Source organism: Homo sapiens, chromosome 8 (genome assembly GCF_000001405.40).
Source record: "Homo sapiens chromosome 8, GRCh38.p14 Primary Assembly".
In the NCBI taxonomy this organism is placed as follows: domain Eukaryota; kingdom Metazoa; phylum Chordata; class Mammalia; order Primates; family Hominidae; genus Homo; species Homo sapiens.
Window position 1 is genome coordinate 60,145,367 of NC_000008.11, and position 288,358 is coordinate 60,433,724.

The 288,358-nt window shown below is 40.2% G+C and overlaps 1 protein-coding gene, 2 long non-coding RNA genes and 1 pseudogene across 16 annotated transcripts, besides 8 other annotated features; 1 reads left to right on the forward strand and 3 right to left on the reverse strand.

Moving 5' to 3' along the window:
- Window positions 40,046–136,034, reverse strand: CA8 (carbonic anhydrase 8). Of its 5 annotated transcripts, NR_135821.2 has the most exons (10): window positions 135,682–136,034; window positions 134,323–134,514; window positions 120,559–120,683; window positions 86,918–87,013; window positions 81,507–81,569; window positions 79,171–79,219; window positions 77,283–77,395; window positions 76,942–76,991; window positions 63,384–63,553; window positions 40,046–44,619 (listed from the first exon to the last, which is right to left on the reverse strand). NR_135821.2 is itself a non-coding variant. In NM_004056.6 (9 exons), the coding sequence occupies exons 1-8, from the start codon at window positions 135,779–135,781 to the stop codon at window positions 63,419–63,421; spliced, it is 873 nt and encodes a 290-aa protein (NP_004047.3). In that variant the 5' UTR covers window positions 135,782–136,034; the 3' UTR covers window positions 40,046–44,619; window positions 63,384–63,418. The 5 variants fall into 5 exon arrangements, 4 of the variants coding, with proteins under 4 accessions (NP_004047.3, NP_001308768.1, NP_001308767.1 ...); NM_004056.6 differs by lacking the exon at window positions 76,942–76,991; NM_001321838.2 differs by lacking the exon at window positions 40,046–44,619 and having other exon boundaries at window positions 60,657–63,553.
- Window positions 135,510–136,016: an enhancer, noted in NCBI's record as "H3K4me1 hESC enhancer chr8:61193435-61193941 (GRCh37/hg19 assembly coordinates)". NCBI's record gives its function as "activates a minimal SCP1, AML or CMV promoter by ChIP-STARR-seq in naive H9 embryonic stem cells {active_cell/tissue: H9 hESC(naive)}" and the evidence as "EXISTENCE:reporter gene assay evidence [ECO:0000049][PMID:30033119]".
- Window positions 136,009–136,217: a silencer, noted in NCBI's record as "fragment chr8:61193934-61194142 (GRCh37/hg19 assembly coordinates)". NCBI's record gives its function as "represses an EF-1alpha promoter that drives an FKBP-Casp9 reporter gene in an ReSE screen in K562 erythroleukemia cells {active_cell/tissue: K562}" and the evidence as "EXISTENCE:reporter gene assay evidence [ECO:0000049][PMID:32094911]".
- Window positions 139,494–140,140: a transcriptional cis regulatory region, noted in NCBI's record as "candidate enhancer chr8.1767 targeted for multiplex CRISPR interference". NCBI's record gives its function as "positively regulates CA8 gene expression with high confidence in K562 cells {active_cell/tissue: K562}" and the evidence as "EXISTENCE:mutant phenotype evidence [ECO:0000015][PMID:30612741]".
- LOC105375864 (uncharacterized) lies at window positions 139,599–218,721 on the reverse strand. Of its 10 annotated transcripts, XR_001745925.1 has the most exons (7): window positions 193,214–193,812; window positions 191,835–191,999; window positions 187,573–187,637; window positions 179,736–179,802; window positions 177,147–177,292; window positions 153,971–154,047; window positions 139,599–139,766 (listed from the first exon to the last, which is right to left on the reverse strand). It is a non-coding gene; the product is annotated as an uncharacterized LOC105375864 (long non-coding RNA). The 10 variants fall into 10 exon arrangements; XR_928940.2 differs by lacking the exons at window positions 139,599–139,766; window positions 153,971–154,047 and adding an exon at window positions 205,191–205,638 and having other exon boundaries at window positions 176,660–177,292; window positions 193,214–193,309; XR_928938.2 differs by lacking the exons at window positions 139,599–139,766; window positions 153,971–154,047 and adding an exon at window positions 205,191–205,211 and having other exon boundaries at window positions 176,660–177,292; window positions 193,214–193,387.
- Window positions 180,699–180,814: a transcriptional cis regulatory region, noted in NCBI's record as "candidate enhancer chr8.1768 targeted for multiplex CRISPR interference". NCBI's record gives its function as "positively regulates CA8 gene expression in K562 cells {active_cell/tissue: K562}" and the evidence as "EXISTENCE:mutant phenotype evidence [ECO:0000015][PMID:30612741]".
- Window positions 184,790–185,498: a transcriptional cis regulatory region, noted in NCBI's record as "candidate enhancer chr8.1769 targeted for multiplex CRISPR interference". NCBI's record gives its function as "positively regulates CA8 gene expression with high confidence in K562 cells {active_cell/tissue: K562}" and the evidence as "EXISTENCE:mutant phenotype evidence [ECO:0000015][PMID:30612741]".
- Window positions 228,800–229,046: a silencer, noted in NCBI's record as "fragment chr8:61286725-61286971 (GRCh37/hg19 assembly coordinates)". NCBI's record gives its function as "represses an EF-1alpha promoter that drives an FKBP-Casp9 reporter gene in an ReSE screen in phorbol 12-myristate 13-acetate-treated (for megakaryocytic differentiation) K562 erythroleukemia cells {active_cell/tissue: K562(+PMA)}" and the evidence as "EXISTENCE:reporter gene assay evidence [ECO:0000049][PMID:32094911]".
- On the forward strand, window positions 241,835–242,826 carry PDCL3P1 (PDCL3 pseudogene 1; annotated as a pseudogene).
- Window positions 242,827–256,804: 13,978 nt separating this feature from the next.
- On the reverse strand, window positions 256,805–268,452 carry LINC01301 (long intergenic non-protein coding RNA 1301). The gene is made up of 3 exons (NR_103854.1): window positions 268,190–268,452; window positions 262,989–263,131; window positions 256,805–259,883 (listed from the first exon to the last, which is right to left on the reverse strand). It is a non-coding gene; the product is annotated as a long intergenic non-protein coding RNA 1301 (long non-coding RNA).
- Window positions 267,422–267,491: an enhancer, noted in NCBI's record as "active region_27421". NCBI's record gives its function as "activates an Ori minimal core promoter by ATAC-STARR-seq in GM12878 lymphoblastoid cells {active_cell/tissue: GM12878}" and the evidence as "EXISTENCE:reporter gene assay evidence [ECO:0000049][PMID:35858748]".
- Window positions 267,502–267,611: an enhancer, noted in NCBI's record as "active region_27422". NCBI's record gives its function as "activates an Ori minimal core promoter by ATAC-STARR-seq in GM12878 lymphoblastoid cells {active_cell/tissue: GM12878}" and the evidence as "EXISTENCE:reporter gene assay evidence [ECO:0000049][PMID:35858748]".
- Window positions 268,453–288,358: the final 19,906 nt, after the last annotated feature.

A 288,358-nucleotide genomic window follows, 5' to 3' on the forward strand; every position in this document is an offset into this window, starting at 1 on the left:
TTGGAAAGCAATTTGACAGTATATATTAAAATTATAAATGCTTATACGCTCAGACCCAGAAATTCCTAATATCAATATCATTATTTACTTTCGATGCACAGTGGCAAGAAGGCAGGTACAGAAACATTCACTGCTGCATTGTTTGTAGTGGCAAAAAATTTAAAACTATGCACACATTCATGAATAGAGCAATTGTTACACAAATTAACCTATATGATAGTATATGTACACCATATGTATGAAATATAGAATATTATAGTTTTTAAAGTGAGGCAGATACGAGCTAACATAGATCTCTAAGATGTTGCTGAGGGAGTAAAAAAGCAAGCTATAAATCAACAAGTTTATGGTGACACTTTAAAAAATAAACAGAAAAAATTGCTAACAATGTTATATGTTTTATTGGGAACCCCAAAATAAATGTAATACACAGGAAGTAATATAGGAGATGCACACCAGCTTGATGGTAAATCTTGGGAGTGGCAGGGCTGGATGAGCATTCTAGTCCGAGAAGAACCCAGCCTAAGGGTGCTGATAAAGCTTTAGCCACCTGCTCTCCCTTGGCTGTGTCTGCTGATTTCTGGGGAGTAAATACACCAACTGTAGATGATTTAATGGCTCATAAAATACCTAAAATTTTAACAACTGTCTTTTCCAAGCCATACAAGCAGACTCCAGCACTTCAGTGACTGTAGTCTTACTCCTGTTTTTAAAACTTGTGTAGTTAGAAATTATTTTTAAACTTAAAAAAATATTTTATCTGAATGATTCTGGAGTACTCCAGAGGCAGAAATTTCCCAAATTGTATTAAAATCTTGAAATGCCACTAAGGGCTTCTGGTGTCACTTAAAATGTCTGTGTCAGCAATTGCAGTTCCAGGATCCCGCATAGTACATGCTGTCTTTCTGAAAATAGATATAAATAAACTTAAAATAATTTTAAACAAATACTTTATCTACTTTGTCAGCATTGGCTTCATGATCCAGCTGAATGAAGGGAGAGATTAATGGAGGATGTTTGTATTAGTTCTCTCTTCCATTTCTGCTGCAACGAATGACCACAAACTTAGCGGCTTAAAACAAGCAAATGCATTATCTTACAGTTCTGTAATTCACAAGTCCAAAAGGGTATCACTGGGCTGAAATCGAGGTGTCAGCTGGGCTGCATTCCTTTCTGGAAGTTCCAGAGTAGAATCCACTGCCTTGCCTTTCCCAGCTTCGAGAATGCACCCCCATTCCTTGACTGTGGCCTGCTTCCTCCATCCTCAGAGCCACATTAGTAAATGGACCACAGATGGCCCACTGTATCTATGCTATGCTGACTGGGACTAGGATTGGGCAATGGAGTTCTTTGGCCAAGGAAGTGTTGAAGCCTGTGCATCTCCTGCCTGTTAACTATTGTCTAACACACTAGAAAGAAGGAATACTTTGTCCAGACTTAAGTACCAAAGGCATTACAGTGACAATAACAATGGATCCTACAAAGGCAAATGTTATACAACAAAAGCTCTAATGGCACTAAGTGAGAAATTAGTGATGTGTTTATGAAAAAACTGAGGGGAACAGATATAATTAAAGGATCCCAAATTCTTTCAGTACCAATATGATGAATACACATTGACATGTATAGATAATAGGTAGGATACAGGAAGGTTAATCAAGTCAGAAGGAAAACAAAGGACTAATATTATTCCTTCCACATAGAGAAGGAACTTGGCTCTATTGTGGGGTGGGGGGAGGGGGGAGGGATAGCATTAGGAGGTATACCTAATGCTAAATGATGAGTTAATGGGTGCAGCACACCAACATGGCACATGTATACATATGTAACAAACCTGCACGTGTGCACCTGTACCCTAAAACTTAAAGTATAATAAAAAAAAATACTATCTTGTGTTTCATTGCTATAGATACAATAATAAAATCTAAGCCAATGGATGAGGATCTTTTGTATCTTATATAGTTGGCTAATAGTCCGGCTAAAGTACTCAAAAGAGTTTCAAGTTTGTGAGTTATAGAATTTGTAAGTGAGGAACAGATCATGAACCCAGGAGTTGAGTTTCTCATGGTGTTAAGGCTCAGCTGCCTGACATAGCATCTGGAATCCGGACCCAAGGCTCTAGATCTGGCTCTAGCTGGAAACTTCACTGGACCTTAGGGAGTCAGAGAGCTTCCGAGGCGTAATGAAGTATAATCACAGCCCCCTGGTTAGATGGCTTAGACAGATACCTCCTTCTTTCATTCCTCCTCTTTTTTATACCCCTGTGACCTTTCCAGGGATTCTTGTTTCATGAAAAGACAAAAGTATTAAAATGATCTGAAATAAAAACTTTACAGAAGACAAAAACTCTTTAAATTTTTGAGAACACTAATAAAAATAATGACTATTTCTGTTTCCAAAAAACACCGAAGTGAGAAATTACTACTCTGTTCTACCAACAAGAAAATACAATCAAAGGAAAGCTAAATTACTTTCTCCCCAAAGTAGGCCAAAATACAGGGCATTTTAATGTATGCATGAAGGAAAAAAACATTCCTACATCTACTCTTTCCTTTTTGTTTTATTTTGTTTCAATACAGAGTCATTATGAGGAGGAGCTGGTATGATAAAGAGGTATGGAGTAGAAAGGAAGATAATAGATTCAAAATAATTTTAATTCCCTCATGTATATATACTCTGCTCTTATATTTAAAGCTTGGATATGATTTTGTCCCCTGTGGAAAAAAGAGAAATATATCTGATGATCCATTTATAAAGACACAATATTTGTTCTTATGTTTCAAAACAAATAAATTTTAAGTAAACTCATATATATACTACTGATTTGTGTAATATTATATTTCTAATTCTGGAAGCACTTGGAAAAATAGCAAAATTCAAAGCCTCTTTTTCCCCAAAGGAATGAGGTTACAATCAGAAGCATAACTCTAAAATGCTCATGGTTAGATGTAATAAAGCTGAAGAAAGAGTTAGAATAGAATAGGATGCTAGACTGGCAAGAAATGGGAGTGAGAAGGAAAGAGGAATTTTTATGACTTACTTCAATTCGGCTTTATCTTTTTATTGGAATGAATATTGAATTTAAGAAGGAGCAATTACCAGCAGCTCTTAGAAAAGGTATGAGTTCAATGCTTGATGATTAATAAACTTAAATTATTTCAAAGTAACTTCCAAAAGTTATTTCTTTTATCTAGAGCTTTCCATGGTATCAGGCAGGCAGATATTGGAGAGATTCTCTAGGGGACTACATCACTGTGATCAAAATCTCTCTAATTCTATAAGATTCCATCGATATAATCAGGACAAATTACAGAGTAATATCTGTATGGCCGTATTTTGCAAAATTATTATTACTGTCCCATTAGTTTCACTGTCAATTATCTTCTAAAGTAGTGGGAACAAATAAAAATCACATATAAACTTTTTTAAAAAAGACATGGTTTTTAAACTCAGACATATAGATACATTTACTAACTAATTAAAACTAAAAGCCATGTGACTCAGAGTGTTAAATATGGAATATTTTTAAAGTGTTTGCAGTATACAAGGAGCTTAAAAGAGAAACCAGAATGTTAATTAAATCCATTTTAATCAAATATGCAAAAAACAGAAATATTAATGTTTTGTTTTAAGGTAGCTATTAGAACAAGTTAGCTTCCCCAAGTTAAGGAATGTGATGATATAAATAGATAGATTAAGGCAATCTACACATAGATTTCTCAACAATACAATAGAATCTCATTAATTTGTAGCTCACTAATCAACTCACATAGATTCTACAGTATTTTATTAGAAGGCATAAAGCTATTCAAGAGAGGATTATATCATCTGCAGTCTCAGATTATTCCTATAATTTCAATGTCCAACAGGGTCAGAGATAACCAAGCACACAAGGAAACAAGATCTTATGAACAAGGATTTGGAGAAATAACAGAAAACAGAAATAAACCCACAGGAATTCTAGATGGTGAAATTATTGAACAGCCTGTGGAACAACTATTATATTTGAGGAAATAAAAACCAAGCTTAAAATTATCAGCAGTGAGATAGAAACTATTAAGAAGTGAAATACATGATTTGGAGAAGATCCAAATAGAAATTATACAACTAAAAAAATTCAATAACTAATATTAAAAACTCAGTGAAAGGGTTTAGCAGATTATACCCAGCTGAAAAGAGAGTTAATGAACCAGAAGACACGTTAGAAGAAATTAGCTGAATAAAACATGGAGAACCAAAAAGATAACAATTTGTTTAAATATAGAACATATATACAGTAAGAAGGTCTATCACATGCTTAATTAGAAACCCAGAAGGAGAGAACAAAGAGAATGAAACAGAGGCAATATTAGGATAAACAATGGCTAAACATTTTCTAGAAATGATGAAGGATATCAATTTCTATATTTGTGAAACCTAATGAATACTGAGCAGAAAAATGTAAAAAGAAATACACACTTATAGTGAAACTGCAGTAAATTTTTTTAAATGTACAATTTTAAAGAGAATCAGTGAATAAAGGTTAGGTTTACTTTAAATGACACAAAAAAATAAAGACTCTCATCTCGCTTTTATTGGTCTGAAAAAGTCTTCATTTTGCCATTATTTTTGAAAAATGTTTTGCTAGGTATAGAGTTTAGCACTGGTTCTTAAGGGGACAATGCTTTCATCAAGGGACACAATAAGATGTCACTGAAATTTCCACCTAGTCATTCTGGTCTTCTTAAGCCTCTGAACCAATAGATTTTCTTTAAAGTTTTAGTCTGTTGGCCGGAGTGATTGATCCCAATTACCAGACAAAACTGGATTGCTACTATAAAATGGAGACAAAGAGAACTGTAGTATCCAGGGGACCCTTGGTAATGCCCTTTAGCACTTCCATACTAATATTCCACGCCCAATAGTAAAAGTTATTTTAAAATTACAATAAAATGCAAAATGACTGAGGTCTCACACCATTCAGGAATGAATGCTTAGTAACCTTCCCCAGGTAAAGAGCCTAAAGTAACTGAGGTTCTGAATGAAAGCAAGGAAAATATTTAGGACAAGCACTTGAAGAAGGATGTCACAGATATTAACTACAACCTCATGATCCATTACAGAGATGAGGACTGTATTAGCTTGGCATATTTTCTCTTTGTTATGTGCATCATATGCTTGTTGGTATAACCTAGCCACCTTCCTTTTTCTTCCCATTTTTATTTCATATAGAAATTATTAGAAGTTAACTTTAACTTTTACCTTTAGGTAACAAAATATTCAATGGGTCTGTGACTGAATTTGAGGAGGAATTAATGTGGTCAGCATTGGATACAATGACTACTGGGACTGTGTTTCTTCTTTTTGGGAAATAGCTACTTACAGCTTCCTGTTGTCTGTAGAGTTCTCTTCACTTCTTACTAACCAATTCCCCGTTACAATGAATAATTCTTTGTGTTAAATTTTCCTGGTCAAATTGTGGTGTGGCTTCTTCTTTTAACTGGACCCTGACTGAAATACTTTGCTTTTCTTTATTCTTATTTCTCTTGGTGATTTTGTTGATTTTCTTGGATCTTAAAATATTTTTTTCTGTACAACTCACTCTTTCTCCTCTAACTCTGAGACTCTTATTAAATATATGTTAGACTGCTTGACATTATACTATAAATCACAGAGATTTTGTTCACTTTTCTTACTTTTTACCTCTATGCACTTCATTTGGAATAATTTCTATTATTTTGTCTTCAAGTTCATTGCTCTTTTATTCTGTTGTGTCTGTTAATCTTATTCAGTTCATTTTCCTTTGTGGATGTTGCATTTTTCATCTCTCAATGTTGCATTTGGTTCTTTATCAGGTCTAGCATTTTTCTTATCATGTCCATGTTTTCTTTCATATCCTTCAACATATTTGTTATTTTAGGATCCTTGTCTCCTTAATTCCTTCATCTCTGTCTTTTCTGGCTCTTTTTTTTTTTTTTTTTTTGAGACAGAGTCTCACTCTGTCACCCAGGCTGGAGCGCAATGGCGCCATCTCGGCTCACTGCAGCTTCCGCCTCCTGGGTTCAAGCGATTCTCCTGCCTCAGCCTCCCAAGTAGCTGTAGCTGGGACTACAGGCCCACACCACCACACCCAGCTATTTTTTTGTATTTTTAGCAGAGACGGGGTTTCACCATGTTGACCAGGCTGGTCTTGAACTCCTAACCTCAGGTGATCCACCCGCCTTGGACTCCCAAAGTGTTGAGATTACAAGCATGAGTCACTGCACCTGGCCTTTTCTGGTTCTTTTATATGATTCGACTTTCATCCTGATCATTGAGAAAATTTTCCTTCTTATTTGCAAGCAGAGTTATTTTTATCATTTATTGGCCTTTGTGAATTTTATGTGATTAAGTGTAAAGCTCAGTTGTTCACTTTTAATGTGTATTTGGCATTGTTATGGCACTTTTACTAGCACATCATATTGACCCATTCAAGGCTTACCGTTAAGCTTTATCAGAGTAGGTCCAAAGCCAACTTCAGTCTAGGGCTAACTTAGTCCTGTAGATAGCCCACATAGCACTAGATTTCTCCACTCGGTATAGCAAGAATGTTAACCATCCCCAGTCTTATTGTGTCCAGAATTGGTGGGTTCTTAGTCTCACTGACTTCAAGAATGAAGCCGCGGACCCCCACAGTGAGTGTCACAGTTCTCAAAGGCGGTGTGTCCAGAGTTTGTTCCTTCTGATGTTCAGATGTGTTCGCAGTTTCTTTCTTCTGGTGGGTTCGTGGTCTCACTGGCTCAAGAGTGAAGCTGCAGATCTTAGCGGTGAGTGTTACAGCTCTTAAGGTGGCATGTCTGGAGTTGATCGTTCCTCCCAGGTGGTTGGTGGTCTCGCTGGCTTCAGGAGTGAAGCTGCAGACCTTTGCAGTGAGTGTTACAGCTCATAAAAGCAGTGTGGACCCAAAGAGTGAACAGCAGCAAGCTTTATTGCAAAGAGCGAAACAACAAAGATTCCACAGTGTGGAAACGTACCCAAGAGAGTTGCCACTGCTGGCTCGGGCAGCCTGCTTTTATTCTCTTATCTGGCCCCACCCACATCCTGCTGATTGGTCCATTTTACAGAGAGCCGATTGGTCTGTTTTACAGAGAGCTGATTGGTCCGTTTTGACAGGGTGCTGATTGGTGCATTTATAATCCCTGAGCTAGACACAAAAGTTCTCCATGTCCCCACTAGATTAGCTAGATACAGAGTGTCAATTGGTGTATTTATAAACCCGAAGCTAGACACAGAGTGCTGATTGGTGCATTTACAAATCTTGAGCTAGACACAGAGTGCCGATTGGTGCATTCACAATCCCTTAGCTAGACATAAAGATTCTCCAAGTCCCCAGCAGATTAACTAGATACAGAGTGCTGATTGGTGCATTCACAAACGCTGAGCTACACACAGGGTGCTGATTGGTGTGTTTACAAACCTTGAGCTAGATACAGAGTGCCAATTGGTGTATTTACAGTCCCTTAGCTAGACATAAAGATTCTCCAAGTCCCCACCAGACTCAGGCGCCCAGCTGGCTTCACCCAGTGGATCCCACACCAGGGCCAGAGGTGGAGCTGCCTTCCAGTCCCAGGCCATGCGCCCGCACTCCTCAGCCCTTGGGTGGTCAATGGGACTGGACACCGTGGAGCAGGAGGCGGCACTTGTCGGGGAGGCTCGGGCTGCGCAGGAGCCCAAGGGGGGGGACAGGGTGGGAGGGTAAGGGAGATCAGGGAGGAGGGGACAGAGGAGGGGGGAAGGGGGGTGCGGGGGAGGGCAGGGGTACACGGGGGGCTGCTAAGGCCTGGTGAGAAATCAAGCTCAGCTGCTGCTGGCCCAGGTGCTAAGCCCCTCACTGCCCGGGGCTTGCCGCCACCTGGCTGCTCTGAGTGCTGGCCCGCAGAGCCCACGCCCACCCGGAACTCGCACTGGCCTGCAAGCGCCCCATGCAGCCCCAGTTCCCGCGTGCACCTCTCCCTCCACACCTCCCCACAAGCTGAGGGAGCCAGCTCCAGCCTTGGCCAGCCCAGAAAGGGGCTCCCACAGTGCAGCGGTGGGCTGAAGGGCTCCTCAAGCATGGCAAGAGTGGGCGCCAAGGCCGAGGAGGTGCCGAGAGCCAGCCAGGGCTGCGAGGACTGCGAGGGCTGCCAGCACGCTGTCACATTTCACTATGTGAGTTCTGGGAATTGTTTGGCTTGCTACTTTGTAGTAGTGTTTCCCCTAGCCTGAAAAGGTTTATCCCCTGTGTGTGCAGATGAATATTTAGCCAAAGACTAAAAGGGGACCATCTGCAGATATCTAGAACTTTCTGTCTCTGCAACTGTCTGTCCCTCCCCTCTGGTACTCTGGCCACAAATAGTGACTGCTTCTGCCTCCCCAAACTACAACTTCTGTCTCTACAAGTCACAAACCCACTGACTCCATTTGGATTCTCCCTGTGCAGCAAAGTGGAAACTGCCTCTCAGTGGTAAACTGGGGCAATTATACTGCCCACTCCATTGTTTTGTTTCTCTCAGAGATCACATTCCCTAGGTTTTCTAGGTTTTATGGAAGGAAAGCCATTTCCAAAGCATTTCTTCCTTTGTTGGCAGAAGTGGAAGTATTGCAATATCTTTTTCTAATGTTTTCTTAGTAATTAATAGTGCAAGTGTTCTCTATGTTTAAAACTATTTAAACAGCATATACCAACAAGTATTTCTTTCCAAGACTGTAATAGCCACAAATAATTGTTTTCATTTTAGCAAAGCATCTCTTCAAGAGATATTAACAGTACACTGTTATTTGTGCAAATGTATTCTTTGGAATTAATATGTCTGACTTTCTTTTCAAATATCCTAGTAGAAGGCTTTGTGTTCGTTCACCCAACCACTGCCTTTCTAAATAGCATTAACTTTTATGTCTGAAACTTCAATCAGTGTATTTGCTACCTGTTGAAGTTCTGGAAGGAAAAAGAGATAGAAAAAAGGAAATTGATGTTTGACTGTGGCAAAATGTGAGGATTTCCCTGCAGATTTCATATGTGTATAATAATAGCTAACTTTACTGATAGGAACATAGGGGTACTTGGCCAAAGTCTCATAACTAATGAGAGGCCATTGTGATTCTGACTGCAAGTTCAAATCCTTCAAGCCACTATACTGCCTATACTGACCACCCTAAATGTCATTGCAATGACATTTAGCACCTACAACAGGAATAGAAAAGTAAATTCTTTGTTTTCACTGCCTCACCTACTTCATTGACTGATGATTGACCCTCAGAGTCATACAATGGGGAGAGCAGCTCACATGCACTGAAATACCATCTTGCTACTGGTGAGATCTGTGTGGACTCATGCATAACTCAGTTTCCTCTTCACACACTAGATATAGACAGAGCACTGAAATTTAAAAGTTAAGTAGAGATACAAATATAAATACCTTGCTTATTTGTGTCTGAGAGTTTTAATCCAATCAAATTCTATGACAAAAACTGAGGCATCCAAGGCTTTCTCCCCCCTCCCTACCCTGTCACTCGTCACTATTACCCCTTTTGCTCCTTCAAATATTTGCTTAACTACCTGGCTACCATCATAAAATATTCAATGAGAGGTCTGACACATGGTGGAATGAATGTGTGTTGTATGCAGTAGGCTGCCTGCTGTCCCCATTTAGGAAGTAATTAGGAAATCTTATCTGCCATGGTCTGGATGGTCAGGTGTTAAAGATTAGCAATTCTGTTTCCAAATGACAATACATTACTTGTCACTTCTTGAATCAAAGTCATTCATATCAGCCTGATAGTTGACATTTTAAAGAATAGATCTTTCTCTGTGATTTTTTCCATCAGATTTATTTCTGCTATTTTTGAGGAAAGCGTCACAGGAAAGCAATATGTATGTGTATCTTCTGAATAACCATTCCGGTGAAGGCTGTAATGGAATGGGATGTGAGCTATGAGTAGACCCATTGTGGGAGGGGTTGGGGGACACATGGAAGAGTAGGGGGAATTGAGGGGAAAGACCGCAAAAGAAACTTTGAAAACTTAGCAAAACAAAACACCATCAATGCCAAAACACTGAAGAGAATTTTAGCATCAATATAACACTACCACAGAAGGAATTCTAAAATTTTTTTTTTTTTTTTTTTTTTGAGACGGAGTCTCGCTCTGTCGCCCAGGCTGGAGTGCAGTGGCGGGATCTCGGCTCACTGCAAGCTCCGCCTCCCGGGTTCACGCCATTCTCCTGCCTCAGCCTCCCAAGTAGCTGGGACTACAGGCGCCCGCCACTACGCCCGGCTAATTTTTTGTAAGGAATTCTAAAATTTTAACATTGTGTCATAATCTTTCCTATAATACAAAATTTTGAAATACTGTATATGGTAGGAAAATTTTCATACAAGGGCAAAGATGTATATCATGACATGTTTGGATGGAGGCAATGTAAATGACCTCAATTAAGGAATAAACAAATTGTGGCAATAAAATACTGAGATTCTCTGAAGGAAGCAGACTGCTCCTACAGGACCCAGGAGGCACCCCCAAAACTGTGAGTGCCCCAACTGAGGAAGTGGGAAAGGGAGACCCTCCTTTCCCGAACACACACCCCCACTGGAGAAGCTGAAGGTCTGTTTGTGGGAGAAGTTTCCGACTTTACCTGGAGCTGAGTCAATTTGGAGAGCTGAGCTAAATACAGGGGTAAAGAAAGCAGCAGAAAGCTCGCTGGGAGCTCACTGGGTCCCCTAGCAGACCATTCCTGCTTGGTACCACACAGATCTAAGAGGAGAGGAGCTGGGGGTGAAACTCCACAGTAAGAAGGAAATCTATAGCTGAACACTGTAACAATTTGAACAGGTTAAGAAGCCTCCTAGCCAGAACTCCACAGACTCCATAGGCGGGGGAAGAACCAAGCCCTTTTCTTTCACAGCTGGGAGGTGGGTAGCCTGGGGCAGGTTTTCAAGGCCATATCACTCTCCACCTGGAAACGGTCTGGGGGCTGTTGGGAGGGGCACAGTGAGAGTGAGACCAGCCCTTCTGTTTGCATGAGAGCTGGTTGAGGCCTGTGACTGCCAGCTTTCCCCCACTTCCCTGCATGACCCAGCAGAGGCAGCCATAATCCTCCTAGGTACACAACTCCAGTGGCCTGGGAATCTCACTCCCATCCCCCACAGCAGCCACAGCAGGACCCGCCCAAGAAGCGCTCAGACACATCTAGCCCCACCCCCACCTGATGGTCCTTCCCTATCCACCCTGGTAGCAGAAGAAAAAGGGCATATAATCCTGGGAGTTCTAGGGCCCCGCCCACCACCAGTTCCTCCCTAAGCTAACACAACTGATGCTTTCTGGAAAGCGTCACCTCCTGGCAGGAGGCCAGCCAGCACCAGCACAAAAACAGAATATTAAACCACCAAACCAACAAAGCTAAGTACCTTCATGGAGTCCATTGCCCTCCCCCCACCACCCCCATCACCTCCACCAGAACAAGTGCTGGTATCCATGACTGAGAGACCCATAGATGGTTCACATCACAAGACTGTGCAGACAACCCCCAGTACCAGCCCAGAGCCGGGTAGACTTGCTGGGTGGCTAGACCCAGAAGAGAGACAACAATCACTACAGTTCGGCTCACAAGAAGCCACATCCATAGGAAAAGGGGGAGAGTACTATATAAGAGGGAACACTCTGTGGGAAAAAATAATCTGAACAACAGCCTTCAACCCTAGACCTTCCCTCTGACAGAGCCTACCCAAATGAGAAGGACCCAGAAAATCAACCCTAGTAATAGGCTAAAACAAGGCTCTTCAGTACCCCCCAAAAATCACACGAGTTCACCAGCAATAGATCCAAACCAAGAAGAAATCCCCAATTTACCTGAAAAAGAATTCAGGAGGTTAGTTATTAAGCTAATCAGGGAGGGACCAGAGAAAGGAGATGCCCAATGCAAGGAAATCCAAAATATTATACAGGAAGTGATGGGAGAAATATTAAAGGAAATAGATAGCTTAAAGAAAAAACAATAATTCAGGAAACTTTGGACACACTTTTAGAAATGCAAATGCTCTGGAAAGTCTCAGCAATAGGATTGAACAAGTAGAAGAAAGAAATTCAGAGCTCAAAGACAAGGTCTTCAACCCAATCCAACAAAGACAAAGAAAAAAGAATAAGAAAATATGAACAAAGCCTCCAAGAAGTCTGGGATTATGTTAAATGACCAAGCCTAAAAATAATCGGTGTTCCCGAGGAAGGAGCAAATTCTAAAAGTTTAGAAATCATATTTGGACGAATGATCAAGGAAAACTTCCTGGCCTTGCTAGAGACCTAGACATGCAAATACAAATACAAGAAGCACAAAGAACACCCAGGAAATTCATCACAAACCACGTCATCAACCACATTGTCATCAGATTATCCAAAGTTAAGACAAAGGAAAGGATCTTAAGAGCTGTGAGACAGAAACACCAGGAAACATGTAAAGGAAACCTATCAGATTAATAACAGATTTCTCAGCAGAAACCCTACAAGCTAGAAGGGATTGGTGTCTTATCTTCAGGCTTCTCAAACAAAACAATTTATTAGCCAAGAATTTTGTATCCAGAAAAACAAAGCATCATATATGAAGGGAAGATACAGTCTTTTTCAGACAAATGCTGAGAGAATTTGCCATTACCAAACCACCACTATAAGAACTGCTAAAAGGAACTCTAAATCTTGAAACAAATCCTGGAAACATGTCAAAACAGAACGTCTTTAAAGTATAAATCACACAGGAGCCAAAAAACAAAAATACAAGTTAAAAAGCAAAAACAAAAAACAGAACCAAACTACCCAGGCAACAAAGAGCACAATGAAAGCAATAGTACCTCACATTTCAATACTAACATTGAATGTAAATGGCCTGAATGCTCCACTTAAAAGATACAGAATCACAGAATGGATAAGAACTCACCAACCAACTATCTTCTGCCTTCAGGAGACTCACCTAGAACATAAGGACTCACATAAACTTAAAGTAAAGGTGTGGGAAAAGGCATTCATGCAAATGGACACCAAAAGCAAGCAGGGGTAGCTATTCTTATATCAAACAAAACAAACTTTGAAGCAAAAGCAGTTAAAAGAGACAAAGAGGGACAGTATATAATGGTAAAAGCCTTGTCCAACAGGAAAATATCACAATTCCAAACATATATGCACCTAACACTGGAGCTCCCAAATTTATAAAACAATTACTAGTAGACCTAAGAAATGAGATAGATAGCAACACACTAATAGTGGGGGACTTCAATATTCCACTGACAGCACTAGACAAGTCATCAAGACAGGAAGTCATCAAGACAGGAAGTCATCAAGACAGGAAGTCAACAAAGATTCAATGGATTTAAAATATACCTTGGAACAAATGGACTTAACAGATACATACAGAACATTTCACCCAACAACTGCAGAATACACATTCTGTTCAACAGCATATCTCCAAGAAATGGAGATATGATAAGCCATAAAACACACAATAAATTTAAGAAAATTGAAATTATGTCAAGCACTCTCTCAGACCACAGTGGAATAAAATTGGAAATCAACTCCAAAAAGAACCTTCAAAACCATGCAAATACATGGAAATTAAATAACCTGCCCCTGAATGAGCTCTGGGTCAAAAATGAAATCAAGATGGAAATTTAAAAATTCTTCGAACTTGATGACAACAGTAACACAACCTATCACAAACCTCTGGGATAAAGCAAACGCAGTGCTAAGAGGAAAGTTTATTGCCCTAAATGCCTATATCAAAAAGACTGAAAGAGCACAAACTGACATTCTAAGGTCACACGTCAAGGAACTAGAGAAATAAGAACAAACCAAACCCAAACCCAGCAGAAAAAAGGAAAGAATCAAGATCAGAGCAGAACTAAATGAAATTGAAATAAACAAACAAAAAATACAAAAGACAAATGAAACAAAAAGCTGGTTCTTTGAAAAGATACAGTTGATAGACCATTGGCAAGATTGACCAAGAAAAGATGAGCGAAAATCCAAATAACCTCACTAAGAAACAAAACAGGAGATATTACAATTGACACCACTAAAATACAAAAGATCATTCAAGGCTACTATGAAAACCTTTACACACACAAACTAGAAAACCTAGCAGAGATTGATAAATTCCTGGAAAAATACAACCCTCCTAGCTTAAATCAGGAAGAATTAGATACCCTGAACAGGCCAGTAACAAGCAGTGAGATTGAAATGGTAATTAAAAAATTACCAACCAAAAAAGTCCAGGACCAGGCAGATTCACAGCAGAATTCTACCAGACATTCAAAGAACTGGTACCAATCCTTTTGACACTGTTCCACAAGATAGAGAAATAACCCTCCCTAATTCATTCTACGAAGCCAGCATCACCCTAATACCAAAACCAGGAAAGGACGTAACCAGAAAATAAAATTACAGACTGATGTCCTTGATGAATATAGATGCTAAAATCCTTAACAAAATACTAGCTAACCAAATCCAACAACATATCAAAAAGATAATCCACCATGATCAAGTGGGTTTCATACCAGGGATGCAGGGATGGTTTAACACAGGCAAGTCAATAAATGTGATACACCACATAAACAGAATGAAAAACAAAAGTCACATGATCATTTCAATAGATGCAGAAAAAGCACTCAACAAAATCCAGCATCGCTTTATGATTAAAACTCTCACAAAATCAGCCTACAAGGGACATACCTTAATGTAATAAAAGCCATCTATGACGAACCCATAGCCAACATAATACTGAATGGGGAAAAGTTGAAAGCAGTCCCTCTGAGAACTGGAATGAGACAAAGATGCCCATTCTTCGTCACCATAGTACTGGAAGTCCCAGTGAGAGCAATCAGACAAGAGAAAGAAATAAAGGGCATCCAAATCGGTAAAAAAGAAGTCAAATTGTCACTGTTTGCTGATGATATGATTGTTTACCTTAAAAACCCTAAGGAGTCCCCAAGAAAGCTCCTAGAAGTGATAAAAGAATTCAACAGGAGGAAGCAGCCAAGATGGCTGAATACGAACAGCTCTGGTCTACAGCTCCCAGCAAGAGTGATGCAGAAGACAGGTGACTTCTGCATTTCCATCTGAGGTACTGGGTTCATCTCACTAGGGAGTGCCAGACAGTGGGTGCAGGACAGTGGGTGCAGCAGACTGTGCACAAGCCGAAGCAGGGCGAGGCATTGCCTCACTTGGGAAGCACAAGGGGTCAGGGAGTTCCCTTTCCTAGTCAAAGAAAGGGGTGACAGACGGCACCTGGAAAATCAGCTCACTCCCCGCCTAATACTGTGCTTTTCCAATGGGCTTAAAAAACGTCGCACCAGGAGACTATATCCCACACCTGGCTCAGAGGGTCCTACGCCCACGGAGTCTCCCTTATTGCTAGCACAGCAGTCTGAGATCAAACTGCAAGGCAGCAGTGAGACTGGGGGAGGGGCGCCCGCCATTGCCCAGGCTTGCTTAGGTAAACAAAGCAGCCAGGAAGCTCAAACTGGGTGGAGCCCACCACAGCTCAAGGAGGCCTGCCTGCCTCTGTAGGCTCCACCTCTGGGGGCAGGGCACAGACAAACAAAAAGACAGCAGTAACCTCTGCAGACTTAAATGTCCCTGTCTGACAGCTTTGAAGAGAGCAATGGTTCTCCCAGCACACAGCTGGAGATCTGAGAACGGGCAGACTGCCTCCTCAAGTGGGTCCCTGACCCCTGACTCCCGAGCAGCCTAACTGGGAGGCACCCCCCAGTAGGGGCAGACTGACAACTCACATGGCCGGGTACTCCTCTGAGACAAAATTTCTAGAGGAAAGATCAGACAGCAGCATTCGCGGTTCATGAAAATCCGCTGTTCTGCAGCCACCGCTGCTGTTACCCAGGCAAACAGGGTCTGGAGTGGACCTGTAGCAAACTCCAACAGACCTGCAGCTGAAGGTCCTGTCTGTTAGAAGGAAAACTAACAAACAGAAAGGACATCCACACCAAAAACCCATCTGTACATCACCATCATCAAAGACCAAAAGTAGATAAAACCACAAAGATGCGGAAAAAACAGAGCAGAAAAACTGGAAACTCTAAAAAGCACAGCGCCTCTCCTCCTCCAAAGGGATGCAGTTCCTCAACAGCAACGGAACAAAGCTGGACGGAGAATGACTTTGACAAGTTCAAAGAAGAAGGCTTCAGACGATCAAACTACTCTGAGCTACGGGAGGAAATTCAAACCAAAGGCAAAGAAGTTGAAAACTTTGAAAAAAATTTAGAAGAATATATAACTAGAATAACCAATACAGAGAAGTGCTTAAAGGAGCTGATAGAGCTGAAAGCCAAGGCTTGAGAACTATGTGAAGAATGCAGAAGCCTCAGGAGCCGATGCAATCAACTGGAAGAAAGGGTATCAGTGATGGAAGATGAAATGAATGAAATGAAGCGAGAAGGGAAGTTTAGAGAAAAAAGAATAAAAAGAAATGAACAAAGCCTCCAAGAAATATGGGACTATGTGAAAAGACCAAATCTACGTCTGATTGGTGTACCTGAAAGTGACGGGGAGAGTGGAACCAAGTTGGAAAACACTCTGCAGGATATTATCCAGGAGAACTTCCCCAATCTAGCAAGGCAGGCCAACATTCAGATTCAGGAAATACAGAGAATGCCACAAAGATACTCCTTGAGAAGAGCAACACCAAGACACATAATTGTCAGATTCACCAAAGTTGAAATGAAGGAAAAAATGTTAAGGGCAGCCAGAGAGAAAGGTCAGGTTACCCACAAAGGGAAGCCCGTCAGACTAACAGCGGATCTCTCGGCAGAAACTCTACAAGCCAGAAGATAGTGGGGGGCAATATTCAACATTCTTAAAGAAAAGAATTTTCAACCCAGAATTTCATATCCAGCCAAACTAAGCTTCAGAAGTGAAGGAGAAATAAAATCCTTTACAGACAAGCAAATGCTGAGAGATTTTGTCACCACCAGGCCTGCCCTAAAAGAGCTCCTGAAGGAAGCACTAAACATGGAAAGGAACAATCGGTACCAGCCACTGCAAAATCATGCCAAATTGTAAAGACCGTCGAGGCTAGGAAGAAACTGCATCAACTAGCGAGCAAAGTAACCAGCTAACATCAAAATGACAGGCTCAAATTCACACATAATAATATTAACTTTAAATGTAAATGGACTAAATGCTCCAATTAAAAGACACAGACTGGCAAATTGGATAAAGAGTCAAGACCCATCAGTGTGCTGCATTCAGGAAACCCATCTCTCGTGCAGAGACACACATAGGCTCAAAATAAAAGGATGGAGGAAGATCTACCAAGCAAATGGAAAACAAAAAAAGGCAGGGGTTGCCATCCTAGTCTCTGATAAAACAGACTTTAAACCAACAAAGATCAAAAGAGACAAAGAAGGCCATTACATAATGGTAAAGGGATCAATTCAACAAGAAGAGCTAACTATCCTAAATATATATGCACCCAATACAGGAGTATCCAGTTTCATAAAGCAAGTCCTGAGTGACCTACAAAGAGACTTAGACTCCCACACAATAATAATGGGAGATTTTAACATCCCACTGTCAACATTAGACAGATCAACGAGACAGAAAGTTAACAAGGATACCCAGGAATTGAACTCAGCTCTGTACCAAGTGGACCTAATAGACATCTACAGAACTCTCCACCCAAAATCAACAGAATATACATTTTTTTCAGCACTGCACCACACCTATTCCAAAATTGACCACATAGTTGGAAGTAAAGCTCTCCTCAGCAAATGTAAAAGAACAGAAATTATAACAAACTGTCTCTCAGACCACAGTGCAATCAAACTAGAACTCAGGATTCAGAAACTCACTCAAAACCGCTCAACTACATGGAAACTGAACAACCTGCTCCTGAATGACTACTGGGTACATAACGAAATGAAGGCAGAAATAAAGATGTTCTTTGAAACCAACGAGAACAAACACACAACATACCAGAATCTCTGGGACACATTCACAGCAGTGTGTAGAGGGAAATTTATAGAACTAAATGCCCACAAGAGAAAGCAGGAAAGATCCAAAAAGGACACCTTAACATCACAATTAAAAGAACTAGAAAAGCAAGAGCAGACACATTCAAAAGCTAGCAGAAGGCAAGAAATAACTAAAATCAGAGCAGAACTGAAGGAAATAGAGACACAAAAAACCCTTCAAAAAATTAATGAATCCAGGAGCTGGTTTTTTGAAAGGATCAACAAAATTGATAGACCGCTAACAAGACTAATAAAGAAGAATAGAGAGAAGAATCAAATAGATGCAGTAAAAAATGATAAAGGGGCTATCACCACCGATCCCACAGAAATACAAACTACCATCAGAGAATACTACAAACACCTCTATGCAAATAAACTAGAAAATCTAGAAGAAATGGATAAATTCCTCAACACATACACCCTCCCAAGACTAAACCAGGAAGAAGTTGAATCTCTAAATAGACCAATAACAGGCTCTGAAATTGTGGCAATAATCAATAGCTTACTAATAAAAAAGAGTCCAGGACCAGATGGATTCACAGCCGAATTCTACCAGAGGTACAAGGAGGAATTGTACTATTCCTTCTGAAACTATTCCAATCAATAGAAAAAGAGGGAATCCTCCCTAACTCATTTTATGAGGCCTGCATCATCCTGATACCAAAGCCTGGCAGAGACACAACCAAAAAAGAGAATTTTAGACCAATATCCTTGATGAACATTGATGCAAAAATCCTCAATAAAATACTGGCAAACCAAATCCAGCAGCATATCGAAAAGCTTATCCACCATGATCAAGTGGGCTTCATCCCTGGGATGCAAGGCTGATTCAATATATCCAAATCAATAAATGGAATCCAGCATATAAACAGAACCAAAGACAAAAACCACATGATTATCTCAATACACGCAGAAAAGGCCTTTGACAAAATTCAACAATGCTTCATGCTAAAAACTCTCAATAAATTAGGTATTGATGGGACGTATCTCAAAATAATAAGAGTTATCTATGACAAACCCACAGCCAATATCATACTGAATGGGCAAAAACTGGAAGCATTCCCTTTGAAAACTGGCACAAGACAGGGATGCCCTCTCTCACCACTCCTATTCAACATAGTGTTGGAAGTTCTGGCCAGGGCAATTAGGCAGGAGAAGGAAATAAAGGGTATTCAATTAGGAAAAGAGGAAGTCAAATTGTCCCTGTTTGCAGATGACATGATTGTATATCTAGAAAACCCCATTGTCTCAGCCCAAAATCTCCTTAAGCTGATAAGCAACTTCAGCAAAGTCTCAGGATACAAAATCAATGTACAAAAATCACAAGCATTCTTATACACCAATAACAGACAGAGAGCCAAATCATGAGTGAACTCCATTCACAATTGCTTCAAAGAGAATAAAATACCTAGGAATCCAACTTACAAGGGACATGAAGGACCTCTTCAAGGAGAACTACAAACCACTGCTCAATGAAATAAAAGAGGATACAAAGAAATGGAAGAACATTCCATTCTCATGGGTAGGAAGAATCAATATCATGAAAATGGCCATACTGCCCAAGGTAATTTACAGATTCAATGCCATCCCCATCAAGCTACCAATGACTTTCTTCACAGAATTGGAAAAAACTACTTTAAAGTTCATATGGAACCAAAAAAGAGCCTGCATTGCAAAGTCAATCCTAAGCCAAAAGAACAAAGCTGGAGGCCTCACACTACCTGACTTCAAACTATACTACAGGGCTACAGTAACCAAAACAGCATGGTACTGGCACCAAAACAGAGATATAGATCAATGGGACAGAACAGAGCCCTCAGAAATAACGCCGCATATCTACAACTATCTGATCTTTGACAAACCTGAGAAAAATAAGCAATGGGGAAAGGATTCCCTATTTAATAAATGGTGCTGGGAAAACTGGCTAGCCATATGTAGAAAGCTGAAACTGGATCCCTTCCTTACACCTTATACAAAAATTAATTCAAGATGGATTAAAGACTTAAACATTAGACCTAAAGCCATAAAAACCCTAGAAGAAAACCTAGGCATTACCATTCAGGACATAGGCATGGGCAAGGACTTCATGTCCAAAACACCAAAAGCAATGGCCACAAAAGACAAAATTGACAAATGGGATCTAATTAAACTAAAGAGCTTCTGCACAGCAAAAAGAAACTACCATCAGAGTGAACAGGCAACCTACAAAATGGGAGAAAATTTTCGCAACCTACTCATCTGACAAAGGGCTAATATCCAGAATCTACAATGAACTCAAACAAATTTACAAGAAAAAAACAAACAACCCCATCAAAAAGTGGGCGAAGGACATGAGCAGACACTTCTCAAAAGAAGACATTTATGCAGCCAAAAAACACATGAAAAAATGCTCACCATCACTGGCCATCAGAGAAATGCAAATCAAAACCACACTGAGGTACCATCTCACACCAGTTAGAATGGCAATCTTTAAAAAGTCAGGAAACAACAGGTGCTGGAGAGGATGTGGAGAAATAGGAACAGTTTTACACTGCTGGTGGGACTGTAAACTAGTTCAACCATTGTGGAAGTCAGTGTGGCGATTCCTCAGGGATCTAGAACTAGAAATACCATTTGACCCAGCCATCCCATTACTGGGTATACACCCAAAGGACTATAAATCTCGCTGCTATAAAGACACATGCACACGTATGTTTATTGTGGCAGTATTCACAATAGCAAAGACTTGGAACCAACCCAAATGTCCAACAACGATAGACTGGATTAAGAAAATGTGGCACATACATACCATGGAATACTATGCAGCCATAAAAAATGATGAGTTTATGTCCTTTGTAGGGACATGGATGAAATTGGAAATCATCATTCTCAGTAAACTATTGCAAGAACAAAAAAACCAAACACCGCATATTCTTACTCATAGGTGGAAATTGAACAATGAGAACACATGGACACAGGAAGGGGAACATCACACTCTGGGGACTGTTGTGGGGTGGGGGGAGGGGGGAGGGATATCATTAGGAGATATACCTAATGCTAAATGACTAGTTAATGGGTGCAGCACACCAGCATGGCACATGTATACATATGTAACTAACCTGCACATTGTGCACATGTACCCTAAAACTTAAAGTATAATAATAATAAAATTAAATTAAATTAAAAAAAAAGAATTCAACAAAGTTTCCAGATACAAGATTAATGTACATAAATCAGTGGCCCTTCTATACACCAACAGCGACCAAGCAGAGAATCAAATAAATAACTCAACACCTTTTACAATAGCTGCAAAGAAGTAAAATAAAATACTTAGGAATATACCTAACCAAGGAGGTGAAAGACCTCTACAAGGAAACCTACAAAACACTGCTAAAAGAAATCATAAACGACACAAACAAATGGAAACACATCCCTTGTTCATGGGTGGGTAGAATGAATATTGTGGAAATGACCATACGGCCAAAAGCAATCTACAAATTCAATGCAATCCCCATCAAAATACCACCATCCTTCTTCACAGAATTAGAAAAAAAAAATTCTAAAATTCATATGGAACCAAAACAGAGCCCACATAGCCAAAGCAAGACTAAGCAAAAAGAATAAATCTGGAGGCATCACACTACCTGATTTCAAACTATGCTATAAGGCCATAGTCACCAAAACAGCCTGGTACTGGCACAAAAATAGGCACATAGACCGATGAAACAGAATAAAGAACCCAGAAATAAACCCAAATACTTACAGCCAACTGATCTTCGACAAAGCAAACAAAACATAAAGTGGGGAAAGGACACCCTTTTCAAAAATGGTGCTGGGATCACTGATAAGCCACATGTAGGAGAATGAAATTGGATCCTCATCTCTCACCTTGTACAAAAATCAACTCAAGATGGATTAAGGACTTAAACCTAAGACCTGAAAGTATAAAAATTCTAGAAGATAACATTTGAAAAACCCTTCTAGACATTGGCTTAGGCAAGGATTTCATGACCAAGAACCCACATGCAATTAAAACAAAGAAAAATAGCTGGGACCTAATTAAACTAAAGAGCTTTTGCACAGCAAAAGGGGCAGTCAGCAGAGTAAACAGAGAACCCACACAGTGGGAGAAAGTCTTCACAATCTACACATCCGACAAAAAACTAATATCCGGAATCTACAACAAACTCAAACAAATCAGTAAGAAAAAAAACAATTCCATCAAAAAGTGGGCTAAGGACATAAATAGACAATTCCCTAAAGAAGATATACAAATGACCAACAAACATATGAAAAAATGCTCAACATCACTAATGATCAGGAAATTGCAAATCAAAACCACAATGCAATACCACGTCACTCCTGCAGAATGGCCATAATCAAAAAATCAAAAACCAGTAGATGCTGGTGTGGATGCAGTGAACAGGGAGCACTTCTACACTGCTGGTGGGAATGTAAACTAGTACAACTGCTATGGAAAACAGTGTGGAGATTCCTTAAAGAACCAAAAGTACAACTACCATTTGATCCAGCAATCCCACTACCAGGTGTCTACCCAGAGGAAAAGAAGTAATTATTCAGAAAAGATATTTGCACATGCATGTTTATAGCAGCACGATTCACAATTGCAAAATCATGGAAGCAACCCAAATGTCCATCAATCAACAAGTGGATAAAGGAACTGTGGTATATATATATATATGAGGGAATACTGTGCAGCCATAAAAAGGAATGAATTAACAGCATTTGCAGTAACCTGGATGAGCTGGAGACCATTATTCTAAGTAAAGTAACTCAGGAATGGAAAGCCGAACATCATATGTTCTCACTGATAAGTGGGAGCTAAGCTATGAGAATGCAAAGGCATAAGAATGATGTAATGGACTTTAGAAACTTGGGGGGAAGAGTGGGAGGGGGGCGAGGGATAGAAGACTACTCATATGCTGCAGTGTATGCTGCTTGGGTGATGGATGCATGAAAATTTCACCAGTCACCACTAAAGAACTTACTCGTGTAACCAAATACCACCTGTACCCCAATAACTTATGGAAAAATAAAAAATATAAATATAAATAAAAAAGCAAACTTTATCTAAAATAAAATAAAATACTGCGTAACACATATAGATATTGAAAACTAATATTGGGTGAATAAGGCAAGATAAAATGACAAATATAATAAGAAATAATTGAATAAAAACATACAAAGCAATAATATGTATTCACATATCTATACATTTAAATGAACTGGAAAGCTGCACACTATAGGAGTTGGCTCTGAAAAATGGATTGGGGGATGCAACTGGTAACGGTTAAAGAAGACTTTAGTTTTTTGTTACGTTTCACATCTTTAACAACAGGTTAAACAAATATGACAATTTTTTTATAGTCATTAACTCTTCATGTTGGAAAAATAAGTGTTCTTAATTTACTATTATTATTATTTTAACTTTCTGTAAATTTTAAATCTATTAAATTTATTATTCAAAATAAAGAAAAAATAAAATGGGCTCAAACACAGAGCTTAGCAGCAACTTTCAGTAGTTTGTCTAAACTGGTAACGAAGACAGGATAGTGGGATGAGGACTGGATTTGAGTTGAGTAAATGTGACCTTATATGATCTACCTCTCCAGCTGTGGCCAGGAGGGATTGCTGTGTGTTGTGCACCCTGGAAGCTGTAGAGGCGAAGCTCTTACACATCCGTATATATGTATAACAAATGTATGGCATACTGAGATATATGAACCACTAAGGAGAACCTCAGCTGAAGGAATACAAGTTTATTTATTTTTAAATCTCAGTAGCATGGGATGGAGGCACTCACACAATTTATATACCTGAACAAAGTTCTTTGAAAAAAAAAAAAAAAAAAGAAGCCATGGGAAGAGGCAATGGCCAACTATTTTCTTCAGTCTATTTTTTTTGGTATTAACTAATAGAGACTTTGAACATACAAAATAGCGAACCTCACTTAGAAAGAAAGGTGAGAAGGAAAAAAGAGAAAATAAGGACTTAAAAAGATATTAAAATAATCAGAGCAAATAAACAGGGAAAAATCCTTTTAACAATATTAACTTTTTAGAGATCTTTTGAAGTTTAAAAAAATCTACATGATATTATTTATATATTTATCACCCATTGATTAAAAAAACTGCAAAAAAGTGAGATATTTATAAATGAGTTTTATTTAGTTATTGAAATTTTTATGTAGTTATTGAAAGAAAGAAATATATACATATTTGAAAAATAATGTAGCATACAATGTGTGTATATATATATATGGCATTATTTAGTTAGTTTATAGGTAATATTTGAAATATCTCTGATTCTGTGAACCCTTTATAATAATCTGTGGACCCACCCTCCTCCCATCAGGTTATGGCAAAATAGAGAATTTTTGACTTTGGGTGTAAGATGACTAGAATAAATGGAAAAACAATAACCCTACAGAAATTGGTAGCATAAGTTCAGAAAAGTCTTCTAAAGACATAAAAATAGATAAAGCTTATTTCCAAATGCTAAGTGGTAGAGCAAGGACTCAGATTAATCTGTTTGGATCAAAAACTTGCACTTTTTCTACTGAACGTACCACTTGCTTTTTGAACACTACATTCTCCACGCAATGCTAGGATGAGTAAAACAGGTTGAAGCCAAGCTCAACACAAGCCCTAAAGCAAAGATTTAAACTTTAGTTAAATCAGCCGATGCATTATGTTGGTAGAGGGTTATTTTTCATTATTCCAAGCAACATCTTTCTGGTAGTATGAGGGGAAGCAACCTAGTGCATTTAATGTGGCAACCTGGCAATGAGCAGGGGGCAATGCTAAGCGCACAATATTCTTATCTGTCTTGCTGTCTCTGCATTGGTGGATGCCTCTGTCATGGATCCTGAGGCCGTCTATAAAATCTCCCCTCCCATTTTGCCAAATTTATTTATTTTCATGCTTTTAACCACCTCAGCCAATAATTCACCTAGCTTTCATGCTTACCTTTCATGAAGTGTTTTTATTTCTTAATAACATATTAAATTGACGCTTACTATTCTAGAAGGGAGTTCAATTTGAGATACATGATATTTTTGCTGCTCCCTTAATTTTGAAGAATGCACATTCTGGAAAGGAGAAATACAGAAATAGAACACCAAGAAAAGATAGTTTCCCTACATTTTGGTTAATTTTATGTTCACTCTTAGTCTTTTTTCAAACAGTATGGTTTGTTAAGGTCCTGATGATATGAATTCTTTCTGAAACAGTCATAACTTTGGATACATTTATATTACTGAGGCAGATTATTTACATTTATATATGTATACGTGTATGTATTGCATTTTTTCTTGCTCCCCTTACTCTCTGTATGATACTATTTTCTCAAAAGTGATATAAAATTGGAGACTCCATTCATATTCAAATATACACAGTTTAAAATGTGGATTCAAGAAATTATCACGCTCATGGGTTCTATTTTCTAGGGACAAGTGAATGAATAAAACTGGGTTGAGTTAAATATATGCGGACATGATAACTGTATCAGAAGAAAATTTGAAGGTTAGATATACATACACACACATATATACACACAACATATATATGTATATATATGTTGATGTATTATTATATTGGTAGAAGGTGGTTTTCATTATCCCAACCAAGATCCTTGCTAACTCCTCATTTCAGGAAGCTTCAGCAAAATTCCTGGATTTGCCTAGTTTGGGTCATGTGCCCATCCCAAACTAATCACTATGGCCACTTGGCCACTATGTATATAGAGTATTTAGATTGCCTTGCCTGAGCCATATCATGAAGGAGGTACTCTATGATTCAAATATCCCCTCCAAAATCCACATTGAAATGTAATTGCCATGGTGGTGGTATTAAAAGGTGGGATATTTAAGAGATGAATAGGCCATAAGGGTTCTGCCTTCATGAAGGAATTAGTGTTGTTATCACAAAAGTGCATTAGTTATCCTGGGAGTGAGCTCATTATAAAAGCAAGTTTGGCCCCCTCTTGCTCTCAAGCTGTCACAATCTCTTGCCCCTCTGCCTTCTTCCATAGGATAATGCAGCATGAAGGCCCTAGCCAGATGCTGACCCCTTGATATTGGACTTCCCAGGCTCCAGAACCATGAAAACTAAATTTCTTTTTTTTATAAACTAACCATTCTGTGGCACTCTGTTCTGGCAACACAAAGCAGACTAAGACAAATACACACATTTTAGAGATAAGGTCTCACTCTGTCACCTAGGCTGGAGTGCAGTGGCATAATCATAACTCACTGCAGCCTTGAACTTCTGGGCTCGAGTGATCCTCCCATCTCAGACTCCCAAATAGCTTGAACTATAAGCATGTGCCACCATGCCCAGCTAATTGTTTTTATTTTTGTAGAAACAGAGTCTTGCTATGGGAGCTCTCAGCCTCCCACAGCACTGGCATTACAGGTGTGAGCCATCACACCTGGCCACAAGGTAAGATATTAACAATCTTGCTAAGTTCCAAACACAAAATTCCATAGCCACAAGGAAGCTGAACACTTGAGTTCACAGCACATAAATATTTGCTGAAAAAATAAACTTGAGCCTGTGTTCTGAATCCCAAAACCCATGCTCTTTCTGCTACATGTGCAGCCTCCCCATTTGAGCAAAATGTTAAACTACCCCAAAATTCTCAAAGTGAATGGGATTTACCAGGTGGATTGACATAAAACATTAAAACATAAAATGATAATTCTTATAAGAGCAATGTTCCATGATACTTCCCTATTGTCAGACGCTTTCTATTACTCTTGGTTGTAAGGATTTAGTAATTGATATCGCTAATACTTTGAAAATGAAGCATTTTCTGTGCACTCAGCCCACCAACATCAGAGACAGTTTAGCTCAATAAGAATGATAGAATAGGCTGCCTTAAGAGATGAGGAACAGGACCATTATGCTGCTACTATTTCAGTGTCTTTCATCTATTGTGTTTCATCTCCTCTCGTTCCTCAGATTCTATCCTATAAGGATTCTTGATTTGAATTAGTGAGAAAAGTAGTGGATAGTGTATGTAAAATATTTTTAAAATCTGTTTTATCTTTTTAAAGTCAAAATGACTTTTACTTTCCCTTCAAAGTGAAAAAGAGAGAGAAATCTGAAAAGTATCAAGCACAGATGGAGACATTTGCATTTATGCTCTGACAATAAGGTATTTTTCTAGTGTCAACAAATGGAGAGCTTTATTTTAAATGTTGCCAGGTTCTGCCTCAGCTCCATTTTTCCATCCCGCCCAACTACAAAAAGTAAAGAAGGCCAGACACTCTTTTCATTCTTAAAAAAATAATGTAGGATTCCTGGGGAAAGACTGAGGCATCTTTTCTGGCTTTGAGGTAAGTGTGTGACTTTCATTAACATTAATGGGAGTTCTTCCCACTGAAAGAACAGACTCCATGTTTTTAAACGCTTGAGTAAAGATTCACACAAAGCTGGAAAAAAAGCTTTTTTGTTTTACGCAGCTATGACCACTGCTGCAGTACTAGGATTATGAATCACAGTAGGCTGTCCTTTTAAGACAGTTCATCCATCCAGTCATTTCAGAATGCTTGTGAAGAAAAAGATGGCATGACAAAGCAGGGCAATGTACCAGACATGGTTTATCTCTTCAACACGAAAGGAGAAGGCTTTCAGGCAACCCTCTCGTTACAACCTTTTTTGTAAAAAGGCTAAGCTAATTGAAAAACTACTTGGGGCTCTATCTTTTCTCGGATAGGTTCAAAGTAAAAGAATAATAATAGTATTGCTCTTGGCATTTGCAAAGACTGAAGAAAACTCACCGAAACATGTAGACACAACAAACTAATCCTGGCAATTTTTTACTCTGAATTTGACACATAAACAGAATAACATTTTTATGTTCACTTCCAAATAAGAAAAAATATAACTTCATAAATTTTAAGTAAAATAATTATGGAACAGGAAGAAATATTTTTAAAGATCTAATGAATCATCTAAATTGTCTTTCAAAGTTCCGTCTGTAGCTAAAGATATGAAGAGAAGAAATGATTGAAATTAATTCTGAAGACAAATCCCCATCAAAATGAGAAATAGCGCGCTAGCTTACATTAAATGAAAAATCACTCATGTGGCATAAAACAGATAGAATAAATCAATTTTTTAAGAAGAATACAAGTATTCAATAGGAGTGCTGTTTTAAAAACGAAGGAGAGGGTTGAAGACTGCAACACTGACGAGGCAGCGGGTGGGCCGGGGCAGTGCACAGGGAGGGCTTGCTAACTCTCGTGGGCTTGCCCTGAGTCTCGCGAGTGCCAGCATTGCCCCGCCCTTGGATGGGCTCCTGCTTTCCAGCGTCTCACCGTCCCACTGTCCTACCGTCCCAGTGTCCCAGCGCTTCTATTAAACCAGCTGCTCTCGCCAGCTTGCCTCGTGCCGCCCCCTCCCCTTTGCCCTCCAAATGCATTTCTCCAAAGTCCTCTTAAATTTGTCTCACACTGCATGGATAAGACTGCATGGGCCTGGAGAAAATGGAGCCATACACGGTTACAGCATGCCAGGAAGAGCTGAGGACGGCCCTGGGTGGGGCAGCTGACCCATGCAGCCTCTTAGAGAATGCTTAGAAACCAGAAATAAGCTCAGAAACTAACAGGACAACCACACATCCGTTAGGTTTTATCAAGAAGACACTCCCATCCTGAGTCTATGACCTGAACAGCTGTGTTGTTAGCAAGTTGGAAAGAAAAAGGGTGCCACGGCTTTAGGATCATATTAAAGGCCATGAAGCCGCTGAGTACTTTCCATATCACAAGCATTTGTACCATGAAATCATGGATTCAGCAATGACTGCTGAGAAAAGATGGGAAAATGTACACAAAGAGACAGGTCATAGTTTACATTTCCACAAAATAAGTAAATTTGTATTTAGTTGTTACTGAGGTTTGTTTGTGTCTGGTAATAAGTTCAGAATCTTTTATCTCATTAGGAAATCTATCAGGCAACAAAGGTGTATGGGGGAACCATATGCTGTGGGAATTACCGAAGAGATCAAAAGCACAGTGCTGGAGGTGCTTAAGCACTACCTGAGAGAATCAGACATGGTCATAAAGTTTTCAAAGGACAATTTACAAGCAAGGTATTTGAAGATAAGAAGATGTTTTTCTATTTTTTGGAGCCTAAAGAGAAATGAAAAAAATTGCAAGTAACTAAATAACTCCCCCAAAAAAGTAAGCTGAGAATCAGCAGCTTACTCACGTCTGGACTTATCTGTTAGAGGAGTGACTTAGAAGAAAGGCTTGGGATGAGGGGAATGAGGCAGCCTCATACACAGCTCTCAGCCCTGGAAGTGAAGCAGGCACCGTCCTACCTTGTCTGTTTCTTCCATTTCGCTTCCACCTGCCCACACACCTCTGGGAGTTAGGATTGCCTGCCTTCCGCTTTTCTCCATTGCAGTCCACCATGAATAATGTGTGGGGCTAACCTCCAGAAAACATCAATTCTGTTAAAATTCTGCCAGGTCTTCTCTACTTTTATTTGAGGTTAAATGTCAGGGTCTTATTTATCCTCAAATATCTCCAGTGTCTATTATAATGTCTGCTACTTAAGTGCTCAGTCTTTAACTTGTAAAATGGATCCATTATCTTCTATAGGTAGGTGAAGGTCCAGTTTCATAATTTAGTTCTCAAAGCACTCAGTTTGATTCCTTCATCCTGTCTTTTATTATCACCTCTGTCCACCTTCTTGTATATATTTAGATTCAGTCCATCCACCAACTCTCTGTTGGGTTTCCTGTCTCCCCCTCACACCTTTCCTCCAGCTACTCTACACACCTGAATCCCTTCTCCTCACCTGCCTTCTCCAACCCTAAAGTCATATGTCACCTTCCCTGATCACCTCAGCATATTCTTTGTTCTTTTTTGAACCCACGCGTGTGCCATCCACTCACATAATTCAGAGTACAAGATACTCTGAATTATAATTAGGTGTGTGTAGGGCAAGGATTGCATTTTCCTTAGCCCCAATGCAGTAATTACACATAATAAGAATTCAATAAGCATTTGTTGAATAAATACATGACAGCATAGCATCCTTTCCCCCTCGCTGCCAGGAAAGAAATATCACAATGTTAGCAATCATGTGTAACTTACAACAATAGAAAAGGAAGAAGAGAGACAAGTCAGATGGGGGAGCTTAATGACTGCACTTGGCTTTACCCATTTTTCCATACCATCCACAGCCATCCCTCACATACCCTTCTCTGTCCAACAGCCCCTACACTGGTGGATACAGACACCTGCTCACCAGACATAAAATACACATCACGATATGCAACATATTAAAGACAACAACAAAGTTTATGGCAAGCACTAAGTGAAATCATCCTAATGGGGTTTTCTGATCCCAAGCAGCCTGCAAATCGGATTTTATTCTATTTTTTGCCTCTAAGTGAGCTCGCCATCATTCCAGGAGGCATCTCAGTAAGCAATAATGCTTACATGCTTGCATTTAGGGACACCTGATAGTGGCACTATTCTTCAGAAATCTCGGAATTTCTAAAAAAGGACAATGCATTGATTCAATGAATTCTTAAAAATGCTTCTTCAGGAATTGTTTCAATTATTATATGGGGACATTTGTCGAGGATTTCTGATGGGTTGAAATTGAAAGGCAAAGAATACATTGCTACCAAAAAAATTGCACTGGTCCTGACTGGAGGCTGGGTATGGAAATAAATGGAAGGTGTACACTGAGAGAACATCAATGGTGACTAAATTGGGGTTTTATGGCATAAGTGAATAAAGGAACATAAAATAAGGCAATAGTTCAATAGAGTGGTATTAATTAGGAATGTGGGGGAATAGAATTAAAGGGACTACTGTTAACTCACACTTATGTTCTGGATCACCTCCCACAAACCTACATCCTGTCCAAGAAAGGACTGCCCATTGTGTAAGTGAATGAGAGTTTTAGTCCCTGAGTGACCCTCAAGTCTCCTTGTCACTTAATTCTGTACTCGATGTGCCGCTAGAAGAACCCTGCCCATTTCCTAACTATGCAATTCAATCATACAGTAATTGTTGATTTTTTAAGCAGTGAAAGAACCTTGTCTAAAATCTAGTTTAAATAAAACTGTTAGCATTTTAATATATTAATACTAGAACTAGATCAAATTCATTACTCTATCGTTTATATGAATCAAAAGACCATTTATTTATCTGCTTGAGATTCTCTTGCTAGAGTGTTGTTACATAGCTATGAAATGATTCCAAACACTAACATCGCTTCGTGAATGATGTATGTTTTTCTGTAATAAGAACTTGGAGTGTATTCCTTCCTCCCTTTGAAAATGTGACCTCTTATCAGATCCCATATGTGAGAACTTGGAGTGAACTCCCCCTTCTCTTCAGGACTATGACTTCAGACCTTATCAGACACCACATATGAGTTATTGACCCTGAACCACTAATTAGACTTCACTTTCCCCAGAAGTCTGCTTCTATTCTAATTGAGTAACTTGACTTTATAAAGTTTGGAGCCCATACCTATGTGGTTAATGCACCTCATCTATCCAGTGTATTCCAGGTGAGGTTTCTTCATGTTATTCTCCCCCTCTTTAAGCATTATGAACCTAAGAAAAAAGTTTCTCTTTGACCAGATACCATGTGATTCATGAAATCATATCATACCTTGGTCATCTCCCTATTTTCACCATACAGACCAAATGTTTTCAGGCAGAAACTGTGGAAGGCTCTGTTAATGTCATATATTTGTTTGGCGGCTGAAGGGCTGCTGAAAATCTGGCTGTATGGGTTGAAGAGGTTTTTTGCACACACCAAGATGAAGCAAGTGGTCCGTGCATTGTCTTTGTTTGCCTTTGCAGCTCCACTATTATATATAAACAACAACAACAACAACAAATTTATAAAGGTAGATGGGCAATTGAGGAGCTTCCTTTCATTCAGCCATCTGGCCCTAAGAGATGCCTCTTTACTGTGGGCAATGAACAGGCCACAGATGAGGTCTAAATGCTAACTCTACTTGGAAGTAAAAGCAATGAGTGTTGATATTTGGTGAATATAGGAACAACTCCATTTATCTACACAGTGTTTTCAATTCCTTATCTAAGTGTGTCATGGAAACTAAATATTCTTTCTATTCCCATTAAAGATAGGAAAAGCTAGGAATTCTTAACCTAATAAATGTTTTCAACTTTGAAATTTGGGGGTACACATGCAGGTTTGTTACATGAGTATACTGCATGATGCTGAGGTTTGGGGTACAAATGATCCTGTCACCTAGGTGGTGAGCACAGTACCCAATAGGAAGTTTTTCAGCCATTGTCCCCCTTCCTGCCTCCCCCTTCTTGTAGTCCCCAGTGTCTTTTGTTCCCATCTTTATGTCTGTGTATATCCAGTCTTGAGCTGCTGCTTATAAGTGAGACATGCAGTATTTGGTTTTCTATTTCTGCATCGATTTTCATAAGATAATGAACCCCAGCTGCATCCATGTTTCTGCAAAGAACATCAGTTCATTCTTTTTTACTTAGCCCAGTAATTCTGTAACACATACAACACTTGGAATTAATTGATTAAAAAAGAAAGCCCACATCACCCACCCCGATTTAATGTTATTGCATAGGAAGTCTAGTGTGTTGTGAGGAAATGTGGGAGATTATTCCAGTCAGATCCAAGCAGAAAATGACTCTTTCTAATCAAACAGGTGATAAGTGTTTCATCATCTATCATTACATTGTAAAGAAGGCTGGTGTCACTGTAGAGAAAGAAGCTGCTATAGAGAACAGTGATGCAGCCACAGGACAGAGAGAGGCAGAGAGTAGGGCCTCCTGCAGCCATTTTCATCAACAAGTCCATGAGGCACCATCACCTCACAGAACATTCTGGAGGAAAGACATCTCCTGGAGAAATCTCTTGAAAAAGACTCAGGACTTCAAGACTGCACTTTGGGGCAAGTACATAAAAAGAGACCGAAGAATTATCTGTGATGAAAAAGACATTATCACGAGGAAAAATCAGAAGAATTGGCTTGGAAGAGAACAATCTGCAGCACAAGGAAGGGCGCCAGAGGAGGTGCATGTGTTCTCCTTGTCACGTGGCTCAGGGCCAGTGACACGACCTTCGTGAGGAAGAGCTGCAGATGTGCATCCAAACCCACTGCATCTTCTTTACAGTTTGTTGTGTGTAAATAATAGATATGACTTCCTTTACCAGCTTGTGCATCAAAAGAGGTCACACAGCTTTTACTTTTTTTAAATGAAGCACTTGTACCTCCACATATCCTTTTTAAATTTAAGAGACAGAGTCACTCTGTTACCCATGCTGAAGTGCAGTGGTTCCATCATAGCTCACTGGAGTCTCAAACTTTGCTCAAGTGATCCCCCCCACCTCATCCTCACGAGTAGCTAGGACTACAGGCATGTGCCACCATACCCAACTAATTTTATTTTATGTAGAGATGGAGTCTCCCTGTGCTGCCCAGGCTGGTCTCAAACTCCTGGCCTCAAGTGATCCTCCTGCCTCCGTCTCCCAAAGTGCTGGATTATAGGTGTGGGCCAATGTGCCTGGCACCCATACTCTTATTAATAGGAGGCCTAAGCATCCTCTTGGGGAGAGAGACTCCCCAAGCTGTCCCCAGTCCCCTCTCCTGCCCCAGAGAACCTGCCCCTTCCTTGGAATCAATTAATTCCAAGGGTGAGTGCATTGCTTTGTCATGCCTTTCCCACATAGCGAACTCCCAAGGTTTTACTCATCCTTCATGAATTATTTCATCTTCCTTCAAGAATTCTGATGTCCAGCACCTATTTTAGGTTGATCCTTCCTAAGCAATGCAGTTACTTTTGATGCCTAGTGTGCAGAAAGAAAAAAAAGGGGTGAGAGGCACCTCAGGTGTCTCTGCCTTGAAGAGTGTGATATTCCTCTCCTGGTACCTGAGCATGTATCAATACAGGCATAGGCTGCAGACAGCGATCCATGACTGTCTGTGCAGAGGGCTCCTGTGGAGCCGATGGGCCCTGGAATGATTATCCTTCCAAAAAGAAAAAGTGAGTGAGAAAGAAGAGAAGCAAGACAGTGGTTGTATCAGTGGGACCTTGGGCAGTTTGCTCCAGCAGCCCAGGGCTCTTAGCCACTGGCATGTGGCAGTGCTTCCTCTGTCTCTGAACATGTGGGCCTGCCAACAATCACTAGGAAAGCACAGAACCACAAGGCTGGTCCCTTCCATTCTCATGACAGAATTAATAGAGGTCATGGAAGGTGAGGTAACGAAAGCACCACAAAGTTCCTCACTCTTTAGGCCCTACTTAAGGTCATGAGTTTTTCATGTTTGCTGTTTTGTCATGTTACTATTGAAGATCAGAGAAAACCCACATTTTGGTGTTCTGACTGAAGAATGAGAAGCTGTAACTGGATGTCATCCTTGTCAATCATCTTGGATAGGAAATGAGATCTGGGAAGATAAAAGGGATCAGGCCCTTTGGTGCAGCGGAGCCTGGGATGCTGATAGGCTAAACACAGAAGTATGTAGGTTGTAAAGTTTCCAGGAAGAGTGCAGAATGGGTTGCCGAGCCTAGGTCATCCAGGTAGCCTACCCACTTAAAGTCTATCAACCTCATGAGGGTAGAGATTACATCGGTCCCATTCATCCCTGTTACTCTTTCCTAGCACAGTGCCTGGAACTTGAAAAAATGCTCAATAAACAGTTGTGGAATCAGTATTTTTGTAAACTACTAAAGCATAACTGTAGGATAAAAGGGCTTTCCTAATGTTTTAGATATTCCTATGGGTGATGGAGTAATAATAGCAAACACTTATGCAAATATATTCCCATGAGTACTAAAATACAAACATCTTAAGATTCATGTCTTGAAGTTAAAGATGAAGAAACTGAGGCCCAATAAATTAAGTACATTGCCCAAGGCACACGTTGCTGGGAGGACTCAGAGCCAGGATTTAATACAAGGAGTCTGGCTCCAGTCTATGCCCTGAACCTCTATATTGCCTGCCCATAGGACCATATGACACAATGTAACCACATGACTGCATTACTTGGAGTTAGTCACAAAACTGTGTCCAGAGAACAGTGTTACAAATATCAACTGGATTCATCTAAAGTACTGACCTGTGTCTTCCCCAGTTGTTACTCCACTGGGGATCTGGCTGCCTTGGAATCCTCTACTCCTTTTGTGACATCTCTCGTCACTCTTGCCGCTTTCATTTCTGCACCTACCCCAGGCACATTCTCTTGTAATACATCGGCTCCTGCTTAGAGTCACTCTATGCCCTCCACTTGGTTGTGCTGAGGCACCACTTTCACATTTCAGCCGGAGGAGATGTGCCACAGCTTCCTGTTACTGATTTTCCTGCCTCTCAAGGTGATGGGGGAACTGGTGATGCTGGGGGATATTTGTTTTGTTTTTTGTTTTTTTTTACCAGTATTTTGCAAGTCATAGGAAAGATCCTAAATGAATTCAAAATCTAAATAATTGTTCTTTGACCACAGACACACTTAACACACTTTTCTTTCTGGTCAAAAGAAGTAGAAGATTTCCTTTGGCTAAATTGGAGTACAGAATTAAGAAATCCTTATATCTATTAGAGAAATGCAAATCAAAACCACAATGAGATAACCATCTCACACCAGTCAGAATGGCTATTATTAAAAAGTCAAAAAACAACAGATACTGACGAGGTTGTGGAGAAAAAGGAATGCTTTTTCACTGTTGGTGGGAGTGTGCTTTAACCGTTGTGGAAGACAGTGTGGCGATCCCTCAAAGATCTAGAGGTAGAAATACCATTTGACCCAGCAATTCCATTACTGGGTATATACCCAAAGGAATATAAATCATTCTATTATAATGGTACATGTATGTATATGTATGTTCTTTGCAGCACTATTCACAATAGCAAAGACATGGAATCAACCTAAATGCCCATCAATGGTAGACTGGATAAAGAAAATGTGGTACATATACACCATGGAGTATTATGCAGCCATAGAAAGGAACAAGATCATGTCCTTTGCAGGGACACAGATGGAGTTGGAAGCCATTATCCTCAGCAAACTAACACAGGAACAGAAAACCAAACACCACGTTCTTACAAGTTGGAGCTAAAGGATAAGAACACATGGGCACAATGGCAGGGAACAACACACACTGGGGCCTGTGGGCAGGTGGGAGAACATCAGGAAGAATAGCTAAAGGATGCAGGGCTTTATACCTAGGTGATGGGATGTTCTGTGCAGCAAGACACCATGGCACACATTTACCTATGTAACAAACCTGCACATCCTGCACATCTACCCCTGAACTTAAAAGTTGAAGAAAAGAAACCCTGATCAATTCTGTCATCTTATCTGGCCGGTTTTTAAAAGACAATTTAGAAAGAAAGAAAGAAAAAAACATTACTGGCTCAAACATTGTCTGTCTCCTTTGAACTCATTTCTACAGTATGATTTGATAATAAGCATGTATTTGACAAATACAAATGCATGTGATGGTAAACATAAGTAAGGCCTCCCAGGGTGGCACTGAAAATATGTGTTCTCTTGCCAAAGATGTGTAAGTTAGCAATGGACTTAACAGCTTTCTCAGGGAGGCTCTGATACAGAGGAACACAAGGCTGGAGCCCGAGGGTCAGAACTACATTGAGAAATAGCAGGTGTAATCAATATCCATGAAATGCTTCAAATACATAGTTTTGTGCAAGCACTAACAGTAATAACATTCCTAACCTAGGTGACATGTACTGTTCCTTGGGAGTTAACTGCTCACCTGCTACTCATCTCTCCAGCAGAGTGACACTTAGACATTACCTTATACTTGTATAAATAAGAAAGTCAGCCAGGGGTGGTGGCTCACACCTGTAATCCCAGCAATTTGGAAGACTGGGGAGGGAGGATTGCTTGAGGCTAGGAGTTCAAGACCAGCCTGGGCAACATAGCAAGACCCCATTTCTAAAAAGAACTTTTAAAATGTAGCCAGGTGTGGCAACACATGCCTATAGTCCCAGCCACTCAAGAAGCTAACATGAAGAATCTCTTGAACCCAGGAGTTAAAGGCTACAGTGAGCTATGATCATACCACTACACTGCAGAGTGGGAGACAAAGCAAGATACTAATTCTAAAAATAAAAATTTTTTAAAAGAGAAAAGAATCTCCTTGTGCACTAGAAGCATTAATTCCTCTTCCTGGGAAGACCAATTTACCCACAAGAACTGTGCTCACATTTCCTTTCTGTGGACTCAGAAAATAATCTTTGGAATTACAGGCTTCATACTTACTTCCTCCCTGTCCTTCTTAAACTTCTTCCTGTTTCTGAGTATGTACGAGGCTGAGCTTGGCTATCATGACTACTGAGCCTAAGAGCGGAGGCAGTTCCCTTTCTGCAAAACCATCATAAGAGACTTCACTAGACTTGAGTGTGATTTTTTAGAGTTCCAAATATTTTTCTTGAGTATCTGGAACTATTTCATATGAAGATAATTTCCATAAGTGAGTAAAAAAATGAAAAAGAAATCATGTATATTATAGTTTCATATTAAGAGATTATTTCATTCAAGTGAGATTTGTTCAAAAAGCATTAGCAAGAAAATTTATTTAATATGACTAAAATTGCAAGGGGTCAGCTTTCATCCCGGTCTTGTGCTATAATACAATAGATTTCCTGTATGCCATAAAGAAGTATCTTCATGTTATAATAGATAAAATGTTTTCATGCAATGTATAGACTTCCATCTGCATTTTTGAAAAGTCCCTTTGGGCCAGAGTCTATTATATTTTCACAGGAAAATTCCTATTGAGGCTGACTGAATTCCAGAATAATTTGAAAGCAATTAAAGTCCATCAAAGGAATGGCAATACAGTTATCCTGGAAATGAATCAGATCCAAAAAGTGTAAAACAAGCCAGTCTAGATCTTTGGAGCAGCTCTAAGAATTTTCTTAAGTTTTACTGACTCACTACAGCCACTGTTCCAGTGCAGGAAAAAGTTGTGTCACAGGCTCCGCTCAAGTTTCAGAAATGGAAAAATTTCTTCAAATTCAATAACATCATTTCCAAATGGGCATTCTGTATAACCTGAAGTGTAAAACCTCTAGTATGCTTTATCAAAACTTGATCTAAATCTGATATAGCACAAGATTTCCAATTAAAAACCTTTGCTTCTGTGTTGTTGTTTCCTAAAAGTGTTTGAAGGTTCAGTCACGTCTCACCACCTCACATCCTCAGTGAGTGCCAGGTAAGAGCTTCATACAAAAGCGCTACAGGAAAACGGCTCCACACAAAGCAAGGAAACATAAAAAAAAGAAAAGACTATTTCCTTGTACATATCCTTAGAGCTGCATTACATCATTGGTGGATAATGCCTCATCTTCTTCATAATTCTTTACGACCCAAGATTATAAACTATATTTAATAGCCTGCTTTTCATCAATCAATATTTGCTATATTCATATGTTTTAATAGAAACAAGTGGACAGCATTCTAAGGAAAATGAGGTTTTTCTAGATGTCTATTTTATAACTGTGCCATGTTGGAGTTGTTTGTGAAGACTTAAAAATCATTAATTGGAGCACTCTAATTAATTCTTTAGTTAAAATATAGAAATAAAATTTCAGAGTAATTAACTCAATAAGTTAATGACTAATATTAGGTTATGTCAACTTCATTTTCATATTAAGAAACATTCCCTTTTAAACTTTAAGCTATCAAAAAGCATGAGCCCACCCTTAATTATAATATGATACAAAATTTTGAGAAATATGCTTACTTGAGAAAATTCCAAAAAAGGACTGATAGCCTGACATTTTGAGTAACGTACTATCTTAAATGACAGAAAACTACATCCAGGATAGCTGTGTGAGGATCTCCACAGACTTGCTCCCCAGTGAAGAAAACTGTGGCAATTAAAGTAAATAAATAAATAGGTGTCTGAAAACTGTCCTAAGGGTATATAGCAAATGGAGAAACATTTACTCAAGAAAATCTACTAAATCTCAGTAGGAAAAGTGAGAGTATTTGATTTGAAATTTGAGCCACAAATTCGCTGCCTCCCTTCTTCTACCCCAGCTTAGTATGATTAAAACTCCACTCTTTGGGAAATATGATCAAGAAGATGGGTCTCCCTCTTCCCTCAGCTCCCAGCCAAGGGATACTAATGGGTTGCAAGAGGCTAAATCTCTTGGGGCTGTGACCCAGAGGTCATGAGCCCTTTTCCTTTACCCAATCCCCACTAACAGAGCAGAAGTTCTATCTCTAATCCTGCAAAAGGGCCCAAATATAATTGAATCAGATGTGGAGCAATTTATGCCCCACGGCATTGCCAAAAACAATAGAATAATTAGCTAGCAATTAGTGGAACCTAACAGGTAGTTGTAATACCAATGGAAGCAAAGAGCTAGGCAGAGAAATCAAGGAAAGACACAGAGAGAGCCCTACTAACTTACTGTCATCCCAGAGTGACTGTGTACATGCCCAGGGCAGTGCTCTCTGAGAAACCACATTATAGGGTTCACACTACAAGAGTAACAGACTTAATTAAAATAGTACAGCCGCTGGGTGCGGTGGCTCACGCCTGCAATCCCAGCACTTTGGGAGGCCGAGGTGGGTGGATCACGAGGTCAGGAGTTCAAGACCAGTCTGGCCAACATGGTGAAACCATGTCTCTACTAAAAATACAAAAATATTAGCTGGGCGCGATGGCAGGCACCTGTAATGCCAGCTACTTGGGAGGCTGAGGCAGGAGAAAACCCAGGTAGAGGAGGTTGCAGTGAGCTGAGATCCTGCCACTGCACTCCAGCCTGGGCAACAAAGTGAGACTCCATCTCAAAAATGAATAAATAAATAAATAAATAAATAAATAAATAAAATAAAATAGTACAGCCAAGTCACTGAACAAATAAACAATCAAAAACAACAAAAGCCCCAGAGGGGTGGTGTAAGATGGGGCAAAAATGAACAGAAGATCAGAGAAATATGAGACTCTATTAAGTGCATTAATACATGCATAATGGGAGTACCAGAAGAAAAGGAGAGAGAAAAAGAAGTGGAAATGAATAGTCAAGGAAATAATGGCTCAAACATCCCAAATTTAATATTTTTCTTAAAAAAAATCATTCATCTACATACCCAAGAAGCTCAACAAATTCCAAGCAGAATAAATACAGACTCACACCCAGATACATCATAGTACGAAATCTGGGGCAGGGGGGAAACCATTTGTTTTTGAAAGCAGAAACAGAAAAACGATTTGTCTTGTAGAAGGAAACCTCATTAAGCTTTATAGCTGGCATCTCAGCAGATGCTGAGAAAACAAAAACAGAAACAGAAACTTTTCACCAGGAGTTTTATATTTAGCAAAACTATCTCAAAGAAGGTAAAATAAAGATAGCCCATATAAACAAAAACTAAAGATTTGTCCCTATCAGATTTGCCTTATATAAAAATATATTAAAAAAAGGACTTCTGCCTGGAATGAAGTGACCCCAGATACTAATTTGAATCCATTCCAAAAAAAAAAGGGCACTGGTAAATGTAATTATGTAATTATGAAAGACAGTATAAATGCATTTCTTCCTTCTCTTAAAGAGCAATTGTATAAAATATCATGTAATTATGCTTTAGACCCAGAACATATACAAATGTGACATATTTGACAATGACAACACAAAGGAGGTAAATAAGAACAAAGTAGTACTGGAGTAAGAAATCACACCAGATGGTGACTCAAATTTACAAGACAAAATGAACATAACCAGAAATGGTAAATTAAAAGCTTACTAGAAGAAACTCTATAAATATAATTTGTTCTCAAGTCTCTGCTTGCTTAATATACATACAATTACAGGAAAAATATAACAATGTATTGTTGGGCTTACAGCATGTATAGATGTAATATGTATAACAATAATAGCACAAAAAGGGAGAAGAGAGTTCAGAGCTATTTAGTAGTAACTAAATAACTCACTGTAATAAAGTTATTATAAATCTGAAATAGATTCTGATAAATTAACAAGTATATGATATGCCCTTTAGCAACCACTGTGAAAATATACTCAAAAAAATGAAAAAAATAATTAAAGCAATTGAAATATACTAGAAAATATTCACCTAATTAAAAAAAAAGTAATAGAGGAGGAATAAAGGAACAACAACAAAAAGATACAAGACATGTGGAAAACAAAAAGTAAAATGGCAGACACAAATCCAACTATATAAACAATAACATTAAGTGCAAATGGGTTAAATAATCCAACCAAAAGGCAGAGAGACTGTCAGACTGGATTTCAAAAAAAAACAAGATCCAACTATAAGTTGGAGACACACTTTAGATTCAAAAATATAAATAAGTTGAAAGTGAAAAGATGAAAAAAGATACATCATACAAATAGCAACTATAAGAAAGCTGGGGCAGCTATATTAATATCTGACAAAGTATATATTAAAATAAAAAAATGTTACTAGAGATAAAGAAGGACAAAAGTCCCAAAATGAATGTAGAAAAAAACTGACAGAATTGAAGGAAGAGATTATTCAACAACAGTCAGAGAATTCAATACACTACTTTCATAATAGACAGAAATAGGCATATCAACAAGGAAATAGAAGACTTGAACAACACAACAGGCCAACACTATAGACCTAACAGCCATCTATCTATAGAACACAGCATCCAACAACAGTACAATACATACTCTTAAGTACACATGGATTATTCTGCAGGATAAACCATATGCTAAGCCAGAAAGCAAACCTCGATAAATTTAAGACTGAGATCATATAAAGTATGTTTTCTGATCACAACAGAAAAAAATTATAAATCAATAACAAATTTGGGAATTCATAAATATGTGGAAATTAAACAATGTACTCCTAAATAACCATTGCATCAAAAAGAAATTAAAAGGCAAAGTATTTTCTAATACCTTGAGATGAATGAAAACAAAAACATGGCATACCAAAACTTATTGGATGCAGCTAAAGCAATGCTCAGAGGAAAATTTATAACTGTTAATGCCTTTATTCAAAAAAGAATTCAAATCAATAACCTAACCTTCCACCTTAAAATACTGGAAAAGACACAAACTAAATACAAAGCAAGCAGAAGTTAGTCTGCTTTCTTACTAATCTTACTATTTTGTAAGATTTGAGCAGAGTTTGATGACATAGAGAATACAAACACAATAGAGAAAACCCCAAAATCCACTTTGGCTCCTTGAAAAAAATCAATAAAATTGACAAGCCTTCAGCTAAACTAACCAACAAAAAAAGAGTAAACTCAAATTATCTTAATTGGCAAACCTTCTGACAACAGTATTACTTTACACACCATCAGGTACGTTAGTTACCATGAATCAGAGGCACTTACATGTGTATAAGCTACATGAAAAATCATTTCACTTTGTTGCCTTATTAAATTGTTTCATAAACAAAATGCACCCTAAATTAAATTTCAAGATCTATGACATTTGTCATTAATTCTCCCCTTTTTCTTTGGGAGATTCCTGCCCCAATTACAGGGTCCATCACATAGGTTTTACTTTCTTTCCTATCACACCATCAAAACAGATTTGAGATTAGTTGTTGTGCTTTCGTTTACTGACAAACTACCTTTCAAATTCATTCCTACAAAAGCGTATTATAAACAGTATTCATATTCTGAATCTGAGGTAACTAACTGTGGAATTAAAGGATTTTCCATATAAAGAATATTATGCCTCCAAACAATGTCACCAATGGACACCATGATCTGAACCAAGTAGTTCATTTCAGTCTTTTACTCAGAAAATATACAGTAAATAAATTCAAATTGCTTCAATATACAGACATAAACACACATACACACACACCTGTGAAGGGTGAAGTCTGAACAACTAGATGTTATCCTGAAAGTCATTTAATTACTATTTGTTATTGTATTTGTTTATTTTGTGTATTTCAGGGAAAGATGAAAGAAGATTGCAAGAAGCATCAGAAGTCTAGTTCAAGAACAATCCCTGACTGTTCAGCACCAACCCGGTCAGGAGTGGAGAGGCTGGTACCTGTGCAGTGTTTTGTTCCAGGAATGCCATATGAATGGCCTCTCATTTATGGAAGGCTTCAGATCTAGTCTTTTGATGTTAATTACAAATAAGGCTGCACGTGTGCAGCCAATGTTTGGCATGTGAGTGGTAACAGTGCTAGATGTAAATATTTTTGTCACAGTTTTGTAACCATGCTTCACCGTTTCCTCATTGTTGGACACTAGGAACTGTTATACACAAGGGAAGTCCAGGACCTCTCTCCGCTTTCAGAGGCACTGCCTGGTGCTGACCCCATGTGATCCAGGGCTACCAACAGATCTCAACCCTTAGCAAGCCTCAACTTTTCCACACATTGCCATAACCCTAGTCCTTTCTCTTGCTGCCCAAGAATACATGATGAACTTTCTTTGCTTGAATTTCAGGGATATCTGGTGTGATTTTCATTTGTATTTAATGCTTCCATTATTACCGTCTCTACTCAACACATCTAAAAACTCTGAACATATACTTATTCCACCTGTCTTCTATTTCTATGACTTAGATATTCTGCATCACAAAATCCCTCCAAACTGGGACTATGTTTTTGAAGTCATTCATTTTACAATTATAACAACAATAACAATAATATTTATTGTTTGCTTTGTGCCAGGTACTCTACTGCTTTACATAAATTATCTCATTCTGTCACATCTAACGGCAACTAAGTATACGCTTACATCTGCTAGTGGCACCTAAAATAAGGATATTGTTGGTCATCTTTAAAGAAATGTCTTAACATACCAAAGTAGTGGAATCAATAGAATAAAATATTTAAGTCTTACAAAGCGTACGACACTAAAGTAATATAGGATACCACTAAATTTATATTTCTATGTATGGAAAGTAAAGCTATTCCTGGTACATGGTGCTGACCTTCTTTTTATCCTATTTCTTACACCTTTCTCAAATTCCTATTAAACCACAGCTTCGAATATGTCAAATAAATAAATTTGATCCATACATTCAGTTAAATCCTTCAACTATGTAGTAATACCTAAAGTGAGTATTATGTTGCTGCATTAATGCCAAAAAATGTTTCCCATGGCAATCCAGCCTAATATTAATTGTGGTATGGGTGCTGAAAAAATAAAATGAGACATAATTTTACTAATCATTCACTTTGCATTTTGAAGCTCTATGCTGTTCTTAATCAAAACTCTTATTTTATTATCAAGAATTACACTAGTTCTAAAATGAGTGAATTTTCTGTTGGAGACAGGAAATGAAGAACTACTAACACCGGGAATGTATTTTTCCTTTCTCAATATTAACACATGATATATATTCATATTAATAACAACTCTGGAAACTAGTTTCATTCCTTCTACACATAAGCAATAAACAGTATGTGCAACTATGAATCCTAGCAGCAGTAATGTGGATATATAATATAGGGTTTCTTTGGAATATACAGCCATTTCTAATATTTCATTTCAGCAAGTGTACAGGCAACCATCACAGATGTCCATCAAAGCTGGATTAGATGAAGACAAACAACGCAGGCTTTGAGGATAAACTGAAGGTGCAGCTCAAAAGTTTCCTTTTCTTATCCAAGGGCATTATAGGACCATTGTCTTCCTCCTTCAGGCAAAAAAAAAAAAAAAATGAATCAATTATGTTACTGATATTCTTCCACAGCAGACTGAAAAGTCTTTTTACAGTACAAGAGATAGTAAAAACTAAAAATTTCATAAGAAAATGTGGAAATTTCAAAAATATCTTTGTGCTCAAGTTTGTTATCTCTGCAATTTTTCCACAAAGTTTACCATAATTTTATTTCTATGGCAGACCTATTAATGCAGGATTTCACAGAAGCAAATACTTTCATCCAAAATAAATAATGCTTGAACTATTTTACAAACAAAAAATATGTATATCATGTCAAATAATAAAAATAAAGCTTTAAGTTCTTGTCATTCATTTCACATATAATAATCACAGATGGATGGTAGCTCAAGAGCACACAGACCCCTTCATTCCTAATTCCCAAATGACTTACAATTCTATTAAATAAATAATAAATGCAGAATATATATATATATATATATATATATATATATATATATATATATGACAATAGTACTTGTTTGAGATAACAAATAATGTGCTTCTCATATAGGAAAACAACATCAGCTAAGATTTTAGTTCAATGATACTGAACTTTTTGATGTTGAACTAGCATTGCTAGCAATGGCAGTGGGAAATTTGCAGTCTTATTAGTTGCCTAAGGTAGGTAATAAATCTCTATTAAAATTTAGAATGCATATACTTTTGGACTTGGAATTCTAGGAACTTATAATAGACATATAATTATCCAATCATACAAAGAGTCTATGTGTAAGGATATTCACTGCAAAAAGAAACTGGAAACAAACTAAATGGCCTCCTTCTGGGCAATGTCCTTTGGAAAAAAAGAAAAAATAATAAAACAAAATAGCCTCCTTTCCTTAATAAATTATATTACTATGCAGTATTTCAGAATTATGCATATATAGTATATATGTATCTGTGGACACACCTGCACACACACACACTATATATATATATATATATACACACACACATTTCTACATATGCATACATATATAAACATAGATACATACAAATATATAGAATGTCTGGAAAAATTTATTAGAAAATATTTATAATGCTGGGTTATGTATTTCCAAACTATATATTTTTTCCTGCTCCCACTCTACCAGGACCAAACTACATTTCAAATATGATAGTCACAATAAAATCTTTTTAAATTTTTTAATCTTTTTAAATTGACAGAAAATATTGTAGATATTTATCATGTCAACAAAATGTTTTAAAATATATACACATTGTGAAATGGCTAAATCGAGCTAATTAGCATGTGTATTACCTCACATAGTTAAAAATATACTTTTAGCACTTTTCAAGAAAGTGATATGAAATTGATTATCAAACTGTAAAATCACACCAATTCAGAGTTAATGGGGCCTAAAGGTCACAATGTATTTATTTTCTGCAAAAGGAAATAACCTGGGGTCCAGTGTTTCCCAAACTATGTTCCATAAAAAACAACAACCTGGTTGAAAAAACGAATCCATGTTAAAAAATACTGTATCAACTCTGTTAAAATATGGTTCTTTAATTCAAAGCCATTTCAGAGGCTCTAATATGCTGATGTGCATTGCAAATCTCCAAAAGGAGGATATTATTACATCCAGGATTCTCCAGATATATGTGAACAGTCACCTCTTGATTTAACACACATTTTGGAGGACCAGTGCGCTGCAGAACTCATTTGGGAGAGGCTGGTCTAGAAGCATGTATCCTAAGTTTATGAAATTTCATTATAAAGAATATATCCAGCCTTCTAAATATTAAGCTACCATGGCCCAAAACATGAAATAAAATATGGGTAGGTAAATACACAGTCATTCTAATCATACGAGGTCAGGTCTCAAGCCAAAGCAGAATTTAACATTTAGTATACATCCACAGTGCAACAGATGCACATACATGTTGGTGTCCTATTCATTTTTGAAGCTCTCAGGGCATGATTCAGGGGGTTCTTGGTAAATGCTGAATGAATTCTAATTTACCTACGTGTAGAATCTGCTGGTGAATTTGCACACTCACTCAGTTAAAATCTCCCTCACATGGGGAAACTCAATACCCTATGCTATTGAGCTTTTCTTACTTATATATTTTTCAAAGAAATGACACCCACCTATGCCAAGATCATATGATGATGATCTTATTAGCTTTACCTGCCTCAAAAATGTACACTTGATCTTGTTTACTGCAAATACCAGATTAACTGAAAAAATGTTTCAATGAAATCACAATCTGGGGTATGGATTTGGAATGAGGGAGAACCAAGTCCAAATCCCAGCTCTTCTATCCAATTTGCTGTAAGATTTTAGGCAATTTACTTGCCCCTTCTGAGACTCAGACAATATCTACTTCTTAGGGAATGTGTGGGACTGTAATGACAGCAGATATCATGTGCTGAGCATAGTACTATAAGTAATAATTTTGGTTGATTTTAAAATCATCTCACTAGCTAAAAATTAAACTACAATACTGTGCTCCAACATAAATGTGAAGTATGGCCCATTATGTTTATGCCATGTGTTGGAAGTTTACTTTTCAGTGTTTTAGAGAAAGTTTTCATAGGATAAAGTAATGCTTGGTCTCATCTGTTCCGTATTCCCAAGCTCCAGCCCAACACCTGACCCAAAGCACTCAGAAAATGTGTGTGTGCATGCATAAATAAGTGCAACAAAATGACAGTAGCAATTGCTAATATTATTTATATCAAAATTATGCATGCATATAAAGGCTTAAAGTTTTTAAATGTTTGTTATGAAACTATCAGTCCCTTGTCCTATGTGTCACCAATTTCCTTCTCCTTAACTCTTTTAGCTGATTATTTTAACACTAGAGAGCTAAATGGCATGATTGTATTGCTACCTTTCAATTTTGTTTCAGTATTATGTATAAATTTTTCCTATGGAGAATGAAGATTTGACCCTCTTTCCTCCTGTCAACATCATGCACACACACACACACACACACACACACACACACACACACCCCACCCCATATGAACCCTTCCCATCTTCCCATCACCCCATCCTCCAAATATGGCTATATAGTAAATCTGGTTGAATCAATTATGCAACTTCTATTATTGTAATGATGTAAAAGTATTCAGAGGTGAACTACATGTGTTAATTTTTCTTTCCTGCACAACATTTTGTTTTCTCTGGAGTGATAAATACCTTGGGTTTTTCCACCTAAGTGTTCTACGTGCTCATAACTGATTCAATGCACAAATACCTACCCATTGCCTAGCTCTCCTCTCAAGAAGTGAAGATATATCATGCATTGTATCAACTTCACCATTCCTGAAGAAAGCTCATCTAGAACCTTCTCACCTGCTCACATCTGGACTGACTGCCTGGTTTGCCTATGATCTCATTCTACTGTCATTCTGGCATTTATTCATCCCCTTGGTTTTTCTCCTTTGCTGGCTCTCCTGTTTCGTGGATCCCACATCTTTTTCCTTAGCTTACTCCATTTTGGTGTGGCAATATCAAGTAGCTTCTGGGAAATAAATTTGTGGTGGCTTTGATATCTATAAATGACTACTGTAACCACACACTGGGTTAAAAGTTTGACTAGGTAAGGAATTTGGTGGGTTGTAATTTTCCCTCAGAATTCTGAAGGTCATGCTCACTGCCTTAGCTTCCAGCGTTGCTTTTGAGAAGTCTGGTATTCAAATTCCAGATTCCTTGATTTTGACATGTTTGTTGCTTTGGTTTTTGCCATTCTGGAATTTCTCCCTCCATGTTCTGAAGTTTCACAATGATGGTGTCTTGGTGTGAGTGTGTTTTGATCTACTGTGCTGGGAATTCAGTGGATTCTTTCCATTTGTAACTTTATGCTCACGAGTTCTGGGGAAATGCTTTGGATAATTTTGTTGCCTGATTCCTCTCCTCCACTTTCTGTGTTCTCTCTCTAGCTTATTACGTGGACGATAGACCTCTTAAACTGGTCCTCTAATTTGCTTACATTACTGTATTTTTCATCTTTTTGCCTTTTGCTGTAATTTCTGAGAATTTTCAATTCTGCCTTCTGATTCATCTGTAGAAGTTCTCATTTCTGCTATCATGCTTTCAGTTTCCAAAAGCTCTGTTTTCTAAATATTCCTTTCTTAATAGCACCCTGTTTTTTTTGTGAATGCAATTTCTTTCCTTACCTCTCCAAATATATGAGTGACAACTTCTTGACAGTTTTTCTCTTCTTACAAAGTATTTATGTCTTTTAACTCACTTTATTGTCTGATTTGGGTTCTTTCATTTACAGTTCTTCTTCAAATATCTGTAACTGTTCATATCTGGGACTGGCAAACAACCACTACAACAAAACCAGAGTGGAGGCGGAGGGCACCGTGGAGGCCTCTTTATTACACCATCACCACTGGATAAGCCCGTTGGTCCACTTCTGCAGAGAAGTCACCTGGGCTGGTCAGACCCTCCCCAGAAGATACTTCCAGCTTCATCTGGAGAGTAGGGGCCTTTCTGCCAGTGTATGGGAGGATGACATGAGGTCTGAGGATGTTATTTACTCACTCAATTGTGTCTGTGTCCCCAAGTACAGAGTCTCTCTCTTAATCATCTCCAGAAGACAAGTATCTCCAGTCCACCAAGGCTTTGGAGGGGGCTGAGAGATTAAGTGCTTCTTAAATAGCTTTCAACCAATACAGATGTCTTTAGCCTCCTTTTACTCCAGCTTCCAGATGATGTCTGTTGCCACCAATTCCTGGGAATTTGAGAGATTCTATCATGCGAACGGGTTTGTTCCTCACATCTGCTAAATCTGTTACAAGACCATCTGCTTCCAGCTTCCAAAGTATTGTGGCTGTTGTCTCCTCTCTTGCTTCTGTATCCTTGTGAGGCAATGCACTTAAAAAAAAATCTCTTTCCTGTTATTTTAATGCAGTCTGTGGTGGAAACAAAATTAGTTGCCTACCTTCAATTGATGGTCATTATTTGAAATATAAGTTCATTTTTATGCCTTTGTGTATTTTCTAAAGTTCCTACAATAACTACATTAGTTAGTAATCAGAATACAAATTTATTTGGTAAAACCACCTAAAGAAGTAACACTTTGAATATATGAAGTTAAGGCTGAACTCCTCCCTTTGGGATTTTCTCCAAATATTCATTTATCTACATCTAAATAATAAGGAAGCTTACTCATAAAGAGAAATTTTCTATTATACAATGATCAGTGTTCATAATGATGACCTCAAAGTATGGCCACATCCTAAGAAGTCTTCTAAATCATCAGCTATTTCAATATAGTTATAGCAGATGCCATCTTTCACATGACTTTTTCTTAACCTTGAATTATCTTTTATGAAGAGGCCCAAGGGAATGAGTGCAAAGCAAATCACTACTGGAGAATTTCCTGAAAAGCTACCAAAAATTTAAAAATCACATGTTCACACACATCTTACTCCTCAGAGGTTGCTGCAGGTCACAGTACTGATGTAAGTTCCAGTGATTTTGGCTCAGCTCATTGATAACTAACTAAAGTATCCCTCTTTAAGTACAGTAATTCAGTGTAACATCTCCAAAATAGAGTCTTTTAAGAAACAGCAATATGCTAGAAATAAGAACTCTCCTCTTCAGAGGGGGCTCTTTGTCCTGTACACTAGTGGAACACTTCCTCAGGCAGTTTGTACATGCTGCTCTGACCTGGAGTTAGCTGTGTGTCTGATTTACCCATGACACTAGGCTGTGAGCTATGTCAGGGGAGAGCTGATCACTGGTTATGTTTATATTTTCACTCAGCCCCTAGAATACTGCCATACACCAAACAGAGGGTTAAAAATAAATGCCCTTCCATTACAAGCAACGGCATATAGACACCTTCTTTTTCAACATTCTCACTCATGACAGCATCGGGTCATGAGAGAAGGAAACAGAGGAAGAGGTCAGGAGTGTCAAACACTTTTGAAGAGTCAAAAGAGAAGAGGGAAACATGCCACTGGATTTGGAAACAGAAATCCAAGCACATGAGACATTTTTAAAAGGGTGCCAGATATTACTGTTAATTATTTAACATTATTCTGGAGTACTAGATAATGAAATGAAATAAAATCAGAAAGAAGGAGATAAAACTGTCATGATCGTTGGGTGTTATCAGTGTCTATCTGGAAAACTCAAAATAATCAGCGGAAATCTTACCGAAAACTATATAAAGGTTAATAAGCAAGCCAGGGACAAATCTAATCCATTGTTTTTTCAATAAAAAAATTAAACAATGGAAAAATCTATAGCTAGTCAAAATCTATAATGATAATAATAGTAATTGCTCACATTTAATGCTAATCCTCCACAAAGCACTGTGATGTGCATTTTACCATAGCTCATGAAATCCTCACATCCCTGGGAGGTTATAACTCTTACTATATCCACTTCATAGATGAGGAAACTAGGGCTGAAAGAGAATCAATAGTTTGCCCAAGTTGTGGAACAGCAAATAGAGGTGCTGTGTTCCCCAAAAAGCCATACTCAAGCTGACTCCAGAGACCAAATATGCAAGTTGGAGTAAATATTGTGAGAACAGAGAATTATAAAATGCATGACAGACATAAAAAAACTTTAATAAGCATAGACCTATGCATTTTTCCTTGATATAAAGATTCAATATTGTAAGGTATTAATTCTCCTTAATCACTCTATAAATACAATGCAAATTAAAAATCCTAATAGGATTCCTTTTTCTCTTTTATTTTTGTCTTTCATTTTCTTTTTCTCAACCTCTCTTTCTTTTGCTCTTTATTTCTATCCTTCTGATAAAATGATTTTATGGTTTATCTGAAAAAATTAAACATGTAAAAATAGCCAGAAAAATCCTGCAGAAGATACTAGTAAAGAGGGTCTTGTCTGGCCAAACACTGAAATATACACTAATGCCACATACATTGTGGTCGATGCACATGAATACACAGATAAATGGAACAGAATAGGGAAGTCAAGAATAGAACCAAGTATTTACAGGACATGATATAATGTAAGGAGCCATTTTTAATGAGATTGGCAAGGATGAAAAATTTTAAATATTCAACACTGGTGAAGGTGAAAAGTGTAATCTGACACATAGTTACTGGGAACATAAACATAGAACTCTTGGGAAAAGCAATCTGCATATGGATTACAATAAAACTCTTTGACCTAGTAATCTCATTTCTAAGAATTTTTTAAGGAAATGGGTAAGTTAACCACAGTATTATTGATGACAGCTCATCAAATTTTGGCATATACTTAAAAGCAATGTATGTAAAACCATTTTAAAAATAACTATGCAATGACATGAAAAGATATATCATCAAGCTGATTGAAAAATAGCATGCACAGTATAATCTCATAAGATACATTACATATATATGTAACCATATGAGACACATATATAAAGAGAGGTCAATGGACAATCATAATGATAAAGGTAACATTTTTGAATCCTTACACTGTGGACAAAAAAAAAAATGTTAAGCACTTTAATTGCATTATCTCATTGTTATCTTCACAACCACCCTACGAGGTAAATACCACTATAGCCTTCTTTTAAGTGATGAAACAAGAGACAGTTATCAGTTAACGTTTTCAAGGTCACACAACTAATTACTGGTGGAATCTGAATGAAACCTGAGCCATCTCCACTGTGCTCCAGGGCCTCCATATCCATCACAACCCCCAGTGCTGGGGATGCTATCACTAAGAGGAGAGTTTGAGAGACGTTTGCTGCTGCTCCATTTTATTCTGTACTGTTTGAATATTCTACCATGAACATGTGCTATATATGTGGAGACAAGGAAACAAAAAGCAAACAGAGAAATCAAAGGTGACCTTTGCTACAGCAGTTTCAATAGGTAGGAGATGTAAACTGAAGAGTAAAAAGATGAGAAAGAGATGTAGAATATATTGAACAATTGGTTAAAAAAATGGCAAAAATGCCTTCTATAAAATACCCAATCAACAGTGCAAGCACAAATTAGCATAACCCTTGTAGAGGGTACTTCAGCAAATATGTTATGAAAAAATGAAAACATATGGTTCTTTCTTCCCAGGAATGTCATTCCTAGGAATTTATCTACAAGAGATAAGAAGGCAAAAGATAAACACAGTGCATAATGTTCTGCACTTTGCTGTTGTGAAATGTGGTGTCGTGAAAAGAGCTCAGCATTGGGAGTGGGGCCCACTTAGGTCTGAATTCTTGCTCTGCACTTTACTGGCTGTGACCTTTAGCAAGTTACTCAACGCATCTCAGCCTCAGTTTCTTTATCTCTAAAATGAAAAATAAAAATACCGGTCTCATAGGATTGTTACGAGGACTAAATGAGACAAAATACAGCATCATGTCTGAAATATTAAAAAGCAGTTGTTCTTTTTGTTCCCATCACTCACTAATATGTGTAACTTAGAATGAATAAATAAGCTTTGATCAAAACTCAAGGATAAATCATAGAAGTTGGTAATATTATAAAACGCTAAACTTAGCTTTTAAAGTTCAGAAGTAAACCTGTGTTAGGATACTTTGACACTTTCTCCATCTCAATTAGCACCAAACTAATTAGCAAAACTGTTTTACACACTACAGTGAGTCACATTTTTCTTCCTTCTTCTCTAATCCCTGGTGTGTTGTAAGGGTGATTGACTATCTAATTACTTCTTAATTGAATGCACATATTATACATTTTTCACTAGTTCGAGCTTAATGTTTTTAGTTCAGAAATCAAAGTCAATGAAATTAAGTTGAATTGGGATTTGGGCAACTATTATAATGAGAGAAGGTTTGTATTATATCTAATTATAAGTAAATGTGTATTTTAGCCTTATTTCCTATGGAAATATTTCAGGTACAGGAATGTTCCATACACAACTAATTTAGATGATTAATAACACTGTTATTCTTATTTACCATCCTTTATTCCTCGTTACAATGATTTTATTGCTAAGATCCGCTAAATATAATTATTATTTAAAGAAAAGATGCCATTAGAGAAACATTGGTTGTATCTATACTAAAATCCGAATGAACATTCATACCTGCAAAAAACTGCGTTAAGTTTCTCTGCAACATAAAGGTTGCAGGAATTTTCACAGGCTGCTAACAAAAGGAAAAAAAAATCTTGGAATGCTTCAAATACAACCAGTTATATTCATGAAAAAAATGTTTATTTACAAAAAACTAAAAATATTACCAACAAAATAGTATTCCAACTCAGTTAACACTTTACAGGTAGAATATCTCATAAAAGATTTTTTTTCCCTTTGGGCATTAGGCAGGAGTAAATGCTGAAGGAGATATTATCAGACAACAAAGGTTTATTGCTTCGGTTTTTTTCTATGTATGCGGAGTAACCATCTGGAATAATTTAGTTGAAGACCTCTTCAGGCAAAAACTAGATTAAAGAACTTCTTGAGATACAATTCCACTCCGTGCTCCTAAGATGTCTCTGAAAATATGTTCTCTGGACAAGCCCTAAAGACATTTATGAGTTCCTAATAAAACTCATAAAAGAATGAGCAATAAGAATTCAGAGCAATAAAAGCAGTAAGAACTCAGAGATTCTGAAGGGGTTTTAAGAAGCACTGAAATGGAGAACAGACCCATCTGAAACCAATGTGGTTTTACAGTTTTAACAATTAATTTATTACCTGGTGCTACCTGGTGGCAAACTTCTTGACTGGAGAAATCTCCATATTATCCAATAAATATTTCAGATTCTGGGCATTATCTAGATTATTTTAGATAATCTGGGCATTATCTAGTACTGGGCATTATCTAGATTATTTTAGCTTTGTATGTAATGAAAACAAGTTTTAACTGCAATGTTTAAGTAAAACTGAAGTAGCCCAAAGGATGAGGCCAATCTATATGTACCAACATAAAAATATCTCAAAGACCTTTAGTTAAAATGAAAATTTTTGTTTCTAGTATATTCTTGTTAAAAATATTTTTAAATAGCATGTTTCTCACCCTTCTGAGGGTTGTCAGTGTTTACCTTTCTGTTACATGGTTTCTTCTCTAACCAGAACTCCTATGTTAAAATCTTAACCACTAAGGTGATGAGGTGAAGCCTTAGAGAGGTGATTATATTGATCATGTGGGCAGAGGCCTAGTGATTGGGATTACTGCCCTTATAAAAGAGACCCCAGAAAACCAGTAGGCCCCTTCTACCATGTGAGGACACAGTGAGAAGGCACCATTCTACAAAACAAGAAGTGGGGCCTCACCAGATACCAAACCTGCTGGTGCCTTGATCTTGGACTTCCTAGCCTCTAGAACTGTGAGAAATAAATTTCTGTTGCTTAGATGTTAGTTTATGGTATTTTGTTATAGAGGATCAAATGGAAGACATGTAACCCTTTCCCTTCTTCGGGAGATGGCTTCTACCCCCAATAAGGGGGTCTGGGTAAATTACTCCACACTACCATAATCCTTTCTTCACCCTTATGTAATTTCATTTCCATGCTGAGATTTTAGATTCTCTAGTTTTTGCCATATGTAAGCAATTTGCCATACATAAGCATCAGAACCATAACCTATATATAAATGAGATAAAAATAATAACAAGAAGGTAAATCAGGAGACGTCAGTAATTTTATCATGTTTCTGTGTTTCCTCAATAATTGCTAACACCTAGCTACATATCAGTAGATCTAATGTAGATCAGTTTTCCAGGGCCCATTTTTAAAAGACTTCATATAAATAGCTCAGATATTTAAATAAAATGCCAATAATACTACCTTATTTTGTGGATGACAATAACTAACCACCACAATCCTCCCCATCAATTCCATCACTCTCACTGTGCTCAGATGTGGATTCAGAATCCTTCTCAACACTCTCCAGACAGCTGGTACAAATCAACCAGAGCTGGCATGCAAGTTTGAGTGCTATAGGTCTTCTTGTCTTTTATTATTTTATATATTTTTATTTAATCTTGTATTTATTATCTTGTATTTAATCTTGCCATAACAATCCTATGTAGAAGAAAGGGGAGATGCTCTTGCAACAGTCATGAGGAGATGACGCTAACTTTATGGGTTGTGATGACAAAGATGGAAACACATAGATGGCTTTGAGAGCTATCAGAAGGCAAATCTGCAGAACTTGATAAAACGGAAATATGGGGTAAGGTAAAGAAGAGAGGTGTCATGCACGGCTCACGTTTCAAAGAAAACTGGAAGAGAGGCAGGTCTGTGAAGGAAGACCATAAATTCAATATTGTATATGTTGAGTTTGAGATGTCTTTGACACATCTAAAAGAAAAGTTCTACAGACAGCTGGGCATTCAATTCTAGAAGTTAATTAAAAGACCTAGTCTAGGAATGTAAATGAGTCATGTGTTGTTAGTGGTGACAGGCTGTGAGAATGGATGAGTTCACCTACAGAGACAGCCCCAAAGGCTGAACCATGAGGACTCCAACATTAAGTGGACTCCAACATTAAGTAGCCTCCTAAAAGAACATTCGTGTAGCATGCAGAGGATGAAAGGTGGTGCAGGTAGAAAGAAAACTGGGTATATGGACACCAAAATAAGAACGTGGCAAGAAGGCAGGCAGTATCAGAACCTGCTGAGAGATCCAGTAAAATGAGGTCTAAAAATGCCCCTTAAAAAATGTATCATTTTTTGGTGAGGAAAAAAATGAACATTCCTTTTGTTGCATCACTATATAACAATAAAATATCTAAAATATGAAAAAGACAACCTGCAGTCATACTTTCATAATTTCCAAATAATTCCAAGATAAATATGACGTTCACAGAAGTAAGTAAATACTTCCATTTAATTGACAAATATTTATTTGTAAGGTACTAGATGAGGCTCTAGATTGGTCAACTAGGTTTACTTCATTATTTCCTAACCTAGAAGTTTTAAATTTCGTGTTGTACTTTAATGCAACTATAATCATCTCCTTGAAAGCTGAAAGCTGTTCAGAATCAGAATTGACCAATATAACAAAATAAATATCTGAATTTTTAAGGGCATTATTTTTAAATGACTGTTTCCATCAGTTTCATTGGTTGTATAGTTTGATAGCTTTATGTACTTTGGGAAGACAAACTTTCTGGGACTCAGTTTCTTTTTTTTTTTTTTGAGATGGAGTCTCGCTCTGTCGCCCAGGTTGGAGTGCAGTGGCACGATCTCGGATCACTGCAAGCTCCACCTCCAGGGTTCACGCCATTTTCCTGCCTCAGCCTCCTGAGTAGCTGGGACTACAGGCGCCTGCCACCATTCCCAGCTAATTTTTTTTTTTTTTTGTATTTTTAGTAGAGATGGGGTTTCACCATGTTAGCCAGGATGCTCTTATCTCCTGACCTCATGATCCGCCTGCCTCAGCCTCACAAACTGCTGGGATTACAGGCATGAGCCACCACGACTGGCCAGGACTCAGTTTCTTTATTGATAAAATCTTCAAAAAGCAATGTCCATCTTGAAGAGTTGTTCTGAGGTGAAATGAGACATATATGAACCGCACCTCATAGTTCTTGGCACTCTATGGCACACTGCAATTTATTACAAACAAATTATTATTACTACTGGAGGGTTTCCATGAAGGGTTTGTTAGCCTTTAACTCAAGTATAAAATTTAAAAACTATTTTTTAATTTACACTTACTTCATGCTGTGTCTAAGATAGCTTAACAAGATCTCAGCACACATCCAGGATTCAACCTTCCATCCCTAAAGGGCATGTGGAGGAGAGGCTGGGGCATCTATGGGCTCTGGCCCCCACCTGTAGACTCTACCATACTCCCTATTTTAGGTCCTCCAAGATCACAACGAATGCTTTGGATCATTCCAAAGCACTTACCAAAACATATTCTGCAATCTCGTATTATTAGCTGGTTAAATAAATTTGTGAAATGCTGTATACTATACCATACCCTCTTGGAGTTCACATAGGTCCCTGGCATAGTAAAGATTCTCAGAAGTCTTGCATGAAGAAAACCTGCTTAATGAAGTATGTTACAAACTTGTTTGACTCTACTACGTAGACATTTATAGTCTCGTGGAGTAAGTAAAACTAAAACTGCTAAGTGCAGTAGAAAACAAAAAAAAATAATAATTTAAAACTAAACTAACATGGTACTAAACTCAGAAAGCAAAGAAGGATTAGTAAGGTCAGTTTACTTGGGAAAAAGACTTCATGGAGGTAAAACCTGGTCCTTCAAATATCAACAGCATTTAAACAGAAAACAGAGAGGAGAACATTCTAGACTTTAGGTTGGCAGATTTCTAGGAGTGACCCAAAAAAGGCAGACAGCTAAAACAAATTGTCAAGGTGCTAAGATTGGAGATAAAAAAAAGAAAAATGAGATGCTTACAAATAGAAAACTGAAGGTCAGGTAAAATTTTATTGAAAGAAAAAGGATAACTTCCCTGATTGTCACTACTCTTACACGGTCTAATATGAACTCTTGGTATCTGCCTAGTAACAATCCAGTTTTTAATAAAGTTTCAATTCCTTAACCCCTTATTTTAATCTGAATGAGGTAGACTTTTAGGCAAGTCTCTCAGTTTTTCCAATTGAAAAAATAGTAATCTCAGTATAAATCCTATTTTGATTCTATTTTCCCTCTATTTTTAAGATTTTTAATCATAATGAAATGCTGACATAAAAGCTTTATTTGATACTACTGCTTCTATAATACCCTCTTTTAAGAGGTACAGAAAATATTAAAACAAATTTATTCAATGCTTTTTTAAAAAAGTATCTCCTTATACTCCTGATTAAAGTATAGGTGATTTCCAATGATTTCTGCACTTGTTTTTTTAGCATTTTTAGTAATTTCCTTAGATGAATTTTTAAGCTTTATGTTTTCAGTTGGAGACTTACTAACAAAACCTAATTCATAAAAAAAATTCACTTCATTTTCCTCCTCATTTACCTGCTTCCTGTTCTCTCTGGTTTCTCTTTTCCATGATAAATTTAATAGAGACACAGGAAAGCATATTCATCATAAACCAGGGAACTATAATATCCAGTGCTCGAAGGGCCTTTGTGAGGTCTGTTGGAACATTTCCCCAATCCCTGTCCAGGCAGGTTCCCACCTAAACCACCTAGGAACCTCAAGTATTTAATGCCTTAGTCTTCCTCAAAAACCCACTCAAGATTTAAACCACCTACTTACAGGAAAGGTCTTTCTTGGAGCCTCTAGAAATAAATTCTTTCCTTAGCTAATTCAAAGCCTTTTGCTGATACTTGAAAGCCATTTTTTAATGTCCACTTTTGAGTATACATGAGGTAAAAGGCATGAAAGAACATGTTTAAATGACAAACTGGTCACAGTGATTTCCTTATGGAAAAATATATTCTTTAGGTTTAAAATCATGAAATCTACTGTATCTAGGGTATCAGAACATATTAACATTCGACATACAAGTTGGCCCATGACTGCAAAACATTCTTCCTCCCAAACACAATTTTGTTTTAATTCATAGTGGGAGGAAAAAATCATTCTGAAATTTTTATCCATGATAAATTATTAACATTTCTAAAACATAAAAAGGAAGAGATATATTTTAAAGCACGAATTATTTTCTTTGTTTAGTAATCTTGAAGAGAGCTCATACAGCTCTTGTATTTTTCATTGGTGGGTTAATAATTTTTATATCACATAATCAAAACATAATAGGTATTCTGAGCATCCTTGGTGTTTTGGCATTTTACTGAAATCATTTTGAGATCTGGTAGGAAATCCATTCCAGTTGGAGGAAATTCTATGAGATATAATAAATAGAAAACAGCTACATCTGTAGAGCCTTCAGTTCTAACCCTAATGCTGTGCACCATGTTAAATTATCAGAGGAGAGTCCAAGTTCTACTGACTGAAAATATGGCTTTGAGCTTTCCATTTAATCTGGAAGGATAATAGCTTTCACCTACTTGGTCATTCAGAGTGAACATTCTCACTTTCCTTTCCTCACACAGGCACCCCCTTCTCTATAATGCCTTACCCTCTTCTAACCTGTAACTCTTTTAGGTTATCAAAGAAGACTGATATGAAATTGATACTTGTTATAGCTTTATTAAAGCTAAGAAGACAATATTATTAACCGCAAAAGTACAAGTAGGGAAGAGTTCAACAGTCAAGGATAACTTCAAAGATCCCAAAAGAAAAATAAGGGCAAGTTTGACAATGGGACTATTTGGAGATGCTTGCTGAATAACCCCATTTTTCTGGCTTTGTTTCTTTTTTAACGTATTTAGGGCATTCTTATTTTTCCACATTTAAGGCAGAAAAAAAGAGAAACTAAAGAGCCGTGTGACATTGCTTTTTACAGAAAATAATTATAATTCATTATAGTTACTGTAAACATGTATACAGCTTAACAATATTTAGGTCACAAGCGAGACAGTCTTTGAGCGTCAGAACAGCCTTTTAAAAATGGGCTAACACTTTATGAAGTAAAAAGGCAAATAATCAAATAATCATTTTGCTGGAAGATGAGTACCAATGTCATGATACCAAAAGTAACAAGTAAACTGGACCTTAAACTTGTTATATCATTTGTTCATTGTTATTAAAATACATTTAGTTCTCCTGCATCATATAGAAAATTCAATGGGTAAAGGATCATTTAATATCAATAGGCACCCATAAATCTGAATTAGCACCGCTGAACCAAAGAATTTCCAGCACCTGGATGACTTACATACTAATTCTTTAAACAAGTATAATACAAAATCATAGTTCATACTTCTTAAATGGTAATATAAAAAGTCACAGATTACTCATGGGAATAATAAAGCTTGGTTATCAAAGTCTTCCAGGTGCCCAGACATGTCATTTTTTTAAAAATCTGTCATTTTAAGTCTAAAACTAAAGTTATTTCAGTAAAACATAGCTAAAATATATCTGAATTATTTTAAACATTTTTTAGAGAACAACTACCAGAGAAATGTCTTTTCCTTTTTAGTTCCAAGAGCTTAAATGAAACATTCATGCATTAAATTCAAAGTCTGACTGTCAAATCATTTCACTTTAATAAAAATTTGAATTACCTGCCTTAGGGCATTATTAAATATCAAATAAAAAGTACACACACATAAGTCTGATTCCCAATATAATTTTTATATAGAACTCTGACCAGATTTGTATTACACATTTCAAGATAAAAGTATTCATAAAAAAATGAAATAAGAATTAGTCACCTTAGAATTCCTGTACCATTCTTAGGAATTTGGGAGCAAATTATCCCCTTTAAGTAATCTCAGCCACCAAAGTAAGAACACAAATATATCTTCCTTTTAGAAATAGTACCTAAATTGTAATTAACTCAAAACTTTGAAAAACTACACATTATTCATCTATCATATAAAGAATATGAAGTATGTGAAATATACAAAATCTCATAAACAACATTTCTCTGTGTGTGTGTGTGCGCGTGTGTGTGTAAAAGAGAGAGAGAAAATAATAATAGTCATTTAGATATTTAGAGAATGGCAACTCTGGTCTAGGACAAGATACAAACCAAACATTCAAGGGAATAATCTCCCTTCATTAAAAGTATCATTTACAGGTATTGACATTCACAGGGAGTATACTAACTAAACCTAGACTGGAGAAATGCATAAATTCACGCTTTGCAACCCTCATCCCACCCCCGCTGCCTCTTGGCCTCTCCTGTGAACACATCCTTCCCTCTTCCTCTGCTCCTATCCATCTTCACTGCTGCTCTCCCACTCCTAGCTCCTGCCCCTTCATCATTAAATGGTAAGAGCAAGTCATGGGTACACAGCAGCTCTAAACCACCACCTCCTTCTTTCTTCCTTCCCATTGCAGCACAGAGAGTGCCCATCCTCTCAGCAAAAGCCAGTCTCCCTGTGTGCTTAGGATTTCATCCCTTTCAACTTTTCAGACTTCACTGCTCCAGCTCCTCCCAGAAGCAGTATCTTCAGCCTCTCTCCATCTACTTGCTCCTTTCCCACACCCCAGCATATAGACAAGTTCTATTTCTTTTGTTTAAAAAAGAAAAAAAAAAAGACTTCTTCAATCCCACCCCGTCTCTGTTGCTGCGGCCTCCTGCCCCACCCCAGCCCACCAAGGTGGCTGCGACCTGGAGTCTCCAGCTCCTCCCTTCCTATGGCCTTTAGCCTGCTGCAACCACATCCCTCCTTGATGTGTCACTCGACCGCCAGTGTGGCAAAACTCTCTAACCTCTGCCCATGTCGTGGTGAAGAAAAAGGGCTCTGCCAGTCAAGCTGCCTGGATCTCCTTCAGCTCCACTGCTCAATCACTGTATTACTTTGGCCCGTAACCTAACTTATCTGTGTCTTGGCTAACTTGTCTGTAAAGCCTCCCACAAGATTTTATGCACACTTAATTAAGTAACCCCATTAGATCCATCAGAACATTATATGAACATATACAATGTCTACACCCAATACGTCCCTATTTCAACCCAGACTTGTTTTCTGTTCTCTACTCTTGAAATGCTAATGACCTTCATGACCAGAGTCCGCTATTGCAGTTTGTGGTTGACAGGCATCTCTCACTCACTGTGCTGCAACTCAACTCTTTATCTTCAACCAAACAGGGCCTCCCCGCAGCTTTCCCACTGCCACTCAGTGGCACTCCATCCAGGGTTTCCAAAGTGTAAGACCCCGGAATTTATCTTTGACACTTCCATCTCCCTCCACCCCTCATCCAATTCATCACTAGCTATAACCTGCGATTTCTATTTCATATACATCAACTTCTCTCCACCTCCACTGTTCCTATTCTAGTGTCCAAGCCTCCGCATCTATCACCCTGGCTACCTGGCAGACTTCTTCGTTTTTTTGTTTTGTTTCATTTTGTTTGAGACACGATCTCAATCTGTCACCCAGGCTGGAGAACAGTGGTGTGATCTCAGCTGACTGCGGCCTCCACCTCCCAGGCTCAAGTGATCCTCCCACCTCAGCCTCCTGAATAGTTGGGACTACAAGCGTATGCCACCACACCCAGCTAATTTTTAAATTGTTTATAGAGATGAGATTTCGCTGCTTCCCTAGGTTCTATTCCAACAGATGCCTTCCCCTTGGGAAGCTGTGGTTTGCCAGTGATGTACAATGACCTATGCACTTAGGAAATTTACAAGGTAAATAAATAATCCAATATATAGTTTGTTTTATATTTTATCTCTTCCGTGTTTGTGATATTTTATTTTGTTAGTTCCTTAAGAGTAAGGAATACATACATTGAATTCTATATATTAAAATACATAGATTATGTTTCAATCAATAGTGTATCATATTCAGATAATTAATAAGTGCTTCTCAATTTATCATATAAAAGGCACTTCCATAGAAGAAGTATTTCAATGCATGCCAGATATGCTCCCTCCCCTGAGAAACAAGAGGATCAATTCTGCAGGAGACGAGAAGGGTCCACACTGAGGCTCACACGCTCCCCAAGTCCCCTCCTATGTGCTCCTTGGTCACTGGGACATGACTGGTGCTGCTTCACGGGGACAACATGGTAAGTTACTAAAGAGGTATGCATGCATGTCACTTTTTCTGGGCCTGAGGGTGTCTGTTCTTATGAAAGCCACCAAAACTTGGAATTAAAGGCTACTCTGATAGGAAAATATAATCATAGTTTTTCTTCAATACTGCATAAAATTAAAATACCTACTTGACCTGTAATTAACAGAGCTCAAGAATGTGTCATAAATTTTATCAAGATGAAGTACATACGCTTTTATTACTAAATTACCAGGATCACAATAAGTGTACCTTTGGTACGCTAGGTTTAAGTAGCTGTGCACCTCATTTTCCTTACTTAATCTGGACATACCCTCATGAAGACAGACTTGTTCCTGTCCTCTTTGGCTACTGAAATGCAGCTCTAATGACTCTGTCACTAAGAGGCTGAGTGGGCCGAAAGTTGTCTCCCAAAATCCCATCACAGCCTTCCACAAGTTCTGCCCCCTTAACATGTGTCCTCAGCCTTCGAAATTCTTCTATCTGAAAATAAAAGCAGAAGAAAATAGATTAATCAATTATCGGACATTAACAAGATTGGAGTTTCATAAATGACATGCATAAAATATGTATAAATTACAAGAATTATTGAAGAGAAAATTAAAATTAAGCTTCAAAAAGAAAAAAAACAGACTTAATTCTTCCAGACCTAAGACGTTAGAGAGGACCCTTTCAAGAAATGACAACAGAAGTAGACATATCAAGATCTCTGAACAACTCAAATAGATAAAGAAATCTGCTCCATTTGTTAATGTAAAAATGATACAGGCCGGGCACAGTGGCTCACGCCTGTAATCCCATCACTTTGGGTGGCCAAGGTGGGCAGGTCACAAGGTCAAGAGTTCAACAGCAGCCTGATCAACACGGTGAAACCCTGTCTCTACTAAAAATACAAAAATCAGCCAGGCTTGGTGGTGCACACCTGTAATCCCAGCTACTCAGGAGGCTGAGGCAGGAGAAATCACTTGAACCCATGAGGCGGAGGTTGCAGTGAGCCGAGATCACACCGTTGCACTCCAGCCTGAGTGACAGAGCCAGACTCCATCTCCAAAAAACAATGATACAAACCTCTCCCAAAAAGGTTTTATGCCTATCTATAGCATAATAAGAAAAAGTGAACAAATGAATGTGCTCTTAAATGCTTTCCAAGTACATTTTAATTAATGGATTCTTATGTTACTGTATGTAAACACTGATTAGATCTTAGATTTATCAGATAGATTCAAGGTTTCCTTTCATCAAAAGACTTTTGCCACTTTTCTAGCCCTCTGGAGAGCACAGGTCCAAAAAAATGATTTTTCAAAAGTCTGAGCCCAAATTCCTGTCTTTACAATATTGATTTTCAAGTTCATTTCCCTTTATTAGGTGGGCTCTCCAGGTCCCATGGCTTCCCCACTGTAAGTGAAAAGGTTCTCAGAGTCCTCAGGGACATTGCCCATCAGCCACCCTACAGTTTCTCTAAGAACCCAGAGCCTGCCAGACGTGACTCTCTGGGGAATACTAATGTTTAAGCAACAAGCAAAAGTGATGAGCATTCCCCAGGATTATTCCCATCTATCAATTTAACTACAGGGTTCATTGTCTGTTAATTCACTTAAGTGCCACACAGTCACATGACACATTCTTCATTCCATATACAGAAGGGGAAACTGAGGCTGGAAGTTTTGAAAATTACCAGATTAGCTAGTGGGTAAGTCTGACAATTCCAAGTCTACCTGCTCTTTTCTCAGCTCCACAGTCATCTCTTTAGGAATTCTAGTCAATTCAATATAATCTATCTCCTTCACATACCCCAGGGTATTGAGCAAACGTGATTTGGGCAGCATCAATCCACCAAAAGTTCACCATCTGTGTATCAAGGGATTATATCCACAAAGATCCTTAATATGACATAGCTATAGAATTCTGCCATTCATAAAGAGAAATGAAACACAAGACAGCAACTAATTCAGGGGTTTCAACAAAGTCAAGAGACACCTATAGAGACTTTAGGGGGCCCACGAAAGCCCTGAATGATATGCAAATTTTTACATGTGCATTTTCCTCAGGAGAGGCTCCCTGACTCCAAGAGTTGAATCCCACAACATTCTAATTCAACACACTCATACATAGAGTTGGAAAAAAATTAAACGGATAGTTCAATTAGAATCCGGGTCAGAAAGCCAGCTTCTTTTCTGTGGGTTTTTTTTTTTTCTCTCTGTACTTACATGCGCTTCGAATGTCTTATTTTTCCATGTCACTGAATACTGGTTGATTTCCCTTAATGAGATTAAGTCTGACCCAACTGGGATTGTCCTGTTTAGTTTTTTATTGTACCTATATGCTGTATTTACATAGAGAAGCCAGTCAGATAAGCAATCAGCTGTTTAATCTACTTGATGGTTTTTCGCTAGATCTTCTTCAGCTATTAGAATGAAAATACGAGTAGCATCTATTGCTTGTTGCATCTGAAAAACTTCTAGAGACGAAGCTGCATGAGAATCCCTTATTATTTGCTTTCACCTTAAAGTTTTCCCTAAGTACAGAGTGAAAAGGAACCTGGTCAGTGAGAGAATCTTATGCTTTTTCAAAAAGAAGAATATCACAGTGAGGGCAGTGGACTCTGCACCCAAAGGCCAATTCTTGTCGTGCTCTGCCACCTAAGACCCAAAAGATCAAATGACTTCACCTCTTCAAACCTCAGTTTCCACATGTGTATAACAGACATAATAATAACAGTATTCACAAGGATAGCCTAGGAAATAAGAAAGAACATTCATGAAAATCACTCAGCATAGTTCCAAGCACATAGGAAGTGTCTGACAAATACTAGCACTTCTATTGCACAACTTCTTTTGAAGTGAAACCTTCAGCACTTTGAGATAAATATTTAGCTACAGTTGTATATGCAGAAAGTATTTATAATAAACCAATAATTTCACTGAGGAAATTTAAAGTCATCTCTCCTAGCATTCGCTTTCCATGTAATCATACTTAATACCTGCAACCTGAACCTATGAAGCATGCACAGGTCACTGAGGAGCAATGTGGGCTGGGAACTTTACTGCCTCAACATATGAAAGAATCCATTTTTTATTGACTTTGAAGATTATTTTAAAGCTGGGTTAATTTTATATTTATGCATTCTGAACTGGAGATAAACCTTTCAAGCCCCAGGCCTCACCCTGAAGCACATTCTGTGAAAACAACTTCTTCCAGAAGAGATGATCTGAATCAACAGCCAGCCAGTCTCAAATCACTGTACTCTCAGAGAAAACTATTTCACAAGAAATGTTTTTCTCTGATCACAGCAACACTTTGAAGACTTCCAACATCAACAGAGATGGAGGGGAAAATGTGTCTTTCTGAAATGCCAATTTTTCTAAAGCAACCACCCCCAAAACCCTTTAGTCACTTCAAATGGTTTCAAGTGCATACTGAATCAGCCACACTGAAATGAGAGATTGTGATAAATGAACAGAATAATAGAATAATATTTCAGGATAGAAATCTTTAATGAAACTCAAATGTCAAGGCCTTCCAGAGACCATTATTATCACATATATCTGAATGTATGACTGCATCTATTGTTAATGCTACTCCACTTAAACATAGTATGTGTTATTTGTTTTTAACCAATTTAAGAGAAAACTGAATGCGGGGCACCAACATTGAACATTTCATGGAGAAGTCGCCATCTTCTGAAGGTACTAGATTCAACAGCCACTGTTCTTTGAACGACAGGTGCACTCCAATTGGTCTAAGACATTTATTCCAATCTTCACTGCCTCAAAAACCAAATTATCCACTAAAAGTTCAGCTTTAAAACTGCTTCTTTATTAATGCATTCAAAGGGCTAATTTCCAGGGTTTGCAGTTTAGGGCTACTTAACTTTCAGGAGTTCCCAAGTTCTAATAGATTTATTTTCACTTGCATTTCATGTGTCATCATGTTAAAAGAGAAATACAACACATAAAAGTCAGTATGCTCTATCCATTAACCCATCTATGGACATTTATGTGGTTTCCCTGTCTTGGCTTAATGAACATGGGAGTGCAGGTATCTCTTCAAGATACTGACTTCAATTTCTTTCAATCTATATCCAGAAGTGGAAATCAACAAGACATGGAAACACAAGTATTGTATGAACTCACTTATATGTGGAATCTAAAACAATCAAACTCTTAGAAGCAGAGAGAAGAATGGCAGCTGCCAAGAGCTGGCAGGAAGCAGAAATGGGGATGTAATGGTTAAAGGGTACAAAATTTCAGTTATGCAAGATAAATAAGTCCTCGAGGTCTCCTATACAGCACAGTACCTATAGTTAACAATACTGCATTGTACACTTTAAAATGCTAAGATGGTAGATCTTATGTTAAGCGTTCTGACCCAGTAAAATATTTTAACAACAAAGGACATGGGAGGAAACTTTGGGAGGTGACAGATATTTTATGACCTTGATAAAATGGTTCTTTATAAAAGTTAGTGCTCTCACTTTCTTTTATTATCAATAACAAGAGTCAGAATAACACAATTCCAAATGGTACTAATCAAATTAAAAAGTCAAAAGCAAATTGTACTTAAACAGTCCATATATGTATACAGAGACAGATATAGACAGAGAGGACTCTCCACCTTTCATGTACTGCAGCCTTGTTTTTGCCTCATTTCTCTTCTACCCCATTATATAATGTTCTATCTAAAACCAATGCTCCCTCTTCCTTACCAACCTCTCATTCATAAACCAACTCTCACTCTGTCATGACTCTTTAATCGATCTTTTCAATTTTTTTGAGGAAGAGAGTAGGAAGAACATTCACTCCCTGGTAACACCGACGTCAACGGTCCTGAAGCCATCCCCAGCCTAAAGGAGCCTCAGCCTTGGCCGTTGTCGGCCCTCATCACCTCAAGAGAGTTTCTGAGCCACACAGATTTAAACATACTAAAGAATTACAGATTAGAGAGCTCACAACCACAGGGAAAGTGCTGCCTATCACTTAAGACACTGAGAAAATACATATAAAAATCTCTACAAGCAATTAAAAATAACACATTTTAAGAAAGGGAAGAAAGAGTCTCCCCAGAGAGAAGATCCTTGATTTGCACTGTCCAGGATGGCAGCCACCAGGCCCACATGGCCACCAAGCACTCGAAATTTGGCTTGTCCAATCTGAGATGTGCTGGAAGTGCAGAATACACACTGCAAGGCAAAGACTCAGTATGAAAATAAGGAGAGAAATCTCATCAATAACTTTTTACCTTGACTACATGCTAAAATGATAGTATTTTGCACGTATTGGGTTAAATACACTATTTGAATTAATTTCTTAATTTCACCTGTTTCTTTTGACTTTTTTTTTTTTTTACCATGGCTACTAGAAAGTTTAATATGTGGATCACATCATGTTCCCACTGGACAGGGCTGGCCTAGCGCTGCCCTTCACACGCACCTTCAGGACCTCGGCATTCTCGGGTTATAGCGCTGATCTCAATTACATGTAAAGACGAATGCAGGTACATATGAAACAGTGGTTCTCAAAGTATCCTCCCAGAATAAAAGTTTAAGTTGTCAGCAACTACCCCAGACCTACTGAATCAGCAACACAGGGGTGGAACGCAGCAATCTGTGCTTCAACAAGCCTTCCAGGGGATCTGACACATGCTCAAGTCTGAAAACCATGGCTGTCTTCGTCTGTTTTGTGCTGTTATAACAGAATACCTGAGACTGGATGATATATAAAGAACAGAAATGTATTTTCTCACAGTTCTGGAGGCTGGAAGTCCAAGATCAAGACATTTGGCATTTGGTGAGGGCATTATTCATTCGTCCTCATGTAGCAGAAGGCAGAAGGACAAGCAAGCCAACAAGAAAATGCTGTGTGAAGCCTCTTTCTTAAGGGCCTTAATCCATTAACAAGGGAAGGACCCTCATGGCCTAAACACCTCTTAAAGGTCCCATGTCTTAATACATCACATTGGCAACACCTGAATGTCAGAGGGGACCCATTCAGGTGGGTCCTGAAGAAAGGACAGAGAAGAAAATCTCCAACAAATGTTCCCAGTCATTGAAAATCTATAACAAATGTTCCCAATCATTTGAAGTGATTGTCAAACATAACCATGCTGTGGCCCTACGGCAACCTGGACTTTAGGGAAACAGCCCCTTCGATTCCATATGGAGCATGAAGACCCCTGAGAAAGACTTGCTGCTTCATGAATGGGGTCAGACTTCCTCAATTGTCCAGGGCCAGATGTGCTTCCAGATCCCACAGGCTGAGCACATGCCAGGCACTAACTCGGGCTGTCAGGATGTAAAGAGTCCTACTTTCCAACCCACAGGAAACATGGAATGCAGAGGGAATGAAGAGGAGGAAAGACAGAAGAAAAGAACATTTAAAGCAGTTTTCAATATTCTAGAAGACGTATCATGTATCCACAGGGTGAAAAAACAACAAACACATTCATATTCCTTCATTTCACTGGTGTTATTTTAAGTTGAAAGAGACAGGAAAAAACAGACATTTAATATGAAAATGTAGATAAGCTAAGAAATAGATAAGTAGGGAGGGAATGCAGAAAAAGGAGGAAGAAAAGGGCAGGAAAAGGACAGCAAAACTTAATTATCAACCCATTTCTGTATGTGTACATACGTATTTGCACAGATGGCACTATACCATAATACCCTGTTCTATCAATTCTAAGATTAATATGTATTCACATTTTAATGACTCTGTGAAATCAGAATATGTCTTAAAATTTCTGTTGTTAGATTTGGTAATGTTTTGGTATTTGTATTCTGTTCTTGGAATCTCATTTCTAAACACGACAATCCAGCTGATTGGCTTCCGAATGCTTAGACGGTTGTTTATATTACAGTTATTTAATGGTTAAAATGTCCATAATCAATGAGTGGATAAAAACACTGTCGTGTGTGTGTGTGTATACACACACACACACACACACACACACCGGATCCCCACTTTGGGGACTCAGGGGGAAAGGGTGGGAAGGGGGTGAGGGATAAAAGACTACAAGTTGGGTTCAGTGTATACTGCTTGGGTGATGGGTCCACCAAAATCTCACAAATCACCACTAAAGAACTTACTCGTGTAACCAAATACCACCTGTTCCCTAAACACCTATGGAAATAAAAAAATTTTAATAAAGTTATGTAATGGTTAGAGGTAATTTTTAAAAAAGAAATATATACTCATTCAGATCCGTTCAATTGTGTTTTTTCTCCCTACATAAGGCATGCTAACCAGGAATAATATGAAAAATTCAGCTAAGAAGGGGCTTCCAATTTTAGAATTCCTATTCTAGAATTCCTATTAATAGTACTCAGGACAATGTATGATGGGCTTAACAGTCCACACTACACTTCAGCTGAAGTCTACACCTCCCTGAATCACAGCTACTATGCATTTAATAGGAAACCATTATGATTTAGAACTTCAATGTTGCTAGTGCCAATACTATTATCCTATGGCAGGTGATGCATGTCAAGATACCAATTCTTTCCACAATAATATTCAGCAGCTTAATTACATACATAAACCTTATGGTATAGAAGAAAACACTGCTCTTTAATTTAATGCAAAATTTTTAATTTCTCAATATAATCAGCTATGTGGAAACTACCTGCCATTCATTGTTCCTTTTGCTATGTTATATGTCAAGCATCTCTCTCCTCCCCTTCTCAATTCTTGAGGCTTCTCAATTTTTCTTGGTCTAACTCCTAGAATCACATTCTCTTCTTTTGATTCCTCTCACTTTTGCTGCCTTCTTTGGACCTTTTCCATTTTTACTCTGCTTCCTGTGAAATTCTATGAGCAGCACCAAGTAAAACATTCAAGGACAGACTGACTTATATTCCCCTAAGATTATAATTTTTTCTAAATCACTCTAAATTGCATTTTAATATACGTAAATGTGTGTCTGTGTGTGTCTACATTTTAACTCTGCTGCCCTCTGAACAGATGCTATGATGGAGCTCTGTGCTAATAGCACCTAAATCTTTTCCTTGAGAAGTACAGCTAATTGAAAAGTCATCTATTTTGAAGGGCAGTTGAGATTATTCCTTCTAATATGCATTCATTCAGCTTCGGCTCCCCTGTGGTAAGATATGGTTTATCTCCCAATCATCAGGGAGCATGACTTTAGTAGGTTAGGGTTAGACTTTGTCACTGGCCTATTTCAAGGAAAAATACAAAGTTAGGTTCCCTTTGAAGCCAGAGAGCCTAAGGCACGATGGTCTGTCTCTGGATCTTAGCATAATACACTGGCCAGTATAGTAGTAAAATATTGTATCATATCTACAGGATCCGTTAACATTCTCAATATAGTTCAGCATTAACATTGTGAATGCTGGCAAGGGAATCCTTAAAGGAATTCTAGGTAGAAATGGGAATGTTGGGCACTCAACAAATCTAAACCTTTCAATAAATTAAGATTTGTTGTGATTATAAAGAACATTTTTGTTTTTGAGATGGAGTTTCATTCTTGTTGCCCAGGCTGGAGTGGAGTGGTACAGTCTCGGTTCACTGCAACTTCCGCCTCCCAGGTTCAAGTGATTCTCCTGCCTCAGCCTCCCAAGTAGCTGGGATTACAGGCGCCTGCCACCACACCTGGCTAATTTTTGTATCTTTAGTAGAGACAGGGTTTCACCGTGTTGGCCAGGCAGGTCTCTAACTCCTGACCTCAGGTGATCCGTCCACCTCAGCCTCCTGAAGTGCTTGGATTACAGGCGTGAGCCACCACGCCTGGCCAAGAAAAAAAAAGTTTCACTAAAAGATCTGATCTACTTTTAGGAAATTACCCTCGATAAAGTAATGCTGAACAAATGTGACCATAGACACCCAGCTCGTCTACTTTGTTCTCAAGTCTATAATCTCTCCTTGTGGCTAAATCCAGTTATCACTTTTTAGTCCTTAACTGAATGTGTGTGCAGAATCTGACACTCGTAATCTCTCCACTCCTTCTTGAAACTTGCCTCTCCCATGGCTTCTCTAACCATCACATGAGTCTCCTGACTTTTTCCACTTCTCAAGACATTTCCTGGGGACACTCTTACAGTGCACATCCCTGGTTACAAATCCCTCGTTCTCTGAATCAGTTCTTTTCTCTCCCTGAATGATTTCCTCTTCTACACTAACAGCTTCACCCACCACCTGTATACCATACCCCTTTCTTGGATGTCTTAAAGGCATCTCAAACTCTCAATATGCAACCATAAACTTGGCATCTTCTCCATGAAGGCTGCTCTTCCTCCTTGATTCCCTATCATGGTAGAAAGCAATACCTTACACTTGCCAGTCAACCAAGCCAAATCCAGGGGAGGTCCAGTGACAAGGTGGTCTTTCCTTCCCAAAATCCTTCCTATGTCATCAGCCACCAGGTTCTGCTTCTACTTCTTTATTATTTCTAAAGTTACTCCCTTCCCTCCATCTCATTGCCATGTGACCCACATCTTCATACTGCAGCTACAGAGCATGTTTCTTGAATTCAAATTCGGTCATATCTCTCTCCTCCTTACAACATTTCTGTGATTCTTTGCTACCTTCAGGAGAAAACCCAACCTCCATGGCACAGCCCTGAGGCTCAATGAGGAAGTCTCCTGCTTCCCTCTCCAACCCCCTCATGTCGCAGGCTCTCCACACTTACCGCAAGCGTTCCCCAAATACACTCTGCTCTCTGGCCTCCCTGCCAGACACAAGCATACAGACACTTTTCCCCTGTTGGCAATTCCCACGAATACTCAGACAACACCTCTTGACCTGGCTTGGGGAAGGCCTTCTAGATAACTAGCTCTCATCCAGGTACCTTTCCTATGTGCTACCTCAAGACTACGTCCATACCATCCCATAGCGCTGGACACAGCAAATGACTGGGTTTTTTTTTTTTATGTACACCTATGTATCAGCTGGCCTTTCCTCCTAGATGGTGAATTCTTTGAGAGTGTCTTTTTTATCTCCCCTTGTCAGTACTGATTCCAGTAACTGGCACATAGCAAATGTCGAATAATTGCCAAATAAATGAATGAATGAATGCATGCATTCCTTCAGACTCCACATCAGTCTCAAAGGAGCAATTTCACATGCTAAAAACTGCCTATGAAAAGGATAAAAAAAAGGAAGCTAGGACTATGACATAATTACCTTACTACATCAATACACTGCTTGTATTAACAGGGTCAATGACAAGTAAAAGCAAATGAATGCATTCGAGTATCATAAAACATGCTGTATGTTAAGCCTTGGGGCTTTGAAATTTGGGCATCTAAGACTTTGGCTATCTGCAACAACAACAAAAAAATGTGTATGTATCCTCGAGACAAATTGTAGGAAAAGTAAATGCAGAGGAAAGTTTGATGTTTTACATGTATCATTCATAGAACAACAGTGACTATACGACCCACGGCCCCTGCTCGTGTTGCAGTCCCTGAGTCTGACCTGGATGGGGCGGCCGGCAGTGAGCATGGCCCTCACATGCCTGCTAACCCCAGACCCCTTCTCTGCTTCAGAAATACAAAGTCAGCAAGAGAAGGGACCTGGAGCAACTAGATAGCAAACAGAAAAGAGTGCATTGCACGGGGTCCTACCAGTTTAGAAGAGTCTTAGAAAGGATACCTCAGGAAGTTATCAGCCTCAGGAAAGTGCCTCAGGGGACTGTATGCTCCCATCCTCACTACTTGACTCTTCTCTGTACATATTCTTTTCTTGGGTGTCTTATTTCTTTTGTTATTCTGCCTTTTTTTTTTTTTAGACGGAGTCTCGCTCTGTTGCCCAGCCTGGAGTGCAGTGGCACAATCTTGGCTCACTGCAACCTCCACCACCCGGGTTCAAGCAATTCTCCTGCCTCAGCCTCCTGAGTAGCTGGGATTACAGGCACCTGCCACCACACCCGGCTAATTTTGTATTTTTAGTAGAGATAAGGTTTCACCATATTGGCCAGGCTGGTCTCGAACTCCTGACCTCGTGATCTGCCCGCCTGGGCCTCCCAAAGTGCTGGGATTACAGGCATGAGCCACCGCGCCCGGCCTATTCTGCTCTTTTTTTGATGCTAAGGATCCCTAAATCTGCACATTAGGCCTCAGCCTCTGAAGTTCTTGTCATGTGTTTCCAACTGTCTGAGAGAAACAAAACTCCTCCAACTGGGGATACAGAACATAATAACAGAAAAGGCAGAAACCTCCTCTAACACTGCTGGGGGCTTCCTGACAAGGCCTCATGTAGAAAGGTCTCAAATAAACTGCAGTGTTGAAGAGGGCACACCAAAAGGGGCAGGAGTTAAGCACCCAGCACTGACATCACACATGACTGGCTGGATCCCCAAATCCACCCTTACTACCTGTGTCAACCAGGCAAAGGTTTCTTAATCTCCCTAGGCCTCAATCACCTCATCTGAAACCTGGGAATGATAACGGCAGTCACCATATCAAGGGATCAACTGTTGTATTCACAGATTATTTTCAATATGCCTACAAAACCTCTAGTATTTCCTAAATCTTAACTTAAAAAAAAAAAAAAAAAAAAAAAACACTTGACTATTCTCTAAACGTTGTCCCTAAAACCCTCCTTGCCTTTCCCACAAAACTTCTAGAAAGATGGTCTATATATGGTCCATATTTATGCTTGGTCCCTCTACATTCAGCTCAACATTCTACGGAAACATCTCCTTTGGGTTAACAATGGCCTAACTGGCGATTATAGCTCTTGTTCATGAATCTTGTTTGCAGTGATGAGGCAAATCAGAAAAGAAAAGAAGGCGTTCATCATGGTAGGGGCCTCAAGGCAAACTGCTTAGATGGGCTAAGGTGTTTACTTACCTGGAGGAACCAGAAACAGCACAGTGGAAGGGATGGAGGAGGAATGGTATTGCAGAAGGGAAGCCAAAACTCAGCAACAGAGGAGGATACTAAAACCAGAATCAAGCAGTGAGCATACCTAGCTAGGGAAAACATTAGGTACCAGAGGACATGAACAAGCTGAGATCCAGAATTTAAGCCAGATGGAAGCCAGAAGTTCAGAACTCTGAACACCTGGGCCCATTTTTAAAAGGTCCTGTAGTTATTTGATGCTTGGGTTGGCAGCACTCGTCCACAGCACTTCTCAGTATTAACCCCCTCCTCCTCCACATCTTGGCAACACTCCCTCCCTGTTCTTCTCAAGACCCCTGGTCCTTAGTTCCTAAGAAGGCATCATCTCCCCCATCTCCACTGCAGTGTTGCACTCAGCGGGGGCTATCTTCTTGTCTTCCTACTCAGCTTGAGCTATGGCGCCAGGAATTCTAGCTCGTCTGATCACTGAATCTGTTTTTTAGTTTCTTCTTGGGAATGAAGCTAGAATGCACTTCCCAGCCTCCCCCGCCGTTAGGGTAGTTATGTGACCAGTTCTAGCTAACAGAAAGCAAGCACAAGTGGAGCTCCCTGTTTCTACTACTGGCCCTCAAAAGATCCCTGTTGAGATCCTTCGCCCTATTTTCACTGAGGGCAACTGTGGGAGGAGGACAGTGAAGATGGAAGTGTTTCTTTCTATACAGAATGACTGCGAATGACTACACAGAGAAAAGCCTTCACTGCGAATCAGAAACACACATGTTGAATTTTATGTGAGCATGAAATAAATTTCTACTGTGTTAAGCCACTGACATTTTGAGGTTTATCTGTTGCAGCAGCCAACATCTTCGCTGTTAAGTCCCAAATCTAGATATCGTGAATCCAAAACTCTAGGCTTAACATTAGACCCAAATTTCTAACTTCTTTCCTGTCCTTCACCAGACTAACTTCTAATATTTTGCTGAAATTATTCCCTAAACCTCTTGGACTGGGTTGGGTTTCTTCCATATGTGTTTCCAGAGCACCTTACTTATTATCATGTTAATTATTTAGTCATCTGCCTCCCCAACTCTATGGTGAAATTTTTGAGAGTAAAGACTGTGTTTTAATCTTGTTATCTTCTGTGTCCAGTTAGCATTCAGGAAGGGTTTCTTTTTGTTCTTCATTTTTAAATTAAAAGCAAAGTGCATTTAGTGGTACTAAGAAACAAGAACACATCACCAGTGATAAGTGAGTATTGGCAGCATATACCCCTGTTCAGTGTGATGACAAGAGCCCTTCACCTCCACAGTTGTTTTTCTCAAACCCATACCCCTAATCTAATCATGTGGAGAACAGTCTCTTATAAGAACAAATAGATGAATGACTAAATATAGGAATTAGGATTTGTCATAAAAATATGAAGGTTCAAAAGTGATATGATCAAAGTTCATAAAATAATGAAGGGTATGGGGAGGAGAGGCTGAGTGGGGAAATTTTTAAATTAATCCCTAGCAAAACAGAAATAAAGAGAAATTATTAAATGTTGGAAGAAGGATTTTTTTTTAAGATTTAAGGACAAAATAAAGAAAGCTTTACTGAGAAGTTAGTGAACTTGAGCTTTTTAACTTCAAGAATTAAAGGCAAATATTTAAAAGCTATCAAAGAAAACTGGTTTGCTGAGAGTATTTCCCAGGCCTTTTGAGGTTGATCATGGAAGAAACAATATAGCTCTCCAGAACATATCCATCCCTTACACAGATCCCTGAAAGACAGGAGATATTTAAAGCCCCTTCTGTAATATTAAAATCATGGCTTAAATACATTCGAGTGGCGCTGCCTCATGTTCCACCAGCTAACATCCCAGTGACAATTCAGTTGGATGCTCCCACCCACCGTGCAGTACCATTTAGGGCACCTATGAAGAGCCCAAGGCCGGGGGTGGGCGACCAAAAGTAGAGCTAGAAAACAATCCAGAATTTTCTAGGGCACTCCTTCTGGGTCCTTCACCCCGCACATGCAGAATTTTCCTGTACACACCAAGGCAAAACTATTTCAAAGCCTATGAGTGACTTACAGAAATAACCGGCATCCCCACTTTACGTCCAGACTTTCCATTCTCCACACCTGGGGAAATTCACATAAGGAAATAACTAGACTAATAAAAAGTTTTGCTCTTTCAGTGATTTCTATTAACTCTCTAAAGACTAACTTTTAAAATATAGACCATAAATTAGTGTTGGATTCTGTCCATCCTTGACCTTTCAATCACTTTCACTAGTTCAAGCCATTTAACTTTCATCTGGAAAGGTATGACTGATCTACAGGAAGCTAAAACACAAAACAGACATTTTCCTTTCTCAGAAACAATGTTTAACTCAGAACTTCACTCTGAAAGATTCAAAGTAGCACACTCACCTGTAGCTGGGATATAGTTAAAGGGTATCGGAATAATATCCAGGTGACACCTTCACTGCAAGGTGGGATGGTGAGAGAGCCTTCATACACCCAGTAATCCCGCAGCAGAGGGTCTGCACAGCCACGTGGACATGTAATGGAAAAGGCAAGTGAATTAATAACAATCCTGATGACTCCAACAACAATTTTCAAAATTACAAACTGTCCAAATGATGCTTCTAAGATGGATGTCATTTTTAAACTAGAGCCCCACAGTCTTACACTACTCATTGTGGAGAAAATAATTGATAAAAAGCATGATGAATTCTCTATTATTTACAGTGATTTCTATCAATGGATTACTATAGATACCTGTCAAGTTTAATCACTTTAGAAGTGTATCTATATTTTGGGTTTTTTCACTTTATTAAAGAATTTACCTATTTCATATCTAATATTTATTGAATGCTTATGACGTGCCAGCAATTTACTTTAATTCATTTAACCTTCACAACAAACCAGTGAGATAGGTAGTAATATTAATGTTATATTTCAGATGGGGAAACAGAATCTCAAAAGAGTAGTAGTTTGCCTGAGGTCACTCAGCTAATAATCACTGGCAGAGCCAGGATTCAAATTCAGGCAATCTGGCTTCATAACCTGTATTTTTTTTTTCTTAAGAGACAGGGTCTGGCTCTATCACCCAGGCTGCTGGAGTGTGGTGGTGTGACCATGAATCACTGCAGCCTCAAACTCCTGGGCTCAAGCGATCATCTCACCTCAGCCTCCCAAGCAGCTGGGACTATGGGTGCACACCACCACAGCCAGCAATTATTTCTTCTTTTTTTGAGAGCAAGGTCTGGCTATGGCTAGTCTCAAACTCTTGGCCTCAAGCAATCCTCTTGCATCAGTCTCCCAAAGTGTTGGGATTACATAGGTATGATCATGTCTGTCTGAAAGCCTGTATTTTTAACCATTCAGTTCTAGCTACCACTATACTGCTTCTGCAACAGCAAAATACTAAAATCATATTACAATAAAACAAAATGAGTCATTCTTATGAAATCCTTTAGCTCTGCATTAGAGGAATTTATGACTAATATGATGGATAAATGGTTAACATACGATAGAAATTGGTTTGTTGTAGAGCAATTAAATGTAGAAAATAGAAGATACAATGCATCAACTGGTTTTGTTTAAAACACTAAGGGACAGCACATAATTTGGGCAGAGAAATGTGAAGATCAAAATTTTATATACAACAACCTTTAAATCATATTCTGAGTACTTAATGTATAATTGTTATCTGTACAGAAATACAAGTGGAATAATACATAATAATAGTATTACTGCAGAGAGGTAACCTTATAAAATTAGATACAAAGTTTATTTTACTCTAAAGATTAAGAACTCCACTGATCAATCTTAGAAGTACATGAAGGTTTTTTCTTTGTTTGTTCGTTTGTTTGTTTGAGACAGAGTTTCACTTTGTCACCCAGGCTGGAGTGCAGTCACGTAATCTCGGCTCACTGCAACCTCCACCTCCTGGGTTCAAGCGATTCTCCTGCTTCAGCCTCCTGAGTAGCTGGGATTACAGGCATGAGCCACCACACCCAGCCAAAGTTATTTTATTATACTGATGCTTTACACAGAGGTAGCAATTTTTACAAATGACAATCCTACGAAAGCTCTTCATGGATCAATGGAACTAGTGGCAAAGTGTCTCTTTATTATTTCAAAAGGTTTACTTCCATATTTAGAGTAATCTGGAAATGGTATCTGCTAAACAGAATACAAATTGCAAATAAGTTTTATTAATTAACAATATATAGTTTTACATAGTCTGAAGAAAACAATGTGACTATAGCCACAGTTAAAATTCATTTTATGCAATCAGGTAAATACTCACCTGGTAATAAAGTGTTAGGATTAAAGCAAGGTATTGTTTTGGACTTCCCCTGAAAAAGAAAAAAATATTTACCCAATGTTAATGTAATATTTCTAGATTTTAGAATAAAAAATCTATTAGAACTAAAAAATTAGAATGAAGTCTTTTCTGAATGGCCTCATCAGGTCCCACAGACTTGTGGGTATCTCCTTCCACCTTCTCATTGGAGTAACATTGTCTGGTTCCTGCTCTAATTCTATGGCTATTTTCTTTGCTACCACAGTTCAATTCTCCCTGTAAGTCCTGGTGTGGAACCTACACTTGGTGCCCCATCTGCCCCATGTCAGTTACCTTTTCTGCTCTGAGCACATTCATAACAGAGATTTGGGCTAAATTCTCATTGTAAAATGCCTGAACCCTGGATGGGGGAATTTTCAAAATGCCTTTCCTCCTGCTTGCTTTCATTTCAGCTCCTAACCTTTCCGGCATTACAACCAGGCTTGCAACTTCCTGTCTTGTCCTATTTGGATTTGGTAACTCAGCTCTGGGATCTATGCTAGATGCTCTCCTCATCTGGAAAGGGAGATCTGATATAGATGGAAATATTCTGTTCCGATCAGTGTTTATCAAAGCTAGATACAAATTTCAAGGGAATCATTTGTGCTCTTATTCAACAATTCACATTTAAGATCATCATTTTAAATCATGTCATTTAAATTGCTTAGACTTTAGAGGAAAATAGTCCTGTCATGTGACTCAGATGTTTCTTAAAAGATTTTTCTCTATTGATACAGATGCAATAGGGAAAGTTATTGCATAACCTCCAAGTCCCTTCCTGACTCCCTGGGACTATTTCAAACATTAAAGAATCTAGCTTACTTGCCTCCCCGATCCCCCTGAATTCCATAATGACTGGTGTCCTATTAGATGATGAAATAAAGGAAATTTTCTCAGTCCACTGCAGTTGTACAAATATAAGTCAAAATGTGCCCTTATTGTCTTTTTATCAGCTTTTTTTATCTGGACTGGGCATCCCTTGGAAGCTGGGTTCCTTCCAAACCTACTCAGGAGATCTTCAGTGGAGGTTCTGCCTGGTTCAGGATACCCTGGGCTGTGCTAGTATAAAGCTAATCAAACTTGATTCCCAAATTGATCTTTCTTAAAACTGGCTTTGGGTCTCTGGATCCTCTGTAATTAAACAAGTTCAATTTCTGCTCTGTATCTCCAGCAGCCCTACAAGACTAGACTACTTCCCCTCCCCAAGGCCACTCACATTCAGCTAAGTGTGAGCCAAGAAGGCACTGCTTATAAGAGAGACTGGCATTGGGCCAGGCATGGTGGCTCACGCCTGTAATCCCAGCACTTTGCAAGGCCGAGGTGGGTGGATCATGAGGTCAAGAGATCAAGACCACCCTGGCCAACATGGTGAAACCCTGTCTCTACTAAAAATACAAAAATTAGCTGGGCGTGGTGGTGGCATTGGCTTCCTAGCAATGCTAGGCCATATCATGGCAGGGTCATGTGGATCACCTTCTCTTGGATATTATCTTACCACATATGTGTACTTGTTTTCTTTTTTTAAATTTATTTAACATAAATACTTTGAAATATGATTCCCCAAATTTTTATTTGTTTCATTTATACAACTTTCCTATAGCATGCAGGTAGGAAAGGGTTAACTCAGCAAGCCTGAGTTGCTCAAACCCTGCACATCCCATATAAAGGCCTGTCTTCAGGACTAACTCTTTGCTCCTGGGATATAACCTCTGAGCTTGGAATATTCTACCTGATAAGACTGTTTCTGTGTGCCTGCAGCCTTGGGCCATCCTGTATTTATGGTGAACTCCTGTTGTTACATGTCTGAGGCCTTGAGACATACTGTACCAATTGGAACAGATAAGCTGATGCTGACAATGTGACTTATGGCGAAGAGGGCAGGGAGACGGCTGCTGCTAGAGAGTGAGTAGCTGAGGTCAGCTATGTTGCATGCGTTTAGTGCTTGCATGATTGACCCCTAATAAATCTCTGGACACTAAGGCTAGAGTGAGCTTCCGTAGTTGTCAACACTTCACACATGTTGTGACACATCATTGCTAGGAGAATTAGGGGCATCCTCAAGTGACTCCACTGGGAGGGGACACCTGGAAGCTTGTGCCTGGTTTCCCCTGGACTTCATTCCATGCGCCTTTTCCCTCTGCTTTTTGACCTATTTCTTTTCACTGTAATAAACCATAACCACAAGGACAGCAGCTTTTCTGAGATCTGTGAGTCCTTCTAACACAGCATCGAGCCCGCAGGTGGTCACAGGGAGCTCCTACACAACCAGTATTTCTATATTATTTTAAATAATGACTTACCTTATACTGAATATCTTGGAGGATTTCAGTCACAGCCTTCAAGCCAACATGTTCCTTTCCTATCTGAAAAACATAAAGCATAAACCACAACCACAACATTTTTCAGTGTTTAGCTTTAACTAAAAAAAAACTAATAGGGCTGAGTGTGGTGGCTCATGCCTGTAACCCCAGCACTTTGGGAGGCCGAGTTGGGTGGATCACAAGGTTAGGAGATCGAGGCCATCCTGGCTACCACAGTGAAACCCTGTCTCTACTAAAAATGCAAAAAATTAGCTGGGCATGGTGGCACACCCCTGAAGTCCCAGCTACTCAGGAGGGTGAGGAAGAAGAATCGCTTGAACCCAGGAGGCGGAGAGGTTGCAGTGAGCCAAGATCATGCCACTGCACTCCAGCCTGGATGACACAGCAAGACTCTGTCTCAAAAAAAAAAAACTAACAGAACTCGGTTCTAGTCCATCTGAATGTCCTTTTTGAGGAATAATTAAATGGCCTTTTATTAATAACTAGGTCAATGTCTACTAAAGGTAATTAAAGTTGTGACAAACCTAGTATAATAAAGTATTAGTTACGTAAATGTCCAAGAACTCATTCTAAATTCTCTTTACTGTGTATAGGAATCACTCACTTTGCTATATGTAGTATATCAAATTACAAAATACTGTTAAATATAAAAATATCAAGGATATTTTTGAATTAAAACTACTCAGTACATGTTCAAACCCTTCCATGTTTAACTCTGGCATTTATAGATCATTGCTATAAAGATTTTAACAATACTGAAAAATTATATTAACTTAGAAAAGCAGGTGTGTGATTTTGTATGTTAAATTCACCAAAATCAAGACCTTTCTTGATTACTTCTAGACATAATTTTATAACTACCCTTCTATTCTTAAATAAATAATAATGTGCTTTTTATAGCCTTCTTTTTAAAAACATATCACTATATATTATTAGTGTATAAAATGCTCCCAAAAAATGGAGACAAAAAAATTCTAACATTTAATATTCTTGACTTTGGCTTTAAAACTTTTAAGTGAAATCTGACCAATTTCCAGTGGTCCATGATAATGGAGGAGAGTAATGGAGGTCATTTAGAACCTCAAATAAACAATCATTGCTTTTGTCAGTTTTTCTCCTTCCACATAGATATTTGGAGAATGACCTAAGAGAAGCCAGAGTAGCTGTAGATATGTTTACATTCTCTGTTTCTCCCAATGTTAACTAACTGCAAAACATGCAGATGAAAGAGCATCCAAAGGGAGAGGAGAGAGACAAGAAACGCTCTACCTAAGATAGGCCAGTCAGCTCTAAACAATCAAGACGTGAACTACTTTCCAAGAGTCTACAATTATTCCCGAGATAGGCTCTAAAAACAGAAAATAAATTTTGTAAAGTTAAAAACAAAAAAACATTTAAAACCTAATGCATATGTACCTGTGGCAGCAGCCTGAAATTTTAGGCAGAAATCATTACCCATTCTTCAGGAGAAATGGACTTCTCTTTTGTCTTACTGGTTTAACCATACTATAGCACTGGGAGGCCTACGTCTGCACTTGGGGTCTGTTTTCATCTCAGGCATCTCCTGTTGGGTTGTAAACTCTTTGAAGAGTCCACATATGAACCCTAAGGCCACTCAATGTGGTGCTCAGGAACAGGCTCACTTTGCACTGGACTGCCTGGATTCCAATCCTGACTCTGCCACCTCTTAGCTGTGTGGCCTTAAGCAAGTGTAGTTAACCTCTACATCCTTCCGCTTCCTCAGCTGTTTGCTGGAGAGGATAAAAATGATAGGGTTGAAGATAAGATTAAATCAAACAAAGACTGTGGAACAGGCTTGGGTCATCATAATTCACTTAATGTCCATTATTATTCTTAATCTGGATGCCCTACAGCATCAAATATAGTTTTTCCATATAGTAGCTCTTAACGACTATTACTAGCTCCTTCTATCTATAAAGACTCTACTTTATGGGCAAAACCTCATATCTTGCAAATTCTATAAACTCTGCTATTATGCCATCTCTTTCTTTTCCTTCCTTGCCAAATTTGTGTATGAAGAAATGATGACCAGCAAAAAGCAAGTACTGATGATAATCTCCACACCCCAGCTGCTAAAACCGTGCAAGCAGCTGTTCAGATAACACAACCTGGTACCAAGAGTCCACCAGGAACCTTGAGAACAACTCATTTCTCACCTCTCACCTTTGCTGTCTTTCGCCACCACTGGAAATGCAAACCACTTTGGTCCGTTCTCCTTTCCTGGCATCTCAGCCCTGAACCACCTGTTTTTTTTTTGTTTTTTACTTCTAACTCAATCTCTCCTTATCTTCCACTGCACCCTCTAGAACAGAACAACTCTGCATTTCTGCCAACATCTCCCACCATTTCCTGATCTACCTGAACCCTTCGAGTCTGCCCAAGGGCACAGCTCTTTTGCAGGCCTTTCAAGTGGACGCCATGCAGTCCCCCAGGGAGACAGACTGGGGTCCATGGTCAGTGCACTCTTGCTCCCTTCAGGGTGGAACTCTGACCCACGTGCTCAAGCCATCCTCCCGAGGGGACCATCTTCTAAGGCTATCACGCCCTCCTTCTTTCTCCCTTACTGACCCACTAGTCAATCTCTCCCAGGCATCACCTCCTGCTGCCACCCTGGATGACTTCAGCATTCAGGGGGTGACCCATCCCCTCCCTGGCCTAAGTCTCTTCACCCGTCAGTCCGTGGCCTTCTGCCCCATTCCACCTGAGCAAACCAACCCTGAGGACACTGCTGGTACGTGCTCTCATTCTGAAAACTTTAACTCTGAAAGACTGGCCTCTCTGACCAGATGCCCCGGGCCATCCAGCTCTCCTGCTCTTTCCTCTCTCCCCTTCACTGATCACCAGGTGCCAAGGCTGGCAGGTCCTTGTGGCCTCTCCTTCCCCCTCCTGCCTAGACATGGTGTGGGACTGGCTAGACAGAATGATATCTCTCCAACCACTCTCCATTCTTTAATCCTTTTACCTCCTAAATCATCTGCTCTCTGATGGATCAACACGACTTACCAGAACTCTCTACTCCTTTACCCGGATAAAGAACAACCCACCATACCCTGTCCTGTATGATCTGGGGCATCCAATCCCAAGGGGGTTTCCCTCAGTGACTGCCAAATATATTATCATCCCCTTCTGGTCTATTTCAAGACTCAATCCCACACCCACGTTTTCTTTGCTCTATAAATAATTTTGCTTTGTGTGTCTCAGAGATAATGAAGGTTGTCAGGCATGAACTCCCTCAATGTCCTGCCTTTCTCCACCTACAAATCGGCCCCATGTGTGTCCACACTTTCCTCCTGGCCCTCTGTTTTGGAGAAGGGGTGGGTCTGCTCCTATCTGAGATTAGTCCACCTGCATAAGCTCTCCATCCCATGCCCTCTTGCCTCCTCCAGGACTTTTCCACATCAGTGACACCCTCTCTTTCCAGTATTTTTAATCTCTATGTCTGCAATAGCTCTTATTGCTCAGGGAAAAAAAAATACTACATGCAGATCTCAGATCTCAAAAGATTCACTGGACATCATCGCCAGTTATTGCCCCATCTGTCCTTCCTTCCTTTGGCCAAGCTTCTTGGAAGGAAAGTCTACTCAATGTCTCCGACCTCCTCCCTCCAAATTTCTCTCATCCAGCCTGAGGACCCGACCCCCCCGATGGATTTCAGCCCATCCCTCCCTTCCCCTCTCCTTCCCTCCTTCCCTCCTTCCTTCCTTCCTGAAATTTTGCTCTCAGTTCTGTGATTTCACTCTCTCCTGAGAATTTGCACACAGATAACCTGAATTTTTCATCACAGAAACTTATGAAAAGTTAGAAAAAGTGTGCTTGCTCTCCAGGCTTTCCCTTCCCTGCAATAATGCAGCTTGTTCTTGGAAATACTCGCAGTAGTTCTAAGGGGCTGGGTTTTCAGTCCGGGGCTCTACGAATCCAGGTCACCTGTTAAATGCTAAGAATCAGGAAGTGAAAATACTAAGTTATCACACCTAATTCCATCCACAAATATTTATTGAGTACCAATTCCAAAGATGAAACTGACATGTTCCTTTCCCTTCTATATATGAATATGTGGTTATTTGTATTCTTATTTTTATTTTATTATTTTTTATTCTTACTTTTAATAATGAGATAGTACATTCTACTGTCTCAATTTCTCAGATTTAGATATTTTATTAACTTTTCTGGGTTATAACAGTAGTCTTTCATGATTGTTACTTCAATATACTAAAAATTATCAAAATATATTTGTATAATGAAAACATTTTTCATTAATATTTTGTGATTTCTTTCTAGTTATATAACGCCGTTATAAAACACAAGGAATATAGGTCCCCACCTGTGACACCATGAAATAAATAGTAAGAGGACTCACTGAAAAATGTAAGGATTTCCTTTAAATTTCTATGACGTGTCATATTTGCAAGATGCTGATTTTAAAATATTAAGAGCCTAAACTGGATGGCTACTTTCAAACATCAATAAAGACATATCTAGGAGATATGTATTAAAAATTGTTGCAATTAATTTTTGATATATATGCCATAAAAAAACAAGTTTAAAAGGGCCCATTATCGAACTCTCTTTGGAAAATTAAGTTTCTGAAGAACACTGTGCTAACATGCTCTAATCCCAGGTTATCCAATAGGCAGCCCAGAGCCACGCAGAGCTGCAACTCTGGTTTCTGGTCCTGATGGCAGCTTTAAAGCTAAAATTTCCAGATACTCTTTCACCTCTAAATCTTTTACGATGTCAAACAGGTAATAAGACAAAATTTAGAAGATTCGCCTTAAAAACTGAGTTAAGTTTTTACCTCTGAAAGCACGTGGCCTGCTTTCATATGTTTGGGTAAATTTATATACTCTTCTTTGCCTACCACAGAGCTCAAATCCAAATGTTATATTGACTATATCTGCCAAGGTCTTTGCCAGTCTGATTTTTATCAGTGTTTCCTATAAGGCATTTCAAGTCATCTCAGAGTGAAAATTGTTAATAAAGAAGGGCTAAAGTAATCTACTACATACTTCTATTATTGTTATTGATTTTTTTTGTAGATTTTTCTGTAAACCAGGGTCTAAAGAAATTTTCTGAAATCCTTTTTCATAAAATAAACTCTACCTTCAGGAGTCATTTTCTAAATCATTTCTCCAAAGACCCTGAATGCTACTCTGAAGAAAATTTCTAATAAATAAAGGAACTATTTTCTACCAATGAATATGTCTGAACTCCGATAAACCATAAGGATCAAGTTTTCTGTTTTTATCAGGTGTTCTCTCTATGTGTGTAATTTCATCTCTAAGCAATAAAATTGAGAATAAAAAAATTTTACAAAATGATTTAGAAATTAGCATCTCTAAACAATACGATAATCACAGCAGACCGTTTACCTGAACAAACAGAGCAATGATGGCGATTCCGTGCGGCTTCCCCACAGCCTCATCAATGCTGCCAAACAGAGTGGAGTTCCAGTGGATCAGATGGAGCTGAGTGAGTGGCAACAGACAGACCACATCATTTAATGTGCTACTTCTAATCATAAAAGCAAAGATATAGCCATTTCTTTACTATTTCTATATGGTATCACATACCACAAGAGGATCACAAGTAGACACAAACTACTGGCTTAATACGAGTTCTCTGTATGAATTCCTTCCTTCTTATTTCTGAACAGAAGCAGTGCTTAGTGGATCACTGCCTCTTAAGTCCAGTTTTAGTCCTGATGAGGAGGAAGACAACTGGAGGGACTCACAGACTTCACATTGATTCAGTTATCTTTCCTTGGATGTCATCCTTTTGAATCTCCATGAAACAAAACTCCAGGTCTGGGCACAAACACTAGAACTCATTCAAAGGATGAATACCTGCATAATCAAATACTGCATCACCCAGTACTTCCATCAGGAGATGTACAAAGCCAGTTTCCAGTTCCAGTAAATTATTTCAACTTTCTAAGAATATTCAGAGATAGCATCCTGGAAAAAAAAAAGCTGCATATTTAAAGCCACGGTAAAATAATAAATGCTGATGTAAATCTCTAAAAGAAGGCGATTTCCTGCACTGGCGATAAAATTTTATCTGTGAAGAAATGACAAACAATGCTCAGAGGCCTCCCTCACTCCTAGCCTCATAAAGCTTTGCAGCTTTCAAGTTTATCTAGAATATGCACTTGCTCCTACAGCACTGATAAAACACTTGCAAGAAGCCAAGCTCAATTCCTGATTAAAAACCAAATGTCCACTGAGGTTCCTAGTATAATAGTAGGTAGGTAAACCTTCTGCCTAGAATATTACCTTCATCACTATAGCTTTTCATCGTTATAATTACTTACCGCCTTACAACGTCGCCTTATTTTAAAATTAGTTCTAACACCAAAAGACATAGCTAAAATTCAACCACTATTTATTTTAGCATTTATATTAAAATATTCAGGAAAATTATCATAAGGATGGCCACAAATTGGATTTTTCCACTGCTGAATTTACCCAGGTAGAATCTGATATTATAAAACTGACCACTAGGGGGAGCTAATGAAGTCCTCTACCAATAATAGAACAGATAACTAGGAAAACACTGTACCCATGGCCCACTCAGCCAGGTCAGGCTGTGAGGCTGTGAAAAACTCACAGAGACTGTGACTACCCAGTAAATGCAACTGAAAGGCACTGCTTTTAAGAAAATGATGTCCTATAATCTCTCAATAATAAAAGACAATTTTAATCTTCCCTTCTCCAGCTGCAACAACAGCATAGGAGTCCTAGTGGTAGAGGTAAGAACTGATTGCCTTAATTAAACCACCAACAAAGAAGGTCTAGGCCCAAGGTTAAAATAAATTTTTATTCCACAAATTACAAAATTCCAACTGGCATTTTTCTTACTTCTCACAGCAATATTTTGGGGCATTTTTTTAAACAAAACATTAATAAACCACAAAAGCATGGGTTTTTCTTTTTCCCTACTCCCCACAATTCAGCAACATCATCACTCACAGCTGCCCTTCAAAAGCTGCTGCACATTTTTTGTGTGTTTAAAAAGCTGAGGGTCCCCACTCCTTAAGTGTGCACTGTGGGTGGTGACTTTGTTTCAAAGAGTAAAGTATGGAACAGGGATAAAAATAGTGACTTTACAGTGGATAAACCTAACAAACACTATCTGATCAAGGTCAACATCAACAGTGATTAGTCATGTTGATAGGGTGTATGTATCCCTATATGTGATGAGCACTTTACTGCTGTGTTTTCTCTCAATGACCCATAACCCAATCTAGCCACAAGAAAAACATCAGACAAATCTCAGTGAGAGACACTCCACAAAATACTTCACCAGTAAGTACTCCTCAAAACGGTCAAGGTCATCAGAAACAAGGAAAGCCTGAGAAAAATGTCACAGCCAAAAGAAGCCTAAGAAGACATGAGAACTAAATGTAATATGGTGTATGGTGCCATAGGTGAGATCCCAGAACAGAAGAAGGACATTAGGTAAATACTAAGGAAATCCAAATAAAATGTGGATTAGTAACATATCAGTATTGGTCCATTAATTGTAACAAATGTAACCATGCTAATGTAAAATGTTACTAATAGAAGAAACTGGGTTTGGGGTATATGGGAATTTTCTGTACTGTCTTTATAATTTTTCTATAAATGTTAAACTGTTCTAAAAAATATTCTTTTTAACAAAAGACAAAAATTAAGAGAAATGCTGGCACTTCAGCCAACCCAAGCTAACAAGGATAACAGAAGGTTGCTATGACCCCCACATGTCCAGCAAAATAACACGAAATGAAAGCAGCAACAGCAGCTCTCCCACGCATCCTTCACTCTACCTTCTGGGTCTTCAATAACCACCTGAGTCTTGGCGGTTCCAGGGCAGAAGAGATTCTCCCTCCCCTCACAATAACAAGGGACCCAAGCTTTGAAAAACAAAGCTCTGTCCTGCTTCTGATAAACCTTCTTCTCTTGAAGGTCCTTTCTCTCATTTTCAGGCCAAACAAATCATGACAGACCCCCTTTCTACACCAGTAGAGGTTGGCTAATTCAAGTACCAGGCAAATGTCCAACCCATTCTGGAACTTGGCCAACCTTCAGCTGTAACCTAGTAGTGGTAACCTAGGTGCGTGGCTCACAGGCACAGCACTCTGCACCTGCGCTGCCTCTCAAGTTAGCTCACTCTGCTACCCATGCACCTTTCCTCTCCATCTGTATGAGTCTGCTAGGGCTGTCATCACAAAGTGGCACTGACTGGGTGGCTTAAACAACAGACATTTACTTTCTCACATTTCTGGAGGGTGGAAGTCTGAGATCAAGGTGTGGGCAGGGCTGGTTCCTTTTTAGCCCTGACTCCTTGGCTTATAGATGGCCACCTTCTCCCTTTATCTTCACACAGTCTTGCCTCTCTAGGAGTCTGTGTCCAAATTTCCTCTTCTTATAAGGACACCAGGCACAGTGGATTAGGGCATGCCTAATGACCTCCTTTTAACCTAATTATCTCTGTGATGACCCTATGTCCAAATACAGCCACAGTCTGATGTGCTAGGAATTGGCACTTCAACATGAATTTGGCAGGGACACAATTCTGCCCATGACACCAGCTATCTCACCCTTTGCTTTTTGCTCACCATAAGAAAGTCTCTTCAAATCTGAAAAGCTTGAATTATTCACATTGACATCTGTTCTGCCACTGCCCCTTCTTTATTCCAATAATTTTATCATATTGTGCCTTATATTAATTAGTGCTGGTTCTGTTCCACAAAGCAAAGCCACAGAGGCAGGAAAATTATAAGTGCTTTTGAAGGACTAACAGTACCTTAGTGGGTAGCTAGAGGGTACATAAGTCTGGCAATGACAAGAGGTGAAGCTAGACAGCTAGAGGGGTCAGACAGCACAGAGCTTTAAATGTTACCATAGCTGTATTCTAGAAAACACTAAAGCAATATATTATTGCAATGAATATTATTATTATGTATGCAGTCTGGAATCAAACTCCCCCATAATAACCTCTTTCTTTCAAAGGTCTTTTTGACAGTACAGGGGCTGGATTGGAAGTAGCAGACACTGAAAGCTGGAATATAAGCTAGGAGGATACCACAAAAGTCCCAGCGAAAAAACTATGACAGGAGTGCAGGACAGTTAATTTTATGTGTCAGCTTGGCTAGGCTATGGTGCCCAATTGTTTGATCAAACACCAGTCTAGATGTTGCAGCAAAGGTGCTTCCTAGATGTGATTAACATTTAAATCAACAGACTTTGAGTAAAGCTGAATGCCTCCACTACATGAGTAGGCCTCATACAATCAGTTAAAGGGTTTAAGAGCACAGACTGAGGTCCCCCAAGGGAGAAGGAATTCTGCCTCCAGAACTCTGGATAAAAATCAGCCTGCGTTTCCAGCCTTGAAACTCAAGCTGCAACATCAACTCTTGCATGAATTTCCAGCTTTTGGCCTACCTTGCAGATTTCAGATTTGCCAGCCCCCACAACTACATGAACCAGTCCCTTAAATTAAATCCCAATCTCTTCTTTCTCCCTCTGTTTCTCTCTCTTTCTCCCTCTCCCTGTTTCTCTGGAGAACCCTGACTAATACAGATCATGCAAACAAACAAAAAAAAAGTATGGCAACCAACAGAAGTTTAAATCTGATGACGACTAATACCAATGGGAATAAAGAAAAATGAACCTAACAATTAAAGTGACAAAATTTGGGATTTATTCTTCTAAGACAAAACATGATCCCTTTGGGGAGGGGGGATGAAGTGACAAAACAATCCTCTGATGATCAGAAATAACACATTAAAACTTCTACTTATATTTATTTTTATCAAATGCCTTTTTATTTCAACTTTTTCTATGCTTCATAAAATACATAATATAAATACATATTAGTGCATGAATATAATTTATTAACAAATACATATATTATGGATACACGCTCCAAAGTTTGTTCTAATGCAGTGGTTAAAGATATCTGGAGACAAACAGGTCTGAATGGAAAAGCACATGATACTACAGATATGGCTTAGGAAACGATGAAGTGGCCTGCAGTACATCTTATGAACTGGCTTATTAAGGTCCAAGTAGACAGCTATTATCAGCAGAGAGGACTCACAAGACTCACTTCAAAGCCTAACCGCCCAGATATGCTCTGGGGTGTGTCTGGTCTATGGAGAGGGCAGGATACAGAGGCGGCAACCCTGTGCACTTCTCCAGCTCCATTATTCTGAGAGGCAATGTGCTCTCATAAAAGACCTCTGCTAGGAATCTCGTCTTAGATTCTTGTTTCAGTCCTACAACTCTTTAGCTCTGTGAACTTCACTAGTCACTAACTTCTTTCAGCATGTCTCTCTGTAACACAGGAGACTGTATCTTAAAAGCTTGGATTATTCACGCTTTTCTCTGTCTTCCCATAGTACTCTTTTTCCTATATTCTTATCACGTTTTACTGTTATTAGCATTATATATAGCCAGCAAAGGCAGGGAAGCAGGATGATGGATTCTGACAAAGAAAAGCAGCCAACTGGATTATAGTTTAGACCAAGTATGTAAATGCCACTTACCATTTCTAAGGAGAGCAAGGGTCGGCCGCATTAGCACTGCATCTGTTTAGAAGTAGACGGGTCACTGCATAGGGTCACTTACTCCTCCAGGGTCCACTGGACTAAAGATGGCTCCAGGCAGGACCCTGCCCCACAGGCCTTCAAGAGCCTGGACCTGCTCTACCTGGTAAACACACTGCACAGCAGGTGGCTGAGGGGCTGCCTCTTGCAGCCTGAACCCAAGACCTACTATGGCTACCAACAACAACAGCAGAATCCCTCCTGCTGAAAGAATCTGCCTCCAGGCTCCCTTCAGCCATTCTCCCTCCAAAGGCAAAAGGTTTGGCCTCCTCCTACACTTGGGCACCTCAGGGTAGAAGAAAGTGGTTTTCCGTAACAATTAAAGCTGAGTCCTTCCTCACTCCTTATAACTCTTCCCCCCAGCCCACCAACAGGAGGCAAGTGTTACAAAGACATAAAACAGCCAAGATCCATTATTACTCTGGCAGCATGATGACCATTATGTCTTCTGTTAAAAAATCGGACCACAGGAAAACAACCATGATGCATCCTTTTACAGCTTCAGGGAAAATCTTGGACCGAGCTTTTGCTACAGGACTCACAACTTCATATTCCCGCAACTGATTATGCTGCCTTACCATTAGCACCTGTGAAACGTTCAAAACGTTCATCTTAATGCACTTAACTCACAGAATAGATAAATTTGTCCAAAGTTAAGAAATTGCGACATGCCACAGCCTTATCATCATTTGTCACTGAGAAAAATAAGTTTGAAGACTTCATGGCAGCTTAACAGAAAGCTATCTTCACGACAAATGAGGTTTATTACTAACATAAATAATACGACGGCAGCAAAGTACCAAAGAATGAATCATGAGGAACGGAAAAAGTAGTAAACACTGAAAAGGCAATTATGACTCACAAATTTCCTTTTCCCCAGCCCTGGGCACTCATACAAATTCTGTGACATCTCCTAACTGCAAATGCAGGGACCTTTCCTTTCAGATGTCTTCTTGACACCTCAAGATGAACATTTCTACAACTGACATCAACCCTCTTCAAAGGAGCTTCCCACTCACACACTCTTCATAGAACTCCCCCTCCTGCCCCGCTTGCCAGGCTTGAGACCTGGGACCCCCGTGCCTTTATCTCCAGAGCTCATCTAGACCTCTCCTGGGCCCTGGCATTTACATTATGAAGCCCGACTAATCTCTTTTTAACACAACTTTCACCACATTTCCTCTGTTGAAAATCTCTGATTTCCTTTATTTCCTATCCATATCAGACTTACATTTCTCAAACCACATCCTTCCCCACCCTAACTCTCCCCACATGCTCAAACCAAGCATGACCCTGACTCCTCACAACAGCCTCCCCATTCTGCTTATGCCCACTCACCTGGAATGCCTTTCCCCAATCTGCCCTGACACCCAGACAAATCCTACCTGTCCTCCTAGGCACTGATGGGCATTTGACAGAAAGATGGAGGCTGGAGATGCCAGAAATAAAGGGTGCAGGGAGGAGGGGAGACAGTGGGAAGGGAGAAAGAGACAGAGAACTTCAACCAACAGACAGGAAGAAAAAGGAAGAGAAAGAGGGGAGATAACTGGGATTTCTACCAAAATCATTTTATCAAAAGGGAGATAAATTCAGGGGTGTTTTGAGGGTTTGGTTTTTGCAACAGATGGAGTCTTGCTGTCATCCAGGCTGCAGTGCAGTGACAAAATCACAGCTCACCGCAGCCTTGAACTCCTGGGCTCAGGTGATCCTCTCACCTCAGCCTCCAGGGGAGCTGGAATTACAGGTGTGAGCCACAATTGAATTCAGTTTTAGATAGGAGTGTAAACCCACATCAGAACAATCAAACTAGTGCCCCATTAGTGAGAGGTGCAGAACTGCTGCTGCCTTGAGAAAGGGCTAAAGGTACAGGGAGCAGATACCCCTAGAGCAGGGGTGTTCAATCTTTTGGCTTCCCTGGGCCACACTGGAAGAAGAAGAACTGTCTTGGGCCACACAGAAAATATACTAACACTAACAACAGCTGATGAGAAAAAAACAATTGCAAGAAAATCTCATAATGTTTTAAGAAAATTTACAAATTTGTGTTGGGCCATATTCAAAGCCATCCTGGGCTGCATGTGGCCCACAGGCCATGGGTTGGACAAGCTTGCCCTAGAGAAATGTGACCTTGTAGAGTTGGTTCACTCATGGATTGATACGGTTTGGCTGTGTCCCCACCCAAATCTCATCTTGAATTGTAGCTCCCATAATTCTCACTTGTTGTGGGAGGGATCCTGTAGAAGATAATCAAATCTTGGGAGCAGTTCCCCCCATACTGTCCTCGTGGTAGTGAATAAATCTCACGAGATCTGATGATTTCAAAAGGGGTTTCTTCTTTCACTTGGCTCTCACTCTGTCTCTTGCCTGCCGCCATGTAAGACGTGCCTTTCACCTTCCACTATGATTGTGAGGCCTCCTCAGCCACGTGGAACTGTGAGTCCAGTAAACCTCTTTTTCTTTATAAATTACCCAGTGTTGGCTATGTCTTTATCAGCAGCATGAAAACAGACTAATACATGGATCAAGTCTTGAGAGAAACTGACGGGGGACCAAAGACTGAGCTTTGGAAAATGGTGAGATAACGAAAGAGGGACTATCAAATATGCAAGAGGGAACTCAGAAAATTCCAAAGTGCCATTAAAAGAGAACAGACTTTCTAGAAGACAGTGTGGGCATCAATACTGTCAAGGAGATACTAGCAGCAAAGCTATGACAGCTGCAAAGAAACAAGGAAAAATGAGGACAGAAAGAGACTTTGGACCTATTGTTTTTTAGATTATTGAGATGGCAGTTTCAAGACAGTGAAAGGCACACAGGGAGAACACAGAGACATCAGGATAAAACAAGTGGAGCAAGGCCAATCAGCCTATAAGGTAGGCAGGATTATCAGAAAACAGACATTAGAAGTCAGCTGAAATCACTGGTTGAGAGTGAGCAAAGCTCACCTTTGACTTTTTAATATTCTTATCTATTTTCTTAATGGTTAAAAGTAAAACTGGAGAGAAATAACAGGCTGCTGTTAAGTTTTGATGAATAATAAATATTCAATGCAGCCCATGAACTCAGATGTAACTGGACCTGTAAACCACTTTCTACCCAATGTATAGTCATTAAGAACTTTCCTCTGAGCCAGGACACTATAGAGTATAGCTTCACAGAGGGAAAAAATCATCAAGAACAGATCTTTATTTCTGTGTCCTGATTTTGCTTAATTGCCTTCCTCAGCCCCCAAAAAATCCAACTATAGAAAACTGTAGCAGGTCCCAATAGATTCTGAGTTCCAGAAGCCAAGTATCTCACCCACCCAGGCTCTGCCACACTCAAAACAGCCCTTCTCAGAGCACTCAGAGGGGGCTATAAAATTTTGAAAAAGAAAAAAAAAGATTATATCTCAGCTGTTCTTATGATACTGGAAATTGAAAGAAAGAAGATAGTAAGCACTGGAAAAAGAAGGAAAAAAAGGGGGAAAAGGAAACAGAAAGTAGAACATTTAAGTCACAAAATGGGTCATTAAATAACTGAGAAATAGTTAACAGAGAAAGCACCATCTCTTTCCAGATCCACTCATAATTATATGAAGCAGCCCATTCATCAGCAGATAAATCAAGATTTAGTGTGTATTATTCTCAGATGCTGCTACGCTTTAAGTCATCACTGTCAATATATTATGCTGCTATTATTCAGAGAAGGACGTTCAAGGTGTAGACAGATATAACAGTGACAAAATACTGTAAAGCATGGAATGGAACATAAATTATTCGAAATTCTATCTCTAGCTATCACCTACTTGTTATGTCTGCCAAAACCTAACCAAGTCTTGTATACAGATAGGTAGAAGAGAAATAGGGGAATGTGACAGAGGGCTTCAGAGCAACTTCCCCCATGAAGACATTAATATCAAAAGGTATTTATAGTGTTCTTAGTAAAAGGCACTAGTGCTATGTAATTTATAAAAAGAAGATCTTATTTCAAAGCAGAATGGCTGCCTCTTTAAATGCTGACTGATTTCCTGCCTTCTTAGGAACAGGGCTTTATAACACCATTGGACTCTTCTCCCAAAAATGAAGCTTCCTTTATGAAATTCACTATAAAAGATTGGGAAAAGCTTGGTGCAGTCATAGATCAAAGAAAAGAAAAACTACATCATTTTTATGTTTTATATTTAATGTAAAATCAGAAGCAATTAAAACTCATTCTTCAACACTGGTTTCTTGATTTCCAGGAAATATCCTACATTTTATTTTCTAAAAAAAAAAAACCTGAATTGTAGGCTATAGCTGCAATTAAATTGCTATAACTTCCCTACTTCATTTATTATTTTGTAAAATAAAGAAAGCAAAGAGATTGTCAACGGGTCTTGTTATAGAATGTAAGTCATTTATAGATTGGATCTGTTCATTCTATACAGTGAATCAGTGACTAATGGCTGCAATCCTCTCCCTGCTCATCCCTGAATGAGAGCCACGATGATGAAAGAGTTCTGAAATAATGGCAGCACTCATCTCAACATTTATTGAGCACCGACAGTATCTAGGGTTTTAGTGTTCACTGCTTCTGGCACTGGAAATGCAAAGACTCAAATCTTGTTATAAAAGAATCCAGGATGTAAATAAACAAAAATAAGAAATTTATAGCCCAATAGAAGAAAAGGATGAGTGAAAAGGATTAGTGCACAATCGAAATGTTAAAGGATGCTGTGGGTATTTTTATTGATTTAATAGGCACTGATATGACATTTTCTGCCAAGAACTGTTCTTTACAAATATTACTTCATTCCATCCTCATTAGCATCTTTATAATAATAGATTCTATGACCGCCATCAAACACCTCAATTTAACAAGAAGGAAATGGAGGTACAGAAAGTGAAGTAACCTGCCCAGGATTATACAGCAAACAAGTGACAGAGACAGACTGTGGACACAGGGAGTATGGCTCTACCACCTATGCCACCTCTGATCCCAAGAGGGAGGGTTGGAAAAGACAGAGCGGGGTACACTGCACAGTGTGAGTATTCACACAAAGCACGGAGGAATGGCAAGGTTATCCGCAAAGACAAGAAAAACTAGGGAAAGGAAGGGAGAATGTGTGACCCAAGACACTGCTAGCATGCCAGCCACACACCTGGTGTTAGTGAGCACTCTCACTCCAGCTCCTGGGAAAGCTACCTGAGCTGAGTCTCCTTTGTAAAAGGGAGACCAGACTGTCTATCGTGTGATGCCCTTACAAGGGCAAGGAATAGTCTCTGGAAAGGTTTTAGAAAATACAGAGCAAGTGCTGGCTAGAGCAGAATCCGAGTCAGAGAAGTGGGAGGTTCTCTGGCGACAGAAAGGTGGGCAGCACTGAAAGGTCTAGCGCCCCACTTTAGAAAACACAGTTATGGTCACTTACCTTCAGTAGGGCTATCTTCTCATTATGCCGCTGAACTCATCTACTTACTTTCTTACAGTTTAAAGATAACTAATAATGCATTCCATTATAGAAAGCCAGATCACCGCCATAGAGCCCCAATGTCAAATGTCTCCAGAAGTGAGGACAGCAGAGCTGTGAAAAACTGAAGAATTGGGGCCATGCCTCCAAGTGTTTAAACTCTACAATTTACGAAATACAGTGCCAGCTGGAGCCGTCCTTAAATCCAGCCCAAAGGCCCACCAGTCAGCATCCCCACATACACATCACTAATATTCTAACACCAAGGTCACCTGCCTCCCAGAGAAAATAAAACCATCAGAAGGAACTGTCTCTGCTTCCTGCCAGGACCTCCTGCCAGTCCTTCCTCCCTCCTCCTCTTTTCCAGGAGTAAACATCTGCTCCTTTCTGCCACAGCACTCAAGGGTCTTTCATCCACCAGCTCTTTTCTGAGCCTTTAACCTCTCTCCCCTTAGCTCCTTCTCAACACCATTTAATATGCATAGATGTTTCTCCTCTTTAAAAAAAAAAAAAAAAATTCCTGGACCTCACATACCCTCCTACTACTTTCTCTTCACAGGTAACTGTTTAAAAAATTATCTCCACTCCCATCACCACCTCCTCCTTGCCCATTTCCTCTGCTATCTACTGAAATCTGTCTCTTGTCCCATCAGTTTAGTGAAACTGCTCACCGTCTACGGCCATACCACCCTGAACGCGCCCGATCTCGTCTGAAACTTCTCACCATGTTCCCCACTAAATCACGTTTTCGCCTGGGAGACCAGATCACCTGCTCTGCAGCAGCCGGTAGCCTTGCCTGTCTTTCTCACACTGCCCCTTCCCCTGGGTTTCGTGGTGCCACACTCTCCTGGTCTCCTTCTTCTTCAACAGCAGTTCCATCGCAGGCTCCATTACTGGTTCTCTTCCCCTCACAGGGTTCCGCCCTAACACCTCTTCTCTCTGAGCATGTTCTTGATGGCTGTTCTTATCTACTCACATGTCTTCAATCCTCACCTGGATGCTCATGACTCCAAAACCAGCATTTTAAATCAAAATTTCTGTCCCGAGACCATATCCCTTTATTAAACTGCCCAGTAAAATATCTCCAGTGGGATATTTTAAAGTTAGCATTTAACAGCTGAGTTCCCTCCACCGCCCCTCGGACTGTGTCTTTGTCTTCAGTTCCCACCTCTGGTGATGGAACCCAAGCCAGAAATCTCTTCCATCATCCTCTTCCCTTACAAACAACGAAGAGCTATGTCCTGCCCTTTCCACCTCTCAAAAATCTCCCAAATGCATCCACTTGGCTGATTCCCATCACCAGTGCCTTAGTTTCAAGATCCATAATCTATAGATAGACTTATGCCCGTCTCTTAACTGTCTCCATGCCTCCAAAGCTGGCTTTGATTCATTCTCTACCCTGCAATTATATACTGCAAGCCTGCTCATCAGGTGCTCCTATCTGCCCACGAGGTACAGTCCAACCTCCTTCACACGCAATGCATTCACTAAATGAATATATCTTTTTACAATCTTGATAAGTATGGCAAATTTGGATTATTATGTATTAACTATTTCAGGTGTGTTGGTGATAACAATTAGAGTAATAAGCTCTTTTTAGTAATAAGCATGCACATAGAGCAATTTTAATTGGGTTTAAAATTCAGCACTATTTCATTTCTCTTTCATTTGCCCGCGAAATACCACTGTCAATTTTCACACTCCAACTTTACATAGCTAATAGATTGTCTAATAACCCAGTTTTCAGAAAGAGTATTTTTTAAATCCAATTACAATTCAAACTATTACAATTTACAATAAAATGCATGTATCTGAAAATGTTTTTAAAAACCACTCTATTTTAATTCCCACTACACCTGGAAAGGTACTTGTCTGTTAACACTGCTTACTCAGGGTCTTTCACTTTTTGAATTGCAATTATCTAAAGCAAAAATCAGAACCTGTTTATTAGAAATAGGGGAAGGGGTACAGTGTATAGGGATGAGAACGGTAGTTGGTCCAAGTCTCAGCCATTACCTAAGTGACCTTGGGCAACTAATGTCTCATGACCTGATTATTCAGCTAAAAAACAGACATAACATCTACCTTTAAGGAATATTTTAATGATGAAATAAGATATGGCATGTGTCTGGCAAACATAGTCTTCATAATCATTCCCACCATTCCCTGGGGATTATGGTACAGTGCATCTTGTATTAACTCCACGGCCATGAGACAATGCAAAGAACACAAAACTTTTCAACAATATAAACACCATATATCTTCAAAATATTGTGAGAAAAGTAAATTTTGATGGGCTAAAAAAACAAATATATACATAAAGGCACATGTAACCAGAATTCTACCAAAAAAAAAAATTATCTTAAGTGGAGGAATTTTTCTTGCTCTACAACTAAATGAAACTGCCCTAATCTGAAAGACAAATAGCCCTGTGAAAATCTACACCTATGCTTTTCCCATAAAGTACTTCCTTATTTATATAAGTTTTGTAATTTACTTTAAAATCATAACAAACTAATCCAACTCACTTGTTGCTCAAGGGAGTTGCACAAAGAACCATTCTTTAGCAAACTCATCATAAACCACATTATTTCTAGTGCTAATTAAAGGGAATTATGCTTCGCTGAGATTTGTGTAAGACTCTCCTGTTAATAAAATAACAGTGCTATAGGCAATCAACTTATTTTAAAGGACATTCTAGAAAACTGACTTTTAACACACTAGTGACCTGAAATACAGAGCCCAAGTTCCCTTTCAATGTTGTAACAAGGTAAAGTATCATTTTCTTTGATTGAGGTGGAACTTGTACCAAAACAGCTTGTGAGGTTTTCAAAAAGGTCAATTAGGAACAGGAAAGGCATCAATGGGTGTGAACCAAAAAAGCTCAACAATTCAGATAGGAAATTTTACCTGTGTTTACAAGGCAATGCACTTCAGTTCAGTACAGCTCATACTGACTGGGCTGGGTGCAGCCGGGGTGGGGGGCGATTTTTAAAACAAGATTATTACATTTTGAACATAATCCAAAGTGAACAATCATCAATGGCCAAAGTGCTTTTAAATGTTGAGAGCAGATATGGGAGCTCCAGTTAGGCAGTGAGGACTTCCCTTATACCCAATCTTACCTAACCGTGAACCTCTTTCTCCAGGACTGACTAGAGACTCGACTTCCCAGCACTGCTCATTCCCCTGGTCTGCACAGTCACAAGTGCCTAACAAGTACATACACTGTACTGCTCAATGCCTTTATCATCCCAGCCATCTAAAGCATTCTCAAAAACCTATGTAAATTCAAATAACAAAAACAAAATTATTTTTTCTAAAAGTTTTTATTACGAATAATGCATTTCTGGGGGGGGTTGAGTTTGTTTTGCTTTGTTTTAAGACAGTCTTACTCTGTTGCTCAGGCCAGAATGCAGTGGCATGATCTCGGCTCACTGTAACCCCCACATCTCGGGTTCAAGCAATTCTTGTGCCTCAGGCACCTGAGTAGCTGGGATTACAGGTGTGCACCACCATGTCTGGCTAATTTTTTTTTTTTGTACTTTTAGTGAGATGGGTTTCGCCATGTTGCTCAGGCTGGTCTCGAACTCCTGGCCTCAAGTGATCCACCTGCTTTGGCCTCCCAAAATGCTGGGATTGCAGATGTGAGCCACTGTGCCCGGCCACACATTTGTGATAGAAATAATATCAATTAAAAAACTTTATTTGTATATGTATATGTACTTACTGAGAAAAGCCCCTTAAAAATGCCAAGGACTATCTTTGCTGTACATAATGTAACTCAGAAGAAAATTTTACTATGTAAAGTTATTACAGAGGTACAGCTACTATCTTTGCTTTTATATAAAAGTATTCGATATTTTTAACTAATTTCCTGTTAAGCCTTTAAAAGGATAGAAAGTGTAATAAAAACATTGTTTCTGTGGGAAAAATAATAACCACTTTTTTTTTTTTTTTTTTTTTTTTTTGAGATGGAGTCTTGCTCTGTCCCCCAGGCTGGAGTTCAGTGGCGCGATCTCGGCTCACTGCAAGCTCCACCTCCCAGGTTCACGCCATTCTCCTGCCTCAGCCTCCCGAGTAGCTGGGACTACAGGCGCCCGCCAATACACCCAGCTAATTTTTTGTATTTTTAGTAGAGACGGGGTTTCACGGTGTTAGCCAGGATGATCTCGATCTCCTGACCTCATGATCCGCCCATCTCGGCCTCCCAAAGTGCTGGGATTACAGGCGTGAGCCACCACGCCCAGCCAATAACGGCTTTTACAGTGACCACTTCATGGCATATTTTCTTTTTTTCTTTTAAGTTCCGGGATACATATGCAGAATGTGCAGGATTGTTACATAGGTATACATATGCCGGATTGTTACATAGGTATACATATGCCATGGTGGTTTGCTGCACCTATCAACCCATAATCTAGGTTTTAAGCCCCACATGCATTAGGTATTTGTCCTAACTCTCTCCCTCCCCTTCCGCTCCACCCCCAACAGGCCATGGTGTGTGTTGTTCCCCTCCCTGTATCCACGTGTTCTCATCATTCAACTTCCACTTATGAGTGAGAACATGCAGTGTTTGGTTTTCTGTTCCTGTGTTAGGTTGCTGAGAATGATGGTTTCCAGCTTCATCCATGTCCCTGCAGAGGACATGTTCTCATTCCTTTTTATGATTGCATAGTGTTCCATGGTATATATGTACCACATTTTCTTTATCCAGTCTTTCATTGATGGGTATTTGGGTTGGTTCCATGTCTTTGCCATTGTGAATTGCACTGTAATAAACACATGTGAGCATGTGTCTTTATAGTCAAATGATTTATATTCCTTTAGGTATATACCCAGTAATGGGATTGCGTATCAAATGGTATTTCTGGTTCTAGATCCTTGAGGAATCGCCACACTGTATTCCACAATGGTTGAACTAATTTACATTCACAACAACAGCATAAAAGCATTCTTGTTTCTCCACAGCCTCGCCAACATCTACTGTTTCTTGACTTTTTAATAATTGTCATTCTGACTGGTGTGAGATGGTATCTCATTATGGTTTTGATTTGCGTTTCTCTAATGATCAGTGCTGTTGAGCTTTTTTTCATATGTTTGTTGGTCGCATAAATGTCTTCTTTTGAGAAGTGTCTGTTCATATACTTTGCCCAGTTTTTGATGTTTTTTTTTTTTACCTTGTAAATTTATTTAAGTTCCTTGTAGATTCTGGATATTAGACCTTGTCAGATGGGCAGATTTCACAAATTTTCTCCCATTCTGTAGGCTGCCTGTTCACTCTGATGATACTTTCTTTTGCTGTACAGAACTTCTTTAGTTTAATTAGATACGATTTGTCAATTTTTGCTTTTGTTGCAATTGCTTTTGGTGTTTCCGTCACGAAATCTTTGCCCATGCCTATGTCCTGAATGGTACTGCCTTGGTTTTCTTCTAGGGATTTTATGGCTTTCAGTTTTACATTTAAGTCTTTAATCTATCTTGAGTTAATTTTTGTATAAAGTGCAAGGAAGGGGTCCAGTTTCAGTTTTCTGCACATGGCTAGCCACTTTTCCCAGCACCATTTATTAAACAGGGAATCCTTTCCCCGTTGCTTGTTTTTGTCAGGTTTGTCAAAGGTCAGGTGGCTGTAGATGTGTGGTGTTATTTCTGAGATCTCTGTTCCACTCCATCAGTCTATACACCTGTTTTGGTACCAGTACCATGCTGTTTTGATTACTGTAGTCTTGCAGTATAGTTTGAAGTCAGGTAGCATGATGTCACCAGCTTTTTTCTTTTTGCTTAGAATTGTCTTGGCTATACAGGCTCTTTTTTGGTTCCATATGAAATTCAAAGTAGTTTTTCTAATTCTGTGAAGAATGTCAATGGTAGTTTAATGGGAATAGCATTATATATATAATGCTATATAAATTACTTCGGGCAGTATGGCCATTTTCACGATATTGATTCTTCCTATTCATGAGCATGGAATGTTTTTCCATTTGTTTGTATCCTCTCTTATTTCTTGAGCAGTGGTTTGTAGTTCTCCTTGAAGAGGCCCTTCACTTCCCTTGTTAGCTATATTCCCAGCTATTTTATTCCCTTTGTAGCAATTGTGAATGGGAGTTTATTCAAGATTTGGTCCATTGACTAGCATACTTTAAATGAGTCAATGTTACAGTAAATTATATCTCAATAAAGCTTTTTTTTAATGCAAGAGAGTAAAATCCCTCCCTTACATTTAACCATTAATTTGTGAGGATCTGATGCTTAGAGGTAACGTAGCCATCTGGCAATCATGAGTAAACAAAGCAAAGAGGAAAAGCTAAAATGCTGAAATAGCTTAGCAGAAAAACAGAAAGAAATTGGCCTGTGGAAATATGGCTGAGTGGCCACATAAACCGACAGTGGCACCACCCTTCAGGAGTTCCTATAATGTGAGAGGAAATATTTCCTACTATTTCTTAGTGGTGTCTTCCATTGTTTACCTAAAACCAATGCACTCATACGATGGAGAAATACGATACTGAGCAAAAACACTCCACTGGGTACTTATATCAAATCCTTTAGATGTATGCATAGCAAACACAAATAAAATAAAATTTTCATTGTGTATTTTCACTACAATCCAAATGTTGGCTTCTGACAGAAAAGTAATATTTCTTAAAAATAAAATTGTGTCTAACGATAAATAAATTGAGCTTTTTGCTCTGATCTAGAGCTTTTTGCTCTGATCTAGAAATTTTTCACACAAAAAAACTAAAAGGTATTTTCTGTATCATCATTTTACAGTATCCCCAAAAATAAAGACATGAAGAATATAAACCAACTATGAATGATCATAAAATGTATTATCAGCTAAAGCAATTTTAAGAGTCTAAACCTAATCCCAAATCTCTTATTTTCACATCAATATTTCCTAATAATCAAGCAGTAGATCTTATTATTAGTAGTTTATTATTGTGAGTAGCTTAATAAGTTTCAAGAATGGATTGATTACTGATGTGGATAAGGACAACATATGCTACTATTTTAGCGACAATCATAATACGCAAAGTGGGAGCATATAATAGCCATTACCTAGCATCAGAAATATAATATCCCTTTGGTGAAGTACTGCATGATTAGACTTGCTCAGAAACATTACATATTCCTATAATACCAATAAGCATTGGTGATAGGATACCAAATTAAAACAGCAACCGTTACCCCATGACATTGGATAAAGAACAGATACTGTGTGTTCTTATATTAACTCATTTACTTAGAGCTAGACTATTTTTAAATAGATAAATAAGTAAATATCAGCTGCTGCAATAAATCTCATTCTCTGACCTCTCTTCTGAGTTACAGATACACTTTTCCAGCCCTTTCCTGGGCATTTCCACAGAATAAATGGCAACTGTCAAATTCAAAACATATCAAATTACATACCACAGTTTTCCAACAAAATAGTCCCCGTTTCTGACAATCCTTAGGAGCTCTGCCATCCTTTCAGTTACCAAGACTCAAATCTTAGAGGAACCAAAAGCTCCTCTTTTCCCTGATCTCCAAACAATCAAAGCTCGGTAAGCTCTCCACATTCTTCTTTCCCCACACTGGTTCTAACACCCGTTCTTTTTCCTTTTGTCAAGGCCATCATCCCATTTCACGTCATCTGAATGTCAGATCTGATTTTTAGCCATGATTTCCTAAAGGGCATCACTTCTTATGACCAAAGTAATTGGTTACATTTCACTTCATTAGAAGGAAAAGTTTGTAAGGGAAGTGATTTCCGCATATCTTTTCACTAATGTGTTATCCTAATACCTAAAACTGCCTAGAGCATACACAGAAGACATTCAATAAATATTTAGTGAATAAAATAAATTTCATAACTGTGTAATGTTGAACAGTGATGCTCCACTGCTCTTGGTCAAATAACATATATACATCACACATCTGACCAACTCCATTCAAGAGCTTCCATTCTTTGTCCCCAACCTACCATTCTAAATTTATCTTAACTAATTTCTAGATCCTCCAAATCCAGCCAAAATAGACTATTATAAAACAGTTATATTTAATTTTATACATATATGGTATACATGTAATAATAGCTATATATATATTTATATGCCATTAAATTACTACAAAATGCTATGGAGAAAAACAAATTAGAGAAGGTGGACACAGGTTCCAAGTAGATTAAGGAAAGTTTAGGTTGGCCTCACAGATTATCTGGCATTTGAACACAGATTCAAAGATGCTAAAGAAGTAAGCCATGTGGCTATCTGGGGGCAAGGTGGGAGGAGGAAATCCTCTAGACACAGGACATAGCAAAGGCAAAGTCCCCTAGGTGGGAGAAGGACGTCTCTGTCCTCTTTACATCCTCAACACCTGTCACTATGCCTAGAACCTTCTCATCTACTCTTTTGCCCATCTTATGTATAGCCCACTATATGCCAGGAACTAAAATTCTATTAAAAGTCAAGCCAAACTTTCAAATATAAAATTCCTAGAATTTAGCTTTGAGTTTAATTACATAAAAACCTCAACCACTCACGCATTCAGCGTGACCATATTTGACCTTGAAAACTTTCTCCCAATTCCCTTTCCCTCCCGACACTGCCATGTCATTTAACAACATACGGGTCTCCTGAGCCTCATGCTCAAAATCGCAGTTCATGCATAACACTATGTACATGCTCACTGAATATTATTCTGAAAAATAACATCGTATTTGGTCAGCCCAATTTCATACCTCCTATCTTTGTCCATACCCCAAATAAGAAGGTTAGAAGAGAAGGCCAAAGTCATCTGCCATTCTTTCAAATCTTTGCCCAACTCCCTGCTGCCTGCCATAAAACTCAAAATTTATTCAATAATGCATTCAAAATGCTTCTGAAATTAGAGTAGGGCAATCAAGTATAATTTTTCCTACAAAGAAGGCTCAAATTTAAATGTGCTCAAGAAACAAAAGTCTAGTTGTCCCAAGGCTTTTTAGCTCCCTTCATATCAGTAATGCCAGTAGGACAAATCCTAATAATCTAAAATAGAATTATGTAGTGCTTACACAATACTGGCTTTCACATCAATAAGTTAAGTCTCTATTAAAATTTAGATATGGGTAAATGTAAAATATCCATGTAATTTGATGCATCTTCATTTGTGGGTTTCATACTCAATATTCCTTATCTTTATATTCTATTTTAAAAAATTTATAAAGATATAGAAAGTTATAAGAGCCCCCAGGTGCACTGATGGGATATGTACATCTACACTGAAAAACAGCATGAACAATAAGAAGGGTGTGACAGAAAGGGAGAGATTTCAGGACCATCAATTGACAACAGCAAGCTGTGGTGATTCCAAGGAGTGTAGATATCAAGAAAAAGTCCCTCAAAAAGACACCCCCAAAAGGGGAGGTTCTGCTGGTGTTGCCTCGGAAACTCAGGCAGAGGCATATAGTACCCTGTGAATATCAATACGTTAAGACCATCGGACTTTAAATGGGGATAGAAATTCCAAAGCTGAATCCTTTCCCTTGAGAATACAAAGCAATTCCAATTAGCAATAAGTAAATGCTAAAATCTACTAATCCTTAGTTAAATTCACTCTTCTGTTGTGGGGAGGGAGATCAGCACTGTTCTGAGTAGGACTCAAATTATACAAAGCATAGTATAGCTTCAAACATTTTAATCTCCTCACCCTACCTAGAGCTAAGGATATATTTATAACTTTTCAAGGAACCGCAACCCCAACTACTACAGGTTGAGCATCCCAAATCCAAAAATCTCTACTCCAAAATATTCCAGTGAGCATTTCTTTTGAGTATCATGTTGGCACTAAAAAGTTTCAGATTTGGGAGCTTCTAGAGTTCAGATTTTCACATTTGGGATGCTGAACTAGTGAATATATGAATATATTACAAATATTCCAAACTGTGAAAAAAATTCAAAATCCAAAATACTTCTGGTCCCAAGCATTCCAGATAGGGCTACTCAACCTATATTGTTCTTTAACTAATTTGAAACTGAATGGAATTAAAAGCAACATGGCTCAGGGTGGTGGTTCACACCTGTAATCCCAGCACTTCGGGAGGCTGAGGCAGGCAGACCACTTGAGGTCAGGAGTTCAAGACCAGCCTGGGCAACATGGAAAAACCCCGTCTCTACACCAAAATAAAAAAAAAAATTAGCCATGCATAGTGGCACGCACTTATAGTCCCAGCTACTCAGGAGACTGAGGTGGGAGGATGGCTTGAGCCCAACAGGTGGAGGCTGCAGTGAGCCAAGATCACTTCACTGCACTCCAGTCTGAGTGACAGAGTAAGACCCTATCTCAAAAAAATAAATAAAAATAAAAACAATATGGATAGTAGTGAAAGTGACACTATTGTTAAAATAGTTAAAATTCATCAGCTTCCTTCATAATGGTACCTCACTTTCCAACTCCCTTTTTTTTCTATTAAGTGTACCACGATTATTCCAATAATTTCATTCCAATAATATTCCATTTCTCAAGTTTCATTTCTCAGCATCCTTTTGGCTTTTTCTGAACACTCCTCAAGCCGACTCCATTTATCCTCAACTGCATCTCTCACACCACCTCTTCTTTTGCCATCCACATCTTTTTTTCCCATTCACATTCCACCACCCTAGTCCACTCGCTGACATCATCTACCTGCTTAAAAGTGCTAGTAGTTCTCGGTTGCCTCATCAAGGTAGCATCTCATTCTCAGGAAGGAGTTAGGCCCTCCTCAACTTGACTCCAGGACCCTCTGGGGTTACCTCTCGTGCCCCTTCCCACACAGCATGAGGAGACCAGCATTTCTGCCCTGCCTCATGCTACTTTCCCATCCTGAAATGGTCTCCCCAGCCTTGTTTACCCAGCGAACTCCTACTCAGTCATCAAGGCCCAGCTCCAACAGCCATTCCCTTCTAGAGTATTCTCTGAGCCCAGTAAAAATCAGTTACTCTCTGATCTGTGTTCTTTATATCCCATTCCCTAGGGCTTTTTTCATATATAGTAGCCACAGTAGCTTTTGAATAGGCCTGCCACACCATGGGAATGTGAACTGTGGCCTAGATTATCTCTCACGGTCATACCCTCAGCACCAGCCACAGTGGCAAACACACAGCAGTGGCTTCCTGAGTGTGTTTTGAACTGATTTACATTGTCACTTAACCCTTTAATCGTTATCTTTTCACATGTTTCTGTCTTACTTCCACCTCTTTAAACCAGACTGTAGAATCATTAAACACAAATGTTGTTTTTTTACATTCTATATTTATCACAGGGTTTGGCTTTAAACATAGACACTTAAAACTTGTTTGCTGAATGGTATATGCCACTCTACCATCTCCCTCCCTAACAGACTCAAAACTCAGTAAACAGCCTGTGGAAGAGAAAGAGCAACCACAGAACATCCCATTGCAGCTCAGCTGAGGAGAAGGTGACAGACCATGGCCAACGGTACAGCCTTGATTCCACTATGACCCACACCACTGCCTGTATGTAGACCCCTTTAATATAGTCAGTCTCTAGATCAGTTAGAATAGAAAACAGCAAGATTGGGAACACAGTTAAACAAACCACGTCAGCGCTGGTAAGTTAATTAGGAACAATGCCCACTGATAAAAATCTGTAATATTTGTTCTCCGCAACAAGTTGGATAAGTGATATTTGTTTTTAAAAATCACTGCAAAATATTTCCAGTGCTGTACAACACAAATTTGAAAGAGGATTAGTGAGTTAAGCCCTGGACCAGGGTCACAGTCTTTGAAAAGTGAATCATCCATAAACCACCCTTAGTTATATCCATGGTTCAAATGGTGATCAGCTCAGGCCAAGATGGTAAATTGCACAAAAACCCACCCAAGTAAATTAGAAAAGAAAAAACAAATAAGCAAGCCCTGGATGATTCAAAATCCCTGTTTACCAAACCCTACTGCTAAATTATTTTAGAAAGTAGAAAACTATGTTACTCTTAGATAACAATGGAGCAAACAAAAAGGGATGTACAAAATCCCAGACGGCTAAAATGAACAAACCTGTAGTGAAAGGAAACAACGTTTCCTTTACTGATTCCCAGAGCTTTGTCCTCTTGCTAGCGTCCAGTGCCAGTGAGCTTTAAAGGGTAAGTGGGGAATTTGAGAGAGTCATCAATCTTACTAATGGGACCGCTGCTTCCCTATTCCTGGTTTCTGTAAGGAGGGGTTTTCCCTGAACAAAGCTGGCTTTCCTCTCTGCTCCTTCAACCAACTCCTCCTCCTGTATTCTGTTTCAACTGTTGTGAAATCTGAGCTACTCTTAGGGAGCAGACTCATAAATCCTACCTGGAACACCCCCAGCCCCCCACCGCCCTACCTTTCCCGCCCCCGCCTAATTCTGGACAGACACTCTTCTCTCGAATTAAGCTATGTCTCCAGTATCGTTCTGGCCACAATAGAGGTGATGTTTTGTTCTCCATCTGATGACTCTAAGAGTACCTTCTTTCCTAATTTGTTCAGAACTCAGGCTAGGGAGAAGGGATCTCTTTATTGGATCTCCTCTGAGAACTCACCAATTTATAGTTCCCAAGGAATATTCCTGGAAAATGCATTAACTCTGGAGCCAAATAAACTGGTTCCACTGAATAAACTCTCATCCAGAGGTTTAAGTGATTCATTAAGCTGAGTTTAGAGAATTTACTTGCCTTTGGGTTCCCAAGTGAAGACATTAATTGATGAAAAAGGGTCTACCTTTCATTTGTCAGGTCTTAGAATAAATGTCTTCCTTCTGTACTTAATGCTTATATTTCAACAACTTAAACTCAGGTTCTTCTATTCATTTCAGGTTTCTTAAAGAACAAAACTATACTGCCCTATGGTACAACATTTACATCCAATATACCTAATACTGCTCTTAAAATGTTTTTAGAAAGCACTTCAAGTGAATATCAGCTTTTGTTTAACAACATTTTCCACCATTACATGAGAAACTCAGTGCAAGGTGCTTCCAACATTACGCTATTAATTTTTTTTTTTTTTTTTGAAACAGAGTTTCGTTATTGTTGCCCAGGCTGGAGTGCAATGATGCGATCTCAGGCCACTACAACCTCCGCCTCCCGGGTTCAAGCGATTCTCCTGTCTCAGCTTCCGTAGTAGCTGGGATTAAGGCACGTGCCTATATGCCCGGCTAATTTTTTGTATCTTTTAGTAGAGATGGTGTTTCACCATGTTGGTCAGGCTGGTTTTGAACTCCTGACCTCAGGTGATCCGCCCACCTCAGCCTCCCAAAATGCTAGGATTACAGGCATGAGCCGCCACACTCGGCCTAAACGGTTAATTTTTATAGTCTCTTCCTGAGTTGTATAAGGGTAGGTAGAATTTTAATATCCTTATGTACTAATGAAGGAATTGAGGTTAAACAGTCAGAAAACAAATGTCATTGTGAACTGCAAGCAAAATGCCACTCTCCCTGACTAAGAATTTACATTGCCAGAGTAGGCTGTTGCCTAGGGAACCATGTCAGAAAAAGGTCCAGCATCTCAGAGGACTCACGGTATGTTGTTCTAGGCTTCTGTCACGAATTTTTGGTGTGTAGAACCCTACAAAGCTAAAAGAGAAAATGTATTCAAGCACAGCAAAGCAGTAGCAAGGGCGCAAATATCTTACTAACATCCCTGTGCCATTTTAAGCTGTCAATCTTAAATACCAGAAAAAAACAAAAAAAAGCAAAACATATGGTTTTTACACAGGTTAAAAACTTACAGAGTTAAAATCTCCTATCATCATTTGACTCAATTAGAAGTTTTATCATAGTATTGCCCAATTATCTTTCTCAAGGCAATATTTATTTTCCTTGCAAAATACAGTGATAAAACAAATTTTACTGTATATGCATGCATAATCATCATAATAAAAAGGTGTGTCAGGAAAAATGACCTGGAAATGTCATATTGATTAGACTTATAAAAATACAATATATTCGACTAAACAGGGAAGAAGTTTTAAAGAAAAAAGAAGACTTTACATTATTTTCTCCATTCATACTCTCTGCATTTCTTATTTATAGTAACAAAACGTTTTTTGTTTTATTTGTTTATTTTTAATTTTTTTTTTGAGACACAGAGTCTTGCTCTGTCACCCAGGCTGGAGTGCAGTGGTGCAATCTCTGCTCACTGCAACCTCCACTTCCTAGGTTCAAGCGATATCGTGCCTTAGTCTCCGGTAGCTGGGACTACAGGGGCCTGCCACCATGCCCAGCTGATTTTTGTATCTTCAGTAGAAACAGGATTTTGCCATTTTGGCCAGGCTGCTCTCGAACTCCTAACCTCAGGTGATCTGCCTGCCTCAGCCTCCCAAAGTGCTGGGATTAAAAGCGTGAGCCACTGGCGCCCAATCCAAAAAGCTTTTTGCATCCCCCTCAGGATGTTTTGACAAGATTTTTATCCTCACAATCCCAATCCCACCTTTGATGTTCCCCATCTCCTCCTAAAAACAGGAAACACAGCAGGGTTTACTCTTCGCTGACCTCTGAGCTAATGTCTAGCCCTTTTTCATAGATAAGTTTTATAGGCAGGTTGGAAGAGGTTTACTAGCTTGCCTGAGATTGCAGAGGTTAGATGTAAATCTAGGTTTTTTTCAACTTTGGGCCCTAAATTCACCAACTACATCATTCAGACTTCCTCCCACACTGCCAGAGTCCTCAGGGAGGATGTCACAGGGGTCCCAGGTTCTCTAGCGTCTCTTCAGAACCTACACCTTTCTTAACTCTTCCCCATCAAGAAAATTTTCCTACCCTGTGTCTGATTCTCATTTTGTTGGGTTACTTAAGTTAGTCTAGCCTACAGTGACCCGTGACTGGTTATATCTAGCACAATGTCTTCCACATAGTAGTTGATAAATATTTTGTGTGGTTGACAGTCATTCACATCTCAAACAATGTATTTGCATTCTAAGAAATGTCTTCAAAATCTTCCTCTAATTAGCTTCTGATGACCTGAATCTGCATACTGCACAGGCAGGTTAGGTGAGTGAGGTCTTTTCAATGTTACAGTAACACAGTTTTGCTTTCCGTGGTTTCAGTTAACTCTGGTCCAAAAATATTAAATGGAAAATTGCAGAAATAAACAGTTCATATGTTTTAAATTCTGAGTAGTGTGATGAAATCGCACGCCATGCTGCTACATCTCGCCCAGAGCATGAATCCTTCCTCTCTCCAGCGTCTCCACACTGTACACGCTCCCTGCCCATCAGCCACTTAAGAGTCTTCTCAGAGATCAGATTCACTGTCATGGTACCACGGCAGTGCTCATGTTTAAGTAACCCTTATTTTACTAAATAACAGTCCTAAAGTGTAGAAGTAGTGATGTTGGCATATTGTTATAATTGTTCTGTTTTAGTATTGGTTCTCGTTAATCTCTTACTGTGCCTAATACATAAATTAAACTTTATCACAGATACATTTGTATAGGAAAAAACGAACTATTAATATATATAGGTTTGTTACTAGCTACAGTTTTAAGCACCTACTGGGAGTCTAGAAATGTATCCTCCACAGTTAAGGGGGTACTACTGTATCTTCTAAAGCAGCAGTGCCCAACCTTTTTGGCATCAGGGACCAGTTTCATGGAAGACAATTTTTCCACAGACAGGGGGCAGGGGATGGTTTCAGGATGATTCAAGTGCATTACATTTATTGTGCACTTTATTTCTATTATTATTACATTGTAATATATAAGGAAATAATTATACAACTCACCATAATGTAGAATCAGTGAGAGCCCTGAGCTTGTTTTCCTGCAACTGGATGGTCCCATCTAGGGGTGATGGGAGACAGTAACAGATCATCAGGCATTAAATTCTCATCAGGAGTGTGCAACGTAGATCCCTCACATGCGCAGTTCACAATAGGGTTCATGCTCCTATGAAAATTTAATGCCACCGCTGATCCAACAGGAGGCGGACTCAGGAGGTAATGCTCACTGGCCCACCACTCACCTTGTGCTGTGCAGCCAGGTTCCTAACAGGCCAGGTACCAGTCCATGGCCCAGGACTTCAGGACCCCTGTTCTAAATACTCGCCCATTTAGAAAAAAAGTGAGTAGGAGAAAAATCACAAATTGCATTCGAACTCCCCCACTGCATGAAAAACTCCCTGAGTTGTCTATTGTACTCATAGCTGTCTCCTTAGCACTTAGTCCAGGGCCTAAATATGAAATACTTTGGATGGATGGATGGGTGGACGGACAGACAAATAAAAGAATGAATACATGGATATGAGTTATTTAGATGGCCACCCAGTTATGGACTATATATTCAAATCAGAGGCTATTTATTATCTGAAAATATATTGACAGAAAATGTATTTTACTGCAGAATTTAGATCTGTCAGAACCCAATTGAAAATATTTTCTACTGCAGTATCTATAACCTTACCCATACATTAATTACATATTATAGGAACTAATTTTCAGTTTTTCTACAAATCTGCCTTCTATCATAAAATCAGCTATAATATAAATGCTTTTTTGCAAATTTAGTTTGCCAAAACAACCTTTTGTATATCCTCAAACAATGGCAAAGAATGAACTACTAAAAGAAATACTAACAAATATAAAATCAAAGGTAGCTTCAAAGTGGCTTCTCAAAGGTCAAGTTGGCCTTATTCACTTCTGAGAGGGAATACAGCTAAAAGAACATTTCTGTTTGTTCAACATTGTAATTTATTTTCTACTCAGTAAACTGTGAGGTTTCTGCATGAAATGTAAAAATAAATATGCTGAATCAAAGCAGAAACCATGATTTTTATGAAGTAAAAATGCAAGTGTTCATTAGAATTCAGGAAACATAAAATTTGTTTGCTTTTTTTTTTTTTTGCCAAGATGTGAGAGGGAGATTCTGCAATCATGACTTCTGGAGAGGCCACTGCACAAGGCTCTAACGCCTTCATCTGTTTATACACAGGCTCAATCTGCTAGCTCTATAGGAGATTCCAGGATACCAAATAATCATCATCATAATAATTATTACATTTAGAGACAAGTTGTTCCTTTTTTCTGGTCAAAATAATGAGACTTTCCAGAAGAGCTGAACATTCAAATTTCAAATCATTTCCTTTAGTGTCAGTCCTAACTCCTCTTAATACAAACCTTTCTTTTTACTCCCAAAGCAACCTCAATCCAAAGTATTAACTAGAGCTGCAAATAAAATTTCAAACTAGAGTTGATTTTCCTGATAATAATTGTCTGTGGAAGGTGAAAAAAAGCACTGCCTAGAGCAGAAGTCAGTTCATGGGCCATTTCTGAGGTTGTGGCCCTGAGCTAACCTCCCTCCTCCCCAGACCGCAGTAAGCATCTCTGTAAAGTGGGCAGGAGTAGGCTATCTACTAAATCCACCACCCCTTCGACCCCATTCTTGGAGGTAGCAGGGATTCCAACTTTGCAACACACACCCCTCCTCTGCTGTCACAAAGCCACTCTAACTTCACAGCCTGTAAGGCAGGGGCAGGGTGCCACAGCCTCACTACCACCCTCCTGTGGAAGGTGAAAGCAGTCCCCTTCTGAATGTGGGGTGCTTACAGACATCAAAACTCCTTATATCATTAGGGGGTGCAAGGACAAAGCCCATTGTGTTGTCTCTCTGCAACTAAACCATAAGCAAAAAGAGCACCATAGAGGATAATCCTTAAATGAAATATTTAATTAACCAGATGATACTCTTCTTCATCCAGGCCATACATATGGTTTCCTATAAATGATCCTGTGCAATTTGACCTTTTGAACTCTTAGATTTCTTCTTTGCTAGATAGGAGTTTGGACTAGATGATCTTGAAAGTTCCTTTTAAATCTATATTTCTTTAGTGATATATCTTGTATCTAATCTTCAGAATGTTCACTCTCAAACTAAAGTCATCCCATTACATCTCCTTGGAAAATCAATGGAAATCCCTTATTTTAGAAGAGGTTCAACAAACATGAAGTGCTATTTGAGATGTTCCTGAAAGTTAAATAACTTGAAAGGTTATAATTTCACTATTAACCAGGCAAACTCTTCCTGGGATCTCCTTAGAATAGTAAAATACATGAATAAAAATAAATCTTTCTGGGAGGTGAACATGCAAATGACTTGGGGAGCAGCAATCTTAAAGACCATTCACTTTTACTAAGAGAACACTAAATACTAGATGCTACCATGTGCCGCCTGGAAAGAGAAGAAGAAATGTGGGATATCTGGCGACCTGGCACAGGGGCCAAATATAGTTTAAGGATTAGCAATATATTACGAGATAAAGTCTTCAGAATATTTTTGTTGGCCTATTTTGCAACCAAGGCCTGGACTCTTCACAATTAAAGCATCTTGCCCTGTACAATGAATTTTTTTTCTATTTACCTAATGCACCCAACTTTCCATCAACAGCTGGTATGTGGCACAATCATCACTAAGTCCTTTCAGAGTACACAGAGCAACAGATGCTCTTTAAATACAATATAAAGAAAGATAAGGGTCCAACATACAATATGGCTAGACCTCCTTTTTGGCAATTCACTCTTCAATCATAGCTTTTAGGCCCAGAAGGCAAGAAAGTCAGGTTCCCCATACATGATCTCCTGCTAGTCTGTGGGCAGGATCAGTGCCTATCCCTGACAAAATTATCATTCATCTGTAGTGATGCAAGAAAAATTTAAATAATATACATTTTTAAAAACCTAAATCTATCCAATTTATGAGTCCATGCCTTATTTTGAGATCACATCCTTCCTACATTTGGCTATTAAAGATCCTCTCTTTATAAAATGATGAAGACAGCAGAGAGTAATGTTCTTAACTGGAAAAATTAAAACTTGACACACTGTTGGTCTCCCCATCACTTTCGCCCAGGCTGGAGTGCAGTGGCGTGATGGTGGCTCACTGCAAGCTCCGCCTCCCGGGTTCACGCCATTCTCCTGCCTCGGCCTCCCAAGTAGCTGGGACTACAGGCGCCCGTCACCACACCCGGCTAATTTTTGCATTTTTAGTAGAGACGGGGTTCCACCATATTAGCCAGGATGGTCTCAATCTCCTGACCTCATGATCCGCCCGCCTCGGCCTCCCAAAGTGCTGGGATTACAGGTGTGAGCCACTGTGCCCAGCCCCACTTTTTTGTAAATTGCACTGATCCAGAAAAATCTAAATGCCTGAGAAGCTCTCTTCCCTGGAATTATGAGAGTAGCTATTCGTGTATAAAAATTCATCCTAATTTACCAAAAATTACACAGTCCACAGAGTTAGGCTACTTTGAAGCAGCAAAGATGGCAGTGTCCACAAATGACACACATAGAATATACAGCCTGAATGCAGAATGTGAACCTGTGAGCCTAAATACCCAAGAGCCTTAAATCTGAAGTTAATGTGAAGGGAATAAACAGTTCCAGTGGAATGGTGAATGCATAGAGTGTACTAGTGTGTTAGCAAAATGGCAAAAAAAAAAAAAAAAAAATCATATAGCATTAAAGTTAGACTTCACAAGCTAAGACATCCAACAAAGTTCAAAGAAAATAAGGAGCTTTCCACAGCCACCAGAACAAACACACAAGAATTAATTTTAGTTGAACTCAAACTTGTCTTAAATCAATAATCTTCTACTCACATTAATGTCTTGACTGAATATCACAATGCAAAACACCCACACATTATGGAAAAGGATTCCAGCTGGTGCTGGGTGCAGTGGCACACAAATATAGTCCCAGCTACTCAGGAAGCTGAGGCAGGAGGGTCCCTTGAGACCAGCTCAAATGTACTCTGGGCAACATAGTGAGACCCTTTCAGGTAACAGGAGGAAAAATGTAGCATGATTATATCGTTCTCTTGCTAAGGCACTGTCATTTAAGCATAAACCTGGAGTATTCACAATAGAATTCAGATTTACCAGATGAGAGCATGATAAGCAGTGTGTCAGATGGCTGTGGAAAGATGTGTGTTTCTGAAACCTACAGGTATCAAGAAGGAAAAACACAAATACATCTTGCTTAGTGTAGAGCAGCAGTTTAAACCATTTAAAGTCCCAAATTGTGTTAAGTTTTGAAACCATGTCAGTGCTGACTACTGGGAGTATCAAAAATCTCTTTAGGGCTGTTGTTATATTTATAATTTCTAAAAGGTGAGGGAAGACAGCTCGATGGATTTCTATTAAAAGCTGTTCCTGGCCAGGCACGGTGGCTCACGCCTGTAATCCCAGCAATTTGGAAGGCTGAGACGGGCAGATAACCTGAGGTCAGGAGTTCGAGACCAGCCTGGTCAACATGGTGAACTACAAAATTTAGCCTGGTGTGCTGGCATGCACCTATTATCCCAGCTACCATGGAGGCTGAGGCACATAATCACCTGAAACTGGGAGGCGGAAGCTGCAGAGAGCCGAGACTGTGCCACTGCACTCTAGCCTGGGCGACAGGGCAAGACTCCATCTTAAAAAAAAAAAAAAAAAAGGTAATTCCTGTGTGTTCCATGTAACAGACAGAGTAAGTATTTGCTTATAGTGTCTGTCTGTCTAACAAGCCAGCCATTTAATTTTCAATGAAATCAACAAAAAAGAAAAAGGTGCATGGATGTGTGATTTTGAGAAAAAAAAAAAGTCAGTCTTAAAATGTAAGTAAAATATGGAACATGACCTCAAAAAAAACAAAAAACAAAAAACACTGGAAAAAAAACCATGTTCCCAAAAGGGTACCTGGTCTTACTCTACACTGTGCTGCTGGCCATGCCCCTGTGCTTGAGGTGGCCCTTGGTGGCAGTTCAGAACCAGGGGACCTGTAGTCCCCTGTATGAGCCAACTCGTCCCCAGTCCCAGGATGTTCTTCCACATGGAAACCCTCTCTCCTCTCTTTCACCATACCACAAGAGCCCTCTCCTCCTCAGAACCCACCTCAGTTTTCATAGTCTCCACAAAAATATATCAATAAACAATCCTGGCTTGCAGAGATCTCCTTCTAGTTCTGCATAACCACAGCATTTATGCACTCAACAGGATAGAGCACTAAGTGAACACTGGATGACTGATACAAGTATTTTCTCTGGAATTGGATCAGGGATAATCTGGGATAAAAAAGAATATAAATATTATTCACCACATATTTTGGAAAAATCATAGTCAGCAATTCCATTATCCTAAATACAAATATTTCTGCAGAAACAAAGCCTCACTACCAGGATTTAATCTTCATTCAAAACAAACCATTACCTGTGCTTAATGGACCGGAGCTGCTGAAACGTCACCAAGTAACCAGACCAGTCTGGACATTCGGTCCGGAAATGCTATCTCAGTACAGAGCAAAGAGCACAGCTCGCTAATTACGTTTCCTACAGCTTTTAAGTTCTGCATGTCACAAGCAAAGCCATGGAATTCTCATCCAGAAGTTCTCGCCTCCCCATTTACAGCTACCTTTCCCTAGAACTTTTGTTACTAGAGTCTGTCTTTGGGGGCTGAGATGAAATGATGAAATGGCCTTTCAAACCCAAAGAGGGAGGCAGGGCAAAGGCGCTGACAGTCCAGGGTGGTCCTGCCCCTCACTTTGTGACCCGCGACCCAGTGGGGTTAACTGTCTTGGATTATTTTGTGTCTTCTTTCCTTTTTGATGCATTCTGGTATGAATTTTTCCTTGTCAGGTTGGCTGAGGATGGGACAGGAGAGAGAGGTGACACAGAAGTGTCACAGGCAGTAGAAAGGAGAGGATGTCTATAGGCACTGAGCAAACAGCTCCTAGACAGGTAAGCTCTGGGGGCCTTCCCCATCAAGGCCTTTGAGAAAGTGCTTCTCCTTACTGTCCACACCACTGCACACCTCCTCCACTCTTCAACATGCTGGTTTGGTTTTCTTCTCTCCAGCCTTAAAACATGAACATTTCACTTCTAAGGTTCACGTCTTTTATTTTTAATGAAAGAGATATCCTGAGCTTCCAGAGATTTTTTTATTATAATTACAGTAATGCTGTCAAACACTTCAACAGAATACTCTAAAATACATGTATCACTGACATAGAATTATACAGCCATGATTTCCAGCCACTGAAGTGGTACTGGATATTGCATCTGGTCATGAGCAATTTTATATTTAATATTAAGCACATGCACAGTTGTGAATGTCAAAAAAAAAGACTGGAAGACCAGCAGCCCCCAGAACATACTCTTACATGACACCAAAGGGCTATTTTCTGGGGTAAACTGAGGTTCCTTCTAGAAATAACATCAAGACGTGGACTGAATCCAACATCCCCTCACTTTCACCAGTGTGAACTGTCTATCTCCACTGTGCCTGGCAGTGGGCAAATGATGGGAGTAAAAAGGGGGTGAGAGGGAGCTTCGGTCCTCAGGAGCTCACAGGCAGCAAGAAAGACGCTGTGGAGACTAAATGGTACAACCCATGGGGCCAGCGCCATGGCAGTGCCCTATCAAGCATACAGGGAGCAGAGAGAGAGAGATGAATTCTGCCTAGGGAAAAAACTAGAGAAAAGTCCCACAGAAGACATAAGATTTCAACTGCGTATCAAAGAAACAGCAGAAGTTAACTAAGAACGTAAGTCGGGGAGGGAATTCTTTGGACAAAAGAATCACTCTCAAAAAATCTCTCTTTCTCCCTCCCTCCCCAAGTGGCTTGGGGTGAATAAAACCAACCCACCAATTTTAAACTAGCAAACCTACACTTTTCATTACTGTTGAGGTTTCTCCAACGGTTGCTTGTCTTCAGCTCGTCACCTATCCAAAGCATCCACAAAAATGACCTACTGAATTTGCAGAGGCAGAATTTTTACAAGAATAGTAACACTAGGGTGAAATTTAATACTGTAGATTGCCTTTCTGGCCATGTGCTCATGCGCACACGCCAAGCCACGAGAGTAGACAGGAGGTTTCATGTGCTGCCCTAGGCTTCCATTGCATTAAGCATTTTTTAAATTTTAGTATAAACTGATAAAATTCAAGAGCTATGCATCTACTTTTAAACTAAATCATTTTCAGTAAATCGCTGAATACTTTATTCAGAAAACAAGATTTTTACAAGATGATTTGTTATTCTTACCTCCATGGGAAAAGCTTTGAAATTAACCGTGTGCTCAGAACCACGCTGGTTTTCTCTTCCCCAGTGAAATCTCACTTCGTACAGTTCAAATTCATGCCCTTGAGGCAATGGTCCTCCCGAAAGAACTGAAAAAGAAAATATATGTTACCGAATTACAGCACACATTTACCTCAGCATTATAAACATTAGAGACTTTTTTTTTTTCCACCAAAATGCTCTCATGGGCTCTACAGATTAAATTCACAAAGCCAAAATGAGAAATTTATCACAACTGTGAGGTGAATTTAAACTATCTAGGCTTGGCTGAAATTCTTGTATTGGCCATTCAGACACGGAAGTTCAAAACCTCTGAAAAACTCATAATGATATGCATATTTTAATTTCCTGTGTGTTTTCAGTCTAGAAGTAGACAAGAAAAACAAATTCCTCCCTTAGAGATTTAAGCTTAGCACTGATCAGGAGACAAAAATATGGTTTGACTCTCTGACTGACCAATAATATTCTGTAGACATCTAAATAAATTAAACCACGTTTGCAGATCATCCACTTGTACTAGAAGGCTTCCAATTTAGCGAACGGGTGTGTGGACTAACAAAATTATCCATGAAGAGGATTGATTAGCATTAAGTCAATCAATAATGAAATCACACTTTAATAGCTGATGGACATTCATTACCACAAACGACACAAAATAAAACTGCAATAAAATATTAACAATCCTCAAAATATTAACATCAGTCCCACAGGACCATGTCTCTATTTCTCATTGCTGGATATGATCAAGACCTTTATCCCCAACAAGAGCACACTAAAGGATAATGAAAAATACATTTGCATGAGAACCTGTCTTAAAACAATAAAATTATTTAGTTAAAAACTCCCTGACAGCATATGTACAAACTTGAAATAAAGTTTCCTACAAATAAATGGTCAATTTCAATACAAATAAAAGTTGTTTAACTCAGGGCATTTTTCCTCTAGCAACTCCCAATTCTGAACAGTATCAGCTAAGCATTTTAGGTTATTTAGCTAACAAAATTCAACACCTTCATCTTTCCTAGAAGCAGACTTTTTGAAACAGATTGTCCTTTTGGGTTGCCTTTGAGGAGGACATAACAGATTCCACACCTCTCTCGAGGAAGAGTTCTTTCATCCTTACCCAAAAACTCAAAGGAGAAGAAAGCAAATTGGTGCAACAATATTTACTTGTTTGGTTGGTTCTTCATCTAATGACTTGTTTCAAAAAGGATTTAAGGCTGCTTATGTCAAGGTACATATAATACAGTCAGACAGCATAAATTAGGAAGAAGAACAAGGGGAAGCCAAGAAAGAGGCAGAAAATAGATGGAGAAATGAGGCTATTAGACACAATGGAGGTCATGGAGTCCTTGATAAAGGTGCCCTACAAATCTACTCCCAAGCTTTCTACCAGCTCAAACAACGAAGACAAGGAACATCCAGAGCAAGAAGTAACTTTAATTTTTTGAGTGGATACACTTCACATCAACAGGAAAGGGAAGTGAGATTCATGGCCCTTAGGATCACACTGTCATGTATGATTTTAGATTTTAGTGTTTGTCCTCATGCTTGGTCTGATTTAGGTCACACAACAAATCCAAGGGGATAGTCTCATCATCAACTCCACAGACAGGGCAGAAAAGCGGGATGAAGAGGGGCTGAATGTGACCTGCCACAGTCAGCCTCCTAGCAGGCTCCAGGACAGGATCTGGAACTCAAATCTTCTGACCCACATCCCAGGGTTGAGGCAGGGATAGGGAAACCCAAATTTCAGTATCTGTGAGCATGAACTAAAAAACAATGAATTATCTAAGCCTAGATTTATAAAGTGAAGTTGCTCCTTGGAGAACTGCACTTCATCCTATTTCCCAGAACAATCTAAAAAACTTTTAATATATGGATCAGAAAGGTTTGTAGATATTCAGAACCACAGTGCAAGCTCACTTCACCTTCCTCTTCAATAAACATCCATTCTGTGGATTTAAGAATGTATGAAACGTTTCTAAACAACCTCACAACTCATTCCTTTCTCTTGGCTGTCCAAATTTGGTCTTAAGAAAAACCAGGAAGGAGACCAGGAGTCTACCCACTGTGTACCCCACCTCCCAAACCAAAATGAAAAAAGAGAAAGAGAAAATACACCCCTTGCCACCCCCAGCAACAGTGGGACCCAAGGCCTCAACAGGTGAGCTCTATAACTCCACTTCTAAAACAAAGTGATAAAACTGTCCTAGAAAAGGCTCAGCTCCACGTGGCTAAGGAAAAAGAAAGAGGAGTGTCATGAAATGAAGCACATGTGAAATGGGAAAGAGGATTCTTAAAACTCCTTCCCCAAAACCCCTTTATCACATACACTCAGAACACACACACACAAAGGCACACAGTATTTCTAAAACTGCTCTGTTACAAAGCAGCTTACTAGTTCTACTAGTAAACAGCAGTCTACTAAGTACTGTCATATGGAAATGAATGATACAGCTTGTAGCTGGTCTTGACAGTGATTTCAGGGAACCATAAAGAGATCCATGCTTCAAAAATATACTCCCCGCATGACCAATGCTCAAAACTTCCTTAACAGCAATGAACCCTTTCACTTAAACTTGGAGACGGTTTAAGTGAAACACTGTGGAAATTCAAACTGCACAGACCCATGTTTTGATAGGGAGAACTTCAAAATCCAGGGAAGTTTACTAATCCTTCCAACAGATATTGTTTTGATCATCTACTACCTTGTACCAGGTACTGTATTAAGTATTTAGAATACATTGATTTTGACAAAACAGACAAAATTCCCTGGCCTTGTAGATCTTACATTCTATTATCCTGAAGTGTAAATTCATATATTTATCAAGATCATATTTTTTCTGAGTCCTATCTGGTTACTACACAGGTTTATTAACTGTCATGTCATGACAGTCAATACAATTACAATAAAGTAATTATATTCTATGGTATGAAAGGAACACTGAGAAGGGAAGTGTTTTGCCCCAGCCTGGTTCTCCAGGGAGAGGTGACAAAGAGGTGGCTGTCAGCCAGGAACCAGGCTCTGGGTACCTTTCACTGTTGCTGCAGATGAATAATCCAAAATAAACCACACTAAAGTCATATAGCCATACAATGCCATAAAAAATGACAAAATTCTCAATTCAGAGTTTTACGAGGTGCCAGGTAAGAGCATTACCTGTTCATCCCCCAAGAATGATTGTGTTTATGGACTAAAAATAAATAGCAGCTTCTATTTTATCCATCTGGTAACCCTCTTCCAGCATTATTCTCCCTTTTTACTGCTTACATTTTTTTAAATAAAAAAACAAATCATCTCAGAAGGGGTAGCCTTTTCCTACATTTATGAAAATCAAATTTTGCTGAGTGATATTGGGTCACTACATGGCAGGTTTATTAGTTATGATGTCATCTGGTTCAATAAAGTTACAATGAAAGAACATGAAACTCCTACTGATGACAGGCTGAATTTTTTTAGAAAAGGAACTTGTGAAAAGAATATAAAATAAACTGATGCCATTGCCACAGCCTCCATTTTCTTTAATGCTCTTTAATACGCTTGGCAATTGCATTTATAAGACATAAACAAGAGCTCCCTGAGGAAGCTTTTGTAAGATCTGAAAACCCTATAAAGACATGATGTATATACATTTATCTAAATCTATCTAAGCTTCTACAATCCTTTGCTGAAAACAAATTTACCAGATAATTCAAAGGCTAGTGCTCAAGCCTTATTCCTTTTCATTTGACTTCAAAGCTAAGTTTTGAGATCAACTCGACACCTGGCCCTGTGCTGGCCACTGAGTGTATAAAGCGAGGAAGATCCAGCCTTGGTGTTGACTGGGCAGTCTCAGTGGTTAAAAAAGTAAACTGAATAGTCTAAATAGAACACATCAAGAGCAGGAAAGGGTAGCAGGAGGGCATCCAGCAACGGACAAGCCAATAACAAGCATGAATCATAAAGTCAGGTAAGATGTTCCCCAGAAGATACCAACTCAGCTGAGTCTTGAATAAGCTGAGAGGTGAAAAGTGCATGGAGAGTAGAGCGAAGAGCCTGAGAAATATTCTGAGACATGAAGCAGCTTAAGAGTGTTCTAGGAGAATAAAATCAAAAGTTAGCTACAGTCAAGGTGGGCATGAGGAGGAGACATGCAGCCTATGCTTACGAGCTGGGATTTCTCCTGTCCAGAACCATTGAGGGCTTTTAATCAGGGGACTAACATGATCATATCTGCAATTTAAAGTATTATTCGTGCAGTATCTGCACAGATGACAGAATAACAAAGGGTAAGCCTAACCAGTAAGAAAGCTGCTATCATGCCCAGTTACAGATGGTGAGGCCAGGAGATGAAGCCTGCAGAGCCACACCGTCAACACAGAGGAAACCCCACACCAGTGGGTCCCTGGTACACCACCCGAAGGATCCAAAGGATTCATTCTTATTTTATTTACTTACTTACCTACTTATTTATTTATATACGTCTTTTTGAGATGGAGTCTTGCTCTGTCATCCAGGCTGGAGTGCAGTGGTGTGATCTCGGCTCACTGCAACCTCCGCCTCCCAGGTTCAAGAGATTCTCCTGCCTCAGTCTCCCTAGTAGCAGAGATTATAGGTGTGCACCACCATGCCTGGCTAATTTTTGTATTTTTACTAGAGACGGGGTTTCACCATGTTGGCCAGACTGGTCTTCAACTCCTGACCTCAAGTGAGCCACCTGCCTTGGCCTCCCAAAGTGCGTAGATTACAGGCATGAGCCACCATGCCCAGCTCCAAAGGGTTCATTCTTAATGGATTTAAAGACTTTATAACCTCAAAGTAACTTTTAAGAAATTCCAATGTTATCTCTAAAACTTCCCCAAAATAGTATCATTTAGTTCTTTTTTTAACATTTGAGGCCTTAAAAGCAAAAATTTTTCAATATTTTTAAACTGTCTTTGGCTTTTAACCTATGGCTTTATTAAATATCTTCAGCTCTTAAGGGTAGAGATCATAACAATAGCACAGAGAGCAGGCCGGGCAAAGTGAAGCACATGCAAAATGATGCAGATGACAGGAACTAACCAGGTAATTCAAATGCACCAAAATTAGCCAATAATAAATACAGTCATTAATCCAGCCAGGTACAGTGGCTCACACCTGTAATCCCGGTTCTAAGGGAAGCCAAGGCGGGAGGATCATTTGAGCCCAGGATTTCATGACCAGCCTGGGTAACATAGCAAGACCCCTGTCTCTACCAAAAATTTAAAAATTAGCTGGGCATGGTGGCAGGCCTGTAGTCCCAGCTACCAGACAGGCTGAGGTGGGCAGATTGCTTGAGCCCAGGACTTGGAGGCTGCAGTGAGCTATGACTGTACTCCAGCGTGGCCAACAGAATGAGAGCCTGAAAAAAAAAAGAAAGAAGAGAGACAGAGAGAGAGAAAAGAAAGAAGGAAAAAGAAGTTCAGCCCTGACATTTCATATAAATAAAAAAGATAGAGCCTCTTCTTCAGTGAAAATAATTTTTAAGATATTTTTGACAATTTCATCTTTAAATCAGCAAGGTTGCCAAGAAACACTGTTAAAAAGTTGCCATGTTTGGGGGGGAAAAGTAGGATTAATAATCATCATCATCTATCCTAAAATTAGTATTGAGAATTACAAGAGACCCAGAAATAAAATATCCTAATTAAAGTTTCTATAATAAGAAACAGTGAAGGGCACAAATGACCTATCTTGATTGGCAATTTCTCCCATAATGATGGTTGATTAAAAATGTCATTACCCTTAAGACATTGCTTGTAGTCAGCTGGAGTGACACTACTGCACAAGTGTGGGCAGTCTCACACATTTTCTCACTACTTAAGTATCAAGCCACTCAGGCTAGAAATCTGTAATTATTTTTTATGCTTACAATCCTCTTTATACCACTGCAAAGATGTTTAATTTTAATTTGCCTGTGTACCTTAAATGTCAAGATTCCTGAGAGACAGTGACCCACTTGTCCTGCTGAGAAGCTAAATGATACATGTGGCAGCCTTAATAAAATTCTCCATGCTCTAGGAGATAATAGGACCAATAGTCTGGTCAGATCACCCTGGAATGTGATGCTTGCTTCAACTCCATGTTAGGAGGGAGGGACTCTGCTACCTTGAAATTTGCCCAGAGCAGAGGTAGAATAGTGACAGGATCTGAAACCGGGGGCTCCATCCAAGCCATCTCTCTCCACTGATCTCCTCCACATCCCTGCTCCACATAACTGACCCATGACATTCTGTAGATTGCATCGCAGAGATCACTCCTGTGTCTTCCCCTCCTTTTCCACTGACACTGCAATGCCTGTGGTTTTGGTTGAGTCTTTTGTACTAACCTTCAAACTGGCTCACACTCTCTCCCAGATCCCATCTCATTCAGTGCTGCCAGCTTGATTTTCTTAAAGCAATGTTCTAATTATGACTTTATCCTACAAAAAAAAAAAAGAAAGGTTCTACTCTTTAGCCTCTGTGCAGAGTCCCTCATGAATTTGCTCCATAATACCCTCTCTATTCTATTTCCTGTTAACCCCCTTTATCATGAACAAATCTCTTCCAGACATACTGAAGGATTGGCCTTTCCTCATACAACCTCTAGAACTTTCCATATCTTATCCTTTGTGCAAGCTGTCCCTTCTTCCCACACACCTCAGGCTCCCCATATCCAAATGCTATTCATCCATCAAGGATTATTTCAAATGCTCTTTCCTCCACAAATCCTTCCCTAAGAATTTCCACCAAAAATAATCTCTCCCTGTATAGCTATAATATATTCCATGACCTACCATTGTATCCTCCTTGAGGGCAGGCTTTGGATCTGATTTATACTTACCTTATCCAAAGCATGTAACTGTTTGCAAAAGATGAAACAAAGATTGCCAACCTCACCCTGCAGGCCAGAGGAAACCAATGAACACGTATGTTTAGTTCACAGGTGCACATCTCCAGTTTCTCCTGACACATTAAACATCTGGCAAAGTAGGCCTGCTCTCTGCAGCTTGCCAGTTCCTGCAGTCCCCACCAGCCCCTACTGTCTTGTCTATTGACACTGCAGATGAAGCAGAGGATCAGTAGCTATTTACAATCTCTTGCTCTCCTGGTTGCTCTCATGTATAGTATTATATCTGCCTGGGTCTAAAAGACAAGTGAGTCTATAATTCCCATAGTAAATTATCAATAAGTAAGTATTGAAGGATGAAAGGCTGTCATGTGAGCAACAGCTGAAAGAACTAAGAATGTCTGAAAAGAAAAATGGCAACTGCATGTTATGACTGCAGTATTTGAAAGTGGAAGTATAATTATATTTGTTCTAAATATGTCCAGAGACTTAAAGAGAGACAATGGCGGAGATCATAGAACTTTTTGACTTTTGGAATTGCTCAAAAGCAAAATGGGTTTTCTTGTGAGAAATGGATTTCCTTCCCTGAGCTATTCAAGCTGCCCACCCACCTGCCAGGGGTCTGAGATGGGAGGCTACACTGGCCCATGCCACTCAGAGAGCCTATCACTGTGGCTCCTTTTCTAAGCTCCTTTGCTCTCTTATGGGGAAAAAGAAGACGAACAAAGTAGCACACAGTCTATGCAGATGCACTGCTCATGGGGTACATGCAGGAGAAGAGGGTTCAGAAGGAAACCTTAAGAAACCCTGTTATTTAAGCACAGTGGAAGATGAAGCACCAGCAGAGAAAAGGCAGTCAAAATTAGGAAGAAGTGTCAGGGAACTGTGTGGCCCAGAGACTAACAGGAGAGAAAACTTCCAAAAATTCCATTTCCAGTGCAGCAGAGTTAAAGTCCTGTAAGAATATAAAAATGCCCATTGGATTTAGGGGATGATGAGTTCATCAGTGACCTTGGCTTGAGAAGTTCCAGCAGAGAGGGATGGGGGCAGGGGCTCATGCCCCTGAAAACCCTCAAATTTATATTAAGGCAGTAACTCCAGATGGGATTATATATACAGGAACAATATCATTACAATTATGTTAGAAGTTTTAGTTTGATAAGTTTAAGCATTTAAATTATACTACAACTGTTCTAAACCTTTTTGGCAATTATTTATGATTTGTTAATATAAACTAAGCAAAAATAAAGAATAAAACAAAATAACTGAGGCCAAAGACAGCCTCAGGGAGGGCTGAGGTTTTAGCACAGTGGTGGTGTGAAGTCAGCTTTAATTTCTAAAAAGAACTGTGCTTCTTGTGTGGATTTTTTTTTTAATTTAAGAAGACAGCCCACTGTATTTGCAGGGGGTACCTCCAGTTAGACAAGGAAGATTGTACTCAAAACATTTATCTGCCCTCCCTCCTCAATTCTCACTAAATGAAGAGGGCACAACTTGCCAGAGCAACATGAACAAGACTGGAGAACAAGAGCAAAAGAGAAATGCCCAAAATAATGGGCGGCGGTAGGGGGGTGGTGCTGGAAAGCAGACAAAGGTAGTGAGTGATTCAGCAAAAAGAGAAAGCTAAAAGCTAAGTAACTACAGGAAGAAGGCCACAAGAGGCAGGTAATTCCTACCGCAGAACCCAGATGCTATGGTTTGAATGCCTGCATCCCCCTCCAAAATCCATGTTGAAACTGAATCCCCAATGCAACAGTATAAGATGTCCAGGAGGTGATCAGGTAAATCGGATGAGGGCTCTGCTCTAAGAATGGGATGAGGCTCTTATAAAAGGGCTCCAGGGAGCCTGTTTGACCCTTCTGCCTCATACCATGTGAGGACGTAGCACCGAAGCACCATGTACAGAGCAGAGGAAGAGCCCTCACCAGACACCAAATCTGTCAGCAGCTTGATATTGGACTTCCGAGTCTCCAGAACTAGGACAAATAAATTTCTATTATTTATAAATTACCTACTCCACAGTATTTTATTATAGTAGCCAAACAGACTAAGACACGAGAAAAGACTCAGGAGGTGGAAGCATTAGAGATACTTCTGAATGTGGCAGTGCAAAGTAGGAAACTGAAAACAGAAAAACAGATTTAAAGTTTTTAAAAGGAGCAGTTAAACCTCATCATGCATGGTCAGGCATGATGATGAGATCCCTGGCAGAAGATGAAGGAAATGTGGACTTGCTAAATGGTAATAGTCTCCTGTCTGTGCCAACAACCAGAAAGCTGGTGGCCAACTTGAGCCATCCCCAACCCCAAAACAAAAACACAAACAGGAAACAAGCATATTCCAGATAAACCAATATAAGCAACAAAGACTCCTCCAACAACATGGCCAGGTCCTTTCTTGATCATGGTACTGTGAAGCCCAACAGCCCTCAATCCCTGCCCAGGTGCACAGAGCTTCTGATCTGCTTCCTAGACTCATTCTTAAATAGGAACGAAGAGCCAAAGATCACTGGACTTTTGAGGAGAACCTCCGAAATAAAAGAGGGATGCCAATATAAATAGAAAAAGAAACCCAGAGTAAACAGAGACAGGTAGGGATAGAAAAGAAGCAATATAGAAAAGAATGAAGAAAGATCATACATTCATGAAATAAATACTGGATGTTGTATTTTTTTTAAAAAAAAAGGTTTTTAATTGCAGCGTAAGTTCAATGTTTTAGAAATTAAAAACAAGAAAGCAGAAAGTAAGAGTTCAATCAAAAGACTAAACGATTAAAAATTGAGGAAATCTACTAGAAAGTAGAAGAGAAAGGGAAGAAGAAAGTGGGAGTTACCAAAAGAGGAGGAAAAAATAAAAATACAAAATTTATCAATGAAATAATATAAGAAATATAAGAAAATTGCTGGTAAATAAAAGACACAATTATCTTGACTGGAAAAACCTACCAAGTGCCCAGCATATAGTGCAGAAACAATCCCACCAAGGCATATGGTTGTAACATTTCAAAACAACAGTAGTAAAGAAAACACTGTAAAAGGTTCCAGAAAGGAAAAAAGAGAAGAGACACATAGAGGGGGTTGAGAAGCAGAACGGCGCTAGATCTTTCAACTGCAACGCTGGAAGCTTCAAGCAATGTAATCATGATGTCAAACATCAAACGAAGTCAAGAATACTTCCAACCCAGACTGCCGCTCCAGGCTAACTCCAATCAAGTGTGAAGTATAATAAAGACACTTACAGACACATAGGCATCCAAGCATGTAGCCCTCACTTGCCCCTTTTCTCAGGAAGTTCCTGGAAGATGAACTGTACAAGCAAATAAACCAAGAAATTCCCTGAGATGACGGAGCAACTCAAAAAAGAGGATGGCACGGCATCCAGAAAACATTCGATCTAACACAGGAGACAAACGAGGGGACTTCCACGGCATCCAGGAAACATCCGATCTAACACAGGAGACAAACAAGGGGACTTCCCAGGCTTGAGGTCCAAGGAGCTGCGAGAAGAGGCTGTTAGGAGAGGCCTGGAGAGCAGAAAAGAAAAGCAGCCTCCACAGGAAAAAGAAAGGACAAGGAGGAGCGAGGGAGGGAAGACAACCTGATGCACGCTAATGTCCTAAGAGAAGATCCGTCATATGTTAGAGAGTTTGCAAATTAATTACCGACAGATAAAAAATTCAATTAACAAAAATGCATTAACTCCAGGAAAATACAAAACACTGTTTAAGTGAGACAAAATATAATCTCAGCTGGAAACAACAGTTGCAGTTGTAATAATAAAAATAATGAGTATTAATTTAAATAAAAATTAATTTAAGTAGACTCCAGGGGAATGAGGCATGAGAAATTACATAATGGATACAATGTACACTATTTGGGTGACAGTTACACTAAAAGCCCGGACTCCACCACTATGCAATATATCCAAGAAACAAAACCGCACTTGTACCCCCTAAATGTATACAGATTTTTAAAATTAATTTAAGTATACAGCGATAATACGAGAGTGAAATCATAAGAAAGAGGGCAATAAGAAAACTGGCCTCGTCCAGGTGCTGTGGCTCATACCTGTAATCCCAGCACTTTGGGAGGCCGAGGTGGGCGGATCACCTGAGGTCAGGAGTTTGAGACCAGCCTGACCAACATGGTGAAACCTCGTCTCTACTAAAAATACAAAAATTAGCTTGGTGTGGTGGCGGGCGCCTGTAATCCCAGCTACTTGGGGAGGCTGAGGCAAGAGAATCACTTGAACCTGGGAGGTGGAGATTGCAGTGAGTCAAGACGCACCATTGCACTCCAGCCTAGGCGACAGAGCGAGACTCTGTCTCAAAAGAAAAAAAAAAAAAGGAAAGAAAATTGGCCTCGTCTTCAATAGTAGAGAGTTCATACATAGCTTACTACCAAAGCATAACAGCATTATTATATTCTTACATTCTTGGAGGTAACCACAGGAGAAACAGCTAGAAAGTTTCAAAGTAGTTGTTACTAGGGAACAGCAGCCGTAGGTGGGGAAGAGCAGGGGATAACCACAGGCAGAAAGAACCACAGGCAGAAAGAGTATTATTCACCTTTTTTTTTTTGAGACGGAGTTTTGCTTTTGTCGCCCAGGCTGGAGAGCAATGGCGCAATCTCGGCTCACTGCAACCTCCGCCTCCCAGGTTCAAGTGATTCTCCTGCCTCAACGCCCCAAGTAGCTGGGATTACAGGCGTGTGCCACCATGCCCAGCTAATTTTTGGATTTTTTAGTAGAGATGGGGTTTCACCATGTTGGTCAGGCTGGTGTCGAACTCCTGACCTCCACTGATCCACCCACCTCAGCCTCCCAAAGTGCTGGGATTACACTTGTGAGCCATCACACCCAGCCTATTCAACTATTTTGTATATATTCTATTTTGATAAAGATAAAACATTATTTAAATAAGCGAATGACAGGGTATATAGAGCTTACAAATGGTTCCTCTGAGGAGCTTAAATATCCTAGGGGAAAAAACAACTACTCAAGACATGGTTATTTTGGTTACTTTTCTTGAGTTTGCAGAAATATTGGAAGGGAAAGAACAATAAGGAGGAAATTATTACCATGACAGAGAGGATAAGGGGAATCTGAAGGAGGAAGGTCTCCAGGGAGGCAGGAAAAAAGGGTTCTGGATCATGAGTATCCAAATCAGGCCTAGACAGAAGTGCAGACACTTCTTCTTCAGTGGGCAGGGGTGGAAGAAGGAGGAAGAGAAAAGCACAAAATGCTAGGTGAGGAAGAAACACACTTCATGGTGAGAGGGCCCAGATGTTGGTCCATAGTCTCTGTTTTAGAGTGAGGCAGAAGATTAAAGAAAATTGTGTTTGAGAAGGTAGCAGAAGAAAATGGTAAGTTCAAATTGATGAAGTAAATTTTATCTCAGAGCAGGACTAGGCACACACAGATGCAGTGGAGTATATGTGCTTAGTCATTGCTCTCTGCTCCCACAACCCTTTGTAACACTTGCCACATCAAGTGTACACTAGTACTTTAAAGAACTGGCTTTTCACTAGGCTATGAATCCTCAAGAACTGTCTTATAAATTTATATGCAACCAATATTGATCATGGCACCTGACATGAAATGTATTTTTGTTTTGTGGATATATAAACATTTATTTCCGGAAGTTCAAAGCATCTCAACACATCAACACACATGTACTTCTTTAAATTGCTTTTTATATGCCAGAACAGTCAGCATTCAATAATTTTACAATATCCTTTAAAAAACAGTAAGTAATGTCCCATCAAAGCTAAACCCACACCCCCAAAAAAATTCAAGTCGAAATTTCCATCTTAAACTGACTCTGACTAAGTACATATAAAGCCCAGTAACTCTTTTGGGCAATGCTCACATGCTGACTAAACTCAGAACAGCGAAGGAGACTACATGAATCTATGACTATCTCATGGATTCTAAATTAAAGCTTAGAAACATTTACAATGAATAAAATAAATCCATAGCTGGAAATCAACAGCTGCCTTGATTAATAACAAACCTAAAGATTTTATAGTTTGAGGTATCAACTTTATCAACTTGGAATTAATTTTCGAGCACAGTCTCTATTTATCAAGTACGTCCTAATATTTCAACATACTTTAATTTTTCCCAAAAGAAAAAGACAGTTATTATTCACTATGAAATGCATGCTATTAATGCTACATTTTTTAAAAATCTGATTTCCTCTTTCCTACGATAAAGCCAAAAACTGATTTCCTTGGTAATTACCTAACAACTTTTGCACAGAACATTTCAGATCCATCTCAAATAGGTTTGCAAGTGGTAGGAGAAGTTTCATGGGATGGAACTTAAATAAATAAATAAATAAATAAATAAAAGGAAGAGGTTTGTTTACCATTTAAATCTCTGGCTGAGTTTAGAGGCTGTTTCTTATTGTTATTAGTTAAAATTATTTTTGGCAAACTAATACAGTAGAGAAAATTAACCTGAGAAGTCTACCTTGAATGCCACGTTATGTCAATAAATTCTAATCTTTGGTTTCACAAAGTAGCAAAACAGAGAATTATGATTATCTAAGTGATTTAAGCTAATCAACAATTTTGGACAAAACGCAGATTACTGCACCTGCATGTACCTGTCCTCATATTTCACAAGGTATAAGGTGATCAAACTAAGGTTTTTCCAGTAACATCATAAGAAGCAGAACAACCGACTGATAATCTTCATAATTTCACTCTTTTGTCCTTTCAAAATTGTTTCAGAAGGTAATTCCCAAAAATGCTTTATATTATAATACAAAGGTATCCTGAAAATAGAGATACGTCAGTTGTACTTTTTAAATTGTGCAAGTTAAATCACAGTTCAATAACTCTACGCTGACTTCTAGTTTAAAAGACCACACAAACATATTTTCTAAAATACCTGATTTTGACTTCAGGATAACCTGAATGGTATGTCCATCATTGGTGACTTCACAGTCTCGGCACACCACATAATTTGGGGAGAGGCGGACATCCAACAGCGAGGGGTCATACCTAGCCTCTCTTGAGTTTAGGTTAATAGGAGACTGGTATTCCCCATTAGCATCAGGAAACACCAGACCCCACTCAACACCTAAGAACAAAATGAAATAAATTAAAAACAGGTTAAAAAATAAATTACAGTAAAATTTAACATGTAAAAACTAAACACTTAGAACCCTTGATATCATGAAGAGAGTAATGATACCATCACTATACAGATGAAATATGGTAATTCTATTTGTTTTTGCATTCATTATTTGAATGATCTGTTATTATCAAATACCATACACAAAATCCCGGACTAGCAAAATATTCTATTTGTATTTGTCAACAAAGACATAATAATTTATGATTCTAGGAAATTTGGGTCATTTTTAAGTGATTAGGAAAAAAGAATACCAGAACAATTTCTTCTGCTTATTAGTTCAATTACGTTCAGTACCTGGGAAACAGCTGTAACTTTCAACATACTTAGTGACAGTCAGAACCCTAACTCTCATGCTAGTAAATAGACGCCCCTTATCAGAAATGCAAGTGTAGTATTTTAAAGTGTGCATATGTATATATCTGTGTACATACATATTCCCATAGTCTTTCCAAATTTTTTATAATTAAAATTATATATTCTATATTGGTTTCAACATATGTAGTAAACATCAGCACTACTGGTTGGCTCTAATAGGAGCCCTAGGTCTTTAGGAATAAATCTAGGAAACTCGAGTTTTTCAGAAAGTCAACCGCTTCTCGCCAAACCCAATGATTCAGTCTGAAATTTAGGACATGTTTTAGAAAGACTTGAGCATTGCTAGCAGGCTTCACGAAAAGACCAGAGGCAGAAACACTTTCTCCCCAAAGTCTCCAAGCCAAAAACGAATTCTTCACGCTAACACTGTCTTCCTCAGGTGTTTAGTAAAATGTACCGCTGCTCTTCTTGACTACTCAGAAGACATAAAAGGTACAGCCACGGCTTGGAGGCTAGCCCGCCCTCCGGACCGCAGCAGGTGCGAACGCCAGCCCTGCGGAAGGCTCCCGGGTGAGAGCGCAGGCGGCGGAAGAGCGCAGGCGGCGAGCACGCCTCCCTGGAGCGCCTCCCGCCCGAAACGCACCAGGGGAGTGGGAAAGTGGCAGAGACCCCCGTGGGAAAGAGGGGGCGTGGGGGTGCTCGGAGCGCGCAGCGGCAGCAGGACTCGAGTCCCGCGCTCGGCGAGACACTGACGCCGCCGCGGGACCCCGGACACCCCGACTCGCGGCCACTTACCTTCCTCGTAGCCCCACTCCACACCCTCCTCTTCTTCCTCCTCATCCTCTTCCTTCTCGGGGAAGGCGACGGTATCTTCGATGAAGCTCAGGTCCGCCATGGGAAGGCCGCGGGGCCCCTCGGCGCTCTCGGCAGCAGTGCCTGCGCCTTCGCTGGGCGCGGGGCTGGAGCCGGAGCGGAGCGCGCGTGGGGGAGTGTGAGCACGCGTGAGCGGCAGTGTGAGTGCGAGAGCGCCTCCGGGTGTGAACCGCAGTGTGAGTGCAAGCAGGCGTGCGTTCGGACCGAGTGTTCCAGAGACCCGCGTGGGAAGCGCGTCCGGAGGCCCCAGCAGAGCGAGGGAGCGGCTGTGGCCTGGGGAGCGAGCGCCTGGCGAATTTTATACCCGACCGGGGCGTGTCTGGTACGCGAGGATCCGCCCCCTTCTCTCTCTGGCCGTTGGGGCCAGGGGAGCCGACAGTTAGAATGCGCCTCGGGGCGACTAGTCCCAAGTCACGGAAACCTCGGCGCATCCCCGCCCGCCCTTCCCCCGGGGTCGCCCCCGCCGCCTCCTGGCGCTTCCTCGCTGCGGCGACTCCTGCTTGGCCGCCCGAGCCTTCCTTCCAGAAGCCCGCAAGTCTCCCAAGGTCACTCGGGACCCCTGTGTGCCTGGCCTAGCCCAGAGGCTGCTCACCTATTCATTTTCATCCGTACTCCAGGAAATACCAAAAAGAAGGGGTCCTGGAGGAGAGAGATGGGCTGCCGTGGGTAGGAGAAAGGAGAGGGCTAGGAGACCCCGTAACACAATAAAAAGAGACTCTCCAGCGGAATCTTCTTAGTATCTTCTGAGTATTTACTTTTTAAATCGTCCGTTCAGCGCAGTGGAAACGAGTTTGGAAATTTTTCCAAGAAAGTTCTATTAATTCCTAAAAACGTTTAAGAAAAGAAAATGGTTGTTATCTAGAGAAGTAGCTATGATTTAGGGTTGTGTTTTTTTTTTTTTTTTTTCCAGAAAAGGGTATTGTTTCAAAGCAGGGCTAGCAGAAGGCAGTAGACAGAGGGTGTTCGCTGTCAGAGTCTGGGGCGCTGCTGCAGGCTCACCTGGCTGTGTACACAGCTCCCATTCACCTAGTGAAATCGTGTAAATAATGAAGTGCACACATTGCATAACAAACAGGAACTCTTCTGATCCAAAGAGGTGGCATTGTTACCCTTAAACGTGCTTCTCAGTCTAGTGTTAACGACTTCAGCCCTCTGTTCCTGTGCCTTTTAAAAGCCCTGGTCAGTAACCCCTAAGTAGGTTAACTCCACATTTTTAGAAGATATATGTGCACAATAAACTCGAGTTAGGACCTTAAGTACAATTTGTTTTTTATATGCTCTGGTCATTCATGAAGATATCTATTTGCACTTTGAATAACCTGTTCCTAAATCACACCAGCCTTATGAATGCATAATTCCTCAAATAAGGATGGAAATGATCCGTTTGGGAATGTTTAGTTTCAGTGCTCATATCCTTTACTGCCTGCTAAGCACCTCCACTTTTTAAAAAGACACTTCATAGCTTTTAAAAAAAAAAAATTACAAACTGCTCCAGAAAGTACACTGAGATGGAAAGAAGTGGGGGGAACCCTCAACTCGCTCAATTCTGCCACTTTCTGGAAGGTTTAACCAAATATATGGAAAACTACTGGCCAACATTAGCTTGGAGGATAACCGGTGGATTTTAAGCATTCATATAATTTCTCTTTTCCTTAACTGTGCAGAGGACTGAAACAGTTTGAGAAACTAAATTCATTTTTCACTCACTGCATTCTGGGTGTTCTTTAGTGGACGGTCGTTTGCATCTTTGCAAGCCTGGGACTGGCAGAAGCAGAAGCCTACCCCAAAGCCAGAGCTATTAAAAATAATAAGCACTACTGAAAATATTAACTACTTTTCACTGAAGGTCTTCTAAAAGGAACATTTATTTTTCCTTTCTTGAAAACTTTTTTGTAATCTTCTATTTGTTTTAAGTTTCTTTTTAGAAGTATGTTCACACGTTAATTAAATGCCACAGCTAAGGAAGCCCATACAAAGGCTATGAAGGAATTGGATAATAAAAGCACTGCCACTCTGAGCTCATCAGCAATGGCCTTTCTCCTCTGTCCCCCAAATGTGCCTAAGTATGACATTGTAGCCATTGTGTGACCACCAACTGTGTTTAAAATATCAGGTGAATCATAGAGATGTTTATCAAACCAGAGGATGGTACAATCACCATGGTAAAAAACTGAATTTTCCATGAATAAATACTGTGCCATATTTACAAAAGATAGGCTGAAAGATTGAATTATTAGTATTTACTTTTACAGTAAAAAGACAATTTTGCATATAGCCAGCAATGTATTACTATTCAAATATGCAGTTGACTACTAGCATTGGCCTATATTTGCTCCTTCTGAATTGTTCATGATTATTTGTAGAATGTAACTCCTGTATGCAAGCCTAGGGTTCCCTGTCCAGCCACATATGAGCCAATCCTCTAAGCACCCAAATATTCAATTAACAGCCTTAATTGCTTTGAGACTGTGGGGTTCAGATTTTTGCTAATTAACAGCACCTTAAGACCTTCTCTTCTCAGGTCCCTGCACTATATTACCACCAAAGATGGAATTTCTATTTCTAGTTATTATAAGGTGTCTGTCACTAAAAAAATCTAAACACACAGATCAAAGATATAGGGCAATTCTTTGTTTTACAAAATAGAACAAGCACATCTAAATCCAATACCAGAGAATCTAAAAATATTCATACTCTGTATTATGAATGTGTCTTCCACATATTCCTCTATAATTTTTAATAGGCTTTCAGCCTAATATTATATTTGATCCCTTAAATTAACTTTATATTGCTCACATTTAGTGCTTGCATAGCTAAGACCAAACCATATTAGTAGAACAATTTATTAAAACTAAGACCTATATAACTAACTACCATTTGATACTAAGAGAATATAAATAGAAATATCTAAAAGGGACAAACTAATCTAGATGTCAGAGGAACCAAAGTACTAAGGTCGCTTCCCAGAGTCCACAACCTAGACAGCCCGCTCCTGTCTTTCCTCACTGCTTGTCTACCGTACCAAAGCTTTCTTATTGTATCGGTGAGTCTAGGCCCTAGAGTCATAAATTTGACCTCCTCTTATGTGCATCTTATGCTCTGGGATCACCTCAAGGGTACAGCTAACATATGCATGTCACGTGGCTCCTATACAAACTGTAATTCATAAACTTCAACAGCAATGAATTGGGTTCCTTCATGTGCGCTGCTCTGGACTAGGCACTGTGGGAGAACCAAAAATAAAAAATAAAATACTTCTTCTGCTCTCAAGGAACTCATGGTTCTCTGGAGGGAGGAGAGGGGTAAATAATTATAATACAAGGCAATACGCAATATTAATATGTTAAATAGAAATGCAGGTACCACTACATCTAAGGAAGATGGAATTTTCATACTAATGGGAATGATTTAGAAAAGTTGAACAAGATGGCATTTGGGGCAAACTAGAGGAAATGGGCAGAGTTTGGGTGGGCAGCATGTGAGCAAATAACATTCCAGGTGTGAACAAAGATGCCGAATCATGCAAGTGCTCATTGCGGATCTATTTGCTCCCTTAAATGCCATCTGTGACTGCCAAAACCAATTCAGATACACTAAAAATAAGCACTTCTCTAGGCTTATGTCTCAGGTAAGGCACTTTTTCCTATGGTTGTTTAATTCCTTATGTCTAGTTTTTCTTTTGTCAGGAAAGACAGCAAAATTTTCTTCATTATATATATTTTGATTTCTGAAGGTTTCAAACTTTGTTGATAAAAAAATTTACTTCTTCCTTTTAAATTACTTTTTTCAACTGATTAATCTTTTATTTCACCTGCTTAAAGTTACATTTACGAGCCTCCTTTTTTTTGACCTCTTCTTGGTCTTTTATCTTCAGAAACAAACGACTAGGGCTCCATGTAGTCATTGGAGATGACATCATTGTCTCTATCATTTGCTGCCCCTTCACTGCTTGACCATGTGACTTCTTTGACGAATTAAATATGAGTAGAGGTGGCACGTGCCATTTCCTAGAAGAAAGATTTAGGCGTTATCAAAAACAGACATAGTAGCCCATCAAGTAAAGGTGAGTTCAAGGATAATTTTTATTTGCTCAAATGCTGTTTTTGCCTTTATCTTTTTCTTCAAAGAAAAAAAAAAAGTATCTCTGGCCTGCAAAGAAACCAAACAGTCTAGTACAGTGCTCTTATCTTCACCTCACCAATTTCTTGGACGCCCTAACCCCAGCTAGGGCCCTTACCACTTCATGGCAGAATGAGAAAGCCCTTATCCATAGAAAATCCCCATCTTCTCTAAGGAACATGGACCGCAGCTCTCTTCCCCTCTCTCAGACCATGCGAATTATGCCTGAGGCCCTACATGAATTCAGCACCAAAATGACTTATGCTGAAATAGGAATATTTAAGATAATTACATTGGTGACTCCCAAGTCACCAAAAGCTCTAGGGCACCTTCTGCCAAACAAAACCCCTTATGTGTTTAAGCCACAGAGGTTAAAGTTACCTCTTCTTAGTGCTTTCACAATGCCCTGTATAGATCTCTAACCCTGAAGTTAAGATTGTATTTTAAATATGTATTTTATGACCTTCTCCTCTAAACAATGAGCTCCCAAAGAGCAAGGCACTAGGCACTGTGGGAGAACCAAAAAAAAAAGGAATAAAATACTGCTTCTGCTCTCGAGAAATTCACAGTTCTCTGGGGGAGGAGAGGAGTAAATAATTATAATTATTAAAACTATAATACAAGTAAATAATTATAACTATAATACAAGTAAATAATGATAATACAAGAAATATGTTAAATAGAAATGCAGGTACCACTACATTTAAGGAAGATGGGATTTTCATACTAATGGGAATGATTCAGAAAAGTTTCTTGGAAAAGATGGCATTTGAGGCAAACTAAAGGAAATGGGTACAGTTTGGGTGGGCAGCATGTGAGCAAATAACATTCCAGGTGTGAACAACGATGCTGCTTTGTGTGCCCCCATGTAGCACATGGTAGGCACTTAGGAATTCGTTTCCCTGTGCCATCAGCCATACAGTAACCTGATTAGCCTGGATAAATATATTAGTGCAAATAAAAGTTGTGGTTACTAAGGTGGAAGCTTTCAAGGCACAGTAAAGCCACAAAAAAGGGGAGTGATCAAGTTTACCTGGTGGCAGATGTGTCAATAGGGGCTTCATAAAGGAAGTGACTTGGAAGCTGAGCCTTGGGAGATAAATAAGTGCTGCTTTACCCTCAGAAACGGAAGGGGAGGAGGTAAAAAAAAAAATACGTTCCTCAAAGCATGATGTAGACTGATAAGAAAAAAGAAGGAAAAAAAGAAAGACATTCCAATAAAAGAAAAAACAAAAGCTCACATATAGAAGCCAGTGTGGGTTCACTTTTTTGATCAAGTTAATTTTCTTTTTTCCATGGTATTAATAAAAGGGAAAACAACATATTGAAATAGTATGTCTATGTTTGTTTTAGTATTTTTTTAAAACATGTTTCAAAACAATAATGACATGAGATAAAATACAAAGCAGATGGAATGCTTAAGTCAGTGCCCGTTGTTGGCAGAATGGCAATACTGAAAATGTATTGGACCCTTGTTGACTTTAAGAGAAAATGTATTGGACCTTGTTGACTTTAAGAGAAGGTGCCAAGTTAGAATAGCCTCAAGGCCACACCTATACCTTAGTTCCCACAGCTCACTCTGCCCTACAGCATGCTGTTGGCTGTCAAAGATGCTGCTATGCCTTTTAGGCAAGACAGCAAACCAAAGCACAGGAAAATAAAAACTTGAGCGCTGTGGTCACCTCCAAAGATGGCTGCCGTAATTCCCGCCCTCAGTAGGCATGTGCTGTTCTTCCGGTTTACAGGGGAGACTATTTCCCCTTGAAGTGGAACCACAGCTGGTTTTATGACTTGTTTCATCTCCATTGGACTGTCATAGAGTGACACTATGCCAGTTTGGGGCTGAACCTTTAAGAGGGCTGGACAATTTCTCTTTGCTCTCAAAAACCGGTCAACATGTAAGAAATCCTGAGACCACTATGCTGTGAAAAAACCCAACCTAAGCCAGCCACAGGGAGTGAAAAGACATGTGGAGGAACATTGAGGCACAGTCACGTGAGTAAAGCTCTCTCAGATCTTCCAACCCAGTTTAGCCACCAGCTGAATGCAGCTGACACTATGTGGATCAGATAAAATGCCCATCAGAGTGCTGCCTGAATTCCTGGCCCACAGAATCATGAGAAATAATAAATCAGTGTTTTCAGCCACTAAGCTTTGGAGTGGCTTATTATGCAGCTAAACAACAGAAGCAACACTTCCTATGAACCAGATATCATGCCAGACACTTCCCACAGATTATTCTCTTTAATTCTCTTAAGAAGCTCAATAATCTCATGCAGTGTTCAGATGAGAAAATGGAAGTTTAGATGCGTCCCCCACCACAGACAGAAGCAGTGAATGGTCTGAGAGGTCTGTCTCACTCCAGAATCCATGCTCCTGGCCACCAAACCCTACTGCCTTCAGAGAGGGTGAATTCAGCCAAGGCACTCCATATCCACCAAACGCTGTTGGGAATCAAACACCAACTCACATGCACACTCCAGTCCAATTGCATCCTTCCTGGGTAAACCATGAGATATGTTGGACCAGTCTTGGCTGCTATGGTTAGAAGGGTCCAAAAAGGAGGAATAAAGGAAGCTAGGTTGGAAAACTACAAGAGAAATTTTTTTTTTTATTGGCAGACTTTCTTTTTCTCTTTTTTTTTTTTTTTTTTTTTTTTTTTTTGAGGCAGTCTTGCTCTGTCACCCATGCTGGACTGCAGGGTGCGATCTCAGCTCACTGCAACCTCCGCCTCCTGGGTTTAAGCGATTCTCCTGTCTCGGCCTCCCAAGTAACTGGGATTACAGGCACCTGCCACCACATCCAGCTAATTTTTGTATTTTTAGTAGAGACGGGTTTCACCATGTTGGCAAGGCTGGTCTTGAACTCCTGACCTCAAGTGATCCACCTGCCTCAGCCTCCCAAAGTGCTGGAATTACGGGCATGAGCTGCTGTGCCCAGATGACTTTCTTTTTTTGAGCAGTTTCTTATTAAAGAAAAATTGAATGGAAAGTACGGAGTTCTCATACACCCCCTCCCCTCACCCATTTCCCCTATTATTAACATTAGTGTCATACATTTGTTACAATTGATATAACAAATATTTATACATTATTATTAACTGAAGTCCATAGCTTACATTAAAGATCACTGTTTTGTGTTGTACATTCTTTTTTTTTGTTTTTTTTTTTGAGACAGAGTCTCACTCTGTCGCCAGGCTGGAGTGCAGTGGTGTGACCTCGGCTCATTGCAACCTCTGCCTCATGGGTTCAAGCGATTCTCCTGCCTCAGCCTCCTGAGTAGCTGGGACTACAGGCACGTGCCACCACACCTGGCTAATTTTTTTTATATTTTAGTAGAGATGGGGTTTCACCATATTGGTCATGCCTGTAATCCCAGCACTTTGGGAGGTCGAGGCAGGCGGATCACGAGGTCAGGAGATCGAGACCATCCTGTGTTGTACATTCTATGCACAGGTACAGAAAAGAGAATCAGTGGCTGGAATCCTATGTTGGAGAGATTTGTTCCCAATCTAGCCCTCCTGTCCAGCACATCTTAGTCGATCTCTGCGTGCTACAAGTCTGGCCTCTCCCCGCCTGTCCTCGTGGCCCCTGTCAGTTTTAGCCCATTCGCTAGCTTTGCTGCCTTGAGTCTCATGGCTCCCTGTCCACCACTTACCTTAAACCTCAGGCTTGTACCACTCAGACCAACAACCCAGGAACTGATGTCTGTTGATAGGTTGCAGAGTTCTCTCTTATTGGAGGTTGATTTACTAATTACCTATTATATATTATGTGTGCAACATGATTTAGCTAATTAATTCATAATAACATGACAAAGGTATTTACAGATGAAACTGAAACACAGAGAAGTGTTTTTCCCATGATCACACAGCTAACAAGTGGAGGAGTTAAGATTTGAACCTAGGTCTAACCAGCTTTAAAGCCAGAGATCCATAACCCTTTCCCACCTCACACCTCAGAGTCAGCTTTTAGTCACTATTGTGCCAAAAATCCCATTCAAAGTGTCATTAGTTATTCATCCATTCACATTTGCAACCAATTCTCCATGGGATATGAATGGTTAAGTGCATACTTAGCAATCTAAAAAGCTACTCCTCAAAAACAGAAAGCATTCAAGATGTTTTATGCTAAATATTTCTATTCCATAAAGAGTTTGTGTAATGAGGAGGAACCAGGGACACTAATGAAATACACAAGGCAGTAAACATTTCTAATGCTAATGGAGCACAGCATGTTTACATTATGATTGGAACCCCATTGATTAGACTTCACTGAATATAACTTTTAGCATAATTATCAATGATGAGAGACAGTCAAGCTTGGTGCTGAGTACATGCTGAGCACTAAAGACTGACTACACTGCTTTCAACTGGTCCTCAATTATTTAAGGGGCATTAACACGACATGATAGCTTGATATTTCCCACCTTGACAGTGGAGATAACAACAGAAAAATGTGCTAAAACTATCGGGGAACCTGCCCTGATAGTCATGTAGGTTCTTTTCTGTTTTCCCTAAGCATTGGCCAGTTTGAGAAATAAAGGGGCAGAGTACAAAAGAGAGAAATTTTAAAGCTGGGCATCTGGGGGAGACTTCACATGTCAGTAGGTTCCGTGATGCCCCACAAGCCACAAAACCAGCAAGTTTTTATTAGGGAGTTTCAAAAGGGGAGGTAGTATACGAATAGGGTGTGGGTCACAGACATCAAGCACTTCACAAGGTAATAGAATATGACAAGGCAAATGGAGGCAGGGCGAGATCACAGGACCACAGGACCAGGGCGAAATTAAAATTGCTAATGAAGTTTCAGGCACCACTGTCATTGATAACATCTTATCAGGAGACAGGGTTTTGAGAGCAACCGGTCTGACCAAAATTCATTAGGCAGGAATTTCTTCTTCCTAATAAGCCTGGGAGCGCTATGGGAGACTGGGGTCTATTTCACCCCTACAGTCTACAGACCATAAAAGACGGCCACACCCAGGGGGTCATCTATAGACCTACCCCCAGGCGCATATTCTCTTTCCCAGGGATGTTCCTTGCTGAGAAAAAGAATTCAGCGATATTTCTCCCATTTGCTTTTGAAAGAAGAGAAATATGGCTCTGTTCCTCCCGGCTCACTGGTGGTCAGAGTTTAAGGTTATCTCTCTTGTTCCCTAAACATTGCTGTTATCCTGTTCCTTTTTCAAGGTGCCCAGATTTCATGTTGTTCAAACACACATGCTCTACAATTTGTGCAGTTAATGCAATTATCACAGGGTCCTGAGGTGACATACATCTTCCTCGGCTTACGAGATGACAGGATTAAGAGATTAAAGACAGGCATAGGAAATCACAAGGGTATTGATTGGGGAAGTGATAAGTGCCCATGAAATCTTCACAACTTATGTTTAGAGATTGCAGTAAAGACAGACATAAGAAATTATAAAAGTATTAATTTGGGGAACTAATAAATATCCATGAAATCTTCACAATCCACGTTCTTCTGCCATGGCTTCAGTCGGTCCCTCCGTTTGGGGTCCCTGACTTCCTGCAACAAAAACTACATCAGAGATTTAAGTAACATAATTATCAGATATTAAGAATTATTTAAAGTGAACCTCTCCAAAATAAATCTAACTTCAAAAGTCTGGGAGAAACACTTATCTTATTAAATGTATGAATGTCATTAGCATAATATAATATGTTGGAAGGCAGAGTAGCACACTGGTTTTGTCACTTAATAAGTTTTTATCTTGATCAAGTTATTTAACGTCTCTTTGCCTTAATTTCCTCACCAATTAAATGAGAACCATAATAGTACCAAACCAAAATAACTGTTGGGAGGATTAAACGAGTTAATATAGATAAAGCACTTGAACTAGAACAGTCAGTTCTACTAGAATGCTTGTTTTGAAAATGCAAATTTGTTCCAATGAAATTGATATATTAGGGAACAATTTGAGCACAATGAGACTTCCATGCTTGTTTATGCCACCTTCATTTATTGGAAATACAGAAAACTGCAGCCAGTTGAACTGGGTCATGCAGGGAATGCACAAAACGCGCACATATACACACCTCAAACACCTGCCAACTACCTCAGTTCACTGTGTGCTGTGAGCCATCCCCCATGCTCATCAGGTGCTACAACTGCTGGTCACATTTCAGCTAACCCTCCTTCTATCCCTTCACAGTAACTCACAAGGTACAGTGATACTCACTTCCACAGGCAAGCATCAGGTCTTTTCCTAGTTAAAATGGATACTTATTTCAGCATTTATACCTTTCTTAACCATTGAACATGTGTAACAAACTACTGCCATTTTATTATGTTCCTTTTTGTTGTTGTTTTTAACGTGTACCTAGTGAGGTTTTTGACTGTTGTGCCCCTAAACTCATTTTCCCCATAAACCCTGTGATTGTTATTGCCAATTTTGCATAGTGCAGTAGTTTTCGGGAATGCGTGTTACATTATAGCAAAACTGACTGTCTCTGGCATGTAATAAGTACTAAGATAATGTAATTATTATTTTTATAGCTATTATAAGAAATGGTTGGTGTATATTATCTGTATATTTTCTTAGATCATTTCATGTTTGATTTAATTTTTATTATCATTAGTTTGAGTACTGTTCATATATTTTTATTGTATTCATACTCAGGAATGTCATGATGATTTATACATTTGTGACATTGCTCAAAGTGTATAAAACAATGCAAGAATCATTTGTCACTTAAGGATTTCAAACATATTGAGCGTCCTAGTAACATATCTATATCCCTTAGAGACCACAGATAAAAATAAGACCTGCTGGTAATCAGCAGTAGCTCTAGGTACTTGACATCAAGATAGTCTGGTTTTAGACACCCACATGCATTTGGGACTAGTTATCTCTAAGCCTCCTTAACCCATGATCACATAAATAGGAGATGATATTTACATTTCAAGAGTGACAGAGGTAATCAGCGGGTCCATCATGGAGCTGAGGTCATAGGAAGAAGGCCAGAAGATCTTTTGAGATATGAGCTTTCTGCACATTGAAGGACACAATGAGAATACAAACACTTAAGTCCTGGGGTTCTTCTGGGCAGTCTGTCAATACTATAACGACACTGCTCTACCTAAGCTTTACTGACTTCAGCATGCTCAATCATACATCCATTCATCCAGGTGATATTTATTGATTAGGTACTCTGGAAGACACTGTCCTTTTTTTTTTTTTTTTTTTTTTTTTTGAGACGGAGTCTCGCTCTGTCGCCCAGGCTGGAGTGCAGTGGCGCAATCTCGGCTCACTGCAAGCTCCGCCTCCCGGGTTCACGCCATTCTCCTGCCTCAGCCTCCCAAGTAGCTGGGACTACAGGCGCCCGCCACTACGCCCGGCTAATTTTTTGTATTTTTAGTAGAGACGGGGTTTCACCGTTTTAGCCGGGATGGTCTCGATCTCCTGACCTCGTGATCCGCCCGCCTCGGCCTCCCAAAGTGCTGGGATTACAGGCGTGAGCCACCGCGCCCGGCCGACACTGTCCTAAAGGCTTGGGATACCATGATGACTAGAATTGGTCTTTGTGCTCAAGGAACATAGAACTTTGAAAATAGTATACCCACACTCAAAATTCTTCAATGTTATAACCATGAGAAACAGGCTTTAGAAATCATATAACCATTGGAAAATGTCCTATAGATGGGGGGCTTTTGGGTTTCACACAGAGCCATCAACAAGGAAGCCTGATATACAGAAGCCCTGACTGTAAATCAAAAAACAACCTCGTGTGCCTTTATTCTGAGAACTGCACACACATGTTGTTTCATCCACATTCATTCACTAAGACATTAGCACTCTCATCAACTCACAACTGTCAAACAAATAAAAGTCAATATATATGAGGTTTCCTGAACGTTGTAAATAATTATGCAAATGCAAATTAGTTTCACAACTAAGTTGCTGCTCAAATCACATGTCTAAAACTAAACTCATTGCCAGCTCACCCCACTTGCCCTCACACCTTGCTTTTCTTATGTTCTTTGTTGCAGCTAGGGAAGCTACCATTCATCCAGTCTGGAAAGCATGGAATCACCCCATACTTCTTTCCCTCACAACTCCAGTGTTTCTCTCTAATTCAACCCTGCTAATTCCAAATCATTTCAAAACATGTCGCACAACCCCTGCCTTTCTTGTTATCCTCACAGTTACTGCCACAGTTAAAAATCTATCCACTCTCACCTGGACGAGTGCGCCCACACTCCATCCTCCATTGCTCATCTTTGATATCAATGGTAGAGTTCACATCATATCTCTTTCCTGATGAAAAATCGCTGCTGACTTCCTGCTGCATGCAGCATGTAAGATCCCCTCTCCTGAGTACAGAATAAAAGGACCTTAAAAAAGGATAGCCAAATCTTGCCACTTAGCCTCATTAAATTTGCTCTTTATAAGTGACCCAAAACTCCAACCACACAAGACTTATTAACTACAAAATATCCAAGGTTCTTTTCATGCCCACCATGCCTTTTTGCATAATGTTCCTTCTTTGATCCATTCCCTTTCCCTGGGTAGGTTACAGGAAGGGGGGATGGCAGGGGAATAGGTGCAGGAAGACTCAATATTAATGAGTCTATGTGTCTCTTTTAGGGTAGGAACTGATCAGAAACCTATCTCATTTATCTTTGCATTTCCAAGATCTAGTAGGTTCCCGCCTATAGTAGCCACTCAGTAAAGTTATAAACTAATGACTTTAAGGCACCCTTTCTATCTATGTCTACAGAGTTGCAAAATAATCAAAGACAATCAATGGTTCACAGCCCCAAAAGAATCACAGTACCTTGGGAGGGACCCTTGGACAATGCCCAACTTCCTATTGAAAGAACACCCAAGCATCTCTTTTGCCTACTTTAAATGTCTATCGTGATTTTCCTGACAGAAGAGATCTTGAAGATACCTTAATTTTAAAGGCAGTGCTCAGAAATGTCATGTGATTTTCCCAAGTTTACACCCCTGTAGAAAGCCAAGACCTGTGGGCAGAGGATTACCCAGGTGCCGAGGTAAGAGACTGAAGGCACAAACTGTTTCAGTATAATAAAGAAAATAGTTAGAATAAGAATAGTCATAATACAAATTAGATATAGAGATGATCATGGACATTATCAATCATTAGTATAGACGTTATTAATCATTAGCTTTTAATATTTCTCTTTGTTGTGTTACTAATATAACTAAGGAATAACCAGCGGGTATAGGGTCAGGTGCTGAAGGGACATTGTGAGAAGTGACCAAGAAGGCAAGAGGTGAGCCTTCTGTCACGCCAGCATAAGGGCTTCTTGAGGGCTCCATGGTCAAGCGGTAATGCCAGTGCCTGGAAAGGCACCCGTTACTTAGCAGACTGTGAAAGGGAATCTCCTTTCCTTGGAGGAGTCAGGGAACACTCTGCTCTGCCAGCTTCTTGTGGGAGGCTGGATATTATCCAGGCCTGCCCGCAGTCATCTGGAGACCTAAACCCCTCCCTGTGGTGCTGTGCTTCAGTGGTCATGCTCCTTGTCCACTTTCATGTGCCTCCCATACTCCTGGTTCCTCTTTGAAGTTCTTAGTGGATAGTGGTAGAAGAAATAGTGAAAGTCTTAAAGTCTTTGATCTTTTTGATAAGTGCATAGAAGAAAACGCTGACATATGCTGCCTTCTCTCTCTGCTTCGGCTACCTAAAAGGGAAGGGCCCCCTGTCCTATGATCACATGACTTGCTTCACCTTATCAATCACTTAGAAGATTCACCCTCCTTACCCTGACCCCCTTGTCTTGTATGCAATAAATAGCAGCACGCCCAGCCATTCGGGGCCACTACCCGTCTCCACGTCTTGATGGTAGTGGTCCCCCGGGCCCACCTGTTTTCTCTTTATCTCTTTGTCTTGCATCTTTATTTATTACAATCTCTCATCTCTGCATACGGGGAGAACACTCGCTAAGCCCCGTAGGGCTGGACCCTACAAAGACCAGGTTCAGGTCTCTTTTTGATGCTTAGCATTTTTTCCACTGTCTGTAGAACCATTCAGCATTTCTCTAACTAGAAATTCCCAACCTTGAATTTTGGCAAAGTTTTCTTTCCTTTTCTAATTGTTGCTCTCTGGGTTTCCAGGGCTTATTCTGACAATACACTTTCTTGGATACTCTTAACTGGGACTCTGTAAGAGTTCTCTTGTAATTGGTGGGGTTACCCTAGATGTTTATAACCCAATGAAAAATCCAAATACTTCCAGTAATGACTATAGTAGCTTCACTGTCTGTTTTTCCAACAGTCTTATGTTTTACTAACATCTATAGAGCTGTGTCTTGCCCAGAAATACAGAGTATTTTAATCTATACTTTTTTTTTTAATTGAGATGTAGTCTTGCTCTGTCACCCAGGCTGGAGTGCAATGGCATGATCTCAGCCAGGCGCAGTGGCTCACACCTGTAATCCCAGCACTTTGGGAGGCCAAGGCTGGTGGATCACCTGAGATCAGAAATTAATCTATACCAATTCTTAAAGTCATTGCAAGTGAATGAAATTCAATAACTGTAGTATGTGATTTCTGTCAGAAAAAAAATTAACTCATTTTATGACCAGAAAAGAAATCTCTCACAATGAAACTGACTGGGCCAAAAAGGTATTGTGAACAGTCTTATGACAAGTTAAATGCTATTCCAAATTTTCAACATGATCCTGCAAATTTAACACAGATTATGAAAGGGCGTCTTGTGGACCTCATTCAGATTTTCTGAGATCAGTGACTATAATCTGTGTGAAAAATTAACACAATGGCCCCAAATCAGTGTGCTCTTAAGAAGAATTTCTTTAAATGAATTAGAAGTGATTCTAAACTGTGGGAGGTGGTGAGAGCCAAGAATCATAATTTTTAAAAGCTCTTCCAATGGATGTCAATATATAATAGGACTAGGAGTCACTGGGCTAGAAATCAACGAACTAGATAGAGCAAACCTCAACTAAACCATCCCACAAATGTTTCCCATTTCCCCAGAGATGCCACAAAATTTTAAAGGTTATTTAAATAAATTCAATGAAAAGCCTATAAACAGTCACAGGAAAATCACACTTCACACCCAGGCATGGCAAGGGGTTAGGGCAGGTGCAGGGGTGAGCACATCAGCACCAGGTAGTGCTGGGCTTATTTACTCTCTTAACCCTCAGAACAGCTCTGTGATGTAAATGTCATTATCTCCATTTTAGAGATGAGGAAACTGAGGCTCAGAGAATCTATGTGACTTTCCCAACATAACAGAAACAATAAGTGGTAAAATTAGAATATGTACAAAACGTCTAGCTTCAATGATGGTGACTTCCATTACTACAATCATAGAATGTTGTGACTCCAGGAACATGATGAACAATCAATAAATAGATGCCAATTGATGCTGACAAGCTAAAATATATTTTTTAATGAATTTGACATTTAAAATGTTTCAGATCCCTGCTGATATACAGAGTAGAGAATGAGGATGCTAGCTCATTTGACCTCATCAATTCTATTCTTGACTACTGCAATTGCCTCCCGACCTGTGTCCCTCCCTTGACTTCTCTCTTCATCCCAAAATCCCATGCTCTCAAAACTTCCATGCCCTCCACCCAGGATCTCAATTGATTGAACCTACCTCTTATAACAACCAGTGCCAGGAATTTGGTGGTCTCCAGATATACTGTGCATTTTTAATTATGTGAATTACAATGTTGTTCCCTCAGCCCAAATGTAGAACGCCTTTCACTCCTCTTCCCATTCTTCCCCTCCTCAGCCTACCTTCATCCCTCATTGCCTATAAAACACTGCTCAAATTATTTCTTCTTATGAAGCCTTCCCTGATTCCCACACTTTACAAGGCATTTGGTATTCTTGAAACATTTGCTTCGTAATCATTGCTTATATGTCTTTCTCTGGCACTTGAGTATACACTCCACAAAGACAGCAACTACACTTTATTCATCTTCAAATCCCTAAGACCTAGTAAGAGTCAGGCCCATAGTAGGCACTCAGCAAATGCTTATCGACTAATTCACATAACTAGATCTTACTATTTAAAAAAATAACTGATAACAAATGTTTGGGAAACTCCATACCTTTGACTCTCTAAAATGAAAATTCTGGGTCTACCGAGAATCATTTAGAAAGCTTTCAGGGCTGGGCACAGTGGCTTATACCTGTGATCCCAGCACTTTGGGAGGCCATAGCAGGCAGGTCCTTTGAGGTCAGGAGTTTCAGACCAGCCTGGCCAACATGGCAAAACCCTGTCTCTACTAAAAATACAAAAATTATCTGGGTGTGGTGGCATGCACCTGTAATCTCAGCTACGTGGGAAGCTGAGGAAGGAGAATCGCTTTCACCCATGAGGTGGAGGTTGCAATGAGCCAAGATTGCACCACTGCACTCCAGCCTGGGTGACAGAATGAGACTTTGTCTCAAAAAAAAAAAAAAAAAAAAAGCTTTCAGGCAAAAAAAATAACTGAAATGTATTGTTTCATATGCTGCACATTTTGAAGTCCAAAGTCCTATTCTTACAGAGCGCCTCTAAACCACAAAAGATCTGAATTCATTATTATTTTATATTTTTAAACCATTAATTTTGTCCTCCCTGGGAACTGCTCCAGCCTGGATAACCTTCCCCTCTGTAAGGGAAGCCTGATGAGGACCTTGTGTTCCTGACTCACACACACATCCAAACCCTTCTGTATTTGGGGTTGATAGAAACCTTGTGCCTTGGGGATGACTATGAGAAAATGGCCCCTGCTGCATTCCAGAACATCTTACCAACAGGAAACTTTTGTTTCTTGGTTACACAAAAATACAGAACTGTCTTTCTTTGCATCTATTGAAAAGAAACTTTTGTCTTCTTGGCTTCCAAGAATATCCAGGCCTGTCTCCTTTTCCAATAGACTGAAATGCAATTCCACCCCCCACCCCCTTTTTTTCTTTTCGTAACTGCTTTGGTACTAACAGATGATTGTTATGGGACCAAACCAATTTGTGCAAAAAAATGCGAGTTTTCATAGCATAAGTTGGAAAAGGAATCCCTTGTGGATATAGCTAGATAAATCCAATGGACAAACACCCACAAAATCAGACCCTAATTAAAGTTTCCAAGGAGATATCCAGGCACATTCTAGTTGGTAAATTATGCGGTGTCTGTACATTAGAGATAGATGTGTTTACCAAATCCTGGAATAATAAAATTAAGAAAGTTCCTCTTGGAGATTAAAAGATGTAATTTTAAGAAATATGAAAAAGTCTACTTTATGCAATTACTAAGCCTAGAAAAATTATATATGTTGACAAATTTATAGTTTCAAGAAAGATTTAGATATAGTCATGGGTTCAGTAGCCAGTGGATACACTGCAAAAGGAACACGTAAGGATATGTATGCCTCTGGGATCTAACACACTGGGAAGTTGTGTCCCATCACTAAATGTCCTTTATAATAATACAAGAATCTGAAACACCACCTTTGATTTATTCTTACATTAATATTTATATACACTCAGTAAAATTTGTAGAAGTACCTTTGTTGAAAGCATTGGGACTCAGAAAACAGTACCCCAAAATATGACACTTTGGCCTGCTGAGTACATTGAACTAAAAGGGATTGAGGAGCCTCAGAAGCAGCCTCAAAAGGAATGCCTCTCTCCGACCTTCTCCTGTCCTTTTGTCTCCTGTCCCTCTGTCTCCCCCACAAAGGAGTCATAGAAACCAGAATTTCTCTTCCCCAAGGAGGTGTGTAGAAACTAGAACCCCTATCCCCCAAAAGAAGCCATAAAACCTAGAAAGGGCACACTCTCTGTATTCTCCCTGGAAGATGCTCATTCCAGAGAGGTCCTGCCCCATACCCAGGAGAAAGAAATGCTACATAGAGAGGCCAGGAAGGCTTGGAACAGACAGGCTTTGCTGGGTTTCCCCATCAGTCTGTTCCCATTAGGTCACACCCTTTTGTCCAATCACATTTCTACACCATTGCCCATTCTTCATCGAACCCAATCATAAAAACAGAAGTTTTCCCCAGGTCTTTGGGTCTTCATTCTGAAAGCTCCCATGTCATATAAAACTTTGATAAATTTGTTACACTTTTCTCTCATTCACCTGTCTGTCTTTTGTCACAGGAGTATCGGCAGTGACCCTCATGATGGGTGAGGAAACATATCACACCCTTTCTTCCCCTAAAAAAGAGAAATGCAAATAAACATTAGGAGCCCAATAATGAGATAATGATGTAGAGGAAATAGTGCATGAAGACTCAGAAAGTCAGGATCATTTGGAGTCAATCCAGAAAGTCTCAGCTTCACTGCACAAAGGCCACTGTTTCACAATAATGAATAAGAAACATCAAAAGCATATATCCATTGTAAAGAGAAGCATTTTGTTTCTCTAAACCAGGGGTTTTCTAATTGTGGTCCTTGGACCAGCAGCACAGGCATCACCTGAGAAGTGGTTAGAAATGCAAATTCCTGGGCTCCATTCCAGACCCAGGGAATCAGAAGCTCTGGGGAGGCTAAATTTGAGGACCACGGACCTAGATCTGTGCTGTCCAGTAGGACAGTCACCAGGAGCCACATGTCTTTACGGGATATTTGAAACATGGCTAGTCCAAATTGAAACATGCTGGCAAATGTAAGAAACACACTGGATTTTAGAAAATTAGTACAGAAAAAAAGAAGGTAAACTATTTCATTAATGTTTTTATATTGATTACATATTGAAATAATAATGATTTGGATATACTGCATTATACAGGGTATATTACTAAAATCAATTTAGTCCATTTCTTTTTACTTTTTTTTTGATCTGGCTACAAGAAAATTTACAGTTACATATGACTTGCATTATATTTCTATAGGAAAACACTGGTCTATTGCAAACCTCTTAAAAGTGTAAAAATTGCCTCCACAAAATTCCTGTGAACCCAGAAAATCTGAGACAGGTCTCAGTTAATTTAGAGAGTTTATTTTGCCAAGGTTGAGGACGCACCTGTGACACAGCCTCAGGAAGTCCTCACAACATGTGCCCAAGGTGGTCAGGGCACTGCTTGGTTTTATACACTTTACAGAGACATGAGCTATCAATCAATATATGTAAGAAGGACATTAATTCCATCCAGAAAGGCAGAGATAACTCAAAACAAGTCCCCCACCCCCTCGCCCCCCGCCCCCAGAGGCTTCCAGGTCACAGGTAGGTGAGAGACAAATGGTTGCATTCTTCTGAGTTTCTGATAAGTCTTTCCAAAGGAAGCAATCAGAGTTTGCATCTATCCTAGTGAGCAGAGGGATGACTTTGAATAGAATGGGAGGCAGATTTGCCCTGAGCAGTTCCCAGCTTGAAAGGGCCCAAGATATTTTACTTTCACGTTTCTCCCCTTTTCTTTTTTAAAATCTTGGAGAAAGCATTTTACAAGAAAATGAGTCTCTTTTCAGGTTTCATCTGATCTCTCATGACTAGGAGGGTTTTTTCCTAGACGTGTAGGCCCCCAAAGCTCATTTTTAGCAGGTTGTTAAGTCTCAGGTCCTATGAAGAGAAAATAGGGGGAGGAAGAGAGAAAAACAATAACAAACAAAAGGGCAATCCTAGAAACATTGAGATAGGCCACATTACTCTGAGGTCCATACATTAGTAGGCAGGTATGAAAGTGACTTATCTATGTAAATAAGTTGCTGTTATTTTCTTTTAAAGTTCAGGTTGTCTGACTTCAGTTCCCAGGGCTTAATGTTTGACTTCAAATTAGGAAAAATGGGAAAAAAGGAAAAAAATTGAAAACATTATTTTGAAGACTCGTAGCCAAGAAAAATTAGAATTTGGTTCAAAATGTAGAAAATAATAAAAATGGAAAAAACATTAGGCAAGACTAGAATCTAACAATAGGTGTACTATAGTTTTGAAACACAATTTTTCTCTCTCTGGTTTCCCATTTTTACTAAAGACAGATCATGGCAGGACAGTTTTGCGTTATTATACTTGGCCTAATAATTTGTATACAGTGCAGCCAGAATAATTTGGTGTTTTTTTTTACATAGGTTTTAAATTGGCTTTGATGGAACTTTGTTCCATAAAAGGAATCTCACATAAGACTTTTTAAAGCTGAAGCCAGCCATGGGTTTGTGCCATCAAATATCTATGAGTTGGGTGAATTTCCTCTTCTCTTGAGATTCCAAGATAAACCTGGGGCTTCTAGATCTGTCAATAAATGACTTTCTTTACTAACCACAGGTCAGAAACCCTGTACAGGGACTGTGTACACAAAATATGGGGCCAGTTTTTCCAAGGGCTTTATTGGCTCCATAAGTCTGATTCCTTAAAGGAAAGCACATCATTCCAGCCAAAGCCTTGGTAAAATAACCAGTTTCTCCAGTTGTGTCTTGTTACAAAAGAAAACAGGTTCTTATTGCACTTATGCAAATAACTGTATTGCCATAATTTGGGAATACTCACAAATAGTTTCCAGATTCTGGAGAAATCAGGTAGAGAGCAACAAATATGCTCCAAATTTTGTTCATGGGAGTATATTAAATTGTTAAAAGCTGTCAATAGCTCAAAAGAAAAGTTGTGAGACTCTGAAAAATAAGACAAAGGATCAGCAAACATTTTAAGCAAAAAGTCAAAAAGATTAGTTTAGTCCATGTAGTTAATTCCTGTTCTGCTTGATATTCGTGAACTTTTTAGGTCTCCATTAATCCTGAAAGTTTCATCTCTATTCCGAAGTTACAGTCTCCAAAGTTATCAGAGACCTGCATTCAAGAGCACCTGTTGTATAGCTGATTATAAAACCACCTTCTAAAAAGGACCAAAACTAGACAACAATGGTCCATGGGTGATGAAAAGTTTTAGGGCAACTGTAGTCAAAGACACAATTGACAAAAAAATTTGTTGGCATGCAATAATTTTAACATAACAATTACTATTATTACTGATAATATACACTAAGTTATATCAGAATTATAGGAGTTTCCCATAATTTTGGAACACATATCAATAACATAGTTATACCATATGCCCAAAGAAAACACAACACCATTTCATATTTGACAATGCTTCCTGTATAATTTTTGTACCAAATAAGCCAAATTATGTTTTTTTTTTTTTTTTGGACTTTAGGGAACCTAATATCTTAAAGGATTGATTCGGTCAGAAAAAAAAACATAATTTATAATTTGATTTAGGAAAGCTTGTCAAATATCAAAGGTTTCAAATATTTGATATCACAAAATAGGATCACAGGTCATTGTAAAATAAGTCATTCATTTAACCAAAGTGATAACTCAAAGATTTCAAAAAAAAAAAGGTGAAAACTTTTATTTTTTGAGAGAGGAAAGTTAATTTTCCAAACAATATTAAAAACAGCATGAAGACAATCAAATTTGTTTTCCAAAATTTTATTAAAAATCTATAAAACTTTAATCTTGACCATAAGATATAGCTTACATAAGCCTTTTAAAACCTTTATAACCTTTGTTAAGGAATTGGTTAATGCTTCAAGAAAACCTTGATACTCACAGGGGCCCATATGCTGGTCTTGCATCAGTGTGTCTTTGATATTAATGATTAATTTATAGAGAAACTGAACTTATGTTATCTTCCAAAATTGGCCCTTACAATCATATGTGCCCACCTCTTCCATGATAGTCCCCGGGCCTTGAGGAGTTGAATAGTTTTAATTTCTTCCCCTGTGTCTCAGGAATGCAGTTTATTTTGTTTGACATCTTCTACAGGGCCCGAAGGTGAGGCTTTAATTGCTCTCAGTGATGTAGCAGGACTTGATGTCCTTTTTAGATCCAGGAGTCAAAGCCCTGTAACTCAATGTCACAAGGACTTTAAAAGCACATACAGGAAGATACATGGGTGGAATAACCTTAAAATTTTTTTTTCTGTTTCTGTCTTCCTAAGCAAACCAAAACAATATGATAACTTGATCATATTAAAGTTTTGGGTTTTTTTTTTTCAATATAAATCCTCTTACTCTGACTTACACTGACTGTTCATGACATGCTCAGACTTTCTGGTTTGTCCTGAACATACCTCTTTCTTAAACAACCAGTAGTTTTATTTTAGGACTAAATTTACCATACAAGATTCTCATATAAAATTTTTTCTCTTTCAGCTTTCTTACCGCAACAACAGTGAAAAAATACCTCTTTTATTTTCTGGTTCCTTTTACCTTGTTTTATATATAACCTTTAAATAAGCTTTGAATTAGACAAAAGTTGTTCACCTTTTTTTAATAAGGGCACAGTTTTTTTTTATTTTTTTATTTTTAGCAAGAATGTTTTCCTACTATATATTTATTGGAAAATAACCAATGTATGAGTCTGTTTTCATGCTGCTGATAAAGACATACCCAAGACTGGGCAATTTACAAAAGAAAGAGGTTCCACATGACTGGGGATGCCTCACAATCCTGGTGGAAGGCCAGGGGGAACAAGTCATGTCTTACATGGATAGTAGCAGCCAAAGAGAGAGAGCTTGTGCAGGGAAACTCCCATTTTTAAAGCCATCAGATCTCATGAGACTTATTCACTATCACGAGAACAGCACAGGAAAGAACAGTCCCCATGATGCAATTACATCCCACCAGGTTCCTCCCATGACACATGGGAATTGTAGGACTTACAATTCAAGATGAGACTTGGGTGGGGACACAGCCAAACCATATCACCCAAATAATGAAATATCTATTTATTAATTTAATATAACTTTACATTCTAAATTATGATCAGTTTGTCTACAAGTATTTAGCCCATTACATTTACCTAATTATTTTATTTTAATTGTTTACCAAATTATTTAGGAAAACTGTGAGAGTCATGATTTAAAGTTATAAAACTGCCATTGCATAATAACTGAAAGAGTGAAAAAAGGTTTGACCCAAATGACTCCATCTTGTTCTTAACCTCCAAGCTGTTCTTGTTCAATCCTGGGCATAGGCCAAACTAACTTTCAGGGAAACTTAGTTTACAGCTTAACTTTGAAACAAAGACTATAACAGTCCTTTCCCAAAGCAAACCTCCTTCTTTCCTGTGGACTAGACTGCCCAAAGCTACAAGATTAGAAATTTTGGTAATCTTACTAAATTTAAGATGTGGCTATTTCCATTAAACCAATATCAATATCTTATTTATTAAAAATTTCAAAAGGAAAAATTATTCTGTTTTGGGCTGGGTTTATAGTTTCGTAAACCCTGTGCCAAAATTTGACACTTATAGTGTTTGGCAGGGATAAGTATGAAATTACTTGATTAATGACTGCCAACAAAAAAGTATACTGGCAATTCTTAAGACATTTCTAATATTACTTTGTCAATAATTTTAAAGCTAGCTTATTTGTTAAAGATTTTACTTAAATTACATAAACTTGAAAAAGCATTTGACTAGTCTTTTCCTTTTTAGTATCTGATTTAAGCACTTTTATTTTTAAGCAATTAATTAGAGCTCTTTTACATATTTTTAGTAGTGAAACATTGTGTACACAACACATAAATAGATAGGCATGCTGATAGAAGTACATTTTACAGATTCATAAAAACCCTTTACTTCCATTCTTAGAATTTCAGATTCTTGATAACCTGTTTTTACAAACCTGGGCAGTTGTCAACTAAATAGCCTTAAATTTGCATGTTAAAAGAAGCAACTCAGGTGAAAGTCAAATACCAAAATTTACACTACAAGGTGCAGAGAGAAAAGTTTCCTATGTTAGAGGGAAATTAAAATGGATCTAATTGCCAATTAAACACAAAATTATAGAAATTATAAAGGCCTTTTAAAAATACACACACACACACACAGATCCTATAGCTTTTACTTCAGAACTTTTAGCCATAAGATAATTACAAATTACCAGCTTGCAAAAAGAACTTGTTGGATCTAAACAATGGTTTTTATCTTCATAGAAAAATAGGGCCAGGCACAGTGGCTCATGCCTGTAATCCCAGCATTTTGGGAGGTGGGCGGATCACGAGGTCAGGAGTTCGAGACCAGCCTGGCCAACATGGTGAAAACCTGTCTTTACTAAAAATACAAAAATTAGCTGTGTGTGGTGGTGCACACAAAATAAAAAGAGAAGAAAAATCACAGCAGATTTAGAGCAGGCAGAAAAGAAAAAGTTGAGAAAATGAGGACTTAAAACTCTATAGTTTGCAAGTCGTGTGAAGAGACCACCAAACAGGCTTTGTGTGAGCAATAAAGCTTTTTAATCACCTGGGTGCAGGTGGGCTGAGTCCGAAAAAAGAGTCAGTGAAGGGAGATAGGGATGGGGCCGTTTTATAGGATTTGGGTGGTTAGTGGAAAATTACAGTCTAAGGGGGTTTTTCTCTTGCGGGCAGGCACAGGGGTCACCAGGTGCTCAGTGGGGGAGCTTCTGAGCCAGGAGAAGGAATTTCACAAGGTTAATTGCTCAGTTAAGGTGGGGCAGGAACAAATCACAATGGTGGAATGTCATCAGTTAAGGCAGGAACCAGCCATTTTTACTTCTTTTGTGATTCTTCACTTGCTTCAGGCCATCTGGATGCATTCATGCAGTTTACAAGGGATATGATGGCTTAGCTTGGGCTCAGAGGCCTGACATACCTGTCTTCTTATATTAATATGACAAATAACATAAAATAGTGTTGAAGTGTTGGGGCAGTGAAAATTTTGGGGAGGTGGTATGGAGAGATAATGGGCGATGTTTCTCAGAGCTGCTTTGAGCAGGATTAGGGGCGGCATGGGAACCTAGAGTAGGACAGATTAAGTTGAAGGAAGATTTTGTGGTAATGGGTGATATTATGGGGTTGTTAGAAGGAGCATTTGTCATACAGAATGATTGGTGATGGCCTGGATATGGTTTTGGATGAATTAAGAAATGGAAGACACAAGGTCCGAATAACAGAAGGAGAAAAACAGCTATTAAAGGACTAAGAATGGGGAGGACCCAGGACATCCAATTAGAGAGTGCCCAAGGGGGTTCAGCATAATTACTTGCTTGGTTGGCAAGTTTTTAGGCTCTATCCTTGAGTTTTTTGTGTTGTCATATACCAGGCCATATTGATTTAGGTAAAAACAACCCTTCTTATTTAAAATATGCAGAGTCCCCTTTTTTTAGCAGTGAGTAAGTCAAGGCCTCCATGATTTTGGAGGAAAGAGAAATGTAAACCCAGAAATTGTTTGTTAAAGAAGGATTAGAAACGGTAGGAGAGAGTGAGATTGATAGTGTGGTGGAGATAGCTGGGGAGAGGTAGAGGGTGGCATAAGAACGGAACCAAGAATAAGAGTGAGTATAAAAGTAAAGAATAGGACTTTATCAGGGTGAAAGTATTGGAGGGTGCCCTGCCAGCAAAGATTATTTATTCACTTTAAGAGGGAGTTAAGAGTGTTGGTTTGGGGATAGCACCAGGAGATATCAGCTGTGATGGCTTGGAGAAACAGTGTAAACCGGCAGTATAAACAAGAGCAGGGCATTTATGAGTAGTTGAGAACAGTGAATAGGAGTATGACTAGAAAGAAGATAGTAGGGATCATGAGCTTTTGGGGTGCAGTTCAAGTTGGGCTGGTGTCTGGAATGAGACTGGGGCCTAATAAAAAGGAGTATCCATACAGGAGCTCAAATGGGCTGTACCCTGTAGCATCCCAAGGACAGGCTTCAATTCTGAGAAGTGCAAGAGGCAAAACTACTGTCCAGTCCTTTTTAAGTTGAAGGTTGAGCTTGGCGAGGTGTGTCTTTAAAAGACTATTAGTCCATTTTACCTTTCCTGAAGATTGAGGACAGTAAGGGGTATGAAGTTTCCACTGAATACCAAGAGCCTGAGAAACTGCTTGGGTGATTTGACTAGTAAAGGCCAGTCCGTTATTGGACTGTATAGAGGTGGGAAGCCAAACCAAGGAATTATGTCTGACAGAAGAGAAGAAATGACTGCAGTAGCCTTCTCAGACCCTGTGGGAAAGGCCTCTACCCATCTAGTGAAAATGTATACCCAGACCAAGAGGTATTTTAGTTTCCTGACTCGGGGTATGTGAGTAAAGTCAATTTGCCAGTCCTAGGCAAGGGCAAATCCCCGAACTTGATGTGTAGGGAAGGGAGGGGGCCTGCAAAATTCCTGAGGAGTAGTAGAATAGCAGATGGAACACTGAGAAGTGATTTTTTGAGGATAGATTTTTACTATGGAAAGGAAAAGAGAGGTTTTAAGAGGCGGGCTAGTGGCTTGTAACTTACGTGGAAGAGGTTATGAAATGACGACGGAATAGCATGGGCCTCTGAGGCTGGAAGGAGATATTTTCCTTGGTTCAACAACTATTTGCCTTGTGTGGGAAGAGATTGATAGGTGGAAGTTTCAGTGGGGGAGTAGGTGGGAATGACTGATGAGAAGGAGAAAAATTGGCCATGAAAGACAGAAGTTGGAACGCTAGCTGCTTTTTTAGCTACCTTATCAGCACAAGCATTGCTCTGAGCAATGGGATCTGATGCCTTTTGATGGCCCTTGCAGTGAATGACTTCAGCTTCCTTTGGAAGTAAAGTGGCCTTGAGAAGAGTTTTTATTAAAGAGGCATTAATGATGGAGGACCCTTATGTAGTAAGGAAACCTCTTTCTGCCCATATAACAGAATGGTGGTCCAGGATATGGAAGGCATATTTAGAGTCAGTATAAATATTGATGCGTAGTCCCTTTGAAAGAGTGAGGGCTTGAGTTAAGGCAATGAGTTCAGCTTGCTGAGAGGAGTGGAGCAGGGGAGAGTGGTAGCCTCAATGATAGATGTGGAAGATACTACAGCATAGCCTGCCTTTGCTTGTGAGTGATGATTAGGCCTAGTGGAACTGCCATCAATAAACCAAGTGTGATCAGGGTGAGGGGCAGGAAAGAAGGAAATATGGGGAAATGGAGTGAATGTCAGGTGGATCAGAGAGATACAGTCATGGAGGTCAGGTGGGGCATCCGGAATAATGTGGGAGGCCGAATTGAAGTCTGGGTCAGGAACAATGGTAATTGTGGGAGACTCAACAAAGAGTGAGTATAACTGAAGGAGCTGGGGAGCAGAAAGTATATGCATCAGGTGTGAGGAAGTAAATAGATTTTGGAAGTTATGAGAACTGTAGAGAGTGAGTTGAGCATAGTTTGTGATTTTGAGGGCCTCTAAAAGTATTAGGGTGGCGGTAGCCCCTGCACAGGAACATCATGGCCAGCCTAAAATGGTAAGATCAAGTTGTTTAGACAAAAAGGCTACAGGGTGCAGTCCCAGTCCTTCCGTGAGAATTTTGACTGCACAGCCCTGCACTTCGGCTGTGTGTAATGAAAAGGGTTGGGATGAGTCAGGGAGAGCTAGTGTGGGAGCAGTCTCTAAAGCTGTCTTCAAGGAACGGAAAGAGGAGTGGGGAAAGGATTTAGGAACTATGGGGTTAGCTAAGTTTCCTTTTGTGAGTTTATATAATGGTTTTGTTAGGATGGCAAAAGCAGGTATCCAAAGGTGAAAGTATCCAACCATGCCTAGGAAGGAAATGAGTTATTTTGTAGAAGGTGTTGGGGTTTGGGAGATTAGCCAGACATGATCAGCAGGGAGAGCACGTGTGTTTTCATGAAGGACTATGCCAAGATAGGTAATGGATGAGGAAGAAATTTGGGCTTCACCGAAGTAATGGGGGCTGTCTGTGAAGCCTTGCGGCAGTACAGCCCAGGTAATTTGCTGAGCCTGATGGGTGTCAGGGTCAGTCCAAGTGAAAGTGAAGAGAGGCTGGGATGAAGGGTGCAAAGGAATAGTAAAGAAAGCATGTTTGAGATCCAGAACAGAATAATGGGTTGTGGAGGGGTTGTGGAGGGAGATATTGAGGATAGAAGGGTATATGGGTTTGGCACCATGGGATGGATAGGGAAAACAATTTGGTCAATAAGGTGCAGATCCTGAACTAACTTGTAAGACTTGTCTGATTTTTGGACAGGTAAAATGGGGGGATTGTAAGGAGAGTTTATAGGCTTTAAAAGGCCATGCTGTAACAGGTGAGTGATAACAGGCTTTAATCTTTTTAAAGCCTGCTGTAGGATGGGATATTGGTGTTGAGCAGGGTAAGGATGATTAGGTTTTAATGGGATGGTAAGGGGTGCATGATCGGTCACTAAGGAGGGAGTAGAGGTGTCCCATACTTGTGGATTAAGGTGGGGAGATACAAGGGGAGGATATGAAGGAGGCTTTGAACTGGGGAAAAGGGAGGCAATGAGGTGTGGCTGTAGCCTAGAAATAGTCAGGGAAGCAGATAATTTAGTTAAAATGTCTTGACCTAATAAGGGAGCTGGGCAGGTGAGGATAACTAAAAAGGAGTGCATAAAAGAATGTTGTCCAAGTTGGCATCAGAGTTGGGGAGTTTTAAGAGGTTTAGAAGCCTGGCCATCAATACCCACAACAGTTATGGAGGCAAAGGAAACAGGCCTTGAAGAGAAGGTAATGTGGAGTGTGTAGCCTTCATATTGATTAAGAAGGGGACAGACTTACCCTCCACTGCAAGAGTTACTGAAAGTGTCTGTGATGGTCCAAGAGGCTTCTGAGGAGATCAGCCCGCGTCAGTCTTCAGCCGCTAAGCTGAGACGATCTGGGAAGGAGTCAGTCAGAGAGCCTTGGGCCTGAGTTCCAGGGGCTCTGGGAGTGGCTGCTGGGCGAGTTGGACATTCTGATTTCCAGTGGGGTCCCGCATAGATGGGACATGGCTTAGAAGGAATCCTGGGCTGTGGGCATTCCTTGGCCCAGTGGCCAGACTTCTGGCACTTGAAGCAAGATCCTGATGGAGGAGGTCCTGTAGGAATGCTTGACCACTGTGGCTTAGGAATTTTGAAGTTCTTTTGTGCCAGAGATGTGGCTAGGGTTTCTCTCACAGTGGAGGCAAGGAATTGCAACTCAGAAATATGTTGCTACTTGGCTGCCTCTACTCTGTTATTGTACACCTTGAAGGCGAGGTTAATTAAATCCTGCTGTGGGGTTTGAGGACCGGAATCTAATTTTTGGAGCTTTATTTAATGTCAGGAGTGGATTGGGTAATAAAATGCATATTGAGAATAAGACAGCCTTCTGACCCTCCAGGGTCTAGGGGTGTAAAGCCTCACAGGGTTGCGGCCAAATGAGCCATGAACTGGGCTGGGTTTTTATATTTCATGAAAAAGAGCCTAAATGCTAACTGATTTGGGAGAGGTCGGATAAAGAAAAAGGAGCATTAACCTTGACTATGCCTTTAGCTCCAGCCACCTCTTTAAGAGGAAATTGTTGGGCAGGTGGGGGAGGGCTAGTCATGGAATGAAACTGTAAGCTGGACTGGGTGTGAGGAGGGGAGGTGATAGAGGGATTATAGGGTGGGAAAGCGGAGGCCGAGGAAGAATTGGAGCCTGATTCAGCCTGACGGTAAGCGACCTGAGGAGGAGCAGCCTGGGGAGGAGGGGAGAGGTCAGATGAGTCGGTAGAAAAGGAAGATTGAAAAGACTCAGTGACACATGGGGTTGGGACTGAGGGGACAGGCAGGAGGGAAAGAAGGAAGATTTGGGATTAGTTACATTGGGAACAGAGACTAGGGAGGGACCAATGTGTAAAAGAATGCCTGGACGTCAGGCACCTCAGACCTTTTGCCCATTTTATGACAAGAAGTATCTAGATCTTGTAGGATGGAGAAATTGAAAGTGCCATTTTCTAGCTATTTGGAACCATTGTCGGGTTTGTATTGGGGTCAAGCGGTCAAGAAGAAAATAGGTGTTTAGGTTTTAGGTCAAGTGTGAGTTGAAGAGCTTTTAAGTTCTTGAAAACACAGGCTAAGGGAGAAGAAGGAGGAATGGAGGGTGGAAGGTTGCCTATAGTGAAGGAGACAAGCCCAGAGATGAGAGGGTAGAGACATGGGAGAAGGGGTGGGGGGTGCTTGCCCCCCAGGAAAGTGGTGCTTGCTACTAAGGGTGAAGGATCAAGGCAGGTGTCCCTGCAGTGATTAGACACCTCTGAAACGTAGGTAAATAATCAAGCAGGCCTCCCCGCAGTGATTAAACACCAAGGGAAGACTGTCTTCCTGAGTCCGTGACTGGCGCCAGAGTTTTGGGTTCATGGATAAAACACATCTTCTCTGTCTCTACCAGAAAAGGAAAGGAGCTGAAATTAAAAGAAGGGAGAGATTGAAGGATGGTGCCAAGATTGAAAGGAGAAAGAGGTTGAGGGATAGTGAGAGAGGCTGGATAAGAGAATAAAAAGAGGCCACTTACCTGATTTAAAATTGGTGAGATGTTCCTTGGGCTGGTTGGTCTGAGGACCTGAGGTCACAGGTGCATCTTTCTCATGGAGCAAAGAGCAGGAGGACAGGGGATTGATCTCCCAAGGGAGGTCTCCCGATCCAAGTCATGGCACCAAATGTCAAGAGCGTCCGTGTGAAGAGACCACCAAACAGGCTTTGTGTGAGTAATAAAGCTTTTTAATCACCTGGGTGCAGGCAGGCTGAGTCCGAAAAGAGAGTCAGTGAAGGGAGATGAGATAGGTGTGGGGCCGTTTTATAGGATTTGGGTGGGTAGTGGAAAATTACAGTCTAAGGGGGTTGTTCTTTGGTGGGCAGAGTGGGGGGTCACCAGGTGCTCAGTGGGGGAGCTTCTGAGCCAGGAGAAGGAATTTCACAAGGTTAATTGCTCAGTTAAGGTGGGGCAGGAACAAATCACAATGGTGGAATGTCATCAGTTAAGGCAGGAACCAGCCATTTTTACTTCTTTTGTGATTCTTCACTTTCTTCAGGCCATCTGGATGCATTCGTGCAGGTCACAAGGGATATGATGGCTTAGCTTGGGCTCAGAGGCCTGACACTTAGGGCTTTTGTTTTGTTTTGTTTTGTTTTTTGAGATGGAGTCTCACTCCTGTCACGCAGGCTGGAGTGCAACAGCGTGATCTCGGCTCACTGCAACCTCCATCTCTGGGTTCAAGTGATTCTCCTTCCTCACCTCCTGAGTAGCTGGGATTACAGGCATGCACCACCATGCCCGGATAATTTTTGTATTTTTAGTAGAGATGGGATTTCGCCATGTTGGCCAGGCTGGTCTTGAACTCCTGACCTCAGGAGATCCACCCACCTCAGCCTCCCAAAGTGCTAGGATTACAGGGGTGAGCCACCACGCCCAGCCAAGGGCTCTTTTTTCCTTAATGTAAATGTGCACAAAGACCATATTATTTTGGCAAGTAGAGGTGCCATAAAACCTACAGACTGCTCAAAAGGGGGTCATTCTCCTTGTTTTCTCATCATTCTTAGATTGTTTCCCATTTTTTTTCTTTCTTTTTTTTTTTTTTTAAGGGAGGAACTGAGCTATGGTCCATGGTTTTTGTGTGGTGGATCAACATGTGCTGCTTGTGGGCAGGACTCCACAGTGTGTCACCACTGAGTAGTTTCAACCCTTTTATATGTCTCAGTTTCTCCCTCCAGAGGTCTGTGACCTCAGAGAGGGCTCAAAACACCAGATGATTAGCCCTTACATGTGTTACCTAGATGAGCCATTTATAAAATTAATTTTTGTTGGGGATTCCCTTGCAGGGCTGCTGCACGTCATGGGGTGGTCAACCTCCCAGACACTCCCATGGGGCCCCCGGTCACCCAGGGAAGCCTTTCAGCTGGAAGGAGCAAAATGCCCCTTCTCTTCAGGGCTAAGAAAACTCAGTCTCTCATTAACATATCAAAACAACAGTTTAGTTCCTCATGCAAATGCACACAGACAAACTCAATTAAGATTAAAAATTTGGGACAAAAAGCAATAGAGAAGACCTTTCAAATGCATCTCCAAACTAGAATTAGGATCCTTAAACAACAACTTTAAATGGGAACAAACAACAAAGCCCCAACAACATGATCACTGAACCCTCTAATGGTAAGGAGAAATTCATGTTACAGGAAAGGGGGCCAGATCCAGGCTCCAAGACAGGGTTCTTGGATCTCGTGCAGGAAAGAATTCAGGGTTAGTCCATAGAGTAACATAAAAGCAAGTTTATTAAGAAAATAAAGGAGTAGGCTGGGCGCAGTGGCTGACACCTGTAATCCCAGCACTCTGGAGGCCAAGGTGGGCAGATCACCTGAGGTCAAGAGTTTGAGACCAGCCTGGCCAATATGGTGAAACCCCGTCTCTACTAAAAATACAAAAATTAGCCAGGTGTAGTGGCACGTGCCTGTAGTCTCAGCTGCTCGGGAGGTTGAGGCAGGAGAATCGCTTGAACCAGGGAGGCAGAAATTGCATGGACCTGAGATCACACCGCTGCATTCTAGCCCAGGTGACAGAGTGAGACTCCATCTCAAAAAAAAAAAGGAAAAAAAAAAAAGAAAGGAGTAGAAGAATGCCTACTCCACAGACAGAGCAGCCCTGAGGGCTGCTGGTTGCCCATTTTTATGGTTATTTCTTCATTATGTGCTAAACAAGGGGTGGATTATTCATGCCTCTCCTTTTTAGATCATATAGGGTAACTTCCTTACATTGCCATGGCATTTACAAACTGTCATGGCACTGATGTGAGTGTAGCAGTGAGGACGATCAGAGGTCACTTTTGTTACCATCTTGGTTTTGGTGGGATTTGACAAGCTTCTTTACTGCAAACTATTTTATCAGCAAGGCCTTTATGATCTGTCTTGTGCTGACCTCCTATCTCATCTTGTGACTTAGAATGCCCAACCATCTGGAAATCCAGCCCAATTGGTCTCAGCCTCATTTTACCCAGCCTCTACTCAAGATGGAGTTGCTCTGGTTCAAATGCCTCTGACATGTAGACCAGTTGGTTGTTAATCTTAACTTTAGCCAAGCTAAACCCTAATTCAGTTACTTATCTAGGAATGGGTTTCAGGCAGAAGACTGCTCTCTACCATCCTAGAAGCAGGAAAAACAACAACAACAACAACACACACACACACACACACACACACACACACTCATCTTCTCTGTTGGAAGTGAGCTTAAACTCCATAAAGGAGTTACCTGCCTTCCCTCATGGGCCCAAGATATTTTCCTTTCACATTCCTATAAAAGATTATATAACTTCTGCTTGAACATTTTCAATGACAGAGAACCCACAAATCAAAACTTCTATTTCTTTTTCTTTTCTTTTTCTTTTTTTTTTTTTTTTTGAGACAGAGTCTCCCTCTGTCACCCAGGCTGAAGTGTTTTAGCATGATCTAGGCTCATTGTAACCTCCACCTCCCAGGTTCAAGTGATCCTCCTGCCTCAGCCTCCCAAGTAGCTGGGATTACAGGTACATGCCACCACGCCCGGCTAATTCTTTTTTTTTTTTCAGTAGAGACAGGGTTTCACTGTGTTGGCCAAGCTGGTCTTGAACTCCTGACCTCAAGTGATCCACCCATCTGAGCCTCCCAAAGTGCTAGGACTACAGGCATGAGCCACCACACCTGGCCCAAAACTCCCATTTCTTAATAAGTTTTTCATATATTAAGATCTGCTTTGCTGTAGCTTCTTACCCCCTCCTACCCCTACCCCCAACCCCGTTTACTCTGGTTCTGACCTCTGGAACTACACAAAATAAGGACAGCGCTTTGCTTCATGACAGTTCTTTAGTATTTTATAACTTGGATCACTGTCCACAGTGCATCTCATCTTTGCCCGGCTGAAAATATTCCTGGTCCTATCGTGTGTCCACATAATATTAATACATAATTTCAAGAGCTTCTGCTCTCCTGGTTACACTCTGGATAAACATTCTTCTCTTCATAATATATCTCACGTAAAAAAATGGTCCAAGTCTTAGAAACAGACCAAAGTGATTCCTGGTGTCCTTTCAGTGGAGGGCAGGACATTGTTAGCAGACCCTCTGGGATTCTCTAATTCCACAGGACGTGCACTTTCAATTGCCTGTGATTGACTAGGCTATTTTACAACTCTGTTGGAATAGGGTTTAAGTTATAGAAAATGGATAACGATGCAAATGTTTCCTGCCCATAGCTATGCAAATGATACCCGTGCATGACAATGCAAATGAATTTTGTCTGGCAGAGAATATAAATCTCTGCAAATCAAAATCTCATTTTAAATGGTTTTTAATTAATGAGTTAAATAAAATATTTGACACATTTATTTTATTTTTGTGATTTTACATTTCTGAAAATTATGCTTTTAACCCTCAGGAAACAGGTTCCCAGAACGCAGTGGACCCTTCCTGCTTGCCTGGTGACTCTACGTGTGGTGGGAACTCGAGAGCTTTTTAATAACCTCATTAGCACTATTGACACTTTGAGTACAGAGTGAAACAAAACAATTATTTTCTTCACAGATGATACTGTAGCCAAGTTTCTCATATCTTATGCCTTTATTTTGTAACACGAATGCTAGATTTTTAAATATTTATTTCTTTTAAGTTTAATGTTGAGAATGTGAGCTCATTACTCCAGCCCAAGGAAACAATTGTCCTGTCATTTATGTCTTTATCAAAGAACAAACCAGAATCCAAAACCGCTCAGAACTCAGAGGACTTTGGTAAGCAGAACCTGCTTTCACGGCCGGAATAGGGGAGAGAGAAGGGAGTACAAGGGTTTCTCTGCAGAAGCACAATCCAGCTGAGGCTGATGCAGGTTTGTGGGAAACTTACACAACTGGGGCTGGGAGGCTGTAAGCGGTCCTCTCCAGGAAGAATGGTAGTAACCACAGGAGCATCTCAAACTGGGCCTACTCTATTGATAATAGAATGTCTAAGTACCTTGTAGATATAACAGAGCCAAGACTGCAAGTCATATGGCCCAGGCATGTACAATAGGAAAGATTTGACCTCTGACATCCAAAACCAACAATTCCTCCCCACGGAACCAGGAAGACCAGGACACAACCAGAACCTGAACATCAGAACCATTTCAAAAGCGAGGGGGTCTGACGGCCAGGAAGATCCAGGGCTAAAATCAGCCTCAACGTACCTTACCAAAAATAGTCACATTTGAAGCTCTCCAATCAGACCTTACCACACCAAAATCCTTTCTGCCTTCCAATCCCTTGAAACTTGCCGCAGACTCAAATTTGGGAGACAGATTTCAGCCATGCCTTCTGTGTCAGCCTCTCAATGAATTGTTTTTTATCTCAAAAGCTGGTGCCGTAGTATGGCTTCTAATTACATCAAGCAGTGAGACCATTTGCTCAATAACAGAATAATGCAAAATTGTCCATTTTTCTTTATACAATGTTACACATACTTCACTAAAATTACTCTCCTCAAAATAATATAAAATTAAGAATATAAAATTGCTAGAGCCTCTCCAAGGGCCTTGCAAGGTACCCTGTGAAAGTGATGGGCCCTGAGCATAAGCTTCTTTGGCTTCCCCATTAAGTCTGTCTGAAGGTCTGCTAAGGTGTGTCAGTGCAGAGAACGTCCTCAGTACCTAGGAGTGCGACTTCCTGCCTATCTCACAATTTTCGTGTCATTCATTTCTGTGACTCCCACCTCTTTACAAAAGATATGTAGAAGCTCCATGCACCTACTTTTTGGGGGTGACCACTAATTATTACTACTATTATTATTATTCAGCCCCATGACTTCCTATATTATTCTTAGAGATCACTTGGGAAACTGATTATCTTGATTTTAACAGAATGAAGTTTTCAAAGCTGTTGACCTTTATAAAAATCTAGTCTCCATGCACCTATTTTTTTGGAATCATTTAAAAATTATTCCGAGCTTACTCTGCTTTCCTTTTTAGAGGCCTCATAGATACAGACAAAGAATCTTTGCTTGGCCAAACTCTACTCAGCCTTCTGAATATTCTTCTAGGCCCATCTGTGCACTTCCATGTAAAATCCAGTTTTCGCAAGACCCCTGCTAAGTCAGTTTAGCCTGAATTCACCTTACCCCAGAGATTCCCTCTTGGTAATTTTTCCATTTGCTGACCCCTACCCTGCTCCTTGGCTCTATGGTCCCACTTGCCCATGCTGTACTCAGAGTTGAGCCCAGTCTCTCTCCTTCACTGCAATACCCCATCGCTGTGGTCCCCATACCTATTGCGGTGGACCTGAATAAAGTCTGCCTTACTGTGCTATGACAAGTGTCATTGAATAATTTTTTTCTTTAACAATACCTATTTTCAGATGCCTGAATTTTTTTGGGTTTTTTCCAGAGTAAAACAACAGATGTTGGTGTGGATGCAGAGAAAAGAGAATGCTTATACACTGTTGGTAGAAATGTTAAATCAGTATGACCTCTATGGAAAACAGTATGGAGATTTCTCAAGGAACTAAAAGTAGGACTACCATTCTTCCCAGCAACCCCATGACTGGTTATCTACCCAAAGGAAAATAAATCATTATATAGAGAGACACCCACACTCATATGTTTATGGTGGCACTATTCACAGTAGCAAAGTCATGGAATCAACCTAAATGTCCATCAATGGTTAAATGGATAAAGAAAATGTGTATGTGTACACCATGGAATACTAGACAGCCATAAAAAAGAATGAAATAATGTCCTTTACAGCAACATGGGTGAACCTGAGGTCATTATCCTAAGTGAAATAACTCAGAAACAGAAAATCAAATACTGCATGTTCTCACTTATAAGAGGAAGTTAAACAATGGTATACACGGATATAAAGATGAAAATAATAGATGCTGCAGACCCCAAAAGCAGGGAGAGCAGGAAGGGAGTGAGAATTGGAGAATCACCTATTGTGTACAGTGTTCACTATTTGAGTGATGGGTATACTAGAAGCCCAAACCTCACCATTATGTAATACATCCATGTGACAAACCTGCACATGTACCCCCTGAATCTAAAATAATATTTCTTAAAGATATACAAAAGTATGAATTTTAAATATTATATGCATGGGTCATCACAGAAAAAGAAAGTGAGTACTCGAAAAGCAGTGAGATTTGAAAGCTTATATACTATCTTAAAAGGGTAAGGGGAGGCAGATATAGGTCACGTGGAGAGTAAATGGTATTTAGGAAAGATGAGGGGCAGTAGAAGAAGAGATAGGAGATATGATCGTTTGGGACAACGTTTTTCTGGATTTAGTGTCAACTTCTAGTCTCCTCTGCTGTGAGAAGAGTCAGTCTTCTCTGGTTGATAAAATTTCCTGGAGAGGGGATTTATGACAATTGAGATCCTTTTGGAAGATCTGTCTTTAAGCAGATAAGCAGAGTTCAGAGAAAGCCTCTCCCTGAATTTGCTGTTTTTCAAATGCCTTCAGCTTAAAATAATCAAAGAGTGGCATATTTTTGGGTGGCACATCCCGAATTACTTCATAGTCATATTTTGGGGTAGCATATTCTGTTCTTTAACAATACAAGGAGGAAAATGCATGAGAAAAACAAAGAAATATCTGGGCTTTGAGAAAGATTTGGAAATAATGACAAATCAAATATCTATCCATTTACTTTACAAGCATTTGTTGATCTCCTTCTTGTGCCAGACAATAAACAAATAATTGCACTGCAGGGTTAATAAGCACAAAGCTTATATGCAAAGCTCAGAGGCAGCCTAGAAGTAGGGTTGAGAGAATAGTGGGTTAGAATGTGGAAAAATTGGTCGAATGGGCTTTGGGAATTATTCCGTTGATTATTTAAAGAAGTTCTAGAATTTGTTAATTATGTTACACTTAACTTTGGAAAATATATTTGACCAATGCTTATATGGTGCTTAATTGCTGTGTGCCAGTCACTGTTCTAAGCATTCTATAATTGTTAATTCAATTAACAATCCAATGGGATAGTATTGTTATCATTCCCATTTTATAGATGAGAAAACTGAGTCTCTAAAGGTTTAGAAAGCATGATTCAGGGCCGGGTGCAGTGGCTCACACCTGTAATCCCAGCACTTTGGGAGGCCAAGGCGGGAGGATCACCTGAGGTCAGGAGTTTGAGACCAGCCTGGCCAACATGGTGAAACCCCATCTCTACTAAAAATACTAAAATTAACCAGGCATGGTGGCACGTGCCTACAGTCTCAGCTACTCAGGAGGCTGAAGAAGGAGAATCACTTGAACCCAGGAGGCGGAGGTTGCAGTCAGCCAAGATAGCACCACTGCACTCCAGCCTGAGTGACAGAGTGAGATTCCATCTCAAAAAAAGAAGAAAGAAAGAAAGAAAGATAGAAAGAAAGAAAGAAAGAAAGAAAGAAGGAAGGAAGGAAGGAAGGAAGGAAGGAAGGAAGGAAGGAAGGAAGGAAGGAAGGAAAAAGAAAGAAAGAGAAGGAAAGAAAGAAAGAAAGAAGGAAGGAAGGAAGGAAGGAAGGAAGGAAGGAAGGAAGGAAAGAAAAAGAAAGAAAGAAAGAGAAGGAAAGAAAGAAAGAAAGAAAGAAGGAAGGAAGGAAGGAAAGGAAAGAAAGAAAGAAAGAAAAAGAAAAGAAAGAAAGAAGAAAGTATGATTCAGACGGTAGGTGGTGGAAACAGGATTTAAACCTAGACATTCTAGTATCAGGTTTCATGCTTTCACTGATGTGCTATGCTGCTGTAAGAGCTTGAGTTTTGGCCGGGCGTGGTGGCTCACGCCTGTAATCCCAGCACTTTGGGAGGCCGAGGAGGGCAGATCACAAGGTCAGGAGATCGAGACCATCCTGGCTAACACAGTGAAACCCTGTCTCTACTAAAAAAAATACAAAAAATTAGCCAGGTGTGGTGGCGGGCGCCTGTAGTCCCAGCTACTTGGGAGGCTGAGGCAGGAGAATGGCATGAACCTGGGAGGCAGAGCTTGCAGTGAGCTAAGATCATGCCACTGCACTCCAACCTGGGTGACACTGCAAGACTCCATCTCAAAAAAAAAAAAAAAAAAAAAGCTTGAGTTTTAACCTAACATATTTCTAGGGAAGTGCTTCTAGAACTTTAATATGCATGCAAATCCCTGAGGATCTTGTTAAAAAGCAGATTTGGTTTCAATAGTCTGGCTTGGGGTCTGACGTCCTGCATTTCTAACAAGCTCCCAAGTGACACCTGAAACACCAGTGTTCCAGGAACCATAATTTGAGTTTCAAGGGTCTAGGATCTACAGTAGTTTTATTTTTCTTTTTTAATAAAATATGCTCATTCATAGATTTTTCTCTCCATGTATACTCCTGTGCTTCTGGGAAAATTATGCACAAACTTCACATTCTCATCACCACCATGAGTACTTGTGGCTCTAACCAACACCCTCTAGCATCAGCATATATCTGTAGTAAGAATGTGAATGGAGCAAGGGAGCAGAGTGAGGAAGATTGGTTGAGGTTAGGGAGAGCAGGAAGTCAAGAGAGAGGGGACAGAATCAGGAAAGCAGAAGAAAGAATCCTAAGAGCAGAAACACCCAACTCTTTTGGCAAAGCTGTGAGGCATGTGTATATGTGTGTGTGTACAACCGCTTCTGAGTTCTTATTCCAAAACAGATTGTCCACTTCCATAAACAAAGTATTGTATACATACCTGTTTCTTAGTCCACTGAAAATGTTATTAATAACATCTATGAGGCCCTTGTGACTATCTATGCATCATCACTGGGCATGTATTCATTTCTTCTATGTGGAATACTGAAACTTAAATTGCATTCTCCCTTGACTAAGAGAACTGATTTTTCCACAAGGTCTGTTACTTTACAAACTGCAGTTGTTTGAAAGTTTGATAAATGATTCTATAGTATCCTCATCTTGCCTATCAAATAGGTGGCCTCTCTGTTTCCTGGAGTAATACAAAACTTATCTCCATTCTTTGCCTACAAATAACTTCCAAAGCCTTTGCAGAGAGGAAGAAGTCTTATTTCTTTTGGAGAATTTGAGTCATGGATCACTCTCTCTAAGAAGCCAGTATAGGCTGGTGGGTTATTTCACAATTCATGGCAAATTCCATAAATTTAAATCAAAGAAGATAGTCCCAGCTCAGAATAGCATTTTGATCTAAAAAAATGGTTGCTTTATATTTGCTCCAAATGATATTGTGATAATATCATAGTAGCTAAGGCTCACAGGTGCTCACTTGGAGCCAGCCCTTGCTCTAAGCACTTTGCACATATTAACTTCCTTGTGCCCAAGCATCGTCAGGACTGTTGGCCATGTATTCCCAATTGTTTGGCATTCTAAAACAGCTAACCATTTCTAGTAATTCCAAATAGGGACACATGTTCTTTGGTTCACAATTACAGTCATTATTATCCAATTTTTTATGTGTAAATGGAGGCACAGAGAAGTGAAGCAAATTGCCCGAGATCACACAGCTGGTAAATTTGAGAGCCAGAACCTGAAACTGGGAAGTTGGGATTCAGAGCCAAGCTCTTAACCACCATGTTTTGTTGTTTCTCAAGAGTGAACTATGTCATGAAACTGGAAAAAAGTCCTTATCAAAAAGAGAAACAGTGGATCTCATTAATATGTAAGCTGTGCTTTGAAACCAACAAAGGTGAAATATTTAATGAGTCAGCCAAGAGTTTTACTAGTCAGCTGCGGGAAAATGCAGCCATTGTTTTTGCAAACAAAGTAAGAGCAAAGGTACCATGTGCCTGGCCTCAGCCTCTGCCTGGAAGGAAGGGAACTAGGAGGAAGACCAGAGTCAAGTGGAAAACTAGAGGAAGCGCCCCATCTCTGAGCAGCTTCCACCAGGCACAGTGGCTCATGCCTGTAATCCCAGCACTTTGGGAGGCTGAGGCAGGCGGACCATGAGGTCAGGAGTTTGAGAACAGCCTGGCCAACATAGTGAAACCCTGTCTCTACAAAAAATAAAAAAATTAGCCAAGCGTGGTAGCAGGCGCCTGTAATCCTAGCTACTCAGGAGGCTGAGGCAGGAGAATCGCTTGAACCTGGGAGGCAGAGGTTGCAGCGAGCGGAGATCACGCCACTGCATACCAGCCAGGGTGACAGTGCGATACTCCCTCTCAAAAAAAAAAAAAAAAAAGCAGCTTCATAGGGAATGGAGTGACTGTATTTGAGGAGTCAGGGTGGTTTCTATAAGACAGACAATAAGAGATGGGGATTTGAAACTATAAGAGTTGGATATTTTAGACAGTGAAGGAGGGAAGGTCTGCCCTGGGTAATTTGCCAGGATGAAGCCTTCCCAGCATGTAAATCCTCTGCCTCACTGTGGCCATTTCCCTCATAAACTCTTTTGAATTCCTGTCATGCTAGTAAACAGTAGGCATTCAGTTAATATTGTTCAGAGACAGCTGGTTATTGGATTTTGCTTTAGCCACATTTAGTCAGTGGGAGGTAGGGAGACCAAGCCATGAACTCACAAGGGGATAAAAATAGTGCTCATCTTAGCCATCTATTGCTGTGTAATAAATGACTCCACAATATGGGGGCTTAAACACATTCATCATCTCACAGTTTCTGTGGGTCAAGAGTTTGGGTGCAGCTTGGATGTGCATCCCTGGCTCAGGGTCTCTCACCAAGGCTGTAGACAAAGTGTGGGCTTGGGCAAGGATTGATCTGCTTCCGAGTTCACATGCAGCTGTCAGCAACCTCGGTCCTTGGTGACTTTTGCCGGGAGTCCTCAGTTCCTTTCCACATGGGTCTCTCCACAGCACCAGTTTCCCTTAGAGAGAAAGTGGGGGGTGATGAGCACCAACACAAATCCTGAGTCTTTTTAGGCCTTAATCTTGGAAGAGTCATGCCATCACCTCCCCATTCTATTGGCTAGAAGCGAGTCACAGAAGCTAGCCTACACTCAAGGGGCAAGGAGAGCACAAGGGCGTGCTTACCCTTGGGGCACCTTAGAGGCAAAGGAAGACAGAAGCAGTGGCACAGATTTGATGAAGGAAAAGTCTCATCCAACAGTAAGATTATGATTTTTGATACAGAATCCTTTCTCTACATATCTAAGCCACAAGAAGTCTGTCAATTAAATTATACAAATATACCATAAAATGCAGTGACATTTTCTTCCTATGGGCACCATTTGTTGTCCAATATCTGCAAATGCTGGACAATTTTCCTCCCTGGATGCACCACATGACAGTCAGCATGCCAGGACAGGTGTCCTACTGTTAGGTATGCTACTGGCATTTGGGGCATTTGTGTATATATGGTGATCATTTATCATCCATATTGGACAATTTTAGATTGAAGGGACACTCTAAAACTACCACGATCACAGGCAAACCAAAATGTGTAGTCACCCTCCTTTAGGCCAAGCCAATCTTCAAGGAGTCCCTTCTCCCTGCCCTCCTTCTTTTTCTCTTCTTCAGCCTCCATCTCACTCTGGTTGTTTTTCTTCCCTCATTTACTCCACTCTCTACTCTCTGTACCATCCTTTGTCAGACGGATAGATTGCAAAAATTTTCTCTCACTCTGTAGGTTGTCTGTTCACTCTGAGGATAGTTTCTTTTGCTGTGCAGAAGTGCTTTAGTTTAATTAGACCCCATTTGTCAATTTTTGCTTTGGTTGCAATTGCTTTTGGCATTTTCCATCATGAAATCTTTTCCTGTGCCTATGTCCTGAATGGTATTGCCTAGATTTTCCTTTAGGGTTTTTATAGTTTTTGGGTTTTACATTTAAGTCTTTAATCCATCTTAAGTTAATTTTTGTATAAGGTGTAAGGAAGGGGTCCAGTTTCAATTTTCTGCGTATAGCTAGCCAGCTCTCTCAGCATCATATATTAAATAGGGAATCCTTTCCCCATTGCTTGTTTTTGTCAGGTTTGTCAAAGATCAGATAATTGTAGGTGTATGGTCTTATTTCTGAGTTCTCTATTCTGTTCCATTGGTCTATGTGTCTGTTTTTGTGCCAGTACCATGAGGTTTTGGTTACTGTAGCCTTGTCATATAGTTTGAAGTCAGGTAGCATGATGCCTCCAGCTTTGTTGTTTTTGCTTAGGATATTCTTGGCTATTTGGGCTCTTTTTTGGTTTCAGGTGAATTTCAAAATAGTTTTTTCTAATATTGTGAAGAATGTCAATGGTAGTTTAATGGGAATAGCATTGAATCTATAAATTACTTTGGGTAGTATGGCCATTTTCATGATATTGATTCTTCCTATCCATGAGCATGGAATGGAAGACAAAATGTTAAAAATATGTTTTAATTACCACAGATAGACAGTAGCCAGATTATTGTTAGACAGGTGAAATTAAGGAAACTACATTCACGAACTGAGTTATTCATTAAAATAATGCTGCTGCTTCCTCATTGAAATAACTCGGTTTCCCATTTATTGTTATTCTCTTGTCTTTCTTAGTAAATATCTGTTAACTCATTCTAGGAAAGCATGTATATGAACAGAAGAATATTTTCTTAAAACCGAAAAAGAAATTTCTTGCAATCTTAATAGCAATCATTTCTGGATCCTACACAGAGAAGCAATCCACATGGAAAGTAACAGTTAAAGTTTTTTAATGATCTTGAGAAACCATATGTCTTTTTAACTGTTTAGTCATTCAGGAAAGATGAGCACAAAAGTGTATTTTCTCTTTTTTCTCAACCCATCTAAATTGAATTGGCAACAAATATGAAATCCATTTCTCAGAGCTATTACAGAGTGCATGTACAGTATTATGAAATACAGTCTAGGCTGCTATTAGTTTTGCAGCAAATAAATGTTTCTATCATACAGTCCTTATCAAGAAAATTAAATAAAAGGACTGATAACTGGTGGCTAATATTCTTTCATGAGCCAGCTTTTAAATAGGTCACATTGTTCTTCACTTCATTGGAAACTGAAAATAGCTGCTATATCAGCAATGTTTGTGAAAAATAGCACATTATCTGTAACTGTCTGGGGAGGGGACAGTGTATTTCTTTATAAATTAGACATCTAGTAGAACCATAAAGTTTTAAAATCTGACAGCGGCTTTATAGCTCATATATTGAAGCCCTTCATTTTCGATCTGAGGAAGCAGACATCCAGAAATATTAAGGGACTGTGTAAAACAACTATTTAGTATCAGAATTATGGGTTCAGTAGTTAAAATCTCTATTTCAACTTAAGTACATTTCCTATATTTTTTTCTGAATAAAGACAGTGAGCAAAAAAGCACTTACCCTTAAATTTTTTCTGTAATAAGTATCCTTTATAAGTTTTCAGATTTTATCCCTTGATGAGTCTTAACTGTAATAAAAGTCAATGAATCAAAAACAGAAAAATAAGACAGATAAATAATTTTATATCAGATAAACAACTTTTCTCCCTACTGTCTTTTAAAAGACAGAGAAAGGAATCAGGGAAGGATTCTCTCTACCTGCTCGAAAGGGGCAATATTAGCCTCACTTGGAATGCCTTCCCAGAACCGACAGTCAAGCACACCCAGCCAAAAGCCAGGCTGCAAGAGACACTTTTGAACAAGATCAGATTTTTCTCTAGTGCCAGATTGTCTTTGACCTCTCGGCCACTCATCATTTACTAAATACGTTACAGGTTGTACTTTGTGTATTTCTGGCTTGAAGAGGGCTGAAAGTGAAAGTTTTGTGTCCAGAACACATTAAATCAAGCTCCAATTTAGAACAGCCTTTTTCCTGTCTCCTGCTTGCTGCTAAGGGCCATTTTGAAAAACAAGAAAATGAACAGCTGGAAGGCTAAGCAATTAGTATTTTTTTTCTTTGTACTTGATCTCCTACATCTCAGCTCAAGGACATACAGGGAGACTCTGAGCTCTGCTAAATTAGTAGCTAGTGAAAGTCCCTTGATAAATTAAAAAGAAATGAATTAATAACAGTGCTTTGCAAGGTGAGGCCTGAAGCATCTCTCTGGCAGAGATAGCTTAGGATGACCCAGTTATGATGATAATGAAGGGCTGGATAGGTTGATAGTCCCAACAGAATTTTTAAAAATAGAAGATTGTGTAGAAATGGTAACCCACTTATAAACAACAGGTAACATTTATTGAGCATTAACTGTCTAGCAGACAATGTGCTAAACTATCTTCAAGCATTATCTCGTTTAGCTCATAGAAACCCTGAGAGATAGGTTTGATTAAGTAGTAGCTAAGTAGTAGCATCAGGGATTTGCATTCACTGCAGTCTCACTCCAGAGCTCACACTTTTCACTGCTATGCTATCATTTTGATAAGAAAGACATTTATCAGGCCGGGCGCAGTGGCTCTTATCTGTAATCCCAGCAGTTTGGGAGGCAGAAGTCCGTGGATCACTTGAGGTCAGGAGTTTGAGCCCAACCTAGTCAATGTGGCACAACCCTGTCTCTACCAAAAATACAAAAAAAAAAAAAAAAAAATAGCCAGGCGTGGTGATGTGCACCTGTAGTCCCAGCTACTTGGGAGGTTGAGGCACAAGAATTACTGGAGCTGGGGAGGTAGAGGCTGCAGTGAGCCGAGTTCGCACCACTGCACTCCAGCCTGGATGACAGAGCGAGACTTCATCTCAAAAAAAAAAAGACAGTTATGAGCTTATGATGTGTTCAACGGTTTGTAATTATGCACAAAATCTTTTAAAGACGAGAGTCAAAGAACTACAATGGCTCCAAAAGTGTGAAGGAGAAGGCTCACAAAAATGGGCTAAGACAGAGAGAGATGCAAGTAGAAAAGCCTATGCAAGGCTGGAGGGATGATTTTGTCAAATGGTTTAGGAGAGGAGAAAGCAACAGCAATACCTGGCATTTTATTATCATCAGAGACAGGAAAGAGTGAATGTTTCCTTTCCCAAGTGGCCCTAATTTCAGGTAAGTAAGTAGAACAAAATAAATTCACATGGCTGGCTCTCACTGCATGTCAACTTCATTGTTCTGGTATTAGAAAATGTAAGATCAGACTAAGAAGGTCTTAATGAGGTCTTAAGAAAAGTAAGGCTGTGGGGCTTTCCTTCCAGAATTCAAACTATGTGTTTGGGTATGGAAAATCCCCACTCTGGATTTCTGTCTTGTCACTAGAGTGAAGATGCCTGGCCCTTTGGTTTCTAAGAAGGTTCTGAAGATAGGGTGATGTAGCTGGGAAAATGGTAAACAAACATTAGGAAAAAATCACTGCCTGAAGTTAAAATGAACCAAATTTTAACCTAAAAAAAAAAAGTCACCTATTTTATTTACATGAAAAGGCCTATTTCAGATAAAAGTAACAGCCTTTTCCCTCAGTTTGTGTTATTCATGTTGTTTAATTTTTGGTTTGCACATCTGAGGGGTTCTAAGATTTCATTTCATTTTGTATAAACAGTTTCCAAACTTGGGTAACATGGTTTCACTGTGGTGGAAAAGATGGAGCTCCCCACACACACACCATTCATTTGAAGTATTCCCAAGTTCCACTTTCCTCTGCAGAGCAGCTATTTAATTTGTGCAGCGGTGTTTGGACTAAAACATTTTGCCAACACTCTTACCAAATACTGACAGTTTCATTACAAATTACAAAATTAGAAGGTCACAGGTATAGACTTTACACATTTCCAACTTACCTAGTTTAGCATATGATAGTTTTCAGTTTGCTTCAGTTCTTTATTTTTATAGGTTGAGAAATAGAAACATACATTGGATTATAAGGTGCCTTCCAGTGATCCCTTTGTTAAGGGAAAAGTTACAATATTGGAAATAGATCCTGTGTTCATTTGTGTATCTTTCTTTAATCATGCATTGTGGTTTTTGCTGACCTAAGAGAGGGCACATGCCTACAAAAGTTCCATCTCCACTACGTAAACAGTCGGGTAGTCTTCCAGGGCATTCCTTAAGTCATTAATGACATTGCCTGAACTGAACTGAAGTTATATAATAATATTGGACAACAATATTATTATTTCATTTCTAAAAGCACTTAGCAGATTGGAAATATTTATTAATAATTATGGTTTGACCCAAATGAAATATAATTACTAATTTAAACATACAAAATGTAGAGGGATAAAGTGACAACAAATATGGGTTAAATGCATTCCATGACAGTGGCTCTTGAGATACTCCTAGAACAACCGCCCCTTCCAGAGTTCACAGTGCAGACAGGGGGATGGCCATTAAGCCCCCAGTGGCAGAGATCTGTGTTAAATGTGTCATCCAGGGACCCAATAAGCCAGGCACAGAAAAACAAGTTCTGTATGATCTCACTTATGTGTGGAATCTAAAAATATGAGTTCACAGAAGCAGAGAGTAGAAGGGTGGTTACCAGGGGCTGGAGGTAGGGAAAATAAGGAGACGTTGGCCAAGGGGCACAAAATTTCAGTTACAAAATGAATAAATTCTGGAGATCTAATGTACAGCATGGTGACTATAGTTAATAATTACGTTTTGTATACTTGAAATTTGCTACGAGAGTAGATCTAAAATGTTCTCACCACACACACACACAAAGATGGTGATGGCTATGTTCATTAGCTTGATTGTGATAACCATTTCATAATGTATACATATATCAAAACATCACATTATACCTCTTACATATATGCAATTTTTATTGTGAAAAAAATAATTAAAAAATGAAGTTTGTGAGGAAGAGGAAAAAAGTGTTGTAATGCAAGAAGCACAGGCATGCACAGGCTGTGTGCATAGTGATGGGGAAAACGACTCTTAACAGAGAGCTGGAAGAAAGGGAAGGGGGTTCCTGCCTTCACTTGTGATCTGGAGAAGGATTCATGTGTATTACATAGATGTTGGTAACACAACTGAATGTGGTAAGTTCTGTGTGCTTTGATCACAGTTGTGAGAATCAAAGAAAGTTTCTTCTAGGCAGTGATAATTTGAACCAGACCTTAAGAATGGGCAGGATTTCCAGTAGACCACAGACTCAGATGCAATAAAAAACAAGGAGTGCTTAGGGCACAGCAGGTAGCACTGTTAGAGAGCAGAGCGCCTGCTGAGCAATGCAGCTGCCAGGGCAGGTGTACTTGATTTTCAGTAGGTATCAGTATTAAAGCCAAGGTACAAGTTCCTCATATGGCTTAGCTGTTTTAACCCATTAATTCAATATGAGAAAACCATATTATTTTGCTTCCAAAAATCTCTAAAATCAAAGGTCTCCCAAAGGCACAATTAGTATTTGGAAAATGCCAGAAGCAACTCCTGTTCTCTTTAATGTTCCACTTGCCATTGGATGATGTACCAGGCATTCAAAGAGTTCAGTTGTTCTCTTCTGGTTGCCTGGGGTAAAAGAATGTAGGCACCTCTTCTGCCATTTGCTTACAACATTACAAGATGATTATTTTCTATTATAGAAGACAGAGAAGGCCACACACCTCAAGGTGTCTTTATAAGATGTTGTCTCTCTGAGGCAATGATATAGGGACTTTTCTGGCTGCAGGTCATTTTAATAAAGTTTAAAATACAAGGCAGGGTGACGTTTTACAAACCTTAAAACCCCAAAGTAGCTTTGTTCCAAATAAGCGGGCTTTATCTGAATGCCAAAACTCCAGATAATCCCCTAACTGGTTCAAGGATTGCTTTTCCCAGTTGAAATTACTCTGTTGCCAATAATAGACTTAACAAAAGTTAAACTTTTAAATATTCATCATCTTGGCAGGTTGCAGACGTTACAAATGTACATTCTTATGTTTTCTCAATTACGGTATTGGTCTTTCATATGGCTTCTGTATAAGACCACTTTATTTTTTTTCTCTCAAACATACTGGTCTTTTTGAAATATGTACATCCTATAAGACTTCAACACATTTATATGAGATACTGTGAATTGATAAAGGTCATATTAATGCTTTCCTACAATAATTGAATACATTTTTTTTTTAAAGCTGGGGGAAGTGGGGTTTTAAAAAAAGCTGACTTCTCGCCATTGGCACTTTGTGTGAGCCCATTACACTTTGCTTTCTTATAAGAGATTTCTGTAATGCTTTTTGAGTGCTATTAAAACTGACCTCTTCAATAAATGTCAACTTACTGTCTAAAGGCAACCAAAAGAATTTTAAGTCAAATTATATTTCTACTAAAACTGAGTTTGCTTAGCTTGACTACTGGAACGTTTTCTTTAAGAATTCTAAGTATTGTGGTAATATTGCAAAGTGAATACTCTCAGATTTTTCAAGAAGCTGTTCTAAGACTGAATCTGTGGCCTCATGTTGTAAATCAGGGAGTAAGTCCCCCTTGTGGGGTCTTTAAGGATCTCTCCAACTCTGGAGATCTCTCCGGTCTCCGACTTGGGAAATTACACTCGGGTAACATGTGAAATAAAAAGATTTCTTCTACTCATAGGTCATAGAGAAGGACACAGGCCACACCACGCCATGCAGGAGGCCATGTGGAAGAAGCACTAAGCCAGCGCTCCATGAAGCAGGTGGGGGCACAAGAGAGTGAGCCCCAATGAGCGAATGCCTTTACTGGGGGTCCCAGTGGAGTACACAAGCAAGAGGCATGAGGGAGTGTTGTTGGTGCTTTTAAATGTCACTAGTTCACAGTCAGAGGAGAAAAAGAAGAGGAACTTGTGGCTGAACCAACCTTATCATACTAGTGCACCTGGGCCCTGGGTGGGGTGCTCATGGCCTGTGTGATGTTGAGGCATGGGGAAAATATGAAGTTTTTAAAATTTACAGTACAGGCCTCTTTGGTATAGACTGAAGCCAGCAGCAGGGCAGGGGTGGGGAAGAAGTGGACCAGGACAGGGAGATGCACCCTGGAGAAGATGGGAGCTCTCACAGTGTTCTCTGAAGCTGGCAGTTTAGATGGTAGCAGCTAGATGGGCTTGGTGAGTGGTGGTCCGGGTTGTGGGGCCCCATGCATAGCCTCCACGGCCACTGTATTCATGGGCTCATGGAGTCAGCTCTAGAAGTGGTGAAGGGTAGGGGTGGGCTGATGTCAATAGGCCAGGTCATTCTGTCTGCTCAGTCATTCAGTGCCTCTTCCGTGGACACTCTTGTGAGTGTTAACATGGCATAAAAATCTTCACTTTCAGGCCCACTCCTTCTATCCATCCACATGCATCTATGATCTTCCAGTACTTCCCATGATTGTCATTATTTTCTAACTGTGGGCTGCATCTTCCTTCATTATAAAGTGAGTGACCAAGTTTGCTGCCTGAACCTCTGCCCATTAAGAGGATTTCCTCTCGCCACACTCTGCAAGCCACCTTTGAATGAGGCTGCAGCCCTCATGTACTTTCCATCTGCACCCACAGAGCAAGCCCACCTGCTATAAAGCAAATATGGGCTTTTCCTTCCTCCTGTAGGATCCCCTATGTAGCTGGCATCATACACAAAAGGAGGGCTGTGCTGCGGGTGGCTTGGGGTCTGGGTAGACCATCTGTTGGCTTGTGTCTACTAGTGCTGCTCTTATTCAATCCTGGATGTACTCCTTTAAACCAAATTAAAGATAAAAACACATGAAACAGGCTAGGCATGGTGGAGCATACCTGTAGTTCACACTACTCATAAGGCTGAGGTGGGAGGATTGCTTGCGTCCAATAGTGTGAGACTGCAGTGTGCACAATCATGCCCGTGAATAGCCTCTGCACTCCAACCTGGGCAACATAGCAAGACTCCATCTCTAAAACACACACGTGCACACACACACACGCACACACATAACAAAATGCTCCCAAGTTTTTATTAGACCCAAATGTTTGCTGTTTATTACCAAAAAGATAAGATTTTCTTTTTAATAAAAAGAAAAATGGCTGGGTGCAGTGGCTCACGCCTGTAATCCAAGCACTTTGGGAGGCTGAGGCGGGGCAGGTGAATCACTTGAGGTCAGGAGTTCAAGACCAGCCTGGCCAACATGGTGAAACCCTGTCTCTGCTAAAAAAAAAAAAAAAAAAAAAAATTAGCTGGGCATGCTGGCAGGTGCCTGTAATCCCAGCTACTCAGGAGGCTGAGGCAGGAGAATCACTTGATCACTTGAACCAGGGAGGTGGAGGTTGCAGTAAGCCGGGATTGTGTCACTCCATTCCAGCCTGGGCAACAGAACAGGACTCCATTAAAAAAAATTAAGAAAGAAAAAGAAAGAAAGAAAGAAAGACAGACACATAAAATAAAAGATACATCCAATGAAATTAGGGTAGAAAAGCTCCTGTTTATTGCATACAATCTCTTTTTTTTTTTTTTTTTTTGAGATGGAGTCTTGCTCTGTTGCCCAGGTTGGAGTGCAATAGTGCCATCTCGGCTCACTACAACTTCCACCTCCCAGGTTCAAGTGATTCTCCTGCCTCAGCCTCCCGAGTAGCTGGGATTACGGGTGCCCACCATCACGCCCAGCTAATTTTTGTATTTTTAGTAGAGACAGGGTTTTGCCATGTTGGCCAGGCTGGTCTCGAACTCCTGACTTCATAATCCATCCGCCTCAGATTCCCAAAGTGCTGGGATTACAGGCGTGAACTACTATGCCCAGCCTATTGCATACAATCTCTTTCATCTTTCCTTGCCTCTTACAAGTAGATATTCGTACCTATAAAGAAATCTGAATTCTAATAGAACAGTAAGTGCTGGAGTGTACATGGAGGAACTGATACATTAATCTTGTTGATCACTTCTAAAATCCTGTGTGCTTCACTACTGACTAGGAACAGTAGCCAATTAAATTTAAGCACATATATTTGTTTCTATTTCAAAAAGAAAACAATGAGCTATGGAAACATTTCCAGTATAATCAAGCATAAATTTGCCGAAATAAACCATGTAGAATTTTTTTTAACAATGCAAAAACAGAGTCAGTGATTTCATAGTAATCAAATCTTTACAGCTTCTAAATTCTGCTCCTGCAATTGTAGGAGAGTGGATGAAGTATACAGAACTATAAATCAAAAGGGAATGAATCTTCCACAAACCACCTGGCTGTTCACATTGACAATTTGATTAATTGACAATACCTTTGGCCAAATAAAAACAATGGAATTGTAGAGAGACATATTCTTCTAGTCTTGATTCTGATGTTTCCCACATGCCTCTTACCACCAAAGTAACTACACATCTCTACAAGCATATATATACATACAACTATGGCACAGAAACTCACATTGGAAATGAATAACTTTTCTGTTAAGGGTGTCCTCTTTCTTGTGCTCCTTCTTCTAAATATTCCTAGAAGAGGTAACATACATTATTATCATCTCATGAAAATTTGTTTATCAGATCCTTATTTTCTGTGACCCAGGTTGTGAGAGAGGAAGTGGGAACAACAGAAAGTGAAGCAAGTGTCCAAGAAGAGGAAGTAGTGGCCTCAAAGACAAACAGCCTACTGCCTTTTCCATCCCTGACAACCAGATTTGAATTGCTCACTAATGCATAAGTGAATGCATAAATTGCTTGCTTTAGCATAAGCACAATCCCCAAAGTGAATTTTATTTGTTGCCACCACTAGCTACTCAGAAGGCAAGAAAGCACCCAATTCTTGTCTTTGTGACAAATTTGGGTATGCATAAACTAAGAATGCCTACAATAAAAGTTTCCCTGATGAAAAGGAAGAATGTTATTACTCTCTGCTATCTGAGTTTTTCAGGCCCCAAAAAAGAAATTTTGATCTGACATATAAACCATATGTAATTCTTTCCTGGATCTAATGCAATTCACATGAACACCATGGAAGAAGCAGTTGAGTGGGCCTGGCTGATAGATGTAAGCAACACATATCCCCTCCTATGAATTGATTCTTAATTTCTCTCTAAGCAGGAAGACTGATATGGTGGTGGTTGTTTTTCTTTAGGCATAATGGTTAAAAGTTAATCAATGGTATCAGTTACTGATGACACATGGTTATCTTTCCAAGAGATGAAAATAAATAGATGAAAACAGACATCTGCAGCTGCAGATACAGACTAGTTGTACTAAACGATTCTATTTCATCACTAAGGAGGATGTGCCCAATGGAGCTGTACCCTGCAGCAAACATTTCTGCAAGAGTTACTTTTTAATAAGTGCTCCAAGCTCCAGATTGACTATTGTTTGGGAATTTGGCTAGTTAATGGAGAGGTGGCAGGTTCTGATTTAAAAATAAGGTGTTCAAAAGTCATTATCCCATTACAGCAGGCATTCCAGGCAAGTTTAAGTACACACCCTATGTCAGGATGATCTGGAACTTTTTGTGGGAAGAAATGGGTCCCTTATGACAGCTGCCCACTGAGCTCTCCCACCCCAAATCTGGTTCTAATTTGCCTTTATATTTCTGCCATCAACATTTAAAAGTTTTAAGAGGTAGTGATTTCTCTTCTAAAACACTGTCCTCGAAGTATATTTCTTTGGGCCTCACACTGCCTGTCCACCATACCACTAATGTTTGCTGACATACAGGAAATTCAGTTCAAGAGTAAAAGATTTTTGGATGCTAACCAATATTTATACTGCAACTGGGTGTAAGTTTTTCAAAGGCCTCAGGAGTATGCATATTGTTGACCTACCAATTTTATTTCTAATAATTTTTCCAAAGAAAACAACAGAGAAAATTTGTTCAAGGATTTTGCTATAAAAATTCTTATGGTAAAGTTGTATAATGTCAAAAAAAAGCAAACAACCTAAATATGCAACTATATGAAATTCCTAAATAATTTGTGATTAGCCCATACAGTAGAATATTTTGCTGTCACTTAAATAGTATTAGCTAAATCTTTAAAAATGGAAAAATATTTATAGTATAATATTAAGTTTAAAAAGAGCTTAGAATGCAACATTATGTTACTATATAAATCACAGGGGAGAAAACATTGAAAGGACACACCCAAATGCTAAGAGGGATTACACATGAGTGATGGAACTGACAAATACCTTTTATAATCTCCTTGTTTTTCTGTATTTCTCAGGAATAGTTTATACTGAATATGAATTAATTTTGTATTTAGAAAAAAGTAATTTCTAAAACATGAAGTAAATTGGGGAGTGCAGATGTTAGTTGCTGGAAGCTCAGAGCTCCAGGAAAGCAAAGGCTTGCAAATTAAGGTGTCTATGCCAGACTTAGTAAACTGTTAGGTGGAAATGTGTGCTGTTGCTGTTTGTGCTTTTAACAAAATGTAATTCTTCAACTACCTTAAGTGATTGCAAACAGACATGTCTTTTTAGGAAGTTGTGGATGATGAGTATTTAATGATGCTGATGAGTTGAAGTGAAGAGCATTGATGTCATAGAAGTAGGGAGTAGAGTGGTGGTTACCAGAGGATGCAGAGGGAAGGGGGTAATGGTGAGATTGGTCAAGGGGTGCAAGGCTCCAGTTAGATAGAAAGAGTAAGTTCTGGTGGTCTATTGCACAGTATTATGACTAGAGTTTGCAGTAATATATTGTATGTCCTCATCACAAATAAATTTATCAATGTTTAGGGTGATCAGTATGCTAATTACCCTGATTTGATCATTACACAATTTACACATGTATTGAAACATCGCACTGTAATCCATAAATATATACAATGATCACGTGTGACATGGTTTGGCTGTGTCCCCAACCAAATCTCATCTTGAATTATAGTTCCCATAATCCCTACATGTCATGGGAGGGACCTGGTGGAGATAATTGAATCATGAGGGTGGTTTCCCCCCTCATCCTGTTCTGGTGACAGTGAGTTAGTTCTCGTGAGATCTGATGGTTTTATAAGAGGCTTTCCCCACCTCTCGCTCCGCACTTCTCCTTGCTGCTGCCATCTAAAGAAGGATGTGTTTGCTTCCCCTTCCATGAGGATTGTAAGTTTTCTGAGGCCTCCCCAACCCTGTGGAAATGTGAGTAAATTAAACTTCTTTCCTTTATAAATTACCTAATCTTGGGTATGTCCTTATTAGCAGTGTGAGAATGGACTAATATAGTAAATTAGTCCGTGGGGTTGTACCTAGCAAAGCCAAGGCGGAGCTGCCCAAGGCCATGGGAGCCTACCTTTTGCATCAGCACGCCCTAGATATGAGACATGGAGTCAAAGGAGATCATTTTGGAACTTTAAGGTTTAATAACTACCCTATTGGATTTCGGACTTGCAAGGAGCCTGTAGCCCCACTGTTTTGGCCAATTTCTCTTATTTAGAATGGGTATATTTACCCAATACCTATACCTCCATTGTATCTGGAAACTAACTAACTTGCTTTTGATTTTACAGCCTTATAAGTAGAAGGAATTTGCCTTGTGTTAGATGAGACTTTGGACTTGGACTTTTGGCTTAGCACTGGAATGAGTTGACCTTGGGGGATGGTTGGAAGGGCATGATGGTATTTTGAATTGTGAGGACGTGAGATTTGGGAGGGACCAGGGGGAGAATTATATTGTTTGGCTATGTCCCCACCCAAATCTCATCTTGAATTATAGTTCCCATAATCCCCACATGTTGCACGAGGGACCCAATGCACATAATTGAATGATGGGGGTGGTTTCCTCCATCCTGTTCTCATGGTAGCGAGTTAGTTCTCATGGGATCTGATGGTTTTATAAGGGGCCTTTCCCCACCCATCACTCTGCACTTCTCCTTGCTGCCACCATGTGAGGAAAGACATGTTTGATTCCCCTTCCAGCATGATTGTAAGTTTCCTGAGGCCTTCTCAGCCCTGCGGAACTGTGAGTCAATTAAACCTCTTTCCTTTATAAATTATCCAGTCTCTGGTATGTCTTCATTAGCAGCGTGAGAATGGACTAATACAATGTGCCCATCATAAATCTTAAAAATGTTGGCCAAAGATAAAATGTAGACAATAACACTAGGTTTGAAGGTGCTGTGCTCAGAATTACTGGGGATAAGAACAAAGGTTGACAATTCCTTTGACCCCATATGAGGACTGACTTTTCCTCTGCCCCCACCACCGTACTGCCCACACTTCCAGCTGCTCTAGGCACACACACCCTGTCGACCAGGATGAGTAGACAACACACAGCTGAGAAGTCCCAATGCCCAAGACTAGGCTGTTTTGTCAAGCCATCTCCAATTCCTATGCACCAGTGGTGGTGGCCAGGAAATGAGAACTTTCAAACTCAAAGTGGAAGAGGCCGGGCGCGGTGGCTCACGCCTGTAATCCCAGCACTTTGGGAGGCCAAGGCGGGCGGATCACGAGGTCAGGAGATCAAGACCATCCTGGCTAACACGGTGAAACCCCGTCTCTACTAAAAATACAAAAAATTAGCTGGGCGCGGTGGCGGGCACCTGTAGTCCCAGCTACTCAGGAGGCTGAGGCAGGAGAATGGCGTAAACCCGGGCGGCGGAGCTTGCGGTGAGCCAAGATCGCGCTGCTGCACTCCAGCCTGGGCGACAGAGCAAGACTCCATCTCAAAAAAAAAAAAAAAAAAAAAAAAAAACTCAAAGTGGAAGAAATGTTACTCACAATTTGAATGGCTGAAATGAAAATATCAACAACAGGAGAGCACGGCAAGGAGCAAAGGGACAATTGTAAGCAGCAGAGGATTGAGGTCCTTAAGTTGAGCTGAAATGGGGTCCACTTAGATTCAGAAAGCCTTCAGGCATGTGACCCAGGTCTCAGCTTCCTCATCTACGAAGTGGAGATGATGGTTGATTCTCATTATTCATGGTAGTTACACTCTAAAGTGACTGCAAACACTGAATTTGTGAATACTGAGCCAGTGCTTTTATGGGAAATATGGGGTTAGATCCCTGCCAGCCTCTGGTCACATTTCCATCAACTGATCAATACATTTTTGTAATGTGTGTTTCTGTTTAAACACAGCATATTGAATCCCTAACAGAGACATTAAACCCTTACTCAGAAGTAAATAGTGCTATTTCCTCAATAAAATATTGCTGATTAGCTAACATTGAACAGCCACCAGCACTACAACTCCTGCCTGAAGGAAGCTTATCTAACACACCCGTTTTCTCCATAAGGTACCTCACAGCCTCTTGTGTTTAAAACACCAGAAGGCACTGCAGCACTACCCTTCGGGGCCATCTCAAACAGCAAAATCACCAGTATTGAAGTTGGGGTTGCAAATCAATTTTTGCAAATACGTAAATTTGCAAATACCGAAGTGATGAATAGTGAAGATTGACTGTAATAATAATAATACAAGCTGTGGAGATTAATGAAATAATCCATGTCAAACATTTAACAGCATGTGGTACATATATACCAAATATGTACTGAACAAGTAACTGTTTTTGCCAAATATTTGAAGCCACTATTAAGGTGTTAAGTATATAACTATGAATATTACCATATACTGTAAATGGGTACTCTAGAAGGAAGACTACAAAAACAGCCTAATGTTAAAATTACCTGATAAACAGGTACAGTTTCTTTGCCACAACTTTTTAAAAATGACTTTAAAAAAACACTTAAAATGAAGCTACCTATGTGTTTTTCATAGCAAGTTAGTTGAATTAAAATTAAGACCCTCGGGAGATCTGGAAGTAGGTGGGAATGAGGAGCAAATTAATTGTTTTGCAATAAAAACTGCTCCCCAATCCTCCAGTCCCTAACAGAGACAATTAACCCTTACTCAGAAGTAAATAGTGCTACTTCCTCAATATTAACAGGATTCAGTAAAGGATGTTTCAGTGTATTTTTTTTTTTTTTACTTTAACAACCACCTTGTTTGGCATTTATTTTTACTTTGTTGTAATAGTAAACACAAGGGATCCCCTTTATTTAGCATAAAATTTCCTTGCCAGAAAGTAAATATTTGATGTTTATATAAGCAGCTATAAAAACAATTTCCTGAGAGATTTCTCCACAAAAATATTTACCTGCTTGAGCCGATGGATTGAGATGATTTGGAAACCAAACTTCCTTTCCAGTGTGGCTAGGTAGGCATTTCCTTCTAACTTATCCTTCACAACTCACTACAACATTTGAAACCTCTTGTCTTCAGGATTTTGTGTTCAAAACTTCACTGAACTTTTTTTGTTTGTTTAACTTATCTAAAATATTAGTAATAGTCTATCTATAGTATCTATAACATTTCTTTTCATTGTCTCAACTCCAAAACCCACTCCTCCCGCATTTCTGGTTTCTGTGATGGGATCACCATTCTTGTAGTTGCCCAGGCTTGTACCGTTGGGTTCACCTTTTACTTCTTCCTCTTCATTGCTGCATGCCAAACTCATTCAACTTCTTTATCCTGAGGCTACATTACAGCATGCATTCTGTCCATCCCCATCTCTCCATTCCCATTGCCCTTGTCCTAGTTGAAGTTCTCAATTCTTATTGCCAGAGCCAAGGCAATAACTTTGTAATCACCCTTCCATCATCTTCCCCAAACCATCATACCTGTGGCTACCAAATTCATTTTTATAAAGTATTATTTTATTATCACCATGGCATGACACAGCAAGAAGGCCCTCCCCAGATGCTAGCCTCTCAATCTTGGACTTCCCAGCCTCCAGAACTGTGAGCCAATAAATTTATGTTTATTAGAAATTCCTAGTCTCAAATATTCTGTTATAGCAACACAAAATAGACTAAGACAAACTCTCAAATGTGGAGCTCCCTATCTAAATCCTTTCCACATCTCGTTCTTTTCCATGGAACATATTGTCCACCAGGCAACAGTTGGAGTTTCAGTTCTTCAGAATGCACAGGGTCACCTTGCCTTGAAGCACTTCAGATCTCCATATTGTAGTCATATAATGGTTCTCTCTTGGAATGAAGATGATTTTTTTTTGCCACATTGTATACTTACTCATGAGCTCTTTCATCAGAAATGCTGCAGTTTTGTTACTGATGTTTTTAGAGTCAAAACATAATCTTCTATTTTATCTAAAATTTCCCTCTTCTATGGGTAAAAGAAATGTCTTTTTAAAAAGTAAGGGGTATTGTTCTCCAGTCCCGATATAGAAAATGATATCCTAAAGGAAAAAAACGCTGAAAGGTGGTTACTAAGTAAAGGCCTTCAGTTTTTCTTTCCCAGAACACGCTTGAGGTGTATTTGACATCTGTCTAACTCAAATTTCATTCCTTTTGAATGTCTCAGTTCCCATATTCCTTCCACAATGTAGACAAAAATCTCCATTTACCCTGTTGAAGAATCTCATACTAAAATCCTAAATCACGACAAAGCAAGGTTATGAGCATGGCTCAGAGCATGCACTGTGACCTCACAAGGAAAGGTGACTATGGGGGCCTGGATTAGGAAAGATGTCAGGGAGGAGGTGGCATTTGAGTTAGGCCTGAAACAAGCATTAGCAGTGGAGCACCCAGAGTCGCAGTGAAGGAAAATGTAAACAGAAAGGATGTAGCAGGAAAGGAACAAAGTCAAGATTTCTGGATGCAACGACAGAGAGCTACAAGAGTTTGTTTTGGTCTGGCCCATGCTTCATGAAAGAAAATTGTGAGACATTTGTTATAAAGGAGGATTGTAGACTGGCCCATGAGGAATCTCACTGCCAAGCAAAGGAGAGGCAGCACTTTATTCTGTGGGCAATGGGGAGCCAATGAAGGACAAAACAGCCAGCATAAAAAAGAACTTAACAGATCTGACAGAGCTGAATAACACAATGTAAGAATTTCACAATGCAATCACAAGTATTAACAGCAGAACAAACCAAGCTGAGGAAAGAATCTCAGAACTTCAAGACTGGCTCTCTGAAATAAGACAGTCAGACACCGAAGAAGTATGGGATTATGTAAAGAGGACAAATATCAGAATCACTGGCATGCCTGAAAGGGAGGGGGAGGAAGCAAACAACTTGGAAAACATATTTCAGGATATTGTCCATGAAAACTTCCCCAACCTTGATAGAGAGGCCAACAGTCAAATTCAGGAAATGCAGAGAATGCTTGCAAGATTCTACACAAGAAGATCATCCCCAAACACATAATTGTCAGATTTTCCAAGGTCAAAATGAAAGAATGTTAAAGGCAGCTAAAGAGAAAGGGCAGGTCACCTACAAAGGGAACCCCATCAAGCTAACAGTGAACCTCTCAGCTGAAACCCTACAAGCCAAAAGAGATTGGGGGCATATATTCAACATTCTTAAAAAAAAAAAATCTTCAACCAAGAATTTCATATCCAACCAAACTAAGCTTCCTAAGCAAAGGAGAAATAAGATCCTTTTCAGATATACAAATGTCGAGGGAGTTTGTTACCACCAGACCTACCTTACAAGCTATCTTGAAAGAAGCATTAAATATAAAAAGGAAAGACCACTACCAGCTAATACAAAAACACACTTAAACACACAAACCAGTCTCACTATAAAAGAACCACACAAACGAGCCAACATAAATAGCTAACAGCAAAATGACAGGATCAAATCCACATATATCAATACTAATCTTGAAAGTAAATGAGCTAAATGCCCCACTTAAAAGGCACAGACTGGCAACCTGGGTAAAAAAGCAAAATCCAATGGTATACTGTCTTCAGGAGACCCTTCTCACACATAATGACACCCATAGACTCAAAATAAAGGGACGGAGGAAAATCTACCGAGCAAATGAAAAACAGAAAAAAAGCAGGGTTGCAATCCTAACTTCAGACAAAACAGAGTTGATTTTCTGAAAAAAAATTTAATAAGCTAGATAGGCCACTAGCTATACTAATAAAAAAGAAAAGACAGAAGATCCAAATAAACACAATTAGAAATGATGAAGAAAATGCTACCACTGATCCCATAGAAATTAAAAAAAAAAAAAAACAACCATCAGAAACCACTATGAACACTTCTATGCACACAAACTAGAAAATCTAGAAGAGATGGATACTTGGACACATACACTCTCCCAAGACTGAACCAGGAAGAAATTGATTCCCTGAACAGACCAATAATGAGCTCTGAAACTGAATGAGTAATAGATGACAGCCCTGAAACCAATAAAATCTCAAGACCTGATGGAATCACAGCCAAATCCAATCAGATGTATAAAGAAGAGCTGGTACCATTCCTGCTGAAACTATTCCAAAAAAACTGAACAGGAGGGACTTCTCCCCAGCTAGTTCTATGAGGCCAGCATCATCCTGATACCAAAACCTGGCAGAGAACAACAAAAAAAGAAAACTTCAGGCCAATGTCTTTGGTGAACACTGATGCAAAATCCTCAACAAAATACTTGCAAACTGAATCAGCAGCACATCAAAAAGCCAATCCACCACAATCAAGTCGGCTTCGTCACCGGGATGCAAGATTGGTTCAACACATGCAAATCAGTAAATGTGATTCATCACATAAACAGAAATAAAGATAAAAACTAATGAGTATCTTAATAGAAGCAGAAAAGGCTTTTGATAAAATTCAACACCACTTCATGTTAAAAACTCTGAATAAACTAAGTATTGAAGGAACGTGTCTCTAAATAGTAAGAGCCATCTATGACAAACCTACAGCCAACATTATATTGAATGGGCAAAAGCTGGAAGCATTCACCTTAAAAACTGGCACAAGTTTGGGAGGCTGAGGCGGGCGGATCACCTGAGGTCAGGATTTCAAGACCAGCCTGGCCAACATGGCAAAAGCATGTCTCTACTAAAAATACAAAAATTAGCTGGGCATGGTGGCACTGTAATCCCAGCTACTTAGGAAGCTGAGGCAGGAGAATCACTTGAACCCTGGAGGTGGAGGTTGCAGCAAGCCGAGATCATGCCATTGCACTCCAGCCTGGGCAACAAGAGTGAAATTCTGTCTCAGAAACAAAAAACAAAATGAAACAAAAAACTGGCACAAGAAAAGGGTAACCTCTCTCACCATTCCTATTCAAGAGAGTATTAAAAGTCCTAGCCAGAGCAATCAGGCAAGAGAAAGAAATAAAGGGCATCCCAATAGGAAGAGTGGAAGTCAAACTATCTCTATTTGCAGAGATGATTCTATATCTAGAAAACTCCACAGTCTTGGCCCAAAAGCTCCCTCAGCTAATAAACTTTAGCAAAGTTTCAGGATACAAAATCAATGTACGAAAATCACTATCATTCCTATATACCAACAACAGCTAAGCTGAGAGCCAAATCAAAAAGGCAATTATATTCACAATTGCCACAAAAAGAATAAAACACCTAGGAATACAACTAATCTGGGACAAAATACCTAGGAATAAAATACCTAGGAATAAAATACCTAGGAATACAACTAACTGCTGAAAGAAATCAGAGAAGACACAAACAAATGGGAAAAGCACCCCATGCTCATGGATAGGAAGAATCAATATTAACATGGCCATATTGCCCAAAACAATTTACAGATTCAATGCTATTCCTATCAAACTACCAATAACATTATTTACAGAACTAGAAAACACTATTTTAAAACGTATATAAAACCAAAAAAGAGCCTGAATAACTAAGGCAATCCTATACAAAAAGAACAAAGCTGGAAACATCATGTCACCTGACTTCAAACTATACAACAGGGCTACAGTAACTAAAACAGCATGGTACAGATACAAAAATAGGCAGATAGACCAATGGAGCAGAATAGAAAGGCCATAAATAAGGCTGCACACCTACAACCATCTGATCTTTTACAAAGCTGACAAAAGCAAGCAATGGGGAAAAGACTCCCTATTCAATAAAAGGTGCTGAGATAACTGGCTAACAATATGGAGAAGATTGATGCTGGACCCCTTACTTACACCATATGCAAAAATCAACTCAAGATGAATTAAAGACTTAAATGTAAAACCCAAAACTATAAAAACCCTGGAAAGAACCTAGGCAGTAACATCCTGGACATAGGAACAGGCAAAGACTTCATGACAAAGACACCAAAAGAAATTGCAACAAAAGCAAAAATTGACAAGTGTAATTGAATTAAACTTAAAAGCTTCTGCATAGCAAAATAAACTATCAACAGAGTAAACAGACAAGCTACAGAATGGAAAAAAATATTTGCAAACTATGCATCTGACAAAGGCCTAATATCAAGCATCTATGAAGTATGTAAACAGATTTACAAGAGAAAAACAAACAACCCCATTAAAAAGTGGCCAAAGCACATGAATAGACACTTTTCAAAAAAAGACATACATGTGACCAACAAGCATATGAAAAAAGCTCAATATCACCAATCATTAGAGAAATGCAAATCAAAACCACAATGAGATACCATCCTACACCAGTCAGAATGACTATCATGAAAGAGTCAAAAAATAATAGATACTGGCAAGGTTGCAGAGAAAAGCGAACACTTATACACTGGTTGGTGGGAGTGTAAATTACTTCAACCATTGTGGAAAGCAGTATGGCAATTCCTCAAAGAGCTAAAAGCAGAGCTACCATTCAATCCAGCAATCTCATTACTGGGCATACACCCAGAGGAATATAAATCATTCTACCATAAAGACCTATGCACGTGAATATTCATTGCAGCACTGCTCACAATAGCAAAGACATGGAATTAACCTAAATGCCCATTAATGACATATTAGATAAAGAAAATGTGGTATATATACACCATGGAATACTACACAACCATAAAAAAGAACGAGATCATGTCTTTTGTGGCAACATGAATGAAGCTGGAGGGTATTATCCTTAGCAAACTAATGCAAGAACGGAAAACCAATACTGCATGTTCTCACTTATAAATGGAAGCTAAATGATGAGAACTTATGAACACAAAGGAAGGAGACAACAGACACTGAGGCCTCCTTGAGGGTGGAGGGTGGGAAGAGGGAGAGGAGCAGAAAAGATAGCTATTGGATCCTGGGCTTAATACATGGGTGATGAAATAATCTATATAACAAGCCTGCAGGACACAACTTTACCTATGTATCAAACTTTCACATGTACCCCTGAACCTAAAATAAAAGTTTAAAAAGTTTTAAAATTTTTTTAAAAAACTTAAAGCCAAAGTCTTTTTTTTTTTTTTTTGAGACAGAGTTTCGTTCTTGTTGCCCAAGCTGGAGTGCAATGGCACAATCTCAGCTCACTGCAACCTCTGCCTCCTGGGTTCAAGCGATTCTCCTTCCTCCGCCTCCCGAGTAGCTGGGATTACAGGCATGCACCACCACGCCCAGCTAATTTTTTATATTTTTGGTAGAAACGGGGTTTGTCCATGTTAGCCAGGCTGGTCTCGAACTCCTGACCTCAGGTGATCCACCGTCTTGGCCTCCCAAACTGCTAGGATTACAGACGTGAGCCACCACGCCCGGCCAATAAAGACAAATTCTGAAGTAAAAAATATAAAGAAAAGTAAAACTAAAAAATAACCCAAAGATTTCTCAACAAATCAAAAGTTCATAGAATTGTAGCAAAATCATTTTAACATTTTTCCGGAGGAAAATAGAGAATGAAAGAGAAAAATTAACTTTCTCTAACGTCACACAGGTTATATATATCAGATAATATGCAAATTTTTATTTTCCCAACAGCCCTATGAGATAAACATTAATATCCTCATTTCAGAGGTTCCGGAAAACTTGGATAAACTTTTCCAGGCCACTATTATGTATGGGAATTTGAATTCAAATCTGTGATTATCTGATACAAATATTTGAATGATTAACTGTGTGCTATCTTGTCTCCCAAGTAGTTATTGACAGAATGGGTGTTGAAATTAGGAAAAAGATAATTTTAATACAAATCAGGGTTTTGTATATGTAAAATAGGACACATTTAGGGGACATTTCTCTTCTCTACTACCAGTTGCTCAAGGTAGCCCTATGTGCGTGATGGAGGAAACATGGGGCCCACTGAGGTCCACCAAAGGCCACACCTTATGAGATGGCTCTGAGATTAGATGAATCAGATGGGGAAGAAACTCATTGCTCAACAGATTTCAGCATTATTTCCTAAAGCTAAGATCCAAAGTTTAAAGTGGTAAACTTATTTAAAAAAAGCAGGCAGAAACTTCAGGCCTCAAGTCATTACAACCTCTCACCCTCCACCTGCAGCTGGAAGTAAAGGGGTATAGCTGTTGCTGCTGTTGTTTGATATTATTATTGTTGGTGACTTTAAGTAAAACAATGTATAACAAAATCAATTTTCCCATAAGCTAATTGATATAAACAAGAGTTAGGCTGAGTGGAGTGGCTCACACCTATAATCCCAACACTTCGGGAGGCTGAGGTGTGAAGATCACCTGAGCCCAAGAGTTCGAGACCAGCCTGAGCCACATGGTGAGACCCCCATCTCTACAAAAATTTTAAAAAAAAAATTAGCCAGACATGGTGGTGTGTGCCTTTATTCCCAGGTACCAGTTGGCAGCCTGAGGCAGGCGGATCCCTTGAGCCCAGGAAGTCGAACCTGCAGTGAGCTATGATCACACCACCGCACTCCAGACTGGGCAACACAGTGAGACCCTGTCTCAAAACAAAAAAGCAAGAGTTAAGTTTCTGTGGCAAATTCATGGTCACAAACATCACCAAACTTCTAAATAAAGACCCAAAACACCTCTAATATTAACCATGGGAGCTGTGCATACATTTAAGAAAGATTAATAAAAACAAGAAGGATAATTTTTCCAATTTCTGGTGAATCTGTAAGTGACAGCAGTCATTGTGGTGATGAGTTAAATCAAGAAATAAATGTTTGAAAATCGAAAATTGTCAGGAGCATCTCCTCCCACCAGGCAGTTCAAAACCAAACCATCACAAATGTGGCGACTCCCACAGAGCTTTCTTCATTTATTGTCGTATATTTGTATTGATTATTGTAGACTTTCTGCATTTTTATTTGACAATAATTCATAATTAATTCATTCATTCTCCAAACTGTTTGTTCCAGTTCAAGTCTGCAGGTGGCCAGAACTTATCCCAGTGGCTCTTAGGCAAGGTGGGAGCCCACCTGGACATGACATCATCCCATCACAGGGCACACGCACACACACACACACACACACACTTACACTAGGACCACGTGGACAAGCCATTTCACCTAACTTGCACATCTTTGGGATGTGGAAGGACACCAAAGGAGCTGGAGAAGAAACCCCATGCAGAAAGGGGAGAAAGAGCATGCAAACTCCACACAGCCAGCGGCCCTGGCCAGGAGTCTGTTTTTTGTTTTTTGTTTTTTGTTTCTTTTTTCTCATCAACATAACGAAACCACTTTGAAAGAAATAACGTTATTTGGAAACCTGCTATGTGTGTTAAGTGCTTATTATACACAAAATGTAAAGCATTACGTTCTTCACTAATTTTTATTTTAAAAACATAGCTCCCATTCCAAATGAGGCTGTAGTACAATTCTCTGAAGATTAAAATGAATGCGCTTAGGGAATATATACCAAAAGAAGCAGACTTTGCTGTCAGCCCCAAATATCTGAATTCCAGCAATGAACAATTTGGGCGTGAATTCAAAGGAAGTTTATAATGTTGAGAGAAAATAGCACTGCAGCTATTTTCTGGGAAGCCTTAAAAGCCTGTTTCTGAGAATTTCTCTCCTTTTTGACATAAAATTAAATGAATTGATTAAATTCTATGACTTAGGACATTTTTTAAAAATCCAGATGAATAGCTCTTCCCTTTCCCTTCTAAACTGAATTGACTGCTTTTTTGTGCATGCAACTAGAATTTTTTTAAAAAACTATAATTGTATATAGTAAAAGACTTTAGGCAGATCTCCATTTTACATACTCAGTTGCTGATGTTTTATATCTATTAATTCTCAGTCACTGCTCTGAATTTAGCCGTTACATCCAACTTCACTATATTGCAAATTCTCCAAGACATGAGAGAAAAATATTACAACTTCTCCCTGATTCAAAGTCCTCTTTGAAAAGTAATATTAAAAACACCAAATAATTTGTTAAGTAGAAATAAAATATGATCATTTTTGTTACCTACAAGATATGATGTACCTCCTAAAAATAAAAGTATAGCTACCTTGACTCTTGAGTTAACTTAAAAATGTTACAACCTGTTTCAATTCTCCATTACCCAATCTCAAAGGTGAATTAATATACCTTTAATACTAGGGACTAAAAAGAAAAAAATAGAGCTACCTATCTGAGTGTCTGGACAAACAGACAAAACAGATATCGCTACTCTCTTCTTGAGTTGGTGGCTGAGGTTTGGGCAAGTTACTCAACTTATGGTTTGGGGGAACTGGTTACTCGGCTTGTTGTCTAATTAGATCTCAAACAGAATCTGAGCAAGTCACATGTGCAAGAAAGAAGCTCCGCCTCCAGGCCCCACTGTAAACCTTCTCGAAGTGCTTCCTCCCGCTCCATCTCCTCTGCCACGCCCCCAGTTCCAGTCCATCAGGGCAAGACTAGCTTTCCACTGGTCCTTGTCCCCTAAGGCAGAAAACTTTCCTGTATTCTTGGGAAGAAAAGACTTGGCAATGATGCAAATCAAAATATTTATCTAGCCAGTAGAGAATTATCTGTAATCCATTTACCTTTTAAGCCAAAGAACACTTAATAAGCCCTGGACATCTCTTTTTCACTATTGGGGAGAAAATATAACAATGTACCAGAAAAGCACCATACACAATCTGACATTTGCTGCGTCTCTTTATTCCCAGCTTCCAAATTTAGATAATTACTCACAAAACTTTACATCGATCTATCTACAATATACAATATTTGCAAGATATGTAATGCTTCCTTTTATTGTATTAATTTATATTTAAGTTATAGCTTTCATATTCCAATGTATTTTGTATTTACAACACTCTATAAAGTGTCTACTAGATTCTGTTTGTCTCCAAGACCAGGTATTGGCAACCACTATATTTATTTTTTATTGGTATGACCACACCAAGATAGGCAATGAAATATAATAGCCAGAATGCTTTCTATTATCCCCCAAAAGAGAGGAAATGGTGAAGGGTTTCAATGCTATAATAAGAAGGCTAAAATAGCAAAAAGCTATGTAAGGGATGGTCCTTCACCTCTGAGTTTTGTGCCAAGGTAAATAAAACACACTAAGTTACCACTACTACTGTCCACAATAGTTGGTAATTAAATGTAAGGAAGAGTTGAGGTGGGGAATTAATTTCAGAATTAAATATGTTAAGGGAATGTGGAGGGTGGGGAACACATAAGAGATGTGGTTTGTCACTAATGTGCTGTCACGGGAGGAGAAAATCAAGAACATGATAATTTCCAAATTACACTGAGATACTGGAGATTTCTCAATTTGTTTTCCTTTTTGTACTCCTGATATCTTAACTGACCTTGAAAGTTGCATTCTTCTTGCTGTTTCTTCTTGGGAAAATTATTGCTAACTACTTTTTCTATTTACAAACTTGTTAGGTTAAAACAATACATGTTGAAAGAACTGCAAAAAAAATCAAGAACAACATTGTTCCCAATCCACTCTTCATTTCCTTCCTCTTCTTATCTCTTCCCTGACTCATTTACTTCTCATTTTCCTTTGATTACCATGTTCTAGTCAATCATGAAGGAACAACGTATTTCATGCTTTAATTTGTTTTCATGCACTAGTCCTATTTTTGAAAATTGAATAACTCAGTGAAAGAAAAAAAAAATCACAACCCAAACAAGGCAAATACCCACATAAGTGAAGTAAGTAAGTGAATAACACCATAGAGTCGGTTTTAGGAGTTTTTTTGTTGTTACTTAATCCTGAGAGGTAAATTAATTCACTTTCATGCCTTTCGTTTGTCCATCTGTAAAATAACTTATAGTACTTATGTGAGTTTCTGTTTGTAGAAAGTCTTACAGAATCATGTATCTAATACTTACCATTTACAATACAAATAACTATGCTTGACTCTCTGAAACATCCAAGACGCAAGTGTCCTCATTCTCTCATTAAAGAGCTGTATAGACTGAGGCTATAGAGATCATGATTCTGCCAGGGCCACGCAGTTCGGAAGAGCTGGCCAGTGTTGAGGCACACTTCTGATTATGCACCCTGGGTTCTGTTTACTGTACCACACTATTTCTAAGAAGTGGCTACTAATCATCACATTTTCCCATGTTACTGAAGGATCACTATCTACTTTTTAACCGACAAGGCTGTGGAAAAATGCATGAAAAATTTGCCTTGGCATCTGAGCTAAAGAGAAGAGGAAGGCACATGTTTCAGCTTGGGCTGCCATAACAAAATACCACAGGCTGGGTGGCTAAAACAATATACATTTGTTTTTTTCACAGTTCTGGAGACTGGAGAGTCCAAGATCAAGGTACAGTAGGGTTCAGTTTCTGGAAACTTCCTGGCTTGCAGATGGCCACCTCTTGCTGTATCTTCACATGGTGGAAAGAAAGCAAGCTCTGATCTCCCTTCCCCTTCTTATAAAGACCCTAATTCCATCATGAGGGCCCCACTCTCATGAGCTCATCTAACCCTAATTACCTCCCAAGGGCCCCCACCTCCTAAAACCAGCACACTAGGGGTTAGGGCTTCACACCTACTAATTTTGGGAGAACCAAAATACTGAGTCCATATAGTAGATTTAATGCCAATTTATCTGCATGCTAAGTTATAGAACAAAATAATTACTAGAATTATAGAAAGTCAACTCAAATCATCTGGCTCAATTTCTTTAAGGAAACAAATGGGAAATTAATCAATCTGTTCAACCATGGTCAATTTCTCATTTGTATTTGATTCTTTCTTATTTTCTTGCTACACTTCACACAATTACCTACATATACTGCCTTTCTTCTTTCCTTATTAAATCCCTCAGTTTCCAGCAGTCTGACTTACATCTCCACCATTCTACTAAAGTGTCTACTTAGCCAAACTCATTCTCTAGAAATAGAACCAATGAGACATTGTTTTCTCTAGAAACCATTCTCTGAACCCCAGACACATAGAATCAAGATCACACACAGTCTGGTCACTCCCAAAGAGTGAGATGAACTCAAACCCCCTCACCATAGATCATGGAAGTTCTGCCTCATGCCCCTTGTACCCCCAAACCCAAGTCATCTTCAATGTCCCAGATCATTCATTATGTTGTCAGCAGCTCAAGCTCGAAGGTTCTGTTGCCACTGAATTAGCTCAGCTCAGGGATTGTCCTGCTGAGCTCTGTTGCTCTGGGCTGTTCCATCTCAGAACTAGGATGCAGATTTCTACTTCAACTTCCACTAAATGCAGCCCCACTCAAGATATTTGTGTAATAGAATATGTTATTGGTGAGGATTTAGCATTAACTACCGGGGACATGCAATAGGCCACAGCCACTGCTGAAGTCAGGCTTGGCCTCCGGCCATGTATCCAGCCCTCCTATTTCCTTCCTTCACTCCCTCCTCCCAGCACCCAGCTCAACTCCCAACTGCATCTAGTCCATTCCTTCATGAAAAGTTAACTATCTCTGTCTCTTTTCTTTTTCTTAGAAACACTGTCTCCCTATGTTGCCCAGGCTGGACTTAAACTCCTGGGCTCAAACGATCCTCCTGCCTAAGCCTCCTGATTAGCTGGGAATACAGGAATGTGCCACCACATCTGGCTTAACTAACTCTTTTGTCTCCTTGGCTGCTACTAAACCATGCCCTCTTCCCACATCATCACTCATCTTCCACTTAAAGACAGTTCTCCTCCTAAGAGCAATTCTGGTCCCTGCTCTGAAGAAATAAATGTTCCACCCCATGTTAGGCTATTAGGTCATGAGGGTGGAACCCTTGTGAATGATAGTAGTGCCCTTATAAGAAAAGACATGACTGGGTATGGTGGCTCAAGCCTGTAATCCCAGCACTTTGGGAGACTGAGGCAGACAGATCACCTGAGGTCAGGAGTTTGAGACCAGCCTGGCCAACATGGTGAAACCCCGTCTCTACTAAAAATACAAAAATTAGCTGAGTGTGGTGGTGCATGCCTGTGATCCCAGATACTCAGGAGGCTGAGGTAGGAGGAGAATTGCTTGAACCCAGGAGATGGAGATTGCAGTGAGCAGAGATTGTGCCACTGCACTCCAGCCTGGGCAACAGAGTGAGACTCCATGAAAGAAAGAAAGAAAGAAAGAAAGAAAGAAAGAAAGAAAGAAAGAAAGAAAGAAAGAAAGAAAGAAAGAGAGAGAGAGAGAGAAAGAAAGAAAGAAAGGAAAGAAAGAAAGGAGAGAGAAAGGGAGAGAGAAAGAAAGGAAAGAAAGGAAAGAAAAACGAAAGAAAGGAAGGAAGACAGACAAGATGGTTGAGCTCTCTCTCTCTGCCGTGTGAGGACACAGCAAGAAGACATCCATCTATGATCAAGGAGATGGGCCCGCACTAGACACTAAACCTACCAGCCCCTTGATCTTGGACTTCTAGCCTTCAGAACTGTGATAAATAAATTTGTCTATAAGCCACCCAGTTAAGGAATTTTGTTATAGCAACTTGAACCGAGTAAGGGAGTGGGGTGCAGAGTCTCTTTAGATGCTGCTAAGGAACCTCTCTGATTCTCACATTTTAAATTGTGATTAGCCTGCCCAAGCCTGCCATTTTCTTTCTTCCACGCATCAACAGTGCCCAGCAACAGCTGTCCGATTCCATTGTCCTTGTATGTTCTATCTCCTCCCACCCCCATTCTTTTCAAATGACAGAGCTATCACACAGCAGCATCCCCTTCCACCTGCACTCCATTGTAGCTCAGCATACATGAGTGTCTCAGCCATCACATGCTGCCACATGCTAGGGGCACCCACACCTTCCCTGCACCAGGGCGGGCTCCTCATTGCCAGCCGGCCAGTGGCTGACAAACTCCAGTGTCCTATTCTTACCATCTACATCTAGGACATTCCTGGTACCTGCTGCCTTAGGTTGGATTTCCTGGGAGAAGAATCAGAGACAAAATATAGGTGAATGTGATTTATTGAAGGAGTACCCTTCCGGAGAAATTGGAAGGGTTGGGAGAGAAGTAGCATAAGGAAAGGGAAGGAATAGAGCAAGGCTGTGGTCTCAGGACAAATCAAAACTTAGCCTGAACCCTGTGGAGATGGGTGTCCAGGAGCATTGTTCCACGCAGAGCTGCCCCACCTCTGAGGCAAAGGGGTCAGTGTTTGTACCCCTATATCAGTCATACCCCAATCCTGAGATACTGGGTCTGGAGTAATATGTATGATCTGTGCTTTAAGTCAGGCAATCTCAGACCTAAGCTTCTACATTTTCCTAGGCCCTCTTCCTGTTAGGTTTTTAATCTGCATCAAATTACTTATCCATTCTAAACTTTAGCTACCATCCCTGAAAAATGAGGATATTAATTTCTATTTCAAAAGATAATTGTGAGAATGAAAGGAGCTAATTGTATAGAACACTTGCATAATATACCTTTATGAGTGCAGTAGTGAGCACTAGCAAATGCCAGCTCCTAATCCTCTCACCCAGTCCCGGCACACTGTTATTTGATTTGGGGCAAGTTAGTTAACCTTTCTGAATATCAATAAAATATGTCAATTTTTCTTTCCTACAAATCTTACAGTATTGTTGTAGCACTGAAAAATACACACACACACTGCTATGGTTTTGCTCTCTGTCCCCAACAAAATCTTATCTCAAACTGTAATCCTCTCATTTCGAGGGAGAGGCCTGGTGGGAGGTGAATTGGATCATGAGGGTGGTTTCCCCCATGCTGTTCTCAAGATAGTGAGAGAGTTCTCATGAGACCTAATGGTTTTAAGTGTGGTGCTTTCTCACTTTCTCTCTCTCTCTCTCCCCTGCTACCTTGTGAAGAAGGTGCCTGCTTCCCCTTCACCTTCCACCGTGATTGTAAGTTTCCTGAGGCCTCCCCACCCATGCAGAACTGTGAGTCAACTAAACTTCTTTTGTTTATAAATTACCCAGTCTCAGGTAGTATCTTTATAGCAGTGTGAAAACAGACTAATACACACACACTCACTCACACACACGCAAGTACTTTTTTTTTTTTGAAACTATGTCTTGCTCTTGTCATCCAGGCTGGAGTGCAATGGTGCAATCTCAGCTCACTGCAACCTCCGCCTCCCAGGTTCAAGCGATTCTCCTGCCTCAGCCTCCCAAGTAGCTGGGATTATAGGCGCCTATCACCACGCCTGGCTAATTTTTGTATTTTTAGTAGAGACAGGGTTTCACCATGTTGGTCAGGCTGGTCTCGAACTCCTGACCTCAGGTGATCCACCTGTCTCAGCCTCCCAAAGTGCTGGGATTACAGGCGTGAACCACGGCGCCTGGCCACAAGTACTTTTAAAACTAAAAAATATTAAAATTTAACATTCTGTTAGCCTCAAAAACATTTGCTGTTGAAATCTTATCCAGTTTCTAAGAGTTCAGAAAGTTAGCGTATTTATTTAATCATCAACTTTTCATTGAAACTTAAGATTTGCAAGCTTCATTTTTCCATTATTATTCTGCTGATATGATGCTATATCATATGAATGGAAACAAGAAATAAGCTAAGGTATATTCTGCATGTAATAATAAAAGACTCTGAGCCTCTGACTGCAAATATAAATAATTATTTAACTCTTAATTTTAAATCAAGGTAAACATGATTTTATTTTCCTTGAGTGTATTGAGAGTCCAGCTACAACTTTTTAACTACTGAATGGTTCCTGTGTGAATGAAGTACCATTGGTACAATTTCTTACCTGTTTTATTAGAAATAAATAAACAGAATGATTTGTTTATGTTTTTAATTCTCTATTTTAAATCGGACAAATATAAGACACAAAATGCAAATAACTACATCATAATACCTTTTGTTAAGTATGGACTTAATATCTTTTGTTAAGTGTGAACAGATGTGTGCTTACATATTCAATTCTACATCTGACAAGGTGTTTTGTTCAAAATTATAATCTTATAAAAGGGGTTCCTGTTTTTGAAATTTTCCTTTTATTCTTTCTTAAGGAGTAAATCATTTCTTGATATGGCTTACTTTACTATCCGTCTTCCTGGTTGTTTAATAACAATGACAGAGACTACACAAAAAGAAAAAAGGTAATATTACTGACAAAGTGACATCTGCAAAAATGACAGAGTAAGGATCTCCAAAAATTTTCTCCTCCACAAAAACAATGAGAAAACTCACAAAAATTGTCAGAATCAAGGCCAGGTACAGTGGTTCATGCCTGTAATCCCAGCACTTTGGGAGGCCAAGCTGGGAGGATCACTTGAGCCCAAAACAAAAATTAGCCAGGCATGCTGGCGCACACTTGTAGCCCCAGCTACCTGGGTAGCTGAGGCAGGGGAACCACTTAAGCTCAGGAGTTTGAGGCTGCAGTGAGCCAAGATCCTGCCACTGCACTCCAGCCTTGTCTCAATAAATAAATAATCAGAATCAACTTTTTCAGAACACTAGAAACTAATCAAAGGCCTGCAGCAACCCAGGAAGTGTTTATTCAAGAAATGGCTGAATCTCATGAAGAAAAGTGAGCTTTGTGATGACTTAACTTACTCTATTCCCATCTTTCCCTCCCCAGTTCCACAGTAACCTTGAAAACTAAAAGTACATTACCACAGTAAAAATCAATAGCCTGGCAGCTACAAGAGGAGGCAGAAAAGGATTAGATCTCCTTTGAAGCCCCATTCTCAAAGAACTGTCATTATTTGACCTGTCCAGTGGTTCCCTGGAAGACCCCACTCATAAAGCCTTGTTTATTCGACCTGTTTCATAGCTGACCCAGTGTGAAAAGCACTGGTGTAAGATTGCAGCTGCCTTAGGTGGTAGATAATAGTTGAGACAAACAATGAGCCAACTAAAAAGCTTTAAAAGAAGAAAAGCTGGGAAAAGAGGTGTTTATAGAGGCTTTGATAAGCTCTGACATATTCCTGGGAACTTAAAAGGTCATGAGCATGTCCAGAATTGTGCATATGCTCAGGAAAGACCTGAGAAGCAACTAAGCCCTTACATCTGGCTAACCTGCAGGCTCTGCATAAGCAGGAAATGAAGGCTAAGGCAGAGCTGTCAACTGCCTGACTGAGTGCTGAAGCCTTGCTTCAACACACAGAAACCCTTGGTGAAAACTGGTAGACTTACTCGTTTCAGGCATTTAAGAAAATTTCTGTTCAATCATTAGCTGACCACTAAGGTAACTGAGCAGAGACTTCAATGACCACATATGACAAAGAATACACTCTCAGAATTTGATCAGAAAGGTCACTAAACAAACGACAACAACAAACAACCCTGGAGAGGGAGGAGAATCCAGAGTTTGTGGAACTGAAAATGTTCAGTTCTCAACAACAAAATTATAAGACATGGAAAGAAACAAGGAAGTATTCCTCATACACAGGGAAAAAGCAGTCAATACAACTTGTCCCTGAGGAAGCCCAGATGTTCCACTTGCCAACAAAGATTTTAAATTAGCTATTTTAAATATGTTTCAAGAGCTACAGGAAAGCATGTCTAAAGAACTAAAGGAAAGTGTGGGAATGATATCTCACCAAATGAAAAATATCAATAAAAAGATTAAAATTATTTCTTTAAAAAAGAACCAAAAAAAATACAAGTTCTGGAGTTGGACTAAAGAGGTTCAACAGTAGTTTTGAGCAGGCAGAAGAAATAATCAATGAACTTGAAGATAGGTCTATTGAGATTAATCAGTCTGATGAACAGAAAGAAAAAAGAATGAAGAATAATGAAGGGAGCCTCACTGAGCTGTGGTATGCCATGAAGCATGACAATATATGCAAAATAAGGGTTCCAGGAGAGGAGAGAAAAGGCCAGACAGAATATTTGAAGAAATAATAGCTTAAAACTTCCCAAATGTGATGAAAACCAATACTACACATCCAAGCTCAATGAACTCTAAGTAGAATAAAAATAATATTGGCAAGGAATTAACTTTGTTAGAGATTTAGTGTTCTGTAACTGTGTGTTTCTAAGAAATTCTCATTTATGATTGAGTTACTTGATTATTTTTCTCTATGTCATATCACTCCATGATAATGTAAAAGGGAAAGTGTTTCTGATGTCTAAAATCTAAGTTGGGGCAGGGCACGGTAGCTCATGCCTGTAATCCAAGCACTTTGGGGGGGCCAAGTCAGGAGGATCACTTGAAGCCAGGAGTTCAAGACAAGCCTGAGCAACAAAGCAAGACACTGCCTCTACCCCCAGCCCAACCCCCAAAAAATTAATTTAGTGCAGTGGTGCATACTTGTAGTCCCAGCTACTCAGGAGGCTGAAGGAGGAGGATCATTTGAGCCCAGGAGTTCAGAGGCTACAGTGAGCTATGAGCACACTACTGCATTCCAACTCCACCCTGGGTGACACGGCGAGACCCCATCTCTAAAAAATAAATAAATAAATAAATAAAAGTAAAATCGAAGGTGGTGGAGATGGGGGAAGAAGGCATTTGGAAAAGAACAGAAAACAGCACTAGTCTTCAAGCCTGTATATTATTAAAAACTCAAAATAAAAAGTAAATTAAAGCATAAATGTGCATACATATGCCATGGTTAAATATTTAGGCTAAATCTGAGCTCAAATTGGTATGTTTTTTAATAATACATAAATAAGTTCATGGACCATGTCTTATTTGCTTAGCACTGTTGCTATCAAGATTATGGTCATAAGCTAGAAGTCCAACATTTTGCTTAAAGTTTTAGAATTCTCTTTATTAGGATGCTTAATTTCAGTGATAATAAGTTTAAAATAACATAAAATTGGGAATCTTTTTATTCTCATGAAAAACTGCTATTTTTGAAAAAGGCTAATAAATCTTAAACAATTTAGATAAGAGTACAGAGCTGAAAGTCATAAATTCCCTAGGAAATTTGTGATTCAAAATGGGATAATTAGCCAGGCACGGTGGCTCATGCCTGATATTCCAATATTTTGGGAGACCCAGGTAGGAGGATTGCTTGAGGCCAGGAGTTCAATACCAGCCTGGGCAATATTGCAAGACTTTGTCTCTAAAAAAATAAATAAATAAAATTTAAAAATCAGCTAGGTATGTGCCTGTAGTCCTAGCTGCTCAGGTGCACACTCAAGGTTACAGTGAGTTATGATTATGTCACTGCAGTCCAGCCTGGGTGACACAGTGAAACCCTGTCTCAAAAAAAAGAAAAAAGGGATAATTAAAACTAAAAATCAATTTTTTGAAATTATAAAGAATATTTACAGAAGGTGAGTCATTCATTTTTAGTTTTTACTATTTAATCCTGACTTTGTTTTCCTCCCCAAAATTAAAAGCTATAGAGAATATTCTGAAAAACCCTTTTTATTGTTTTTTAAACTTATATTTTAAAGTAATTTCAAACTTACAGAAAACTTACAAGAATAGTACAACAATGCCTGTATATTTTTCACTTGGTTCCCCCAACTATAAACAATTTACCACACTGGTTTTCTAATTCTCTCTCTGTCTCTCTCTCTCTTCTGTCTCTCTTTCTCTCTCTCTCTCATAAATATAATTTTATTCTGAGCCAGTTGAGAAGGAATTGCAAATATGATATCCTAATTATTCTAGTGGGTATTCAAGGACTTTATTCTATATAATTAGAATATCACCATATCTATCATGAAATCAATACATTACTATAATCTAATCTACAGACCTAATTCACATTTTGTCATATTTCTCAATAATTCTCTTTATAGGAAAAAGAAAATTTTACCAGTACAGGATGAAATCTCAAATCAGGTGGACTACATTTCGTTGTCAACTCTTGTGTCTTCTGCAATTTCAAATGGCTCCTCAGTTTTTCGTTGCCTTTCTTGAACTTGAATTTTTGACAAATACAAGCCAGTTATTTTGCAGAATATTATTTAATTTTCATTAATATGATGAAATAACTTTTAAAATAAATTAACAATGGAAAGGAACTTCAAGATTTTATAAATTAATCAGCACTCTCTATATATCCTATATCTCACCTCTATGCAGCAGCTTACACAAGAAAGAACACCCCAACCTTGAGAGAAAGAATGGGGCAGAGAGAGAGAAGAGTGAAAAGAAAAAAAGGGAGTTGTGAGAAAATTAAAGCAATCAGAGCATTTTCAGGACAAGAGAAATAGCTTTTCTACAGCCACAGACTTTTATTTAATTCATTAAAATCTCATAAATTTTAAATCGTAAATACAATTCAGTGGAAGTAACCAGTAGCTATGTATAAATAGGCCACTGTAGTCAAAGCTCAGTGTATCTAGGTATCTATAGTTCTTTCCAGACTTGAATTTCTAGCTTCATCTTTACATTTTACATAACCTAGAGTGTTTGCAAAACCAAACTATGTTTAATATTCCATTTTCCCTGAAGAACAATTTTCACCTTATTAGAACTCATGTCTTCTCCTTCTTCATTGTCTGATTTCCAACTGGTAGTCCCAGCAGTTTAACTGTGGGCAACTCAGCCGTTTCGTTACTGTAGTGATCGTTCCAGGATCTTTTATTTTCTTACTTCTCAATAAATGTAATTCAGCCAACAAGTAAACTTCTCTTGCATGCAATCATTGGGTACTGATAATTATAAATATTATTTTCTGAAGGAAATTATATTACATATTTGTAGCATCAGGCTACAAATTTTTCAAAACTATACACAAAATATAGAAATGCATTTGCAGCAGTGACATCAAGGTTCACATGCTGTTATTTCTAAAAATTGTACAATGATTTGATCAATGTGGCAGTGCTTCATTTGACTCCCATTTTTTCATGAATCCTATAGTTGGTAATATATTACTCACTGGTTTTGTTTTACGAAGATTTTGTAAAAACTTTAAAGTATTAGCTCTGAATTAGATGGAAACCTCGTAAGTCAGAATTCTATTTTAATTAACCTAAAAGGATATATAGGTTAATTCTTTTGAATTTCTCTTGTAAAGCATGTGTATTCTTTTTTCTATACTCATTTATCATGCAGCTCATATAAGAAAGAGATGAAATAATATAGCAGGCAAGAGCTTTAAAAGTGATTTTATCCAAGACCTTCATTTGAAAGGCTCAGAGAAACTGTGTGTCCAGGCTTGCTGACACCAGGTCTACGATCCTTGCTGCTGTACTACACACAAACGGACTTGCAAATCTTCTTAAGATGATATGTTTCATGCACGAAAAAAGCATCGGCACAGACTGTGTCCTGTATATCCTTGACAGAACACAGGAACATCCTCTACTTGAGAAGGTTAACCTGCTCCCGATGAGTGCATTTGCGGAGGGCTGAGAAGACAGCCAATCAACTGTGGCCATCACAGCCAGATCACTGTCTTACAGAGCCAGAATGTGAGTAAGCCCTGGTCCTGCTAGCCTTCTCTAGCCTCACTCCTACATAACATCTAACAAATATTTTATGAATATCCATGTGATGGGAAAGCAAAGTATTAGCCTGCCCAGAGGGCCTACGAGTCTCCATCCAGTTCTGCAATACTTGAGACCACTTCCTGTGCCAGGATGCAAAAATTGAGTTGGGATGCAATTTTATCCAGCCATTGAAGAAATTTCAATAAGACCTTATTCAAGAGACTTTGGCCACATAAAAAAATGCAATAGATATTTAAAAATTCATCCAAGGACTTAAAAGGAAAGGAAAACCAATAAAAGGACAGAATCAGAATACAAATATAAGGTAGAGAAACCAGATGAGAGGTGGAAAACTTAATCAAGTAAGTTGTAGTTTTGTTTGTGTGATTGCAATTCATTAAACCAATTTTTTTTACCAACTGATGAGGCTTGCCTTTGCTGAACTGATGTGATCAGACTGTGTCCTTTTGTGTCATACAGGCAAGATATACAAGGAAAAGCAAATTCATTATTTAAACATAAGAAACATGTTTCAGCAAATTCGTGTGTAGTTAACATTTACTGAGTACTTCATATTACTGAACACCCTGCCTGGCTCTTTCATGTATGATCTTTATTTAACCCTCATGACCATTTACAGAAATATGATTTGTATTTCATGTGCAAATTGGGCACTAATTGCTACAAAAGTGTTACAAGTTAGGGTTGGAAGAAGGCATGAAAGATACGGTAGACATTTATACATGGAACAGTATGCGCCTTTGTATTGATTATCTATTTATTGCTGCATAATTAAGTAACTTAAAACTTAGTAACTTAAAACAATGATCATTTATTATCTCTGATAGTGTTTGTGGGTCAGAAGTTCAGACAGGGCATGTGGGAATGCCTTATGTCTTCTGCACAATGGGGCCTCAACTGGAAGACTCGAAGGGTGAGGCTGGCATCATCTGAGGCTCATTTACACATCTGGTGGTGAGGCTGGCTATTGGCTGCAGATCTAGCAGAGGCATGGACTTCCTTACAAAATAGCAGCTGAGTTCCAAGGGTAAGCTTCATGGGAGACAGAGATAGAGAGAAAACAAAACAAAACAAAACAAAACAAAAAAAAACCTCTCCTTTTTGTGATCTAGCCTCTTAGCCTCAGAAGCCACATGGGATTCCTTCCACCATACCCTGTTGCGGCAGTCAAGAGATGCACAAGACTATACCCCAATTAAAGAGTAGAGAACATCACTCCCGTCACTCCCAGCTCCTGGTGGGGGAGTGTCTGTCAGACTGCAAGAAGAGCATGTGGGATGGGATAAATATATACATGTGGCCACCCATGGGATATACAATTATTCCCACATTCTTACTCTCTGGTAAAAATCTTAGGGTGAGCCCTGGATTTAGTCAACACCAGGAAATATGTCTCATGTCAGGCAGCCAGAGAAGGGAAGTGTAAAGGATTGTTCTTGATTGGGGGATCCAAGTAGTCTTCACAGAAGAGACAGTATTTGAGCTTTATCCTGATTTGGAGGATTTCCATTCATTTATTTATGGAGTGCCTGATGGGGTATATTGTTGATAACATGCTAAGTGGAGAACATATAGGAAATTCTACTTCCCAAGGCACAGGCTGAGGACAATCTCACAGAGAGGGCTGCAGGGCTGACCCCTGTGGTGAGCTACTCACCAGCACCTTTGGTTCTTTCCTTCCATGGGAACACACCCGTGCCAGCCTTGCTAGAAGCCAGCAGTTTCCCAGAGATCCTGACCCACACTTCCTGGCTTCCCTTTATTCTCCACCACAGAGGACAGAAGTACCTTGGGAGACATATCAATAAGCAATTTGGGGACCAAGTTAGAAACTATTTTGTATCACTAAGGGAAAAAAATCCTATAAAACATAGTAGATAGACAAAAACAGTCTATTTGTAGATTATTGAGTTCGCATTTTTAAAACCTTCAAAAAAGATAAATTTATTGGAATGTGAATTCAGTATTTAAAATCTATAAAAGCAAATATTTTTCTAATTTCCATTTCCTTTTATTTCACTCTTTCCTATTATTTATCTCTCTCTCCCCATGGGGTTCCACATAGAACACAGATCAAAAGCTTTTACTCATTGATGGAGAAATATGCAGAAAAATCAAATAACACTTGTAATTAATAATTGGACAAAATAAACTAGAAATGTCAAAGCCATCATTATGATTTTCTAAATCCCATCACTTATTCTGTCCCTGAACAATTGAAACTTTTAGCAATGGTAGGGCACTGGTTTTTTTTAAATAGCTCCAAGCCTTATATTTTATTACAGAACAACTTCCTAAAGTAGGATATGTCCCAGATTTACACATCAATGTTTCAGGAAAGAAATATTTACTATTTAAAACTCATATGCATATAAAATAGCTGACTTAGAGAACTCAGTGTAAATCCATGTCTCTTCTCTGATAAGGAAAAATTGACCATGATTCAACTATGATTTCTTTTCTCATATATATGATTAGCTCATAACTTCAGACTTACTTTGAAAATAATTGGATACCTTTACAGTTAATAACTTTGTAAATTTTAGTTCTACTAGAGGATCAAGGCCTTGTTATTTAAGAACAAAGTGATTCCAAGAGGTTAAGAATTTCACTGGGTGCAGACATATATTTTTCGAGGTTGGAGAATATTTTTTAAAACAGAAGTGGAATGAAATCCAAAACTCTCATTTCTCTGTTCTGAAGATGGTTAGATCTGGCTCAGAGATAAAGCTTAAATATAGTGAAATTTAGATCAACTAGCTCGTTAGGCTTAAGCTGATTCAGAGACCTGTCCAGTACGATAAAGCTCCCGGATAGTCTATTATCACCCTTCTGCTTCATAAGTGGTATTCTTCAGTTCACATCAAGACTAAAAGTACAGAATGATTTGTAGGTGTGGCCTATGAAGTCCATGTAAGTCACATATTTATTGATATAGTGATCCCTAGGCTAAAACTACACTATCAAAAGGATATACTGATCTGCAATAAAACTAGTGGATAAGAATCCAAAAATATGAGAAGAAGGAATGAACCACCAGTATTGACAGGATTCACTTGGTATTCATGTGGGAGCAAATGGAAAGAGGAAAATGGGGAATCTGAGTGCCCTGAGAACAAGAGCATCTAAAATCACTCTTAGTAACTGCCTAAGAGGTTAAGAACATTCCTAGATGGGATCAGCAAACTGATGCACAGGTAAAGGCAAGGACATGAGGGAAGGTCATCACATGCAGAAATAATGTTGGTTCTAGGAATTCTCAAACCTTGCAATCCTGAGCTCACTTCTAGAGCAAACTCCTCTATCTGCTCACACTGCCATTGTAAAATACCATATGCTGGGTGGTTTAAATGACAGAAATTGATTTCTCACAGGTCTTGAGGCTGGGAAGTTCAAGATCAAAGTTTCAGCCAACTCAGTTTCTGGTGAGGTCCTCTTCTTGACATGCAGATGGCTGTCTTCTCACTATGTGCAGACATGGCAAAGAGAGAAAAAAAGCACACTCTGATGTCACTTTCTCTTTTATAAGGATAACACTTTTACCAGTTCAGGGCTTATGGATGGTTAACTTTATGTGTCAACTTGAATGGGGCATCAGAATGTCCAGACAACTGGTAAAACATTACTTCTGGGTATGTCTGTGAGGATGTTTCCAAAAGAGATTACATTTAAATCATTAGACTGAGTAAAGAAGATTTGCCCTCACCAGTGTGGGTGGGCATCATCCAATCTGTTGAGGGCTTGAATAGAACAAAAAGGCAAAGAAGGTTGAATTCACTTTCTGCCTGATTGCTTGAGCCGAGGCATCAGTCTTTTGCCCTTCGTGCACTTGGTTCTCAGACTTTAGTCCCAAATTGGAAGCTACACCACCAACTCTCTAACTCTCAGACCTTCAAACTACACCACCAGCTTTACTATGTCTCCAGCTTGCAAACAGTAGATCACAGGACTTTTTGGCCTCCATAATCATATGAGCCTAAGGAGTTGGGAATATTCCCAGATGGGATTCTGCAAAATAACTTATTTTTTATATATAAAATAAGTTTGGGTCTATTTCTCTAAAGAACCCTAAATACAGGGCTCCATTCTTATGATCTTGTTTAATCTTAATCACATCCTTAAAAGCTCTGTCTCCAATACGGTCACATGGGGGTTAGGGCTTCAGCATATGAATTTTGAGGAAGGGGATATATTTCAGTCTATAGCACTCTCACTGAGAATAAATTGAATTTCACTGAGGAGAAATTAATAAACTGAGCAGGACAGGGACATGTGGATCAAAGAAAAAGGGAATCCAAATAAACATGGGGGGGAGAGCAGAGCTACAGATACCTTTTATTTTGGTTTTCTGTAAATCACATGATCTGAATTACAGAAAGAAAAAAGAATAAGTAAAAATGAATGGAGCCTCAGAGAAATATTAGACATCTTTAGTTACACCAACATAAGTATAATAGAAATATCAAAAAGAGAGGAGAAAGAAAAAGAAACAGAAAAAATATTCAAAGTAATAATGGCTGAAAACGTTCCAATTTTGCTGAAAATCTGTAATCTACACATTCAACTAGCTCAACAAACTCCAAGCAGGACAAACACGAAGAAGTCCACACCCAGACATATCATAGTCAATATGCTAAAAGATAAAATTAAGCAGAAAATTTTGAAAGGCACAAGAGAAAACTGATACACAAGCAGCCTCCAATAAGATAGACAGCTAAATTCTCAGAAACAACGTAGGCCAGAAAGCAGTGAGATGTCCTATTCAAAGTGGAAGGGGAAAATTATATCAACCAAGAATCTTATGTTCAGCAAAAACATCTTTTCAAACTGCAGTCAAAATAAAGCTATCTCCAGGCAAATAAAATCTGAGATAATTTGTTGCTAGAAGACTCATCTTACAGAGAATAGTAAAGCAAGATTTTTAGGCTGAAATCATGTGACCCCCCCAGATAGTAATTTGAAACAACACACACACACACACACACACACACACACACACACACACACAAAACCAGGAAAAGTAATTAAATAACTATAAAAGGCAATCTAAATGTTTACTTTTTCTTTCTTCTCTTAACTGATTTTAAAACCAATTATATAAAAGAATGGGTACATGATTACTTTGTTGTGTCTATAGCATATACAAATGTAATATATTTGACATCCATGGCACCAAGGAAATGGGTGGGAGCAGAGTTGTATTGGAGTAGCAAAATAACAGCTGATAGTAACTGGAACACACGGGAACAAATTCAGTGAACCAGAAACTGTAAATTAGAAGAATTAGAAGAAGTATAACAAACTATAAATAAATACCTCCTCTCCTTTCTTTTATTGGATTCTTCAATAGACATAAAATTATATAAAGTAATAACTATGACAATATATTATTGGTTTATAAAATTAAAAGATGTAATATATATAATAATATTAGCACAGGAAACAAGAAGAGAGAATAAAGCTATATAGAATTAGCATCTCTATATGTCACTGAAATTACATCTAATTTAGTTTCTGATAAATTAAGGTGTACAAGGTAATCCCTAGAGCAACTACTAAGGAATTAACTTTAAAAAGTGAAAGTGTTATTAAAAGAATTAAAATGTGAGAAAAGAACATACTTTATTAATGCAAAAGAATCCAGTAAAGGAGGAATAGAACAAAAGAAAGATATGTGACATAAAGAAAAAAATAGTAGACTAAATTCAGCAGTATCAATAATAATATTAATTGTGAACGGGTAAAATGATCTATTCAAAAGGCAGAGATTGTAAGACTGGATTTAACAAACAAAATCCAACTGTATGCTCTCTATACGATAATATTCCTACAAACTTTAGGTACAAAGATACAAATAGGTTGAAAGCATACGGATGGGCAAAGATACATGATGCAAACAATAGCCACTAGAGAGCGGAGTGGCTATATTAATATCGAAGTACCCTTTAAAACAAAAAAAGTTACTAAAGATAAAGGGGGACTTTTTTAATGATAAAATGGTAAATCTCATCAGGAAGGTATAAGAATTATAAATACATCTAACAACAGCACCCCAAAACACATAAAGGAAAGGCTGACAGAATTAAAGGGAAGAATAGAGTTCCACAATAATAGTTGAACACTCCAATGTTCCACTTCCAATAATGAATGGAACAACTAGGCAGATAAGAAAGAAAATAGAGGATTTGGGAGGAAACGGGAGATGTTAGTCAAAGGATACATAATTATGGTTAGAAGGAATACATTTCTCTTTTTTAATTTTAATTTTAATTTTTAGTTCTGGGGTACATGTGCAGGATGTGCAGGTTTGTTAATAGGTAAAAGTGTGCCATCGTGATTTGTTGCACCTATCAACCCATCACCTGGGTACTAAGCCCAGCATGCATTAAATATTTTTCTTAATACTCTCCCTCCCTCCCACACCTACCCCCACTGACAGGCCCCAGTGTGTGTTGTTCCCCTCCCTGTATACATGTGATTTCATTGTTCAGCTCCAACTTATAAGTGAGAACATGCATTGTTTGGTTTTATGCTCCTGTGTTAGTTTGCTGAGGATAATGGCTTCCGGCTTCATCGATGTCCCTGCAAAGGACATGATCTCTTTCCTTTTCATGGCTGCATAATAGAAGGAACACATTTCAAGAGACCTCTTGTATAGCAAGGTAATGTGAGGTAACGCACCTGGTAATTATCTACATTTAACCATTCCACAATGTATATGTACTTCATAACATCATACTATACCCATAAAAACAAAATGCTGTCAATTTAAAATAAAGAAAATGTATAAAGGAAAAGATAGAGGACTACACAAACTGTACATAGCAGGAAACTTCCCCAACAATAGCAGAACACATTCTTCTCAGTGCACATGGAGCATTCCTTAGAATAGGCCATATATTAGGCCATAAAATAAGCCTCCACAAGTTTTAAAAGACTGAAATCAATTAATGTATTTTCTCTCTCAGAATGGAATGAAATAAAAAATTAATAACAGAAAAAAATTGTAATATCATAAATATGTGGAAAGTAAACAACATGCTACTAAATAGCCAATGAGCCAGAGAATAAATCACACGGGAAACTAGAAAGTACCTTGAAATAAGTAAAAATGAAGACACACATACCAAAATTTATGGGATACAGCTAAAGTAAATCTCATAGGAAATTTATAGCTGGGAATGCCTACATTAAAAAAAGATTATAAATCAACAACCTAATCTTATGCTTCCATGTTAAGATGCTGGAAAAAGGAAGAACAAACTAAATACAAGCAATCAGGAGAAAGAAAATAGCAAAAACAAGAGTGGAAATTAATTAAGTAGAGAGTAGAAAAACAGTAAAGAAAAGCAGCAAAATCAAATATTAGTTGGTTGAAAAGATCAAAATTGACAAACCCTTTTAGCCAAACTAAACAAGGAAAAAGGAAAAGACTTAAGTTACTAAAAGTGTAAATAAAAGAGGGGACATTACTACCAACATTTCAGAAATAAAAGTAATTATAAGAGGATACTATGAACAATTTTATGCCAACAAATTAGGTAGCTTAGGGCCGGGTGTGGTGGCTCACGCCTGTAATCCAGCACTTTGGGAGGCTGAGGCGGGTGGATCACTTGAGATCAGGAGTTTGAGACCAGACTGGCCAACATGGTGAAACTCCATCTCTACTAAAAATACAAAAATTAGCCAAGCGTAGTGGTGAATGCCTGTAATCCCAGCTACTTGGGAGGCTGAGACAGAAGAATCGCTTGAACCTGGGAGGCAGAGGTTGCAGTGAGCCAAGGCTGTGCCACTGCACTCCAGCCTGGGCGACAGAGTGAGGCTCCATCTCAGAAAAAAAAAAAAAATAGGTAACTTAGATGAAGTGGGCACATGCCAAGAAAGACACAAACTACCCAAACTAACTCAAAAGAAATGGAAAATTTGAACAAATCTATAACAAATAAATAGATGGAATTAGTAATAAAAAAAACTTGCAATAAAAAGCCCAAGACCAGTTAGCTTCACCGGTATATTCTACCAAACACTTAAAGAAAAATTAATATCAATTCTTCACAAACTCTTTCAAAATAGAAGAGAATGTAACAACGGAACACTTCCCAACTCATTTTGCATAGCGTATATCTGATAAAGAACTTGTTAGAATACATAAAGAACCCTTATAACTTTTTTTTCTTTTTTCTTTTTTTGAGAAGGAGTCTCACTCTTGTCTCCCAGACTCAAGTGCAGTGGTAGAATCGGAGCTCACTACAACCTCCACATCCCAGGTTCCCAGGTTCAAGCAATTCTCATGCCTCAGCCTCCCCAGTAGCTGAGATTACAGGCGTGTGCCACCATGCCTGGCTAATTTTTTTAGTAGAGACAGGGTTTCACCATGTTGGCCAAGCTGGTCTCCAACTCCTGAACTCAGGTGATCCTCCTGCCTTGGCCTCCCAAAGTGCTGGGATTACAGGCATGAGCCAACGGGCCTGTCCCCTTATAACTCAATAATAAAGAGACAACCTAATTTTAAAATGAGCAAAGAATAGGAATGGAGGCCGAGCATGGCAGCTCACGTCTGTAATCCCAGCACTTTAGGAGGCCAAGGTGGGTGGATCACATGAGCCCAGGAGTTCAGGATCAGCCTGGGCAACATAATGAGACCCTATCTTTAAAAAAAAAAAAAAGAAAGAAAGAAAGCAAAGGAAAAGAAAAAGAATAGGAATAGGCATTTCTCCAAAGATACACAAATGGCCAACAAGCACATGGAAAGACGTTCAACATCACTAGCCATCAGGAAAGTGCAAATCAGAACCAAAATGAAACACCACCTTACCCCTTCTAGAATGGCTATAATCAGAAAGTTGGATAACAAGCGTTGGCAAAGATGTGGAGAAATTAGCACCCTCACACATCGCTGGTGAGAATGTAAAATGGTGCAGGCATTTTGGAAAAGTCTGGCAACTCCTCGAAACGATAAACACAGAATTACCATATGGTCCAGAAAATCCACTACCAGTATATTACTCAGAAGAAATGAAAATATATGTCCACATAAAAACCTGTACTCAAATATTCATAGCAGTATTACTTATAACAACCAAAAAGTGGGCACAACCCAAAATGTCCATCAACTGATGAGAAAATAAAGAAATGAAATATTATTTGACAATAAAAAGAAAGGAGGCACTAAGAGATGCTATTTTAAGCTCAGACACACCCGCCAGCACCAGGCTTTCTCCACAGAGTCCACGCTCACTCCTCAAGGTTCCTCTTACACTCCTCAATATTCATAAGTCTAACCCATTCCTTTTCTTGTTTCCAACTTTGTTTGCTTCTGAGGTTGCTACTGTGTGATAACTTCACGTTCTCTGTTTACCTCTCCACACATCCGTTAACAACTCTGTGCCCATTAACAATCCTTTATATTAAGTGACCTGTGTTCAGTGTGGTGTGGTTTCTGCCACTTGACTGGACTTAACCACCCACCCCCCACGAAGAGGTCTTCTTGCCAAAAAATATCAAGCTAAAATCTGGTAGAAGTACACTCAATACTACCTATTAAAACCTTGCCAAACTATAGAATCTGAATCTAAGCAAACTTCTAGATACCAGTTTATAGATACCAATTTATAAGAAATCCAGGGCTCAGGGAAACATATAACTCATACCACAGAAATGTAGTCAGCAAAACCCAGACTATGAAAAATTTACAGAAGTGACCTGGTTTCTTCAGTGAAAAAACAACAAACTTCCAGAGGAAAAAACAAATCTTTACGGGACAACCCAGGAAATGTGAATACTCCTGGATAATAGATGTTATTAAAGCATTACTACGGGTTTTCTTGGCTGGGTGCAGTGGTTCACGCCTGTAATCCCAGCACTTTGGGAGGCCGAGGTGGGTGGATAACCTAAGGTCAGGAGTTCAAGACCAGCCTGGCCAACATGGTGAAATGCCATCTTTATTAAAAATACAATAACTAGCCAGGCATGATGGCGGGCACCTGTAATCCCAGCTACTCAGAAGGCTGAGATGGGAAAATTGCTTGAACCCAGGAGGCTGAGATTGCAGTGAGCCAAGATCACGCTACTGCACTCCAGCCTGGGCAGGCAACAGAACAAGACTCCGTCTCAAAAAAAAAAAAAAAGAAAAAAAAGAAGAACTACTATGGGTTTCTTTAAAAGATATGGTCACAAAGTATAAAGTTTGAATCAGGGGAGTAGCCTTGGGATAGACAAAATAATGGCCCCTGTTTTGGGGGAAAAAAAAAAATCTCAAACCATCGTTCCTATTCTCTCACTTAAAACAACAACAATCATCAACACAGAAGATTTCTGTAACCAAATGTGGAGGGATGGGTTTCTCCCTACCAGCAAGCAAGCAACTGACTCTGCAGTAGACTGCAGCTCAATTCCCACACTACTTGGAGATACTGTGAGATCCCGATCAAGGGCTTAGTCTCACAAGACTCCCCCACCCCAGATACCAGTCATTATTCTGGGACTCTGACACTTCTGACCAGTTTCAAGTTGGAGTTCCCATGTCCCGCTCTTTGGGTTCGATTAATTTGCTGGAGTGACTCACAGAACTCAAAGAAACAGTTACGTTTACCAGTTTGTTACATAGGATATCGCAAAGGATACAGATGAACAGATACATAAGGCAAGGTATGCGAGAAGGAGCACGAAGCTTCCATGCCCTCCCTGGGCACGCCACCTTCCAGGAAGCTCCATGTGTTCAGCTATCCTGAAGCTCTCCCAACCCTGTCCCCTCGGGTTTTTATGGAGACTTCATTTCGTAGGCATGATTGATTAAACCATTGGCCATTGGTGATCAACTTGATCTTCAGCCTCTCTCCTCTCCCTAGAGTTTAGGAGGCAAAGCTGAAGGTCTCAACCTTTGAATCATGCTTTTCTCTTTCCAGTGACCAGTCCCACCCTGACACTGTCAGTCAACACATAAAAAGACAGCACTCTGGAGAGTCCAAGGATTTTAGGGGTTGTATGCAAGGAAAGGGGAAAGAAGACCAAATATATATTTCACAATATCACAGCCTCCAAAGCTGCCGATGACCTAATCTGCAGAACCTGTGAGCAGGTTCTGTTATATGACCAGGAAAATTAAGGTTGCAGATGGGATTAAAATTGCTCATCAGCTGATTTTGCGAAGGGGAGATTATTGTGAATTATCTAGGTAGGCACAGTGTCTTTATAAGTGGGTCTTTATAAGTGGATGAAGGAGGGAGGAGAGTCACAGAGAAAGAGAGGAAGTGGAGGTCACAGTGATGCCATTTCCAACTTTGAAGATGGAAGGGAGCTGCCAGCCAAGGAATGGGGCAGCCTCTGGAAGCTGGGAAGGCAAGGAAATGGATTCTCCACTAAAACCCACCCAAGGAAGGAAACCTTGCTCACACCTTGATGTTAACCCAGTGAGACTTATTGGACTTCTGACCTCAAAAGCTGTAACATAATAAATCTGAGTTGTTTGAAGCCACTAACTTTGTGGTAATTTGTTACAGCAGCAATAGAAAACTACTACAAACCCAAGGGGCAAAAGAAGGGATTGGGGGAGGGTGACAAAGAAAGATAAATTTTAGGGGCCAAAATACATTATTCCACAACCCTGCACAAATCTCCCTAAGCATTTTTCTCTCCTTTACATAACTTTGCTCACACATCTTCCTCCTATCTGACTAAGATATCTTTGAAGTCAGGAAGTGACACTCACCAGCATTTGCAGTCTTAAAGCCTTATTGGAGCACTCTGCATACCACATGATTGCAGGAGAGAGGAAGAGAATGAAAAAGATCCAGAATATAATATTTAATCAGATATTCCATAGACTCCATGGAATACATATTTCTAAGAACTAGTGCACACTACTTTATTGCATTATCTAAATGCAATAAACTCAAGTATACTATGCAGACACGCATAATCACACTAGAAAATAGATGGCGTGTGAGATGTTGAATCACGTTTAACCCTGACTGAATTTCTGTGTTCTAAATCTTGGTTTGGCAACTCCTGATACAGCAAAGTACTGAATGATAGAATTCAAAGGTAATACACATAATATCTTTAAGAAATCTCTTTACTTTAATGGGCCAGGTGGGATTCAGGAGACAACGTGTAAGTGATCTAATGTTATTAACATACCTTTATCTTCCAATAATGTCCCAATATGCTGAATAATGTATTTTAAGTAAATGCAGATATCTTTTTTTAAGTATAGAGCATGTTGAGATCCTGGTAATGACAGTTGAGTATTAGAGAATCACAGAAGTTAAAATTTGTTGCCAGATTTGGACACTTGGCTGCCACACAGACATCACAGATGACAGACAAATAATTCATCAACATAATTAAGTGAAATACGCTTCAACAAATTGAACTATCATTAAAAATATAACTTGTGAGATTTGATGACTGGGAAAAACTTACAACACAAATTCACTGGCAGGAGACCAGAGTAACCGTGTCATTTTATTTTACATTTTATTTTATTTTATCAAAGTTATGCTTGGTTCCAGATCTGTGAGACAATATTTTTAATATGGAAAACAGAACATCAACAAAACAAACAAGAAAATGACTTGCAGCCTTGAAGTATGCTCAGGGCAAGGTAGTGTGGGTGACCCCCCGATTAAAGAAGCTAAGTCAGAGCTAGAAATCGCTTCATGTTTAAGTATAATAATCAACAAGTCAGAATCACAGCCAATAATTAAACTTCTTAGGCAGATGTTTCATCACGACATTCATTTCTGCATATATACTTTCAGGTTGGAAGTAGAAATTCTTAGAGGTCTAACCAATATACAAAAACAATTCTGAAGACTTTAATTAAAGAAGCACCTTCATACAGTGTTCTCAGATTCAAAAAGTTTTAAAAGGGGCTTGGATTTGGAGGAATGTAGGAAGCAGACAGATGGATGGGGAGAAAGGAGGATGGTCAAAGAGGCAGAGCCCTTGGCTATGAGAATCAACTTCAACCAGAAAAGATCCACTTTTACTAATTTTACGAAGTAGGATTTCACATGAGTTATCTTTAAAGATATCTTCAAAGAAAGTGTTTACTTACTTTAAAAAGAGAGTCCAAAAATCACTGTCCTAAAGAATGGATATGTTTTGTTACAAAAGTAGAGGCAACAAGAAATTTGTAGTATAGTGATGTTAAGGAAGAAAACTAACTTCTGAGCTATTGTCTACATTTTTGTTCATTTAATTCCATTCTCTCTGAGCCATCCTGGTGCCTCCTGGTTATGAGAACACCCCCTTATCTTACACCATCCAACAAACAGAATCCTGTAATTCCTTTGGTAGATTTGGGTTTCTGGTTTACGTAACTATTGGCTATGGCAGAAACACCTAGGATGCTATCTCAGTGTGTTTACATGGTTCCTTTTGATTCTAGATTTAGATGGTGCCTTTTTGCTTCTTATGCTTGTCACTTATCGGGAACGCAGTTTTACAAGCTAAGGTCTTCTTGACTGTGGTATTATTCCATGTAGAAACGAGCTCAGCTCCTCCTAGTCACTAAGAGACCAAAGGCTGTAGTAACTCTGTCTCCCTAGCACCTCTCTGGATTTCTATGTGGTCCATGCCTCCTGTAAGCCTAATTTCAATCTAAAAACTGTGCCTCCTAATTCTGACCTGAATGTGTCCTGGAATATGTGTCAATATTTTCCCATCTCTCCATGGTCCTTCTCATTTCTGTCCGAGGTTCTATCTTCTGTTGACATGCCCAAGAGTCAGCTCAACCCATTGCATCACCTGTTTTCCTTTATGTTAACTGTATTTCTGAACTCAGCAGTCTTCACAAGTCCAGAAAAGACTGACTGTAGTCACACTGAAAATATGAGTTAACAGTAGTAATTTTTCTAAATATTTCATAGAAGACATGGAAGAACAGGACCAAATCCCATACCGTAAAATTTACTACTTAAGAAGAAATCACCATAAAATCAGTCTATCTCCAAAGTTCCACCCTCCCACTAGGCCACCTGGGAGCGTAATTTTTCTCCACTGATCCCCTATGCAGGGCCCAACTTCAGTAGTTCCTGTTTTCTTTTTCCTGGATTTATTCCCCAATCTCACATGCCTCTGAAAAGAATTTTCAGAAATTCTTGACAACTATAAAAGGCTTGTACAGTCTAACTGCGTAGTCAGCAGATGAACTTTTAGAGACAATGTTACCTAACTAATAATATCCCACTGATATCAAAAACATTGTCATGGTTTTTTCTTCAAATAACACTCATAGATTTTTGCTATTTAAATAACAATGACACATCAGAATTGTTTCACTGTAACAGAGGATTGAAAAAGCCCAAAATGTTATTGAATGACTGCATTCTTTACTGTCGTGCAGGCTGTCATTTGAATGGCAAACAGGTATCAGTGCTTTTTCAGGACAGCCTCCCCCAGTGTCCTGTAGAGTCATTCACTTAGCTTTGTTGGCATCCGGCTAAATAGTCTGGTGGCCCCTTATAGAGGAAGCCTGGCTTCCTGCAGCTCCCAGCCATGTTGACAACAACGCATGTTCAAACACAGAAGAGGAACTCCCCAGCCTTCCAACACTCTAGACTCTGCATCTTGGGAATGGTTAACTGGACAGGGCCACCATCACCAGAGATTTAAGGATCAAAAGAGTAAAAATAAAACCACAAGCATTGCTATGGTCTGAAGGTTTTTTGTCTCGCCCTGAAATTCATATTTTGAAATCCTAACTTCCCAAGGTGATAGTTATAGGTGGTGGGGCCTTTGGGGAGGTGATTAAGTCATGAGGGTGTCGCTTTCCTGGGATTAGTGCCCTTATAAAACAGGCCCAAGGATCACGGCTGACGGGAGGCAGGACTAGACTGCAGCTCTGGACAGAGCAGCATGCAGAGGCTTGCGTTGTAAATTTCAGCTCCAGATCGACTGCAAGAGCAAACCAGCAATCCCGAGAGGACCCACAGACCCTCTGAAGGAAGCGAACTGTTCCTGCAGGACCCGGGAGACACCTCAAGTATTGTGACTGCCCCAACTGCGGAAGTGGGAAAGGGAAACCGAACACACACCACTACTGGAGAAGTTGAAGATCTGTTTGCGGGAAAAGTTTCCAACTTTACCTGGAGTTGAGTCAAGTGAGAGAGCCAAGCCTAGCAATTTGAACAGGCGAGAAGCCTCCTGGCCAGAACTCAGGGGAGGGCGCGAATCTGGTGTACAGACTTCACAGGCACGGGAAGAACTAAAGCCCTTTTCTCTCGCAGCTGGGAGGTGGATAGCCTCGGGCAAAGTTTCAAGCCCCTCTCGCCCTCTGCCTGGAAACAGGCTGTTGGGGGAGGGTACGGTGGGGGAGGTTACATTTATCCCTTCCACCATATAAGGACACAGTGAGAAAGTGCCACCTATTAAACAGAAAGCAAGCCCTCACCAAATACCAAATCTGCTGGTGCCTTGATCTTCGATTTCCCAGCCTCCAGATTTGTGAGAAATAAATTTGTCGTTTATGACACCCCGTTTATGGTATTTTGTTAGAGCAGCCCAAATGGACTAAGACCAGCATTAGTAAACCTGATTACTTTCTCTAAGAAGGGGATTGGGACCATCAGAAAACAAATGAGATAATTCAGCAAGAACATTGATGATGCTGGATGCTATGAATATCTAGTAGATACGTGCAACCCCTTCCCATTGGGCTCTAAAGTTGAAATTAAAATAATGTGCCAAAGTTCTTTATATGGCATCTGGGACTCATTTACAAGTGATTACAAATAAACAGATTTGTTTTCTAAAAAGTTAATCAACTAGGCCGGGCATGGTGGCTCAGGCCTGTAATCCCAGCACTTTGGGATGTCAAAGCACGAGGGTCACTTGAGCCCAGGAGTTCAAGACCAGCCTAAGCAACATGGCAAAACCCCAGCAAAATACATATATGTATATATATATACCTACATGACCTATCTATCAGGTTGCAATAATTGTAAGGACTCCCTACAGCTTAAATATCACACTGGAAAACAATTTGGCAAATTGATTTATCAAAAACAAAAGCCAGAAGTAGGACTGACCACATATTGAGGAACATTGTTGTCAGCACATTTGACCAATGATGGGCCCAGATGCAGGCCCAGAGGTACATCTCAATCCCTCTTACCGCTTCAAAAGATGGAGCTGCACTCTCTTTTGGGTTTTTTGTTTGTTTGTTTTTCGTTTTTTGTTTTGAGAAAGAGTCTCACTCTGTCACCCAGGCAGGAGTGCAGTGGCACCATCTCGGCTCACTGCAACCTCCGCCTTCCGGGTTCAAACGATTCTCATGCCTCAACTTCCCCAGTATCTGGGATTACAGGCATGCACCACCACACCCAGCTAATTTTTTGTATTTTTTAGTAGAGACGAGTTTTCACCATGTTGGCCAGGCTGGTCTCAAACTCCTGACCTCAAGTGATCCACCTGCCTCAGCCTCTCAAAGTGCTGGGATTACAGGCATGAGCCACCATGCCCAGCCATGATGTTTCGATTCATGGCTGAAACAGGTCCACAGAGATGGGCTTATATGCGTGTAGTTAAAGCTTCAAAGTGAAATGCGAGTTCTCTATCAGGGAGAGCTGACTATGGACTTCAAGATATTTGGGAAAAGATCTGTGTCTATTCTGACATGGGTCCTTGAACAGACTTCATGGAGTAGTATCTGAGTCCTGGGTACAACGGTAGATGCAGAAAAGGCAGAGGGTGGCGTGACCCTATGTCTCCGTGGGGCCTCGGGAGCCCTGGATGCATTGTTTTAACAGCTTCTTGACAAGCATAGAGCTAGGTGTGTGAGCTGGGGTGGGACTCTCTATGAAGGCAGTGGCGGAGAGAGCGTGACTTCAGGAAACTACCCAGGGAACAGGGCGACGCCAGCGGAAGTGGCAGGCGCCCCCTCAGCTTCACAGGCAGAGAGGTCTGGATCTCCAGTCTCTGTGGAGATGGCCAGTTACAGGGACACACCTGGGAAAAATTAATCCCCCCAGCCAGGGTAGATAAAGGAAAGGCTCCAGGTTGTAAGTGAAACCCCTCTTGAGAAGAACCGGAGCGAGGATGGCAGGTGGCCCCAGCACAGAGGCAGGAAAGAAGTCTGTAGGCTGCAGCTGCTGCCAGAGTTTGTATGGGCTCCAAAAGTGGTGTCAGTAGCAAATAGTCAACAGGTCTTAGAAACTGATAAAGAAAAGGCAGGAAACGTAAAGAAAAAGGGGAAGAAGGTAGAGAGTTGAGCCAAGTGAGAATTACCGTCAATAATAAAAGTGAGGTTGAGGCTTTGTTGGAAAATCCTCCCTTGTGCCCTAATGGTATTTTCTTGTCTCTCCCAGCACCAGACAGCCTCCCACTTCCCCAGCCTGGGCCTAAAGTCCCAAACGCTTTCCCCTACAACACGCCTTGTTTCATATTCCCTCCTTCCCACGTATTGTTAGCGATAGCCAAGTCTCACCATGTTACCTTCTCATTTATCTGATCTTCAACAAAAGACTCTTGAAAATACAAAACTTTCATCCTCAGGGGTAAGTTTATATCATGGTATGTCAGTCTTTGTAGCAGGTTGGTGAAGACAGAGTTTCCTTCAAAATCCACACTGAAGAATTGCTTGCTACATTTGTATATTAAAGCATGTCTCCTTAGGCCAGCCCAATTTGGGGTTTAAAATAGAGCTGTTCAAACAGTAGGCAAGTGTGAATCCCTCACTCCGCGATCCGTCTGCAGTTATAGCCCATCCCGTTAGAAAGCATCCCCATCCCCAATTACTTCTGTGATGTTTTTTGGGGGGTTGGGGACTCATATCCTGTCTGTGCCTGTCATTTTATTGCTATCTTGTTCCTGGTCCCTTTAGTGAGGGACACAGCCTGCTGCCTCCAAGCTACTGAAGGCTCCACCCACTGTCATGAATGCTGGAGTCACTTCCTACCACTGGGATCGTACCCTGTGGACATTTTAATTGGTTCTAAACCCAAAAAAAATGTAATTAGTTCTGTGCTATTTCTTTATTTGTACCTTACCTACTTCCAGAAAGATTTAAAATTTTAAAAATATGTACGAGGAAACTAGATAACAAGTAGGAAGTGAGTTTATAGAAACATAATGTTAGAAAGAGAAAAAATGAAGCTATAAGTGAAATTAATGCATAGAATGCATGCCATATAATCACGTGCACTTGCTTGGGGTGGCCTGAATATTTATCTCTGAGCTGTCTAGCAGCCACTTCAAAAAAGTGAATCATAAACAAAATCTATTTCATCCTCAGTATCTGAAATCTGAGAAACATCTCCTATGGATAGAGCTTTATAAGGAAGTTTCTCTTTAATTTAGTACCCTTAATCTTTACCATTACTCTTATAGTAAAAACAAGAATATTCATAAGGTCATTTGTAATATTGCTTCAAAGTGTATTTATGACATGTTATATAAACAGAGTTCAGTAATTTCACTGTAGGAGGAAAAAAACTATAGGTTTAAGTTTCAGACGAAAATCAAAGTGAGTATCTAGGAAATGGCCTGCAAAATTTTCAGGCATAATTCCATAATTTCCATAAATCTTATTTCAGAATGCTCTAGAATCAGGGTAACCCTTCTTGACAAGGACTTACACATGCAGATATTCTGTGTTGCCATTTAAAAGCTGACACATAAACTTCAGGCTCAGTCAGCTGAGCCAGGAGTGACGTTAACAGATTCTTACAAGTTGAGCCGGGCACAGTGGTTCATGTCTGTAATCGGGAGGCCAAGGTGGGCGGATCACCTGAGGTCAGGAGTTTGAAACCAGCCTGGCCAACATGACGAGACCCCATCTCTACTAAAAATACAAAAATTAGCCAAGTGTGGTGGTGCGTGCCTGTAATCCCAGCTACTCAGGAGACTGAGGCAGGAGAATCACTTGAACATGGGAGGTGGAGATTGCGGTAAGCCCAGATCCCGCCAGTGCACTCCAGCCTGGGTGACAGAGTGAGACTCTGTCTCAAAAAAAAAAAAAAAGGGGCACCTAAAAAGGTCACATACAGAATAGAAAGCCTCAGTTCCTACACGGAGGAGGGCAGAGAGTACAGGGGGACACAGACAAGGTTTTCTACTCTAGTACACAGAAAAAGAAGTAGCTGGGTCTCAAAGCTCTGTTATTCAGAACATAGAAACAATAATCTTTGCAGGGAAATTGATTTACTAATATCTCAGCAAAACAAAAAAAACAAAACCACCTCATTAAAACACCAGTTAAGCACCCAACTTTAAGTAGTGTAAGTATCTATCAAACCACTAAGATCATTGGCTGAATTGGCCTCAGTGTAATTAACTGGATTTACCTGTTTTATAGGGTTGTTAACTATAAGCCAGTTGTAGGTTGGAGGAGTCTATTAAAAATTAAGAGGTTTTTTTGTTTCCGAAGACCCTCTTTCTGGAAATACTTTCAAAGGGAAGCCAGTTTTCAACTAAGGTCATTCATTGTTCATAAAACTAAACCACGTGATCTGCATATAATAAAATGATTAGACTTATTTTCAGGGACCAAGGGTGTGAATTTTATTGAGTCATTTTCAATTTAGGTATATTCAACTGAAAAGTAAGCATTTTGTTCCTACCTAAACTTTCCAGAAAATGCAGAACCCTTGCAAGCCCAATAAAAAGTGAGTACTTTTATTTTAAAGCATATCAACAATTCAAATGTAAAAATTCCATGTTAAAAGAAAAGCAATAATAAACCCCATCAGAAGGTGCTGGTAAGATATTGTGGTTTGACTTTGAGCTTAAGAAAATAAAAGAACAAACTAGTTCCAGGGGAAAGAAGGGCTGTTTATGTATTTTATTGTTAACTATTTTGGCAGACGGGAATGTTTCTTTGGTGACAAGCTCAGAGCCATGTCAATCTGCAGTTAGACCACTGCCTCCCCAATTTCATCAAATTTGTGGCGCAAAGTCAGAGACTTGATAAGGCTTGGTGGGGAAAGGGCTTAACCTTTAATCTATGAACCTGCTAAACTGCTTGAGAACAGGATGTGTCAGCTTTCTGTTATTTGATCCCATTTCACCATCTGTCCATCTTTACCAATGCAAAACAGAAGAAGCCAATGTATCTTAAATACGATGCCCTGGGAAAATGTAAAACAGAAAGATGGAAATTGACCCTCTATTTGTGCCTCCATCTGCAAACTCTTTCATTTTGGCATCAATTCTGGAGTCAAATTTCTATTCATCCCAGACAGCTCTACCGTTATCTCAGTATCATTTATTATACAACTTTTTTTTCTTTTGAGATAGGGTCTCCCTCTGTTTCCCAGTGGTGCCATCTTGGCTCACTGCAGCCTCTACCTCCCGGGCCCAGGCAATCCTCCCACCTCAGCTTCCAAGAGTAGCTGGGACCACAGGTGTGTGCCACTGTGCTGGCTAATTTTTGTATTTTTAGTAGAAAGGGGGTTTTGCCACGTTGGCCAGGCTGGTCTCGAACTCCTGGCCTTGAGCAATCCACCCGCCTCAGCCTCCCAAAGTGCTAGGATTACAGGAGTGAGCTACCACACCCAGCCACTTATTATATGACCATTAAAGCCAGATATTTCAGATTATGAAACTTTGTTTCCATAACAGATGATTTCAACATCATTTATGGTTTATGGCTTAGGAGGAGGAAATCACATAATTTAGTCCAAGCACTACAGATATAATTTTATTCTTGCCAGTAAAGAAACTGAATAGTGAGAAATTCAGGCTCTTTCTCCAGACCCCCCAGAGAAGGAAAACATTTTCAAACAATCCAGAATAAAGCCACAAAAATGGGTTCAAAAAACACTGGAGACACAATGACAAAATAGAAAACAGAATTGTTCCTTAGAAAATGAACCATCAAGCTGTAAACATCAAATGAATAGTTTAATGTTGCTACTCTAAAATGTGTATTACAAGATGAAACAGGAATCTTGACTGAAAATATGGATAAAATCTGGAAATGTAATGAACACAGTATTTTGCAAAGTCATTTTAGATAAAGGCCTTCAATAATTACAACTTCCAACTCATAGGCTGTAGTTAAAAATCCATGACAGGACTAACATCAGCCATCCCTGACACACTTCCGATTGATATGTAAAACCCAAGACTCTCATACTCCCTCCTCAGATACAACTCATGTAGAAAAAATAAATGTCAGGAGAGCAGAAGACCTTTCAACTAGATAGAACACTGTGTTAGAATGAGAATTAAGGGAATTTGATTCTGACATGACCCCATCAAATCCCAGACCTCATTTTGCTGATAGAGATCGAAGAAAAAAGCAAAAAGGTTGAATCTACACTTGTGTGCTAGTAAAAATTTCATCGCAAGTTTTACAGAGAGAACAACTGACATTTGGAAACATATAGGGAACGTGGCTGAAATGCCAAATAGAAGTCTGCAAGATTAAATTGACTTCCAGCAGGTATGTAAGCAGCCATAAGCAGAGTAAAAACTCACTATTAGGAAATCCTTTCTTCCTATCAGCAGCATATCTCTACCTGAGCCATCACACTTGTTAAATGGGAATACCGTATTCAAGAAAAAATACCTAGAGCAGACAAAGTTCTGACAGCTGAGGCCCAGTGTTCCCATGAAGATCTTAGTCTTAGCAATTGTGCAAAAGACAGTGCTCAGACTGGGGTAACATGAGGTAAAAAGAGGTCGTGAGCTTTATGAATCATTTTCTAAACTAAATCATATTTCTGTTAACAGGCTTTTAGGTCTTAGTTTTTAAAATGTTTCAAGAATGTTCAAAAACTTTCCATTTTTCAGTACTGGGTAACTTAAGAAGAACTGCAGGTTCACATATACTCAGATTGCTCTTCCGTTCCTATGGGGTCCCAATACCCATGTCAGAGTTGAATAAATAATTTTACAAGTGAAACTTATCAGAGTTGCTCATAATTAATATTGTTCCCAAGTAATTAGCCAAAAGAAAAAAGTAGTTGTTAGAGTGTGTTATGGAAATATTTATTTAGCACCCAACAAACCTTGCTGCATGGCTATGTGTTGGGCCCTGGCGCTCTGATAATGAGCCCCTTCCCTCAATGCCTTAGGAGCTGCTTTGCAGACAGACGCTAATCATGTTCAGTGGCAATGACAAGACAGCGTTGCCTCCTTCCTGTAATCAACACAATCCTGTGTCTTATGAAAAAAGGAAGAGTGCAAAAGCGGTTAAATAAGGATGTCCTAGAAATGACATACAAAAATAGACTTAACATGATTTCCGTAAATAAAATGGGACATTGAGAGCAAAGTGCTTAATCTGGAGTTTTGTAGGAGAAGGATCTAAATCTGTGGTTTCAGCCCTTTGCACAACCCCATTACCAGCTAATGTCACCCAAGACACAGCAGTAGAGATATGAAAGAACATCTTAAGAGGTAGGAGGCAGGGAACTTCAGAAGTCTTTTGCCCAGTCAATAACAAAGGAGAGAGGAGTTAGGTGTTACTGACCTCCAGAAAAACCACCAAGAGACATGTTGGTAAAGACATGACAGTCACTAAGAAAACTTAAGGCTAAACCCATTTAAAATCCAATAAACACCAAGGAGGGCTGTTGCTCTGGACTTTCACAGCTTCTTAGAACCTGCAACTTTTTCAGGTAGCTAATTGCTTCTTCCTATCTGCTTCCCCAGAAAGGAAGCCCCCAAATGCCCCAGAAGACAGACCTAAGTAAGTGAGAGAGTATGTTTGAGAAGACACTCAGGAATTACCCCGAGCATGCCTTGTGTCCAATGTGCACTTATAATGTGGCTATTGAGTAATATAAAGATGTAACTTAAATGTAAAATATACACCAGATTTCAAAGACTTAATATGAAAGAAAAAAACAGAAATATAACAGAAAGAACAACAGATACAGAAGTGAGCAAAATAATATTTTTCCCCCAAAAGGTACATACTTTTTGGTGTGGAATAGATGGATAATAAACAAAAACCAGCCAGGCACAGTGGCTCGTGCCTGTAATCCCAGCACTGTGAGGCCGAGGTGGGAGGATTGCTTGAGGCCAGGAGTTCAAGATTAGCCTGGGCAAAACAGTAAGACCCCAAATCTAAAAACAAAAGCCAAAACCTGTGTAGCATAATGCCAGGTGAGGAGAAGTTTAGAAAATACAAAGTGGGTAAAGGAATAGAAAAGAGTGGGGTCAGGGAACACTCTTCAGATAGCAGGGCCCAGGACAGCCTTTCTGGAAAGTTGACACTTGAGCAAAAGCACAGGATGCCCCATCTAGCACCCTTGAGTACAAGGACAAATACCAAGCCTTCATGCACCCCAGCTCCCATCCAGAGAGGCACAAAGGTGGCCATCTCCTTGACACTGGCTGGAAACACCCCGGGAAGCAACTCAGCAATTGTCTATAGTCTTCACACTCTGCAGTCCTCTGGAGAAAATAATAGTGGAAGCTACAAAAACATCTCACCCTTGAAAAGACTGCCTTGTGGCCGAACATTAAAACATTTTCCTAGACTTACTAAAAACAAAAGACCGACTAGAGCTTTTGGAGTCCCCTGTCCTAGACACATGCCTATGCTGAAATATTTTCTCAGTATTAGAAATAATAAGAATTGTTATAATTACCTAGTTAAATTTTTTCCTAAAAAATAGAAGAAATAACCGAGCAGTAACCAAAGTTTAATGTGATATGTTCACTAGCATTATTATTATTATTATTATTATTATTATTATTATTTTGATACAGAGTCTCACTCTGTCGCCCAGGCTGGAGTGCAGTGGCGTAATTTCGGCTCACTGCAACCTGTGCCTCCTGGGTTCAAGCGATTCTCCGGCCTCAGCCTCCTGAGTAGCTGGGATTACAGGCGCACACCACCACACCCGGCTAATTTTTGTATTTTTAGCAGAGATGGGGTTTCACCATGTTAGTCAGGCTGGTCTTGAACTCCTGACCTTGTGATCCACCCACTTCGGCCTCCCAAAGTGCTGGGATTACAGGCGTGAGCCACTGCGCTCCGCCCACTAGCATTATTTTTAAATAGCTATATTTTAAATTCTGATGAAGCTAATAAGATGTTCGAATTTAACAAGATAGAAGAGTTTAAAATGAAAAACAACAATTCTTTTTTTCAGGCCTCCATAATCTCAATTCTGTGTATCAGAGGCACTATATTAACTATGATAATTTTTTTATTTTTAGTTTTTCTGATAGTTACCAGCTCTCTAAATAACAGGCTTAAATCACTATAGTTTGATACATCAAGTCTCAACACCTATGGACTTTCTAAGGCACGACAACCTTCCTCTCTCCTCCCCTCCTGCCACTGAAGGTAAGAATCGTTCCTTCCTCTTTTGATTATCTTTTAACTTAAATACTGCATATAAATATGCAAATATCTCTTGAGCTCTCACGTGGTAAAAAGGGATTATTAGTGATCTTTTTCTTTCTTCTTTTTTTTTTTTTTTTTTTTTTTTGAGACTGAGTCTTGCTCTGTTGCCCAGGCTGGAGTGCAGTGGCGTGATCTCCACTCACTGCAAGCACCACCTCCCGGGTTCACTCCATTCTCCTGCCTCAGCCTCCCGAGTAGCTGGGACTATAGGCGCCTGCCACCATGCCTAGCTAATTTTTTTTTTTTTTGCGTTTTCAGTAGAGACAGGGTTTCACCGTGTTAGCCAGGATGGTCTCGATCTCCTGACCTCGTGATCCGCCCACCTCAGCCTCGCACAGTGCTGGGATTACAGGCGTGAGCCACCACGCCCAACCTCTTTCTTCTTTTCTCCCCACCTTACCTTATAACTTCCAGCACTACTTTAAGTACCTTGACTTACTTTTTCTTGTCAGTTTTGATAACACTTTCTTTTTGTGTGTGTATACATAATCAAGTCTTCTTTCCCTTGTTATTTGATCTGAAAATTTGAAAATCAGCAAACAGTATTTATGTTATTATGACTATGTAATATTATTGTCTGTACAGCCAAGTATTATTATTACATTCCAAATTTTCGTGTTCTTTAAGAGTTTCTCCTCCTCCTCCTCCTCTCCCTTTTCCTATTTCTCCTCTTTCTTCTGCTTCAGTTGCTTCTTTGCATTGCTTGCCTTTATCAAATCTTTACTTTTCCAGTTTCTCAAAGATCCCACAAATCGTCAGCCTCCCATTTTTCCAGATCTTTCCCTCTTTGTGCCTCCATCTAGACTGAGGGTCTGCAGATATGCTCCTTAGCTATGATGCGGGAACCTTATTTTGTTATTCCTCTGAGATGGACCCCATGCCTTCTTTCTTGATTTACTCCCTTCTTTAGCTGGACTATGTCCTCCAAGTAACTCCCTAAGAAACTATATGGAACAAGTAAACCTAAATCCTACATACCTGAAGAGCTGTTCATTCTACCCTCATTCTTGATTGAGAGCTTTGCTGAGTATATAATGTGAGATTGAAAATAGTTTTACCTTGTAACTTAGAATGTGCATTCCAGCTGGGTGCAGTGGCTCACGCCTGTAATCCCAGCAGCTTGGGAGGCCAAGGCAGGAGGATCGCTTGAGGCCAGGAGTTCAAGAACTGCTTGTGCCACGCCCAGGAACTCAAAGCTGCAGTGAGGTAAGATCGCATCACTACACTCCGGCCTGGGCAACACGGGGCAGCTCTGTCTCTTAAAAAAGAAAAGAAGAGGAAGTTCATACCAGTATTTCTTAGAAATCCAGGGTTGCTGAGGGGAAGTTCAAAAGATGGTCTGATTTTTGTTCTTTTATAAGTGACCTTGTTTTTTTGCTTATTTGTTTTCTTTATCTCTGGAAATTTCTTGTTCTCTTTTAATATTTTTCTGGAAACTTTACAGTGGTAAGTTGAAATGAGTCTATTATCTATTCATTGTTCTGGGAAACTAGTGTCATTCAGCTGTAGGAAAACCTATTTTGTTATTTCTCGAAATATTTCCTCCCACCCATTTTTTCTGTACTGTCTTCCGAGATTCCTATTATAGGTTGCACATTCCTAAAATCCTGAAAATCTGAAATCCAAAATGCTCTAAAATCTGAAACTTTTTGAATGCCAACATGATGCCACTAGTGGAAAGCTGAAAGTTTCACACCTGACCTCATGTGATGAGTCGCAGTAGAAACACAGGCACGTAACACAAAGTTTATTCAGCATTTCCAGAGGGAAAAAGATCTTCCCAGCTCCCTTTAGTGTCATTATCTTTTCCGCACACTCCCAGAATCCCCCATGCAAGCACGCCCACAGGAAGATAAAGCCCCACCTGCCAGTGGTTCACCACCAAAATACAATTGCGTTTGTTTTTAAATGTGCCAATTTTAGTTGCTATTTTAATTACAAAACAAACATGTTATATACCCGTAAAATACAAAGGCAAAAAATAAAAGACAAATCGCTTAAAAATACTGTCAAATCAGTTGTTGGTGATGAGCTAGAAAAATTGGTATGGGAGAAGTTTTAAAAATCTAAACAGATTCTGCACTCGGCCAGGCGCAGTGGCTCACACCTGTAATCCCAGCACTTTGGGAGGCCGAGGCGGGTGGATCACGAGGTCAGGAAATCGAGACCAGCCTGGCTAACATGGTGAAACTCCGTCTCTACTAAAAATACAAAAAATGAGCCTGGCGTGGTGGCGGGTGCCTGTAGTCCCAGATACTTGGGAGGCTGAGGCAGGAGAATGGCGTGAACCTGGGAGGTGGAGCTTGCAGTTAGTCGAGATCTCACCACTGCACTCCAGTCTGGGTGACAGAGCAAGACTCCGTCTCAAAAAAAAAAAAAAAAAAAAAAAGATTCTGCCCTCAAATTCCATTGCAGGTGTGCTTATATCCCAGACATTTTAGAAATTATAAATGAGGCATTATAGATGTATTTTATGCAAAAAAAAAAACTACAGAACTTCCAATCAATGGACTCATAATCAATGAACTCATAATCAAAGAAGAGCTCTGGACTTATATCAAATCACTGACTAATGAAGATAGTGTTATATATGTGGGAATGAAGTAAAACTTTGTGAAGTGATAGTTAATTAAAATATGGCAAGCATTTATTACAGTACCTGACACACCAACATTACATAAATAGTGGGCATTATTGTTAGTTAAAGTGTTTTTTTTTGTTTTTTTTTGAGAAAGAGTCTTGCTCTGTCACCCAGGCTGGAGTGCAGTGGCATGATCACCGGTCACTTCAGCTCAACCTCCTGGGCTCAAGGAATCCTCTCCCTCAGCCTCCCAAATAGCTGGAACCACAGGCTAGTGCCACCACATTGACTAATTTTTTGTACTTTTTGTAGAGACAAGGTCTCACTATGTTGCCCAGGCCAGTCTTGACCTCCTGACCTCAAGCAATCTTCCCGCCTCAGCCTCCTCCCAAAGTGCTGGGATTACAGGCATGAGCAGGCAGAGGTTTGTTATTTTACTCGACAAATACTGATTAAGAATCCAACTCTGGGCAAAAGGGAGCTGAGGGTTGGGGGCACCGTGGCACAACTGGCTTCAGCGATTGCAAACAAGATGCAGGACCCCAACGCAGACACAATTCTTTCAGACTTTCCTTGGCAGGCAAGATGCCCCTGTGGAAGATGTAATTTCCCGCCAAGGAAAGTCTGAAAGAATTGGAGAAAAAGGCAGAAGAGTAGCAGTGTGTCCTCTAGCAGTCAGTGGTAAAAACATATGAAGATATGACTTTGAAGAGCTGGAGGGTTGTGAAGACGAATGTAATGAGAAGAATGAACATGCTATTGAAATGTACAGAAAGCAGAGACTGGGTGAGTGGAAAGTAATTAAACTGAAGAATAAATGTGGAGAAGTCTTCGAGGTCTCAGGAAAGGATTATGTTCAAGAAGTTACCTGGTGAGGGTTTGTGGGTCATCTTGCACCTTTACAAACAAGGACTTCCCCTCTGTGCCTTGATCAAACAGCACCTCAGTGGACTTGCCAGGAAGTTTCCTGATGTCAAATTAATCAAAGCCATTTCAACAACAACCTGCACACCCAATTATCCTGATAGGAATCTGCCCACGAAATTTGTTTACCTGGAAGGAGATATCAAGCCTCAGTTTATCCGTCCTCTGGTGTTTGGCGGCATGAACCTGACAAGAGATGAGTTGGAGTGGAAACTGTCTCAATCTGGAGAAATTAACACAGACTTGGAGGAAAACCCTAAGAAACCAACTGAAGATGTGTTGCTGTCCTTAGTGTGGTGCTCTGTCCTCATGAAGAGGGACAGTGATTCCAAGGGTGACTGAGGCTGCAGCTGCTGTAACTTGCTGAACTTTCTTGTGACAAATTGTCTGGATTTTTTTAAAAAGGAAAAAGTAAGAATTAATCCTTTTGGTTTTTAGTTTTGTATAGATTATGTTTCAAATCTTTACATTTCAGAAGCAATCATTGCTGGAAATTTTGTTAATTTTTTTGGAACTCTTTTTTTTAAATTGTAGTATTTCCTTTAAAAAAATTAAAACCAGCTATTGGTATTAAAGAAAAAAATCCAACACTATTCCAGGCCCTGGGCATACAGTGATGAGAAAAACAACCCAGGACCCTGCCCTGTGGATCTTACCATTGAGAGGGAGAGGCAGACATTGACCAAATTAAAGAGTAAATCCTTAATTACAATGTCTGAGAAGGGCTATGAAGGAAAAGTACAGGAGGAAATGACAGCACACATTGGGGTCCTGGTCTACAGGGAGGGTCACTAGGAAGTCTTTGAACTGAATTTTGCATCATGAGTCAGAGTTCACCAGACAAGGAAAGGGCAGGTTCCAGGCAGAGGGAACAGCATGTTCCAGTACCCTGCAGCATGGAAGACTGGCCCTGGGGCATCTGGAACATCCCAGCCACATGCTGAAGTTTGAATCAGTTTGGAAAAACGATGAATGCAGTAGGGTTCATGCCAACATCTTTTATAGATTCTTTGTCTTTCTGACCAAAAATATATGTTTATGTCTTATCTACATTTTTCTTCCCATCATAATTATAAATTCAAGGAGAAAGTAAGGGAGGAAAAAAAAGAAGAAAAGACAAAGTCATGCATATCTTGGATGTTAAAGGGTAAGTCATAATTTGTCTGCTTCCTCCCAGGTAGAAAGAAGTCCATACAGTTAATTGTGGTCATGTGATTTAGAGAGGTCAGAAGTGTCCATTTTTAATGACTTCTTAATGTGTATAATTCTGGCATAGTCTGTAATCTTCCACAGTGGAATAATACTTAAGACTTCTATTTGTTTTCTTTCCATTAGTTGCAGCTGTTTTCTACTGTTATTTTATTCAAGTAATTAACACACTGATTTATTTTGTCTTGGCAGCCTGGAGCAACAATGCTAAGAGTACACATTTTTATGACAAACAAACACACAGACCTTTTGAAAATGAATCACACTGGATTCCTTCTTTCCAGATTCTCCTGAAGTCAAGTAATAAGAATTCTGGGGAATTCATACACTATGGGCCAAAAAGGTTTTACAAACAACAATAATCTGCATAAACTCTTCACTCTTTAAGACCATTCGTCTTAGTCAGCTGATTTTCCTCAGAACACAACCAGTGTGATAAATGTGTGCATGTTCATATTTCAGCCAATGAGGAAGCCTGAAAAGCCATGGTGCTGAAAGTGCATTTCCCATAGCTCCTTGTTGTGAGATCATAAGGGGAAGATGTTGTATTGTGGATAAAATGCTCTGGATCTTAGCTGAGACTAAGTTGCTAAGCAAGCCAGACTTTAAGGTTCAGAAAATTTACTCTGGACAGCAAATCTTAAACTTACAATGGTCTTAATTAAGGAGCAGTGAGTTAAATTGAGTGTTTAGAGGCCAATTTTTTTTTAATTTTAAATAAAGAACATTTGTTTGGTGTGATACTGCCAACAGGATTTTATTCATTGTACTGGTCTCTCTTTACAACTCTGCCCAAGTAAACCAGCCAAATCCCCGTAGTCCATTCCAGAATCACACTGGGAACACCAGCATGAATTAATAGTAAGTCTGAGTTACACAATAATTTGTGAATAGCACCCCCTTAACTGCCAATAAGAATTTGCAAAAACGCTAATGGCTAACCAGGTGTGGCCTAGAAAAAAAATGTTGATGACTTTTAATGCAAAAATTCATGCCCAGCCAAACCAAAGGAACCTTTTTCAGGAGTCATGTGGCCTGGCTTCTCAACTCCGTTTTGTGGCTTATTCTGTGTGGGCTTGCATAAATCAGTTGACCTGTTTATTCCTCTATTTTCTCATCTTTAAAATGAGGGGGCTGTGCTAATCATCTATATTCTTTTTTACTCCAAAATTCTAATTTCACATCTCTACATCATTTCAAGTAGCACATGGTCTCTACATAAATGGATCCTGCTAAATTGATCCTCACAAAACGTTAAAAAGTTTACTTGTTTAAGTAGGTTAAACATCCCCACATTAGGAACTCTGAATCACATTCTCCCTATTAATTTTCTCATAAATAGCACAAAAGTAAGTTGCAACCCAGTTTTGCCTGCAATATCATAAAATCTAAATTAGTTGAATTTAAACCGGTGAAATGTGGTGAAATGTTAAGTGTCATTTAAAATTTAAATTAATTGTGCATGTTCTGTCTTGGGTCCTTGTCTCTTTCTCTATACCATCTGCCCGGGAAATTGTAAATTGCCCAAGTTTCCACAGATATTCACAACTCCTGAGAGTCTAATTCCAGACAATTTCTCCCCTGAGCTCCAAACTAATATTTAATACTAATAGTTTCCACTTCTTGAGTGCCTCTTACAAGTCTGGTACTGAGTATGATTCTAACCACTTGGCCTCTACCTTTATAATACTCCTACTAAGTAAACATTGCTATCTCCATCATCAGGATGGAGATCAGAGAGTGATCAAGGCACACTTTGATCACTTGTCACTTGTCAAAGCCATCATTGTAATACAAGTCTTCCTGGCTCAGACATCCATGCATTTTTTTTTTTTTTGGATGTAGTCTCACTGTCACCTAGGCTGGAGTGCAGTGGTGTGGTCTCGGCTCACTGCAACCTCCACCTCCTGGATTCAAGTGATTCTTCTGCCTCAGCCTCCTAAGTATCTGAGACTACAGGCGTGTGCCACCACACTCAGCTAACTTTTGTATTTTTAGTAGACATGGGGTTTCACTATGTTGGCCAGGCTGGTCTCGAACTCCAGACCTCGTGATCCACCCACCTCAGCCTCCCAAAGTGCTGGGATTACAGGCGTGAGCCAATGTGCCCACCCCAGACATCCATGCTCTTTCCACTGTTCCACAAAGGTGAACGACATCAGTAGAAAGGCAGGATATTAAACCATGGTTACTGTTCCCGATGACAGTCTTCTTCTGGGCATAGAGAAGTGGGGGTTGGAGGAAAGGCACCGTCCAGTGAGGACGAGGTATGGAATCTGAGGTCAAGAGCCATGGCAGGCAGACTGGGAAGGCAGTTCTGGGTAGGGAGGGCACAGCTTTGTGGGCCAGGACAGGGAAAGTCAGCTGCCATAACACATCATGGGGTTGGCTGGTTGCGGTGGCTCATGCCTGTAATCCCAGCACTTCGGAAGGCCGAGGCAGGTGGATCACCTGAGGTCAGGAGTTCAAGACCAGCCTGACCAACATAGTAGAACCCTGTCTTTACTAAAAATACAAAATTAGCCAGGTGTGGTGGTACATGCCTGTAATCCCAACTACTCAGGAGGCTGAGGCAGGAGAATCACTTGAACCCAGGAGGCAGAGGTTGCAGTGAGCTGAGATCGCGCCACTGCACTCCAGTCTGAGGAACAAGAGTGAAACTACATCTCAAAAAAAAAAAAATCATGCGGTTGTCAAGAGGGAGCAAGGGGTGATGCCTATCATCTGATAGGAATATATGGAATAGATTTCATATTTTAAGAAAAGCATTTTGGAAGTTACTTTAAAACTGTTTTGGGAGATTTTTTAGAGGTCTTGCTCTGTTGCCCTAGCTGTGCAGTGACACTACAGCCTCAAACTCCTGGGCTCAAGCCATCCTCCCACCTCAGCCTCCCAAATTGCTGGGATTACAGGTGTGGGGCACCATGCCGGACCTGAAAAGCTTTTAAAGCTGAAATTGGATTATCTCACTCTTCTGTGCCACACCACTCCCTGACTAGGGTCAAAGTCTTCCCAGTGGTGGTAAGACCCTGCCTGCCCCTGCTGCCCATGATCACTGACCTCATCTCTTAATAAGGCCTTCTTCTCACCCTCCTCCAGCCTCACCAGCCTCCTCCCCTCTCACATCCAGCAGACACACTCTAACTCAAGGCCTTTGCACTGCTTTTCCCTCTGCCAAGAACACTCGTCCCCCAGGCATTTGTGAACCTCACTCCCTCGCCTCCTTCTGGATGTTGTTCAAATGTCTCCTCTGCAGTGAACCATATCCTAGACCACCTTATTGAAATCTGCAAACCTCTTCCTTTCCTGTGCCACAGACAGATGCCCTCCTCAATACACTGTTGCTGTTTCATGTTTCTCCAAAGCCTCATTACACTCTCACAGACTGCTGTGGGTTGAATTAAGTCTCTCTAAAAAATGTTGCAGTCTTAACCCCCAGAGCCTGAGAAGGTAACATTATTTGGAAAGAGGGTCTGCTATGTTTTGGCTGCTTGTCCCCAAAACCTCATGTTGAAGTTTGATCCCAGTGTTGGGGATGAAGCCTGGCGGGAGGTATTTGTTTCGTGGGGACAGGTCCCTCATGAACGTTTGGTGCTGTCTTCACAGTGTTGAGTTCTAGCTCTATTAGTTCCCATGAGCACTGATTGTTAAAAAGAGCCTGGCACTTCCTCCCCTCCCTCTCTTGCTTTGGCTCTGGCCATGTGACCTCTGCAAGGCTCCACTTTGCTTCCTGAGGCCTCACCAGAAGGAGATGCTGACACCAGGCTTCTTGCACAACCTGCAGAATTGTGAACCAAATAAATCTTTTTTCTTTATGCATTACCCAGCTCAGTATTCCTTGTAGCAACACAAAAGTGGACTTAGACAGGATCTTTGTAGATTACCAACTAAAGATAGGGTCATTAGAGTGAGCCCTAATCCAATACAATTAGTGTCCTTATATAAAAAGAAATTTGGATACAGGGACACACAGGAAGAACACCACACAAAGATGAAGGCAGAGATCTAGGTGATGCTCCTACAAGCCAAGGAACACCAAAGATTGCCAGCAAACCACCAGCAGCTGGGGATAAGACCTGGAACAGATCCTCCCTCACAGCCCCCAGAAGGAACCAACCCTGCTGACACCTCAATCTTGGACTTCCAGCTTCGAGAATTATGAGACAATAAACTTCTGTTGCCTAAACAACACAGTTTGTGGTACTTTGTTATGGCAACCTTAGCAAACTGAAACATATACTATATCATTTGCTTGGGTTTTTTATTTATTACCTGTCTTCATCCCACTCCACCTGCTGCCTCCAAAGGTGAGCTCTACATAGGTAGGGATTTGTTTGTTTCTTTTTGCTCTTATATCCCAGCAGTACATATTTGTTGAATGAACAAACAATTGCCCCTCAGACCACATTTCTAGTCTTTTCTCCCACCTTTCCCCAAGACAAAGTAATTTCAACTTTTACCGTAAATACCATGGACTTTGATACCTCCTTAACTTTGCTGAGGTTTTCTCTGCCTCGGATGGCCACTTGCCCTTGTCTCCCTGTCAAGGTCTCCTTATCATTTAAGTCATATCCATGTCATTCCTTCAGTGACAAACTCCCTTCCATCCCCTTTTCTGTTTTATTATCCACTGTGGATGTGGCTCTTTGCCTGTAAACAGTGGCCTCCTTGAGTTCTGGGACCATATCCCATTAATCTTTGTAGCCCCAGAACCTAGCCCTGTGTCTGGCACATCGGAGGTGCTCAGTCAATGTTTGCTAGATTGAATTAAATCTGTATCCTGCAGCTTTCACTCTTGCTGCCCTTCCCTAGACTGCTAGCCATAGCAGGGTACAAGAGGATTAGAAGGAACTTTGCAGAGCAGAACTCAGATTAGGGCATTCGAGCGCTACAGGGCTGCGCCTCTCTGCAGAGTCTTTGTCTTCGTGCAATCTCTTGAGAGTTTCCTAAATTGTAACAGTCGGCAATGTTGTATCCAAATCACTCAGCTAAGCCTTCAGAGGCATTTGCCAGAAATCACACCAACATAAACAGCTCAATCAAAGAAGGAGTGCAAATCCTCCTTCTTTTTATAAAGTGGAGCAAGTATCCTGTTGGAAAAAGAAAAGAAAAGAAAAGAAAAAGACAGTCATTTGAGACACCACTTCCCAGGTTGCTGGGCAAGAATATGCTGGCTTGGATTACAGGTAATAGTCCTATCTGTTTTCCTTTCTGCCCTAGTTCTTTCTAGTGGGTGGAATAAAGACCCAGTGTTTTCACCCATCTTTGCAAAAAGGATAAACCTGAGCCACCTCCAGAAATGAAGCAGGCATTGTGGGATTTTCTGGGTTTTGATTTTTTTTTTTTTTTAAGACATGGGATGTTGCTATGTTGCCCAGGCTGGAGTGCAGTGGCTATTCACAGCTTCTATCATGGTGCACTGCAGCCTCAAACTCCTGGGTTCAAGCGATCCTCCTGCCTCAGGCTCCAGAGTAGCTGACACGACACTACAGGCACATGCCACCAAGAAGGTGAAGGGTGTGTTTGGTCAACATTCATTTAGACTATTTGAATATTCCTGTGGGTGTGATCTGAAAAGCCTAGAACAGGCTCAGCTTCCCAGAAATTCTAACTGAATGGGACTAAAATATTGAACGTGCATTCTAAGGACTCACTATTGGTTGTCAGAGGGTTATCTGCCCCTCTCTGCTTTCTAAGAGGCATTAGCTCTCAGAGTCTTGCAGTCATTACTAGAACAACAGAATAGGCCCTAGGAGACACAGAAAATGCCAAATAACATAATTTATATCTTCACTCCTTGTGGGTACTATCATAGCTAGGTTAGCTTCAAATTCATAAGAATAAATAACTTCATTAACTCTCATTGTATGCATTTAATTGTAACCTGTTTAAAAATGCTGAGTTAATCATATTCAATAGGTCATTCAGTTATAGACACAAACTATGAGCATATTCAGTGCTGAGGTCTGTGCTTTTCTTTAAATCCATCACAAAAGGGTGCCCCTGCCAAGCATGGTGGCTCATGCTTGTAATCTTAGCACTTAGGGAGGCCAAGGTGGGAGAATTGCTTGAGGCCAGGAGTTCGAGACCTGGGCAACATAACAAGACCCCGTCTCTACAAAAAACTTAAAAATTAGACAGACGTGGTGGTTCATGCTTGTAGTCCCAGGTACTCAGGAGGCTGAGGCAGAAACATCACTTGAGCCCATGAGTTCAAGGTTGCAGTGAGCTGTGATCATGCTAGCCTGGGAGAGAGAGTGAGACCCTGTCTCAAAAAGGGGAGGGGGGAGTAACTCCTGTTTTTGACTTATTCAGTAGAAACTGTACTTTGAATACACATACAACCATTCTGTTTTTCACTTTCAATAAAAATTCAATAAATTACATGAGATCTTCAACACTTTATTTAAAATATGCTTTGTGTTAGATGATTTTGCCCAACTGTAGGATAATGTAAGTGCTCTGAGAGTGTTGACGGCAGGCAAGGCTAAGCTGTGATGTTCAGTAGGTGAGGAGTATTAGATGCATTTTCAACTTAAACAGTGTGTTCGACATACGATGGGCTTATTGGGAGATAACCCATCATAGATTGAGGAGCATCTGTATATTTTGTGTTTATGGCTAAAGAACTGTCCTCAAATTCTTAATAATTCAGTTCAGCCCTCCACTTGGTCCCCTAAATTCACTGTGGAGACACATATTTGCATGCATGATCAATCTTTGTGTATTGGCCCCATAATACCTCGAGCTACTACTACTATTACCATAATAATAATAATAATTATTATTATTATTACTACTACTATGGCATGGACAGGCCTTTGTCCAGTGGGACTGGTGGTTCTTAACAAGTAGCTAATCACAGTCACCTTTCAGATCAAAGAAAAGCAGTAGCTTCTCTCCAGAAACGCTTCACAGGCTTCACACACTATTTTATCTATAATTTTAGGAGGTGCAAAAAGTTAATATCCCTCTAAAGCAGCTGTCAGCAACTTCTTCTGTAAAAGCCAGATAGTAACTATTCTAGACTCTGTAGGTCAAGAGGTAAAATCTTGGACATTATGTATGTACTTATATATTAAGAGAGAAAATAAATTCCCACACACTTTAATTGATAAAATTCAAAATATAGTAATAATAATTGAGTATAATCTTTCTGTAATATAAGTCTACTAATGGGAAGAATGGACGTGGCGGGGAAGGAAAAACAGCTCACCTAATTGTGATTGGAAGTTAGCATTCCCTATCCCCAAATCCATGGCAGATGTTTGCTTGTAGGAGTGATTCTTAGCTTGAGGGCCTTAGGAGTGCAGGCAGTGGGCTGGATTTGGCCTAAGGGCTGGTTTGCTAATCCCTGCTCTGAAGAGCTAGAGACCGAGGTCTAGGCTATTTTCAGGAGACCCTGCTATGACTGTGCGTAGGGTTGACCCTAACTAGATGCTGCTCTTGGCTCTGAACCCTGGTGACAGGAAACAGGCCTACACAGCAGCAGCCTCCAGAGCCAGCAAGGATTCCTGGTACAATGTTCTCACAGCAGGGCTGACTGGCTGCTAAATTGGGGCCACATTCCCACTGCTTGGAGCTGCAACCAGGAATGCGCGGTATACTAAATTCTATTAACCTACATTCTATGACCTCCATAAAACTTTCTCCATAATCAGCAAGAATAACAATGCATAGGGAAAGAAATTCCTCTGCCCGGTGTTTGAAAATTGAAATGTAAAAAGCATATCAATGGATAAGGCTTTTTAATGAATACAATTGTTTTCTTAATCTACAGTTATCTTTCAATCAATAGTCACTTTCAGAAAAAAAAGACCATCTTGAAAATTTTTTAAAGCTTAGAATAAATCACAATAAACTAATCAAGAGGCAGTGTTCAGCAAAAACGATTATGTGAAAATGTTAGTCTTGTCCTCACACAGTTCATCTCTTCCTACTTAAAACATTCAACAGTGGTAACAGTCAATCATGAGAGAAATGTAATTCTATATAATGTTTTCAGGCCTAAAATGTATGAAAAGCTTAGGCCACAAAGAAGAATCATAAATGCATTTCATTGTCGGCTGGAACCTATCATTTTATTTCATTAATGGTTAAATAAATAAATAAATGCAACTCCCTTGATTCTAGAGGGGGCAGCACGGTTTGTGGCAAACTTGGTGCAAGTTCTCCACCTAGTGGATATTTTGAAAAGTGTAATAAAATGTAAATAGGCATGCCTGTTTGTGATACAGACACAAAGACACCAAGAGTAGTGGTGACCGGACTCCATATCAGTCAGTGACATCCTATCAGGTGTTCATCTTTTTTCTTTCCTATTTTTTCTCTTCCACCCAGGCGCTACAGAGTTCAATGTGATCCACCTGCCCCAGGCGGTCGCTTAGACGGATTGCTCCATGCCGGAGTCTCAAGAATGGGCCCATGCCTCCTGGAATCCGGCACCACGGCTATTCCAACTGCAGTGCTGCCATGCCACCAGCATGGATGGCCAATGACAAGGCTGGCTGGCTTCTGTGGAGTGAGCCCTTCTCTCTTCCTGCTTGTTCAGTGCCTCAGGCATGGTGGATGCTCTCTGGCAGGCTCCAATGAGAGAAACCAAGACCTTCATGCCAGTGCCCAGCCACTCGCTTCTACCCCAGACCTGCTTGTCCCTGATGGTCCAGGCTTTCTCCTTGCAGGCCTAGGCCCACCAGCCCAGCCGTCTGCCCCAGTTCAGGAATCCCTGCCACTCTCCTTAGCGCTCAGTTGATGATGGGGCGCACTGCCCAACTCACCACCCCTTGGCGTTCCTATCACCTCTGTGTTTCAGGGCCAGCCTGAGAGAAGCTGCAGCGCAGCAGCAGTCCAGTGTCGGCTTGCATCTTATCCCACGCTGACCCATCCACAAACTAAGTTTGGCCTTTCTCCTCCTCCACCAGCGATCAAGAAGGACCCCCACCATGCAGACAGAGTAAAAAGAGGAAGAACCGGTATGCCTGTGGTGGAAGAATGGGGGTCTGAAATCCCGCCGTTGGTTTTTTTTTTTCCTACTCTTTATTTTTCTCAAAACTTTAAAAATGCAATCTCAACTTTTGTACCTCAAACTGATTCTAGTACTAGAACTCCTATGTTAGGTAATGAAATGGGGAAGAGCGTGAGTGTAGGACGAATAGGAGAGGGATACGAAATGATTGAAAGGAAGAAATAGCTGCATTGGAGGATGTGCGTGGGCCATATCTGGAGAGAGGATGAATGAGTAGAAAATTGAGAACTTTCTCCACTTGCCTTCCATGCTTCATGCTTTTTAAAAAATTTTTTATTTTTAGAGACAAAGCCTTGCTTTGTCACCCAGACTGGAGGGCAATGGCGCAATCATAGCTCACTACAGTCTCCACCTCCCAGGCTCAAGCCATCCTCCCACCTCAGCCTCTTAGTAGCTGAGACTTCAGGTGCACGCCACCATGCCTGGCTATTTTTTTTTTTAATTATTATTTGCAGAGACAGAGTCTCACTGTATTGCCCAGGCTGGTCCTGAACTGCTAAGCTCAAGCAATCCTTCCGCCTCTGCCTCCCAAAGTGTTGGGGTTACATGTGAGAGCCACCAGGCTCAGCCCACCATGCTTTCTTTCTTTCTTTCTTTCTTTCTTTTTTTTTTTTTTTTGAGAGAGTCTCACTCTGTGGCAACCTCCACCTCCTGGATTCAAGCAATTCTGCTGTCTCAGCCTCCCAAGTAGGTGGGACTACAGGTTCATGCCACCACGTCTGGCTAATTTTTTGTATTTTTAGTAGAGATGGGGTTTCACCATATTGGTCAGGCTGGTCTCAAACTCCTGACCTCAGCTGATCCACCCACCTCGGCCTTCCAAAGTGCTGGGATTATAGGCGTGAGCCACCACCTCTGGCCTACACCATACTTTCTGATTTTCTACCTTCCCCTTCTTCTCAGATTCCGTTGGTTCCTCAGGACCCTAAGGGCTGGAGTGTCTCAGAGCACAGTTCCCGGCACACTTCTCTTTCCTTTCCACACTTGGTGGTGTCACCCCATATCGTGGCTTTAAGTATCTTCTCTAGGCTTGTAAGTCCCAAATTTACATCTCCAGCTCAGATCTCCTATGTCCTGCAGACTTGCATACGCCACTCCCTCCTCGTCATGTCATCTGGATGGCCTGCAGGCATCTCACAACGCAGTCATCTACAACTAAGCTTCTGATGCCCCCAGTCTTCCACGTCTCAGTAATGACTTTATTTTTTCCAGTTGCTCAGGCCAAAAATGTGGAGTCATCCTTGACTCCTCTTTTCCCTTCACCCCCACATTTGATCAATAAGCAAATCCTGTCAACAGTGTCTTTAAAACACAGGCAGAATCCAACCATCTCTGCAGTGACCATTGTGGTTCAAGCCACCATCCACTCCTGTGTGACTATTGCCTCTGAACAGATCTTCTTGCCTCTCTCTTTGCCTTTTCTGTCTGTTCTTCACAATAGCAGCCAGCGTTGTGGTGTTAAGCAGAAGTCAGGTCGTGTCAGCCTGGAGTGCTGGTGCATGCCTGTACTCTCAGCTACTCAGGAGGCTGAGGCAGGAGGGTCACTTGAGCATGGGAGTTCAAGGCTACAATTAGCTATGACTGCACTTGTGAATAGCCACTGCAAGGCTGAGCCCGGTAGCTCACTCCTGTAATCCCAGCACTTGGGGAGGCCAAGGCAGGCAGATCACTTGAGGTCAGGAGTTTGAGACCAGCCTGGCCAACAAGATAAAACCCCGTCTCTACTAGAAATACAAAAAAAGAAAAAAGAAAAAATAGCCACTGCACTCCAGCCTGGGCAACATAGCAAGACCCCATCTCTGAAATATAAAAGAAAAATAATGAAAATATATATATGAAATTCAAAAAAAATTGTTGAGAGAAGGTGTCACTCTGTCATTCAGACTGGAGCGCAGTGGCACAATCATGGCTCAGTGCAGCCTCAACCTCCTAGGCTCAAGTGATCATCCTGCCTGAGCCTCCAGAGTAGCTGAGACTACAGGTGCATACCACCACATTCAGCTAATTTTTTTATTTTTATTTTTTGTAGAGATGAGTTCTTGCTATGTTGCCTAGGCTGGTCTCAAACTCCTGAGCTCAAGCAATTCTCCTGCCTTGGCTTCCCAAAATGCTGGGATTATAGGTGTGAGCCACCGTGCCTGGCTTAAAATAAATTTTTTTAAATCCTATGTTGTTACCTGGGCCTGTGATGCACCCAACCTGACCTCTTTGTTCCTGAACAACGCAAGCAAGTCCTTTACACCTGCCCTTCCTGCCACCTGCATGATCTGCCCCAGGAGTCTGCAGCTCCTTTGCTCCTTTCAGATTTTTATTCAGATTTCACCTTCTCTGAAAGGCATCCCCAATAATCTAATCTAATAAAATTAGATTAGATCTAATAAAATAATCTAATAAAATTAGACCCAATTAAGGTCTAATTTTAAATTGAAAAAAAAAAATGCCCCACTGTTCTTTGTAGTGGGTTGGATGGTGGCTCCCGCAAAAATATATCTACATCTTAACACCTGGAATCTATGATTGTGCCCTTATTTGGGAAGACGGTCGTTGTAGATTAAATTAAGTTATGGGTCTTGAGATGAGATCATCTCAGATTATCCAGGTGGACCCTAAATCCGGTATGTGCCGATAAAAGACAGAAGAGAAGACACAGAGACCCAGAAGGAGAGGCCATGTGAAGATATATCACTATCCAATATAAAATTTATTTATCAAGTGTATTGACTTTCTACCCTACTAATCTATAAGCTAAGGAAAGCAGAGATGAACGGTTTTGGTGACTGCTGTATTCCCAGCATCTAGAACAATAGCTGGGACCTGATAAGTGTTCCATAAACATTCATTGATTAAGAAAACAAATAGATGAATAAATGAATGAGTGACAGGTCCCCAAATATAGTGTCTGAGTAAATAGGAGAATTGTGGATCTACTGATAAACACATAGAAAGAAATCATAAACAGGATTGAGATGGAGCTAGCTACACAAGGTCCACTTGGTAGTTGGTCAGTTTGCTGTGACAGAAGTACCAGTTGAAATCTATCTGCTTTCCCTAATTTAGGATTCATTTGTCCAGCCAGCTCTAAAATAATTTTGAAAGATTTACACTGTTACCTTAATAAGGTAATTAATAAGACAAAAACAGAAGAAACATGACAGGTGTTGGAGATACTGAACGGATGTTTGGGTGAAATGTCAGTGTCAAAGATACATAGATTAATAATTAAATTTCAAGTATATCTCCTTCAAAATCCTATTTTAGCCAGCCTCTCTTGCACCAGACATTTTATTCTCTGAGTTCAAAATTGATTTGTTGATTGACTGATGGATTGATTTCACCTCCAATGCTTTCCCCCTTCTATATACCATGGCAATTCTTGTGCTCAGGAAGGCAGCAAAGACTCAAATTTTACAAAGGACAAGGGAAGTCCAATAGATCTAGAAGGTCAGCAAATCCAGAGGAGACACTGAAGCTGCAGAACTTCCCCCAGCAGCACTGGCCTTGGAGCACATGTCCTCATCAAGAGATGCCCTTAGCCTGAGCCCTGCAGCAGGAGGGAGACTCTGAGGGGCCTGCACATGCTTCAGGACACATAGGACTGGGTGTGGGGTCAGGATGCAATTCCAACCTTGGCCCACCTTAATTCCCCACCCTTTGCACCTCTATTTAATGAGGTACTTCTACCAGTGAGGATGCTTTCCAAAATAATTTTTTCCCATTTTATAAATGTTCCCCTCACTTTTTGAACAAAAATAATCTCATAATAGTTCATAGGTCTTAAAGGTAGAATAGATCTCACCTGCCTGCATGCGTTTGAAGTTTTAGGACATCTTTCAAATGGTACAGTGGCAGTGAGAGAGATACATATGGGAGTTCATTTTCCTTGTTTACTTTGTGTGATCTGTAGAGTCTCAGTGATCTTGCAGAAGCCAAAAGGCCCTCATGGTTAGCATTTGGTCCTACTGCTTTCACAGAAGTGCAGTTATGCAGCAGTCACTGGCCCTGTGCTGGGCTCAGAACACCCCATCTTCTTGCCAGCCTGTAGGAGGCAGCCCGTCTTCACCACACAGCTTCCACCTGAGCCTCAAAGTGTTTTTGAAACCATCAGAGCTGAAAAACAGCCCTCATAAAATCTGAGAAAATGTTAGCTTCATGGATGAAATCTGTATTTGGCATTGATTTTTTAATGGGCATTGAGTGATGAGATGAAACATTTTCTTGCAGTATCTGGTATATATTTTGTATCTCAATACTCTGACATGTAATAAAACCATTTTTTATTTTTTTAATTCTGAGTTTATTTTAATTCTGAAGTTAAACCAAAACAAAAAAACTTGAATTGCTCTTAATTACTGTATTTTTCACCATGAGTATTAGATTGTACTAGTATATTTCGCATAGCTTTGAGGTTATTAACACCTTCTTTATGACAGAAATGTTTTTGCTTTATTTAAATAAAATGCCTAGCACCTATTGTGGAAGGAAAGTGACTTCTGAATTCTCAAAACATTTACAGGTAAAAGCAGTCAGTGCAGACTGTTCCTGTACACTTCTCGAAAGAAAGAAGCATTCCTTTATAAGACATTTAGCCACAGACCTGATGACAAATTAAGACCCCCTTGGGACCAAATTGTGGGAGTAATTTTCCACCAAAAAAAAGAAATAGACATATTTTATTATTTATATTTTCCTTTCTGTGGAAAATATATTGTTTATATATTACATAGTCATATTAAACCTGACTTCTCAGACCACATTTTAAAAATAGATTGCAGTCGTTTTATTGCACGTGTTCTGTATTCACACAAGTCAGAATTTTGTGTATTTGTTTCTCATAAACATCATGCTTTGACCCACTGGAAAGCAAGACTGTGAAGTGACACATGACTCCTGAGCAGGGGCTGCATGCGAGGCATTGAGAGACTTCTCAGAGCTCCCCATGAGCTGAGCTGGCTGCCTGCTCCAGGAGTAATCAGGACCTACCCTATGGAGCTAGAGTTTCATCCCTCTGGGCATGTGCTAAATCACACTAATTCACACAATGCTCCTAAGGGGTGACAATTAATGCACTGTCTCTTCGGGGGCACTTGTATTGCTTACAATGAGTGGATCCCTAACTGGCATGACATGAATCCCAGGGCTATCCCTAAGCCTAGAGGAGAAATTCATAGACAGGACATCTCTAACTCTTGTTGAAGGTTTTCTTGCCTGACTTCAAAACTGCGTCTGACCACAGAATCATTACTCACCACCCTGAGAGCTGGAGCCATGAGCTAGTCTCAGACGAGTGCAACCACAAGGTAGCTACTTTTTTTTTTTTTTTTTTTGAGATGGAGTCTGTCTCTGTCGCCCAGGCTGGAGTGCAGTGGAACCATCACAGCTCACAGCAGCCTCGACCTCCTAGGCTCAACCAATCCTCCCATCTCTCAGCCTCCCAAGTAGCTGGAACTACAGGCATACACCACCTCACCTGGCTAATTTTTGTATTTTTTGTAGATACAGGTTTCACCATGTTGCCCAAGTTGCTCTCAAACTCCTGGGCTTAAGGGATACACCTGGCTTCCCAAAGTGCTAGGATTACAGGCATGAGCCACAGCACGCAGCCCTAAATTTCATTCTGGTTAAATTGCACGTTTAGAGTGTCCAATTAGAATAATCTGTAATCCATTTCCACGTGGCCATCAGTTGCTAAATCTTAAATCTGTGTCATTGGACAAGTTTTTGATTTCCCTAAACCCATTTGTTCTTGCGTAAACTGAGGATAATATTGGCAGGGATTTTGTAATTAGAGTAATGCTAAGATCTTAGCACAGAGCCTGGAACACAGAAAAAGCCCACCAAATGGTAGCTAGTATCATTTCGTGTTATGAGTTGAAACTAATTAGTTCTAGAGTCATCACATCTCAGACCAGAAGGGACCTTCCTGGTCTCCCAGTCCAACCGCGACTCTCCAACACGCAGCCAAGCAGTCGTGTCTGTGCAGGACAGCTTCCAAGATACTCAGCATTTGACATAAAACTCTTCCATTGGGACTATTGCCAATAGCGGTGAGGAGGAGGGAAAGTGGTGTGAAGGCATATTTGCCAGAACGGGCTGTATGAAAATATAACCTGACTTTTCTTGCACAGTTGGATTTCTGAGCACAGAAGTGTTGCAAGTTATCCTACTGGAATGGAATGTAAACTACAGTCTAAGGTGTTACTTTGTGAAAGGCACTTTGAAAACAAACCCCCTCTCATATCTCTTATAAACCACAGCTGTTAAAATCCAGAGGTACCCAGTTAGGTAGTACAGATTTCTTTCCAACACAACTAATAAATGAGAGACTGCTCTGAAAACCTCGGCATGCATCACTTAAGCCTGGGAGCTGCACAGTGACACTCAGCTGGTGCCTGGCACCAGCAGAGATTATCATTGAAGCATTGAAGGTTACGCCAGGAATCACAACATTGCCACCTGCATTCTGGCTGGGAATCACAAGCCTGCCAGGAAAAGTCGATGCAAGCCCTCCATGTCCTTCCTCAGTGCCAGGGGCTGGAGGACACTGTTAGGGATCAGCTTCACCCCCCACCTGCAATTCGACCTTGTTCTTGAGTCATTGTCCTCCCCGAGCCTAAGGTGTTCACTCACCAACAGGTGACAATTGTGAGCACCTGCCTTCCCTACCTGATTATTAAGGGCTTTAATGAATTTCATTTTCATAAAGTGTTTTCATATCCTTGACAGAACATTTCTATCCCAGTGTAGGGGAAAAGCCATTATCATTATTGACCTCAGAGTCAAAAGAGAGATACTTTTTCAGCCTTCCTTACTAATAAAATTGTAGTATCAAATGTTTATATAATGCTTTTCATCATAGACACAAACACAAAATTTTAAAGTTCACAATTTTGGAATATGAATTTGCTGCATTATTCAAGGTTGCCAGTTACAGTAGAGTTGCTCTAATGATTCCAAGTGCAGATGGCCAGAGCTGGCCTCAGATTCTCAGTTCATTAAACAGTCCTTCCTTTGACCAACAGCCCTCTCATTGTAAGGCCGCCTGGGTCTCAGCTGATGTCAAAAGCCCCATTCTACCCTGGGTGGATTGTTCACATAAAGGATCCCCATACATATTCTGCTGCAGATAGGGATGGGGCTGGCTCTGCAGATGTCGCTGCCTCCAGCACTGTCACTTTTGCTCATCACACGATCTTGGGTCTCTTTCCAGAGACTTGCACAAAGCTCAATTCAGAGTTTGCCTGTGACTGATGCACACTTGGCCTGCAGATGGACAGAGGAGGAGGAAAAGGCATCCCAGTGTTCTTCCCCGTTTGCCTGGGAAAGCTTGGGAATTCTTGGCCTCTTTAACAGCTTCGACTCAGGCTGAAAAACAAATCAGAAAGTTGCCAATGGTTTCATTCAGTCTACGAAACTGGGTTAATGTGACTCTGTGAGTGAAGCCATCAACGCACAAAAGTCAGGAAACCCAAGATTGCCATTCCCACCGCCCACGGAGGCTCTCTGCACAGGTGACCCTGTGTCCCTGCTGGGGCGCCAGACTGCATCCTTGGCAAAGCACAGAGCCACTGGGCCAGTCATCCTAGGAGTACATCAGCCTTTGGGGACTTAGTCATGGGGAAAACGGTCTCTGCATTCATGGTACTGTAATTTCAACTCTTAAATATATTCATTTGTTTTTAAATTGACTTTTAAATGCAGTATCATATATTTACTGAAAAGTGCACAAATGCTCAATGAGCACCTCACTGAATTTATACAACATGAATACACCCATGGAATCAATAACCAGGCAAGAAATCAAGCACTGCCAACACCCAAGGAGGCCCCCATCAGCCTCTTCCCCATCTCTAATATGATGATAAAACCTGACTATAAACATTAACAAAGGAATGGGATGTAAATAGACTCTGGAACTCTAGAAGAGATTAGAAAATCTTATTTGAAACTATCTTCTGAAATTGAGATTCCTGGGAACACTGGCAGACGTTGCTATCATTAGAATTCTCACCCAGCTAGCAGAATAAAGGGTGTAGTTACCCTGAAAAATTCCACAGGCACTATCTCCAGAGATGGCTGTATAGCACCTGTGCCCTTTCTTCCGATAGGCAGATACTCCCAGTAGAGGAAACACACGTGACACGTGTTCCCACCCAAGGACACCATGAGAAGCTCTGCAGAGCAGGTCAGTGCTGACTCCACCCTGGGCCTCTGAGTCAGATGTCAGGCCTGGCCATGTAAATTTCAAAAACTTCCCAAAGAGATTCTGAAGTGCATCCCTGGGTGAGAACAACTCTCTCAAAGTGTTATTCATTTTGTTATTTCATTACACACTTTCCAAGCCCATTCCCTCTGACAACAAAAGAATGAAACCCAGCAAAGGTGCAGGAAGGGGGTCAGGTGAGTTTCTTCTCCCCCCTTCCTTACTTCATCTGGGCTGATTTTGCCTAATCAAAATCGCTCCAATCACCCACAGAACTGGTCAAAATCCCAACCTCCAGAGATCAGCTCCTTTTTGTATGTAACTCCAGGCCTTTGCCTGCATCTAAAATGCTCTCTTCCTCTTCTCCACATAGCAAACTCCTACATGTTCTGCAAAATCCAGGCTAATTGTCTCCACTTTGTGTTTCCTGACTTAGTCCTTCTGTGCGCCCTAATATCCCATTAAAGGCCTCTTTACAGTTATCAATGGCTTTTTTTTTTTTTTTTTTTTTTTGAGACGGAGTCTCACTCTGTCACCCAGGCTGGAGTGCAGTGGCGCGATCTCGGCTCACTGCAACCTCCTCAGCCTCCCGAGTAGCTGGAATTACAGGCTGGTGCCACCACGCCTGGCTAATTTTTGTATTTTTAGTGGAGACAGGGTTTCACCATGTTGGTCAGGCTGGTCTCAAACACCTGACCTCGTGATCCACCTGTCTTGGCCTCCCAAAGTGGTGGGATTACAGGCATGAGCCACTGCGCCCAGCCATCAATGGCCTCTTCACAATTCTTGGCATATCACATTGTAATGACCTTTTGTGCTGCCTGTACCACCAAATAGACTGAGATTTTCCTCTTTCCACCTCTGCATTCTCATGGCCTAGAATGAACCCTGGAATATGCTAAATAAATAAATGATGGATGTATGCATGGATGGATGGATACTTAGAAGTGCTTTGTAAAGTGCAAACCATTCCATTTCCATCCACTCTATAACTCTCACACATAAACGGATATCTGGAACTCAAACATCCCTTTTTCCCTAGACTCCATCCTTCTCACCCTCCAAGTAGAGACCCAATTCTTTTTCATTTCAACAGGAACTAGAAACTCTACACCTTCACTATGTATTATAATTGTCAGCAAAATTTTATCTTTCTTTTCAGCATCATTATTCTCTGAGACTTACTTCCAAAGTCTAGCATTACCATGGGCCTTTTGCCTCTCTCTTTTACCCTAAAAAGCAAACATGGAGCAAATAGGCCTCTTGGGTTGGGGGTTGGAGGGGGTGGGGTTCCACCCAGGGAACAATGGCATCAAGGCCAACCCAAGCATGCATTGTGGCTCAGCAGGTGGTTCAGTGGCTACTGCGTGTATATACACAGCAGTGGATTTCTTGGGAAGACTAAGCTACAGCCAGCCCCTTAGGTGACAGTGAGCTGAGAGTTCTACACATAGAGCTGCCCCACAGTGGCTGGTGGTTTCCTTTATGGAGGAAATGTTTTGGAATCCCAGTCCTAGCATGTGATGGTTTTCCTACATTCCAAGAGCAGCCATGTGGCAGAGGCATGCTCAGAATAAGGCATTTGAGCAAAAATGGAGTAAAAACTGTAAAGTTAGAGGGAGAGGGAATTGAACAGCTGGAGATACGGGATATTAACTAAGATGTGTCTTAAAGTGATATGAATGAGGGTGTTCCTTACCATGGGAAACCAGTGTGGGAAGGTTTAAACAGCCATGGTGGCTCACACCTGTAATCCCAGCACTTTGGGAGGCCGAGGCAGGTGGATCACTTGAGGTCAGGAGCTCAAGAGCAGCATGGCCAACATGGCAAAACCCTGTCTCTACTAAAAACAAAAAATTAGCTGGGCATGCTGGTGGGTGCCTGTAATCACAGCTTCTTGGGAGGCTGAGGCAGGAGAATCACTTGAACCCAGGAGGAGGAGGGTGCAGTGAACCAAAATCGTGCCACTGCACTCCAGCCCAGGCGACAGAGACTCTGTCTCAAAAAATAAATAAATAAAATAAAACAAACAAAAAAGAAAGCATGTAAATAGCATCATTAACAATATGTCAGAATTTCACATTAGAATAATGCCAGAGCTTGACAAAATATTAGAGACCACATACATCAAACCCATAATTTTATATAAGGCAACTGAATTACCAAGACAAACCACGAACAACTTTCATAGCAGGGTCAATCATGATATCCATTTTATAGTCCAATTTGAATGTTATTCAGACCTACCCAACCTCAAAAATTCCTACCTGGTGTCTGTTATGATGTCTTATGTATTCCCAACATTTTTTTCATTTCTTTGAGGAACAATATCTTGTTTCCAGAAAGTGCACATTAAAAACAAATCTGTTGTCAAATTGAATGGCAGTCCACAAAGTAAATGTCCTGTACTCTAAAAGTCAAGGTCATAAAAGTTAAAAACAAAAAGGCTGATGAACTGTTCCAGACAGAAGAAAGACAGAGAGACATGACAGCAAAATGAAATGTGAAACCCCAGGTTGGATATTGGCTCCTGGACCAGGAAAAGAACCATTTTCTTTTCCTAAAAAGTACATAAGAGAAACAGTTAATACAATTCAAATAAGATCTATAGATTAAATGCATCAATTTCCTGATTTTATCATTATAGAGGAGAATGATCTTGTTTTTGGAGAAGACACACTGAAGTACCGGGGGTAAAAGAGCAGGGGCCACACATTTTTTTTTTTTTTTGAGACAGAGTCTTGCTCTGTCACCTAGGCTGGAGTGCAGTGGCGCAATCGCGACTCACTGCAACCTCCATCTCCTGGGCTCAAGCAATTCTCCTGCCTCAGCTTCCCGAGTAGCTGGGATTACAGGCACCTGCTGCCATGCCCAGTTAATTTTTGTATTTTTAGTAGAAACAAGGTTTCACCATATTGGTCAGGCTGTCTTGAACTCCTGACCTTAGGTGATCCACCTGCCTCAGCCTCCCAAAGTGCTGGGATTACAGGCATGAGCCACCGCACCCAGCCGGGCCATGCATATTAAAGTCACCTTCGTGCATCTCAGCAGGAATAAGGAGACAAGTACCTGCAAGGATAGCAAGCCCAACTGGGAGGCGGTGCAGAGCCTCAGTGATGCAGCCTCTTGTGCTGCCAGATTCCCCCCTCGTGATGGCATAGAAGTGGTTACACACATGGCTTAACACCTCCAGTGCCCTTCATTTCCTCAGCTGAGGGTGTGAAGAAAAATACTAGTGGCCAACACTCACGAAAACCTTCGTCAGTGCCAGGCACTGCTTCAAGCGCCCCACCTGCATTACCAACAACCTTTTACAAATGAGAAGACCAAGGCACAGAGAGTGAAGCAATTTGCTCAAGGTCACATAGCTGAGTGTCACCAAAACTGAACCACTCCCTTATACCATGTCTCAGGTCCTAGCATTTCTGTGAAACATAAATGAAATATGTCAAGCACTGAATTTAGAGCCCATGGGAAGGAAGTGCTTGGTAGAGGTTAGCTTAATCATCAGTGTTAACTTCACCACCACCATGAGTGAAAGATATGCCGCAGTACCCAGACCATTGGCTGGACCCTAAGTCCTCAGAGCTAAAGTTCCTTTCCTCGCTAACTGTTGTGCAGAGTTTCATCAAATCATGCAATCCGTAAGCTAAACCCCAGATATCTCAGAAGAGCTAAAACAAAACTAGGAGTAACAAGTGAATATCTTCTTTCTTGTAGCAATCGATAACTTTGTAGGTTGGTTTCATAAAACTTGGCTGCGTGATTCATTTAGACTTGAGGATATTTTCCAAACTATTTGGATTCCTTTTTAGGACACCACAAAACTGGGGGCGGGGGGAAGATTTATAGTCAGTCATAACTGTGGTATAGATATTTCAGACATGTATTTGGGCTTTTCTCTAGAAATCATGCTAATATATCTTGTCTAGTAAAAGATACTGGATGCCATTCACACAAGTCACTTTTCTGTTTTTTAAGATTTTTGGTTCCTTACAGAGTGGACTTTAATGGTGTATTAGTCCATTTTCACACTGCTATAAAGAACTATCTGGGACAGGGTAATTTATGAAGAAGAGGTTTAACTGACTCACTGTTCCACAGGCTTAACAGCGAGCATGACTGGGCGGCCTCAGGAAACTTACAATCAAGGTGGAAGGTGAGGCGGAAGCAAGCACATCTCACACGGCAGACCGGAGAGAGAGGAAAAGCAAAGAGGAAACTGCCACACACGTTCAAACTACCAGATCTCATGAGAACTCACTCACTATCATGGAACAGAAAGGGGAAAGTCCGCCCCCAGGATCCAATCACCTCCCACCCGGTCCCTCCCCCGACACACGGGGATTACAATTTAAGATGAGATTTGGGTGGGGATACAGAGCCAAACCATATCAGATGGGTTTTTTGGTTGTTTTTATTTGTTTGTTTGGTTGGTTTGGGGTTTGGGTTTGTTGTTTGTTTTTTGTTTTCTTGAGACAGGATCTGACTCTGTCACCCAGGCTGGCGTGCAATGATGCAATCTGGGTTCACTGCAACCTCCACCTTCCAGGCTCAAAACATCCTCCCATCTCAGCGTCCTGAGTAGCTGAGACTACAGGCACACCCCACCACATCCAGCTAATTTTTGTGTGTGTGTATTTTTGGTAGAGACGGGGTTTTGCCATCTTGCCCAGCCTTGTCTCTAACTCCTGGGCTCAATCAACCGTCTGCCTCAGCCTCCCAAAGTGCTGGGATTACAGGCATGAGCCATTGCCCCCAGCCTGTTTTTGTTTTTTGAGGCAGGATCTCACTCTGTGGCCCAGGTTGGAGTGCAGTGGCAGTGATCTTGGCTCACTGCAACCTCGACCTCCTAGGTTCAAGCAATTCTCCCACCTCAGCCTCCCAAGTAGCTGAGACAACAGGCACATGCCACCACACCCAGCTAATTTTTTAATTTTTTTAGAGACAGGGTCTCCCTATGTTGCCCAAGCTGGTCTCAAACTCCTGGGCTCAAGTGATCCTCCCACCTTGGTCTCCCAAAGTGCTGGGATTAGAGGCCTGAGCCACTGCGTCCACTTCCTTTGATGGTTTCTACTTGGTTGGTGCTGATACTGAATGGATGGGTCATCCAGTCATGCTCCTTAAACTCAAAAGGACACTGGATTCGTCAGCTAGGGCTACTGTAACAAAGCTCCACAGATCAGGTGGCTTAAACAACAGAAATATATATTCTCCAATTTTGGAGGCTAGATACCCAAAATCAAGACATCAGCAGGGTTGTTTCTTCTGTGGCCTCTCTCTTTGGGTCTTCATATGATCTTTCCCCCTCTGTGTGTGTCTGTGTCCTTATCTCCTCTCCATATAAGGACACGTGGGATTGCAGTCATGTGGGATTGCAGCCCACCCTAAGAGCCTCATTTCAACTTAATCACCTTTGTAAAAACATCTCCAAATGCAATAAACATTCTGAGGTACTGGGGTTAGGACTTCAACATGTGAATTTGGGGTGGGGACCCAATTTCACCCAAAACAGAGACTGAGACAGAGGGGAAGACAGAACCCATACACATGTGTCTTCAATTCTAGGCATGAATATTCCCTGGAAGCTCATTGTTTGTGGAACACTATTTCTAGCTTCCGATGCCACCTGTCTCCTCCAAATCAGCCTCCCTGAGAACTAATTCAACAAAGGGTCCATCCTAGCAAAGTTTTCAGAACCTTCTCTTGCATCTCCATAAACTCCTTCTTGAAGTCCACTGTACATCCCTTGACATCCCCACCCAGCTGACCCTGCGCCACCATCTTCTAGGGAATTTCCAGTATCCAGGAATACAAGATTCTTGTGCTTAATATGTTGGCATCATTGCTGCATTCAACGCTCAACCAATATGGCTAAGCAACTTGGAAATAATCCATCCTCTTAATAGCTGATATAATTTTTGTACTTTATTTACTACAAACATTGAATTTTTCCTTCAGGCCTCATAGAGAACAGCACTGACAACTTCCAGAAACATATTTGAAATGCCTGACATAGTGTACACAGCTGATGAGAAATGTTCCGAGTGTGCTGTGACAAAAACGAGGAAAAGTCGACAGGAAATCACTAATCCAAAATGAAAGCTCTCCAAAGCTCCCTGCCACACATCCCGCTTCTGATTGAGGGACCCGTGGTCTGCACACCTGCGTGGGCCACTAATCCTCCAAGGGACCGCAGGCCTCTGTGTCCATGTCAGTTACACAGGAGTCAAAAATAGACTGTTCTCTACTCCCCAAACTATGTAAGGAGGGAAAAATGAGATGGAACTGTAAGAAAAACTTGGGTAAAAGTCAAAATAGTTTAAATAAATTTAATTTTAATTCCTCACTGTCGAAACCGACTTAAATACATTGAATTTGTTGTTTTTATTCTGGCATTGTTTACCAGGTTATAAAGATGAGATGGCTCCCACAGTCAAACGTCTGTCTTCAACTCCATGAAAAGATTTAGAGCTGCGATTTTATTGCCCTTATCCGATCCTTACCGAATTTCCGTGGCTCTGGACTTCCTCCTACACGACAGAAGATAACCGGGCCACTGAAGAGAAACTCATTTTACTTGTGGGCCGCGTGTAGTAAAATCTGTGACCACCAGGGGGAAGCACAGACCTGGTGCTGCTGTAGACCTGGTCGCTGGGTGTTCGCGGCGGGATTTCTCCAGCCACAGGGTCCTCCCTTCCCTCCCGGAAAACCTCTCTGCGCTGCAGGAATCTGAAAGTGCTCAGGGGCTGCGGGCTCTGGCTCTGGTCTGCTGATGGCAGACCTTGCCCTGAGGATGCCCTCCTCCTGCCCAGTGCTGGGCAAGGGACTCCGCCCTGGGAGCTGAGTCAAAGCCGGACTGGGCTGCCTTTGGTGCTCAAGGTGGTCCCTGAACACCGGCCTGGGGACAGAGACCAGACCCAGGATTCACAGGCCACGCAAGGCATCTGAACCTGAACTCACAGTCTCCAGGCCCGGGGATCTTTCTGAAGACTCGGGGCAGGAACCAGGCAGCCCAGGGCAGGGGCATCAAAGCCTCTGGTCAGGAGGGAAGAGGAAGCCCATCGGCCTTGGGAAGATTCTAAAAGCAAACCAGGCTCCATATTGACCTTCCGCTGCACTCGCAGAGCGTTTTCTCCTTCTAATTCACTGTTAGCGCGTAAGCCTGGACCAGCACCTCACACCACAGACGAACGAAGGCACTGCAAGACGCCAGCGACCCAAGCAGAAAGCGCTGAGGGAAGGGGCAGCCCCGCAGGGTGGTCTCCCTGGCTCCCTGTTTGTTGTGAAACACACGCAGCTCCCCGACAGCAGGCAACGCTCGTGGTAAACACAAAACCCCAGCCGGGAACCAAGACACCATCAGAACCAGGCGACAAGATCCTGTCACAAGGAAAACAGAAGCTCAGCCTGGGTTGCGTTGGTGGGGTGTTGGGGCTGATGCTTCCACAGCCCTCTCTTAACTTACCTGGTAACTGGCCCAACTCGTCCTGTCACCCAAAACGGGGTAGATAGGGATCCAAGGAAGCATGGCAGAGACACGCGCAGGGTGACAGGGCTGAGGTGGCTCTGCACCCAGCTCCCCCTGCAGTTCCCACACACGGGCTTCCCATTCATCCCGGTGATTGATGCTCCTGGAAGCGCCTGGAAACTCTGCCTGTGAGCTAATTATTATGGGGAATGACCTGCGTCCTGGTCAGGAGTGAGTAGGGAGATCATTAGGTGAGAGCTGGCTATTCACAAGAGGGCAGCCTTTGATGCGAGCCGAGCAGAAAGTTTGGCCGAAACTCAACACCTCTTAGAAGTACAGATTAGTGGAGAGGAAGAAAGGAGAACGCATTGTGGAAGTTTTCAAGAAGGAGACAAAGATGCCTGTGTTTTGTATAGCTCAGCTGCCTCAGGAAAATGTCCATTTGTTTTCTTTACACTCCTTTTACATTTTAAGTGGAATCTAGTGAATGTGTCTTTTCAGCGTTCCCAATTTCACCATTTTCACTACACCTCGTGTTGCCATTTTAATGAAGCATCATTTTTCCAGAGGGTGTGGGAACAAAACCTATTTAATGACCTCTCTGAGCAAACACTGAGTTCTTCAAATATTTCCCTGAATTAAAATCCCCACCTCACAATTCACTTCCTTTTTTAAATGTCAGTTTGCCAACTGCTGCAAACCAATAAACAGGGCTTTCCTTTACCCGCAAGCCAGAGGGCTCCTGTGGAGCCTTATGGCCCGGGGGTGCCTGAGAAACCCCTGCTCTCCGTGTCTGGCTGCTGCCCTCGGAGAGCTCAGTGGAGGCAGCAATCCCCCTGGAAGCACAATATGTGCCTTGCATCTCTGCAGCACACGTGTTTAGGGGACTCAGCCAAAACCTGGGAGGACCTGGGAGATTCTCTGGTCCAGCCCCTCACTCTACAGACAGGGAAACTGAGGCCAGCAAGGCGAGGCATGCACCAGCCACACAGGGCATCACCGGTAGAACAGGAAGGCCATAAAGAATAAGCAGGGTTGGGGCCAGGTGCGGTGGCTCACACCTGTAATCCCAGCACTTTGGGAGGCTGAGATGGGCGGATCATGAGGTCAGGAGATCAAGACCATCCTGGCTAACACGGTGAAACCCCGTCTCTACTAAAAATACAAAAAAAATTAGCCGGGCACGGTGGCGGGTGCCTGTAATCCCTACTCGGGAGGCTGAGGCAGGAGAATGGCATGAACCCGGGAGGTGGAGCTTGCAGTGAGCCGAGATCGCACCACTGCACTCCAGCCTGGGTGACAGAGCAAGACTCTGTATCAAAAAAAAAAAAAAAAAAGAATAAGCAGGGTTGGCCCCATGTGGCCTCAGCATCACTTAGGGCAGTTGTGCAAAATGCATATTATACCCTTCCCAAATCTACCGAATTGGAGCTTCTGGAGTGGGAACTGGGAATGTACATTTCAACTACATTCCACATAGTGATAAACATTAACTTTTGGGAAGAACTACTAGTAGTAGAAAGAATAGGTTTGGGCCAGGTGCGGTGCCTCATGCCTGTAATCCCAGCACCGTTTAGGCAGAGGCCCAAGCAGGCAGGTCAACAGAGGCCAGGCATTGGAGACCAGCCTGGCCAACATGTGAAACCCCGTCTCTACTAAAAATACAATCATTAGCTGGGCATGGTGGCGCGTGCCTGTAATCCCAGCTACTCAGGAGGCTGAGGTACGAGAATCTCTAGAACCTAGGAGGCAGAGCTTGCAGTGAGCCTAGACTGAGGCACTGCACTCCAGCCTGGGCGACAGAGTAAGACTCCATCTGAAAAAAAAAAAAAAAGAAAAAAAAAATAGGTTTGAATCCCACCTCTGCTGCCTACCAACTCACCTACTTTGGCAAGGTAATGTCTCTGAGCTCCATTTCCTCATCGGTCACTGGGGAGATTGCTGTGGAGACATCGTGAGATGGTGCATGTAGGCCCACTCAGGTCCTGGGGCCTGGCACAAGGAAGCACTCTCTCAGTGTCACCTGTCCTCTAGAGGCAAGCACAACACACAATTTCTGGAGTCCCAGAGCCCCCACTTATAGACTGTATGAGCTTGGGCACATTATTTGTCTCTTTCAAGCCTCAGCTTCCTTATCCGTAAATGGAGATAATATTACCTCCTCCCAGGAATGCTGTGAAGGTAAAAAGTAATATCAAGTTGTAGCGGCACAGTCTAGTCATGAAACGAAACCACTGTAGGTCTTTCAACAGACAGATTTCAAGGCAGGGATTTAGTTCCACAGGGGATAGAAGAGCTTTGCCAAACAGAACAGAGGCCATCTAGAGATAGGCTGCTGGAAGGACAAAGGAAGATGGCTGTTTTGTAGAGCCGGGGAGTCAAGCCAGGCAACCCAGTAGGTGCTGGAGCATGGTGGGGCAGGGGAGCTAATGCCACGGAGAATTAACTGCTGCTGGATGTGGAGATACCAGACAAGGAAGATGGGAAGGAGAGAAAGGCCCAGGCTTCTCTTTTCCCCCAACCCTGTAGTCTCCTACCAATGCCTCTCCTTGCCCAGAGGAGGTAGAAGTCAGAAGATACAGGAGCCTGGGCAGTGTATCCAGAGACACAGAGCAGAGAGAAAGGGCAGACATTGGGCCTGAGAGCAAACAAGCAAATGCCTAGCACACACACAGAAAAGCACTTACACATTCTCAATCACAGCGGGAGCATCCTGTTAGTGCTTGTCATTGTCACTGTTAACAAAATACAACAGCCTGAAGGAATAGGCTCTTAGCAAGAAAAGTGTGTCTGTGGGAAGCCTGCCTTTTATTAGTCACGCACAAGCATCATTTCTCCAGGAGTGGCCACCACATGGAGGGAAAGTCCTGAAATTAGAGTCCCAGATGTGCTTCTTATAAAGGGAACCTCTTTGTCTACGAAAACATGAGTTTCACATGCATCCTAAGGCTATAATAAGATCAGAGACATGAAAGTGTTTAAAAGTGCTATGCCGATACAGGGCATGCTTGTATTCTCCAAAGGGGGCATTTTCAAAAAAATCATTGTTTTATAAGTTCTTGATTACTTAACAGAGTTCTGATAACAAAAGTGTTATTGTTTGGGGATTATATTTGTTCACAGTAACTGCATTTTATATGTTTACAATGAAAATCATTTCACTTTTGCAATACTGGTTTCTTGTTTGCTAGCTCCCTGGTCTATTAGGTCATTGCACTAGGCAATGTGATATATTCTGAAATTTTCTGAAATTTTATTTACTATTTTTAATATACCACTAAAATGTTTAATTTTCCCCCCAGAGTACTACATTATATGTTCAGGAATATTTTACTTTGTCGGTTTCAGCAAAGAGTGTTCCGGGATGTGGTCAAACAGCCAGTGCACGCCGAGTGTCAACAATCATGCAGCAGCTGGCAGAGCTTGTTCGGCATTGATGAGCCAGGTGTGCAGCCTGGAGCCAGGCCCACACGACAGGAGCAACCAGGGTGGCCCAAGAGGGAGACCAGGACAGACCAGGGATACAGTTGGGATGCAGCATTTTGGGGCTCAAGTAGCTCCACAGACAGGTCTGGGTCCTTTGCTTCAGCTCAGGAGGGTTCATGTGGGACTTTTGCAGGGGAAGAAGCAAGCCCCAAATTGGTGTGGTTTAACATTTGCCAAAAAAGAGAGGTGTAGTCCAAGCATCTTAAGATATTTATCTTAAGGAACATTCCCAAGAAGGGGCAAACAGGAGATGCCAGGAATTAAGGGTATTTGGACTTGGACACAGGGATGGAAACCCTTCGTTTTCCGTGCACCATATGCAGAGAGCCAAAAGCGGTAGCATGGAGGGAACTCCCAACCAAGAACATGAAGAAAAGCTTGTCCTCAAAGAGCTAAATCAGCAAGTCTATTTGTGATATCAGATAGGGGATCTATGATTCTAGTTCTTCATGGTCTGGTCTCACCAAGACTGTTGAAATGTGTTTGAAAACACCCAAGATGCAGTAAAGGGGACCCAAGGATCACCACTGGAAAGGACTTAAATTGTGACTGCAATCAGGTAAGCAGGAACTTGGTCAACTCTGTTGAATTCTGTTAGGAGAAAAGTTGTTTGAACTTGAAAGCACAGGCAACCTCACACACAGAATACGTAAACTTGAAGACCCGGGCGGGCTAGTACCCACACAAACTCAATGAAGGGAGGAGGCAGGGTGGCCTATAGAGCCTAGCACTATAATCAGTGGACATAAATATATATGGCCTCTGAAACACACTGATTTATTAACTAAATTAGACAACTCCTTCACTTTGCTCCAATTCTGTATTCATCAGGGAGCCTCCTGAGTATAATTTTGACTCCCCTAGGAAAGCTGCTGAGAGAGATAATAGGCTCATCATATTGCCTGAAATATCTCAGTCAAAAGGATGCTCAAGGTTCTTATTGCAAAATGATACTGGTACTTTGATTTATACATCAGTCTCTTGTCATGTTGGTTAATGGGAGTTTGCCCCCAGAGAACCAGATTCACACCAAGTATCCTTAAAATTTATAACATTTGAAGCTGCAAAGCTGAAAAGCTGACCTGCTATAGTGTAGAATCTGCAGAAGGTAAATGCCAACTGACGAGCTATGTAAGCATTCACACAGCCAACCTCCCTTGATAACATCCCAACATTGCCACATGCCACGTTTTAAATTTAAACAAATAACAGTATAACAGTGTTGGGTGTGTATGTGCCAGTTCATTTCCAATGTTCCACACTGTAAAACAGCTTGAAGCCTGTAAAACTGGAGATGTTATTGTCTTGGGCCAGATCTGTGCTGCAGGAAAGGATTCAGGGTCTTTGAACTATAAATAAATTCAGTTAACACTGGGCATTAAATTGTGAACTGCTACAGCATAGTTTAGATATGGTAAGTCACAGAGCAATCAGTACAGTTTTCTATGTAGCTCCAACTACATTTCCTTCAGAGCCTTTTAGACACTTCTGGGACTTTTATAGTTTCTTAACAATTTAAAACTTTTGTACCAAAAATCAAATAGTATTCTGGCCATTAAACAAATGACCCAAAATATGTGATAACATTTTAAAAATCAAGAAATAGGAGACATTATAACTAAAAAGACAAACAAATTTGACCCTATGAAAGTTTCAAATTTCTGTGAAGTTAACTATCAAAATTAAAATTTAAAAGGCAAACATATTGGAAATATATTTGCAGCAAATACAGCAATAAACAAGCAAAAATTTTATTGAAAACTATTTGAATTGCCTAATAAATGAATGAAAATTAAAAAGAGAGAAATATTATTATATGCCTATTAAAAAGTAAGCAAATATACCTAACAAAAATTAAGAGATTAATATCCATTGCAAGCACAGTTGGGAAGAGTTAGATTCTTGCATGCAGCTGTTAGCAGCCCATATTTACATGATTCTTTCTATTATACATCAAGAGTAATGGAATCATTTACATTCTTTTACAACTACTCTGACTTTAAGATATTTACGCTAAGGAAAATATTTATTTATTTATTTATTTATTTATTTATTTGTTTATTTATTTGTGAAAGGGTCTTTGTCACCCAGGCTGGAGTGCAGTGGTAAGATCACCACTCACTGCAGCCTCAATCACCCAGGCTCAAGTGATCCTCCCACCTCAGCCTCCCAAGTAGCCGGACTACAGGCATGCACCACCACACCTGGCTAATTTTTTATTTTTTGTAGAGACAGTGTCTCGCTATGTTGCCCAGGCTGATCTCAAACTCCAAGCAATCCTCCCACCTCAGCCTTCCAAAGTGCTGGGATTATAGATATGAGCCCCTGTACTTGGCCTGAACATACTTACTTTTTTTTTTTTTTTTTTTTGCAGTTGCAAGATTTAATAAAATGAAAACAGAGCTCCCATACAATGGGAGGGGACCCAAAGGAGGTTGCCGCTCCCTGCTTGAATGCCTGGGTTTATATCCCGATCATTGTCCCTCCCCCTGTGCTCTCAGGCGATATATGATTTAACTATTTCTTTACCTCCTGCTTTTAGCCTTATTTGTATTTTAGTGAGCCCTCTTAACTACCTGATTGGTTGGGTGTGAGCTGAGTTATAAGCCCCGTGTTTAAAGGTAGGGGGTGTGGTCACCTTCCCCAGCTAGGCTTAGGAATTCTTAGTCAGCCTAGGAAATCCAGCTAGTCCTGTCTCTCAGTGCCCCCCTCAACAGGAAAACCCAAATGCTGTTCGGGAGGTTGGCCGATGACCGCTCTAACTGCTTCCTGCTGAATTGGGGCATAGTAGGGGCCGTGCAGTTGAGATTTCCTCGGGAGGGGTGCCTTCAATGTCATCAACATTGGAGAATGGGCTAGCAGGCTGGTCCAGGGGTCTGCGATAGATCTTAGTCATGTACTGCATCTGGGGCTCCATTTGAAGAACTGTTTGTAGGTTTATAGCTTCGATTCTTGAAGAGACAAACTTAACAAGGAGGTTAAAGATACAGGGATTGAAGAGTATGGCCTGAAGTGCAGGGGCATATGGGTGTGGGCGGTGAAATTGGGGTTTCCTTTAGAAAAACTCCTATATGATGGGGCATCAATATTTCTGGGAAGCTGCATTCTCCATAGAAGCTCTTGGTAAGGGGAGCTGCTGGTAGTACAGCGGCATAGAGCGGGTGCAATGAGAGTGAAACAGGGTAAGAGAACAGTAAAAAGAAAAACATGACAAAGGAGGGCCATGGGGATCTACGATTCTAGTTACTTTCTTCACAGTTGTCACTTGAAGAGCAGGTGCAGATCCTCTAGAGGTTCACAGGAATAGCTAGTGTTGTCTCCTGGATTTTCAGGTTCCTTTGGCAGTATCCAGGGTTTGACTCGAGTGTGATGTATCCAAGACTCCACTCCAGCCACTTTAACCACTAAGCTAAGTCCCGCTTTTTGGGGAGAGTTTCAGATTCTTAGTAAGGCTATAGGCAACAGAGCAGGCCATGTGAGGTGGGTTTCTTGGGTTAGCTTTTTTAGATGTCATTTGAGTGTTTCATTCATTTTCTCGACTTTTCCTGAGGATTGTGGCCTCCAGGTGCAGTGTAAGTGATATTGTATGCCTAACGCCTGGGATATTCCCTGGATTACTGCAGCCTTGAAAGCAAGGCCTTTGTCACTGTCACTCTGTAAGCCTTGGGGAAGTCCAAATCTGGGAATTATTTCATGAATTAGTGCCTTTATTACCTCTTGGGCCTTTTCTGTCCTACAAGGGAAGGCCTCTGCCCAACCAGTGAAAGTATGTACCCAGACTAGTAGATACTGAAATCCCTGAGATTTGCGCATGTGGGTAAAATCTAGTTGCCAGTCTTCTCCTGGGTAATGGCCTGTTCTTTGTTCTCCTGAAGGAGCTTGGTGATAAGGCAGGGGGTTATTTCTTTGGCACATTTCACAGGCCCTTACTATCTGCTTGATAGTTTTGAAAAGGCCTGGTCCAGTAAATAATGATTTGGCCATCTGATGGGTGCTATCAATGCCTAAGTGAAAGGTTTGGTGAAGGGTTTTAAGTAATTTCCATTGGTTAGCTGCAGGCAAAAGTATTTTTCCTTCTTCAGTGGCTAGCCATCCTGAGGGGAGGAAACTATGTCCTTGTAAGGTTCCTCATTCTATTTCTTCTGCTGAATACTGGGACTTGGTTTCCTGGAGGGGGTTACCCCATACTAGGGGTCCTTCTATAAGCATTTCTAATGGAGGGTCCCGCCTTGCGGCTCTTTTGGCTTCAATATCTGCTTGGCGGTTCCCTCCTATTTCCCTTTCCTTTCCTTTCTCATGACCCTGGCAGTGTAAGACTGCCACCTCTTTAGGTTTCTGTACAGCTAATAGTAATCTCCTAATGGCTTCCTGATGTTTGATAGGTGTTCCCTCGGAAGTTAGGAATTCCCTTTCTCTCCATATTGCTGCTTGGGCATGGAGGACTAGGTAAGCATACTTAGAGTCTGTATATATATTTACCCTTTTTCCTTCTCCTAATTCTAGTGCCTGAGTGAGGGCTATTAGTTCTGCCAGCTGAGCACTGGTTCCTGGAGTGAGGGGATTACTTTCAAGTATTCCATTGTCACTCACCACTGCATACTCTGCCTTTCGAAGTCCTTTTTCTACAAAGGAACTTCCATCAGTATACAAGTTGAGGTAGGGATCAGTCAAGGGAACCTCTAGAAGGTCCCCTCGAGTAGCGTAGGTTTGAGCAATTACTTGTTGACAGTTACGTTCTGTCTTTTCTTCATTGTCTGGAAGAAATGTGACTGGGTTAAGAGTTGCACAGGTGTGCAGTCGCAGCACTGGTCCTTCAAGTAATAGAGCCTGATATTTAAGTAAATGGTTGTCTGACAGCCACAAGTCTCCTTTAGCAGTGAGTATGCCGTTCACATCATGAGATGTCCACACGATAAGATCTCTTCCCTGTATTATTTTAATGGCTTCAGATACTAAGACTGCTACTGCTGCCACTACCCATAAACAATGAGGCCAACTCTTTGCCACTACATCAATTTCCTTACTCAGATATGCCACAGGTTGCAAGCTGGTCCCTAGGACCTGTGTAAGGACTCCTAGAGCTATTCCTGTTTTTTCTGTGACATATAAAGAAAAGTCTTGCCCCACTGGCAAGCTTAACACTGGGGCTTGGGTTAGGCTCTTCTTTAGGGCCTGGAAAGCCGCTTCTGCTTCAGGTGTCCATTCTACTAAATGAGTATTGGCTTTCTGAGTTTTCTTAATTAGTGTGTATAATGGCTGGCTATTTCGCCATACCTGGGAATCCATATTCTGCAGAAACCTGTTGTGCCAAGGAACCCTATTAATTCCTTCAGGGTTTTGGGATGAGGATAAGCCAGTATAGGCTGGATACTTTCCTCACTGAGGGCCCTGGTGCCTTTGGGTAATTTTAGCCCTAAGTATTTAACCTGCTGTAAGCAGAGCTGAGCCTTTGGTTTGGAAACCTTGTAGCCACAGGTGGCGAGCGCTTGGGTGGCTTGATGGCACAAGGTTTCTGAACAGGCTGCTAGAAGTAAATCATCCATATACCAAAGGACACGAGTGTCCAAGTATGAGAACTGGCTCAAGTCTTGGGCTAATGCCTAGCCAAATAGATGGGGGCTATCCCTGAACCCCTGGGGTAAAACAGTCCAGGTAAGTTGAGACATTGGGTTCAAAGGATCTTCAAAGGCAAACAAGAATTGAGAGTCAGGATGTACAGGGATGCAGAAAAAGGCATTCTTAAGTTCCAAGACTGTAAACCACTCTGCTTCCTCTGGTATTTGGGAAAGCGGGGTATAAGGGTTAGGTAGAGCTGGGTGTAGAGGGACAACAGCCTCATTGATAATCCTGAGATCTTGCACCAGCCTCCACTGTCCATTAGGTTTCTGCACTCCTAAAATTGGAGTATTGCAGGGGCTATTGCATGGTTTTACTAGGCCTTGGGCTTTTAGGTCCTTAACAATCTTCTGGAGTCCTTGTTGGGCCTCGGGTCTAAGGGGGTACTGCCTTTGGTAGGGAAAGGAGGTGAAATCCTTTAGTTTAACTTTAACAGGACAGGCATTCTTCACTCATCCATATTGTCCTTCTGTTGCCCAGACTTCAGGATTAATTCCTTCCTCAAGTAAGGAACAACGAACCTGTGTTCCTTCTCCTATGTTCAGGTGTATAATGGCCCCTGCTTTTGCTAGAACGTCTCTCCCTAACAAAGGAGTGGGGCTTTCAGACATAATTAGAAAGGCATGTGAAAAGAGTAAAGTTCCCCAGTCACAACTTAGTGACTGGGAGAAGTATCTAGTGACTGCCTGTCCTAGGACCCCTCGGATAGTGACAGATCTGGAGAACAGTTGTCCAGGACAAGAAGGTAAGACTGAGAAGGCTGCACCAGTGTCCAGGAGACAGTTAACCTCCTGGCCCTCAGTGGTCAAGCATACCCAGGGCTCCGTGAAGGTGATGGCATGGGCTGGCGCTTGCCCCAGGCACCCTCAGTCCTGCTGCTCGATCATCTGGTTAGTGGCTTCTGACTCAGAGGACCTTCATCCCCTGGGGCAGTGGGCCTTCTAGTGATTCCCTTGACATAAGGGGCATGGATGAGGGGGTGGCTTATTTCTACTCAGAAAATCTTTTTAAAAGTGTCCTTGTAGACCCACACTGGAAGCAAGCCCTATTAAGCATTAGATTTGCCCAGGCTTTCCCTTTTCCAGAGCCTCCAAAGTCCGCTTGACTGAGGGCCATGACTAAAGTGGTGGCCTTCTTTTTTTATCCCGTTTGTCCCGTTCGGCCTGTTCCTCCTGATCTCTATTATAAAAAACCGAGGTTGCCAAGTTCATTAGGGTTTCTAAGTTTTGCTCCAGGCCTAAGGCAGACTTTTGAAGTTTTTTCTAATGTCTGCAGCTGACTGAGTGATAAACTTATCCTTTAAGATTAGTTGGCCTTCAATAGAGTCAGGTGACAGAGAGGTATGCTTCCTCAATGCCTCCCTTATCTTTCCAGAAAGGCAGTAGGATTTTCTTCCTTTCCCTGTGTTATAGTGGACATTATTTAATAATTTATAGGCTTCTTCCTAGTTTTCCTTAGTCCTTTTAGCACGCAAGTTAGCAAATGTCTGCGGCACCAATCTCCATGTTCTGATTCTGTGTCCCAATGAGGGTGTACACCGGGAACTGCCTGCTGGCCTGTGGGGAATTATTCTGTTTCCTCTGTTGTCATCCTATCATTGACCTGACTGAGATACCAGAGATCGCTAAACTCACAGGGCTGCGGTTATGGCGGCACTTCTCTCATTTGGGGCTAGTGTCTGATTTAGCAGTAACATTGTATCTCTCCACATCAGATCAAAGGATTGTCCTAACCCTTGTAAAACATCAATATAGCCATGAGTGTTATCTGAGAATTTACCTAGGTCTATTTTAATTAGCTTCAAGTCTGAGAGGGAAAAAGGTACACACACTCTGGGCCGAAGTCTCCCCCTCCCATCACTTGGAGGGGGCATAATCAGGGAATATTGGCATTCTTGGGTTCATTGTTTACCCCTTTGTCTATCTCTTTTTGGATCATTTGGGTTGAAGGGGGGTCCTTATTAGTTGGGGAAGGAGCCAGGGGAATGTTGGGGCAGGGAGGTAGACTCTGAGGGCTTCCTGTAGGGCATAAATTACACTTTTTTACATAATTGAGTTGTCTCTTAATGAAAAGAAAGTTGGTACATATGGCACTTCACTACATTTGCCCTCCTTTCTAGAAAAGAGGTCTAGCTGTAAGATGGTGTTATAATTTATACTTCCCTCAGGGGGCCAGTTTTCTCCTCCTTGAAGAGGATATTGTGGCCAGGCGGTACTGCAGAAGAATATAATCCGCTTCTTTCTTAGCATCTGAGGGTCAAATTGGTCCCAATTCTCCAGAATACATCTTAGGAGCTTTTTTGCCTTGGGGGAAATATTTCCCATCACTTTGGAGAATCCCTGTATGGGCCACCAAATATTAACGGAGGGTCTTTGTTCTTAGAGCTCCCAAGATGGTGGTGGGCCACTCCCAAGATGGCAGCAAGCCTTTTGTTCTCTGACCTGGAGTTCTTGGGCTCATGGATTCCAAGGAATGGAACCTTGGGCCATGCGATGAGGTTATAGCTCTATTAGAAGCTGTGGGTCACGGAAGAGAACTGTGGAACCCAGCAGCTAGTGTTCAGCTCGATTAGGACAAACCCGGGCACTTAGCCATGCAGGAATAATGGCGAGCCTTTAGCCCATTGGGAGCAGCAATGGGCGCCTCATTGGATCAGGAGTGCAGTGGACACCCTGCCGGATCCCGAGGGGTGGAAGTCAGTGATGGGTCTGTGACAGCAGCAAACAGCAGTGGTGAACAGTGAGCGAAAGCTCAGCTTGAGCTGTAACAAACGCGGACCAGAAGAGTGTGCAGTTGCAAGATTTAATAGAGTGAAAACAGAGCTTCCATACAATGGGAGGGGACCCAAAGGGGGTTGCCCACATACTTAAATTTTAAAAAGCTGTGTGCATTGACATGAACATTTTAGTATTACGCATAATAGAAAAAAATTAAAGACAACCCAAATTGCAACAATTATGAAACAATCAAGCCGATTATTCTACTAAGCCCAGCTTAGTAGAATGTAATGCAGTCATTTAAAATTATAATGCTTAGACATCTGTAACACTTTGGGAAAGTGTTTAGAATGCACTAAACAAAAATCTAAGTACCTGCTTATAAAGTGTGATGTATTTGAATCCCAGCTCTACCATTTACCAGCTGTAAGGCGTTGCAAATATTACTTAATCTCTGTGCCTCAGTTTTTCAGTTTGTAAAACAGAAAAAGTAATAATACCTACCTAGTAATGTTGGTGTACAGATTAAATGAGTCATTGTACATAAAACTGCTTAGAAAACTCGCACATAAGTGCTATGTGAATGTTTCTGATTCTTTGTCATTAGAATATTTCCCATCATATCATTATCATAACCTTTATAATAAATAAAAATTAGAATTTAAAAATCCCCTTCTTAGATATTGTTGCTAAAACATATTTCATATTCTTTAAGAATAACCCACAGTAGGCTGGTGGTGAAGAGTGGCTCACGCTTGTAATCCCAGCACTTTGAAAGGCCAAGGTGGGTGAATCACCTGAGGTCAAGAGTTCGAGACCAGCCTGGCCAACATGGTGAAACCCTGTCTCTACTAAAAATACAAAAATTAGCCAGACATGGTGGCAGGTGTCCATAATCCCAGCTACTCAGGAGGCTGAGGCAGGAAAATCCCTTGAACCCAGGAGGTGGAGGTTGCAGTGAGCCGAGATTGTACCACTGCACTCCAGCCTGGGCAACAGAGTGAGACTCTGTCTCAAAAAAAAACAAAAAAAACAAAAAAAAACCGCACAGTATCCTCAAGAACATTTTAGTTCAATGATACATATTATGCACTTGCTAGGTATCAAGCCCCATGTGACCCCCGCCCTAAGGGAGCTTACAGTCAGTTAAAGCAGAAGAAATCACACAATCTCAACAGTCCTGATGGCCTCAGCTTTGCACATCACCCTCCCATCCTAAATTGCAAATGCCATTTCATCATTTTATCATTTTTGGCCACTGTTAATGCACCCTGAAGATTTGTTTTACATTATATTTATATAAGTAGTCCTAAGATACATAAAGTGTTCTTCTGTTTTGAATGGGCTTCTATTTTTGCTAGATTTGAACAAGTGTAGTAATTTCAATTTCCTGTTGTTATTTAACAATTCTCATTTCACACAGGTATCATTTAGGTGTTAACACAAAAAAGTGGATTTTTCAAAACATGTTTAAATCTCCATATTTTTTAGCATCTTGACCTTCTAAATCAACACAAAATCTTCAATTCTGCAAAGATACAATGCATTCCATTCCTGTTTCCATATTTCCAATCATTCAACAAATGTTTATTGAGTACGTGTTATGTACCAGACACATTCAGTGCTAGGCACCAGGGATGAGAAGACAGTTCCTGTCTCAAGGTTTGCTCCTTCTAAATGGGGAAGCTCCCATCACAATGTGAAAAATGAGAATAATAATAAGAGTGTGTACTGGAACTATGGAGCAAGGAGTTGGAAACCAAAAGAAAGCATCCTGATCCATTCTGAAAACAGACCTTTCAAAGAATAAGGCATTTGAAGCCAGTCCTAGAGGCCATCTGGTGATAACTAGGCAGAAAAATCCTTCCAGGATAATAATGTAGACTAAGCAAAGCTAAGAAAGCATAAGAGAGCATAATGTGTTTAAAAAACACTTAGGTTCAGCTAGCCATGGTGGCTCACACCCGTAATCCCAGCACCTTGGGAGGCTGAGGCGGGTAGATCACTTGAGGCCAGGAGTTTGAGACCAGCCTGGCCAACATGAAGAAACTCCATCTCTACTAAAAAATACAAAAATTAGCTGGGTATGGTGGTGGCCTGTAATCCCAGCTACTCAGGAGGCTGAGGCTCAAGAATCACTTGAGCCTGGGAGGCAGAGGCTGCAGTGACCTGAGACTGCACCACTGCACTCCAGCCTGGGTGACAGAGTGATACTCTGCCTCAAAAATAAAACAAAAACAAAAAAAACCACTTAGGTTAAATGGAACAAAACCATGGGTAGAGAGTGTTAAATAAAAGAGGAAGCAAAGATCTCTTACAACCCCTACTGAAGACATTGAGATTTATCTTTCTTGGGAGAGAAAGTCAAAAAAAAAAAAAAAAAAAACCGCAACAAAAAAACAACCAACCTGTAGGCCAGGGAATAGAATCTTCAGATTTGCATCACAAAAATCCATCTGATGAAAACATGAAAGAAGAGAGACTGGCAAAAAGAGTTCAGCCAGGTGGCTTGTGAAGTAGTAAAACAATAAATTAAGAGGGCCTGAACTACGACAGTGACCACAGCAAAGATTGGATAGTGGGTATACTTAAGGCTATACAGAAGACTAAATTTAAAAGAAAAGCCTTATGCACAAATACTGCATGGAGTATAACAATCCCTTGAATGCACAGAATAGCTCACGAGAAAGGAGAAGGCTCCTACAACTCAGCAAAAGTAAAGGTGGGGGATGGGGGGAGGGAGAGCATCAAGATAAATAGCTAATGCATGCAGGGCTTAATACCTAGGTGATGGGTTGACAGGTGCAGCAAACCACCATGGCACACATTTACTTATGTAACAAATCTGTACATCCTGCACATGCATCCTGGAATTTAAAATTAAATTAAATTAAATTTTAAAAATTCAAAAAGAAAAGATGTTCAACAACAACAACAGCAAGAAAAGTAAAGACTAGAAAAACCTGTCCACAAACACAAGGAGATGACAAGGAAGCTGGTCTATCCTAACACAAGCTCTGATGGAAAAAAACCCTCCCTGATAATTTGAAACAATAGGTCTGCCCTCACCTAAGCTTGTGGTTGAAATTTACACCTTGTGAGGGTTCTGGAGCATGGAGCCTAAGAAAATAACATAAACATGGAACAGTATAAAATAAGATCTATGGTGAGAAAAAAAAAGTAAGATACAAAACAGTGCAGGTAATAGAGTGCCACTAATGTAAAAGGTAATAATAGCCAGGTACATATATGTTGCATATGCACAGACCATCTTACCTAAAAATGTGTCCCAGGCTCAGTCTTTGATCCTCATCTCTCCTCTAGTGATACTCACTCTATTAGTGATCTCACCCAGTCTCAAGGCTTGTTGATCACTTTAAACTGGTTGCTCTCAAATTTATACTTCTGGCCCAGACCTCTCTCCCACAACCCAGACTCGGATATTCAACAGCCAACTCAAAATCTCCGCTTAGATGCATGAGACATCTAAAATCCAAAACTTTTCTTATATCCTCTCAAGCCTGTTCCTCCACATCCTTCCCCATTTTCACTGACAGTAAATCCATCCTTCCAGCTGCTTTGTTCTAAACCCTTAGAGTCATCCTTGAGTCTGTGCTGGCTCTCACATCCCACATCCAATTCATCAGGAAAGACCATTGGATCTATCTTCAAGATATGTCTAGAATCCTACTGCATTACACCTTCTCCATGGCCACCACCCTGGACAAAATCAACATCATAAGAATTCCTGTGTATTGTAAATTTTGAAACATCATATTTTCCTGCTGCCTCAACATCTCCATGAATAGACTGGGAGCATTCCACCCAGGCAACCAGATGAGCCTATGTGATAATATTGACGCAAGACGTAAGTTCTCCTTCTTGCTCTTCCCAGACTGCGACCAGTGATATTCAAATACACCAGTGAAATCACCTTGCAACTTTTCTTATATACTCTACCCTAACCCCGAATTACTTGGCCCAGTGTCCTCATTCTTTCACTTCTCCCCACTGCTTGGCTGAGCTTATTCCTTTGGTACCCTTCCTGTGTGACCCTCTTGTGGTGTGCAGTGACTCTATCTCTCTAGGACCTGTGAGGATAACAAACTATGTTTTCCTATGCCTCTTTTGTGTCCCTTTTTGTGGCCTCCTCAAACTGATCATCTCATGAAAGAATATAAGACAACCTGCATCACTGCACCAACTTCTCACAGGTCTCCCTGCTTCTACCTTTTTCCCCCCACCACACTCACACACTGTAATTTAAATTTAGAAGCCAGAGTGAGCCTTTAAAAATAGAAGATCATGGCTGGGGGCGGTGGCTCACACCTGTAATCTCAGCACTTTGGTAGGCTGAGGCAGGCAGATCACTTGAGGTTAGGAGTTTGAGACCAGCCTGGCCAACATGGTGAAACCCTGTCTCTACTAATAATACAAAAATTAGCTGGGCATGGTGGTGTATGCCTGTAATCCCAGCTACTTGGGAGGCTGAGGCAGGACAACCACTTGAACCAGGAGGCAGAGGTTGCAGTGAGCTGAGATCGTGCCACTGCACTCTAGCCTGGGTAATACAGCAAGACTCCATCTCAAAAAAAATAATAATAATAATTATATATATATATATATATATATATAAAATCATGCCACTGTTTGGCTCAAATTCCTGAAATGGCTTCCAGTGTCACCCAAAGTAAGAGCCAAGGTCTTCCCAATGGCTTACAAGAGTTTGTCTGATCTGTACTCCCATACCTCTAGATATTTCACTACTCCCCGTTCCTGCCCTCCACTGCAGCACATTAGGCTCCTTGCTATTTTGTGAGCACGCCAGGCATGTTCCTTCCTTATACCCCTTGATCTAGCTGTTCCCTTGGCCTGGAACATGCATCCCCACTTATCCACTTGCTAACAAGTTGCCTTTTAAAGTCTTTGATCAAGTCTCATCAAGTCAAGGAGACTTACCATGAGGATATCATGTATTAAGGCAGCTGGTCCCTGGCCCCAGCACTCTTACTCTTCTAACACTGCTTTACTTGTCCCATTCACCTATCACTCTGACTGTCAATCACCTTATACAATTTAGTTATTGGTTGTGTTTGTTATTTATTTTCTGCCCCCCTCCCAGTATATATACACACACACACGCTCCCCTGGAAGGTAAACTTTCTGGAAACAGGAATTTTTGTGTTTGTTTGTTTGTTTTTTTTTTTTTTTGAGACGGGGTCCCGCTCTTTAGCCCAGGCCGGATTGCAGTGGCACAATCTTGGCTCACTGCAAGCTCCGCCTCCCAGGTTCACGCCATTCTCCTGCCTCAGCCTCCCGAGTAGCTGGGACTACAGGCGCCCGCCACCGCGCCCGGCTAATTTTTTGTATTTATAGTAGAGACGGGGTTTCACCGTGTTAGCCAAGATGGTCTCGATCTCCTGACCTTGTGATCCGCCCGCCTCGGCCTCCCAAAGTGCTGGGATTACAGGAGTGAGCCACCACGCCCAGCCTTTGTCTGTTTTTTTAATTGATGTATCCCAACTTCCTAGAACAAGGCCTGGAACATAGACACTCAGCATTTGTTAAATAAATGAAGAAAAGAATAAGAAACTGCCAACAGCAGTTCCATCTGGGAGGGTAAATTGTGTGAATGGAGTACAGAGATGGAAAGAAACCTCTTTCACGTTGCAACTTACATTAACTATTCAAAAGAATCAACAAAAAATCAAAATATCTAAAACACACACAAAAAATAAATGTAGTCCTACGTTGGTGATACTTCCTTGAAATCTAGTATAAGTAAACAGATCCACTCTTAGGGATGACTTGATCTGGATCTCACAGTATTCCCATAGGTAAAAGCCTGCTGAAGATGAGCTCACAATCCAACATTACAGAACACAAAACCAAAAGTCTGCCATAAGTAAATTTTATGATTAAACAGTCCCCATGAACTTCAGATAACATATAATCACATAGAAACCACTATATATGACTATAGATATTTTCAAAAGAATTGAGATATGAGAAGAAAATAAGACACTGAAAAAATATTTTAAAGGTTAAAAATGGAAACTTTTAGAAATGTAAAATGCTGTTATCAAAATTTCAAGCACTCAATGATATGTTAAACAGCAGATTTGACACTCTTTCCAGACACTCTGTAAACACATCTGAAGAACTAATCAACAAGGCAGCATAAAGTGACAAAGATACAGAAAATGTGAACATTCCAAAAGTAGAAAACAGAAAACATGAAAAAGAAAATTTTTTCAAGCAGATAATTGTTGAGAATTGTACAAAATTAATGAAATCCAATAATTCAGATTTTAAAAGTATAAAAATTCCTGAGCAAGATAAGCAAAAATAAATTCATATCTACATATATCATAGTTACTCTGTAGAACACCAGTTAAAAAGAAATTTTAAAAGCAAACAATAAGTAAATATAAATTACTAACAAAGGAGTAACAAATCAACAGCAGATTTCTTATTAACAATAACAGAAGATAGAAGGCTACTGAATAATATCTTCAAAAGTCAAAAAACAAAAAACCACTTATATCCAACTCTCATTCAAAAATTAGGGTGAGGCTAGGTGCCATGGCTCACATCTGTAATCCCAGCACTTTAGGAGACCAAGGCAGGAGAATCACTTGAGCCCAGAAATTAAAAATTGTCCTGGGCCATATGGCAAGACTCCATCTCTACAAAAAACTTTACAAAAAAAAATTTATCTGAGCATAGTGGTGCTCACCTGTAGTCCCAGCTACTTGGGAGGCTGAAGTGGGAGGACATTTGAGCCTCAGAGGTTGAAGCTGCAGTGAACCAAGATTGCACCACTACACTCCAGCCTGGGTGACAGAGCGAGACTCTACCTCAAAAAAAAAAAAATTAGAATGAAATAAAGACATTTTTGGAAAAGTGAAGACAAAAGTGTTTAGCTAATAGATCTTTAAAGAAAACATTAATAGTGAATATCTTAGGAAAGAAGGAACTGGAAAGCAAAACAAATTAAATGTAAAAAGAAATGATGAGTACAGAAATTAATAAATATCTAATGAAAACTTTGTCTAATACAATAATCATAAGTAATGAGAATTACAAAACTAAGATGGAACTAACCAACTGGACAATAATAATATGTAAATTTGTGGTGGACAGTAATTGAAGTTAAAGCATTCCTAGAACCTTGTATTGTTTCACAGGAAGGTATGTAGAGATATTAATAAACATGATTTTATTAAGTTAATAAATGATAAAATATGAACTACTGAAAAATGGAAATAGGATTCTGATTAATGAAATTTACAAACCTCTCAGAGGAAAAGAAAGACAAGAAAGGAGCAAAATAAAGTAGAATACAAAAAGGAACAATGTGGTTTTTAAAATTTCTAGCTGAAATTTGTATTGTACAAAAAAAGTTTAACTGTATTTTTTTATTTTTTATTTTTAGATTCAGGGGTACATGTGCAGGTTTGTTACATAGGCTTATTGCATGATGTTGAGGTTTGAGCTTCTAATGATCTCATCCCCTAAGTAGTGAACATAGTACCCAATAAGCAGTTTTTTATCCCATGCACCTCTCCCAGCTCTCCCCACTTTTGGAATCCCCTGTGTTTATTGTTCCCATCCTTGTGTCCATATGTACCCCATGTTTAGCTCTTACTTATAAGTGATAACATGCAGTATTTGGTTTTCTGTTTCTGCATTAATTTGCCTAGGATAATGGCCTCTAACTGCATCCATGTTGCTGCAAAGGACGTGATTTCATTCTTTTTTATGGTGGCTGTGTGGTGTTCCAGAGTGTACACGTACCACATTTTCTTTATCCAATCCACGACTGAAGAGAACCTGTCTTTGTTATGGTAAATGGTGCTGCAATAAACATACAAGTGCAAATTTCTTTTTGGTAGAACAATTTTATTTTCCTTTGGGTATATACCCAGTAATGTGATTGCTGGGGTAAATGGTAATTCCATTTTTAGTTCTTTGAGAAATCTCCAAACTGCTTTCCACAAGGGCTAAACTAATTTGCATTCCCACCAACAGTGTATAAGCTTTCCCTTTTCTCTGTAAACTCACCAGCATCTGTTATTTTTTGACTTTTTAATAATAGCCATTCTGGCTAGTATTGGGAACCTGCCCCCATTAGGCACGTAGGTTCTTTTCTATTTTCCCTAAGTGTTGGCTGGCCTGAGAAATAAAGGAACAGAGTACAAAAGAGAGAAATTTTAAAGCTAGGTGTCCAGGGGAGACATCACATGTTGGCAGGTTCCGTGATGCCCCCTGAGCCATAAAACCAGCAAGTTTTTATTAGTGATTTTCAAAAGGGGAGGGGGTGTACAAATAAGGTGTGGGTCAC

Bases quoted from the DNA above. Each gene is read 5' to 3' on its own strand.
- CA8 (NM_004056.6), bottom strand. From the start codon at position 135,781: ATGGCGGACCTGAGCTTCATCGAAGATACCGTCGCCTTCCCCGAGAAG. The intron at 87,014-120,558 runs GTAAGAATAACA...CCACTCACTCAG, and splicing joins TCAAAGCTTTTCCCATGGAG to CTCCATCTGATCCACTGGAA. The intron at 81,570-86,917 runs GTAAACGGTCTG...TATGTTTTTCAG, and splicing joins TCATTGCTCTGTTTGTTCAG to ATAGGAAAGGAACATGTTGG.